Source organism: Scatophagus argus, chromosome 16, assembly GCF_020382885.2.
Source record: "Scatophagus argus isolate fScaArg1 chromosome 16, fScaArg1.pri, whole genome shotgun sequence".
Taxonomy (NCBI): domain Eukaryota; kingdom Metazoa; phylum Chordata; class Actinopteri; family Scatophagidae; genus Scatophagus; species Scatophagus argus.
The window spans coordinates 14,350,178-14,552,286 of record NC_058508.1 but is presented as its reverse complement, the minus strand read 5'-3'; the positions used below and the strand labels follow the sequence as shown (position 1 = coordinate 14,552,286).

General features: G+C 41.2%; 9 protein-coding genes across 35 annotated transcripts; 8 read left to right on the top strand and 1 right to left on the bottom strand.

Moving 5' to 3' along the window:
• Positions 1–20,456: 20,456 nt before the first annotated feature.
• ttyh2l (tweety homolog 2, like) lies at positions 20,457–46,163 on the top strand. 2 transcript variants are annotated; one of them, XM_046415766.1, is made up of 14 exons: positions 20,457–20,946; positions 24,298–24,470; positions 28,675–28,786; positions 32,843–33,063; positions 35,351–35,446; positions 36,888–36,960; positions 39,617–39,686; positions 39,798–39,853; positions 41,259–41,351; positions 41,438–41,530; positions 42,663–42,805; positions 42,929–43,006; positions 43,196–43,274; positions 45,012–46,163. In XM_046415766.1, exons 1-14 carry the CDS (start codon positions 20,818–20,820, stop codon positions 45,090–45,092), a joined length of 1,497 nt encoding a protein of 498 aa, XP_046271722.1. In that variant the 5' UTR covers positions 20,457–20,817; the 3' UTR covers positions 45,093–46,163. The 2 variants fall into 2 exon arrangements, with proteins under 2 accessions (XP_046271722.1, XP_046271720.1); XM_046415764.1 differs by having other exon boundaries at positions 20,464–20,946; positions 42,929–43,114.
• Positions 46,164–46,692: 529 nt separating this feature from the next.
• LOC124073498 (charged multivesicular body protein 6-like) lies at positions 46,693–51,169 on the top strand. 2 transcript variants are annotated; one of them, XM_046415767.1, is made up of 8 exons: positions 46,693–46,806; positions 47,238–47,347; positions 47,685–47,772; positions 48,250–48,336; positions 48,743–48,808; positions 49,585–49,665; positions 50,433–50,508; positions 50,617–51,169. In XM_046415767.1, exons 1-8 carry the CDS (start codon positions 46,708–46,710, stop codon positions 50,664–50,666), a joined length of 657 nt encoding a protein of 218 aa, XP_046271723.1. In that variant the 5' UTR covers positions 46,693–46,707; the 3' UTR covers positions 50,667–51,169. The 2 variants fall into 2 exon arrangements, with proteins under 2 accessions (XP_046271723.1, XP_046271724.1); XM_046415768.1 differs by having other exon boundaries at positions 46,767–46,991.
• A 1,059-nt stretch (positions 51,170–52,228) lies between these two features.
• baiap2a (BAR/IMD domain containing adaptor protein 2a) lies at positions 52,229–101,915 on the top strand. 5 transcript variants are annotated; one of them, XM_046414415.1, is made up of 15 exons: positions 52,230–52,453; positions 65,614–65,689; positions 68,723–68,809; positions 80,769–80,830; positions 81,945–82,016; positions 84,767–84,904; positions 91,374–91,526; positions 93,864–94,106; positions 94,299–94,530; positions 95,036–95,237; positions 95,350–95,418; positions 95,500–95,653; positions 95,889–95,926; positions 99,807–99,849; positions 100,350–101,915. In XM_046414415.1, exons 1-14 carry the CDS (start codon positions 52,382–52,384, stop codon positions 99,832–99,834), a joined length of 1,626 nt encoding a protein of 541 aa, XP_046270371.1. In that variant the 5' UTR covers positions 52,230–52,381; the 3' UTR covers positions 99,835–99,849; positions 100,350–101,915. The 5 variants fall into 5 exon arrangements, with proteins under 5 accessions (XP_046270368.1, XP_046270367.1, XP_046270371.1 ...); XM_046414412.1 differs by lacking the exons at positions 99,807–99,849; positions 100,350–101,915 and adding an exon at positions 98,003–99,792 and having other exon boundaries at positions 52,229–52,453; XM_046414411.1 differs by lacking the exons at positions 99,807–99,849; positions 100,350–101,915 and adding an exon at positions 98,000–99,792 and having other exon boundaries at positions 52,229–52,453.
• A 112-nt stretch (positions 101,916–102,027) lies between these two features.
• On the bottom strand, positions 102,028–132,510 carry aatka (apoptosis-associated tyrosine kinase a). Of its 5 annotated transcripts, none has more exons than XM_046414407.1 (14): positions 132,132–132,510; positions 119,045–119,178; positions 114,483–114,624; positions 111,277–111,356; positions 110,693–110,811; positions 110,471–110,558; positions 110,229–110,362; positions 109,606–109,690; positions 109,386–109,507; positions 109,060–109,209; positions 104,930–108,326; positions 104,630–104,828; positions 104,331–104,534; positions 102,028–103,597 (listed from the first exon to the last, which is right to left on the bottom strand). In XM_046414407.1, the coding sequence occupies exons 2-14, from the start codon at positions 119,087–119,089 to the stop codon at positions 103,569–103,571; spliced, it is 4,794 nt and encodes a 1,597-aa protein (XP_046270363.1). In that variant the 5' UTR covers positions 119,090–119,178; positions 132,132–132,510; the 3' UTR covers positions 102,028–103,568. The 5 variants fall into 5 exon arrangements, with proteins under 5 accessions (XP_046270363.1, XP_046270362.1, XP_046270361.1 ...); XM_046414406.1 differs by lacking the exon at positions 132,132–132,510 and adding an exon at positions 131,219–132,032 and having other exon boundaries at positions 102,028–104,113; XM_046414405.1 differs by lacking the exon at positions 132,132–132,510 and adding an exon at positions 131,219–132,031.
• An 11,220-nt stretch (positions 132,511–143,730) lies between these two features.
• On the top strand, positions 143,731–180,859 carry LOC124073788 (immunoglobulin lambda-1 light chain-like). Of its 11 annotated transcripts, none has more exons than XM_046416287.1 (5): positions 169,352–169,571; positions 173,643–173,940; positions 178,271–178,295; positions 179,532–179,565; positions 180,345–180,859. In XM_046416287.1, the coding sequence occupies exons 1-5, from the start codon at positions 169,532–169,534 to the stop codon at positions 180,671–180,673; spliced, it is 726 nt and encodes a 241-aa protein (XP_046272243.1). In that variant the 5' UTR covers positions 169,352–169,531; the 3' UTR covers positions 180,674–180,859. The 11 variants fall into 11 exon arrangements, with proteins under 11 accessions (XP_046272233.1, XP_046272243.1, XP_046272240.1 ...); XM_046416283.1 differs by lacking the exon at positions 173,643–173,940 and adding an exon at positions 169,664–169,961 and having other exon boundaries at positions 169,357–169,571; XM_046416282.1 differs by lacking the exons at positions 173,643–173,940; positions 178,271–178,295 and adding exons at positions 169,664–169,961; positions 171,566–171,590 and having other exon boundaries at positions 169,357–169,571.
• Positions 148,504–153,687, top strand: LOC124073782 (immunoglobulin lambda-1 light chain-like). Of its 2 annotated transcripts, none has more exons than XM_046416256.1 (4): positions 148,504–148,558; positions 150,807–151,135; positions 152,345–152,378; positions 153,158–153,687. In XM_046416256.1, the coding sequence occupies exons 1-4, from the start codon at positions 148,519–148,521 to the stop codon at positions 153,493–153,495; spliced, it is 741 nt and encodes a 246-aa protein (XP_046272212.1). In that variant the 5' UTR covers positions 148,504–148,518; the 3' UTR covers positions 153,496–153,687. The 2 variants fall into 2 exon arrangements, with proteins under 2 accessions (XP_046272212.1, XP_046272213.1); XM_046416257.1 differs by lacking the exon at positions 148,504–148,558 and adding an exon at positions 150,667–150,721.
• LOC124073787 (immunoglobulin lambda-1 light chain-like) lies at positions 154,401–168,624 on the top strand. Of its 3 annotated transcripts, none has more exons than XM_046416273.1 (4): positions 154,401–154,660; positions 158,078–158,403; positions 167,256–167,289; positions 168,104–168,624. In XM_046416273.1, exons 1-4 carry the CDS (start codon positions 154,621–154,623, stop codon positions 168,430–168,432), a joined length of 729 nt encoding a protein of 242 aa, XP_046272229.1. In that variant the 5' UTR covers positions 154,401–154,620; the 3' UTR covers positions 168,433–168,624. The 3 variants fall into 3 exon arrangements, with proteins under 3 accessions (XP_046272229.1, XP_046272230.1, XP_046272231.1); XM_046416274.1 differs by lacking the exon at positions 154,401–154,660 and adding an exon at positions 157,920–157,985; XM_046416275.1 differs by lacking the exons at positions 154,401–154,660; positions 158,078–158,403 and adding exons at positions 159,584–159,637; positions 159,730–160,052.
• An 810-nt stretch (positions 180,860–181,669) lies between the features above and the next one.
• On the top strand, positions 181,670–190,969 carry LOC124073786 (immunoglobulin lambda-1 light chain-like). 3 transcript variants are annotated; one of them, XM_046416272.1, is made up of 4 exons: positions 181,670–181,843; positions 188,320–188,645; positions 189,600–189,633; positions 190,449–190,969. In XM_046416272.1, exons 1-4 carry the CDS (start codon positions 181,804–181,806, stop codon positions 190,775–190,777), a joined length of 729 nt encoding a protein of 242 aa, XP_046272228.1. In that variant the 5' UTR covers positions 181,670–181,803; the 3' UTR covers positions 190,778–190,969. The 3 variants fall into 3 exon arrangements, with proteins under 3 accessions (XP_046272228.1, XP_046272226.1, XP_046272227.1); XM_046416270.1 differs by lacking the exons at positions 181,670–181,843; positions 188,320–188,645 and adding exons at positions 183,437–183,515; positions 183,601–183,929; XM_046416271.1 differs by lacking the exon at positions 181,670–181,843 and adding an exon at positions 188,174–188,227.
• A 731-nt stretch (positions 190,970–191,700) lies between these two features.
• LOC124073784 (immunoglobulin lambda-1 light chain-like) lies at positions 191,701–201,756 on the top strand. Of its 2 annotated transcripts, none has more exons than XM_046416264.1 (4): positions 191,701–191,936; positions 192,029–192,354; positions 200,388–200,421; positions 201,236–201,756. In XM_046416264.1, exons 1-4 carry the CDS (start codon positions 191,897–191,899, stop codon positions 201,562–201,564), a joined length of 729 nt encoding a protein of 242 aa, XP_046272220.1. In that variant the 5' UTR covers positions 191,701–191,896; the 3' UTR covers positions 201,565–201,756. The 2 variants fall into 2 exon arrangements, with proteins under 2 accessions (XP_046272220.1, XP_046272221.1); XM_046416265.1 differs by lacking the exons at positions 191,701–191,936; positions 192,029–192,354 and adding exons at positions 195,196–195,259; positions 195,352–195,674.
• The last annotated feature ends 353 nt before the right edge of the window (positions 201,757–202,109 follow it).

The following is a 202,109-nucleotide window of genomic DNA, read 5'->3' as shown; positions in this document are numbered from 1 at the left end:
TTTGGCCAGGTTACATCGTGAGTGCTTTTAATTTTGATATTTTAAATATGCTTTTACTTGTGTACTGTTACTTAAGAAAAAAAAATACAGGCAGTGCGGTGTCTGTATTTGTCTATACACTGGCCTGTATATATAAGCAAAAATGATTTGCTTACCTGTGTGTTCAACTCTGACATGAAGATGATTGGCTCCAAGGTGATTGTTGTAATGATGTGCAGGTGTCGTCAGTCTGATACTGTGATGTCGGTTTTTGTTTTTCCCTGAGAGATTCCTGCTTTGTCACCACCCAGTGCAAAGTAAGTGCTGTCTCATCTTTATGTCTGTCTCTCTTAGTTTATGAGACTTTGTCCAAGGTGTGAAATGAGGATTATTACATTAAATCTACACATTAATTTCTCCCTAAAACATGTTTTTTTACGTGAAAACAAAAAGCACTTTTCATTTCTATTTGTCTCAAACATCTGGTGTACTGTTTGTTTCTTTATTTTTTTTTTTTAAGAAACTTGAATAGTTAGTGCAGTCAGTGTCTCCTCATTCGTGCTGCATTGCTCATTATCCTTGCTTCTGTCTAGAAGGCTCCCATGACAAGACTCCCTGAGAAAGAGTTCCTCTGTTTCATTTCATGCTCATGAATTTTTTGGTGTTATGAGCATTTTGGGTTTGTGTTACCAGAGAATAACTCTGTTGATCGTGACATTTGAGGTTGGCTTGGGGTTGTAAAGCACTGATTTCTTCTCTGAATTGGCTGACTTCATTCCGGGTCTCACAAACTTGGGAGATGATGAAGCAGACTAGAGTAAAGCCTTGGGTGGGGAAATTTGACATCAAGCATTACATAGAAAAACTGGTCAAACTGTTTGCACAGAGCATCAGCAAATACTGCATGTGGCAAGTACTTTGGACTTGAGACAGTAGGACACTGGACAAATATTCAGGACAGACTGATAGTAAATTATCAGCATCTTTTCTCTCCAAACCATTTATTGGTATAAACAGCCTCAGTTCCAATTCTGGACTTTAAAAGAAGACCATTTTTTCAGATAGTGATTTCCTCCAATATCTCATCTGTGTGTGTGTTTTAACAGGCAGACTCATGGGGTTACAGTCTTGCAAGCCTTGCAACTCATGCCTACAAAGTAAGGAGAAATGCGGACCGGCTGGTGGCTGCTCGTGTGTGTGTGACGACTGGAGATACTGCTCTGACCGCTGCTGTGACATCTGTTGCCAGATATGTGTGGATGTATGCTCTGGCTTGTGTTCAGGAGACTGCAGCTACACCTTCTGTACTCTCTGCCTCAGCCTGGCACAGAACTGTGTCTCACTTTTTACCACCCAGCAAAGTGCAACATCAGAGATGCAACGTAAGTGTGTTAGTCACAATGCAACCATTATACTGATTGCTGGTGCATTTACGCCAGCGTAGTAAAACTAACTTCAGTGTGTTGATCTGTTTTAGAGGTAATGATGGACCCAGAGCAGCATGCCTAGTGGACATGTGACCGAACCCAAAAGATGCATTGCTCTGATGAAAGAACCAATAGTTACACCAGGTACATTGAAATTAGCAACACAGTTTATGCTTTGTTAGCTCCACGGTCTTGACAAATGCTGTTGTATTTTAATGCAACTGCATCCTTTGTTTCATCAAAATTGAGATTAATGCCAGTTTCAGCTGCACTGTAACTAAATGAGTGGATTTTTCATTTCAGCTATTTAATCCGCATTGACCTCTGAAATTCCTGCCAAGAGTACTATGGAATAGATCCAGTCATTTGTATTGTTCACTTCCAAGTGCATTTCACTGATAGTGTTAGTGCATTCCAGTGGTTAAGAGGTCTTCAATCCCAAGACATGCTGACAATAACAGAAGTCTCAAAGTGTTTAGCTAAAAACAATAGTCATCCTTTATCTTACAGAAGTCAGGCCTGTATCAGTAAGCCCTCCTACATGATCTCGAGTTGACCTGAAACAAACAGAAACAGGATTTTTATCACGTTACCAAGTTAAAGAGTTTGTCTCATTTGCACTAAATGCAAAGACCGATTTGTCTGATGATATGCTTGTTATTCCTTTTTTCTCATATACTTAGGAGAAAAGAACAAAAACAAAAAAATAACTGAAAGCGCATCCTACTTGGCCAGGGATTACCGGGGTAGTGTTTGTTCACTGTGAATGCTGATCTGCTGAGGAGAGAACAGTCCAGTTGGACAGAGAAAATCTTCAGGTAGATTTTGAGATAAGGAAAGAGGCAATGGAATGGAGAGAGGACAAAACATGCTTAACTTGGAAAAATCTGGAGAACTTTCAGTTGCAGGAAAGACAAGACATCTCAAGCATTGAGAGTACCATTGAAAGAAAAAGAAAAATGATCTCTTGGCTACATGTATTTTTCAAAATTTGTCATGAGCTGTGCACAGTTCCTCTTCTAACATGTATTAGAGCTGTTATGTTTTATATTACAGGGCTGTGTAGGGGAAACTGTGAGAGACAAAAGGCTAATCATTCTGAAAGAAGAAGTTTAATTAGCTGAGACAACAAGGTACATAGACAAGATGTGAATTCTCAGTGTCGAGTTATGCAGTATGAGTCACAAGATGTAAAGAGGGAGAGAGTTTTGAGATGAAGGAGGATATGAGAGAAAGCAACTCCACATGTTCCAAGTGCAAGTATATAGGGAAGAGTAGAGAAAGTAGTGGTTCAGAGGTGGTAAAGGTTTTGACCGGACCCATTGTATTGTGTTAACTGAGAACAATTTTCCAAGTGAAAAGGACTTTTGCTTTGGTCTGAGATGGGGATGCAGAGGGCAGTGGGACAAAGTGGATGAAAAAGCAACAGAGCAGCCAAGGAGCAACCCTGTGTTGTCTGTGGGAAGAGGCATGATGTTAAGTGAATAAGCTCTAGCCCTAAAAATGAAAAAAACTTTACTTTAAAAGTGTACATGAATGCTGAGGCTGGCAAGTAAAACGTAGCAGCATTAGCAACCATACATTAAAGCACGCAACAAAGAAGCATGGAATGTATGAATCAAGTCATTTACTACATGTGAAATAAGATGTCAATGTGTCAGTGAGAAATCATGAGCATATGATGGAAAGATTTATTAACTGAGAAAGCAGATCACAATAGTTCCAGACAGAGGGTAGTGCTGGTTGACATAACAGTGATTAAAAGGTCACTGCAGTGGACAAAAATAAACCCTAAAAGTCTATTATGTTAATATTTCTTTTTTGTAATTTTTGTGGTTGTGTGGTGGAGTTTGCTGGCTTTTAGATGAACACATTCTGTTTTTGGCCAAGTTTTTTTTGGTGCCCCCTGTATATTGAAACTGACGGTTGGAATGAGTGCTCCCCCTAGAGGTCTGGAGTCATAATGCAATGAAACACTGCCCTCTGACTTTCCAGCACAATCTGGACAATTTGATTTTATTAGACTGTACACATACTGAATTAAATTGTTAACACAATACATACATTGGTGCCACAAATCTAACAAAATTATTATTGCTCATCCAGTATTGAGTGCTCCTTCTCTGTATACTATATATGCTCATACCAAAACAGTGACTGTTTCTGCCAGTAAAAGCATCATAAATATAGTGAATTTCAAATTACAAAAAATCCAACAGCGCTAGTTTGACCCACAACATAACCTGCAGACAACAGCATCCTCAGTGAAGTTTTGATATGTCTTATATACATCATATTGATTGACAAGCGTATACTGAAGAGAGTCTGACTGCTTCCTTTCACAGTAAGAGTGGAGCCAAGCTATGGGATGTATCCTGCTTAACACCCATGTCACCACCTGTCCAGCCCCACGCTGCACCTCATTTCATGTGGATTTATTTCTTCTGCATCTGGATGTTCAGTTAGCAAAAAAGACAACCGCTAGATGCACATTTCTTCAGGACAGGACTTTAAGGAAGCAAACAGGATTCCACAACATCAGACGGGCCAAAATGTTGCATTTTTCGCATATTGAAGACTATACTGAAGTGTTGAAATCTCCTCATCCCGGCACACAACCAGCACTTCAAACTAATCATTTAAATCTCTGCAAGATTGTTTTGCACAAAAATATAATGTGGTTGCACACAGTGTGCAATCTGATGTTTTTTGGTGAGATAAGGGTGCCTTAGGACACAAGGTGCTGTTTGCTTCAACTGAATTAGACCTTTTTATTATCCTCCATGAAATTGCTAGTTTATGGAAATTTTAATGATTGAATGAGCCATGTCCCAGCATCAAAATAAGATAAGAATAAGGTCCTATGAGGAAAATCCAACAACACAGAGTATGTGGGCTGCACTGTGTCCCCAAATGTACCCATCTCTGCTCCTGTTTTCTCTGCCTAGCAGTCCCTCTGGACTCTGCAGTGCATTCAGTCCGAGTCAAATTCACATCCCTCTCAGACTTTGAGGATATGCTGTGTGGCCTAGTTTACTCCTTGAACTGACCTCATCCTCCAAAAATTTTGTATTATTTGCAGTTAAGCCTGGGACCCCAAAATGATTTGTATATACTTCACTCACCTTGCTTGATTGTCTCTGTGATTTCATTATATTTTTCAGCTTATTTGCTTGAAATATCAAGAGAGTATAAAGAAACTATGATGTCTTAATTTAATAACAGAAGTCCAGCAGGAGCGCTGATGTGAAGTGAAATATTGTTCACAGATGTTGCATTGAGATCAATAAAGTTTGGGTACTCGGGGAGGCAGACAGAGAGGCTGTGATATTTTGCCTCAGAAGAGCCTTCTGTGCATGTATCTTATGGTGTGTTTGTCCTGCTTTGTTAACACTGTGTCTTGTTCTTGTACAGTATACAGACAAACTGTACAGTACAGACAAATCAGAGACACCAAATCTTAAAATACCTTGTCTCGGGGGGCTTGTCTTGAAAGATATATACGTTTACAGAATGTCGGCTCACACCATGGCAACAGTAATAGAAAGTCAGGTCGAGGTCCCGAATGACTGAGGTTCTACCTTAAAAATGTGTAGTAGGAAGAACAAAATTTAAGATCTTGTGAGGTTTTTTTTCCATGCACCTTTGCCGTCTTTCATCTTCTTCCCTGTTTCTTATCTCTTTGTGGCTGAGTGCATTTCTCTCACCTCGCTCACTGTCTGTGTTCTCCTCACATGAATTGCGTTGCCTTTACTGAATGTCTTCTGGTTAGGTGTGGAGAAAGGCATTGTGAGCTGCTGTCAGTCAACTAGATTACAGCTCCAGAGGATCCTCATCCCTCACCCTCCAAAAATAAGTAGATGGCTCCTAACTTCGCCCGACCAGATATATCTGAAGATGTCTGTTTTCTCCTGTTTTGGGAGATTGTTGTACAAAACCTCAACATGAGAGACGTATTTGGAAGACTAAATCTGAATTTGATTCAACAAAGCTACTATCAGCAATACCTCACACACTTTGCAACCCTGTGGATGCATAGATCATCTGATCTAAGTGGCAGAAGATCACCAAAGAGACACTTTCAAACCATCAGTCGCTTTTCATTTTATTTGTTTTTCAGCCATGTTCACCTGTCAACACTCTCACTGAACTGTCAGCTTGGTTAGACATGGCCTTGTGAGGTTTACTGTGTTTTCCCCCAAAGAGAGAAAGAGCCCTCCTATGGCTGAGAGATGCCTGCTGTGAGAAGCTTTTTCTCCGTCATTAGTGCCATGGACACACGATGCCTACTGCATGGAAAGTGATCTCATCTGACAAAGAGCTTACTGCTCAGCCAACACAAAGCTCAGTCTGAGCACACAGCATTTCACTGCTGAAATTGTTTAGATCTCTTAAAGGTCTGGACTTTCAACTTTGAACATTAGGAATTCTTTGGAGCACCATTATCTAGTATACTCTATCTATTATGATATGCTGCAAGTGGTGGCTTTTAAAGTTAATAAAAAATATGGGCAATGATGTGTGTCCAGTCTCAGCTGTGAGAAAGTGGAGGTGGGTTGGTGCCTGGTCCCTCTCTTTTTTGCCTCCAGTTGTGTGTCAGGTTTGAGATTCTGGAGATGTGCAGGTGAGACCTGCTGAAGATGGGCAGGAGCTGCCAGGAAGGCTGCAGTTTGGGGAGGTGGGGGGCAATTATTATTTTTTGTTGGAATTGGATTTTATTTTTGTCCACTCTGAGACCACCATCTTATCCTGCAACCCAGTTCTCCCACTCAATTTCAATCTCAGTGTGCGAGAATTGGAGTGATATAAAGATGTGAGCCAGAGATGGAGAAGACTGTCAGAGATGGTAAAAAGGAGGGCAAGGGAACAGGCACAAGATGCAGACAGCGAGATATGGGGGACAGAGTGAGATGGAGGGCGGACAAGGTAGCAGCACACAGATTTCAGCATTTCCAGTGCACAGCAGCAAATGTCTTGACCAGATTTCTTATGATAGCTTTTACTCATGCGGAGAAACAAACTATATAGCTATCACACTCCAGTAAATTATTTACTTTAAATGGCTTCCATGCAGCATCAAACTATACACTACTGAAACGTCATGCATAAAAAACCAACAGTTTAGAAAAATGGTAGGCTATCTGAGATATAATCATTTAAATAGTAATAAATCTTAAAAACACATGTATCTAATGTTTCTTGGGCCACTTAGTATTCAAAATGGGTCGTAGTACAGACACTCATGCATACATATTAACAGTGATGGAGACATAACTTATCTTGGATGCAGTACAGGTTGTGATGTGATAACAACAAAATCTCTGTACTTGAAATGCAGTCCAAATTCTCTTCTTTGTAGAGTCTCCAGTAGAAAGTATTAAACAGATTCACCAGCATGCATAAAAGGAGAGTGGGAATCATTGCTTAAGAGTAAAGAGAGAAATCAATGAATAGAAAAAAAGGCTCTAATAGTGACGGTGGGACAGGTTGTGTTCAGTTGGTTTGCATTATAATGTATATGGTGACGGCCCATTAGATTGCGTTAAAAGGAAATCTGACTGCCTCCCTCCAAAGCCATTAGCCAGCGGGGTCAGCAAACTGAAGGCAAACTGGTAATTGACCAATATATTCAGATAAATTGCAGGTAACTTGTTGCTCTCTGGGATGAACAAATATTTTGCATTTTTGACAGTGGATGGGGGAAATTTTGGATTATAGGTATACATCTGCACTGAGTGCAGCGAGCCCAGCAATCAAACAGTCCTATTGTAAACACTTCCTCCCAGCTCAGATCTAACATTATGTTAAAGCAGAATTATTATATTATAAAGTGTCACATTGGAGGAAATGGAGAGCCTCAAAAGATGTGAATAAAAAAGCAGAGATATTTGTTTGCAGTGGTTTGAAAGATAGGCAATGTTTGGATGTGAGTTCTGTATGAGTGAAGGGTCAGGGTTTCCACTGAATACTAACAAAACCTCAGGAGCCAACTGTCAGTCACACTAATGGACACTAACAGTAGTAAGGTCTGTGCTTTTGTAGGTATGTTTTTCTGTGTGTGTATGTGTGAAGAATCTTGTTTGTGCACATTTCACAGTCTGCTACAGGTGAACTGACAAACATGCTTGACTGTGATGTGGCTGATCAGCTGTCAGTGTCCGTTGCATCTGTTAATGCTGGCTCATAGTTTGCCAATATTCATATTGTGAGTGTGTGTTTAAATGTGCAATATGCAAGAAGTGGCAACCTGTTGAATTCATACACATAAACAAATTTCAGCAGCACATCATTGGAGTACATGTAAACTGCTGCTAACTGTAGCTGTCCTAGCTGAGTCAGCTCCTAAAACTGTCATTTCTTTAAATCCTATTGATAATTTTAGTTAATTTTTGAATAGTTGAAACTGAAATTCTTAATAGTTTCACCTTAAAAAGCTTCCCTGTGGGTGCAGTGACTAATTCACCCTTCCTGCTGAATCCATCCAAGAGTGGAAAATCTAAATTATTGTAATTGTAAATCTGAATAAATATATCAAAAAATCAAATAAGCCATGAGGGCTTCTGTGGAAAGAGACATTTGAGGGCCTTATTTCCAATAATGAAGGATAAAGTGTTATATTTATTGTTGTTTATTGTGGTGATTATTAAGTTATTCAGACACTGTGGCAATTGTTGATGATTTTGCTGTTTTTAATTTAAAAACTTTGGCTTTCTTTTGAGTCAGTGAAGGACGGTTGGTATGCTGAACACATTTGTTAATAGCTACAGTTGGGTGGTTGTTCAAAACACCTGCTAATCATGTTTCAAAGACTAAGACTAAGTGAATTCCAGGCTTGGTGTCGCAGGACTGAGTAGGAACTTGATCTTACAATAACTTGCAGGCTTGAATTTGATCAAGGCAACGCAGCCGAGGCAGCAGCTAAATAATTACCGTGGGGAAATCGGATCTGCTAGTCTGCACACTGTAATACCGCAAATCTCCACCTCTCTGACCCTCTGCAGACAGACCCTCCCGATCAACCACAGGGCAGTAGCCTGGCTGATGGGGAGGAAGAGGTGGAGAAAGAGGAGGTTGAAGTAGGGGGTGTGTACGCAGACCCCCTGCCCTGCAGGTGCGACTTTCAACAGTGGAAGAGACCTGCTGCTCAGTTACAGTGATGAACGACTTTGCCTACCCTCTGATAATTGCTCACTCAGGGGCAGAGAGAGGTCCATTAATCAAAATGAGCTGAGGTACTGCAGGACTCCTCCACCTATGGCAGACTCCAGCATGCCTCAACAACCCCAGAGCAGACCCGGAGGCATCGGCTTCAGAGGAATCTGACTGGTCAGGACGCTGTCATTTTGTAGTGACAATCGGTACCTCCATTTGACAGTCTGCAATCTAACCTGCTGAACAGAACAGACAAGGGTGGAAGAAGGGGGGAGGGGGTCTCCATTAAGAACACCCTTTCAGCCTGAACTCGAAGCAAGCAGCGCTGAGCACCTATGGGATTCTCACACAGACTTTGCTTACGCGTTTGAAAGTGTACAGGGGGGTGGAGATGAATAAATGTAAGAAAAATTCAAGACAAGGGGGAGCAGTCTCTGTTCTGCGATGACAAATTGAGGAAATACAGTGAGAGTAAAGGTCTGCGATTGATTCTTACAATAATACATCACCTGGGACATCTGTACGGGGGTGGTGACGAAGTGTTTATGCTCTGTATAAACAAAGGAATGGGCGCAGCCGGATCACTTTGTCTCAAGAGCCAAATCCATTAGATCAATTTAAAGTAATCTTGTTAAGGGACGTTTCTGCTCCCTAAGTTAGATTGACAGGAAATCACAATCAAGGTCACGCTCTCATCAGTTCTGCTGGTACTTTAGTGCTGTGAGGTTTGCACCAGAAGAAAACAATGTGTACAGATGCATAGTCAAGCTTTGATGTTTACGCTCACATCTCCATCTCAGTCTGCTTTGATCTACAGCACATTTCCTCTGAATGCTGGTATATGTATATATACAGTATATTCAACATTAGCTTTCATTTCCACCACAATTTTACTTTATGATGTTTTCATGCCAAACAAGCTATTTCAACTTATTTCTTGAGGTGAGTTTCCTATTGTATCAACTCTTCAATCTCCTGTCTAACACAAAAAAATATCTAAATTTGTTTTATGTCAGTGAATCATTAATGAATTCCAAAAAAATGTTCTTAGATATTTACCATCATGCTGTGTCTGGTAAGGATATGAGAGCCTGTTTACATTCATCATCATCATCATCATCATTATTATTATTCGACCTAGACCTTGAAATTTTATTAACAATACAACCATGATGCATCAGAAAAAAAGATTCACATTTGTATTCTGATCAAACTGTGAATTAATTGTCTCAAATACATGAGTTCAGTGGATGGAATAAAAATAATATACCATCTCTCGAAGGTCAAGATCATAATCAGTGTCATGAAGCTGAATTTGATGAAAGTAAAATGCCTTTTTAATGAAAAATAATTCCACTGATTTAGCTGGGAGTCATTTTGACCGTGTCCATGGGAAATCTCAGGTCTATGAGGTCAAAGTTAAAAGAATTCATTTTCAAAACATAATTTACAGCCAAATGAATCAGTAAATAAAAGGTGTAGCAGCAATAGAATCACCACACGTGCGCCATGTAGCATCAAAATATACACTACACCAGTATTTGAGCATTTGCATGACCAGATAACCTGATGTTTAAGAGCAGCTATAATTGATATTTTTTACATTAACAATGTAAAAAAACAGATCCTGAGATCACTTCTAGTGCTCTCAGGAAAAAAAGGGGAATGAATGTTATAACCAGGTTGCCACAAACGTGACTGCAAATGAATGATACTCCTTGACTGTTTTATGTGTAAATAAGCAGCTGTTTGATAACATATTCACCATATCAACTTAAAGGTTGATGACGTGTCAACATTGTGTACACAACTGGCTTCTACTGCCGCTAAGACGCTAAAGGAAATCAGTTACTGCGGTGTTAATGAAGTGATACTGATATGATATATAACAATGTGTTCTACCATTCATGGTTAACTCCTGTCTTTTTATTCCTATAAATAATATAATGATGGCTCATTCCCAGTGGCTTTGATTAGAAGCAGCACTTTTCAGAGCCTCTATCAGTGGTCTGAGATCACTTCTTCACCTCAAAGGCTGCCCCACCACTCATCAGTGACAAATCTTACCATTCATGTCAGTGGGAGTCAGATCTTATTATCTTTCCCGGCTGAAGGTGGGCATACTGATCCTGGACTCCTCCAACCCCCTGTGTGTGAAAGTCAATGTTTTTAGATGGGTCTATATGAGTCCACATCACATGGCTGGTCATTAAATGAAAATCAGTTCCTCATATCTCATCCTCACACAAAATAAACTACCTCTACCATTCCTAGCCAATCTGCAGGCACCCCGTCTATTTCACGGTCCAGTTTATGTGTTGTGCTGCCTGTGTGTGTGTGTGTGTGTGTCACTCCTGTCCTGTCCCTTTGTATACCACACATCTGCTGTAATGAGAAGCAAGAGAGGGAGCCTTGGCTTCAGGGACTCACATGGGAGCCCACATTATTGTCCTTGCATTTTATAGCCTATAGTGGTTTATTTCTGCATTAGCTGTCTGTCACATTAGATTGGACATCAGCAGAGTGACTGAGACCTACAGAGCAAATGAGCAGTAATGGGTACCGTGTTTAACAGTAAGAGAAATGTGTGGTGTTAATAGACAGATATCGGTCGTATCCCTGCTTTCATGAGAAGCATTTATTCCCCAGCTGCACTTTCAGTCCATCTGTTTTGTGACGCAGCCATACAGATGGAAGAACTGTGCTCTTCCTCACACCACAGCTCATCTTTCACACAGTTGCATAGATAAATGGCGGTCCGGGGGAGCTCACAATGCCACTCACTCTTCACTCAGCGAGGAGATATAATGTGGGCCTGCCAGCACTCCTGGTCGTGGCTGTTTGCTCCACACGGACGTTTTCCACAACCTAACACAAGGAGTCATTACTTGAAGCATGCACTTGAGCTCTCAAAGAGGTATTAAATCAGTTTTTTAGAAGGGACGATCTACCTTTTAACACTCTAGCTATCTCTTTTTATTTCTATTCTGCTATTTCCACATTGATAATTCCTTTTTTAAAAAATCCACCACTCTCCTTGACTCTCTTGCTCTTGCTCACTGCTTGGCTATCTGATGCTCTGTGAGATTGTAGAAATTAAATTTTAGTGTTTGATCTTTTTGTATGCCATATGCCTCTCTCTCGGGCAGCAGTAGTTTGACCACATGTTACAGCCTGAACCTGAGAATTAGTCAAGAAGAGTGATGGTGTGTTCAAGGTGAAAACTAACACGTTAGCGTACTCTCATCTGTCTTCCCTCTCTCATTCACAGCATCATGGGGCTCGGTGGAAAGTGGAAATGTTTCTCACTAACCATGCCCGCCAAAAACCAGTCATGTTGTTTAAAACTAATGAAGACCCAGCTGGCTCAACTGTCCTCGAGCTGTAATAAAGTACTCAGTGAAACTTTCTGATAAGCCTCCTCTGTGTTGCACAAGGGCAAATGTTCAGGCTAACAAACTGCAAAAACTCCTCATTATTCAGTGACAAATGGAATCCATTAGACAATACGAAGCCTTCACAGGTACTTTGTGCTGTTGTCAACAATGCAGAAATTACCCGTTTAATTAGCCTTTCTCAAAAATTGGATTTGTCTCCTTAGAAAGTGAGAACCTATCACTGTCCGTGGTTTTTCTGTCTAGAAGTGATTCATAACCACAGTAAATAAAAAGAACATAGAGATGTGAATGACAAGTTTGTTGTCAGGGTGTAAAGAAAAATCTGCAGCATGTATTAAGTGAGGCCATGTGATGAAGAGTGTGGCCAGCATCTACGTTTTAGTGAGGGAAGCAGAACAGTTATCATTACAGGCTCCTCTCATTTGTGCTGGCCGTGGATCTGTTCTCTGCAGCTGTGAGAACAACACACCACACACACACACACACACACACACACACACACACACACAAACAAGAAAAATTGATTACTACCTCGTCCTGATTGCAGCCCCTCTGTCTTCTAAATCTAAATTGCAACTCCAGACACAAAAGCAGCCCATATAGCTGAAGCACACTAAATCAATCTCTCCCACTCCCCAGCTACTTTACTGCCAAAACCACAACCTTATGCAGTGAAAAGTGAAAAGCCCCTGATGTACAATATGTCGTGAAGGACAATGCTGAATTCAATGACTTTGCTCTTGAAGTGCAGAAACTTTCCGTTTTCATGTTTGAGGTTAATGGATTTGCCCAGAAACATTGCATGTCGAAACAACTTTGAGATGTGCTGGGAGATTAAAATCACGGTTTTCACCAAACGCTCTGTGTTTTGTCCTCAAACAAAGTACGATTCTGTGTGCACATACAGTGTTTAATTTCTTTGACTGTGGCTTCCTATATTCCCTTCACATCCCAGTAAACGATTGGACATTATTCCGCCAGGAACCCTATCTGTGTAATTACCCACTGACTTCACACTCCATTGATATGCATTCTAGCTATTCAAATTATACAATACATTGCATTTTAAACACTGACGAAACTGTTTAAAATTCAGTGATTAAACTCATTAAAGTCTAGCAGCAGTTTTGAGGGCACATATCTACTATGGAATACTTTAGATCCACCACCTCAGCTTGTGGTACTGATTCAAGAGCCCCAAGCGCTGTCACAACTCCCTCCATTCATTACACTTATCTGACATCAGGCCTCATTTACCACCTTCACATTCCCTCTACATTCTCTACACTGGATCCACCAATATTGTTTGTCGCTTGTATCACAAACTAGTCTTTAATGTCACTCAGACAGGGTACTTAACATGGGAATGAATCTGAGAGACCTTGTCCTTAGCAGGGGCCATTATGTGTAATGGTTGTCAGCTCCCTCGGTTATTCAGTGGTGACTACTTGTAAAGTCACCAACCCAAAGGGAAATCTGTGATTTTGCCTATTCTTCAAAAATATGTTCACGTGAAATGACTGAGATTGAGAAGTGTCACTGACAGAGAGAGAATATGAGCCTCTCCAATTGGCCTTGCGTTAAGCTGCCTAAGTTCCTTCCTGGAGGACGACTCATTGACAGCGTCAACAAGGACAGTGCTTCTACAAGGACTTCCTCCATTTGAGTGGCAATTGAACTCATTTTTTCCCCATTAACATACCGCTCTACTCCTTAACAGGCTGCACTAAGAACATGCACTCATCACACGCGTAAGAGTAAGTAAGGTACAAGAATGACAAGCAGTCCCACATGTGAGCACCTGTGCGGTACACAAATTCCTGCATTTAAGGAGCTAGGTGTAATGAATTAAGATGGATGAACTGAAATGCCGCTACGCACTCGATATGAAGCATCAGGCAAAGACACATCAGCTATTCAGGAGATAATAATTATTAACGCAAATATATTAAACTCAAAACTAAAAAATGTATAGCTTGGAGCCGGGGCAGATACTCTTTCTCAATATGAAATGTTAGGTAGCATTGATAAGCAGCAGATGACCATCAGCTCATGGATAGATAAGCTTAAGGTTTACAAAAAGTGTGTCTGAGACTGGAGGCAGCTTAAACTGTAGAACAGGAGCTCAGTATTTAAGATGTAATTATGATATGAAGAATAGTCAAGCAAGCTGTCACATTTTGCTTTGGACTTAAATATTTCTCCAAATGTTAAGCTGAATATGATGTGTGTAGAGGAGAATTTGACTACCTACTACAGTGACAAAAGCTGTTTTGAGTTTGAAGCCAAAATAAAATTATGTACATGGAGAGTGTGTTGAAGACATTCCTAGAATCAATATACAATATAACCCTCTACAAGAGACACCAGACTGCAGGAGTCCCCCACTCAGACATGAGTTTTCTTAGTCCAGTGCTATAAATCAATAACAAAGCATATGCCAGACAATAACCAAGATAAATATAAACTTGGCAAGTACAATAATGAACAAATACTTCGGGTAGATGGCAGCAGAAACAAAGGGAATGAAAGAATGAAAGCCACAGATCTACAGGAGAGGAATGAAACAGCCAGAAGGTTTGGTAGTGGAGCTTATAACTTTGTGATATTGCCGAGTGCATAAACTATGTGGCCACTTCAGCCTTATAGAACATTAGAGACCAATGTACGGTGGTCAAGAGGGCTCAATGCACAACAGCTTATAAGAGAACATAATGCAAACTGACAAAACATAAGCAAGTTAAGAAAACATCTCCATCAATTTGACAACATACGCTCAGCATTTAGGAAATGAGATGCAAACACACGAACGAGTTGCAGATACACACAACACAATCAAATACACTAATGCACTGCAAATACACAGCACATTAGAGGCATGTACTACAAATACCCTGAACGAATACATTAGACAAATGCGTTACGAAACTGATGTGTTGTCAGATAGATGAAGCTGTTTTCTTAATTTGCTCGCATTTTTGCCTGTTTGCACGTGTGTCGAGCCCTCTCAGCCACCGTACTCATGCCTCATCTGACCAAAATAGCTTCAGCAGTGGGGAATATGAACTCAAAGGTTCTTTCACAAAGATCCTAATTAGATTATTGATAGGTGAGCTTGCGTGTGCAAACCCACCTGAGCAGAAGAAATGTTATCAGCAAGCGTTTGCAGCAGTGTTACTGCACTGTTCAAATTGGAAGCCAGAATCCACTTTTGTTAACACATTCAGTAGCTCTTAGTATAAATACTATGCAGACATACAGATAAACAAACTAAACAAATATGAGTTGACATAAACATAGACGAGTCCCAATTTATGAAAGATTCATCCTTTAGGGTGACGTATCAGAAAGCGGTTAGCTCATATACTCAGCAGAGCAAAGCGGCTGGCAGAGCAATGACAGTTTAGATAAAAGGTCTCAGAGGTCCTTTTGATTTTAGAAAGCATGGTGATCCTTTACCTTTATAACATTCAAAGATGGATTAATGAACGGGGTCCATCAGTGGGGACATAATATTCACCAGGAGCTTATAAAACCTAAAACCTGTACTTTATTGTAATTCTTTGCTATTACATCTTCACAAAGGCCAAATAAACAAACCAAATATTACTGCACACAAGGAGCGCCCTCTCCTTTTCTCTTTGTGTTTTGTTTGGTTCCACTCCATGGACCCTCTAGATCAATACAATGCTGTTGCAATTATTACCATCAGCAGCCATTTGGAATGATTGGATTTGCTCCAAAGGCTGAAAAATAGACTTAGGCTGTATCATATATGGTTGACTTTGCACTGCTGTAAATCCGTAATTGGATAAATTGCAGGCTAAGAAAGCTGTTTTCCTGCAGGGGAATAAAAAAGGGACAAACGTGCCAATGTCAGTTTAGTTTTTTTTCTTTTCTCCTCATGAAAATCATTACTGTATGAAACAGTCCTTATAGCACTAGGCAACAGTATAAAATAATCGTATAATCACCCCATCAAATCTGTTTTCTCACATAGCCCCGATTTCTTAGTTTCTCATTTTGAAAGTCTAAACACACGGAGTGGAAAACCCAAGCAGACTAGAACACACAGCCAACGTGGGTGCATCAGTGGAGGGATGGATCTCATGGGGGGTCTGAGTGCTTTGCACACTCAAGGTTTCATTTGTGCCTCAAGTATTTGCATACCAAACAAGAATTTTACACTCCTAGAAAAGAAAAAAATAAAAACATCAAGGTTCAAGGCAGGCTTCTCGACAGACAGAAAGAAATTGAAAAACATTTATCAAGTGTATATTGGCGGTGGCACAACAATAATGAAAACAAAGTGTGCGTGTTTTGACCAGGGACTGTGCTTCATCACCTCGTGAGAACATGACCTCCTCCTGTTAAAGAGCCCCTCGAAGCACTTTGCTGAGCTGTAACAACACTGAAGATTTTACTTCCTCTTTTCGCTGAATGTTTATGAGGCTCAGAAGTGTTTACATTAAGCTTCAGCAGAGCACCTCCTCGGTTATTTTGTCGTTGCTGAGAGACAGGTGGCCATGTCAACAAATAATCGCCGCAATTTTACAGGAAATTTGAACACTAAAATATGCTTATGAAGTCTTGTGACATTCAAATAAATAAACATGGTTTCTTTTGTAATGAGGACACTCTTTTAGGAAATAGGTTCCAGGGACTGTTCTATTTAATTTACCGTACAGAGACAGATTGTAGTCTGGGTCTTCCTCCTGCTTTTAGTTGTTTAGTTTGACATTTAATTTGTTTTCTTGCCATCCAGTCACTGAAAAAAATAAATTTTACATGGTTGTCAACCTTTCATTCATTTACAGACGCAGTCTGCTACGTGAAACTTTACCTAAACAGACAAATCCCCTCGATCATGTAACATGTGCCTATAGAATCGTAGAGACCTGGGTATTTCAAAGTAGCAATATGCCAAGGATTTCTGCATTGATATTACACTTTAATGCAATCTCAGGAGCCACTGAGCAGCCCAGTTTGATTGGATAATACCGGCACATTGAGCTCTCAGGCGTAAATCTTCATTCATATGTATAAATCACTCAAAATAGAGCAAGGGGATTTGAGTCACAAATCCAAAAAAGCAATAACCATGAAGGAAAAGTCCAATACAACACATTTCCAGTTTCCACTGAGCAGTAACTGTTATGGCTTAGAAGTAGTACAGGAAGTAGGAGATAGGATATGAGGCTCTTCAGAACACTTTTAAATGAACCAATCATCCTTGTGATTGTTATGGAGACAGTCAATCAGGAGATAAATCCAGTGCTTGTTGAGGACACTTGAACACATGATGAGGAAGGAGCAACAACGTCACTACTACTACTACTATTTTTTCTTTCATGAAAATTGTGTCTGTAAGCCGCTGCACGTAGCCAGCTTGTGCCTGGATGGTGTCAAGGCATCTCATGCATTTAATATTCTACACATTCAGTATCATGGCAGGTTTTGGGTGGGGTGGGGATGGGGGTGGGAGTTTATCTGGAAGTCCAATTGGAGTTTTCTGTAATTGAAGTTAGGGCTGTGACATTATTCTCTAGGCAGTTCCAGTCGGCCGTGGGTGAAACGTAGCTGCCAACAAAAGTCAAGGTTGAAGTATCACCTGCTCCTAAAGGAATATTTTGCCCACGATTAGAAATTCAGCTAGTTTTTTTTTTTTTTTTTTACTTCTGTGAAATATTAAAATAGAGTCATTGGAATACTACTGACCTTGAGACTAGCTATATGATTTTATTCCTTCATAGCCCACTTTTAGGTTTACTGCACGGTCAAAGTTACTTGACTTCAAAGTTTTCTTTGATATGTATTTCCTGTAACATCAATGCCCAAATGGTGGACCCCAGAGACTTTTTCTGATGAAAGACTCAAGAGAGTAGTGGATCCAATCTATAAGCCACAGTTCATTAAGATTAGATCTCACTTTATGGACAGTATTATGCCCAAAGGAGCTCTGTGCAATGATTGTGAGATTTTGTTCTTCACAGATACACAACCAGAGGACACTGGACTGGACAGTGCAAAAGCATGAGGTTCTAAGCCCTGCAGAAAAGTGCTGGGCTGCCACCTAATGGTTCAGCTTCATTGTCTGTGTAGACAAGTCTTGCATGAAATTGTAATCATTTCACAATTGGAGGTGGCTTTTCCTCAAAGCACAAACGCAGACATTTATAGTAAAACCTCTGCAGAACCCAAACCCCAGCAGCGTTGCAACAATATTTTACACAGTGATTTACAAAGGTACTCTCACGTAGCTAAGTTTAATTAGATTCAGTACATGAATTGGGCTGGCTGCAAACAAGTAGCAAAAAATATGACTTTAGTGGTCTTTGTGGCTTAACTACATATATCCTCAGGGTAAAAGTTCACACTGGCATCAGTGTGATTTGTTGGTGCGACATGTTTCGTCTGCACCGAGATAACAAGAATAAATGAGCAGCAGGGAAGGAGCCTTGATGCACAAAGTCTGAATTAAATAGACACGGACAGAGGTGCTTTTATTCATGTCACTCCGCCTTTTTCACATTGGTCCCTCGGTTCAGACACTGAGAGTGATTGGCACTGCAATCACCGGAGAATTTTCTGGCACCAAACCAAACTGTTTGTAAATGCAGAGCACAGTCAAGAATTCATATTCATACAGTGTATTTCAAGTGTCACCTACTCAGAGTATTCAGACTCAGCACACTCTCTTGGCCGTGGAGGTGCATCAAAGCATCCAAATAATTACGCCCATAGCCATATGACATCAAGATGGTTTAGCTTGCAATCAAACCGCTCTGTACTCTGTGTAGATTAGAAACATAGCATTCCTCAGGGCGAAATGCATATGACATGTTTTCATCTTGCTTTTCATCTGCCAAGGGAACCTTTTCTGCCAAATTACTTTTATTTTACTTCATTTGGTTGATTACCCAAGGCTTTCTATTTACATTACTGAATGATGGTGGTCTGTTTTGTCTGGAACTGTGTGTTGAATCTGCTGTATTTGCCATGGGTCTTCATTGTTGATAATATTTGGACACTCAATGTGGTTAAACAAAAAACAGGAACCAGATGTAATTCACATAATGCTGTATGTCGTTCTACAAACTTTGTATTTAAAAAGAATTAAACAGATCTACTGGACACAACAGGAAATGCAGTATATGTCAAAATTGGATGTAATATCAACATACAAGGCCTATGTTTTCTCTTAGGATGCAGTTCAACAAGACAAAACAAATACATGAACAATAATTTTAAAACAGACAAATGCCAAACCAAAATCTATTTACAGAAAATTGACAAACAATATTGAAAAGCAATTACTAGCATCACTGTAATGTACTTAAAATAAATCTAAAAAATTAGGTAGTTAAGAACACCTTCAAACACAAGCATTTAAACTTCTCTGCGAAGGAGAATTTGACCGAAACAGGATAAACATTTTGTTGTGTGATATTTTAAATGGAATCTTGAAATTTCAAACACGTATGATCTCATACATTTGACTTCAATAGGACTAAACACTCTGTTTGCATCAGTTTTCAATTTTTTTGTCAGTCAGCCGCCAACTGTACCTCATCCTGGGGCTCAGACTGGAGCAGGAAGGCACTTTGAGACATGATACCAACACTTTAGCACTGGTGTCGGCTTCCCCCGTTCAGCAGGCTCTTCCCGGGAGCCACTACTTTGCTCTGCATGTAAGTAGCTGATTGTAACCCCACTCATGCTGCTAATTGCTCTCTCATGGTTACTTTTTTCTTCGTGTAAAAACCACGGTATCCAGTGGCAGCGAAGGTCCCTCTGCAGCCTACACAGTCGCACTCTGTCATGTTGATGATTTTACAGCTATCACCACCTACATGCCAAGCTGCATGATTTGACATTGTGATAATGATTTGCTTCTGTGTTTGTCCACGCCTTTGCGTCCAAAAAGAAGCTCGTGTTTTCTTCTAGTGTCTGCACATGTTGCAATTAAATGAGTAGGCCTACGCGTTTCTGCGCATAACACCAAAATAACTCCATCCACTTTTATCACAGTTAGCGTGGAGATTCTGAGGCAGGTGTGAACTTTTCACCACAAGACAGAAGCCAACATCCTAAACCGGTAGTCGCAGCATCTCATTACCATGTTGATTACTGTTCACCTCAGTGCGCCTCATCGTCCACAAGAGGTCAGACATTAACAGTAAAAGTCATAAATAGAGCACTAAGTACTCCTTATTGTTTACGCCAAGTCGAGGCCGGGCAGGGTTGCAGTGCTTTTTTTCAGTCTGTATAGGACCCTGTTTTAATGTGAATTCAAAAATTTTAGAGTCCTCGGGAAAAACAGTCATAAGTGGAGAGGTGGGTGGAGGCCACGGACACCCACGCTCGCTGTGTGAAATCATCGACTCTTTCCGGTAATTGATCATCTTTTATTGTTCACTTGAGTTTTATTTGAGAAATTCTCCCCATGATTGTTTGTTTTTTTTAATGGGAGCAAATGTTCAACTTAATATTATTTACTTCTCCGAAGTTTCCAACTCCCCAGTGGACCTGACGCCACTTGACTACAAAATGTTTGTCACGCCTTCTTTGATCAGGGAGGCAGGTTCACGCAGTCACTCGATCCCGTGTCTCTGATACACACGCCCGGCCCGCTCTGAAGCTGTACAGTTGTTTTAGCAGTTGCACAACTCACCAGTTCATACAGACCTATGGGAACCGGAGTGTAGTAATAATGCACTGTGTTGCTGGATGGTGACTCTACGCTCGTCGCGTTTATGACATTTTCTTTACTTTTCGCATATCCTGGGAATATTTGAGTGCCAAGGTCTCAACGGGAAGCGCGCGGTCACAGGTTCGGTGGACTGACTTTCCAAGGAGGAATGGCCACTGCCAGGCTTGATTACGTTGCTCCGTGGTGGACTTACTGGCTGCACAATTTCCCTCACTTTAATTTCTTTTTCCAGTCGGTCGACAACACATTCAAACCGGAGGAGACGAGCTATCAGCAGGTTGGTAACTGTAGTCGTGCGTAAAGGCGCACGTAGTTTCAAAAGAGTGAAAACCAAAAGAGCAATAAATGCGGACCACTGGCTTTTAAAATAACGAAACGACAGATTCACATGTACAGCTAAACAAAACGTATTTTTAGAAGAACTTATGTGTTGAGTCATGAAAGCCATTTTATTTTGACTGTTTGAGTGATGTTTCTGTTTCGCCACCTCAAACTTCTGGTCCCAAAGTCAGGAAGTAAGAACCCGTGTACCGCACGTCTCACATGATAACACATGACCTGTATTAACGGGGCGATGAAATGTTTCAGGTCGTGAACAACTATATTCTCTATGCGTCTGCATGGATGTACGTTTGTACACACATGCTTATAGGAACACAACACAAGCTTTCTCAAGTTTACTCTACAATATCATGTATACTTGGACTCTTGCGGTCTGCAGTATCCATAATAAGAGTAAGTTAAAAAAAAAAAAAAACAAAGTTGAAGAAATTACTCAGGATGGATTTTTTAAAAGTATTTTTCAGTGCATTCATGAGGAGGTCATGTATTGTGCAGTGAGTGTCCCAACCTGTCATATTTAGTGATAGAGCATGACTGTGGGCAGCAGGACGGTCATTATAGATAAAATAGGCTCTGTGATGGGAAAATATATTGGAGGCTGATGCTCAGTTTTTCTTTTCCATCTGCACTCCATTACTTCATCATTATACCTTTATGGACTTCACTTTCCTCTCTTTTTGTCTGACTCATTCTCTAAAATCTTGACTTGAGTTACAATGTATTTTTTTTTTATTATTTTTTTTTTTTTTTTACAAAAAGTTGGAATTTATCTTCACACAGTATATTGCAATAGCAAAAAAGATCACATGCTATCACAACAACACGGTTTGATGGGCATACATTTAATTAAAAACCCTAATGAAGTTTTTGTTTATTTGTTTATATAACAGAAAATACTGCTTCCACATTAATTTAAAATAACATGTTGACACGTGTTTTAATTGTGTAACTGGATAACTTGATTAACTGATTCCATTTTGACCTTGGGAAGACTTGCCTGTCTTTCAAAATAAGACATTCCTGTGATTCCCTAAGAAACATGACCTGAGCTTAAAAGTATTTTGTGTCTGTGTGTAAGCACACATCCATGTGGCACTGCCTGCTCCTTTTGCCCCCACGTCATTTATGAATACAGAAGCTGTTGCCAAGAACCTCCCAGTTCCGGCTTGTGTTCTTTTTTGTACTTCTCTGTCCATGCATCAAGGTCCATCTGGGTGATTGAATCCCAGCAGTGTCAAACTCAGTCAGCCGAGCAGCAGTCAGTGGTGTCACAGAGGCTGCTGGTAGTCTTTAGGGCCGACATGCCTGGAAAGTAACTTGTGTTCTTCATTTGACATGCTCGTTTGTTGTGTTTTCATGAAAGTAGAAAATGCACAGTGGCTACAGGGCTTGTTGTTGTTTACTGTGTAATTAAATTAGGCAGGAACCATTCTTAAGCCTACTTTATATAAACATCCTTTTGGGAAGATTAAAGATCAATGACCTTCCCGTCCATGACTGCAGATACTGTAGCTGTTTTCTGTCTCTCCTTCTTCCTCCTTCACATGCATCCTTTGCCTTGTTATGGCATTGCAGCCGGTGGAAATTGAAGTGCCTGCATGTCTAATTATAAAACAATGGAGTGGAAAATTAGAGGAGAGAGTGGAACTCGCAGCATTGTGCATATGAAAGGCCTGAGTTATAGTGACAGGAAATCTAACCAGGGTTGAAACCACCATAAAACTCTACACACTGCGACTCTTGGCTCATCAGTGATGTCCTCTACCAATGATTAGCAAATCACTGAATTAAGGTTTTGGCCTGAGTGCCTGTTGGGTAAGGCAGCTCAGCTGGCATTGTATCTGTATTGACCTATTTTGTTTAGGCATATTGTTTTTTTTGTTTTTTGGGGTTTTTTTTTGCAATTAGTTGAAACATAAAGATAAGTCAAACTAAGTGCAAAATATGGATTGATCATCACGGCGTAGCTTCAAAAAAGTTAGAAGTTTTCAAGGACTGTGTTGGATTATGCAAGAGAATATCATTTAAATTCATTCACAGTGTCAATGTCATCCAAATGGAATAATTAGCCCCAGACATTGTAGTCGAGGAATCGCTCTGCTTAGTCAGCCAGACCCAGACTTTCTGAACTTGTGGGTGCTAAAACATAAGTAGAAATTATTTGCAAGTAAAATCAGCTCGTGCTTTTCTTTTGGGTGTCTTTAAACTACTGTAATCAAGTGACCAATGTTTTGAGTTTGAGCTCACTTACAAAGTTCCTAATAATGATCAATACTAGGGGAGCCCCAGCTGGGTAATTTTTTGGTTCCAATAATACTAATATCAATGTTAAAGCAGCAGTTCAAACTTTTTAAATGGTAGGGGGTTTGCTTTATGGTGTAGCTGGACAGACAGAACAGATCTATTGATGTGCCTACTGCCTCAAGATAATTAATGCAGTGGGAAATAAGCTACAGAAAATGTCTAGCTTGTTTGCTCGATGAAATGGTCATATGACATGTCTGTAAGGAAGTAAACAGGATTATAAACTGCTCCATAATGCAAAAAATGTTCTCCCAACTATAATCTGATGCAAATGAACAGTTCTATTTTTGTCTGCCTTGGAGCACATATACTATCAATTGTGTATGTCTTTAGCATGTGTAGTTAGCATGTAGAAATCTTTTCAAAGAATAAAACAAATATAGGATCATGGTGTTTTATCATCAAATAGTCTGCACACAATTTCTCATGCTCAGATTGTTCCATATGCAGACTGTTTCGGTGCAGTATTTCTTGCTTTCTCTGCGTATCACTGTTCTCTTCATCCTTCAGGCTTTAAATATTTTGTACACTCGGAAATCACAAGACTGAATGAAAGCCACTGTGTCGCATGATGCTCCCCTCCCACAGCTTCGGATCATTTCTAATTTCTTCTGAGCCACTGTTCAAGTTCTACCATGAAAAATGAAAAATCAAAAACCTCTGTGGTCTTTATTCATTGCCTGAGACCACCAACGTCTATGTTTCTACCCCCCTTCTCCTGAAAACAGCAGTCAGTTGTGATAATCAATGGATAGCTGCCCATATCTGTACATGGGAATGTTGTGTGATAGTGGTGTGTTGTTTTCACTCAGTGCAGTCAGCCTTCAGATTTTTGGGGTCACCTAGCTTGACATCTTAATACCACACACACACAACAACTGCCTCTCTTAACATTTTTGTGGATTTCATTGGCATCTTAGTCTTGACTTTAACTGGATTTTTGTCTTCCTGCCTCTTTTCTCTCCCCACTCACCTGCCTCAGTCTCTGATAGTTTTCGCATGTGTTGGTGCGGTGGGCCTGGGTCTGAGCCTGCTGTTTTTGACTGCATACCTGATCTGCACGTGCTGCTGCTGCAGGGACATAGATGAAGATGTCAAAAGGCCTGAAACCTGCTGTGTCACCTGGGCTGCCGTCATCACTGGTCTCATCATGTGGTGAGTCTGCAGGGTACAGTCAAATAACGCCACTGTGATTCTTTCCAGTACCACAGAATTCACAGATACACATGTTGTGGCCTCAGTCAGTAACTCTACATGTGACCATTAATGAACTGAAGGTTGTGGGTTTTTGTTTCGTTTTGTAGTCATTCATCTACTTTGGAAAAACAAGGGAAAACACAGCAAAAGATGTGGTTCAGACATACAGGAAGAGGGAGGACAATATGTTGTAGCTTGGGACTGTGAAATGAAATTATCCTCTATTTCAAATATGACTCAAATGACTTGGTTCTGTCTGCAGGTTCTTCTCTTTAAATACAGAGTCAGATTAGTTAGCTTCCTCAGATCAAGGATCAGAACAAAGAATGTGCAGCTCCACTGCCTGTGACCCTAAACAAAAACAAATAAAGCTAGTTAAGCTGGTGTATTTCTGATAGGCCACGTCATCAGGGGGACTCCGATAAGCTGACAGGGAGACGTTCAGACTTATACATCCCTCAGTTTACCATTCCTCTGACCGCTCCCTCCAAAACTTTGGCAGTTGACAGCTCAGTTTGGTGCATTTAAATGCTCTACTAAATCATAATGCTGCAGCTTTAGATTTGGCCTTTGAATATGCGACACATATGCGACATATTACATTTCTGTTAATTACGTGTACTTCTTGTGACAGGAACAAAACAGAACAAGTGAGTCGCCAATAAAAGCTTGATTGAATTTCTTACTCATCCGCTTGGACCTGTGACATTTATCTAAGTGCCTGGCTTTAACTTTCTTCATTTTCTGTGTCCATGCTGAGCCACCACTGCAGAACACAAGGCTTGTTGTAATGTTAAGTCACTGGGCATGATGCTGTTTAGCAAAGGAGCTCTGTTCTCTAATCTTCACTCAGAGCTCTCATCGCTCTCTCTCTCTCTCTCTCTCTCTCTCTATTTTTCTGTGAAAGCTTTTTCCCAGTAGATGTTATATCTGCTGTATATTCAAAGTAACAAATAAACTACGATATACAATATCCAATTAAAAAAATCCATCCATTAAGTTCCTTGCTAATAACAGCATTTTGTCTTTGGCTTGTGATGAAGAAATTGTTCCTTTGGACATTTTTTAATGTTTAATCCTATGTACTAGTTCACTGGCAGTTGCTACTGGAGGATTTAAGCCACAGTAGAATAAGGTTAATTAAAAAAGAAAAAATGTTTGTTATGTATTTCTGATGGTTTTCAAGCTAGACAGGAACAACAAAGAAGGCTTGTACAGAAACACAAAGAAATGCATATAAAATGAAAATTCTCTTGTATAATATGCTTGACTGTTCATATTTTTGTTCTTTTACCATGTTGGGTTGTGGGCTTTTATGGGCTAAAATGACTAGAAATGTTTTTTTTAATGTCATTCGAGAAAGAGCTAATTATTTATCATGATCACCTCATTCACTTTTTTCCCAGCTTTTCATCCATCGTGATATTAAAAAATACAGTGCAGAACTCAAATACAAAAAAGGGATTTAAGAGCTGCCGCACCTCTCCAGATGATTCTGTCTGACCCCAGGAGAATGAAGCAGGGGTAGATTTAGGTTAAAGATAGAAAACAAATATAATATTCAAAAAATCCTTCCTCCCTGTGTCGGCCTAATTCACATTATGAAAGCTGCAGTGCTCTAGTCTCCACAGACTCGAGGCATTTATCTGTTATTACTTGTTCATCCCTGCAATTTGTTCAGCTCACAACATGTTTTGAATACTAAGGTAAGATTGTCCAATCATCACACAGCCTGTGAAGTGATACATCCTGAGAGGAACAATGACACTTAATACCTTGTAGTGCACATATGTTGTACTCTAATTGTTTATTGTGTTGGTTTTCACATGTCAAGCTGCTGCAGGAAGCATAAAACGCTAATGCTTCCCTGGAGGCTAAACTGCCCTGTTACGTCCTGTGTCATTACTGTTTCATTATTGTGTCATTAGCGGGTCTTCATTGACGCTGATGTGTCACTAGGTTGGCCAGAGGGTTAATGAAGAGCTCATTATCCAGGCTTCTGCGGATCATCTGGTACACAAATACTTTAAAAGGCATAAAGTAATGTTGTTCAGTTATATTTGATGTCGACTACATAATGCTGTGTGGGTTGAATGTAATTAAATCTTAATTTTTTTTTTCTTTCTTTGGCTGGACTGTCCAAGGCACGCTCCCATTGCTTCTCATAATAACCAGGGGGAAGTATTTTAATAGAGGAGATGCAGACACTGATTTTCATTATGCTTACAAGGTTACAGTGAATGGATGGGGGCGGACAAAAAAAAAGAAACACACACACTAATGTAGTGACATTTCTCGCATATACAGGCACACATCCTGACAGGATGTATTAAACACTAAAATAAAATAAGACTCAACATCCTGTCTTTGCACTTAACTAGCTTCCTCCATTGTCGTTGCCTCACTGCGGAGGATGATGGTGTTAACCTGGCCGTGTGACTAACCGGCTGGCTGTGTATGAATTAGCAGCACAGTTCGTCGTTAAAAGTCCCCAGCACATGAGTCAATGTGAGAGCAAACTAGGACTTAGTTTCCATTTTGTGTTTGTGTTAACATGTGCTATCCTGGAAACAACATCTGTGCTCCGACTTAACCTTATCTGAAGTTTGATTGATGAGCTCCCTCCTCTGTCGTTGGTAACTGGCCCTAAATGTGGTTCAAAGTGTTCCTAACCTCCGTCCTTCGTGTAGCTTGACCTTATTGCAATCAAGTGTGATGAGATTGAATCATTGCTCATGTCACCGTAGACTGTTAGCAGTAGCGGTTTAATAACTCCGGCGTTTTGGACACCAATCCTTCCTATTACAGAGGCTCAGACACAGTCTTAGGCTGCAGGGAGGTGAGAAATGGGGACTCTCTGTATTCTGTTTGGATATGTTTTCAGATGTCATACAGATTTATGAGGTGCTTTTACCCATGAATGGGATAGTAAATTCAAAGTTGGTGCTAGAAAGATTTTATAAGTTCTACTTGAAAATCTGTGTTTGAAAGAAAAGGGGTAAACCAAACAAATGGAGGGGAGCAATCTTAAAGGAAAAAATATGACAAATATGAACATTTTCTCTTTCACAAATCAGCTCCAGTTTTACAGCCCAGCACATATGGGAGCCAGAGATGAGTGACATAGAAGAAAATTATTATTATTTTGACTAGACCTCAAGACATCTGTCAAATACTGAAGTGATGGAAAGGATGACAAGCATTTCATTTATTTATGAATTTGTTGAACATGTTTCAGTTGCCAATTTTAGTCTGTTGAAGTTGTAAACCATAAGATTCAACACACCTGTGGTCACTGTTGGAAACAGCAAGTGCGGGTTAATACTTTTGGTATTACAGGTATAGATGTCAGGAAGCCTGTCCAGAATTGTATGTTTGTTCTTTTAGCCATAATGTTGACATGTATGGTAACCAGACTGCGGTGCAGTCAGTGTTGCACTTAGGCTCTGCACTTCGGCAGCCGGCATACTGCTTACTTTCTGAAAAGATCAGAAGCATCATCAGTAGCTTCATGTTTGCAGATTTGTTTTTAAGTATGCTAGATGGGCTGTTTTTTAGGTTGTACCGAAACATTAGCATTAAAATCACATCAGCACTGAAACAGTCAGTCAATAAATATGTCTTCCTGGCTTGAGCTCTGACAACACACGCAGATATCTTCCAAATAACAATTTGACTAGGTAGTAAATGCAGTGCAGGCCATGTTCAGTGAAAATGGATCAAGCATTTTCATTACTCCCCGCAGTATTTCAAAGTGATCCACTGTCAAAAAATGCAGCATTTTTGATGGATGATAGTAGTCAGTGTCATCTCATTGACAAACACAACAGGCTTCCTGTGACTACTTCATAACACGAGTCATCAATTGTTTTGCTTTTAATGTGAGGCAGCAGCAGTAGGAAATGTTTGGTTGGGATCAGCAGCAACTTAATACATCTTAATGTGAATTTTGTTGCAGATGCCGAGTTCATAATATTGAAAATTTATAAATAGTGCAACATTTTCAGAAGCGGGCTATGGGCTCTTTGTGTTACCACATTTGGCAATAATGACCTCACAGTGATTTAAATTAAAATATTTAATATAGTTATATATCATTGTAACCATTTAACTATGTGTAGTTATTTGTTTATTAATTTGATGGTTCTCACCTTTTTTACAGCTCTGCTGTAGGAGTGGGTTTCTATGGAAACAGTGAGACCAATGATGGGGTGTACCAGCTGACCTATTCGCTCTACAGTGCCAATCACACATTGGGTGGCATCAACAATCTGGTGAGAGAGGCATGCCAAGATCCTCTATGTAATCTACAACCATGTCACTGTTATTTATATCTGTTACAACTTCAGAATTTTCCTGCTGATTGAGTACAAGGGTGTCGAGAAAACAAATATGCCAGTGTTGCCAGAAATCATTTTCCTGGGAATAACTGCTCGTCCCATGCTTCTCATATTCAATTATCAAACATTTTTCATTAGCTATGATGGCACAAAGCATGATTTTAATGGCTCATTCCACTTGGAAGCAACGATTTACAGCTGGGAGACACTAGAACCCCTCCTCTGTTAATGGAGTGTGCATCTGTCTCAAAGCAGCACCTCCCTGCAGGGGGTCTGTATCCGCTTTTTGTCACAGTGAAGGAATTGCCGCTTCAGGATTTGTAAATAGGGATTCTTTCTATACAACTCCTGACCTGCATTCAGGGAAGTTATTTCGGAGGCTTATGAGGGGGAGGAGGGAATAGGAAAGAGGAAGGAGAGCAAGAGAGTCAGAACAAGGCCCTGCAAAAAGCAATAATCACAATGAGGAAGAAGAGGATTAACTCCCATCTGCAGTGCATTAATGGCTGTTAAGCCTCTCCTCTCTCCATCTCTCTCAGTCTTACTGTTGGTACTGTATAAGTGCGTGTGTTTGTGTGTAGGCTTGTGTCACACATCCACTTAAAGGCCTCGTATGCGCACGTAATGTAGACACAAACAGATTCGAGTGCACTCTTTCATTGTGCATGCTGAATGTATATGAGGAGATAACAGATTTAGATTTAATCTGCTTGTAGCTCACACATTGATTTGGGTCATCATGGATAGAGTGATACTTATAATAAACCCTGCAATGATGAAGTTTATCATGATCAGTTGTTGTTGAAACTGTTTTAGAAAGGTGTTGAAGTTTATGGTCATTTTGGAAGCTCTAGTCTGCCCTCATTTATTTAAATGTGGTGGACAAAATATTAGAAACGCTCAGTATAATGCAGTAACATTTAGCAGCATCACAAACTACATCCTCCAGAAGGACCATGCAGTTGAATCAACATTTTTGTAGAGCAGTTTCAACAAAAAAAAGATTTTAGTCTTTAAAAAGGCAGGACATATTTCAGGGCTGGCTTTACATTAAACTTGGTAACCTGGAAAAGGTTGTACTTTGCAGTACAGTATTTTCTTTGTGCTGCAGAAGGTAAATGGGATTGAGCACTGATGATTTCACATCCTTGTTACTGACTCTCTGCTGTATCTTGGTATTGATTTGATCCCGTAGCATGATGTATACCATGGCTACAGGAGAAACATAGATGCTCCCCAGGGAAACAAAGGCTTTCTCACTTGCAAACTCTTGATGTAATATACTCCACTTCCAGAGCTGATGTGATGGCAGGCTGACCATCCCATAAAGCTCAAGCTGCTTTAGTCTGCGTTTTGTCTTGCGATTGAAAAAGGAATTTCTCCACTGATCTTTATTGGTTTACTAAATCCTTTCTTAGCCCTTCATGTGTCTTTCTATTAACTTGGTTCAAAAGTAATCACTTGAGTAGTTTGCTTTGCCTTAAATACATTTCCTTTATTGTATTTTACAGACTGGGTTAATTTATCTGGGAAAGCAGGCTTAAGAGCAGCCAAATATCTCCTGTGAGGTCAGTGATTTACTCCGGCAGCTGTTTGGCTCTACTGATGGCTTGTTAAGGCCGTTTACACTGTGTGAGGGTTCATCACGCATCACAGAGGGCAAGATTTGATGAGGAGAACCATTCTGTCTTCGGTCATTGAAGCGGGGGAGGTTTAATTATTTGCAGGCATTCTTTATTTCAGCCTTTACTTTCAGTGTTCAGCGTGCCAATATGAAGAGCTCTTCAATTCGGCCTAGAAAGAATGGATAAAAAAACTTGACAATTGCACTTTATCAGAATGTCAGCTTCAGATTTACAACCGTGGATGCACTTTTACATTTAGCAATTCCTCTTTGAAAGTGAAAGCTGTCTTGTGATGCTTGGAACAAAATGATTACTACTTTCTACACTATACATCAGTCCCCAGAATGTCTCTCCTCAGTGTCCTATTTCTCACTGTATTACCTTGCTTGGTGTTAAACTGCTGTCATCATATATACTGTTTTATTGTCACAGTTAATACAGGAATCTTAGATATATAAAATCACTGATGGCATTGAGCAGAACGGCTCAGTTGCATGTGAATTGGCACTTCTTGGAGTACTGCTGCTGTGAGCCTCAAATCAGTCAGTTTCATTTAACAGGCGTGTCCAATATGAAGAAGCCTCCTTGTGACCCTCTTTCAGTAAAAGTGAGCTTTAATCCATTTTAAAGGAAAGACGGGATGGTCCAGATTAGGCAAATGTGGATCACCCAGAGCAGCTGTAGCTGATGGATCCCATTTCTCACACTCAGGCATCCAAGCTTGCAGATAAGATTCAGGGCGATGTGGCAAGAGCTGTGAGAGATGATGAACATAGAGGTGGGGAGTGAGAGCAGTTTACTGGCAACCCCACCCCACCACCCCCTCTCCACACACACACACACACACCCTGCCCCCTGGGAGTGTTGGAGTGGAGGATGGGTCTTTATCTTTCTCTCATCTCCACATGGATAGTCTTTCTGGGGTCTAGAAATCATCATAAGCATCCGCTCAGTAGAATTTAATCAAGAGAGTTTGATATGTGACAGAGTCAAGGAGGCTGAGATACATTTTCTGTCTTCTTTGTGCTGAGCTTTCATGGCATGGGAATGAACAGTTTTACTGAGAATGGTCCTACTTGAATGCGTTAAAGAAGTCATGGGTGTAATGGAGAAAAGATAAGAGATAAAGAAAGTGGGACTGCTGCACACTGCTCCAGATAACGACACAGAGAGCAACATCTGTTCAAAATTAGTATAGCATCCTACTCAGTTTAATGTTAAATATACTGTTCCAGCAAAGTCCTTGTGGTGTGGGTGGTGTGTGTTTTAAAAATGGGGTCCCCTTGCTAAAGAGGTCTCTTACAGCGTCTTTGCTGTTCCTAGAACTACACTTTCCTCAACAGACCGTGTCGATGTTGTTTCTGTTTCACCTCTCCTTCAAGGATTCGTAAGACATTTTGGAAAATGTACTTATTTGCTTTGTGGCTTAGCACCAGGACTGGAACCAGGGGGTACAGCCAGACTGGTTCTGTGATACATGTCACATTGTGTTTGTTTAGTCCATGCAAAAACATGTACAGAAAAGTAGTCCCTACCCACTATTTGTCATGGGACTCCTCAGAGTCCGTTCCATAACACTTCCTAACAGCTGTTTTCTCCTTTTCCCCCTTGTTTTTTTGTGCTAAGCTAAGCTAACTGGGTGCTGGCGCTAGTCTCATATTATATATACAGATATGAAAGTAGTATTTATTTTCCTTTTTTTTTTTTGTTTTAAGCACACATTCTCATTTTGATGGCAGGGTTACCCTTTTATTTACATCGGCGGAGTGGATTGTGCCTTTCATGCCATTTTTCTAAAATATCTGTATAAGCGAGTCAAGCTGTTGCGGCTCGGAGTCTTGGTGAAATATGGCTGATATGGTAGAAAAACTATCTCCCCCTCATTGTAATTGGCTCGGCTAAAATTGACCCGTCTCTAGTTCCATTGATGCTGCTGAAAGTGCAGGTGTTTGCTGCATCACATTGTTTTTGTTCAAACAGAAAAGTAAAATGTATTTACTCCAGTTTGCTGCCTCCCACTCTGTTCTCACTATCAAAGACCCCTGTGATAACAGGTCTCCCTGGTATTGTTATCAGTATTCTACTCCAAAATTGTTTACCTGAATAAAACACACGGTTGAGGAGAAAAGTTAATCTTTCCTCGAGGGAGTGCTCTTTTGGTTCTTTCACCTTTCTCTCTATTTTCAATCTTCTTTTTGTGGATATCTGTTTTTCTTTTTAAATGAATTTATTCATGTTCCTGTTTCTATCTGACCCTGTTTTCTCATTGACTCCTCCTCACCTTCCCCCTCCCATATCCTAACACCTACTGTTCCCCGTTTTCTCTCACTTGAATCATTCTTCTTATCTTTATTGTACTTTAAAGGTTGCAGGATCTCTGGCCAATGTGGAAACTGGACTCAAACAGCACCTAGAACGGCTCGATGAAATCTTTGCTGCAAGGTCTGACTACCTCCAGACTCTGCGCTTCATGCAGCTGATGGTCAATAACGTCATCCGCGAGCTGACTGCTCTGCCGGATATCAATAAAACCAATGTTGACTTGGCAGCCATTGCTGACCAAACAGCCTTCATTGAGTACTACAGGTAGGTGGAGCCTCAGTTACTCCCCTGCGGTGATTGACATTATTTTATTTCATCTGTGTGTGATTGAAGTAAACATGCTGCTCAGAATGGCACTACAAGTGAGCCACACCAGACACAGAGCAGATGGGATTTTATTGATCTCCCCTGTGCAACACAGACCGGAAAAGATATTTTTCCTAATTGCTAAGTAAATGAAAGCTAAAATTGAGCTTATTGCCCACTGTGCAGTTTAAGCTCTAACGTTTATTTCTCTCACCGAATGTTATGCATGGCAGAGCAGCTATTAGACCATAAATGATCTCCTTACCCGCAGACCATTGCTCACATTGATTGCAGTTATTATTTTGATGTGGTTCTCTCTTTGAGAACTGTGTTCTTTTCATAGGAGAACTGTGGAAGAGTGTTGAAACCAGAAATTCAATAAACAAAGAAAAAAACCCTATTAACAACAAAATGGTCCAAATGAATAAAATATCCAGCATTAATTCAGGAACACTGTGCTAATTTATGAGGCCCCAATGACTGCTGCTCCAAACTCTGAGTGTAATTTGATAGCTTCTGTAATTTTGTTTTTATTTTTGAGTGCATAAAACTTCACAGTGTTGTTATGCTGTCAAGTTTCACATTTGCAACCTGTTCATAACCAAATTATAGAAGCAATTTGGAAGAACGTGGAAGGAGAGACCGACAAAAAATAGATTTAGGGCCGTATGTGCCTTTTACAAAAGGATTGTTTGATATAGATTACAGACACAAAGTAAATCACCCACTACATTCGATAGATAATACTTATGACTTTGACTTTAATTCTTTCCTTTGTCATGTCTGGCACTTGTCATAAGGCTTCTTGTCGTACAGTCTTTCACATAAAGAAAAAAGTGGGAAACAAAAGAATGGGTGTTCAAAAGGACTTCAGTGTCAGGAACCACACAAGATAAGAGAGCAGATGATTCAGAATTCTCAGCCCCAAGTGCTTCTGGTTGCCATGTAACCTGTTTGCAGAAGTGTGTACCTGCAAAATAATAAAGCAAAAAATGATGGTTTTTAGTCAAGGTCTGAAATATTGGTCTTTAGCAGAATGAGATGTCGGTGGACTATTTGTCTGTAAGGTAAAATATTTAAAGTCTCAGCTTATTTAATTTATTTGTTTGATTATCAAAATTTTGCTTCATTTGGAATTTTTAATGTATACCTTTGGCAAATTTCTATGATACTTTTTATACCTCTTACTGAAAGCAAATGTCTGTGATTTCAGACATGACAGAGCACAAATAACCACGGTTGCATGACTGGTAGTGACTCACTGGAGTATTCCTATCATTAGTGTCATACATACATATTCCCACACAGTGTATTGTCCCTCTCCTGACACCAGATCTTCTTTTAGTACTGCAGTTGGCACTTTGTGCATTCTGACACCAAACTCTTGTGTGTTGATTGGATTTCATGCAGGAGACTGGGTTATGACCAGCCTGTGGCAGGACTTTATGGATGAGCAGCAATTGTTATGGCCAACCCAGTGTTATTTGAATAAGGGAAGCTTATATCTTCTCTTCCCTATTCTGTTTCTGAATTCATCTCTGTCCCTGCACACACAGACACACGCCTGCAGTTCTGTTTATGCAGATAAAGTAAAGTGTGGTCTCTTTTAGTATTTTTTATCCATCCATATGCCCTCTTCCGTGAGCAGCATAGAATAGTCAGCCCGCAATTTATTTTGAAAGTCTGTTAGGGTACCTGTAGATGATGAGTGAATCATATTCTCTAGTGACCTTGGTATACACATTCACGACAAAGCTACAGATATGCTATGGCAAGTCATGTCAATACATAGCATCCTTAAAATGTATCTTTTTGTGTGACACCCTGAGTTTGGTTTGAGCTTTGGTATGTGCTAAAAGATGTACAGTTCTCCCAGAGCTGGTTAAGAATGAGTCATGAGCATTCTCACATGTTTGGTTGGTCAGAACACACACATACACACCTCAAGTATAGTCTGACTGCAGGCCATTCCTGTGAAGGACATTTTCCTCGCTTGAAAAATTAATGTCTATGGATTTGTGGTGTTGAATTATTAAGCCAACAGGCTGGAAATTACCTGACACAGATGGGCTCTAACTAGGAGACAAGAATGCTGATATACACAAACCTCACACATTCAGTCCCGAACATATGTTGGGCCGGCAGTTCCTGAGGCTTCAACATGTCCATAAAGTAAGCTGTCTGCAAGCGAAAGTGATCAATTAGGATTGTTAGAATGATGATACTTCATTTTCCTGTCTTGTAGATGGCTGACCTATCTGCTGCTGCTGATCCTGGACCTGATCATCTGCTTGGCCATGTGCTTGGGGATGGCCAAGCAGCCCCGATGGCTGCTCATTGCGTAGGTACCCTTAGTGTGTATGCGGAGGTCATCTTGTTGTTCTCTTCTTATTTCTGAGACCATCTCTCTGTTCTCATTGGCCACAGACAGCCTGCACACCAGTCAGCCTCTCTGGCACCACATGGGTCGCTCCATTAACAACATGGAGATAGAATTACTTTTTCAAAATAGCCCCGACAGTGACTCCATCCTTCCTCTCCTCATTAACTTGCCTTTAATTTCCACATACAATTTAAGATAATTGTATTGTACAATATACACATGCAATCAAACCAAATGATCAGTTGGCTGATTGTATATTATATATTCTCAGACCAGATCAAAACAACTGTAGATTTCTTCGTCTTAGGTTCCAGAGCTCTGAAAGTAGTAGAAAGATTAGCCGGAGGAACATTTGATTTAGTAAATTGCAACTAGCAATTTTAACCAACACTGATGTCTGACAAGTGAATCCACAGTCCAGACTTCCCATTTGCCCAATTTAGTGCAGCCTACGTGTCAGTGTTAGCAGATGATGCTCAGGATTGCTCTTCACATCCATCCTCTGATGGGTCTCACTAATGCCTATTGATCGCTCGAGCAGGATGAGTCCACTCCCTTAACTAATTATTAAGTGCTCTCAGGCTACTTTATTGGTGCTTTCAAGAAGGTCTGAGAAGTGAGTCGAGAACAGAAGCCTTTTTACATCCATCATGGGGGCTATTCTAATTCACAGCACTTTTTCTAGCCCCTGCTGGTGGTTGCTAAGAAAGTGTTTGCATGGGGGACTTTTTAATATTTTTTTTTGTTTGTTTTTGTACATAATGCACCTCCCCAATGTTAAAAGCCTGATGAACTTTTCAGATAAAAGGTGGGGCAGGTAAAACTGGATGTCAACATACCAAAGCTGGTGGCAGCTTTTGAATAACAGTGACAGTGCTTGACAGCCAACACATCCATGACTGACAGAAAGTGCTGCCAATTAAAATGTTGCCAGTGAAATCCAGCAGAGCAGCAAAGAAGAAAAGCTAGAGATGGAAAGTCCCCAGTCGTTGAGTGGTATTATCTTCTGTTGTGGCCTTGTGAGACCTTTATTGAACAGCTTCATTCAAACATATTTCTGAATAGAATAGATCTTTTTTTCTGTAAATCTAGAGCTAACAAGAATTCAGCAAGAAGTCATGAGTTAATTTACCTTGACATAGCTTTGCGATAAATTGTATTTCAGCTGTATTGTCTAATCTGTGACGCACCACTACAAAGCGCGAGCTGGGCCTCTGTCTTCCCGCAGAAGGGGAAACATTCCCAAGCAAACGCTGAAAAGAATAAATCAAACTATGTAGGTGAAAAAGGGCTGAAGATCACTGGCTCAAAGACAAACTTATTCATCTACTTCATCTCCCTGTGTGTCTCTCCTCTCTCTCTCTCTGTCACTCTCCCCCATTTGCTATTTTCCCCAAAGGATCATGGCTTTTGTAGTGCTGTCTCTGATCATGAGCTGGGCCTCACTGGGTGCGGGAACTGCTACAGCTGTGGTAAGAAAACACTTTCTTTCTTGCCACACTTGCTTCTTCATTTATTTATGTTGCGTTTGTGTTTAACCGGACCTTCGGATACTTTTGCATATCACTTGGTTTTTTTAACCCACAAAGTTGAACACGTATGTATCTTGGTGGAGGGATCTTCCATATAGCACTTACCTCCCAACGATATTACTGTCAGTAGGCATGTGTTCTTGGACATGTCTCCTGGTTAGAGAGTGTGTGCACACGTTTGTTTAGTTTACAGCGGGTGCTTTTCTATGGTCAGTCATGCAGTAAAGCTGATTACAAGTCCCCAGCCTTTTAGGTTAATCAACCCTTAGCCCCACTCTTGTAAACAAAGCTGTTTCTAGCATTAATTGCTAGTTCTGCTTTCTTTAAAATCTCTTCTCTCGTTGTGCTCAGCTTTGTTTCTCTTTGTTGAGATCCTCCTTGTTTCTGACAGATTATTCTTTCTTCTTGTTTGTACACCATGTGTTCAGAACATCTGGGCTTAATGGAGTGCGATTTAGGGACACTGTCTGGGCTGCAAAGAGTAAAACCTTTCTTCCAGCCGTTTTCTATCCCTCCTTGCCTCCTGTAGATCATCCTGTCTGTGGATTACCCCCATGATTTTACATCTGGACAGCTGTTTTAAGGAAGGGGGGTTTGACAGCAGATTTCATCCTGAAATTATACTCGGGTGTGAAATGTCTCTTGTGGTTCTCAGTGAATACAGAGCTTCTTTGCAGTTTTAAAACCAGATTACCAAGACTGTCTGTGGCTTAGCATAGCTCATTATAGTACAACATTATCATTATCTACATTTCGATACTTCTGGTATTATTACTGCTGCTATGCATCTCTGCTTGTGTGCTCCTTCTCTCACGCCCCACCCCCTCTGCCTCTCTCCCTTGCTCTCTCTGTCGCTCTCCTGCTCTCTCTCTCTCTCTCTCTCTCTCTCTCTCTCTCTCTCTCTCTCTCAACCCAACCGGTCAAGGCAGATGGCCGCCCATCTTGAGCCGGGGTCTGCTCCGAGGTTTCTGCCTTCTAAAAGGCAGTTTTTCCTCGCCACTGTCGCCAAGTGCTTGCTCAAGGGGGAATGTTGGGCTCTCTCTATTTTACAATTTAATTAAAGAGTTTGGTCTAGACCTGCTCTAATTGGAAAGTGTCATGAGATAACTTTTGTTGTGAATTGGCGCTATATAAATAAACTGAATTGAATTGAAACTGAACATGACCCAGCATTAAAACCTCTGACCTCTCCAGTCGACTTATCCAGAATAGTTGAGTGTAGCTCATCTCCAGCATGTATCTCTGTCAGACTGTTACATCACAGGTGAGCTGAGGTGAACTTGCTCAATAACTTCCAAGTTATTAATGGGGAGGCCAGTTCTCCTCACAGAAATGGATTATCAATGAATGCAGTCTTCAGTAATAGAATTTGAATATGGGCCAGTATGCAAAAGTTACAATAAAGACATAACTCAAAAACTGCACGGTGCAAAAACATAGTGCATCTTGAAAGGAAGGTAGATGATGGTGGTGTCCTAGAAAATGCTCATAAATTTATACATATTTGATGAGATGAAGCATAAACAAAATGTTCCCATTCGTATAATGAGATAGAGATGAAGGGTAACATCTAACAGTGCTCTACTGTTTTTTTTTGTTTGTTTGGTTGGTGTTTTTTTTTTTTTTTTTTTTTTTTTGAAAACACATGTCATGTGATGGACTTCAGACATATGCTGGTAATCTGAAATCGGGGTGGAACAAGTGTGAATCTAATTATAGAACATGAAAATGAAGGTTAATTTCATTCTCATGTGTTTTATTTGTTGCACCCTGCTCTAAATCATGTTTTTTTTTTTTTTAAGATTGCTGCTTTGTAAGATAGAAACAGATTTACTTCCTGTAAAGTCCTTTGAGCTGTGCTTGACAATGACAGGCTATAGGAAGATACCTTTTGATTGGTCCCGACATGAAAAACAGAGAACACAAGACTTTATTATGAATTAATGACATGAGCCTTTGATTTTTTGACTTTCTTGATTCCTTTGAACTTGATCAATTTAAACATAAGCTTGTTATTTTCCCCAGTTGTTAATTATGCATGTGTGTGAGAAATTATTCTGTTTAAGTTATTTTTTTTTATTATTATTTGTCCTTTTTTATTGCCAGCTTTTTACATTCTGGGGAGGACTACATGAACAGAGATGATGTGATCTTAACCCCTAATTGGTTATGCATGCACATTAGCGGTTCTTCGTGGATTAACTGAAAAGCATTAAATATTTTGTAGATTTCATCCACGGTCACCAAAGCGTAACGTGCTCTACATGGTGAATACAACCTGAGGTCTGTTGCTACATACCACACATTTTTCTGGGTGCTTGTTTAGTGCATATCTGTGTATCTGTATGCGTGTCTGCATGCTGCTGTAACGCCATGTTTGAAGGCATCCTTGTGAGTGTTTTCTTTTAACAGGCGAGCTCACTCTGGATGATAACAATGTTGTAAAACAAAAAGTTTCTGTTGTTTGAGAGGAGGTCAATAACTGCCCATTGCAAAATCAGTTTTACTCACCTTCACCACAAGTAATTGGATCGAGTTCATGGCTTGAGTAAATACCGCATTCCTTTTTTTACAGCATGTTGTTGTTTTCCCACAGGGCACCAGTGATTTTTGTGTGGCTCCAGACAAGTTTATTGTGAACAAAACCAAGGATTTCCTCAGCGCAGGTAATTTATCTCTACAAGCTGAATCATACAGATACCAGCTCTCTCTGTCACTGAATATTAAGACACAATGCTAATCTCTTTCCCCATCTCCCCATTTCTCTCACCTTCCAGATGTTGCACACTATTATTTGTTCTGCAGTCCGAATCTACCAAACCCCTTCCAACAGGTATTGGCAAGATGTCCAAAGCCTCAGCTATCTGCTTACATTTATAGCTGTTTACACACAGGAAAGTGTTCTGCTATTTTGAACTGAGTCTTTCCTCATTAGATGCTGAGCAGCTAGATTATTATCATCCCCTGGCTTCCCTGAGCAACGGGCCCCCAACACTAATTCAATTAGTTAAACTGATAAATTTGATCAAATGATATTAGCCATATCTTTTACAGCGTGCATAATCTCTGCTTTGATGGCATTCTCAATCACAGTGCTACTTTTGTAATAATGTATTCATTTTATTGTATATCATGCATAAAGGAAGCTACTTCACATAAGTAATGTGTGTTTATATATATGTGTGTGTGTACACACACAACCTCAACAAAAGTTGGGCAATGTGAGCTTGGAATTTAATCCACAGCTGCTATTCAACACTTATCTTCAAGGCTAATAGATGTAGACATATAACCTTGTACAATAAGCAAAAAACTAATAATAATGTGTTTTCAGAGGCTCAAAAAAACTCCATCCTACAATTATTAGAGATTAGTAACAATAGGAAAAAAATTATAAAATCATCAAAGTTTTAGTGAAATAAATGCCACTTCTATTGCATCAAGAAACTCTTGTTTATTTTTGATACATAAATCAGATTTATTGAACTTACTTTTGCAATATCTTTCTCCGAATCACCCATGTCCCTCCATGCCGCAGCTTTATACCTGCCAGAGTGGCCCACACCCCAGTCTGAGAACCACTGGCTTAACTGTCCTCGAGAATCAAATGTTGGTGCACAGCACACTTACCAGTGATTTTTTTTGTTTTGTTTTGATTTCATTAGTAATACTCCACCTTCACATCCCACACAGTTCAAGGCTTGCATTGGCATTGTGCAATTTAAGCCCGTGTGATCCTTCTTTGTCTTAAGCATTATGATATTTGGACTGTCTGGCGTTTTTATTTTTTGTATGAGCAGAACTGTGTGGCACATATTGAGAGAATTCGTGAAGGATAAATCCATGACGAGTAATTAAACCCAACATGCTTAGTTATCGTTTCAGCATCCATTTTGGGATTAGAATGATGCTTGTTAAGTAGGTATGTATAATATTTTTCTCTGATGGCCCAGTTTACATAAATTTTACTCTTTTGTGCTTGCAATTGGGTGGTGGGAATGGGAGGAGGGACAGTGGCTGGTGGGCGGGATGGATGGTGGCGAAGGATAATCTGGGCCTGTCTGTCTGGAAAGAAGTGTGTCCTCTCGTTAAGAGCATTATAAAGATTTATTTAACACCAAATTACTTGGTTGACATGCTGCTCCCAAACAATACTCAATGTTTAATACGATCTCTGTATTGTTTGTGGTGGATGTCTGTGCGTGTGATGGCGGTGGTGGTTGATTACGTTTTCACAGTCTTTGACAATCTGCCAGCGTTCTCTGACCACCATGCAAATCCAGATCCAGGGCTTGCTGCAGTTCTCCGTGCCTTTCTTTCCCACTGCTGAGGTAAGTGGCCTGGCTGACAGACTGTTACACGAGAATGTGAAAAAGTGTGTATCATTTTCTCCTCTCTTTTCTACCTTGTTACACAGAGAGACCTTTTGGGGATCCAGCGACTGTTGAACTCCACTGAGTTCAGTGTACACCAGCTAACAGCCTTTCTCGACTGCCGCGGGCTGCACAAGGTAAGGTCAGATTCCAATGGGGACACATTTTAATAGGGCTGCTTTGTGGTATATCTCAAAGCCACTTAGAGGACCAACTTGACTGATTCTCAACCTTATCTCTTTGTACCTCTCGTGGACCGACATGTTTAGGTACCCTGCTGCAATTGTCAGTACACTCTGTATCTGTTAGACAGGCTCTGTTCAACACCCCCAGTTTTTCTTGTTTTAAAGTCTAACTTTACTTTCACAGTTTTCAGCCAGTTTTATCTCTAAAGAGAATAAGACATCTTGACAGTCAAATTAGTCTTTCTTGCTGCTGCTACTGTAACATCTGATGCAGGTTTTTAGATCAACAGAGCCTTAATATGACAACTAGTGTACTGCATGTAGGTGTGTCAGTCTGTCACAAAGGTTAAGAAATAAGGTAAAGGTAATAGTAATATACATTATTTTCTTTTCTAAAGTGAGGAAGCTTTAATACACTTTAAACCGTGCTTAATAACAGTGATGACACACACAACCATGCAACTGCCATGGCCGTTCTCAGAGCTTCTTGGCCATTACTCAAATGTAACAAGATAAACAAACAGGGAATGCATTTGTACCGTGCATGTCATCAGAGTAACATGAGGGCCTTGGCATGGAAAAAGACAGCACTGTGTTTATGTGCACGAAGTCTGTGTGAGTCTTGACTCACAATTCTAGACACTATCTCTGCTGCGAATGGCTGCAGTTGTTTTTTCCCCTCACAACAGCTACAATGAGCCCAAGTCTCAAATATAGAATAGTAATGCTGTTTATAGCCTGCCCTCTCAAACCAATCACTATCAATCCAGAACACCTCTGAGTACCCACTTTAATTCTACTGCAGTAGTGAGCACATATAAGCACAAATGTGTCTGAAGTACAGTTAGGATAGGCTTTGGGATACGAATAAAAATTAAATGTGTCCACCGAGTCCATTAGTGTGCCCATGTCATGATTGCCTATAAATCTCATAATTTAATAATTTTTAAACTTAACTTAATGGGTTTAATCTCTATGGGTCTCGAGGACTATATACACACATAATACTTAAGTTGTTTTTGAGCTGTTATTTGTTAAAGACAGTATTTTCACTGGACTTCAATATATGTATCCATTCTTTTAGAACTACCTTGATGCCCTAATGGGTGTGTGCTATGATGGGGTGGAAGGCCTCCTCTACCTCTCTTTGTTTTCTCTGCTGGCTGCCTGTGCACTCTCTGCCATGCTGTGTGCAATTTTCAGACTGTGGACTCTAATGGGCAGCAGGTCAGCACCAAGCAACCCCCTTATCCCATTACGTACTGCCCGCAATGCCCTCCTGCAAAGTGTTAATGCATGCACTCTTTCCATTTCTGTCTTTGTCTGCATGTGTGTCTCACTTTCACCCAGAGACAAAGAGTATGATGACATAGATGAGGAGGACCCTTTCAACCCCCAAGCGCGACGGATATCCTACAACCCCAGAAGGTCCAACATCCACAGTTTCTGTAGCTATACAAGCAGCCTCGGTAGCCAGGCCAGCCTTCATCCACCCCCGCAGTCTGCTTCTAATGTCATACCACCTCCTGAGTACATGTAAGATCAGTTAGATTATGACAGTATATTAGTACCTGTGTGTTTCAACTCTTACCGCTTTTCTTCCCCTCTCTGCTGCAGGAATCAGTCCATGCTGTTTGGAGGGAGTCCTCGATATGAGAACGTGCCACTGATAGGGAGAGGATCCCCACCTCCGTCGGTGCGTTGGCCCTATGAGGCTCTAGTGTCTCTAGTGTGATGAGGATGATGGCACCACTGACCTCAACACTGCTGCAACACTAACAGAGAGCATGCATAGCAGCACCATGAACATAACAACACATATACACTGTGCAGGACCTCACACTGTCAGGACTTGGTGAGGGGTGTGATGTTGCTTTGCAAGCAATGGAAGACTGCCCTCTTCTGGCCATTGACTGAAGTGCATTCATCTCTGTTTTGAAGCACACATTCTCATTGAGCTCTGAGCTCCTGTCCTTTTCACCACTGCCTTGGATTTTATCTAAATCTTTCAAAATAATGGCTAAGGCTAATGCATACACAGACCTTAGACTAGATGATAGATAATATTTGTAAATCCACAGTTAAATCTTCTTTTAGGTTCAATTTCTTTTCTACCCAATTCCCCAAAAAGTTGGACACGTAAAACGGAAATAAAAACAGAAAGCACACACTTGCAAACAAAGTCTGTTTACCGTGAGTTCTTCAAAGCAGTTCTTGAGCTCATGTAGTGTTATATTCTTTATACAATTGTGTGTTTCACAAAGTGGTGAGCCTCAAACCATCCTTGCTTGTGAATCACTGAGCCTTTCGAGGATGCTTACCCATTCATAATACTATCACCTGTTACCAATGATCCTATTTATCTGTGGATTGTTCCAAGCAGTTGTTCACTGAGCATTCCCCAGCTTTCCCAGTCTCATCAAATTGAGAATAAACATATATTTTCAAAAATTAAAACAACAGTAAAACATTAAATTCGTTGTCTTCGTACAGTTTTCAATCGAGTATGTATCAAACAGGATTAGCAAATGACCGCATTCTGTTTTATTTATGCTTTACACAGTCACAACTTTTTTGGAATTGCGCTTGTGTTAAGTTTTCTGTTTGCGTGGCTGACTCCGTGCTTGAATTGCATTCGCAGCATACCAAAGACATGAAAGACCTTTTGATGGAGCGAAAGAGAACGTGGACCATTGTTGAAAATTTTAGTCTGCCTCTGTGAGACACATTTTTAACAGGCACCGACGTGTGTTTTATTCGTGGAACAGAGATGCTTTGGACCAGATATTTGCATTAGATTAACAATACTGCAATGTATAAATCTACAGAGGGAAATGTTTGGGTTTTTTGGGGGGTTTTTTGGTTGGTGAATCAGCTCTGCCTTGCATCTTACTCATGCTTTAATGCAAATGGTTCCTCAGCGAGGCATCTAACTGCTGAATATTAATATTAACCAGTGTTTTGGCAACTAACCCTTCTGTTATTTTCATTTTTTTTCTTTTACTTCAGACTTTTAAAAGCCGTAAGTTTTCTTTTGTCTAACATCTTTCTGATTTATTTGATTTCATTTTCATTCCACTCCTTGAAGCACACTGTGAACAATGCTTTCCTGAATGGAATGTTTTAACCTATAATCCAAAGCCCCCTCCCCTCCAAATCTCCACGCAGTACCTCAGCTGTGTGACGTCTTGGCACTCTTTTATCCTCAGAGTGTTACATGTGAGTGGAATTTATTCTGTGACCCTGACTCATGCCCTCTCTCTGCTCTACACCTGCTCCTCACCACATTGAAGTACCACCCTCTGATGCCACAACCTCCACAGCCTCACAGCTCATCATCAAACTGAGATCACATCAAACCATAGTTGATATTTTAAGCTGTTGTTTCATTTGAGTCGTACTAAATTGTGTTATTCAATATTTTTTCTTGCAGTATTCGCCCAGTATGAGGACCACCTATCTGTCTATGACTGATGCCCAGATCAGACACTTCGGGACTGACTTCCAGGTGTAGCCTGCTACCTACTGAATCCTTTTCGGAGAAGCGTTGTCTGAGGCTCTGGATCCTTATCAAGGAGGCTCTCTTTAAGGCATAGTCCTGTTTATGGGAGCTGCATCTCGCTGTCCCAATCTGAGACATGAAAGCAGGCCATATGACCTCAGTAACACACTGATGCAGTGCTTTGGAAGCCCTGCATGCGGTTTTGAACAGAGACGGCCTGTATACAGGTTCACCTCGAGACTGTTGTGATGTTTGGAAACACTGTTACTCCAGTTTAAGCATTTCCATGAGCCAAATCAAGAGCCTTTGAACTGATTAGATTGCAATTTTTTTATTTTATTTTGTTATTTATTATTTTGTTTTTGCTTTTTTCCCCCCTGTTATTCTGGTGGCCTGCATGGATGTGATCATCAGCATGGGCAGTATTTCTGATGTAAAGTGTGATGTTGAAAATGAACCTTAGACCTTCCATCATGGCATTCTGATTTTTTTTTTGTTTTTGTTTTGCTTGTTTTGTTTTTTTGTGAAGTCCCTACTCTTATATTTTGGGCCTTTGTGTAATTTTTTTTTGGTGCTACATGAAATAAAATATCATATTTTCAATCTTTTTGAACAATTGTAAAAAATCTTATAATCCTGTTGTGAACAGCCAAAGATGCCACTAAGTTGACATTATTGATCCGGTTTTGTTTTTCACTTTGTGAGTATGTAACTGCCACAGGTTTAAACATCTGTTTGTTCTTGTTGTAATACTTTGCAGTGTATGACCTGCTGATCAGGGATGAATCAGGCAGTCATAGCTGAGGGTTATTTTGCTGTTTCGCTAATTTTGGAGACAGTATAGCATGTGGGAATTTCCCCTGGACAACAGGATGGAATTTGATTCACCGCCAGGCATGTGTTACTGTGCTGTGACACAGCTGATAAAACATGAAATGAATATGCAGAAATGCTCTCAGATTCATCCAGCCCCAGTGTCATATGAAAGAGAAATTGTGTTCTTCAGAGGTTTGCTCTCCGCTGTTTTCTCTGTTGGATAATGTATGAAACTAATGTTTGACCATAAATAATGCTGTATTCAGATGTGTGTATTGTTGTGTTGTCCTTCATATACTATTGATTGTTTAATCTTTTACACTGACTCTGAAAGCCTCGAGTGATGTGTAACAAGGAGATGAGGTTAAGTGAGATTTTGAGTGTCCCATACCTGATGATGCCACATAGGAAAATACCCTCGGCCAAAATAAATAAATAAATAAATAATGGAATTTAACTGAAAACGAATGTAATCTAGTATTGTACTCAGCTGCGATAACTTCTGAACACTATCTGGAGATAAACATATCTACATAGCAAGCATCCTGTTGTCTTCCTGCAGCCCAGGTGGGTCATTTTCAGGAACTTTTGTGACTGCTGTCCAAAGTGCTGATCCTGGAACCCCCGACGAGTCGATAGCTGTCCGCGGTACCCAAACCGTAAGCAGCTTGCGGGTTGGCCATTTGAAGTGAATGTTATTTCAGGCAAATTTGTGATAACTTCGATTGGTTTATTGTCAAAACTCATTTATCTCATCAGCATTTTCTCTTTATCTGGTTAACTACTATAAGTTAGTATGCGCCACTGAGATATGAATAAACAGTCTTCATTCTACCAGGGCGCTATTTGTCGAAGTCGAGGACTGTCCTGCCTCGCTTGCCGTAGGAAACGCGGAAAAACTGTGGAAATGGTACTAGACCGTTAGAATGCTAGCCATTTTAGGCTGTTTATTATCATGGTAAAATGTTCGATAAGCGGTGATATTTTGTCTGCTGACGAGGGAGGATGTGGAGGGGATGTGGCTAAATAATGGGTAACGTTTTTGGGAGAAAGAGTCGACCTTCTCGTGTAACGGAACAAGACAAAGCCATTTTGGTGAGCTGATAGCGGCTGTAGCAACAGATTAGCCCCGTTATATTTACACAAATCTTAGCTAGCTAGCTGCACTGTGTTGTAGACACAAGTCAACATGAATGAATGAATTAACGCTTTCTGGTCACTGTTGTGTCGTATTTTGCATATTTTGTAATCAACTCGATTTTATATTTAACATTATTTGTTTATTTTATTATTACTTGTTAAAATATATCTGACTTTGTGCTTTTGTTTTTGGACTTCCAGCAACTGAAACAGCAGAGAGACAAGCTGAAACAGTACCAAAAGAGAATCACCCTGCAGCTGGAGAAAGAGCGACTTCTGGCAAAGCAGTTGCTAAAAGATGGCAGGAAAGAGTAAGCATTAAAATAAAGCTAGTATGCCCTTTTCAGTTCAGATCTGAAAAAGACCTCTCACTACTTAGCCACGAAGGTAGACAATAGAAATAATAAATGAAGAGGTTGTTATTGATTAAAAAAAATAATTTGATTGACTAAAGTGCAGCTCGAAATGACTTTATGTCCTATAAGTAATGTAATCAGTGTAATGTAATCACAACACACAAATGTTGGCACATTTGAAATCTCCTGAAGTGCAGATTCTGTTCTTGCATCTGTTTTGTTCTGCTTGCATACCTTACAAACAACATACCCTTTGCTGTATTACATGTTGCCTTTTTATTTGTTACTGCAGAAAGGCACTGCTGCTTCTTAAGAAAAAGCGATATCAGGATCAGCTATTAGACAAGACTGAAAATCAGATTTCAAACCTTGAACGCATGGTGAGTTTTGTGAGATTGCATGATTTGATGCCATCATGTTTTTTTAAGTCACCAAGCCAGAACTTATGGATTTCTATGCGATATGATCTATTAAAATAAAATTTTAAAAATGTATTGTTATTACACAATTTGAAAGCTGTGGTTTAATCTGATCTCATCCTTCTTCATGCTGTAATTTTACCTGTGTGCTATGCAGTCAAGCAGATTTCCTCCAAAATCTCACCTAAATTTGAGTTCCAGACTGTAAAGAATGATAGTTACATTTTTACAGGTCAAGGCTCATTCAAATTCAGTGTTGTTTCAACCGTTATTGGTGTTGAAATGCTGTATATAACATAATGACACACTATGTAGTCAATGTTGTATGTGAGAATTAAAGTAGCAGTGTTTTCCATCATGTATAAATATTTCCAACTTGGCTGTTTTTCTTTGCTATTTTGTAATTTATTTTTTTTACATGCTAATGTTGGTCAACAGGTTCAAGATATAGAGTTCATGCAAATTGAGATGAAAGTCATTGAAGGGCTCAAAGTTGGCAACGATTGTCTGAAGAGCATGCACGAGGTAGATATACTTTTCTGTTTTTTACCCCTGCATTTTCTGTTAAGAAATAAGCCTTTCACGTTCATGTGATAATATTAGCACCTTAAGCTATGATATGTGAGTCTATACTTACACAATGTCAGTTTCCACTGATAAACACACTTTCTTAAATGTGATTCTTTGGTGAGGAGTGAACAGCAGAGAAAGCTTGTGGTTTGTGTCAGCATGGCTGCTACACATTGTTTGAAGATTAAAGGATTAAGAAGCAAAGCCTTGACTACAACGGTGTGACTGCTCCATGTCCTTGGATACAGTGTGCAGATCTTGCTCTGGAATTTCACAAGCCAGCCAGAATATTTTCAAAACACTTTTCATCCAAAACACTTCTTTTCTGTAATATGGGCTTCCTTTTTCTTGCTTGTGACAGATCATGTCAGTTGAAGATGTGGAGAGAATCCTGGATGAGACCCAGGAGTCAATTGAATATCAAAGGGTAAACATCTGCTCTGTGTCAGTCCTGTCCACCTGTACCTGTAGCTGTTTCTACATTACAATAATTTGAAAACAGTATTGTATATATTTGTGTTAGATATGAGCAATGATGGAAAGTATACATTAAGAGTATTTTCCTTAGGTACAGTTTTGAGGTACACCATTACACTTTTTACATATTTTCATTACAGATTTAAATACTAACAGTGTTAAGATGAGTTAAAATTAGCCCCACCTTGAGAAGCAGTAAAATAAAAAATGCTACTCACACATTAATCAGATGTATTAATCAAATAGTAGTATAGATAATATTAATAAAACACAGACAGGGGCCATTTTTCTACATTATAAGTACATTTACACCCTGATTCCAAAAAAGTTGGGATGCAGGCTGAACTGAAAACTGCACGGAGACAATATATTCAGCTTTATTCATTTTTGTGAATATATGCTTATTTTGACGGCAGCAGCAAGTTGGGACAGGGGGCAATGAAATGCTGTGAAAGCTGCGTGATGCTCAAAAAACACCTGTGTGGAGCGTCCCACAGGTATCGTGACTGGGTATGAAAGGGGCATCCTCGAAAGGCTCAGTCGCTCACGGGCAAGGATGGGTCGAGTTACACCACCCGATTGTAGAAAGGATATCACTACATGGGCTCAGGATTACTTTTTAAATCGGACCTTTCCCATACTTATATAATCATCCATGAAGACTGTTCAGAATGAGTTAGAAAAAAAACTGAGCTGTCAACTAACATATTTTATTTGCTCCTGCAGCAAATAGATGAAATGCTGGCTGGAGCCCTGACACAAGAGGACGAAGACGCTGTTTTAGCTGAGCTGGAAGCTATCACTCAGGTGGGTATTGAGCTGTGTGTTTAACCTTTATTAATACAGAGAATGTTTCCCAAGCACACACGGTGTTTCCCTGTGACACCCCACTTTGCATTTAAAGTTACAGACACACACATACACTGAGGCTTGGTGTAACATAAGCTTCAGCTGTTTGCCACTCCCCACTCCCACTGTGGCAGTGCTGTGGTTAAAGCTGTGATTCAGAGTTGAATCAAGTGGGGAGTGAAAAATGTATGCTGGTTATTTTGACCTCAGATTTGTACAATATCTGTCTGTCTGTTAGGGAGAGGAATAATTATGTTGGAAGCATTGTGAAGGAAGCCACAATATCATTATTCACGTCTCATAATAGGCTGTATAACAGAAACAGTCATAATAATTAAAATTTCAGTGGATGTTTCTTCTTTTTTGATTTCTAATTATTATTGCAAATGACATACACAAACCACACAAATGATTATTTTTCACATTTGAGCACAGACACAGATTGTAATTCTTCAGTTTGACAAAAAGGGAGCAAACAGTGAGATATTAACAATTTTTCTACAATTGAGTTGGATCTACTGAGAAGCAGCCAAAGTGCCTTTTTGTTAATGGTATCTCATAATTAAACCCTGAATCCTGATGTTTGCATCGAGAAAATGAAACATTTTTAGGACGTAAAAACAGATTTTTAGCTCGTCAGATAAATATTTTTGTGCTGCTCTAATTGTCAGTGTAACCTTAGTGTTACAGCTCTTAGTGTTGCTCTGTCCCGTCTTCTGAAACAGGGAGACGATGTAGCACTACCAGAGGTCCCCACTGAGCCAGTACCGGATGTTCCAGAGGCAGTTAAAGCTGAACCAGGTACATTAGGTTTTTTTTTAAAAATCATACTAGATTGAATTAATTACACACTTGATATATATTTAATTGATATCACACTGATCATATTTGGTCTGGTTTCTTTTCTAGAGAGGAGAGAAGCAAAGAACAAGCGAGACAAAGAGATGCTGGCAGCCTAACAGACTGAATTTGTGACTTGGAGTCTTTGTACTGATCTGTCCATTTTAAGTATTTCATTTTAAATTGCGACATTTGAGCAGCTTCATGCATTTCACAGGATCAGCACTGTGTCTGTACTCCGGTTCACTGACCCTCCCTGAAGTATCTTCTTAAAGGAAGTGAAATGTTCTAATGCTCTGTGTCTGACTTGATGTAACAGAAGGAGACAACATTTTTTTTTTAGATGTTTTCCATGTGAATTTCAGTTGTTTTACATAGTAAATTGAGCTCTGGCAATAATATGTTTTCTTAGCTTTTTGTTTCATAAACTGATTTATAATTTTTTAAAAAGTTCAATGGCTCTCTTGTCCCAGAGTATCATAATATTTTATTCACATATTCAGTTAGTGTATCACGCTTTCTCCAGAAGGGGGCACTCCGTGCTAGTTTATTTTTTGCACTCAGCAGTACACAAAACAGGTGTCTTCGTGCACATCCCATCAGTAAAGTATGTGTGTTTGTGTGTGTGTGTGTGTTTGGTTATTGACAGAAAGTAGAAAGCTTATGTTGCTGATATGTGGGAGATGTTTAGACAAGAAAGCCAATATAGTATTTACAATCCTACACCAAGTGGGCACTTAGACTCTAATTAGCATGTACAATGAGGCTCGCACAAATTATCCACTGTGAGAAAAACATCACCTATGGTGTTACTGAAAACAGTCAGGCTATGACTCGCTTACAGCAATGCAGTTTATACGTAAAGTCTTATTTTGTAAGCAGAAAGAGTAACTTAATGGCGACAGCTGTACTGCACATTATTGGAAAGGGTGCTCATATGACAGCAGTAGTACGCACAAAGGCGTTAATGGAACCAGGCTTTAAAGAACAAAACACCTCATATATACCTATGGGCTAGATGTTTTATATGGATGCAAATTTAACAGTAGAACTGAGTGTTTGAGGCTCATAATTGTACGTTAGACGTATCAATACAAACACGCTAGTGCATAACGACAGTTTACTCCCAAGGTCGAGAACAGTATTTAAATATTTGATGTTATTTGCAGAGATACAAATGTACTTCTGCATATTAAATGAATGCGGTAGTTCGATTGATAGAAAAATACGGGGGGCGGGCACTAAGTCTGCACTTTTACAAGATGGTGCTGCGTTAAATTGCTATAGGAAATTATTATATTAAGGTGCGAACGCGTTCTGTAGTATGGAAGCCATGTCAATATGGTAGCGATTGCATTATACACCATTTTTATACGCAATGTATTATGCGACTGTCATTGTAATGTGATCTTTGATAAATGTTTAGTAGCGCCTTTTTAAAACTTCAGACTAAAGTAATTTAGTATTTATAGTATTTTGCAATCAATTATATTTCTGATCTTTTTCTATATAGCCTTCTGTTGTTTCACCGTCCGATTTTAAACATTCTAAGTAAACCACATGAGTCCCGTTCCTCCTTTCACTTTATTTTTGAACACTTCTGGGGCGCGTCTGTTGATTGCGAGAAAACCGAACCCTAGAGGAGTCCCTGAAGGCATCAGCGGGCTGTCAGCTCTGGAGAGGGAAGGTGTGTTTAGTTGAAGTGTGGTTTCGGCAGCACAGCATCGCGTCTCTCTCACGGGCGCATTGCCTCGCCTATTGTTTGATCAAACTCGCGTATTTAACAATTTTCTCCTCCTTTTACGCGGATACAAGTTCAAGGAAAAAACCGTTTATGGTCCTGGCTGAAGATTTCACGATGTCTCGCACCGACGAGGTTCACCGCTTGACGGAAAATGTCTATAAGGTAAGGTTCAACTAATGAATAAAGTTTTTGAGAAACGTAGGATGTACGACTTCAGCTGTCAGATACACAGCTTAATCCCACCGTGAACCAGACTTTATGATTTAGTGGTCAAGACGTATTTAGAGCCTTATGTTTGCTCTTCTGTGATCTCTTTTGGGAGAGGCGCAGTAGCTCTCTTTGTTTTTATTTATTTATTTTTATCAATTGCCAATACACCAAAATCAAGATACTCTGTCTAGCTCATTTTTTCTCCAGGTTTGATAAGGCAACCTCTCAGGTAAAATCCCCCCCCTCCCCGTGCTTACAAAAAAAATCAAAGCTACTCACTCAGCCTGTTCCTCCATGTAGGCCTGCACTGTATTCCTTCAGTCCAGTTTGTGCTCTGACAATAGATATATTAGAAGATAGCAGTGGATTTCTGTTGCCTGGTTTATTTGCTGAATTAGTGACATTCCAGAAGTCAGTGTTTGATGGACAGAGAAGGTTGGGCTTATCTGTTGGAACAAGTAAACATTTGCCTTATGGGGATTTCAACATTCAAACCTGTTCTACGTAAAACCTGTGAGAACTTAGCATGCATTTGCGTGGTGCTGGTGAAAACAGCTTCCCAGTAATAAAAAGAGCAGAGTGAATGACTAAGGCATATTATAAAGATTATTTTTACAGGATGTATCAACTTCATTTGGTCCCACTAATTATTCAGTTGTTTTGTCTATGAAACAGCAGAAGAGATCCTCGAAGATATCTTCAAATTGCTTGTTTTACTTAACCAGACGCAAACCAAAATGCATTCAGTTTGCAATGATAGGTGGAGCTGCTAATGTGGGGTTAATATTGGCATTTATTAACTACCAATGCTTGTCATCATTGGTTAATGAAAGACTGAAACACTGAAATGATTAAAATGGTTGCTGATGAACTTTAATCTGAACTACTAATCCATTAATCAACTAATCATTTCAGCTCTGATTTTTACGTAATTCATTAAAATTCGCCGTGGGAACTGGTTGACAGCAGGCACTTGAAGAGAAATTTAAAAAAAATGCCATGTTATGAGGGCTCCACACCTGTGTCTCGTGACAATCTCAGGTTTCTATTTTGACTAGAGCTCACTGATACTCTAGGAGGTCACTTTGAATATATTTCTCATCATTACTTACACACAATAGCCTTTAAATGTTACCCTACTTTTAACTGCCCCCCTGCACCCCAAGCCAGCTGTAATTCTTCTGACAGATGGCCAAAAAACAGGTAGGGGGTAGCTGCTCATTCTCCTGCAGGGAATAGACATCTATCAGAAAGGAGGTCAGATGAGATGAGACTGACTGGTGCTTCTTTTAGAGCCAACAGGGGAAGCAAAATTTTCAGGTGGCTATTTCCGTGCTCAATTGGTCACACAGCCTACAGTGTATCCTTCTCATCGCTACGCTCTGTTGGAGGCTTGTCCATGTGTTTACACCTACCAATGTGGGTTAATCAACATAGACACACTGTATGTGTCTGGATCCTGAACCCTTGGGAAGAATGGGTCCTTGCTTAGATGGTCTTGCTCTTTCAAGTGCAAGTCCAGCAGCGGGGCTCTGTCTCTGGGGTGAAAGACCAACTCACCCCCACTACCCCCCCTTGTCAGAATTGACAGCCAGGAACGTTGATGGGCAGTGGAGTGAAGAGAGTCCTTCTCCCACACTGGGGATCTGACCTTTGTGCCAAAGGCTTGGAAGGTGACAGGGAGTGTTATCTATAGGCTCTGCAGTCTAAAAGCAAGTTTCTTAGCACACTTTAATATTTAAAGAGATGGTTTCCATTTGACTCAGTGATGCAAAGCACAGTCCTTGACAGTGCTTTGCATGTTTTTAGGTGTTTAAACCCTCAAAATCACCACATGTTATTACAGGGATAGGCATTAATCTACATGTTTGGTCACTGAAACGTGCTGCTATCAGCTTGGATGCAAAATGACACATTGTCTGAGTTTGAATTGCTGACTGTCAGCTTTAATTTCATGGGCTTTTCAGTCACGTTGAGGGGATAGTGAAACTGCAAAGCTTGTTGAACAAGTATTAAAATTGCATTTTAAAAAAATTCTGTGACCTATTTAAGTAATTGAGAAGATGCAAAATTTATCCAAAATCCTGAATTCAACAGAAACTTGAACTGACTTTGCTCTGCCATTAGCAGCTGAGACCAGAGTGTGCAGCAAGTTGTTATGTTCACAGCATTGTTTGACTTTTTGGAGCGTTTTACCTTTTTATAGTTCAATTGCGAATTTTTTGCATAGATGACTTTTCATGCATGTACCTCCAAGTGACAGAAAAGCTCCAACAGTCAGTCACCTAACATTAACTTTGGGGGAAAATGAATGGGACTTTAACTTCCACATCACTGGCCTGCCCATTTCTCTCCTCGATACACATTTGAATGCCTGGAGTCCATAGAGACTAATTGTGTTTGTCTGCTTTGTATGCAAGCAGACATCTCCTGAGGAAGAGGAGATGTAAAGAAAACATATAGTGGCTGCAAAGTCATTGCAGCCAGCAGCTGGACAGATACTGAGTAATCACAGGAGAGAAGAGGGGGGTAACTGCGCTGCTGTGACTCATGTTAGCCCAGTTGAATGTGTGTGTTTAACAGGGCTGGGACTGTAGGCACAGTGAGAGGAGACTGGAGATCTCATTGCTAAGTAAAGGCCAGAGGCACTCCTTAGTTTTTTGACATGACTTTATCTTAATCAGCAGGGGAGTCAACCCTGTAAACCTAGCAATCCCAGCGTGATCCTCTGTGACTCACTTCCATTCTCCCCCCTCACATAGACAGGCAGTTCCAGACGTGGCGATTGGCATCTAGTCATTCCCGTGCTGACAGGGTGAGACAGATACTTAAGACTGACACTTGGTGCTTGCGTGTGTGTGTGTGTGTGCATCTCCACCAGCTGGCCCCTGTCGCTTGTGTGTCTGTGCCCCAGGTCAAGCCTCTTAACATGCCGATGGAGGAAGTCTGAGCGTCGACCTGGATTGTTACTGAAGTGAACAAACACATTAATCAGATCGAGGCTGAAGGAGAGTGGAGCTCTGTTTTAGATCAGTCAATAATGAAACATTTTATTTGCTAACATGATTTCTGTTATAAACTATGTGTTTTAACTATGTAGAATAAAGGTGGTGGAAGGATACATGGAAAACACACCCTTTAGCGCGGTATGATTTTTATTTGTATTTATTAAGAGGCTTTGTCTTAGGAAGTGTGTCTTCTGCGGCCTGTGCATGCAGTGCAGGTTTTGAACACACCCTTGCAGGTAAAGGAATAGAAGGGTGTGTCCTGTCTCTACCAGCCCTCAGGTCTAAACACTCATTTTCCCATGCAGCACCACTCCCTGATTGTCAACACAACCTGGAAAACAGTGAATACCTTTTTCTCAAATGGCTGTTATGAGGGAGGAAAAATAGTTGTTTGACCTTAACCGAATCAAGTGTGATACTCTATGGTTATAGGATCTTCAGTGTGTCACGAGTCTCATGTTGCTGAAGTGCACTGTTGGATTTAAAAAATAACAAAAAAAACCCTTGCCCCAAATGCAGTTGTTCTTCCTTAAAGACATCATGTTATATAATATCTTTCTCTCTCAGTTGCAATATTGTCGTGACATTCACTACATGCAAAAGAATGATATTCTGATAATGCTAAGAAGACTACAGTTTTACCACAGTCTCATGTGGGAGATCTGAACAGGTGGTCTCTTAGCAACAACGTGCCATTATTCTTATGTGTTTCTGTCATATCATTGTGCTAAAAGACTTGCAGTTGGTGAAAGGACGGAGAAGGCGAGTGAAAGGAATGAAAAGCAAGGGGAGGTTTCATAGTTTGTTTTAGAAGGAGATGATAGGGAGCCGTTGGACCTGTCGTAATTGATGAAAAATTCTTCACAAAAGACCCATAAGGGGTCCAGAGTAAACCAGCCCTGTCTGCTATGTATGCAGTTCCGTATTTTGTCCCTTTGCATTTAGAAGTTGTCTGAAGTCACTTGAATGATGACGCCAGTGATCACTTTATTTACCCTTTTTTTCCAGCAGTATATTACATCAGGCGCCTCTTGCCTATATAATATGCAATTTAATGGAGTTTAAAATGACTTCAACTCCTGAACATCTGCCTCCAGAATATAGTGTTTCAACAAGTTTATGCCTGCTGGTGCCTGGGGCCTTGAAAAGATTGCATTATGCACTGCAGGAGATATCATAACATTCATTGCCTGTGGAACAGCAGATTTGTTCTCTGTGCCTTTGACTGCGATGCAGAGAGAGGACTATTGCTCCATACACCCACCTTCTCTGCACGTCCGGGGGTGGATGGTTTAGAGACATTCTCTCTTTTCTTGTACTCATCACTGCTTTTTCAAGGACAGAGACTGGAGATGTTCAGTACTAAATCGAAGGCTACACTCTATTGGTGGCAAAACCGCTTCATAGCCATTGCAGACGGAAAAGGGTTGATTTTGAAGTCACCTTGTCAATGTGGCGATCATCCAAAATATTACTTATCTGTCACGAAAAGCGGCAGACAAAAGATGTTCCTTGCTTTATATGAATTTAAAATGCTTTATTGTGGGGGTGGAAGAGAGAAGGAGATGAAGAGAGGGAAAAATATATGGAGACATTCCACATCCTTGTTGAAATAGTCCCTAATTACTGTGGAGGGTGAAGCTGTAATTACACAGACTGAAAGAGACACACAGAAGCAGAGACAGAACATTTCAGTTGGTACTGTGGCAGTGGACAATGGCCTTACATGTACGGGCCACGGGCTGCACTTAACATGCCTGTGGCCAATGTTGCTCTATGTCTTTGCGGCAGATGCTGCTACTTTCAGCAGCATTGGCCACACTACACCCACTAGGTTAGCTGAGAAGGCAACCACAGTATTTTCTCGGAGCCCCAGACCAGTCATGCTATTGTACAGAACGCAAGTTTCAAAGGAAGCAAAGGAAATTCAACTTGCATGCCCACATGGTTTGAATGTTCCTTTTGCAGGGAAACTTTGCCATTGGGAGGTAAAGTGACTAATGCCACAGACACACTTAGTTGTATGGCAGTCGGTGTACTTCCAGTACATTTATTAATTTTCTTGCTCAAATGTAAATTCAAAATGCTTTTACATCTCTCAGCTAAGTAATGTTCTTGTATTAATGGACCATGCATTTTTGCTGGAAGCTCAGAGTACAAAAAAAAAAAAAAAAGAAGACAGATGGTGGAAAAGTAGTGACTCCTTCCTGTCACATTCAAATTAATTTAACAATGCAGGGCCACAATGGAAGGGGTAGATGTAATGTATTTAGAGTTTACATTTAAGAACTAGGTACATGATTTTGTCTATTTTTCACGTGGCTGAAATGTGGATGTTGCAAGGAGGAGGTCAGCGGCGTGACCCACACACAATACATCCTTAGTTCATAAGCACCCCTTCCTGAAAGCTTTAATGCTGCAAAATGTGAATTTCATTATTTGTCTAGTGAAACTGCTCAAACTGAAATGAAGTTGCACGATATGTGTTGTTTTCTCATTTGATGATCGTTTGGAGAAATTATGCCCTCTGTTTATTACTTTCCTGCTTTCATAGTTGATCAGAGTTAGAACAATATTTTGAGGGATTTCAGAGCAATGCATTGCTCCCCTCAACCAAAATGAACGGGATTTTGCTGGTCAAAGAACTAAAGCTAGCAAATAAGTCTGGGTCTTGGTTGCTGTGGTAACCACTGCCTGTGTTGAGTTAGTTGAGTGGCTGTGTGTGAGTGGTGAGTGGTGACTGGGGGGGGGGTCACACTGGCTTCAGATGACAATAAAGCAAACAAACGCAGTAAATAGTTGGTCTCTGGCGAACAAATTATTTGTTGTGCTCTGGCAGCAGGAGACACTGCAGTTCGAAGGTGGAGGCAGGACAAAGAACCTGTTTGAGAGGTGGCTTACCTTTTTCCCTTCTCCACCTGAGACCCCATTTGGACGACTGTGGGGCCATAAACAGTCGTCATACCTCATATCAAGTCCATTTGTGACTAGATATGGCTTTTGTCATTTCATTGGCAAAAGGCCATAAGAACATATCTGTTGGTGTTAAATGTAGCAAAGGAATACTTTGCTTTGCAAGGCAGGGTGGTGGGATGACAAAGCATTTTGCATGGGGCGGTGTGCTTTATATTTTGCAGAGTTTGAGGATGTGTACAGTAACAGCACACATGGACAGCTGATATCGAATGATTACGAAAGGTTACTACAGATCATAAGCCTGCGTTTGTTTTTCAATCTCAGTTTAGCAGGAACTTGCACACCATTTCCCTTCTACCTTCAGCTACTCTTAGAGTCCCAGTATCAAGGTGCAGGTTGTGTTTTCGTGACAGAGAAAAGAAAGAGCATCAACCTTGTTCAAGATTCACAGTGATGGAGATGCATCTTTTTGCAAGACTTGAGCTTCTTTGGTTGGAATAAACATATTGATCCATATTGAATAAGCAAAATGAAATTTAACTGATACGAAAGGTGTAACAACACAGTTTTTTGATAATTACTCAGTGATCAAAGATTTACACTCAACCTGAAAGTGCAGTGCTGTTATACTTAGTCCTGGATCTCTCCAAAATTCTGCAGAGTCATGAGTTTTATAACTGACCTAAACACCTTTTTGGATCAAACACAACAAGTGCTTGAAGACGTGCAATTTTAAGTTGGCTGCTCATCTGCGGTTCAGCGATCGAGAGAGAGCAGTGGTGGTCAAGTGACTTACACAGTGAATGTCTCTGTCCACCGAGAGCGGCAGGTAGTACGACCAAAGCAGTGGATCGGTGAAATGAAACTTTTTTTTTTTGTTGTCTCACAGCAGTTACGTTCTAAAGCAAAATAAAACATACCCATATCCTGCTGACGCCCGGAAACGTCCTGACACAGCATAGAACGAAGTAAAAGAAAACACATTCAGAGGACAGAGTCTCTGCATTAATGCAGTAATCAGCACACATTTCTAGAGATGCATAGAGAGAGGTTACTTTTGTGTGAATCTATACGTTGTTGTTATTATTGTTGTTGTTGTTGTTGTTTATGTATTGTCGTTTTTAGAAAAGTGCTGCATGTTATGACTTGTTGCTCAAGCTTGACAGCAGGCCAGCTTTTCGTCCCCCAAAGTCTCTGACAGTCCTGTATTAGATAGTCAGAGGAGACAGAACTTTTCCCCTCTGATCTCAGCAGAAAACTGGGATAATTCCACTGGGTGCAGTGCATAATGTTCTTTTAAATTTTAAATGTGCTGATAAATTTTACAAAAAATCTGTGTGAAGTTTCTATCAATCTAACATGTTAGCCTTACCTTTTTATTCAGTTTGTGGTTGCGTGACATAAGAAACATCATTATCTGTAAAATAAGAGCGAGCGTTTAAACGGTCAGCTTTTGCCGCATCAAAAAAATCAAGAACTGCCCTTTACTTTGTGAAGTTATGAGAACGCCTTTGATCCATTCAGCATGCATTCCTGTCTGTGTTTGACATGACTGATGTGCAGCAAAATACTGAGCACACTTCCATAACAAGAGAACGCGAGAGCTCTTCTCAGACTGTTCAGAATCTTCTCTCAGCTCACAGTGTTGAAGTTTGCACTCCTCAGTACAACTTGGAAAGAACACAAATATTCACGTGGTATTCTTGGATTTGATGTTCGCCTTGGCTTCCACTGAAGGCACATGCTGTGCCTACAGCAGTATTAGTATAAAGCTTTAGGTATGTGAGAAGGACAAACTTCTTCGTTGCATCTAGTCGAAGCATATACCTGGACTTTGATCTGAAATGTGCATGTGACAGTCTGTGTGTTTTTGATGTGTGTACTTTAGAAAGTTCTCTGTAAAGTTCAGCTGTATTGCAGTAAGAAGTTGGCTCCGTTCCCTTTATTTGTACAGTTGCTCTGCAGTGATTTTAGTCTCCTTTTACTCCATATCTCCTGCTGTTGTGTGATGCCTTTGATAACTCATGAAATGCTGTTCTTTTGAATGGAACCGGTGTTAATCTCTAAGTCTTAAGAATCTTCTGATTTTAGACATTTATTGCCATTGCTTCTGAGGAAACGGGAGGTGTCAAGACACTGATTTGAGTCTATTTTTGAGCGTGCATGGAACGCTTCTGGTGAAATGCAACAAGATTTGTGTGAAATGCAACCACAGACAAGTCGCTGTTGTCTTTCCGAGGTAGCATGCAAGTCTGACATTCTCAGTTATGCAACCAGGAAGAATAGTTTAACAATATAAACAATTTGGGACGAACTGTGACCAGCCTTGTCATTGAATTCATTCTCATCGGGGAAGAATGCAGAATGACATCTGTAAATAAATGCCGGCCTGGCCTTGACATTATACTTAGATATACTCCTATTTCAAGCCACTTCAATGTTTCACAAAGAAATAAAAGTATATTATACGCTATATATGCAGTGATATATTGAATTCATAGTTCAGTATATAATGAATAATGTCTACAGTTATTTAGAGCTTTTCTAAGATCTGTGATAGAAGATTCTGACTGTGCATTTTCTAATGCTGATATTCACTCCTGAAGGCAGACACACAGTATTATGTGGTTTGTCTGCGTTAGAATATGAAGAATATGAAGAGTGCAATCAGTATGGAGCGCGCTAGTCAGTCTACTGCAAAATCACAAAACTCCAAACCAAACCCCTGTTTTCACCAATCAAACTGATATAAAACTGATGCAGCAATGAGTTTGTAACTTTGTAGACTGCTCAGACTTATTTTATGCTGGTCGGATTTGTGTGTTCAAGCACTGCTAACCTCTGTGATAATGCAGATGTTCTCGTTTTTGAAGAGTTTTGCAATCTACACGTTGTGTTAAAGGGCAACAGATTTGCAAATCCATGCATACCCGTAGCTTCCCCGAGGTCAAACTAAATGAAATTGATTAACCTAGCTAATGAACGTAGTTAATTTCTTGTGCACATTTTTGCATATTGCAAAGTTAATTTTAAAACTGTCAAAAGACAAAAAAAAATAATGGTAAAAAGTGTTTACCTGAACATTTTACCCTGTCTCGCTGTGTTTCTTGTCAGTGAGTAAGCTTTCCATAGCGTCATTATGATAGCAAAACACAGTATGACACAATTAACCGTCTTTGTTTAAGATGTGAGGTTCAAGCCTGCTTTAGTGCAGTAACATGGGCAACACAGAGTTTCCCCATGGAAACTGCTGAGCTGAACTGGTGAAACACGCAGTCCCCGACATGTGTCCTCTTGGTTCATCCTCGTTCATTATCAGTCAGTGGAGTCAACCAGACTGGAGCTCATGCTGCAACCTGGCTATTTTCTGGCTCAGTGATTAGTTTAAGCTAAAGGCCTTATCTGTCCTCCATCTGATTGAGACCCATCATAAACTCACGCTGGTCCTGATAAAGAAAGAACAGATGAACTGTGTGGTTGTCCTCCGTCCCTTTACACTTTGTTCTCTCTTTTAAAAAAAAAAAAAAAAAAATGCATTCATCTCTGATTACATCATCAGGTGCTTCTCATTACACGTCCTTGCAGTCCCCACTTATACAGTAAGTGGTGGCTTCAGTGCTCGTCTGATCGTATGTGTTTTTAGGACTGCGGCTTGTTGTTTTGTAGAGCAGGGAATGAGGAGGAGCACACAGAGTGAAAGAAGGAAGAGAAGATGGCATGCTGGCTTCTGATTGCGCGTGATCCCCCCCCTGTTCTAATCAGCTGATGTTATTACCCCATATTCATGTCATTACTGTGTTTGTGTGTGCAAGTATGTGTGTGTGTGTTTGAATCAATAGTCCGTCTCATACATGCTGACCTTGTTTCAATTGCATCTTCCATGCTGAGAAGGAATTCATGCGGTTAGAGCGCAGGGGGAGATCATTTTTATCCTCTTAATAATGTTTTTCCCTATCTGCAGCCATATTCTTCGTGTCTCATCTCACTGCACAAATGGGTGTCGGACACATTTGATTCATTTCATAGGAGACATTTCTCTGCCCTCCTTTAATTGTCTCCTTTAATTTTTGCCCCGAGTGCTGATAATGAATTCGTTCAGTCCTCGTGCAGGCAGCTGCAAAACGGACAGCTTTCCCGTCTCCAGCCACGACGTGTTTCTTTTCTTTAATTGAAAGATGATACAGAGGAATGTTTGAATAAGATATACGGCACATGATTATATACCTTTGTTTGTAATTCTTAAAATCTTCCAGCCTTGCAATTTTCTACTCAATCATCTACTTGGTCTCTCTCTCTCTCTCTCTCTCTCTCTCTCTCTCTCTCTCTCTCTCTCTCTCTCTCTCTCTCTCTCTCTCTCTCTCTCTCTCTCTTCATGTCATACAACTTCAAGTGCCTCCTGGCCCCATTTCCCAATTAGCTGCCACAATTAGGGTAACAATGTAGTACAAGAGAATTGGGATGACAAATTTAGCAACAATGAGAAGAGATGAAGAAAGAAACCACCTCTCTGTTTTTTTTTTTTCCCTTAGCTGCACGTCACTGCATTTCATGCCTCTTATATAATATCCATGTTATATCCATGCTTAATAATATAATTCTTTATGTATATTTGTTCAATCACTGCAAGTATTTTCTGTTCAGTGGCAGTGTGTCAGCATGTGTGTGAGTGTCCAGTAGTATAAGAAAGGCTCTCTGGCCCGTGTCGGCTACCTTTGGCCTTTCGGTGGGAGAGCGTGCCGCAATGATGGTGCACAGGGCTTCTTTGCTTCGTTATGTAATCCTCCCACCCATTTGAAACACCACCACTCTTTTATTACAAAGCCTTATATTAATGTAGGTGTGTGCGCGCACACACGCACATGCCTGAATGTGCACACATTTGCATGACCCCGTCCTCATCATTGAGATGCAGTTTACAAGAGAATCAGGCAGAATGAAGAAGCATTTAGGAATAAACATTTCCTTAGCGAGGTCCTGAGGGATGTGTTAGTCTTTTATCTTCCCGGAGGCAGAGTCGGTGGAGGGATACCTTTTTATGCGAACGCTTTGTGTGTTTGAAGATGGGACTCTCCCCCAATTATGCTCCTATCTTTCTAGTATATTAGACAGAACCTGAAGGTAAGTAAAGGGAGCTGATTTTAAACACAAGTTGCTGTCAGAGCAGTTTATAACGCTCGCTCTGCCATCTCTTCCAGGTAGCTCTGAGTTTATGTAAAACAATAAGCTGACACGATGCCCCCTGTAGAAAGCAATCAGCTGTGTATTCAGTCTGTGGAATATTAATGTGCCTTCTTCTTTTTATTTATTTGTTTCTTTATAAAGGAAAAACTCTTGTGTTTTCAAGATAAGTTCCTCTGAAGAATCTCACTGTGTTCCTGAGAGATGCTGAGCTGATTCATGGCAAACCTGCTGTGAGTCCTTTATGCTGGAGGGTTAGACCCAATTCACAGCAGTGGAGGAATTTAACAGTGAGGATGGTGACCTGTGAGTTCACCCAGCCAGTGGCCATGGGAACCTGAAAAACACCTTTCCTGTCTTTTGGCTTATTGTTCTTACTTATTTACATTTCCTTCCCCAATAAACAAGGCCAGAATTGAAGGGGAAGTTAAAATATTGTCATGTTTTCACCTTCCAAATGCAGTCTATGGAGACATTTAGATCTGCAGCAATTAATCAAGTAATCGATCTTGTTGGTCTTGTTGTTAATTTTTCAAGCAAAAATGCAAAAAACTATTTGCTGTTTCAAGCTTCTCAAATCTTTGTTCTTTGTCACATATGACAGTTAACTGAAAAGCTTTGGGTTCTGGCTCAATAAAACAAGCTATTCAAATGGATCACCTTCATTATTTTTTCACATTTTATAGACAAAATAATTAAATGCGAAAATAATTCCATAATGAAAATATTTTTTAGTTGTAGCCCTGTTAAGAACCCCTACTGTAATACACATTAGCTATGTGAACCAGTTTATTTAAGACTATATAGAACAGGTGAAGCTTCATATTCTATCAGTTGTGATTGGTGGTGACGGACTATAACATTTTGTTGTAATTCAGTCCAGGTTTGCTGTCTTGGCTTTGGGTGCAAACGCAGCCATGGAGAGGTGTAGTAAAATAGTTACTGTTGGTAATGAAAGTGTCATTGGTTTAAGTCTGACTCATTGCTGTTCTTACTGTGGGTGGGTTATGCTGCACTCAAACCACTTGAAGTGCGGCTCTGGATGGGATACACACCTCAGTAAGCACACACACATTTCCAAATCTTGGGAGTAAGAAAAAGTTTAAGTATGACTGAAGACGAGAGGCGTATGGTTTTCCAGGATGAGCTTCTGGGATTGTTTCAGGTTGACACTGGCAGCACCTTGCCATATTATTCTGCCACAGTATGGATCCAGGCTAGAAGTAGATTATTAAGTGATCTCCTACAGTATTGATGGCTTGTGTTTGGGACTGCTGCAGCAGCAGTGTTGTGGTTGTCTCTCTGTCCCCTGGCTGTTCCTGACTAGTTGACTGGGGACCAGCTAATTGGAGGAAGCCCTCGAGGAGCACAGGAGGAGGAAAGAGAGAGAAGAAGTAGAGGAAACGATGGTGGTGGGTGATGTCAGGCATCATCCATTCTTTGCCTTAGTGGCTCTGGCTGCAGTGTAGTATGTTGCTGTATCTCTACAGTAATGCAGTGTGTTGCTGTTCCAATGAAAATTATATGTTATGGCAATAATTCTGTGTCCATCTCTAACAGTCTTAATTAGCCATTGTGTCTATCCTCTAAGGCAACTATATGCATCCTTGGCAGTGCAAGTTTCTTGGTCGTTTTGTTTTTAGTCCGCAAGTACCTATCCCACTCCTTCACCGCCATCGTCAACCCCATCCTCTTCCACCTCATCCCAACTGGCCTATTTCTCACCGTGAGGGGGCAAGACATGAGTGGAGGAACTTTTTCCTGCCCTCATTAAAATTCGAGACAACCACTGTTTTTGTCCAAAGATTCTGTCGATGGTTGTTAACACTGTGCAAGAGAGATTTTATTCAGCTAAAGGAGGTTTGTGTATGCTGCAGCGAGAAAGAGAAGCAGAAAGTGTGTGAGAGAATGAATAGTGTGAGGTGGAAGTCTTTCTTTTCTGCCCTTGACCCCTCTTTGCTGATAAGTGAAACCTCCACCTCACATCTATCTGTTGTTTTTCTCTTTCAGACCATCATGGAGCAGTTCAACCCCTGCTTACGGAACTTTGTTGCCATGGGGAAGAACTATGAGAAGGCCCTTGCCAGTGAGTCCTTTTTTCCTCATTTATTTTCTCTGTGCTTTGCACTGCAGGTTTGGGCACACGGCCAAGCCAACACACTCTCTCTCTCCCTCTCTCTCTCTCTCTCTCTCTCTCTCTGTATCTTTTTCCCTTTTTCTCTCTTGCCATATCTATCTACCTATCTTCCCGTTTTTGTCTTACTGAAAAAGGATGACATTTATTCTTTTGCCAAAGGGGAAGGCCTTATCATGTGGTGCACAACCTCTGGCATGGTTTGTATACTGTAGGGGATACGTATTCAGAGAAACACAAAAGGCCTGTAATCTGATGCAGAGGTAAGGATTGGTGTCACCAGTCAGTTTCCCAAAGGAAAAATATACGTTTGTTGCACCCTAAATGCTTTTTGAGATTTTTCAGTTACCCTCTGGCTTGAAAACAACACTCCAAAACTTTCTCCCCAAAATGGCCCTCAACCTGAACACAAGGCCAAACCTGCCTCAATCCGACTAATCCAGAAATTATCGGGGCTTCCTCCCCCCTCCCCAAGCCTGTGCTTCTTTCCCCTGACACACACAATAACTAATCCTGGCCTTGGTGTAGGTAGGAGACAGACTGGTAGGGACTCACTGAGCCATTAAAGACCCACTTTGCAGGATTGGCTCGACCCGAGGGACTAAGAGGCTCTGATGAGTGGGGGCAGTGGATGGCAGGACACCCTTCCACCCATATGGTGCAATCACTGAAATTATTCAACACCAGAAATGCAAACAAGACTTCAAGGGGTAGGCCTGCTAGATCTGTATTATGGGCATGTTCCAGATTTTCTGACACAGCAGTCAGTCGCTAAATCTCACAGTGTTTGGTAGGTGTAAAAGCAACAGATGCAGACAACTGAGTGACTCCAACTGCCTACCAAACACAGCTTGGAACTTGTTATACAAGTCCCCTGACAGCATGATGAAAATGATGTAGGTGCAGGAAATGATCATTGTCCTGATTAAGAGATGTGTGGTTCTTCCTCCCCTTCTCCAGAGTGAAGGATGAGTGATGGATCAGTAGCTCTGAGATGAGCCCCTCCCCTACCGATTGTCTGGCTGCCTTGCAATCAGAGATCCGGTAATCCTCTCCGTCTGTCTCTGTGAGCCCCTCATCCACACATTTCATTAGACAGAATTAAAGTATCCATATAGACCCAGCTTATCTACTCAGCCACCCTTCAGCTGCACGCACACACGTGCTACAGCAACAGCAGCATCAGCAAAAAGAAAGTGTCGGTTGCTTGGAGATCACTTTGAAAATCTGCTGCGGCTTCCACCCTTATACTCTCAGAACCCCCTGCTGCACATGTGCACACTTAAATGTACAGGCACACACACATTGACACACAATGACACACACATACACATTAAGTCAGGCAGGCGGTCTGTTTGGCATAATGAAGAGAAATCAGCCGTGATGCCCTGTAGGGGCTCCGCTCTTGGTTCTCAGGTGTTCCCCCAGCAAGAGAGGAAGGAGGAAACACACGCCATCTTCTGTCTTTGACTCAGCTGTAATTGGAATTAGCATTAGCATATGTCCCTCATCCCCGGAGCAGAAATGTGAGGCTCCCAGCCTGGGAGCTTTTCACTATTGTGGCGCTGCATCTGTCTGCTGGAATTAGCCTTCCCCTGCCAGGCTATTGTTGTAAAGGTGTCTCTCACCTGGCAGCTGTCTGCAGGCACAGAGCCCATCTGTCACCTGGACAGCTGTGGAATTCACCTCCAAAAGCAGTGGTCATTATTCACTGGAGATGAGTTGAGTGGCAGGCTGTGTGGCGGTTGGGCAGAAATCACTGGAAGCCAACTCTGCCCTGTGTGACCTTTGTTGGTCAGCACAGAAGCAGTTGAGATAATGAGGACTGCGGAGGATATTGATCTGGGAAACCTGGAGCATTGTTGATCTTTATTTAGACAAGTGGACGAGAAGAGGAGATATGGCTGCTGCTTATGATTAACCTCCCAAACTGTTCTTGTGTATTCTCAAGGTCTAGAGCAGAGGTCAAACATTTTGAGTTTACATGACACAACATATCTGTGCATACACGTGACCCTTAAACTTTATATTAGTGAAAAACACATTATTTCAGCAGTTAGGTAACCCCATTACCTCATAAAAGCAATTAAAGTTACTTTAGTCATTGCCATTAATAGAAACATATTCAAACTGGTGGAAAGCCTGTGTTGCAAGGAGACATACCAGCATTGTTGTTTTTGTTTATACATATGTATGAGCCATAATGTACCTCTCAACAGCCCTGCAAATCACTGTGTCACCACGCTGTCCAGTGTTCAGACATATTGACAAAAAAGATGAAATGGAATAGGACAAGGCCATTGGTGGCTAACAGCATGACACTGCCAGTTCCCTGGCTGGCAATTATTGAATTTTAGTGCTCTGTTTGGTCACAGATCAAAAAGAGCCCAGGAATGAAAAATGCCCCAAAAAAGACTCGGAACGCCAGACGTTATAACTTTAGTCAGACATAAGCATGAAGTCTGATTGACTCGCTGCAATAAACACCTGGTTTGACAAAAGCAAAGAAATGTTTCGAGTTGTTCAGAGCATTCAGGCTTTATTGAAAAAGTTAATGCTCACATGCACCTAGGGGTGTTAATAAACCAAGATTTCTTCTCATTGTAACACAAAGCCAGAAGCAAAAACACAACTTAAAAAAAAATCTTTTGTGCTTGTGTGGCTTCTCCATCAAGTACAGATTATACATCAGAACATAATTTCCTCTTTGCAATCAAGCACGCAGAATGCCAACAAGATGATGCAGCGTAATTATGTAGCGACATCAGCGCTGCCTTATTTTGTGATGGTGAGAAGCTACTTGAAAAGAATCTGAGGAAAAACAGCTACAATAGGAGGAAAGAGTCTCAGCATCACCGGCCAGACTGCTAATGACTGTGTAACAGTTAGTCTTTTACAAATCTCTGTATTTACACACATTGCACTGTAACTTTTTACTTAATATCTTCTTTCTTTTTTGCTCTTGCTTCTTTTTTTTATCTCTAGATGTGACATTTGCAGCCAAAGGCTACTTTGATGCTCTGGTCAGAATGGGTGAACTGGCCAGTGAGAGTCAAGGATCCAAAGATTTGGGTAAGTGACTGACATACACCTGATGACCTTTTTTTTTGGGTTTTTTTATTCGCCACTCTTTCTATTTTGGCCGTCAACAAACAGCATCAGTTCTTCATATGCGTACACTTACATCTGACTTCAGCTTCCTGTGCTGGAGAAGTGTGTGGGTTGACACAGGCGGTGTTTTTTTAATTAGAATTTTTACTCAATCATTTTAGTCCTAACGCATTTTGTTGTTAGATTGTGTCCTGGAGGAAATAACTTTTTCAATTTATGAGCCTCCCTTTTTGTGTGAGGGATGTCATCAGAGATAGAAACGGATAACAGTAATAATGCAATACCGTCAGCACAGCGAGGTGGGAGCTGATCATCATTTATTTACAACAGTATAGAGGATGGTAACATGTTTTCATCTGAGCTGGAGATTTATTTTGGAAAAAGCCTTTATATGTGACTAGTAGGGGTTTGCCAGTTTGATACATTTCCAGTGTAATATTGATTCTATGTGGGAAAATCAGTATACCACTTATCAGAAGTGTTGAACGTTATGTGACGTGTGTGTGTCGTGTCGTTTGGGTGTGTGTGGGTGTGTTCGTGTTCGGGTTACAAACGTAGAGGTCAACTGGAGAACCAACGCATGGTCCTCTTATAGTGAGTAGTTTCCTAGGTGATTGGTGTCTGTATTTGCTGTCACCAGCCCCTGGGAAATCAGCTCCTGTTTGAAGAGAATCCCTTTACACTGATTGTGCTTTCGACTGCTTGATCTGGGTAGACGTAGCTGTTGATTTGACAGGGCCTTTGTTGCGGTGAAGCAGAGATCCAGTTTGGGTTTCCTCCAGCCCAGCCAACAGGGATTGACATGAAAGTGATCTCAGGATGTTTTATTCAGTAAGCATCCCTCTCCCTCTGTCTCACTCTCTCTCTCCCTCAGTCTCTCCATCTCGCAGCCTCAGTGAGGTTTCTCATTGATTTAAAAGTTTACAGCAATATCTGAGTGTTACTTACAGCGATGGGCTCTTCCAAGCCAGACATCCTCAGCTGAACTTGTCACAGAAAGAGAATAACATGTACGTGATCTGACTGACGGGTTGCAGCACACAACACTGCGTCCTCTAACAGCAAGGAATTTTCATATTATTTTAAAGAATGTTTTTTGGCTAGGTCCTGTTAAATATGTGTTTACACGTATGTGTATAGTTGTCTGTGTGTGTGTGTGAGTGTAGCAGTTCATTCAATTCTTTTGTCTCAAGTACATTTTGAACCTGAAAACTTTCTATTCGATTTTCAAAAGCCGCGCCTTTAAGGAAGCTCTGGATGTTTGAAAATGACTTATTCTCCTGGTCATTTGTTTCTTGTTATCTGATGTAGCTTGACATACAGACAAAGACTGGATCGCTCTGTGCAACTGTAAACTTGGAAAGATACATAATTGGCAGAGTCACAAAACTTCTTGGATTAAGTCAAGAAACGGCCTCCGGCACTAGATATTAGATTGCTTCACTTGCTCCATCAATCAGGTGCCTATTTCCAGCACAAAATACCGAACAATCACTGTGGTTCCCAAGGGAAGGATAGCTGTTGTTTTTCCAGCCACCTGCTCGCGACTTTTTGGAGTTCCCACCCATGAGGTCGGTGGCACTGCCCTGACCTGCTGTCAAACTGTGTGCAGGGGTTAGCTGAGAGTTTCCTGTTTGTCTGGTGGTAGAGCACAGAAATATCCACAGTTCAGGGAAAAAGAGAGTATTGGAGGTGAGCCGAACAAATCACAGCTGTCTGGTAAGACAAGACATCAATATTAACTTAACTCGAGAGCCTTTAAATCTCCCTTTTGTGATTAATCTTGTCCTGATCTTATTTTTCTGAAGAGATGTTGCCATGCAAATAAAGAGAGAGATTTTTTCCCACAGTAACTGTGTGTGTCAATCAGTATTTTCAGTCGCTTGTTAACTGTGTACTCATAGAGATTTTAAGAATAACACCACATGGGAGACATTGAGGCTTACGGTTTATTTAGGGTCTCTCAGGGTTCTCATAGCCATCAGACTCAGTCAGGATGATTGTTGTTTGCTTGTCCCATTTTAACTCCACCCAGGTTCCTCTATGTTGTCAAAATTATAGACAGTACGAATATTGGACAGAGCTTCCCCTTTTGAAAAGTGAAGCCAATGCAAAAAGGCCTTAAACCTGTGTTTATTCTAATGGACAGCTGGGGGCGACTCCACTTGTTGCAAAAAGAAGTCTGATTGTGTAATAAAATGTCCGTTCTACTCACTTGATTTATTACCTCGCTATATGCTTTTCTAATGAATTTATGGTTTCATTCACTAGTTTAAAGTCTCTGTTCATTTTGTAAACTGTCAAAATCCCATTTAGAGTAAACTGACTTCATTGACGTCGAAACCCCAACATCACTCACACCATTCACGTGGTCAGTCAATATCATGTATTGTTATTTGTTTGAAGAGTTGATTGATTATCCTAAAAAATGTCGAAATATCAACTTGTTTTCTGCGGTCTTTCTGTATTTGCGCCTGCTCACATTCTCATATCAGTGTATGAGTTTGAGCTCCTGATGCACCTCTTTTAAAGCCTGTTAATTCCATAGAGGTTCAGTGAGAGACAGGCTGCAAATGGTCCCACCTACACACCTAGGAGTCGGCAGCTGCTCTCCATCTCTTTCTTCCTCCCATCCTGTCACACACACTCACACTCACATGTAAAACGATTATGCTTAAAACAGGGATTGAAATCAGCTTGTGAAATAATGCCCTCTGCTACTGTTTTTATTATCAACAAATCAACATGCACTGCACCCTTTAGAACACAGTATGTTCCCACAGGAATCCACCCTTTGTGTGTATGTGGTGTGCATGCATGCATTTTATACTTTATGTGGTTGGGTGCATTTTCTATGCATACATCTTCTGTCCTTTCTATGGGTTTATACAGCATGAGTGCTCTTTTAATCCACTTGTGTATATCCCCGCCTAAAGAGACAGAGTCTCTCTCGCCACTCGCCAGCCCCACTACTCCCACACACTCCCTCCCACATATCCTCCTCTGGTTGGGCTAATCATCGCCTGTCACTTTGCCACCCACCCACAATCTCTCTCACACACACACACACACACACACACACACACACACACACATGCAAACACACCTGCCTTCCCTCTCTCCCTCTCTTCCCTTATCTCCCTCTGTTTCTGCCGTCCTCCTCTTCATTTACCCTCTTCATGAAGTGACATTTGTGGCTTTCCTACCCTTGTAGGGAAATAAAGGAAAATAAAGGATCTTGTGTTTGTATTTCTCTGAACTAAGAGGCTGTGTTATTTATGACCAAAGCCAAAGCCAAAGCCAAATAGGCAATTTACAGGTTTTAGCTTCTCTTGAGACTGTTGGTATTTGATTTGTCATCATTCCTAAAGCCATTTTGTCTTTGTTGTAACAGACAAAGGTCCAGTCAGTCAGCCAAGTATGCCTTTTGACAAAAAGTCATGTGTTTTAGATTTGCATTTCTGAAAAAAAAACACAAACATACAGTTTGCATCGCATTAACATTTGTGAATCCTCCACTGCCTTATGTGTGCCTTTTGTACAAAGTCAACCTAGGTCTCATATTTATTTACTTTTACACACATAATGAAAGAACAATTGAGTTAAAATTGTCCCAGGGTGGGGTCAATAGCACCTTGGTCTATCTAAAGGGCTTAATGAACCTAGTATTACATCGGTGAATTTATATCCAAAATGCTTCTTGACATTATTTGCAAAATGGTTTGATTTCATGATAATCCGGTACGAGGATGCACGACTCACTAGTTCCTTCAGTTTTGCATTAGCAAAGAGAAGAACAATAGCTGATAATTGATGGAGCTGTTGTGTGCCTTTTAGGAACACCACCCACTGAAATCCAAGGCGAGGCCTGTTTGCTTACTGTCACTTTTGAAGTTGAATAGCTGATTTCGCTTTCTATGTTGAAAGGGTACTTTGCACAAAAACAAGATCAACAGACCTAAAGTTAGATTATACGATTTGTTCATATATTACTTTTTTACCAACTCACAACCTTTGTACTGAAAGAAATCGGTTTCTGGCAGTGGGTCTGTTTGGGTCAGCCTGTGTCCTCAGGTGAAGTAGAGTTGAGTGCTGCTCTGTGCTTGGCTGCCCACTATGCTGTCCTACATGGGTAGTGTTTCACTGTTGGAAGTTTATAAGGATTAGAGTGAAAGTCCGACTACAAACTGAACACTAGTCTCATTCCAGCTCATATATAGAGGACAAACATAAAGTACTGTATTTCATGTTTGTTGCAGCTTTCCTTCATCCTGTCCTCTGTTTAATTATAAACAAAATCCCGCTCAAGCCATTTGGCTGATTAGTCTGTTTTTGAGAAACTTGAACAGGAATGTAAAGTGCTTACATTTAAGCCTCCCCAGCCAGAGCAAATCTTAACTGCAATATCTTTCTGCCCTTTCATTGACTTCTCTTACCTTGCTAATTGCTACAGTACATTTTAATAACACACATGTATGATTCAGCACAAAGACATGTCTTTTGGGAAATTACATGCATAAGAAGAAAAAAGGGCCATATTAAACTGTATTCATCACTGTGTTGCTGCGGTTGCTGCAGGGGAGAGGGTGCACAAGGGGCAAAAAAAGAAAACCTTATAGCCCTTTCAGTAATTACCTGAGGAAAAAAGGTTCTCGCTGGGAAAATGAGGCTGCAAACTGATGTAGCATAATTGTCTTTTTTAGGTTAATGGATCTGGGACACAAGCATTAAATTTCTGCTGGTAAATGAATGCTGTCTAAAAGGCCAAGTGACATGTCTGTTGACAAGAGCAGAGGCTAGCCGTGGCAGGTGAAGTGTTAACTCCATGCCATATTTGAATGAGCAACCAGGAGCTGACATACTGTGTACACACATCTCTCTCTCTCTCTCTCTCTCTCTCTCTCTCTCTCTCTCTCTCTCTCTCTCTCTCCTTCTCTCTGTTTCCCCTCTCTGTCTTTTTGCCTTTAGTGTGGCCTACCTCTCTCCTCCTCCAGCACCTGTCCCTGTTTAAATGAGAGCAGAGGAGCTCTTTTCTTAGCTCCCTGCCACCATCCCAGGGGTCTCTGCCTTCCCCTGCTCTATTTCTGAGACCCGCACTGCATGATGGGAAGCCAGTGGCCCCCACACTCTCCATCTATACACACACTCGCATTGCCCTTCATCTGTTTGTGGCAGTGACATGTGCTGAAGGTGAGCTTGGATACAGGTGGGATGAACGTGGACAAAAATGCACAGACGACTCTCTCTCTCTCTGTTTCCTTTTGGATAGGTAAAAGGAGAGTAAATACTATGCTAATGGTAAAGTGTGGTTAAGCCAGTATGTCCACATTTTGGGTGATGTGTGCAAATCAGCATTTTTCTTTTAGGTGTGTGGGTCTTAGATGTTGTCTGTTATGGTTATGCAAGAGCACCTGATGCATTTGAAAGTCAAAGGAGTGGAACTCAATCTGAAGTCAAGTGCACTAGCTTTTTCAGCATCCTTCTACCGCTTTGTAATGAGTTAAAAATAAAGTGCTTACCTCCCATTTATTTCCTCTTAACAATGTGCTGAAATACTGTGTTTGCTACTACTACCCACTTTGACCCTGGTTTCTTAAGGCTAACCAACTGTGTCAAAAATAACAAACAGTCAAGGAACTCAGTTTGGTTTTTCATTCAGCTCCTCAAATATCCATACCTCAACGGGTAGCTGCATGACACTGCAGATTTTTTTTTCTTATTGCCCCACTAGAGAAACTTTGACATAAACAGTGCTATTGTAGCCTTAAACAGCAGTTTATTTTCTGTTACAGCGAGGTGTCACTTATTACTGCATTCTCAAGGGATCTGCTTTTTGCTTCCACCTAACTCTTTCTCTGTCTGCCGATTTAGAACAAAATCTGTTGTTCTTTTATGTTGAGCTTTTCTTTACTTTGCACCTCATTTGATTCACCTCCAGATCTTAAAAAGATTCTACACCCAGCTTGTCACAAACGTGCTCATCTATATGTCCTAGTCAGATTATCTGTTCTTGTTCTTACTCCTGCCATCTTTTTTTTTTTTAACCAGTCTACCATTACTTGAGTGCTGTTCTTCCTGTAAGTTTTTCAAATCCATCAGAGTGCTTGGAATTTATCACTTTCGCTATCACTTTCAGTGGCAAGGGAAAGCAGGCACGTCACAATGGGTTTTTTGTGGGGTACTAATCAAAGTTTGTCTCAGGAGACATTCTTGATTTGTGTGTGTGTATTAGAGTTTAAGTCATGTCCCACGATTGCTTTTGTTGCCTTGTGCAGCTTCCTGCTAAGTTATTAACATTCCACTGTTCATAAAATCTCGTGACAGACATATGACAAGTTTATATTTCATGACATATATCACACAAATGAGATTTCAGTTGTCATGAAGATATTTTATGGGGTGGTTACCTCCTAGACTCGTACAGCCAGATATAGTTCACGACCTCAGCAACATGATAAATGAGCCTGCCCACTGAGAGATGGACCAATCAGGAACTCAGCGGAAAGCAACATGGAGCAGAATAAGACCTGTCGGATACGCGGCACAACATTTTTAACTTGTGCATAGTAAGAGAGCAGGATTGCATCGTTTGGAGAGCTGACACATTTAAAATAATAGCCAAAGTCCTGCTTCAACTCTGAATTGGATTCCTTTTTTATTATTACTCAAAAACTTGCAAGTTAAGTCTGGGTTTGCCAAGTATGAACACTTAATCACTTTTTTAGCTTTCAAAAACTACAGCTCCTGGGAGGCTTACTCACGGGATATGTTGTTCCAAAGCTCAAAATAAACTATTATTAAAATGCTGTCTTTTTTTTTGAAATGGCATGTTATAGCCATCATGACAGAACTGGACAAGTGGATATCCCATTATTATGTTTTAGCTTTTATAGTTGTTATAAAATGTGTTTTGTGCTTGAGGCTAGTGGAACAAGGGCTTTAAAAAAGAGAACTGGATTTTGGCTTACTGATACCATATGGTTTGGATTTGTCGCATCATATCCAGCAGACCGTGCATGAGACCTTCTTAGAATAAACAAAATTCGAAATTGTTTCGCAACTGCTGTGCTGTGGCCCATTTCTCTTTGACAGTCATGCATTTCTCCCGTGAAGTCTTCGTTATGGCCTAAATGCATGACACCATTACTAGACAAACTTATATTAGGCTAGTAGGCTGAACAGCTGTGATGGCTGAACTTTTAATTTTAGTAACATGTCATATGTGTATCAGTGGTTTTCTCCTGTGTGAGGTTTTGATCCAGTTCACAAAACTACACAATGAGTGTGTGTGTGTGTGTTTGTGAGAGACGGCGTGAGTTGGATAAACTGTAAGCATACGCTGCCCTCACTTCCAGATTAACTGCGTTTTGGTTTCAGCGGGAGTGTACCCACACATGTGTACACAAACGTACACTCACGCGGCCACCCAGACTCTCAGCTATTATCTGCGTCTCGCACATTATCCTGCTGCCACATTATACTTGTCTCCCTTGTGACTTAGCATGATAGGTAGGCAGTTATTAACATCACTGTACTGTTTAGTCACACTGTGCATGCGCAGACACACATACTATACGCCGACTCCCCAAGAGGGTCTTACTCCACTTCCCTCCCCAGGCTAGTGTAGATGCTGATGTAATGATAGCTGAGAGTAAGGGTGGACATCTTTTGAACAGTGTTTTTTAACACAGCACTTTGCAGCCGCTGCCCCTCATCTTGCAACTTCTCTCATGGAAACGACCCTAGCATTATCCTGCTTCCATGACAACCCGTAGTGAATCCAGCTTGACCTTCACCAGTGATTCAGTGTCTCTCCATCCACCTCCATTCCTCTCCCCCTCCCTCCATCTCTGTCTCTCTTGTTCTTGCTGTTCAATGTTGCAAACTTCCATTCTTTATATATTTTATTTTTCTGCTTCATAGCCCACATTCTGTTATTCTATTTTCTTTTTCTCTACCTGTGTGGGCGTATCATCTCTTCTGTTACACAAGCAGTCAATACGGCTACACCAGTTGATGTCATACTTCAGGGGGACAGTCTGTTCAAATGCACCCAAGTCCTGTGTCCATGCTTCCTCCTCTGACTCAGTGCTTTAAGCTGGCGAGCATGTGGCTGCTTGTTGCAGAGCTGCAGGTGTGGATCAACCTGAGCTCTCCTCCCCACAAAGGAACTATTGTTTTCCTCTCAGCTGGGGATGCAGGCGGGGTTGAGGCGAGCCTGGAAATTTTGATGCAACAATGACGAGTCTTTAAGGGTTTATTTACTGTGTGTGTAGTTGTGTATCTTTGTGTCAAAGTGTACTCTGTGTGCGTGTTCATGAGCTTTTGTCACTGTGGATACTTACCCGTCTGTCATGTCACGCTTGGTGCTGGTATGCGGATATCCTCATCAGGCTGGCAGCTCTTACACTAAGTCTCACAGGTTGTGTCATGCCTGCTAAATATTTTCCGTCCCAAACAATAATGTTACACAACACATTCAAATTGTCCACATTATGCCTTTTTATTGATTCTTGATTGAATTCTCTGCTGCCCCTAAAGGCTTCAGTCCAATTTTCTGTTACTGTTGTTGTGTGATATGATATCGAAGTTGCCATGGCAACTATTTGCATCTCCAAAGTGTGAATATTTTCTTTTCCTCTCAATGCTTTGGCATCGTACGTTCTGCAGTAATGAATCCACAGATGACGAGATGAGATCTCTTGCAGACTCATTCATTCTTTACCTTTCTGGCGTCTTGCAAACACCCTGTCCTACTGCCAGTTTACTTGAAGAGTGTAAGTCTCTCTCGTTGTGTGTGTGTGTGTGTGTGTGCTACAGTGAAGGCTGCTCATTCGTTAATTGATCCAGCTAGATGAAGCCACTAACAGAATGCCAGGGTTTCTAAGCCTTGATGGGCTGTGATCAGGGATGAGTATCTGTAAGCTGCTTAGCAGGCCTGCTGGGAACTGACGGGATGCTTTGGACCACATCTCTGCTCCTGTGAGGCACAAGATCAGCAGGCAGGTTGCACTGTGGGCATAAGGCCTGGCTGTCTCGGATATACGGGAGTGGTGTGGGCATTGATTGTACTGAATTTGGCATTAATTTAAAAGAAATATATGAATACATGAAAACCTTCTTACTGATTATGCTGTAAGCACTTACGTGTCTGATGAGGAAAATGTTAACAAGATGGTTGAAATAGAATTTTATTGATTAGTAGGTTGTTATTTATATCAGAGGTTAAAGTCAAATCATATTGTAGCTCTTCAGGAATCCACCTCTTACTGTTTGATTCAATTGTCCTCTTTACTTTTTTTTGTATTTACTGTTATAAAGCAGCTTTTAAGAATGGTTTCTAACAGTAGCTGTAAGCAGATTAAATTTTTTCTTTTTATATGGGCAGTCATACACTGGAGGCTGGTGTATAAACATAGAATGAATGACAATAGTAAAATACAGTTGTAACGATATATGTAAAATATGTCTTCTAATTGTAGACAAGTATGGTACATTAATTCTCACAACCAGATTCATAAGTTCATGATATGGACAAAAATATTGGGGCACACCTTTATTATTCAATTCAGGTGTGGTATGTGGCTGTAGAGCTCAGCCCTTTGCTTCCAGTGAAAAGAAATCTTCACGCTTCAATATACCAAGACATTCTAGACAATGCTATGCTTCCAACTTTGTGGCAACAGTTTGGGGAAGGCCCTTTTCTATTCCAGCATGACTGTGCCCCAGTGCACAAAGCAAAGTCCATAAAGACATGGCTGGATGAGTTTGGTGTGGAAGAACTTGACTGGCCCACACAGAGTCCTGACCTCAACCCCATCCAACACCTTTGGGATGAAATGGAAAATTGCAAGCCAGGCCAACAGGGTCTGACCTCACAAACGCTCAACTGTATGAATGGGCGAAAATTCCCACAGAAACACTCCAAAATCTCATGGAAAACCTTCTCAGAAGAGTGGAAGCTGTTCTGGCTGCAAAGCTGTCTTTGTATTTAGAATGCAATGTCATTAATGTCCCCGTTTGTGTAACGCACTTGTGTCCCAATACTTTTGTCTATATTGTGTATGTGACATAAGGAGGAGACCACATGAAGTCTTTAAATACAGCAAATGAAGTGATTTATTTAAGTGATGTAGTCAGGTGTGTCGGTCAGCAGATCAGTGTGTATGCAATGTCTGTGAGTGAATGAGGGTTTGGGAGTGTGTGTATGAGTGTGAAACAAAAAATGCAAATAGAAACAGTTTCAGTTGGCGAGCCTGGGGAGGAGAGAGTCAGAAGACCATGCGGGGCTGCTTTGTAACTTCCTGGCTGGCCCAGGCTGCTCAGGTGTGTTGCATCTGATGAGTTTTCAGCTCTGCTCAGGCAAACACAGCCAGGAACAGAGAGAGAGAGAGACAGTGCCAACGCTCTGGCCGTCACATCATAAACATTTAAGTAATAAACGCATTTTGTTTGCTGCTTACAACTACATTATGAATGCTGTGGTCAGTAAGAGGGATTTAAAGTGTTATTGAATTCACTAGTAAAAAATGTCACTTTAATCTTACCTTAATACATTTTTAAAGAAGCTTATTTTTGAAGCAGCTGAAGTCAACTCCGCCACTTCTGTGTCGTTTGTCTGTAGCAGTTCTCATTGTCTGTGCTGTCTGTTGAGACGGAGACCACTCCAAAGCCCTTTGGTGAGGACCACGGTTTGTACCAAAACCACTTCAACACAAGTTCAGATTTTGCGTACAGCACGGCTGAGATGTCCTCTTACAGGTTAACTGTCAAAAGAGGACCCAGCAGGGGAGTGGAGACTGAGATCAGAAGTCACAAACTGTACTTACTTACATATTAATGCTTAGTATTACAGTATGTGTGCAGTAATGCAATAATGGATGATATTTATTATATATTTGCAGTTCAGCACCTTTTTAATCATGCTTGTTTGCCAAAATTGAATATGTGTTTCCTATCTAAATGCTAATTCCTATTTAATACCATGATAACAAAATATCACAACATTATTGGTATTTTCTTCAGTGTTGCCCTTTTGAAATTCTCTACTCACTAAAGTCTTCTCACTGTCATCTGTATACAGTTATTTCAGTTTAATGGAAGTGTGTTTCCTGAATAAATGAAAAGGAAAAAAAGTGAAAAACCCAAATCTATGCTAAGGGGCTTTGGACTTTCAGAGAAATGTATGTGCGTTTCATTTTTTTTTTGTACATGCAGATCTTACATTGTCTTTCCACAAGGTCTTTATATGTATACGTGTCCTTCGCTCAATGTAGCTCTTTGTGTTCCCTTTCTTGACAATGCACTGCATATTCAGAAGAGGCAGCCTGTAGGTATATGAAAATGAAACATTCTCACTAGATGCATGACCCCCCCCCCCCCCCGACACACCACCCTTATCTCTTCCCTCTGGGTTATTTCCTCTTCTACAACCTTTCTCCTTTTTGTGTGGAAACTTTTAACCTTTCTTTGAGCCCTTTTTTTTTTGTTGTTGTTCTAGAAATCACATTGCCTGATTATTGTTAAGATTGATCAAAGAAAGGAAGACGATATCTTCGACCTCCACGAGACATCAGCACATAACACGCTTGAGGAACCAGAATTTAATTTCAAACGTTTTTGTCTCCTCCGTTTCTCGTGCTTGTCGTTACCTGTTATGTTTCATTTTCTCTGTTGTGCTCAAAACAAACTTTCATCATGTTCTTTGTTGTCCCAGTTACGAGTCACTTGTCCCGTGTTTTTGTCTCGTCTTGTATTACTGCATGAGCTTTGCACGCTGGGGTCTCTCTGTTTCTCTCTCTTCCTTTTCGTTCTCTATTTTCTCACCTTTGTCCTGTCTGTTTTTCTGCTCGGGGAAGGCTTGTGCTGTTGATTGTTCCTCATGTGTTTTCTCCCCGTCTTCCTCTTTTCCTCTGTGCAGGGGATGTGCTGTTCCAGATGGCCGAGGTCCACAGACAGATCCAAGTGCAGCTCGAGGAGATGGTTGGTATTCTAAGCTCAAACGGCTTTTAGCTGTGTGGTTCAGCACAACCACGGAACGCTATAGAAGAGTGGCTCCATGTGAGGTCTCACAATGGAATATTTTAACAGTGGTTTAGACACAACAACATCTTGCAGTGATGATACATTTCAGTGTGCCGGTGAGGCTCTGCTCAATAACAGATTTGCCCGGCCATGACACAGATTTGTCCCTGTGGGCAGTACAGGGAGGACATGATAATTAAATGAACATGAACTGATATTGAATAAACAGACATGCTGAGCTCATATAAATGTAAACTGCTATCACAGGAGGTGGCTGGGGATGTCAAGTGAGTTAATTGAACAGCCTGGCATTCTGGATAATATGAGCTTGTATGGTGAGTTATCCACACAAGGTATCAAGTTCTCTAGCAGACGTAGAAGAAGGCCTGAGTGTGGGTTTTAATCGCGTACAGACCCTGGAGGTTGAGCACCTCGAGCTCACTTAGACAACCCCTGCCCCCCTTTATGTTTTTGTGTGTCTGTCTACTCATATGGCTTTCCTCACCCTCAATGCTATCCTTTCTCTTTGAAGTCTTACAAATTGGTAATAAAATTTAGTCCTCACTTTGCAAAACCGCCATCGGTCACTTTGAGCTGAGTTCTAAATTATTATTTTCCCCCAAATCCAGTCTTTTTTTTTTTTTTTTTTGTATTATAAGATATCCTATTCGAGTCCCGTTTAAGTTTGCTGGGATTCTGTTCATTAAACAGTATCACATAAATGTGATCATTGTCAGTTGAGCAGAGATTTAACATTTTGCTCTATGCCAGTTCTTCAGGCAGGTCACTTTACAATCTAGTAGCTAAATAAGATGGCAGATAACACTGAATCTGTGACCGTGACAGTGATTGGCAAGCTGAGAGAGGCTTCACAAGCGGCGAGGACTGTGTTGGTAAAACATTTATTTTGTGACCGAGTAAATGAGGACAGCACATGTTTTTAATTACTTATTTGTCTATTTTGCACGACTTAATGTGTTTGTCTTGGAGCTCTGTGTCCACATGTATGAGTTTGTGACTGAAATAACAATTAATTCCATTTTGTTTAACTGTTTTTGTGCTTTCTCTCCAGTTGAAATCCTTCCACAACGAGCTGCTCTCTGAGCTGGAGAAGAAGGTGGAGCTGGATGCTCGTTATCTGACTGTGAGTATCTCATTGGCCCGCTCTCCCAATGCAGCAAGAGCATATTTTTTTTATGTTGTTGTAGTGCTTTATATCATGTTACATCAGATCTGTGAAGGCCTAATTTGACTGAAACGATAACAGAGATAGAGGTGAAGCTGTGTACAGGATCCAAGCCTCTCTCTGAGACAATTAGAAACGATATGTCTCTGAAAAGAGACGCTTTGAAATAACGTTTCATGTCTACTCACCCGTCAAAGGTAGATTGATTATAATAAGCCCCTCCTGGAGTGTGTGTGTGTGTGTGTGCATGTGTGTAAGCACTACAGAGCTGGTCTACATGTGATATCTTTAGAATGAGTGGGTTGCAGCCTGAGTATAGAGCAGCTCTGCTATGCGTTGTTTTGGGGGATGGGATGACGTTCCCGTTATTGTATTGAAATGTTGGAAGGACGGCGTTCTGGTCTGCTCCGGCTCTCAACCACTAACTCTCTCTCTCACTCACACGCATGCACAGACACTTCATGTAATATCGCTCATAAAATTAAACAAAAGGGCTTGTTGGTGAGTCATTTAGGTGCTTGTCCTTTGATTCAACAGGGAGGCTCATGAAAATCAGACATCATCATGTTCAGATGAATTCCTGAATTCAGATTCCTGATTTTAAACCATCTCCAGGGGATGTTTGACTCCTTAACGCATTGAAAAATGTGTGGCGTATGAATTGATATGGGAAAAAAAAAATGGAAATGTTTCATGCTTCTTACAGTAGTTCAGATGCACAAACCATTTCAGACATTTTTATCCTGGCGTATCCCTGAGGTTTTAACATCCATTACTTTTAATGAATTTCCCACAGATCTGCCGCAGTGATAATAGCAGTCATTTTGCCTTAGACTTTGTGAATTAATCATCCGAAATTTTGACTGAGTTGAAAAAGACTCAAAGGGAAGCTTGCTGTTTTTACAAGACTGGAGAATGTGTGTGTGCGTGCATGCGTGTGTGCGCGCGTGTGTGCATGTGCGTGCACTGTTCCCAGTTGTGCATCTTTCTCTGTTCTCCTTCTGTCTCTCTTTCTCTTATCTCACACAATGGCTTACCAGGAGTTTTACAACAGTCCTCAGTCAATACACGAAGGGCAATTGCATTTTCAATGTCGGCATCAATTTAAAACACAAATAAATATATATAAATAAATAAAAAGAGCCTGTAAATTACCGATGAAGAAGGCCAGTTCTGGCATATAAGCTGTAAAGGACAATGGTTAGATGTATCAGAGTTCATCTACTGTCCACACTGTTTCTAATCAGATTTAGTCACATTAATTATCTGTCTGCAAAAGTAGCCAGTGATTGAGAGTTGTGAGCATTGGTGCTGGCAACAGAAGTCAAAGGGCTTTTGCTTTGTTAATCAGGAGGAACATTCCAGCTCAATGAGGCAGATGCTTGGGACTTTATCTTATTTACCCGATCTGACCTTACAAACCGTAAGCAAAGTTTTCAGAAAACCCAACTACAATGTATGATCTGTATGTTGGGGATTTTCCACCGGGGAGCCTTGGTTTCTGGGAGCTGAACTGCAGATATGAATAGCAGAGTGACCCATATCGGTTGTACTGCCTTATCTCCTAGGAGGGAATGAAAGGGATGAGTCATTCATTGATATTTGGTTCAGACATCACCAGCGCAAAAGGCATCTTGTGGTCAGTTTCAATTGGAAACCTACAGAACGAATCAGTATTTTAGAACAGCTCCTGGCTTCGAAAATCAATCAGCAGTGGAGGAAATTAAAAAAAAAAAAGAAAGTTGTTTTTAGTTTTCCAGCCCAGCTTAGACCTACAGAACAAATAACACCTTCTGCTATGAAATCCAAACACTAGATGCATTGTGCTGCTGGTCTTCCGGTGACAGCAAAAGCTTTTTTTTGGGGGCCCTTGATACCTAGAGGGATAACTACATCCTCAGCATCGTACAGAATGCAAATGTGGGTGCTGAACCCTCATGCATAAGCTCTCCACTGCTAATTTGCCTTGTAGGGAAACCGCATGAGCTTTGTCACACAAGACACAGTTACTACAGCAACAGAGCTGGTACAGCCCAGAAACAAAGTTGTTATTTGCAATAAATAATTAAATAAGCAAATTAAATAAATAAACTCTGTCTGTAGAAGGATACTCCAGTCACTCTGCTTGCTCTACAAATCACACATTAGTTTTTACTTCGCAGGCTTCTGCTGATTTATTTTCACTTCTCAGAGAGAACCCACTTGAAGTCTTCTTGATTAATGAATTGGTAATTAATTACATGGGATCTTTTAAGAGACACAGTGACTTGCTTTTGTTGTTACAAAATCAAACCAGGAAGGCAAATAATCAGCGTAGATCTGAGAGAGTCGTGTGAATTTGCTTGTTTCTTTGATTAAGAAATTTCATATGTCAAAGCTGTTTTCCAAACAATCTCTGCTTGCGTCTGCAGTGCCTCACAATAATGTAGCTTCAACAATTTTTAGTTATTTATTTTTTTTTAATGGTTCTGTGTCTGTCTGACATTTCAAGGCTCTGCAAGATTTCAAACTGCAGTGAAATGAGATGAACCCAGTGGCTTTTTGTGGCCAGTGGCCGTTTGTGAGGCAGGAATTGGCCCAAAAACGCTCAGAAATAAGTTGGCATTGGTGTTAGATATTTGCTCATCTACGACCCACCCTCCCTCACCCAGGCTTTTTAATTTGTGGTCCTAATTTAGCGTTTGTGCTCTGCCTGTTGCCCCACGTAGGCTGCCCTGAAGAAATACCAGATGGAACACAAGAGCAAAGGGGAGAGCCTGGAGAAGTGCCAGGCTGAACTGAAGAAACTGCGCAGGAAGAGCCAGGGAAGCAAGAACCCCTCAAAATATGGAGAGAAGGAGATGCAGGTGAGCCTCTTGCTGGGTTTTTGAGCAAGGTGTGATACCACATTAGTTCTCAGAAATAGAACAGAAATGCCTCATTTACCCGGCAAAATGGACTTCCATCTTGAATGCAACGGTAAAACAAGCAAAGGTACAAAATACAAAAAAATTAAAATATAAACCTATAATAGCGAGTTTGCATCAATGTTGTAATTAGTTTTAGCAGACTCTGTGTGCACGTGGGTGATGGCTGGAGCGTCATGAATCTTTATGCAAAATAATGACTTTATTCTTCATAAAGTAAAGCACAAAACAGCAAGGATGGGGGTGGAGGCAGTGGCTACGAGGTGCCCTGAGTGGGAAGGCAAAATAGTGGAGGTTTGGTTATGAGTTGTGTGCTTTTGCCAATCGTTCACACGTCTACACGCACGTACAGCAGGCGCATAGACACACGTGTAAAAGAAAATAAGTCAGCAGCTTTAATTGATGTACTGGAAGAGAGCACAAATTTACTTCTGTCAGTGTGTTTCGGCACATGTCTTTGATGAGGCTTTTAACAGAATGAGCATAGGCTTGTATACTCTGCAAAATAAGTGACTCAGTCGTTCAGTGAGGAGATAATAGATAATAGAGATAATATGGCAAATAATAGTGTTATTTACCCTTTTTCATTTTTTGTTATTTACACAGTTAATACATATTACCAATAATAATACATATTATTTTATATATATATGAGAAGACATACAGTGTGCTTGGTGATCTATCATATGACATCTTGCTGGGAGTTTTTATGTTGAAGTTTCTATTCGTTTGCTTTAAGTTTTTGTGTTTTTAGTCAGGAATCTCCATTTCTAATTCTTGGACACTGAAGACCTATGTGAAACACATTATTCAGTTGCACTTTGCTGTGTAGATGAACTGTTTTTGTTTTGTGTGTGCATATAGCTCTAAGTTTGCTTTATACAGAAACGATAAAAATGCCTTTATTTTGTTAGGTGCTCATGTCATGGTACACAGAGGGTGTGTGTGCTTAAACATTCTTGTAGCTTTTTGCCACAGTTTCGGTCTTCAGGAGTCAGACGGCCAACATTCACAACTTGTCAAAAAGATAATATGTCAAACTGAGGCAGTCATGTCTGTTGCTGTGGGTGTCACCAACATGTGATTATTTCCACAGCAAAGCCACCTCCGACAGACGAGTTAAGGTGATTTTTGATTTGTTGGAATGAACCTTCAGTGTTGCAGTTAATCAGTTATTTTTTGCATTTAGTTTCCCGTCACTCCACCAGCTTACTTGCAAACACACACACACACACGCCTGTTTTGCTGTCAAATTGAGAAAAAAAAATGATGCAGCAGAAAATGGCGAAAGTGTGACTGCTGTTCCTTCTCGAGGATTTCACTGTAGGCTGGAAGTCAGACCGCCTGGAGGGATGAAAACAAAAATCTCAGACTAACAGGTCAAGGCTTGCAGGGTAATTTCTGAGCTCCTGTTGGTGTTGCTGCAGAATCAGATGAACCATGAAACACAGTTCTACCAACACTTATGGAAGCAATGTTTTGGCATGAAAACTTCTCCATTGTCCAGGGATCTGAGTTTATACAGTCATACACATACACTCATCTGCCCTATCCTGTCACAGATGGTAAGGCAGTGCTGGATTGATCTGACTGCTGTGTTATATTGAGTTTGTTCCACTGTGTCAGGGATGCCATGAGGAGATGTTATATGAAGTGTCATCTTAAGGAGTCAAAGTTATTGTGTGTGTACATGTGCGTGTGTGTGTCTGTATGCAGCAGTCAGATTTTGCATGGAGCAGGGCTTGGGATAGGAGGGGTGTTTGAGTGCACTAAGCCAGTAAATCTCAGTCGAGAAAGGCAGGTTGTTACATGTTCCTGTCTGAAAGGCACATGCGCCGTCATTAAACCTTTGAAAGGTTTCCAGTATGACATAAGGTACAACACAGAACAGAATCAAGAATGTGGGAGTCTTTTATTGTAAATCAGTGTCCAATGAGTGTTGTCCAAAAAAATCTAAAGTAGAAATAATTAATTTGATAAAATCTAAAAAATAGTGCATTTCCTGCAGTTAAGCCTTCAATATAGCCTTATGAGTAGTAGTAAAGCTTGTGTTGAGGGGCTGCAAAAGGCTGCAGTGACATTAAAAATAAAACACACAATCAGCACAAATGTGCTCAGCTGTTATCCCAATGACAGCAGACGAAAGCTTACAGATTCACCGATTCTGCGTTTCACTGAGGGTAGATGAGCCTGTATTATACAGTCTAGTGGTGGATTGAGATCAATATAGTGACAGATGATAACTGATTACATGGAATGAGAATTATGTAATCAGCCCAGATTACTTTTGATAAAGTGTGCGATGATAATGACTTTGTCAGTGATTACTCGATAACATTTTCTATTATATCTTTAAATTGTGACATGTATTTGCATTTCAGATTTTTTGAGATTTTTAAGAAGATACCTTAAGAAGGTGGAAAATTTTATGGCAAACCATTTTTTAAATATAGGACGTAATCCAAAAGTATTCATATTAGACTACATTTTGCCAGGTAATTTGTATTCAGTATCCAGCCCTGCATTAGGGACGTGGAGAGTAGTGGCATTACCCCACTGTCTTACCGAGTCTGTGTGACTGATCAGTTGGGCTCATCTGTGCAGAGGATTGAGCTCATCAGGCTCCGGGCTCATAACGTACAGTCGGTTAGCAGTGAAAAGGAAAATCAATCTCCCTTTCTCATTTTGAGCCTGCTCACTTTCACTGATCATATCATGGCCGTGGGCGTGTGAGAGAAAAGTCAACTCGTTTGTGCCAGAGTCCCTCGGGGAGGACGACACACAGAGAGGGAGACCTGCACTCCACAATGATAGCCATCCAGCTAGAAAGGCTTTGATAGTGGCCGACTTCAGGCGTGTTTTCCAAGGGTGTTTAGTTTAATTTGAGCAGGGAGAGATGGTTTTTCTCGGGCAATAAGAGGCAGTTGAGAAAGCGCAAGTAAAAGTTGCTCAGACGAATTCAACTTTTCCTCCCCCTCGTCCTCCTCCACCACATCTGTGTTATTTTAGCAGAAGAGAAGTTTTCCTTTTTATCTTCTCTCTTTTCATTAAAAAGTAAAGTATGTCTGAGCACAGTCTGGCAGCAGACGCAGATGGCGGGCGCCTTTCATTGATCGCCGTCTTCATCACTCCCTCTTTCGCTCTCACGCTCTTTGCTGTTGTCTCTCCCACTTTGCTGCCTGTCTCTTTGTCTGTCTTTCTTCCTCTCCCTGTTCTCTCCTGCCCTTACACACTTTTCACTGTGCCATCTCATCAATGGTTAAGGCCTCTGCCAAAATGATAATCAGCTCATTATGTAGTTCAGTGGAGTGGACCAAGGTACTGTAGGAACGGGTTTCATCTAGATAAACGCCTTTGCGACGCACCGGCTGTTAATAAGAGCCCAGACAGAGACAGGGAGAGTCGGAGCTCAGGATACGAAATTAATATCTGAAAATGTTTGATAATCTCTGGGTTTCTTTAGTGTGGTGTCTTCGAATTGAAAAATAATTCCAACCTTGAATTATGGATTCATACAGATATAGAAAAAAGGGGTGTATTGACGTGCAAATGTAGTAGATACGCGTGCAGCCGAATCAAGCAGGTCCTGTAGGTGTACGTGCTTTCTGTTGTGCCCCAGAGCTTTTTAATACAATTCCTTTTGATTCACTGGAGTGCTGATGATGAAGGAACAGAAGAGCAGACCTAAGCAGCTCTTAACTCTGCAAGAAAAATGATTTTGCATCCCTATAGTAATGGAAAGGAGAATAAACAGTTTTGTTTGTTGTGAATCCTTAATCTGCACTTTGGAAGGCTGTGAATCCCTCCACTGCACTGGAATCTGTGTTAGTGTTCAGTGTAGCAGAGTGTGTAATGACACATGCAGTTTTTTGCTGGCATGTTATGGTTTTGCACTGAATATGTCAGTGTCAGGGGACACACAGATCAGTTAAAGTCTGAATAAGAACTGCATCGACATGCAGCAAGTTTCATTTATATTCACAGCCTTTACAAAACAAGTCTATGATGTAACCAGAAGTTGCTCAGATATAATAATGGCCTGGTGCTCTTCCCGCTGCACTCATTGTCTTGGGTTACTCTGGTGACCTTTTGAATGCTTGAAGAATTGGGCCATGTGGATTTGACAAGACGGCGGGGCTCGTCACCTTGTTGAGGCCACGATTAGCCTTTTAAGTGAACGCTGTGTCTGTTGCAAATTGAAAGTCGCCACTAACTGAACCAGTTTCAGAGCAGCTAGTTTGACCTTAAGGTGCACAGAGAGAACAGGATAAGATCAGGCTCTTGACAACTTACTTTTGAGGATTTGTGTGATGGTGTTGGTGGATTTCTTCCTCAACGTGTTTGTGTTCAGTGTGTCATTTAGCCACCTTAAGTTTTTCTTTGAATTCCAGTGAACTAACCTTGTGGGTGTTGGCAGCGGGGAAGCAGTGTGCCCTGGTGGTTACTAAATGAAATACATCTGCACTGTGTGGTTGCACCACAGGAACTTACTCTTGGCTGCTGGGAGGAACTTAACAAACTTCATTAGTCTTTTCTTCAGTCTTGAATTTAAAGTGAAACTTTGTGAATACTGAACTTGAGGAAACATTAATCACCCCCATAGCACCAATAGCAGTGTGGATTGTGATCATTTCTTCTCTCCTGTGGCTGAGACTGAAATGACTAAACTTACAGAATTATTCACAAACATGATGTAGTGCTCGTCTTTCCCATTTGGGATTACTGGAGACGTGTCAGCAAAAACAAGGTTGACATTTTTATCTTTGTAAGCATTCTGAATAAAGTGATTTTTTTTTTTGATTACTCATGACAAGCCAGCTTTACCTGTGCACCAAAAGAAGCATGTGTGTCGGCGTTTGATTTCAGTTATATATGAGAAACATACCCTATAACAAAGTTCACATCAGCCAGTACCCCTAAAACAGTTTTATCTAGGCCAAATCATTGCGAGTAAATATAACACTCTTCTAGGTCAGCATTTATCATCAGATGTTAGCGTTAAAGCCATGAAGCTGGACACAGTCGACCTACTTTGAGAGTACAGAATCTCAGTCTCTGAGCTATCGTCATGCAAACTCTGCCATTTGTAACATACGATGCTTGACGTGCATATGCACACGCTCACAAAAACGACTAACTGCCACTTCCTCTTTGAAACCTCCTCTATAGATTCTTACCACTGTTACTGACCACTTCGTCTGTGCATGTGTTGGTGTATTTGTGTGTTTATTTGTGTATTTACTTCTCTCTGACGTTGTACATTGTTAGAGTGCTCATGCTAAGACAAACTGGCAGCGCTGGATCCTTACCCCCCCTTCTGTCGCTGTTACTCTTATACAGACGTGAGCACACCTGTTATTTGCTATTGTCTGACATATAAAATGGATTAATGGCTCTTTGTGAGCAGCTCCTCCCCCACACTGCAGGATCTTTGGGCTTAATTGCCATGCCTCGGTAGCACTCGGCGGGGAAGGTCTGACCAGAGAAAGTTACTGAGTAAGGCTCTTTCCATGCAGAAATATTACCGCCGGGGTGCACTTAGCCCCTAATCACTCCAGTAGAGCTGTGCAGTAATTGTTAGTCCACAACTGTATTGGACTGTACAGCTTCTAAATGTGAATGTGTGTAATTGTAGTGCTGGAGGACATGGCAAAAAGTACGACCACAGTAAATCTTTCCGTATTGATAAATGTTGACAGTTATCATGATAATTTACTGCCAGTTTGAAGAGTATCCAGAAGCCTGAAGAAAACAGGGGGTTTGTTATTTCAGCTTTAGAATATAGTTTTACAGAAAAAATAGAATAATGCCAACATTTAACTGCAAACATGACCTGGTTTAGAATATTTTCTGTGCTTTCAGCACTGGAGCATCTGAGCTCCATATGGCCGCGTAAAGCAAACCAGGTGTGGATTAAGAGGGGAAGCGAGTAACTGCAGGCCGAAGACATCACATTCCAGCAAATTTTTTATTCCGCTTGTTCACCTATTTTATAATGAGCACTATGATCATTAGCCTTAGTAAAATATATTCTGCTGTCTGTTTCATTGCCTCTGCTGTGGGCTTTGCTCTCAGCTGCTGTCTGCTGTCTCTGTGTGAACACATGTTAGCTAGATGCTTGGACATTTTCCTTGACCTTCTGTCCACAGGCCTTACCCACTAACTGTGAAAAGGTTTTTGTTTTTTTAACTATGAAAGATGTGCAGAGCACCACTAATCAATACTTCATCTTCACTGTCTCACTTGTAAAATCTGTAACAACAGTAATTGGGCATGCGGAATAAAAGAAAAACTTTTCAGTGCTGAGATCACTGGCAAATTGTGATCCTTTTGTACAAACCTCTAGATATTATGTCTAACTGAAATGTCCCATGTGGTAAATTTTGTCTATTTGTGTTTTTCCCACTAGTTTGTGGAGACCATCAGCAGTAAGCAGACTGAGTTGGACACCTTCATTGCTGAGGGATATAAGACAGCATTGTCTGAAGAGCGCCGCAGATATTGCTTCCTGGTGGACCGCCAGTGTGCCGTGGCCAAGAACAGCAGCGCCTACCATGGCAAGGTGAGTCCAGCTCAAGATGATTAAAAAGATCTTTTACTGTCAAAGAAGAATAAGAGGATACAGTAGCACCACAGAATTATTCATAGATAAGAGTATATTTCATATTTAGTACTGAACTCTGTTTAAGTTAATATTGCCACTTTAAAGCCCGAAAAACTAAAAAAACCAAACTAAAAAAAGAGTTTTACCCTCCTAAACTCATATCTGACTCAGATCTCCCATATCTGGACTGTGTGTGTGTGTGGTTTGATTAGATCTGATTGACAATGACGGCCACAAAAGCACATTACATAATGCTTTTCCAATTCAGCTCCGCCCGCTTGCAATCAGTTAGAGAGGAAAGAACATTCAGGAAAATGCTGAACCCTTTCATTTGAAACAAGCAACCCTGTTCAAAATTCAGCAGTGCATGGTGTCTTTATCACTCTCATCAGCAAGTCGATTGAGAAAACTGGCTTTCAGGGCCTTGAATAAGGGCCACGCACAGATATGAGATTATTGACATAACTGTTGTTTCCTTGAATAATTTGTTCAATCTTCAAATACTTGTTAGCAGTGGCACCTCAGTGACTAGTGGAGCTCAGCTTGTATTCAGTTCTTTTGATCTTTCATTTAATCAGGAATACATTTTCTGTCCATCATATTCAAAAAGGGATGCATTAAAACCTTGTTAGATGAATTTATAAAACTCAACTGATAGCCTTGTGCTATAGTGTTGACTCTAGCCAGCTACTCCCCATCTGTTATCTCTGTTTTATATGAAACTCAACTGTTGTAGACCATTGTTCTGCCAAAAGAGCATACTAGGAGATGTATAATTCAAAGTCGCATTAGATTTGACCGCCCATAAGGGCCTCTTCATTTTAAGAATTCATTAAGACGGTAGACAATGCCCAGCTGACAGGCTTATCTGAGGCTGTAATCCATCACTGCACCTTCGAGCACCTGGACACCTTTTTGTGCCGAGAACTATTGCCTCGCTCGTTCGCTTCATGAAAGGTGTTAATAGGAAAAGCATCAAAACAGTGAGTGTAGAGAAAGACGGTTGAAATCAAAGCTCAGAGCTACAAACAGGACAAGAGTTGAAAATTGTTTCTCACCAATATTGTTTACAACAGTCACTAGAGAATTTTATAATAGCTGCTTGCTATTTTCACATTGCTGTTGACATTTGAAGCAAAGAACATCTGAAACAGACTCCCCCCTGTATCATACCATCAGAGGTAATGGAGCATTATTAACCAAGCTTTAGTCATTTTTTATGCTTGTTTTTATGTCTCCCTGAGTGCTACAAATGTATGCCTATCTGTTACCAAAGAATATGATATTCTTGGGTAATTGAGTACATCAGTCTCCTGGGATTACTGGTGGGTGTGAACTGCTAGCCTAAAGATGTGGCTGGTGGAGAACTGTGTGTGTGTGTGTGTGTGTGTGTGTGTGTGTGTGTGTGCTGCCGCCTCTTTTTTCAACATGGCGTCTAGTCATTAATCAGGATGGGGGGGTGTGCGTGGGAAGAGTTCACCTACAGCAAACTGAAGAACCCTCTCCCAGAGGGTTCCTGGTGTGTGTTTTTCTGTTTTTGTGTGTGTGTGTGTGTGTGTGTGTGTGCGACAGAGAGAGAGACCGAAAGAGTTGGTGAGAGCTACAAATTAGCACATACAGAGGGACAAAGCTGTCTGTTTTGCATGTGTGTCTGTGCATGTATACTGTACATACAGAAATGTGTGCATTTCTGTCTGTCCGTTTCTGTGGTCGTAGGAAGAACAGCCGTGTCCACAGGCTGCGAGATGCTGGAGTGGGCAGCTCGGTTGTATGTTGGTCTGTCCCACATCCTCTCCCACGCAGCACATTATCATAGCTGTGCAAAGGGCATTGGTCAAGGATACAGAGTGAGGAAAAACCTTTTAAGAACTGAACTGTGTTTTTTTTTTTTTAAGAGAACAGGGAGTCAGTCCATCTAACGAACAAGCTTGAATGGAATATATGGTGACAGATTGTACATTTGTCACGGTCAGTTATAGAAAGAATAATAATAGAACAGAATAATAATTGGCCCACGTCTGTGCAGACAGAAGGGGTGGAGTATTGGCTATTTAAGATTATTATTGCAAGAAGTTTTTAAAATACAAATATATTCAAAAAATATTGTGATGCTAAGCGAGACAAGTGCGTTCTTTTGTAAAGCAACACTTTGCAGTGTACCTGCGTCTGACACGGTTGGGTGTGCCAATATTGAAAGTTTACCAAAAGAAAATGCTTGACAGAGTGTTTTTTGCTCTGGTCACACTGCAGCTACATCAGTATCTCTTCTCTCCGATCTTTCCCTCCTTCCTCCAGGGTAAAGACCTTCTGACCCAGAAGATCCCGATGTGGCAACAGGCTTGCTCAGACCCCAACAAGCTGCCAGAGAGGGCCATGCTCCTGGCCCAGCAGATGGGCTCTGCTGCCCTGGGGGGAACAAGTCCCCTGCATACCTCCAAATCCAACCTGGTCATCTCAGACCCTATCCCCGGGGCCCAGCCTCTTCCTGTGCCCCCGGAACTGGCTGTCTTCATGGGCAGTGGACTGGGACACCCAGCGGTGAGTTCAGGAAATGATCTCTATTTTTATTTTCTTCTTTTTCCATCCTTAATAAGGTTTTGGGGTTTTAATTATTATTTCTTGTGTATTTGTGTTATAAAGCACAGTTCTTATCATCAACATATTTAGTTTTTCATAAGGTAGTCATTTTCACTGTTTTACCTACTGAATCCACACATCTGTTTATTCCAGAGGTTGATGGGCCCTGATGGTATGTCCATGGTCAATGGGACAACAGGAGTCCATGGGGAGGAATATTGGACGGATGGAGGGACCATGTCTGTGTCCCAAGTCAGGCCTTCGTCCCCTCAGACCCAGGCACAGGGCCAATCCCAGGCTCAGCCCCAGAGACAGGTCAGCGATGTCTACTCCAACACCCTCCCTGTTCGCAGGCCTGCTCCCGCCAAGAATAAGAACCCCGTGGGTAAGATATCCGAACACGGCTAGAATTTAATGAGCAACAGTAGCACTGCAGCAAGAAAACCACAAGCAGAATTTTTGATTGAGCCTCATATCTATTTCTATCATTTTATTTTATTTCAAGGAGGCTTTTAACATCACATAAATAGTTGCAATCACTCATATGACTTACCAACTTCTGTTTTGAATTAGACTATTGGCCTTTGGGCTGCAAAGGTTGAGAAGTGTTGCTCTTCAGTGTCACAAAGGAGAAGTAGCGATATAAACTGCTATCATCTCATCTGTAGCCTCATATTTTACAGTGATTTTACCAGAATATCCACTATTCTGGCTGTGATATATGGAAGCTTACAAACAATGTTGAAAAGCGCATTTAGGAAATTGCAGATATTTGAACATTTGCTTGCCTGTGCCTAAAAGGACATAAATGTTACGTCGAGTTAGCACTGCAGACTCCAGAGCATTTGTGAACTCTTCATCTGTTTCGTATCTGCATGCAAACTCTTCAGGAGAGACACGGACCCTGCCCAGGTCCAGTTCCATGGCAGCAGGCCTGGAAAAGAACGGGCGCTCTCGTGTCCAGGCCATCTTCTCCCATGCTGCGGGTGACAACGGCACCCTGCTCAGCTTCTCAGAGGGAGATGTCATCACCCTACTAGTGCCTGAAGCCCGCGATGGCTGGCACTATGGGGAGAATGAAAAGAACAAGATGTAAGTAATGTATTGATTTATTATATTTGGCCGTGAATCCACATTGTGGGAATGGACACATACTTGTCCCATACTTGGAATACAAGCTTAACAAGGTCTTGGCTTCTCTCAGGCGTGGCTGGTTCCCATTCTCCTACACACGTGTGCTGCCCGACAGCGACAGTGAGAAGCTCAAAGTGAAGTATGTAGCAATTTTCTGTCATTAAGTGTGTGTCAACTTACTGAGCCCAAGTCTGAAGCCTTTCTTTCCCTCCCCTCCCAGTCTGCACCACGGGAAAAGTAGCAGCACAGGGAACTTGTTGGAGAATGATGGATCACTGCCCACACCTGACTATGGCCTGACCGCCCGGCTGCTGGCACAGAGCCTAGCACAGACCCGCCCACGTCCCTACAGCATGGCAGGCTTTGGCACACAGGTAGGTACAACTTAACATGTGTAGTATCCACGAACAATGCAAAAAACACTTGTTACTCTTTCTCAGTTAATTTGAAGCCCCCGTATGGTTTAGTCTTGTGTTGCGTAATTGGATATGAGTAATCCTGCGGTGACTGAAAAGGGGACCTGTGAGTTTCTGCTGCCATCTGGTGTTTATATGCAAGTACAGCGGGTACAGCACAAAAAAGTGACAAACATTTCTTTTATCTTTTCAGCCTGCTATTGAGGATTATGATGGCCGCTTTGCCACAAGGTAAGTGCCTTTTCTTCCCTGCTCTGACCAATACGACTGCTGCTCCCATCTGAGTTGTTAAACTTGTGTTAATTTTTAAAGTAGTGACCTTTCAAAGGAAGATAAGAGAGCCAGTCACTTCAGATAAACGGCTCTTCACCTGGGTTTCTACACACTAACATTCAAGAGACAGCAAGGCAACTGCTTAACATATGCGGTGTCCCAGTGAAAGGCTACATAAACATTTTAACACTAGAAATCCCAGAGAAGAGCCATTTGGTTGACAGGTTTGGAGGCAGAAATAATTTAGCATCCAGGAAAAAGTTTGTAAGCATATTGTATCCTCCAAACCGGTGAAACCCATCACAGATTTAAAACATCAAGGCAACTAGTATACAGTGGTGTCCATCAGCACATATTGCATCATTTTGTGTTAGTACAATAACTAAACAAAGAATATTCTCTAGTATGGTATTAAGACACTTCAGTGGGGTCTGAAACAAAGTACAGTCACAAAATTTACATAAGTACTATAAGTACTATTTGTTGTTATCTACATATTTATTTCTCAGTTATTTATCAAGTCATTAAAATGTAAAAAAAATAGTGAATAAAGAGAGCCATTCTCAAATTACTCTTTTTTTTAAACAATAGTCCAAACCCCCAAAATATGCAATTTATGATTAACAAGTAAAAAGTAAATCTTAACAACTGATTCAATGTAGATGAGTCATCAAAATGACTGACCATCAATTTTATTTTGCTGATTAGCTGGTCGGTTTAATTAGACTGATGATTTCAGCTTTTGTAATTAAAATAGTTTAGCTTAAGCAATAAATTTGCTGCACTGTTAAAATCTCAGCCTTGTGAGATGTATGCACACTTTCCTTGGAATATTTTTTATTTTATTTTATTTTTTTTTATAACTGTCTTCTTTGTCCTTCCCTCTTTGCTCTTACTTTTTATAGCTCTTTAAAGTAATGAATGCAGTGTAGCGGGGGTCAGTGTTTATTGTCAGAGTGCTCTTGGCCCAGTGTATTTGTACTGTAATCCTATCAAGTCCAAGCTGACTCGCCAAGGTTGTGTGAGGTTAGGTTTAGGAATTATGCTGTGCCTGTTTCTGTACAATCCAGGGAGTACATCCTTCTGTACATGTATATAAATGTGTGTGTTTGAGTGAGAGACAGAGTGTGCGAGATAGAGTGAAATAAATGGCCAAGATTGTAAGTGCGCTCGTATCGGTGTTTGGGGTATGTGCTGTGACAGTAGACATCATGCTGAATTCATCTCAGTCATCACTGCTTGTCAGCCTGGAGCGTTGGGCACCAGTGTCAAGCTGTTTTACATACTCTTGTCTGCTCTGAATGTGTTTTGTTTCTGTATCAGTATTTTGAGACAACACTGTCCTGCAGGGTGTATTCACCCCCAACAGACTAATCTAACAGTGCATCCCTCCAGCTAAGGAGATGACTTGATTTTCTCATCAACAGTATCTTTTGGGTCTTTTGCTGACCTTTTAGTGACAGATATTCACAAAATGTGCTTGACGTGGGCAATAATATGCAACCACTTTGAGATTTCGCAAAAAAAGCGTTGATGAGGGAATTGGAAGTCCAATCTTCCTGATCACGGCAGGTTTGTTTGGAGTTGTAGCTGTATGTGGGGCGACATAGAATTCCTGACCCCACCTACACTTCTCCTAAACTGTACCGTGCCTCCTTGTGCTTGTCTTGTCTTTCTCCATTTCTCTCTGAGTGTGTCCGACCTGGCAAGCTTCCTTCTCTCTTTGTTCCACAGTGACAGTCCTGATGGCAAATTGATTTCGACTGTGTGAGAACAGACATACAGACAGACACAGACAGCTCCGGATAGCACAGGGGCCTCTTCCTCCCCATCTTTTACCTCCTCTTAGCCTCCCTCCTGTCCACTTATCTCCACCTCTCCTCCTCCTCCTCCTCTGCCTCCACACACCCCTTCTCCAAGTGGAAGAGGCCAGTTTCATCCCTCCTTTCTGTCCTCTCTTCCTCCCCGGGTCCCTCCTTTCCTCCTTCCGTCCATCCTGGGTGCTGCTGCTGGTGGTGTCGGTGTGGACAGTAGCGGTTGGTGGGTGGAGGATTGCGTTGAGCGAGAGAGCCAGAGCGGGGCCTACCTGCTCGGCATGCAGCGATATGGACTCTGAATACTCTATCTCTGATCACAGTCCACCATCACGGACTGATCTCTCAAGAGACTGCCTTTGCTACTGCTTGTCTTTCATGCATGTACATGGTTGTGTCATTTTGTCAAACTAAAGGACATGTTCATGTACTGTACAAGTGCCAAAAGACTTCAATGTCATTGTACTAAAGCCACTGGCTGAATGGCCTTTTTAAGCACACGTGGGCCCAGTATTATCGAGTTCCCACCCAACACACATGCTCAAAAAAAAAGAAAAAAAAAAAAGCTTTGTTCAAAGTAAGGCTGTGCAGCAGATTACTGTGTTTCTGTTCCGAGAGATCCCGTAGGTCGCGCTGTGCTTCCTTGTGTCAGTGCTAGACTTGATTTTCCGTCCAGAGGGTGTGTGTCATATTTGCCTTACTTTGCTTCTTTTTCCTATTAAACACATACTTTATGTGCAATGAAGCAAATCTTCAAATTGCGCTTCAAGAGTATACGGTATATATATCTATATATATAAATTGTTTCCGTCAGTCCACCAAATTGCACTGCATCATGGTCATTGCAAAAAAAACATGTTTTCATATAAATTTTACACCCTCGGCCCCACAGCCATTCTTTGCTGAACTTCCTGCCAGAATCGTCAGTTTAAAATAAAATGCCTCACTCCAGTGAGTAATCTTCGGTTTGGTCTTTTTACTGAAGCTACAGCGAGTTCGCAGGGGTCCTGGATCTTCTGTTGAGTTTCCTCAATAACAGCTGTGAATTAGTTTTAGGTTATATGACAACCACGGCTTTTGCAGCTCTCAGTGTTATTTATGATTGTATTCCCTGAGTGGCTTTGTAGTTTTTTTGGTCTTTTCTTTTAAAAAGTTATTGTCCTTGTAAAAGAAACAAAATATTTCCAGAAACAATGAGAAACTGCTGATTAGTTGAAGTGTTTATCTTATGCATGCTGTGGAGGGAAACCAGAAAAATGTGATACTGAAAATTGACCTTGAATGTATGGTGACTTTTTACAAAGGTATTCTAAATAAAACATATCTCTATATATTAATAAACAGTCTGGTCTGACGAGAAGTCTGTTCTGTCAGTGACAATGACATTTTCAGCTTTGTTGAACGTTTTCCTTGTTTCAAAAGTTACGGCTCTAAACTGATCTCCTCCTACACCCCATTAAATGTTTAAACTAATTTCCGTTTTTTAGAACTTCCGCCTTTGCGTGAATCATTTCAAGCAGCATGCAGTTTCATCCTGACCTTTTCCCATAGAATGTGCTGTGTGTGTGTGTGTGTGTGTGTGTGTGTGTGTGTGGTGGTGTTGTTGTTGTTGTTGAGTACAGTATGCATATTGTGAGCATCTGAACTCTTCCTGCTTGCTTATTTTTCCTTTTTTTTTTTGGATTGTACTTACAGTATTTTTTTGTTTCTTTTTGACTTGTATTTTCTGATAAAAGTAACGATGCACACATTTTAACATACACAACTTCAGAACCCCAGCCTGTTGACCGCATTGCATTTACACGTCTTAGTTTGGGATTTGAAAAGGAGCATACAGTGTAGGGCATGTTGAGCATGAAATGTGTACTTCTGTTTTCCATCCCTCATTTCAGTTAGTTTTTATTATCAACCCAATAGTATGTTCATCTTGCACCAGACTAACCAGCAGTGTTGTTACAAAATGTGACCCATGCATGATCTGAGAGATGAGCCATTCAAACCCAAAGGTTCTCTTTACCTTCCAGTTTGGGTCCAGAATTGTCTCGGTTCTGAGGGAACAGGACCTCCGTAAGTCACCAGCCTCCATTGCCTTTCAGCCAGCCAATCACTTTTCTCCTTCTCTCTGTTACTGCCTGGTGCTCTCTGCTCTCATTGGCTGTCTGGCTGCCGTAGGATGCTGGAAATCACTGGTCTTTTCTGTCCTTTGGCCTCTACGGATGTGGCAGTATTTGATTCTGTCAGTCCAGCAGGTCTTGGGTTGTAAAAGAATTACTTTGATTACAATATGTTACAGAGAAGACACTAACCCTGCATGCGTGCCTATCGCAAGCTGTTCTTTTTCCATATTTTAGTAGCGTTTTCTCACTACACGCTTGCTAAAACTCACAGTAGATACTGCAGCTGTTTGCTCAGCTTACTGTAAAAAGAAAAAAAAAACAAAACTATAGCAAGGACCATTTCTGTGGGTGTGGCTATATATATATATATATATGCCCACATATCTATATTTTGTCACAGTTTCAACCTAACTGTCACTGTTCCTTGTCTCACCCCTCCTCTCCCCACAGTGACCGTTCCATGGAGGTCTACCTCCGGCCCACCTTCATTGATGACCGATCTCCACCCATCTTCTACTAGCGGCCTGCTGTCTCATTTTGTCCACTAATGGGCCCTTTTGAATAGGAGAAAGAAAACTGCTGACTTTGGCATGTTTCAGTTGTATGATGTTCTCACAAGAGGGCCCAGAAGTGTGACGAGGGGGCTGGGGTGATATATCACCTCAAGGAACATGTTACACTGCTAAGAATTTAGTTTCTTTGCTATGGAAATTCACTCAGAGAATTTCCTGTTAAATTTTGTGATGTTTTGCAAACGCTTCCACAAACACTGAATGTCTCAGCCCCGAGCATTCGAGTGCAAGTGTGGCAATAGATGTTATGAGTTACTTAGATCCCACCAAGTTGTGGATAAGGTATGGCAAATAGGTTTTACTAGTGATGCCGTCACATTATTATTTATCAGCACTTCTACTATGGGATTTCTTTTTCTGTTTTTTCAACACTAAACACTGTAAATTTCATTTGAGGATTATTTACATTAATGAGCTGTGAGGACACACTCTGCATTAGTTGTTTATGCGAGGCTTGAGGGTGGCTAAAAGATGGTCGGTGACAGTTTTCAGTGCATCACTGTAATATGTACTGGACACACAGAGTAGATTATATACTGCCAGAGAAAGCTGGATATTTGGTAACTAAACTATAATTCTGCTTTTGTGAAGTGATATAGCACTACATATTTACTAGTGATGATACAGTATACCCATCATTTCTATGTGGGAACTGTGCCTTCTACTTCTTTTTATATATATGCTTCATGCAGCATTGACCCAATCATTCTCTAAACTGGTTTGAGGGCACGTGCATCACAACTCAACTTGTATTTTTGATATTCCTTGAAATATAAGTTTGTTTGCTTGTTGACTTTTTTTTTTTTGTGCTTAGCAAGCTCCAGTACAGTGCATTTGCAATTCTACCAAAATAATACGAGAATATTTTGAATTGCTATTCTTTACTTCTCTTTAAATTTCAGCAATAGCTACACTGCCAGATAGCCAAAATCCAGTGTATACATAACAAATCATTTTTTTTATATATATATATATATTTAGCTTTGTTGGAGTGGTAGCTTATCTGATAAGGCACAGTATTATCGTGGCTTTTGATCATTCATTCTCAGTATTATACCCTCATCTGAGAGGAAAGCTTAGGGCAGAGGCATCTTTGGTACAGTATGAGTGTGGACAGAAGTGAAACTGTATGTGATTGAAAAGCAATAATGTGTATGGTTGTATGAATGAGCTAAAATGCCTCTTGGAATGCAATAAACCAACCGTGACATTAGGAAATATCAGTTTTCCATGGATGAGTCCTTTACACTGAGTGATATGATCAGGCTTTTATTACACAGCTCATTGGCAGTAAGTTTCAAATGCTTTTTTTTTTTTTTTTACTTTTATATAGCTTTCATTGTCCATTTCTCACTTTTGTCCCTGTTTGTATTATATCTGTACTGTACAGAGAGTGCATATAAATTATCTTGTCCAAAATAAATCTAAATGGGCACAAACATCATCCTTTTTATGTGTTTTGTTGTTCATGTTTTTCATTTTTGTTTGTTGGTTTTGTAGAAAAAAGGAACTCCTTTGACATCAGTGCAGATAAATATATCACAGACAAAAAGGGGAAAAAGTATTTGGATTTATTTGGGATAGTACAATAGCAGTGAGTGAGGGGAAGAATGGAAACAGCAATGGCATTACTACCGGTGCACAGAACAGCCCACCTCACCTTCTCCTTTAGCCAATAGGCTTTGTAGTATCTCTTTGGCAAAATTGAGAGACTGTGATCCTGGATTGCAACTTTTCAAATCGTACAAAAATACTAGCGACGTTTTCTCTTCTTGCAGAACTTAAAAGGCCAGGTGAGAAGAAACAGAATTGGCACTTTGAGCTACAGAAAGATAGAGAGGGGGGGAGGGAGCTGTCAATACAGCAGTAGTAATTCAAGTCAAGCTACCTGCTACATGTTGATAAAACATTCATACAATACGTGAGATGTCATATTTTGAATGTTTTTTTTCTTCCTTTTTTTTTGTATACCGCAGATCCAGGCATTCAGCACAAATGTAATAGAATACATTATGTATGAGAATATGGACAATCCGTAGACATAGAAAAGATGCATAAGGACAATACTGACATTCAACATTTATGACATGACACCGCCGAATTGTGTTGGAACACCTCTCTATCCCTTTGGTGTCAATTCTATTGCTGATGAAATGCGATATGAACAAAGCTATAAGCCAGAAAATAAAGTGAACTTAGTAGTAGCTGGCACTGTGGACACACATAGAAAACCTCACATTTTGAAATATTTCATTCCAGGATGGGAAGATGTAGAGCAACATAGGCATCACTTCTACAAATAAAGACCCAGCTTGGCTATACAAAGTGCTTCAGACAGATATGGTAACTGGAGGTCATCATTACTCAGAGTGAGTGGCAACAGTAATTAAGGATTGACAACACCATGATTTCCTGGATTACTTTACCATTAACATGGCACGCTGAATCCACCAAGTCCCAGCATCAATATGATTTGGAATCATGACTTGGATTGAGAAACAAATTAAGTATCAGCACCACCACCACCACCACCCGGGGCTGTTAAAAAGTTATGTTGAGAAATCCACCACAGCTTCTTATGTGAAAATCAACAAGCTTTGCTCTCTGTAACAGTCAGATGGGAAGCAGATGGACAAAGGCAGCCAATGAGAGGAGCAGCTATGATGCCTGTCATTTAACTGTTTTTCTCCTTTTAATCATATTTAGCTTGATGACCTGTAAGGTCACAAACAGGAACTGATGCTGCATTGAGGAAATAAGTTAATGTCATATTCTGTTTGTTAAAATGAATATACTGATGATTTCTACAATATTTATTATCTGATGTTGTACTCACGCTGCTGTTTGTCTCAGTTAGGTTACCATACAAGCAGCAATCATTCTTTCTTCGTAAAATTAAAAAAAAAAAAGTGTGCAAATCATTGAGGGTAATCCACTACAATATGAGGCACTGTCTCATAAAGGGTCACCAGGGTCAGATGCCCCAAATGTTGATAAAAATAAAATTCTGTTAAACATCTAGATATAATAATAATGCTGCTTTTCTGTGTTGAGAAGGACCAGGACTCATCCTCCTCCAGTCAGGACTGTGGGGTACTCAATCTTTTGGACTGTCTTCACTGTTCCCTGTTGGAAACAATTGATTGGAATATAAGTATCACAGCTTTTATTTTAAGAGACTAATCAAAGACTTTAAAGTGATACTTCACCCAAAATATGTTGATATTTTGTGTCAAATACCTATCTGCCTGTGTGCTGTAAGTAGCTTTTAAAAACTGGCAGTTTGTCCCTCATAGAGAAGATATGATATTCCAGTGGTTCTCAGTTCTAATTCACTTCCTCCCTCACCATATTCAAATTTAGTTTGCATGCCGAAACTTTCAAATATTCACCAATACATTGACTATGTATAGTGTTACACTACCAGTGTTTGAAAAGTTGCACACAAACAATAAAAATGAAGGACACAACAACTTCAATCTTTTACTGGCATAACTACATTTCAGGCCTATGTAGAGAGTTGATATCCGACAACTATGTTGTTGCAGGAAAGTTAATGTGGGCTGTTGTTCAAAGTCTGATGCTCTTGGTGGTGGTACAGTCTGCTGTCTGGTTGTTAGTCATTGGGACCGTTTGCTTTGCCTATGATACAACACCAACGTTACTGCTTTATACTTAAGTATGGTTTAAAATTAAACTATTTGATTGGCCATTTAGAAAGTTACCTATCTAACTATGCACTTTAATTTCAGTTGGACTTGAAAAATATTGGATGATTCTCAATGTTAGATAATATTTCTGTGCCTAAATAACATTGTGCAATAATATATACTGTGTGTGAAAGACGGTTAATACAGACCTGCTGCTGAGCCTGTGTGGGGATCGGAGACATGTGTGATAGAGAATCGTGAGACCATAAAACGGTTAAGGGCTGCAGTTGCAGGTTTAGGAGCTTCTGGACTGTTGGAGGTGGATGTGGGTAAAGGCTGGGACTCAGGGATGGTGTCAGGTGAGAACTGGGGGTGTTCAAATGAGAGGTCATCTTTCAAGTCATAACCCCCGCCTGAACACACACAGACACAAATAGTTATTGTGAACAATCTTGGGTAAATTAGCTGGATTCTTCTCTGTAGCATTTAATGTCATTGACAAACTCACCCTCTTCTGAGCTGTTCCCATCTGTTTTGTTCCCATCAGAAACACAGAATGTTTCACCGGATTGAGCTTCATTTCCAGCTTCAAAGTCGGGGTCACATTTCAGCTGGTGTTCAGAGGTTGTTTCCTCAGAGGATTCCTGCTCACTGGACTCTGCCTGTATGGAGAAGGCGCAGTCAACGAGCTCTCCCGTGGGGCTCTCCTGGAAGTCATAAATGAAAACATTACTCGCATTCTCTGAAGCAATAAAATAATGTAGTCAACAATACACATGGGACAACTTTCACCTATTACATTTCATACCTGGTCAAAAAGGAACACGGTAACATCATCAAAAAAGGACACAGCTTTTTTCTTCCTCTCCAGCTCATCACAGAAGGACTGGGTAAGCAGGGGTGGCATCTTCAGGAGGCTGCGGAGGTGTCTAGCCCTGCTGCAGTCGCTCACCACCACTGGCACTGTGGTGAAATCCTCCTCACTCTCCTCACTGTCTTCATCTTGGATGTTGTAGGTCCTCAACTCTTCATCAGATTCGCTGTCATCTGAGTCATCTTCATCCTCTGCCTCCTCCAGTGGAGCTCTCACTTCTTCTCCACACAGCTCCAATAATGATGAGGAAGAAGACAGGTCAGCGGGACCATTGGATTCTTCACATAAACTGTCCTGTGAGTCACATTCTTCTGCATCTATGTCTTCAAAATCTTCCTCATTTATTCTCACAGCCTCCCCTCTGTTCTCTGTCTCTTCATTAACATGACTGAATTCAGGCAGTTCCTCTTCCTCTATGGATCTGTCAGCATTTTCATTTTCTTTTGGAGTCTCATCTCCATAGTCAGTTATGGTGGAGTCAGAATGCAAAGACTGGACGGGGGAGCAATCTTCTGCTCTTCTGTTTCCCTCTTCATGGTTTCCTGAGGCCTCCTGGACAGTGGAAGAGGGCTCAGATCCAATGGAGGAGCTAAGCTCTGAGGTAGGCTCCTCTCCTGAGTGCTCTGTCTCTAACCCAAGATCATCATCTGCAGGGGCAGACTCTTTGGTCAAGCATCCGCCCATCTGTGGGGGAAAGGGTGACAGCATGGACAATCCAGGGGTGTGAATAGGATTGGATGAATTGGGGTCAGCATCTGAGAGAGGCACCAAATCACAGCTTTTGATATGTCTCAGGTTTGTGAAATGATCTTCATTGGTGAATTGCCTTTGGACCAAATCATCATTTCTGATAGTGCTCATTTTCTCAGCAGTAAAGTCACTGTTACTGAACTTACCACCTTCTTCTTGAGGGCTCCTTTCGATTTCAGCATCATAGTCAGAGAAATAGGCTGAGTCCCTGAATGGGTTCTTATCAGTCAGGCCCTTAAACTGTAGCTCTGAGGAAGTGCAGATCCCTTGACCTAAACCCACCTGCAGAACTAGTTCAGGTTCTCTGCCCAGCCTTGGGCTCCTATCACCACTCCGGGGATCTCCAAGCTCTTTGAAGATAAACTCTGGAGATTCGTTGTTCTCTGTGTCATAGCCACTGTCTAGGGATTTGGGAAGGATGGGGGCATTGAATGGATCAGGGCTGAAAGCTTGATCAGAGGTGCTTGCCATCGATGAGGACAGGTTAAGGGTGTCTACAGAGTCAGGAGCTCTCTCTGGATTCTTCAGTGGGCTCAGCTCTTCTTCCTCTACCTCAGCATAGTCCAGGTTGAAGTCAGCAAAGATCCCTGATGTAATATCTGTGATGTCATCATCATCCTCACTGTAGTCACCAAGCTCCACCAAGCTAATGCTGGAGTTGCTGACCCCTGTTCCACTGTCCAACACTCGCCTCCCCTCTGATGTCTCTGGATAGTCTAGCCTAGTCTTGTCTCCTAGACTAACGGAGGTTCCAGTTGAAACACCGTCCCAGATGTTACCTCTCTGTTTGACAGACAAGGCTCCCGTTTGAGAAGTCTGAGGCTCCTTGAAAGAGGATGGGGACCTTATATAGCTTGCTTCAGGTATCATCTTAGGCTCAGAGCACAATCTGTCTCCATTAAGCAACAAATGTTTTTCATATATACCTTCTATTTTTCCAATCTCTGTAGCTCTGGTGTTATGACTCAAGCTGGCGAGAGAATCAATACTTCTTAAATTTTCTGCAGTTGAGTTCCTTTCCACTTGAGTGGCAGATTCCTCTCTTTCTTTGTGATGACAGTGAATGCATGAACCTAATTCAGTGGACTTGCTGGCAGTGTTACAAGAGGAGTCTCCTTCTGTCTCCATGGTGCTACAAGATCTAGAGCTGTGAAAGGTTCTGGTAGTGGTCTTGGTTAAAGACCACAAGTCTGTTGTGTTACAGTGATCAGTATATTGCAGGTCCAGATAGCTGTCATGCCCGCTGGCTGTCTGCTTGCTGTCAAAGCTTAGGCTATTATTGTTTGCTGAATGGTTTGATGTCCAGTTAGTGGCCTCTGCTTCAGAGAAAAGGTCATCCTCAATGTCTTCACCTCTCCGCTGGCCCACCAGCAGGCCATCGTCTGTCTCTACATCAATGCTAATATGGTTTACAACGGGTAGTGTCTTTCTGAGGGGACCCATCATATTATGGTAGCTTTCATTAACCGTGCTATGACTTGTGCTAGCTTCAAGGTAGGGATCACAGAACCCTAAGCTAGGGCTGCTCACTGCTTGTGATAAACTGCGTGGGTTTTCTAAAGGTCCTACTGGATGGACAGAGTTTAATCTGGACTCTGGTGATGTATCCAGTTCAGACAGACAGGATTGTTGGTGTGGCTTATATGCAGATGACTTTTCACAGTAGACTGTTTTGTCCTGAATGGATGAGAAACAATTGTTAGAATGTCCTGACTTTACAGGACTGGTGCTAGATTCCTGTCTCAGCCTTGACTCCACAGTTAGCTGGACAGTGGGGCTTGAATCAGAGTCATAGGCAGTGGATTTGGTGTTGTCAGCAGTAGCCCAGTAAGCACTGGGTTGAGACATGGATGAACCACTCTGAGTCTCAGGGGACAACCTGCTGCAGCTGGCCTCTAGTCCTGGGCTGTAGTCCACCACACTGTCGTCCAAGTTAATGTTGCACTCTATAGGTTCCTCTATGCGAATGTAGTACTCGCTGCTGACCGAGGGGCTGTGGGCACTCAACACTGGGACCACACCTGGGTGCTCAGGTTCATAGTAGGATGGGGATATGCCTGAGGTCAGACTGTTGGTCTTGCAGCCCTCTGAGGTACTTTCTTTACTTGAATAGTAGATATCCTGGTAATGTGGGTTCCATTGGCCGAGTGGCCCACTGGTGGAGGAGGAGCAGTAGGGCTGCTCAGCTCGGGCCTGCTCCCATTTGTACTCAAAGTTGAGACCGTGGCTGGTCTCTGTGACTGTGAGTAGGTCGTCCCCTGTGTCAGAGTGGAAGCTGTCAGAGAAGTGCTCCAGCAAGGGGAAGGAGGATGAGGCAGAGGAGGCCAGCTCCACAGCCTGAGTTTGTTCTGCACTAGGATCGTCAGCTGAGGCAGTTGTAGGGGTGAGTACTAAGGCTGTGGATGTCGCTGTGTGGGAGGTGCTACTGAGCAGGTTGGGCCTCAAGGCATTCCAGCGTTGTTCAAAGTCTTCCTCAGCCTCACTGGAGCCTTTGGCACACAAATATGTGACCAGAAGGTGTACTTCTTCACTGCTGGGTCTCAGCTCTGGCTGCAGCCAGCAGAACTGCATCACCTCATACCTGGAAAAGATTGGAGGCAAAAGAAGTAAGTTTTATAAAATGTTGTGTCACTCTCCTTATGTTTGGATTAGTCATCCCAGAAGAACTTAATATCTGAAATTAATATCTGCAGAATTTTTTTTATGCAAGGAGAGAAAAAAAACAAAAGTTAAAGAATTGATTCTAGACTAACAACAAGGCAAAATAAAAGTAAACTTTTGAAGTCAGCACTTTCTAGCAACACCTAGTACTTGTTCTTGACACTAGCCAAAGACATACAGAGTTTGTGAAGGAGGTGCAGTGCAGATGCTGAAATAGGTAGAAGATGTTTACATTCCTCCTTGTGTGTGCGTTGCTCCTCAGTGATGGCACCAAGCACTTTTAATTTAGTGAGGAACAATTTTGAAAAATATAAATAAAAACAATATTTGGCTGGCTTCCCAGGTAAAGATGAATGAGGTGATTCAACTCTGTTCAGTCCCGAGAGGATCGTAAAGAATAGGGAAAGTATTGATCATCTGCCCTTGCTAGCAAAGAGAAATATTGCTACAGTGGACTGGTGCACCATTATAAGCAGAAACTGATTCTAAAAACAGGACACACTGACATTTTTGAAATTAATTGGTCAGTTAAACCTGAAGTCTTAGTAATATCTCAAATGTATCTTATGTGGTATCAAGATATATAACAACCCATGCATGTGTATGTACAGTATGTCTCCCTGAGTGTGTGTGGGTGTGCAACTATGTCTCACCAGCGCTCAGCCAAGGGGAATTGGACTTGGGGTTTGGGGAGTTTGAGCTGCTGTTCCTTCACAGCATATGTCAGAACTTGTCTGTCAGAGTAGTGTCTGTACGGCTGATTTCCCAGCTCAAACAGCTCCCACACAGTCACCCCCAGTGACCTGGAACAGCCAAAGAAATTATTATGTGTGTTCACCGCTCATATTCCAGACAAAATGCACGTTCTAGCAACGTAATCTGCATTAAATCAAAGTTAAAGCATTTTGCTCACATTTTTTATTCACACAATGTTAAACATGCAAAATATTTCTTGTTCATGGCTCCTTCAGTATCTCACCATATGTTACTGGATTTTGTTTGGTCAACTACCAGCAGGTTTCCATGGACCTCGTCTATGAGCTCAGGTGCAATCCAGCGCAGGGGTACCCAAATCTGGTCTTGTGTTACATAGTAGTCATCCTGAAGATGAGCAACAAAAAACATATCTGAGTACTGATAAGGTGAAAAGGTAAAAAGCAGACAATGAAAATAACGACATAATCAGGTGACAGTCTGACCTTGTATCGGCTGTGAGAAAGGCCATAGTCTCCGATCTTAACTGACATTTCTGATGTTAGCAGGCAGTTTCGCAATGCCAGGTCACTGTCAAAATAAAGGAAATGTCATCCAATACCGAACAAACAAACTGCAAAAATATACCCTTATTATGTATGCTCACGAAAGGCCTTGAAAGCAATTTCTTAATCAGTTTCTTATGAAGCTATGAAATTATACATGAACACACAACTTTCTGCCAAAGTTAGAGTAGTTTCAGGTTATTATACTTTTTGATTTCATATGGGTTTTGTTGCACCTCTGCCCTTCACAGTGGGTTTAAGGGGGTATCAGTGTTTATTAAAACATTGTGGGCCATGTGAAGCACTGTTGATGTCTATGTAGCCACAAACAGGAAGCTGTTTTTCCTGGCAGCCGCCACATGACTGCGAGAGAGGGAGAGCGGTTCACCCCCTGCAACAAAATCACTGATGCTGGAGTTTGTGACAACTACTCAGGCAGCACCAGGATGTTGTTGCAGGGAGAGACCAGCAGAGGGGGCACAGACCATTCAGGTGGATCCTTCCTTTCAGTGGCATTAATATTGATGAAGGTAAACAGAGCTGAACTGACTGGCATGGTGTACCTGTGTATAAAGTTGTATTTGTGCAGGTGCAGTAACCCTGAGGCAATGTCACACGCCATTCGCTGGAGGATCAAAGGATCAGGAGTGTCTGAATCAGCTACCCGGCAACTGCGCATGTAGCTCTTCAGATCACCCTGAGAGGAGAAAGGAAAAGAGATTGTGAACACAAAGAAAAGGAATAATGAGGTATTTGGAAAAGACTGAATAAACACAGTTTGATTGTTTGTATGAGTGTGTCCCACCAAAGGGCAAAACTCCATGACCAGCAGATAAGGAGTGACCTCTGAGCACTGTGCCAGGCACTGCAGGAGGGCAGGGTGATGGAGGGCTCTGTTAGAGGAAACAGGATCGTACATAACAATAAATAAATCTGATCTTTCATTTATGTTGTGTTCTTTCTGCATGGCGATATCCACGTGCGGAATGGCTGTGCTGTGTGATCTTTGATGTTTAAGTGAACTGACCGGTATGGCTGCACCTCCTCCAGGAACTGCATCTGATCCTGGACACTGGCACTGGCCTTAAGCTCCTTTACCACCACCTGGGTGGTACTGAGGCCCGCATTGACCTCGCCCAGCAGAACCTGACAAGTATACATAAGAGGAAGCGCAAAATCTAGGAATGTTGTTTGTAATTTACCACAAACAGCATCAACATGCAGCTACAAACTCAGAACATGGAAAACAGGAAAAAAAAAAAAAAAAAACAACGAGAAATGGAGCGTGAGCAAATCTGGAAGTGTTACAGCAGCATGTACTGTACAGTAAATTGTGGGGAATTTACTGTGACTGTGAATTTCAACTTTTCTCTCATGGAATCAAAACACTGACAGAAGTGCCAAAGATTAGCCTCGCTAGAATGAGATCATCACCACATTACTCTTGCATTTCACACACAAAGTACAAAGCACAAAGGGGTACATTTAGTGCAGAAAGTACAAATGCAGTTGAAATAAAGCAAGTAATAATACATACAAAGGTGGCATCTCTGGAGCCCAAAAATCTGCATGATTGTGAGTATGTTTGAAGAACAAAAAAAATAGTTTTACCTTGCCAAACCAGCCATGACCAATCTCCTTTAGATACAGTAGACTATGGCGGCCAAGGTCTGATGATTTCAGCAGCTGGACTGTAAAGGAATAGTGAGAGAGACAATAGAGAGCAAGAACTTGTTACAAAAGAAAAAGAGACAACAGAAATTTCTGGAAATACTTTTCAACATAATGAGAAAAGTAAATTATGGAAAAAAAGAAAGTTGCAATTTGAATAGAAATGGAGCGCTATGGAATGGGGAAAGATCACAGATAGAGTTAAAAAGATCAAAAAACAATAGAAACTCCACTCAGACAATAAATAAATGTATATTTTCCTAAATAACAAGTTCCATCAACTAAAGACTCCTCTTTAAATTGCCTGAAAGCAAACAAACCCAACTTGTAACATCCTGGCTAGATTAAGTCAGGGTCTTTAAGTACAAGGAAGCCTCCCATCATCACACACTAATTCACTACAGAAAAGTGGTGCACAAATTCAGATACCTCCATGGATCCTCATATTTCAAAAATGAAGACGACGATGGTGAGCGGAAAGAAGACGCTGACGGAGCGGTGGAGCGGCCAGCCACTCTGAGCACCGTGACAGGGACTGAGTCAGGGTCCCAGGCGGTGATGAAGTACTCGTTCAGAGTGTGAGAACCGAAAGTCCGTGGCCCCAGCCCCAGCCCCAGCCCCAGGCGTCTTAGCCTCATTGTGTGTATGTGAGAGAGAGCCCACGGTCGCAGTGTGTGTGTGAGAGAGCCTCGGCAGGATTTAACCCTCGGAGCCCTCGCGCAGCTGAACAAGCTTGCCACGCTGCCTTTCCCCGTCTGCACCAAGCTCATCCTCCAACTGGGACACACACAAACACGCATACTGTCCTCGTCCAGAGCTCTCCAGCTGTCGAGCAAACACTGAAATCCTTGGTTCCTATACTAACTATGTTTTAATCTACAGCAAACTGAGCAGCGTAGAAGTTTCTCAAGGTTTCAAGTCAGTGGACCAATCTGCCGACGGTTCTGCCCGGGAGTCCTGTGGTGGTTTTCTGCCCTGGGCGCTGAGATTTTCCGGTCATGTATCATGTCTGATGTGACCGTCACGCATGTTGGTTGTGTGCTGTTTGACGGTCTACCTCTGTGTGCAGCTTCAAGACACCCAGTAGTGACATAAGGCCCACATAATGGCCCCCTGTCACCCAGGACAGCAGCATTCCTCAGCCAAACAGGACACAAGCGCTGCTCTGTCAGATGCAGAAAAGACCTCTGTCATAAACTCTCACCACCCCTATCTCAAGCCTCCCCTCCCCTCCACACTCTTAGGTCCTGGTGCATGCCACCACCCTTCCCCTGTCTCTCCTCATTCTGTCACAGACCCCTCACTGTATTCTGCCCATAATGCCAGTCCTCCACTGATGCGTTCCATGGACGTTTCGGCCCAGCCTTATGTTCACCCACTGCGCAGTCGGCCTAAATCGGTTCCATTGTTTGGCTCGCTCACTTGCACGCTCACGCTGCGTCTCCTGGTACCCAGTGCACCAAACACACACAGGCATGCAAACACACATATGCAGAGATACACACAAGGCCTATTCTCCACTGGAACGCTGGGCAGAGGTGGCCTCAGTGATAACATGCCCACACAACCACCGCCCCACCCCTCCCGAGCCTCCACCACCCCTCCCTGATGGAGAGAGAAAGAGGAATTAAGAAGTGGTATTATTCCAAATGTGGAATGTGTGAGTGTGCATTCCCGTCCTACTCATGGCATTCCCAGAGAAGACGGCAGGGTCCAGTGAAGCTTGTGCAATGAAATGCACACACTTTGCTCACTTGCATGCATCAGGCCTTTGTGGTAGGTTTAAAAGCTCTACATGACCTCTTGAATAAAAGATTAGAGCAACAAGTGAAAAGCAGGACTGTCAGATCAAAGGCAAACATTATACTGTGTTCACACAGATGTGTAAGTGACGCTTGGTTCATATAGAATGCACCATTCATGGTGACTCGACTCGAAACTATATAACTGGTGTTTTTGTTCAGCATTCAATTACTGGGCACATTTTCATTATGTGTAGGTCAGTGCAGGCATGGATAATTTGTGACATGTGAATGTTGTTAATATGTATAGAGGAGGCTGTTCAGACTTAAAGAGGTTCATATAATAACTTTTACATATGAAAGGAGAAAAGACTAAAAGACGATTCTCTCTCTTACTCTGTGAAAGGAGACATTCTCCCTCTTTCACGATCTCCTTTTGCTATTTAGCCATTCCTCGCCCTGCAACACCTGGGCCAATCATACTGCCGTAGCTATGGAGGATGGAGGGGAGGCTACCGATTGGCTGTAAGCCTGAGGCTGCCTTGTCCAATCATTGCTGGAGCTCGCATTCTAGGATGCTGAGCCTCAACTCACCTCCCTTCTAGCTGAGCACAGTGCAGCGCAAACAGTCAGTGAGTCATGCAGGGAGAGGCATTTTGAGCACCCAGAATCTGGCTTACATTGAGATTCACACACACACACATGCAGGCCCATGCACATTTTAACAGGCTGAGTATAGGGTAGAATGACCTGAAGAAAAACAAACAGGATGTGATGTTGGTAAAGATATAGAACGCAAATGAAACACATTTGCACCGGTGTGTCCTGATGTTGGATTATTTCATATTCAAGTAAAATAAGAACAAAAGTCACATTAGATTCATGTCAATGTAATGTAGCATGCATTTACAAACAGAAATAATGTACACTAGGTCAGATTCCTTCCTCTCCAGTGGGCTGCAGTTTTCACATACAGTATGCATCGCAGCACCGCAGTAGGTCCACTTCAAAATGCCTTACACAATGGACAGATGTCTGTCCCTTGTTGAGAGAGAGGGCAAGGAAGACGAGACATAAAATGCAAGATAACAAATGAAAGGGGCCATGTCAAGGGTGACAGAATGTGCCCAGCTTTATATCATCCAAATCAGCAGAGTATCGTGTTCCATAATCCACTTGTGCTGTGCTCCAGAGAAGTAACAAACTTTCTTAATAGCTGAGTTAGTGTGGTAGGAATTCACTCTTTCTAATGAGCTGGGGATTAATTCTGCCTGTTGAAATATGCAAGACAAATGAGACAAGAAGAAATCAAAGAAAAACTTAACTCAGAAACAGATCTGATCAGGTCAGGTCCAAGAGGACTTTAAAAGTGTGAGGCATTTATGGTGTTGTGTAGTTTCTTACTGGATCTTCCAGGCTGTTTGGAGACCGGCAGGGAGACCTCTGTGAGGGGAAGGATGTAGACCTCAGGGCCATTCTGGGAGGAAGGCGAGGCCAGGGCGGAGAGATCTGCCTGGTACTCCTCTCCCTCAGTGTTTTCAAACTCCTGGTGCAAAGACACACGCTGGGATTAGTCATCTACTTGCAGCCATCCTACCACCGAGACAGTGTGGGACAATGGTTCAACTGTGAAGGCATTCAAATGGACTGAGGGACGCCCACTGAGCCATGTACATAAGGGACATACATTGTAGGGTGTATTATATGAGTCACTGCAAAGACGATGTAGAGGAGACACACTAATGCGTGTCTTCAAACAGTAAAGACTGTTTTTTTTTATGTAATATATGGGGAAAATAACTGACCAAAAACTTCAATTACAACAAAACTGAGCTTAACATACTTCAAATATTGCAAGAAAGGAAATGAAAAATAAAACAACTTTATTTTTACATAATTTTACTGTTTTGTTTTTGTTTGTTTGTTTTTTGTTTTTTTTTGGACAGGGTAAAAAGTTCATTTTGGCATTTATTTTAACCCATGAGGACTTCCTGTTCTCAAAGGATGTGCTAGATTTGGAAACAACATCACCAGTGGCATCATGTCATGAATAACTGAGAGGAAACACTGCTGTCCTGATTAATTTGATCTTCGTGTACTGTTACATCTGACAGTACATTGCACTAGCACATCTGAATTAAGCCTGTGCTTTTCTATCTTCACGGAGTTTAAGTGCTGAAAAAAAAAATATTTATTTCAAATTCCATTTTCTGTACTACACAAATAATCACAAGACCAGAACTTTCTGTTGAATGATTACACAACAGTGTAACGGCAAAAATCTGAATTTCAGGGACACACCATCTAGTGCGGGAGCTACTATCAGCTATGCAGAAAAAGAACTCTAGTTCCCTTAACAGCAGGTTCACCCGCCCGTCACCACTAAGATGGATGAAGAAGAGAGGCAGCGGAAAACAGTGACCCCTCTCTCTCTCTCTCTCTTATCCCACATCCTTTGTTCTGTCTCTCTCTCTGCTGTATCCCTGCTATTACTTTCTGCCCCCATCTGTTGTTTCTCCCTTGTCTACTGCAGTGTCCTTGCACTCTAATTATTGTAGTGTTTCCCTATAGCGTCCTGTCTCTCTAAACTCCCCATACAGCACAGTGTCAGTGCGGGTCTTAAATCAACCTCAGTGTGACAGATCACATAGTAGGAAAGAGACAGTTCTGACTGTTTGTACTTATGGGAGAAAAATCTCATGTTTTCCTTTATGTTATCAGATCTATCTTCATTCACTCAAGTAGGCATTACTTAGTGTTTTAGCACACAGACGTGGACCAGCCTTCTGGCTAAGACAGAACAGCAGGATAGCATAAGATACAGAGCCAGGAAACAATACATTACGGGTGAACTAGACAAACTGCCTGATCTGCAGCACGAGGTAGATCACACAGTAAATGAGCAAAGACTTATAATATATACACACACTTGCTATGTGCTTTGTCTACTTACTCGAGAAAATACATCTGCTGCATGAACTGCCTGTAGGAACCCCACATGTTTAAGCATATATTAATGTGTGACATGATAAAATTACTGCGTGTGAGAGATTTTACTTCACTGCCACTGCGTGTAAATATAACCTGAGATGAGCACTGAAGATGGCCATATGCTTGCTCATAAAGTCGGTATATTAAAGGTGGTTTTAGAATAGAAAACAGAGGGTCAACTGCTTCTTCATGATGGATGTGACATGAGTAAAAATACAGATAGAATAATAAAAGAAAACTGAAATTACGCTATTTTAGAAATATCTGATTTGATCTAATCCAAAACTTGCCAGAATTCCTAATTTTCCTGGTAGAAAACTTTGAATTGAATCTTCTACATTCAGTGCAAACATGGCAAATGAGTGTAACACACTGGACTTCAGTCTCTTGAGGTTCGCTGGAATCACAACTGTCCTTTGTGAACAACAGCAGGACACAGGACCCTCTCTACAGTCATATTTGTTTATTAAAATAAAATTAATTACTGCAGGCAGTAATTGAAATGCTAATCCCCCGTCTTTAAAATTGAAACTATTGCAGAAATCAAGGCATCTCCTCTTTCAGTTAAACGTATCAGTCCATCCATCCATTTGCTGGCTAACGAACTGTTGTCATTAACAAGCCTTTCTCCCACTGGCAGCCACCACAGAGGTAAAATAAAGTCAAGAGTGAGAACGAAAATCAAGAAAAAGTGAAAGGAAAAGAGAAGGAAACTGAAAACGAGGAGAGCAGAGAGTGGGTTAATATGAAACATTTGGCTAATTGTGTGTGTATTTGTGTATTTACATTTGTCCTAAATCACCAGTGTGTGTGCATATATGAATGTGTGTATGTGTGTTCCTCATTCAGGAGAACCATCTGCCACTCTCCTCAGAGCGAAGTGCGAAAGCGAGCACCTGGCTGTGAGTCAGCGTTGCATGGCTCCCCGGAGAGCCTTCAGTTTAGAAAGCACTTAATACCCAGCCTCGTACTGCGCGCTTCAGTAAGAGCGCCACGATGGAGAGGAATAATGAAGCTTTTTTGGACGGTGCAGCGGTGCGATTTTGCAGTCCCACACGAATGCACACCTTTACAAGTGAGCTGCTGAGGGACCAGCAGGAGATCGAGAGAGAAAAAGAGTGGAGACCTTTTCACTGTTATGTGATGTCTGCTGCGAAGCTAAGAGAGAAAGATGAAGATTTGATGCTTAAAGATTAAAATATGTAAAATGTTATAATGGCTTGTCTTGTCTCTAATTCCGATAAGCACATATTTTATTCACCAATTCTCCGTTTTGTGTTGTTTTAGCATAAACCACACAAATTTGAATATTTTCAATTCGAATTGCCTGATTGACATTCCTCTGGCAGAGACGATTCTTTGATAGTCACCAGTTATGATCTGCTTTCTTGTAATTGTAATGCTTCCGTAGCCTTTTTCTCAAGCGTCCACCGCGCTCACCGTCATATTACCAATGACCCACAATAGAGCGAGTCACATCTCCGTAAAGCTGCACTTAAAAACAAATAGACTGCCTGAGTCTGAGCTCAAATTAATGCTTTTGCTCAGGGACAAAAAAAAAACTCATTATTTTATCATTTTGTCCAACTTGTGCACAAAAGAACTGGACAGTTGAAGAACGTAATGTCTGTAAAAGGAAACTCTTTGTCTAATGGTTTTCAGAGTGGCATAGCAAAATGCAGAGTCTCACCCCTTTCCTTAACATTTACAATAAGAAAACCCAGCATATGTCCTAAAATAACACAATCAGGGTAACATAGTGACCATCATCATCACTCTCACCCAAATGTCCTTGAACAAGACACTGAATGCAGCTCTGCTGTAGCTGCAGTTTCACCTGAACTCTCTGATGACATGGTGATACAAGACAATATCTCTGCAGGATTCCATAGAGGCACGTCAACCACGCTTAAGCTTAGGTCGTGATTGATTGTGGCAAAATGAATCAAGAAATCAGACTCACGAATGTCAAAAACAAGGTTTTCATTCCCCCTTATCCACAGTATTCTACAGTGGATATCGTGGATTCAAATTGTAAAATGATTTGCATAAGTAATCTTAACAGAAGTCGCTGGTGTACAGGGCCGTAATTTATCTGCTCTGCAGCTAAATGAGTAAGAAGAAATTAAAATGCATGACCAAGAATGAAATGTGTTTTGATGCTAATGCCATAATATGAGCAGCACATTCATGGGAAACCTGAAGCAACAAAGAGCAGCTAGTACAACCACCCTAGACTTTCTCCTCCCACTCCCTCTCCATATGCCCCCTGCCTGTGTCGCTCTCCGTTAGCCCTCGTCAGCCGCTCAGTTCAGCGCTGATGTTTGACACAGCATGGCTGAGTCACCCTGGCAGCTGAAGGCAACACAGAGACAATGTGTGCCAGCCTGGGATTGGTAAGAGCGCTCGATTGCATCACTTGCATACAATGAGGTACCAGTTCTCAGTGAAAGATTTTAATAGCATACATAGATTAAGAAGTTGGGCAGATCAATACTGAATACAATCACGATTGTTTCATCTCATCGTCATCTGAGAAGAAATATTAATACACTACCAAGTGTTTTTTCTTCAGTCAGATAGTCAGTATAGTATATCAGCAACTATTTTAGATTGGCACACAAACTTGGATCACTTTAGAGCTGCTTGGGTCTGAAGAGAAACTTAACTGATAAGTCAACTGATAGGAAAACTATGGACAAAAAGAACTAAAGAATATTTTATTAATGATAGTACTACAATACAGCCTTGATTCATTTAAACTAGTAATTCAGTCTTTATTTAGTGAGACTTTGACGAGCAGTTTATACATATGGATCCATGTACAATATGTCCAAGTACTGGCAGCACAAGTTTCATACCTCAGAAGTATTAGCTCCTTTTCTGTAATTCACTGACGATGATTCCCTTTCCTGTGCACATGCAATATGTGTGCGTTCCTCATCACTTCCAGCAGGGGGCAGCGGTGAGCTCACCTTGAAGCCTATGTTGCCCTTCTTGCAGCAGAGGCAGGCCAGCATTAGGAAGATGAAGGTGAAGAGGCCAGAGAAGGAGACAGCCACCACCGCCAGGGAAGAAGGCCACGACAACTCGCTCAGCGGAGCCCCATCTGCAACACCACAGGACGTTTGTGTTAAAAGGGTGGAACCGTACGAAAATCAGACGGCAAACTGCAGGGTCATACAGGAAATTAAAAACAAAATAAAAATAAATGTGATTTACAAACACACACACGTAGATACAGATGAGTTGTGACTGTTTTAATAGCATATTAAATCAGTCTCATCGTTAGCTTTGTTACCCTATTCATCGCTAGAACCTGTGACTCTGAAAAGGAAGCAGGTCCCTGTGGAATAATTACAGCAGATCTATGCACCAGTCATGGAGGCTAAAAGTTTCATACCTCCCGTGAACTTAATAATAATTTGATAAAGAAGCTGCAAAGCAGGGCCAAAATTGCAGCGGCTTAGTTTGTCTCACTGTGATGAATGAAAATGCTTACCGTGCATCTACAAACTGCTTTTCATTTTCTGCAGTACCCTGCAAAATCACCCTCACAACAACACAAATACAAGCCTAAATGCATTTAACCGAAGTAACTGCTTTCCAGAACAATGTGACTAAAGCTATTAAAGCCTAGCACACAATGAGATGTTTGAATGCAGGGTGTTTTGCAAAAAGGTCTAATTCAACCGCAAATAAATGCTTTGTGTGGGTCTGTGACCAATGGAAAACAAGCACGCACATGGTAATTTGGTGTAATTATTTCTCCTTTATTCAAGTTATTCATGTCATTGTCTTCTTGTGCACATATGTGCAGCACACATGCAACTTTGTCTTCCCGCCTGTAGGACAGGCCAGACAGCCAGATGTCACAGTTTGGAGCACCTTCATATAATGTAATTTACAGTTTTAAACCTTCTGCACAGACGAAAGAGAAGATGGACATAAAGACAGATGAAAGCAGGAGAGAGAAATATACTGAAAGACACTGTGAGAGAGATTAGGACAGCCACACAAAAACACGCACAAACATCTGCGAGTATTTCTGCAGTCAGCACATTCGCTTATTATTATTCTGAACGACTGAATTCGCTGAATGAATTCATCTTTAACCGAGCATTTGAACACTGGCAGCATTCAAACAACAAATGTCCAATGACTCAGCAATAATGAATGAATAACTAGACACAAAATGGTTATAACCACTGTCATCACTGCTGTCTGCTGGGAGCAATGAGATCTCTACTGCAACCTCCACCTCAAAGGAAACTATAATTTTTTCTAACTAACTTTTTAAAAATGGGTTAATGGAGTACTGATTTACTCATTTGCCTGTATGTTTACTAATAGTCCCATTAGTCACTATATGCACTAAAGAGTACACTACTGTATAAAAGAAATGTTCAATTTTAAAGGATATTCTTGGAATTTAGTGCAAGGCGTCTACACAGCTGAATGATTTAGGAGAGTCAGAATAAGAGCACAACAACGGAAAAGAAAAATCCACCAGAGGTTGAGATATCCTGACTTTTATGATTCCAACCTCCAAAAACTGCTGCATCCAACAGTTCCCATATTGCACCTCATGACCAATGAAACTTAACCCTGATAACATCATCAAGGTTATTCTATTAAACTTCAGATATCTCCACAGTCATGTGTTCAATCTGTTGAGCCATTATTAAGTCATTAAGGTTATTTTATATAATGGTACATTTGCATACTTTGTGGTTACTTCCAAAAACTTTTTTAAAGAAATGTCTTGGTGGTTGGAAATTCTTGCCTAAGAGCTTTTCCCTTTTTATAGATGGCAAATCCATTGTTTCATTTTTCCACATTGTTTATATGAACATTATTTATACATCTCTGCTCTGAGTTTTCACTCTTAATGGTTTTTCTCTAAAAGAAAAACCCCACTAAACCCATAGCTACACTTAACTAGCCAACCACAGCAATCTGGCAGAACTCCGCCATCTGTCAACACACCCCATTATGTCCCAGGCCTGCAGTTACCCATGTGGACGACATGTTTACTCTCATCCCTTTTCTATATCTGCTATGTATAAGAGCCTGTTAAAGCAGCAGATGAGGAACTCCACTCCAGAATTCCCTTCATTTCTCTATCCTTGTGGGGACAACACAAGCATGGCCCTGTAGCGTTTGGATCTACTAGGAGTTATTGTGTGATGCTTGTGTGTCTGTACTTTTCCAGCTCACTGACTGGACTGAGACCCAGCAGTCCTGACCCATTTGGCTGTGGGGAACACACTGTTCCAGACCTGACAGCTCCTGCAGTCCCAACAGCACTCCTCCAACCAAAGCTTGACCCTAATGCCACAGGCCACAAAGCCTACACTCACACACATGCGTAAGCAGACATGAACATACACACAAGCAGGCAATGAAAACAGACAGGAAGCATCCAGGCCTGGTTTAAGACGTGCTGCTTATGTGTGAGTGTGTGTGTTTCCATGGTGATGTGTGCACTGACCCACCAACACATCACCATGGGAACAACCCTGTTGGCCAACACATTAATTGATTGGAGTTTCTGGAGAGTAAACTCTATTTACTTCCCCACTTTTGGAAGAAAAAACATTTTTTGCCGATGGCACTCTCTCTCTCATCTATTTTCCTGTGGCTTACAGTTGTGAGTGTGTGTGTTCAAGTGTCTGTGAAGTTGAAAAAGAAAATAGATCCACCACATAAGACCACACACAGCCTGGGTGTGTGGTGACAGGACACATTGTGGAGAAGCCGATAGGGGACAAAGGGATGCTTGCTCTGCCTTTGTTGTCCTTTAAATATGCATATTCACAGCTTGCATGCAGTCTCTTTGCCATCCTTGTTAAACAGCTGAGAATTAAAACCAACTTTAATAAATGTGCCTTTACCCTCTCTGCCATTATACAGATTCATTACTTTTTACTTCTGGTTTTCAGCCATTCAATTAAAGTTTGTAAGCATTTTAAAAAAATGTTACATATAAATTACTTTTAGTAAATTATATACTGGACCTGTCTTTGTGAGGAAGGACAGTAAGTGAAGGGAAAGCATAGCATTACAGATGGTGCCAGAAACAGTGATGACACATGCTGAATCAGAGGGCACGGTGACTCACATGACATAAAACACGCATACACATGTTGTCATTTCTGGAGGACACTATTAAGTCGGCTGTCATGATATGCAAACCCTGGGGCGGATCGGGTACTCTTGTTTCTGCCCTTTTCTTTTTTTTATAATGTTATGTCATTATTAAATACAAACATTCTCTGATTTTATCCCTTAATAGTCTTGTTACGTTTAAGCTTAAAGACACAATATGCAACTATTCACACTGAGGTACAAAGTGGACAGTCTTGATCTCCTTAGCTGGTCTCATTCCCACCACAAAACCTCATCCATCATGTTCATCTGCCTTTCTTGAAAAGTTATCCAGCCTGAGGCTGATGTGACTGGCATCTGTCGAGCCTCTACGAGCACTGATGAAGCAGATGGTGAACAATTTTTCTTTCACAGAAAATGGAAGAATTGTGGAAAATAAATCGATTTTGTACGTCTGTCCGACGCAAATGACTGTGTTTTCTGGAAAGTCTTAAGAAGGGGTAGGGGGAATTTTTCTTTTACATGTGGTGTAAAAGGTGTGTTTCATAACATTCACATTTACCGCTCACCTGTGTTCTACTTGAGACTCTAACAGACAAAATATCCAAGGTGAAAATGAACTCTGGTCTGGTGACAATGTAGTGCTGCTGTGCTGATAATGTGGTGCTCAGATATTTGAAAGCCCTTTTAACAAATACAGGTAAAATTAAAATAAATTGACAACCAAAACCAGTAACTGCAGCGTATCAGGGAACTGAGATATGAAGCAACGCTCCTGACCTGTAGGTCAACCTTCTTTTCAACCCTCACCCACGGCCAAAATCTCTGAGTAGCAATTAGCAGAACAAGGACACAATTTCCCAGTAATTCTGACCTCAAGCCACAGCTTCTTTCATTTAAGAGGGTGCAAATACCTTGTTAGTACCTTACAAATATTTATAAGTGCATGGTTAGTTGGAAGTAAACAGAAACAGAAACCCCCTTTAAAGAAAGTTGCAGTGATAAATGATGCTTCTCTGCACATCCTTGCCCAGGACAAACAGTCTCAAAATAAATGAAGACATGCAAGACAGAAAGTCCCCACCTGGGCCCTACTCAGCTTCATGGTTTTTGTTTCTAGGTGCATTATGCAATTGTTAGTATACATGATTTCCCTGAGCTGTGGCAGCTTGGCTCTTAAAATTTGGTTGTTGCATGTTGTAGTCTCAACTACAACAGACAAATCATCCTTTATCAGGTCTTCATTCACAACGGGAAAATCTAATGTGATCATCCAGAGGAAAATCAGTGGCTCTATTTTCATAAGTGCGGCATTTGGAGAATCCACCCCCGAACCCCCCCTCTCTCTCTCTGAAGAAAAGTGAGAGCACGACGACCCGGGGTCCTCCATAAATATTTGAGAAGCACACATTACTTCACCAGCTGCACGGCAAAATGAAAATAAAGCACTTAAAGCCCGGCTCATACTCGGTTTATTAAAAAGCTGTCTTCAGGACTGGAAGAAGATGAGCAATGTCCTAACAGATGGGAGGGGAGAGCCATGGAGTCACCCTGCCACCTCCACAATTCAGGCTGACGATGAGGAGGACACAGTGGGACAAAGGGAGGGAGGAAGAGGGAAAAAAATGCGTTCTATAGAAAATTAATGAGGAGGCCATTGTTTTGAATTTATCAAAAGTGAAACTTATTAAAAATTACTTCAATAAGTGTGACTCTTTACTCCCATTCCAAATTGGTTTCACTCACTTCACTATAGACGAGAGAGAGACAAAGGCTCAAGGACGAAGCACAAAAGCTAAGTAATGTTGTGTGCATGTGCGTGGGCGCTCATGTGTGTACGTACAAGATGAGAATGTAGTGTGTTAAGCACAAGTCGCCGAGCTTTTCTTGGAACATCATAAATACAGCATGCACCGGTGAGGTGGGGCTTTCTGTTGCTGTGCAGCTGTAGCAAGCAGCTGAAGCAAATGAATGCCAGGTCTACAGCTGCTGGGATATTTACTATGTCCGGGTACCTGGTGTACACAACAGAGCTCATCACGCATTCAACAAATCTATTCCAAATGGACAAGTGTAGGAAAGTGAGTGACGACAAACAGGACAAGGAGAGCTATGGAGAGAAACAGGGTTTTTTTTTTTTTATCCAAGACAGGGTGATGCATATTACAATGCCTCCCACACTCCAGTATCAAGGCCAGGACCAAGCAAGTGCCATTCAAACGAGCATAAGAACACGCACCCACACACAGAGCCAAGTCAAGGTGTCGCACTGAGCTGCAAAGAATAACTCTGGAGTTTCTGTGGTAACTGAAAGCAGTGGGCTGTTGTTTCTGCTCCGGATAGCAGCAACCCACCACGCAAAGTCCACGAGAAGCAGCCCTAACACACCACAGATAATGTTGTATGCATTGATACAAAAAACAGAAGGAAATGTCTCCCTCCCTGTGAGAGGCTGTGTTCTCATCTCCCCTCTCTAGGTTTCCTTTTTCATGTTTGAGTCTCTCTCATTTGCTGGTATGGTTGCTTTGCTTTTTTGCATGCTCAAATCCACACACACACACACAACCTAGTAATGACAGTGCTGCAGGGTGGGCATTTTGCCAAACTACACACCACTGCAATCAAATAGTCCTGACAAAGACTGAGGGGGAGACAAAGAGAGGAAAAAGACCAGAGGTACAGTTTCAACTGAAATGAATATTCAATGGATGGGTACAGATAGGGACATACATTATGCAACTAGTGTGTAAGCTTTCGGTTAATGTATGGTCACTGGCCACAAACTAACGTTAACATGAACATTCAAACCACAATGGAATACACTGAAATACGACTTGCGCTAACTGCAAATCTGCATGGAATATACTGCAAAAAGACTTCAAGACATTTTTAGCCTGCAGAGATTAGCGTACCTGTATGCAGCAGGATATTGGCTGTCACCTGGGTAAGCACAAAAAATTTGTGCCCTCATGAAGAGGAAAGAAAGAAACACTGATAAAGAGAGCAGAAAGAGCCCAAAATCTCTGTGAGTACGCATTTACAATCAGGACAGGGCTGCAGGGGCGAAAAGCTCTTCCATCTGCCCTGCCTGTGCTGCACCACCAACAACACACACTCACACAAATGTAACTGTGATGTATAAGACTGGTAGTGAAGTACTTTGCATGACAGGTGCAGCCTACAACAGGATGACAATGAAAACAATCGTCATGCAGTAGAGAGCTGCCTTGCTGTATACAAGCCAAGAAAAATATTGATTTTCCACTTCTTTTATGTGTGTGTAAATTAAACGCATAAAGGATCATTTAGAATCAACTGTTGCTAAAGGGTTAGCGCATCTTTAGTGTCAAGACGTATTTTGAGCTCCCTTTTTAAAAAGACTACTTCTATATGTTTTGGCGTCAAGGAATGCAGAGTGGCTAAAGTTAGTTCTCCTTTTTTTTTTAAATGGTTGACAGCCGCTGGAAGAGCCAGCAGATTGCACTGGAGGAGAAGTCTGCTGTCCTCTGACACAGCCCGGTTTCCCAAGGGAGAAAACCGTCTGGCAGCAACCTTCTGTTACAGGCTGCAAGAGGACAGGAGAGATCATGACTTAGGAGAGTGGGAGGAAGGGAGAGTGAGAGGGAGGGTGAGAAAATTCTCTGGAGAAAGCAGGAGGGCCAGAGTTAAAAAAAAAAAAAAAGGAGAGAAGAAGTCACAAGAAGCATCGAGCTATGATGAGGAAGGGCTGAACCTAGAGAGGTGCAGAGCAGTACAGATACACTATATCAAGTATTGGGACGCCTGACCATTACATCATATTCTACACACATAGCCTAGCTTGCAATCTCCATTTCAGTTCACCCCAAAGGTGCACAATGGGGTTGAGGTCAGGGCTCTGTGCAGGCCAGTCTAGTTGTTCCACACCAAACTCGTCCAGCCATGTCTTTATAGACTTTGCTTTGGGTGCTGGGGCACAGTGATGCTGGAATACAAAAGGACCTTCTCCAAACTGCTGCCACAAGTTTGGAAGCATAGCATTGTCCAAAATGTCTTGGTGTGCGGAAGCATTAGGATTTCCCTTCACTGGAAGCAAAGGGCAAAGCTCAACCCCTGAAAAACAACTCCCGTTCGCATACTTTTGTCTACAGAGTGTATGTCAGTCACAGGGAGGGCTGACAGCAGAAGGAACAGCATGGCGTGATTAATGGCAGGGCACAGTATCCTTCACTGTTTTCCATCTTCTCTGCTTCTATGCTCTACTCACGCTCTCTGTGAATGACTGCAGATGGCAGAGGGATGTGCTGGCCTGCAGAGAGCCATGATAACTGTCATTAACTGGGAGTGAGAGCCCAGGAGGACCACCATGGATCAGCATTACAGGCCTGTCATGTACGTCCCCTGACAACCCAGGCAAGGGCAGAGAGCCTGCTGGAAAGAAAGGGTCTGAATATCAACTCTGTAGTTCTTTAATGCTAAACTGTCTAACTTTGTGACCAAGGCAATGCATGTAAAGGTGCTTGTTGGTGCAATCAATAATGCATTCACTGGAGACATTTAAGTACAAATGATTGCGGAGGGGATTGACAGCCTCTATTGGCCTCTGTTCTGCAATTTGCAGTGTGGGCTGTCAGGTCAAATTTTGGAGGGAAATTTGCTGAATTGGGTGATTATTATGCAGCACAAAAAGAATCAGAGCTACTGTCTCTTCTGCACAAATGGAACAAAAGCTGTTCTCAGTTTATCACACTGCTGGTAAAGAGGCAGTTGAATGAATGAATGGAATGAAAATATGTTTATCCTCCAGTCACGTAGAGGAGAAAACTTTACTGAGGACTCAAGGATCCTCTTTGCAACAGGAAGCAACACAGTTTATAGGCGATGTAAATTGTGATTGTGAGGAGCAGCACTAATAATCCTATGAGATGTAGGTGCTACCAATCTTTTTAACTGGGCTGTGATCAGCTGTTTACAGGGACATTATTCCTTTAAATCAGGAAATGCTACACCAGACCAACTTAAAGGAGATATACAGTGTTCATATACTAGCAACAGTTTTATTTTCATGCATATTTCTCAGATGGACATTTAACACTGTGGAAGAGAAACCCCACATGTAGGTTTAGTGCATCCCAGTACTAATTTATATAACAGTGCAAATCTAACCAAAGTTAAGTTAAATTAAGGCTATCAGGGGTTTTCAGTGCAACAGATTCAACTATTCAGTAAGTAATTAGCATCACTATATTTCAGCAGGACCAGCATAAACAGAACACGGTAATAAGTTAAACATTTATGCATCCCAATGAGCTTATTGATTTGTGCTTTGTTTTACTTGGCAAATGTTGTTAAATCTAACAACTCTTGCTTGAACAACAATTTGTTTGAGTCTGATGAAACAATTTCTGCTGCTAGTTTACTAAGAAAGAGGATGGGTTAGCTTCTATCATGTCCCGTATGCAAACTAATGATGCTATATTAACTACATTACTCCATAACACAAATAACACATACAATCAATCCATCTTTCTCTGAGATATGCTAATATCTCTAAAATTAGCATATCTCTAAAAATATATATATTTTTAGCTGTATATGGTATTACGTGGGACAAGAACATTTGTACACAGACCTGACAGAACACAACTCTACACACACACACACACACACAATCCAGAAAGGAGTAAAAGGACCCTCATGGCCTCTGGCTGATAAACACAAATTAGATGCATGTGAAAACCATATGCAGACATAGAATTGTGCACTTTAGATGACATTTCAGAGTCTCATGATGCAGACAAAGGCAGTGTGTGTATGTACATTTGCATGGAGACGTCTATGCATGTGTCTGAAGTGAATATAAACATAGCTGAGCAAATCAAGTTAGTGTGAGTTATGCTGGCTAACATGTACCCATTATTATTCCCATATTTTTCTGCTTTTGTTAAGCACTTTTCATCCAAATGTATTCTATCTGTCCGACTACTCTGAAGCAGCCCTTTCGAACACAGGAACACACTTGAGCTTTTCCACAAAATCAGACCACCGCACCTCAACCTTACTTCAAAACAAGCAAACCTCTCCACTTCTGTCCCCCACATGAAGTCTTGCTCAATGGCTCTCGGGGTTCTTTAACATTTAAATTCACTCGGAAATGATACTCAGTGACAAGTTAAATACTGCATGGAACTCTCTCTAAAAAAATTAAATATGCAGCTGCGCACAAGCAAGCCTTCAATGAGTGTGACACCAAGAAAACCCACATCCCCCCACATCATGGCAAAGAGAGCACATAGAGGAGACATAGATGGTTCCCCTTGACTGCTTAAATCTACTTCATTGTTATTCTAGTTCCCCCAGGGGCAGACTTATGTAACTAAAGTGCTCGGTGTTACACATGCAGAGATGAATAATCAAACAGTCAGCGGTGGCTGGCTTTTACTAGCCGAGTCAGTGGGAGGAGCTCTGTGAACAAGTCAAGGTACCATTTTTAACATCTTTCTTCTCTGGTATCAGTGTGTGTGTGTGTGTGTGTGGGGGAGGACACATGGAAGCTTTCCTGCATGAGGACTGTATACTGTGAGTTATGCATCGAGCTGTGTGTGTGTGTGTGTGTGTGTGTAAAGTCGCGTAGAGATACCATCCGTTACATGCGCACTAGCTGCTACTGCCACCTCCAGGCATCAGAGCAGACTGCTGAAAGACAAATCTGCCACAGAGCTGCACAGTCAGCTTGTTGGTGTATCAGTGTTGCCTTCCAGGTCAGTCTGTCTTCTGTTTGCCCTGACAGTAAAGTGATGGATATTAATTCTGTTCGTGGGATGCAGCCAAGTTTTCAAACAGCCACCCTGTGCGCACACACACACCACACAGCTGCTTCCTCTCCTGATGAGAGAACTCTCCGTGGTGCTGAAGCAGTTGTCGGCCAGGTGCAAGCTGCAGTTGAGGCTGGTGCAGAATGCCACACATACTGGGCACCCCACCCACCGCCCGGCTGCACACAAACCAAGCTCCACACGAAGGCCAGTGTAGTCAGGAGATCAAAAATCCTGCTACAGAGGGTCCGTCCCTGCTGATGTCTTATATAACGCCATGCAGTGTGACGACTGATCTGCCACCACAGTTGTTTTCCTCTATCCCTGTGTGCGTGTGTGTGTGTGTGTGTGTATGCACTCTTGCATAGCCTAGGGCATGCGGAGGAGGTGCAGCTATGGAGGATTGCTTGAAGTGTGCTACAGTTCAAAAATGTAAGTGTGTTTTATTCATCTACTCGTCAGCCTTATAGACAGAATATTCAGCAACGCTGAACAAAGCTGACTGAGTCCTGTGTGTACCTCTTCTCTAAGGTATTCTAGCATTTCTCTGTCCTTAGTACTGGCCCTGAAAATAATTGGTTCCTCCTCACACGCCCCTCTCCTTCGCCTATACAACATTGATCCCCAGTCCAATTACTAGGAAGGAACAGGATTGCTGGTGAGGTGCTGCTCTAAGGCGAAATAGATCATTATGACAGAGCCCATCCTCTAGTCCACTTACATACAAGCTACATGTGCATGCCCAGTTATGCCCCTCCCTCCACCTGAAACTAACCAATCACAGCGCATGTGCCGATTCCATCCTGAGTTGTCACTGAGACTATTCATTCAGCCTGCAGGAAGAAAACACGAATGTTTCACTGCACATTCTCCTCCAGCAATAAAATACCAAGACAATTAAATTAGAAGGTGCCCCAGAAGGGCCATGGTTAGTGTGCATTTTACCCATAACCCCACAGGGAACCATTTATCTGGCTCCTAATTAAAAGAGTACACTGGTAGGTTTGTATTATATTTCAGTGCACAGAACCGGTTATAGCCAGCCCAGCATCCACTACATGCTTTGAGAAGGGCTTTTATCCAAACACTCAAACAATCTCCTTTTCTCTTTGCTATTTTAAAGGAGAGCAGAATATTATCTCTAACAGTCCAAGCATTATTTACAAACAAATCCTTCACATTCTGTGATGCCATGTCAATGAATTTAAGTATGTACTTATACCAGTTTTGTTATTGGTGCATAGTTCTATACGTTCTCTTTATGCTTCATTCGATGATAAATGCATTTGAAAATTTACTCTCTTCAGCAGGCTACGGTGCTTCACACAATAAAAAGTGTACATTTTAAAATGCTGGTGCAACTGCACTGCATACCTCATCTGATTTTAAATGAAGGTCCCTTTCAGAGTCACATTCTTATGGGGGAAAGAATAAGAAGTGGGGAGTCACAGGAAGGTAGACGAGAGTGGAATAATTTCACACAGAGGGATCAGAGAGACAGAACAGACAGAACCTGAAACTTGAGAGTCACTGAGCTCAGCATCATTTGTATGCTCAGCACACTGCACTCAGTGCAGGGACTCTCTCAGCCCTGTTTACACTCAGTTATTTATTCTGCTCTAATTCAAGACCTCACACAGGCAGTAAGCACAGGCATGACTTCCTTCGCACGGGTCCCCATAGCACTGCAGCAGCACCTGGGTTCTCCTTCGCCAAGGATCCCATCAACCCTCTGACACCAAGGGGATGATTAAACACTGCATCCAAATGGACATCAGGAACTGCAACCTCAAGCAGCAGAGCCAAACACCTCTGTCAGCAGGTCACCTCTGTAATGATGTAGTCGGCTACCACACACACACACACCTCAATCATAGCAACACACATGCACACACTCCATTGCAGGGACTGACGAGCAGGACTATGCAGAATCTGTGCTGGCACTTTTAACCCTGTTGTCACCGAGCTACGACGGGCTGAATGTAAAACATCCATACCTGAGCTAATCTTTTGAGGTTCAGGCTCAGTGTGTGGGTGATGATGATGATGATGGTGGTGGCGGCGGTCTTATGGAAATGATGCCACTGCTGGTTACTGAGAAGATGATGTTTACATTGACACGGATTGTGGCCTTGTATCAAACTCCAGCTTGATTATCATCAAAAATAAAAAAAAAATCACAAGCTGCCCTGCAGCGAATGAATGAACGCCCTTATTCAAATCATCAATCAGTGTGACCCTTACCTGTGTCGAAGTGGGAGCTAAAGGCAAAACTGGGATTGAAAAACGCAGAAGACATGACAGTCACATGTAGGGCAAAGAGCATCCTCTTCGTTGCGTTGCAAAAGACAGTCAAAGCCTAATCACGAAAAGGTCAAGAATAAATTCCCGACTCAGGTGCGTTAGATTAAGTAACCCGTGGTAGAAGCAGTAATGCGCAGCATTTTATTCCATCGTACTTCAGAGAGAGACCACCGAAAATCCCGCTCCACCTTCGGCTCGAGCAGATATGGAGACAGATGTTGACATTTTTACCACATCTGTTAGTTTACTTGTTTGTCAAAAAAAATCCCGTCTCGCGCCTTCTTCGGAATGACTGCTATTCTGGACGAGTTGGCCTGGTGAAACGATCTTATTTACACCAATTTTATACTCTGAAAAATCTTGACTGTTCCGAACATGTGGTCATTTCCCATTTATTTTCTTTTCTGAATAAAGCCCCGGTTGCTCTGCGTCCTGCACTACATGTGAAATGACGTCTTTCAGGAGAGCAGCTGGTTCGTTTTAGAAAGACGCGTCGGTCAGCGATGCGCATTTGGATTTCAGCTTCGGCAGAGAGAGACTAAGCGACATCTTACAGCAGAGTCAAACGGCATGGAGTACAGACTTCCGTTCACCGCCTTCAAAATAAAAACTTGCACAATGGAACACTAACATTTGTCTTTTACGTTGAAGGCCCAATCACTGCTCCGGCTTTCTCTGGCACACTTAACGTAGCCATTTCTGGAGGAATCCTGTTGGTGATCGTTCGCGCGCGACTGTGTGTCTGCGTGCGTGCGTGTGCGTGTGTGTGGTGTGTGGGGTCGATGTGAACAAGACAATTTACTAAAATGCACCAATCTGATTTAACTGAAACTGAGAGCAGGCATCATCATACCTCCTAAACTGTCCTGACGTCCGCTCGTGAGGAGGCGAAGATGGTCACGGAGGTCTCGGCTCCACAGACGGGCCAGTCCACCAACAGCCGGACTGCAGGCCGGTTACAAGGGCGAGCAACGCGCTCCGACAACAGCATGGTTGGCTTCAGAGGCTCTGTAGCACTGGGCCAGGAAAAGAGTCTGCGTAATGTTTGTCCACAGGTTGTTCTGTCCGTGTAAAATAAATCCACTGACACAGTTGGAAATGTTTAAGCAGATTACTGATGTGGGAAGTTTCTGGGGGAGACCTGCTTGTTGACAGCTGAGTAGAAGCGTGTCTGCCGGTCACGTGACTGGCATAAGCGGGAAACCTGAACAGGGTGACTAGTGGACAGGTAAAGAATGGCAGGCATCACTGGCGCCCCCTCGACAACAGGTGCTGATTTAAAATATATTTGTATGCATCTGCACACCTGTCAGCTTGGCTGCATTTTGCTTACCATGTCTGTCCAGACTTATGTAATGAGTCAAGGAATTGAATAATGGACTGAAAAATGTTTCTGTAGAACATTATGATGTCACAGTAAGGTTGACCTTTGACCATTTTAGGATATAAAATGTCACCAGTTTAAATCATGTGAAATTTTGTCATCACTTAATCAATGAAATGTTGAGTGATGGCTAGAAACATGTTTTATGAGTTTCCAGTGAACTGAGCTCTGAGCTCAAATCAGTTCATCCTTGAGTCAAAGTGGACATTTGTGCCAAATTTGCAAACATTTCCTCAGAGATGTTGCATTTACAAGAATGGGACATATGGATGCACAACCCAAAAACATAACATAAATACAACATAAACAAATAAATCTTCGATATCATGCTGTTTCAGTCTTCATGTGATAGTTACCTACACAAGCAGTATGGCTAAACTTAATCTATATATTTACTGTGTGTCCACATTTTCAAGTGGCTTAGGGCTGAATGCATATATTTGTATGTCTTAGTGTTACTTTCAGCAAGTGGATCATGTTTCTGTGGGACCTGAATGTTCACTGTGTTCAGCAGAAATGTGCTAATTTTTGAAATTCAAACTAATTTTTGAAATTCAAACTGATATGTGGGACTACGTCTGTTTTCTTCATACAGAAATAATCTTGAAAAAAAGATCACAGCAAGCACACACACACACACACACACACACTGATACCTGGTTTTGGCCTTCTGCTTCATTTGCTCAACAAGTCTTTAATATGTTCTTTGCACGTATTCCTTTCAACAGATGACACGTCACTACTTTGACTCTGTGTGGCACAACCCGATGTCAGTAATCTGCATATAAAATGTTGACTGTTGTCATTCTGTTGAATGCACACTAGAGAGCAGCAATAGATTAGTATTAGAAAGACCTTCACCCACAGAGCAACCTCAGATTTCACCAGAATGATTTTCACCCCCTCTGGCTGATGGCAGGATGCACCTGCAGGCCTCATGTCTGAATTTAGCATCATGTAAATCAAGAGGTCAAACCGCCCTTGACTGGAAATGCACTGGTGCTTTATCCATTATCATTTTTATTTTTTGCTTGTGTATCAGTGTACATGTATGCAAAGCCAAAGCTTATAACTTGTCAGAGGTGTCTTGTAACTTTTGAAAAACCTGTTAATATGTACCTGTTAAAGGAAATATAAAGATATAGATTTTTACAAGTGTTGAGGAATGCAGTCAGCCCCAATCAGGAGCAAAGAACAATCCGAAAACAATAAAACCACTGGAGTCTTTTCACATCTTCATAGAAAAGATTCCCTAATTACTCGTTTATGTATTTCATCATTTTGACTAACCATGCAGATTTATTTAAAGCTCCTCCTCCTGTCAGTCTCTCTCAGTTTCAGTGTTGTATTAAATTGCTCGTCCAGCACCTCCTCTCCTCATCCTCCAAAGCCTCTAATCTGTCAGCAGTGAGCTCACTTTCCAAGTTACAAGGCCATTCTCAGCACACACTGACAACATGCTGGGGACCCTCTGCTCTCTCATCACTGCTCTAACATGTAAGGAGGCTGACTTACTGCAGCTTTGAGCTCATGTTGGATTCATCAGTCTGTGTGTTTCTCTTCACTCCATGTCTTCTTCTTGTTTCCAGGTGTGAGTGGTGTGACGGTGGTGACACAGAAGCCTCCTGTTGTGGCACTGAGGACAGGAGGGACAGCCACCATGGACTGTAACCTGGGGACTGTTACTGATGTTGGTGCTTACTGGTACAAACAGATTCCAGGAGGAGTTCCTCAGTTTGTGATTTATGTTTATCACAACTGGGCCTCTCCAACCTATGGCTCTGGTTTCTCTTCTCCCAAGTTCACATCAACTCATCAGTCACAATCTGATTATCGTTTGATCATCAACAATGTGGTGGAGGGAGACTCAGCAGTCTATTACTGTCGAACATGGGACAACTCTGCTAAGGAAAACGTATCACACTGACTTACACTGTGACAAAAACCTCCTCACTGAGCACTTCTGCTTTTTGAGACTCAAACACATGACGAAGCCTGAAGCAATAAACCAAACCTCTCTGTTACTTTACCGTATCTTTTTCAAGGATACAGTTCTTCATAATTCATTCGTGTGATTCTATTGCTCAGATCTGAAAATAATTTACATTAATTCTGCATCATGAGACAGGCCCTGAATTGCCTTTCATTAGTGAGTCTGAACAATTTGAAACAAAAGTAAGCACACTGAGATGAATGCAGGAGGAGGACAACATTACTCCTTATTTCAAAAAGGTTGTACGACACATGGTATTATGGTAGAACTTTAAATAATCAGATCATCAAAGATAAAGATATGGTTTTCAGTTTCTTGTTAGAAACATTCCAAACAAGAAACATTATTATGAGCAGCAGGATGTCATTGAAAGTGGAGGAGACAGAGTAGACTGAAGACAGAAAATAGCCAGAAAATCAAAAGTAAAAAGGAAAAGCTCTTGCTTGTTAAACTTTTGTCAAAAAATCATTAAAAATGCTTTAAATTGAAACCACATAACGGGGCGGCACGGTGATGCAGTGGTTAGCACTGTTGCCTCATAACAAGAGGGTTCCAGGTTCGAATCCGGGTCTGGGCCCTTCTATGTTGGGTTTGCATGTTCTCCCTGTGCCTGTGTGGGTTTTCTCTGGGTACTCCGGCTTCCTCCCACAATACCAAAAAAATAACACACTAGGTTAACTGGCTACTCTACATTTCCCCTAGGAGTGAGGGTGAGAGTGTGTGGTTGACTGTCTTTGTGTGTCGGCCCTGCAATTCACTGGCAAGCAGTCCAGGATGTACCCTATGATGGATGGATGAAACCACATAATGTAGATGATTAATGAGGTGAAAAGTGCTGATTGTTGAAGCTCCTCCTCCTCCTCTTGTCCTCCTCCTCAGTGTCTTCATAAGCTTCAGTCTCTCTTGTCCTCACACTCCAACCCTGCTCACCTCTCAGCTGGACAGTAAGGGACGTTTACAGCACACACTGACAACATGCTGGGGACCCTCTGCTCTCTCATCACTGCTCTAACATGTAAGATCTTCTTCTCATTCCTTTCACAGCCCATATTTTCACACTGAAGCCTTTCACTCATGGATTTTTCTGTGTATGTTGACAGATGTTGATGCAGTGATCGTGCTGACCCAGACGCCTGCTGTCCACACAGTTTCTCCAGGACAAGAGGTTGTTCTCAACTGCAACATTCAGAGATATGATGGCAACTCTGTCCGTTGGTATAAACAGGTTCCTGGTGAAGCTCCTCAGTATGTTCTGAGATTTCTCCACAGTAACACTTCACCCACCTTTGGATCAGGGTTCTCCTCAGACCGATTCAACTCTAAAGCCTCATCAAGAATAGATTACCAGTTCATCATAAAGCAGGCAGAAGCAGGAGACTCTGCTGTTTATTACTGTCAAACATGGGACAACTCTGCTTCTGCAGCTGTATCACAGTGATTTACACTGTGACAAAAACTTCCTCACAAACTACTTCTGCTTTTTGAGTCTATGACCCATCAGCTAATGAGCTCTATAACTACCCTACATGAGACTTTAAAAAACAGTACAATAAACCACAATTTTAACATGTTATTAAATGTTGACTTTCTCACCATTAACCATGAAGAAGCAGTTATAATTCTTGTTTTCTTGGCTTTGATTTTTATTTTCATTGGGACTTGACAACACATTGAAAAAACACAAATGAGTTATAAACAAAGATAGAGATTCACTCTTGACCTTGGAGACAAACATCTGTAGTAAATATCTGCACTGATCAATAAGTGGACTTTGATTTTAGAATATTAAACAAATATCAGTGCAACAACACGTCAACTTATTATTTTATGTCTTCAAATCACCATTTATGATTATTTTAAACTGAACTTTGAGATCAAAGAGCAACAGACAAGAAGTTTTGTTGAAGCTGACTTTGTGTGGATTTAGTCAGCAGTTAAGATACAAATCAGACAAAATGAGCAAATGAAACTGAGTTTTCATGCTCCGTCAGTGAAGCATCACCTCTCTTCTCCTCCCTCTCTTCCTTCCCAGGATGCACCTGCAGGCCTCCTCTCCTTATTTAAAGCTCCATGTAAATGAGGAGGTCAAGCAGTAGCTAACATTTGCTGAGATATAATGTCTGTCTCATGTGCAGAGAGGAAACTTCTGCTCAGACTGTCCACATAAAAAAACAATAAAACAACAACAATATTCTGAAATTGAATTAAAGTGATTATTTATCTGACACATTTTGAACTCATTAACCCCGTTAATTAACCACTGTACACAGGAAAAACACAAAACTTTGAAAGTGTGGGCTGATTGTCTCATATCATCAATTTCAAAACTTTAACAACACAAGGACTGTAATAAAGGCAGGTGGATTACTTGTCCACTCAGAAGACATGAGACCTACAAGTTAGTCATGTCTCTAAACTCTATCACTGTGGTCAGGAGTGTCATGTACAGACTGAAAGTATTTTCTGTCCAAAGCTCCTCCTCCTGTCAGTCTCTCTCAGTTTCAGTGTTGTATTAAATTGCTCGTCCAGCACCTCCTCTCCTCATCCTCCAAAGCCTCTAATCTGTCAGCAGTGAGCTCACTTTCCAAGTTACAAGGCCATTCTCAGCACACACTGACAACATGCTGGGGACCCTCTGCTCTCTCATCACTGCTCTAACATGTAAGGAGGCTGACTTACTGCAGCTTTGAGCTCATGTTGGATTCATCAGTCTGTGTGTTTCTCTTCACTCCATGTCTTCTTCTTGTTTCCAGGTGTGAGTGGTGTGACGGTGGTGACACAGAAGCCTCCTGTTGTGTCACTGAGGACAGGAGAGACAGCCACCATGGACTGTAACCTGGGGACTGTTACTGATGTTGGTGCTTACTGGTACAAACAGATTCCAGGAGGAGTTCCTCAGTTTGTGATTTATGTTTATCACAACTGGGCCTCTCCAACCTATGGCTCTGGTTTCTCTTCTCCCAAGTTCAAATCTACTCATCAGTCACAATCTGATTATCGTTTGATCATCAACAATGTGGAGGAGGGAGACTCAGCAGTCTATCACTGTCTAACATGGGACAGCTCTGCTAAGGAAAACGTATCACACTGACTTACACTGTGACAAAAACCTCCTCACTGAGCACTTCTGCTTTTTGAGACTCGAACACATGACGAAGCCTGAAGCAATAAACCAAACCTCTCTGTTACTTTACCGTATCTTTTTCAAGGATACAGTTCTTCATGATTCATTCGTGTGATTCTATTGCTCAGATTTGAAAATAATTTACATTAATTCTGCATCATGAGACAGGCCCCTGAATTGCCTTTCATTAGTGAGTCTGAACAATTTGAAACAAAAGTAAGCACACTGAGATGAATGCAGGAGGAGGACAACATTACTCCTTATTTCAAAAAGGTTGTACGACACATTCTATTATGGTAGACCTTTAAATAATCAGATCATCAAAGATAAAGATATGGTTTTCAGTTTCTTGTTAGAAACATTCCAAACAAGAAACATTATAATGAGCAGCAGGATGTCATTGAAAGTGGAGGAGACAGAGTAGACTGGAGACAGAAAATAGCCAGAAAATCAAAAGTAAAAAGGAAAAGATCTTGCTTGTTAAACTTTTGTCAAAAAATCATTAAAAATGCTTTAAATTGAAACCACATAACGGGGCGGCACGGTGATGCAGTGGTTAGCACTGTTGCCTCATAACAAGAGGGTTCCAGGTTCGAATCTGGGTCTGGGCCCTTCTATATACGGATTGCATGTTCTCCCTGTACCTGCGTGGGTTTTCTCTGGGTACTCCGGCTTCCTCCCACAATACCAAAAAAAAAACCACACTGGTTAACTGGCTACTCTACATTTCCCCTAGGAGTGAGGGTGAGAGTGTGTGGTTGACTGTCTTTGTGTGTCGGCCCTGCAATTCACTGGCAAGCAGTCCAGGATGTACCCTATGATGGATGGATGAAACCACATAATGTAGATGATTAATGAGGTGAAAAGTGCTGATTGTTGAAGCTCCTCCTCCTCCTCTTGTCCTCCTCCTCAGTGTCTTCATAAGCTTCAGTCTCTCTTGTCCTCACACTCCAACCCTGCTCACCTCTCAGCTGGACAGTAAGGGACGTTTACAGCACACACTGACAACATGCTGGGGACCCTCTGCTCTCTCATCGCTGCTCTAACATGTAAGATCTTCTTCTCATTCCTTTCACAGCCCATATTTTCACACTGAAGCCTTTCGCTCATGGATTTTGCTGTGTATGTTGACAGATGTTGATGCAGTGATCGTGCTGACCCAGACGCCTGCTGTCCACACAGTTTCTCCAGGACAAGAGGTTGTTCTCAACTGCAACATTCAGAGAGATGATGGCAACTCTGTCCGTTGGTATAAACAGGTTCCTGGTGAAGCTCCTCAGTATGTTCTGAGATTTCTCCGCAGTAACACTTCACCCAGCTTTGGATCAGGATTCTCCTCAGACCGATTCAACTCTAAAGCCTCATCAAACATAGATTACCAGTTCATCATAAAGCAGGCAGAAGCAGGAGACTCTGCTGTTTATTACTGTCAAACATGGGACGACTCTGCTTCTGCAGCTGTATCACAGTGATTTACACTGTGACAAAAAACCTCCTCACAAACTACTTCTGCTTTTTGAGTCTATGACCCATCAGCTAATGAGCTCTATAACTACCCTACATGAGACTTTAAAAAACTGTACAATAAACCACAATTTTAACATGTTGTTAAATGTTGACTTTCTCACCATTAACCATGAAGAAGCAGTTATAATTCTTGTTTTCTTGGCTTTGATTTTTATTTTCATTGGGACTTGACAACACATTGAAAAAACACAGATGAGTTATAAACAAAGATAGAGATTCACTCTTGACCTTGGAGACAAACATCTGTAGTAAATATCTGCACTGATCAATAAGTGGACTTTGATTTTAGAATATTAAACAAATATCAGTGCAACAACACGTCAACTTATTATTTTATGTCTTCAAATCATCATTTATGATTATTTTAAACTGAACTTTGAGATCAAAGAGCAACAGACAAGAAGTTTTGTTGAAGCTGACTTTGTGTGGATTTAGTCAGCAGTTAAGATACAAATCAGACAAAATGAGCAAATGAAACTGAGTTTTCATGCTCCGTCAGTGAAGCATCACCTCTCTTCTCCTCCCTCTCTTCCTTCCCAGGATGCACCTGCAGGCCTCCTCTCCTTATTTAAAGCTCCATGTAAATGAGGAGGTCAAGCAGTAGCTAACATTTGCTGAGATATAATGTCTGTCTCATGTGCAGAGAGGAAACTTCTGCTCAGACTGTCCACATGAAAAATAAAATGAAGAGTAAGATTTTATTATTCTGAAACTGAAATAAAGTGCATATTTATCTGACACATCTTGAACTCATGAATACAATTAATTAACCACTGGACACAGGAAAAACACAATACTTGGAAAGTGCGGGCTGATTGTCTCATATCATCAATTTCAAAATCCCTCAAGGACTGTAATAAAGGCAGGTGGATTACTTGTCCACTCAGAGGACATGAGACCTACAAGTTAGTCATGTCTCTAAACACTATCACTGTGGTCAGGAGTGTCATGTACAGACTGAAAGTATTTTCTGTCCAAAGCTCCTCCTCCTGTCAGTCTCTCTCAGTTTCAGTGTTGTATTAAATTGCTCGTCCAGCACCTCCTCTCCTCATCCTCCAAAGCCTCTAATCTGTCAGCAGTGAGCTCACTTTCCAAGTTACAAGGCCATTCTCAGCACACACTGACAACATGCTGGGGACCCTCTGCTCTCTCATCACTGCTCTAACATGTAAGGAGGCTGACTTACTGCAGCTTTGAGCTCATGCTGGATTCATCAGTCTGTGTGTTTCTCTTCACTCCATGTCTTCTTCTTGTTTCCAGGTGTGAGTGGTGTGACGGTGGTGACACAGAAGCCTCCTGTTGTGTCACTGAGGACAGGAGAGACAGCCACCATGGACTGTAACCTGGGGACTGTAGATTATTATGTTTACTGGTACAAACAGATTCCAGGAGGAGTTACTCAGTTTGTTTTGTATTTTTATCACAGCTGGAGCTCTCCCACCTATGGCTCTGGTTTCTCTTCTCCCAAGTTCACATCAACTCATCAGTCAAAATCTGATTATCGTTTGATCATCAACAATGTGGAGGAGGGAGACTCAGCAGTCTATCACTGTAAAACATGGGACAGCTCTGTCAATGAGTACGTATCACAGTGATTTCCACTGTGACAAAAACCTCCTCACTGAGCACTTCTGCTTTTTCAGTCTCTGAAGCTTGTCTGGTCAAAGTTGAGCCATCAAACAGACTCAGTGTAAAGTCAAAGTGTGTACAATATTTTTTTCATACTTCCAATATTTCCAATTGGATTCTTTGACACATTAATCGATTCAAATGAGAATACATTTATTTGTAGTTTTCTTGCATTCTTATATAATTCAAACAGTAATAAAGAATAAGCAACACAACAATAAATTAACTTAACGTTTTGTCAGCTTCCTCTTGGGGAGCTCCCGTCCCAACTTGTCCCAGCTTGTGGGAAAACAGTTATCACATGTGATGTTGTGACCACAGAGTCTCTGCATCCTGCTGGTGCTGATTTCTTCTTCCATGCTAACAGAACATGTATAACAGGGACTTCACTGAAACATCTCCTGAAGTTAATAATGTTGATGAAAAGGACATCAGCGGGATTCCAGAAACAACAAGGAAAAATCAGTGGCATGAACCTGGAGAAATACAACAAAAACAGTAAACAACAGCAACAAATGGTCAAATAAAAATACCACTTTGGCCAGACAATTTAGGTAGATTTTGAAATAATGATGTTTGAAAAAGATAATGACAAAGGAGGGATAAACATCACATCCACCACAGTGCAACAAACATGATGGAAACACTGGCACCATGTTGTCCTCATGATTCAGTCCTTTTTCCTGAATGAAAACAGTGTTGTAGCTCCTCCTCCTGCTCCTGTTCCTCCTCTTCTCCTCAGTGTCTGAGAGGCGTTAATTCTGCTTACAAATATGCAATGATGACACGGAGTGAAATCACAACACAATTTACTTTATGAAACTCCTCCTCCTCCTCCTCTTGTCCTCCTCCTCAGTGTCTTCATAAGCTTCAGTCTCTCTTGTCCTCACACTCCAACCCTGCTCACCTCTCAGCTGGACAGTAAGGGACGTTTACAGCACACACTGACAACATGCTGGGGACCCTCTGCTCTCTCATCACTGCTCTAACATGTAAGGAGGCTGACTTACTGCAGCTTTGAGCTCATGTTGGATTCATCAGTCTGTGTGTTTCTCTTCATTCCATGTCTTCTTCTTGTTTCCAGGTGTGAGTGGTGTGACGGTGGTGACACAGAAGCCTCCTGTTGCGTCACTGAGGACAGGAGAGACAGCCACCATGGACTGTAACCTGGGGACTGTTACTAACAGTGCAGCTCGCTGGTACAAACAGATTCCAGGAGGAGTTCCTCAGTTTGTTCTGAGTTTTTATCACGGCTGGGGCTCTCCCAGCTATGGCTCTGGTTTCTCTTCTCCCAAGTTCACATCTACTCATCAGTCACAGTCAGATTATCGTTTGATCATCAACAATGTGGAGGAGGGAGACTCAGCAGTCTATTACTGTCACACATGGACCAGCTCTGCAGCTGTATCACAGTGATTTCCACTGTGACAAAAACCTCCTCACTAAGCACTTCTGCTTTTTAAGTCACTGACACATGTTAGCTGAAATAGCCATCAAACACACTCAGTGTAATGTGTACAATAATGAGATTGAAAACATTTAAATGTGCTTATTTGTGTTTTCTGCATTCATCAATATAATTACACATTTTTGAGTATGTTTCTTGTTTTCTTTTATAATGAAAAAAATATTGCAACAGGAACTGCACCTGTCATTTTAATTTTTGTTCTTCACTAAACGTTCAGAACCTGGTGAACCCACAGCATCACTGTGGTTATAAAACGATGGATCTGTAACAGTTCATGTAAAGTTCCTCAACAGATGACTTGATCTCAATTATTTATTTTGTTTTTGTTGTTCATGAGGGGTTTAATCAGTTCATGTTCTAATTTTAAGTTAGCAGGATATTAAGTTGACTTGACCACATGCAAAATCTCATGTAATCTGTCAGGGTGTAGAGTTTAGGTCATTGTTTGTATCACTTTCCTAATAATTTGCTCTCACTGAAGCAGTTCCATATTAACTCCAGTGTTTCGACCACTGGAAACACATCAAGGATCATTAAAATGACAGAACATGCCGTGAGGTGAAAGAAACATTTCATTTGGTTGTGTTTTGACACTTGCAAACTTAGAGGTGCCATGTGAGGAATTTAGTGGCATCAGACTGCAAGGCTGAACACTCCTCACCTCACCCTCCACTACGGTGGCCACTAAAAATGCAGAAAACGCCAAAGGTCCTCTCTCAAGCAGGTTTGTCAGCTCTGGGCTACTGTAGAAACTTGGCAGATTCCATGGCTTCTTCCTGTGTAGATTTAATGGATTCATTGTTCAGAATTTACTAGACTAAGGATCCCAAAAAGTAGATCAATCACCACATGAGAGTAAAACTGTGAGCAAACAGTCAGTATGAATCAATCCAGACAACAGAGTGTGGAGACACCAGGGAAACTGAGAGCAGAGTGGCAGGGTGAGTGCAGTGTGGTCGTGGTGGCTTGCAGTTTGGCAACAGGTGAAATAGAAACACGGGAATCCAGGATGGGAAATCACATGGGACTGGGGATGACTGGGGGATCAGTGCTGGGCTGGGCAGGCGGACTGGAGGCAGTAAACCTGCAGCAGAGGAGATCAAAGTGGGAGATCAAATATAAGAAGATTCGAAAGAAACGAAAGAAATCTTTTCATTGAACTGTGAATGAAAATGGTGTGTTGAAGCTCCTCCTCCTCCTCCTCCTCCTCCTCCTCCTCCTCTTGTCCTCCTCCTCCTCCTCAGTGTCTTCATAAGCTTCAGTCTCTCTTGTCCTCACACTCCAACCCTGCTCACCTCTCAGCTGGACAGTAAGGGACGTTTACAGCACACACTGACAACATGCTGGGGACCCTCTGCTCTCTCATTGCTGCTCTAACATGTAAGATCTTCTTCTCATTCCTTTCACAGCCCATATTTTCACACTGAAGCCTTTCACTCATGGATTTTTCTGTGTATGTTGACAGATGTTGATGCAGTGATCGTGCTGACCCAGACGCCTGCTGTCCACACAGTTTCTACGGGACAAGAGGTTGTTCTCAACTGCAACATTCAGAGATTTGATGGCTACTATGTCAGTTGGTATAAACAGGTTCCTGGTGAAGCTCCTCAGTATGTTCTGAGATTTTACCACAGCCACAGTTCACCTAATCAGTATGGATCAGGATTCTCCTCAGACCGATTCAACTCTAAAGCCTCATCAAACATAGATTACCAGTTCATCATAAAGCAGGCAGAAGCAGGAGACTCTGCTGTTTATTACTGTGAGACATGGGATGGCTCTGCTTCTGCAGCTGTATCACAGTGATTTACACTGTGACAAAAACCTCCCCACAAACTACTTCTGCTTTTTGAGTCTCTGAAACATCAGATAATGATCTCTATAACTACCCTACTTGAGACTTTAAAAACAAACCAAAATCAAAAACATTCAGTCTTATCTCAAAAGAAAAATTGCTTCCAATCCCTCTCACCATCGATCATGAAGGCATATTTATATTTGTTCTTTACTCCTGTTGGTTTTGTTACTATCATCAGGACTTCACAACAGGATGATAAAATACACATGAATGATAAAATTAGAGGTTCCTTTTTGGATGTGAAGACAAATGTATGTGGTAGCTAAATATTTGTACCAATCATAAATACACCTTGACATCTGAATATTACAACCCATTTAAACAAATATCAGTGCAGATAAACATCATCTTATGATTTCACAACTTCAGATCATAAATTTAGATTAAGTGGATTTCAAACAGTTTATATCATTGGAGTTTCTTTGTTCCTTTTAAGCCTGAAACCTGGTTTATTTGTGCTGCAATTGGGTTGACTCTTTACCCGTTACAGTTTCAGCAGTTTGTTCATGGGAGGTTTCACATGGAGTTTGACCTCTCTGCTCACAAACTGAATGGAACATTTGGACCAAAGACACTGTGACTTACAGGATTTATTCCATGAATAGGATAAAATAAAAACAGAAAGACAGAGCAGATGACTCAACAAAAAACTGAACTCAAAAAGCATTGATATACAAATTAAACTAATGAGGAAAGGAGGTGCATGTGGAGAGTTATTAAGGTGAAGAAACAAGAGGAGCTGATAGGCTGAGAAAGGTCCTTACAGGGAGTGAGTTCAACATCACCTGGACAGGAGGAGATAGCCGGGGATGTGCCAGAATGGAGTCCAGAGATGATCCACAGATGAGGGAGATCCAGGACAACAACAAGTGGTAGAGCTGGGTGAGGCAGGCCGGGACAGAACAGTGAACTTGGGCACACGGAGAATCACATTAGGAACAAAATAAGCAATCAAGGACATAGAACAATAAGCATGGGGGACTATTTATTTTGGACACCAGACAGAAGAAAGAAAGTACTGTGGTGTTACGACAATTTATTGAAGCCTCGTCATTCTGTTGACCCTGTCTCTAGAGGAACATGTGATTTGCCATCCACAGCCTGTGTCTCACTGAAGTCTGGAAAGTTGGGAGCCACGCTTGTAGTTGTTCGTTCTGAAGAGTTTGGTGTTCCATCTGAACCGATTCTGACGGAGAGACTCACCAATTCTGAGTATTTGACCATTACAGACAGCCAGTTAGGGCGACCTGTCAGAGACTCAGAAGGCAGACCTGGTAAACTCGCTCACTTCTCATTTCTCTGTTCTCAGAAACACCATCACACGCCAATCTGACTGAGCTTGACACAGATGTTGGTGAAGCGCAGTAGGTGAGACAACATTCTCGATCGGTTGAACACAGGAAAAAGCGCAAGTAAACGGACAAGGAGGTAGATTATATGTTAGAACATGGGATTGCTGAAGCAGCATGTTCCAGCTGGGCTTCTCCACGGCTGTTGGCAGATAAAGCAGATGGGTCAGACAGGTTTTGCACAGATTTCAGAGAGGATAATGCTGTCACCAAACCTGACTGTTATCCAATGCCTCACATGGAGGACTGCATCAGTCAGGTGGGAAGTACAAAATCTGTGAGTAAATTAGACCCTCTGAAAGGCTGCTGCCAGGTGCCACTAACACTTAGAGCCAAAGAAATTTCAGCTTTCATCACATCGTTGGGGTTGTTTGCTTCTTCTGTGATGCCCATTGGATGAAGAAATGCTCCTGAAAGATTCCAGTGTGTCAACAGGTCTAACCTGATGTGCAGCTTATTCTGATGAAATTGACTTCTTTAGTGATGGATGACAAATGTAAGTTTTTACATACCATAATTTCTGGACTATAAGCCGCTACTTTTTTCACACGTTTTGAACCCTGGGGCTTAAACAATGATGCAGCTAATTTATGGATTTTGTCTTAAGACGAAAGTGAAAACAAAAGAGAGACTGACACCGTGGACACCTGGGGGTTATAGACAATTGTGGCCTATATATGTACAAGTTTTTTTTTTCTATATAAATTTAGTGGGTGCAGCTTATATTCAGGTGCGTTCATGCGCTAGTCTAGAAATTACGGTAGATGGGTGGGTGGGGTGGGGTTGCTGATGGGGATTGGGCATACAGTATAAAACTGCATGTCCCACCTCAGCTCACTGAGAAAGGTGACTGTTTTCACCTGCTGAGAACTTACATGATTTCTCAGTACGAGATGTTTCTCCTTCACCCTGTTTAATTCAACCTTGGTTTGTTTTATGGGTAGTTAAAGTTTTTATCACTTGTTCCATGCACTCAACACCCACACTACACCACTGACTACTGACCTAATACAAGACTGTTTACTTTTTTGATACATTGATAAGTTTTATGTTCCTGTCCTGTGGTCCTGTGTCATTAAATGATGACACAATGTGAAACCACAAACACACTTCAGTTTATCTGACTCCTCCTCCTCCTCCTCCTCCTCCTCCTCTTGTCCTCTCCTCAGTGTCTTCATAAGCTTCAGTCTCTCTTGTCCTCACACTCCAAACCTGCTCACCTCTCAGCTGGACAGTAAGGGACGTTTACAGCACACACTGACAACATGCTGGGGACCCTCTGCTCTCTCATCGCTGCTCTAACATGTAAGATCTTCTTCTCATTCCTTTCACAGCCCATATTTTCACACTGAAGCCTTTCACTCATGGATTTTTCTGTGTATGTTGACAGATGTTGATGCAGTGATCGTGCTGACTCAGACACCTGCTGTCCACACAGTTTCTCCAGGACAAGAGGTTGTTCTCAACTGCAACATTCAGAGATATGATGGCTACTATGTCTATTGGTATAAACAGGTTCCTGGTGAAGCTCCTCAGTATGTTCTGAGATTTCTCTACAGCCACAGGTCACCTGATTACTTTGGATCAGGATTCTCCTCAGACCGATTCAACTCTAAAGCCTCATCAAACATAGATTACCAGTTGATCATAAAGCAGGCAGAAGCAGGAGACTCTGCTGTTTATTACTGTCACACATGGGACGGCTCTGCTTCTGCAGCTGTATCACAGTGATTTACACTGTGACAAAAACCTCCTCACAAACTACTTCTGCTTTTGGAGCTGTTGAAAAATGTTCGATGTTATTTAAAGCAATCAACCCTTTTTTCCAATTCCTTCTTGTTTATACATTTAAAATACATTTTTTTCTTCTTAACACTTTGACTGGACTCACCAATAAATCCTCATCTTTCACAGAGCTTGTTGTATGTCAGATGTGCTTTAACATGACAGCAGACAACACACTCTGCAGTAAATATAACCCATTGAAAACAAGTTATGGTCCACTGCACTGTTGTAAACATTATTCAGTATAACGTCTGTCTTCAATTCATCGTGAAAGAAAAATTTTGCAGCACATTCTCATTTGCTTCTCTCAATGCAGCTAACCTGCAAATTCCTTGTTGATATAAATGATGTGGTGCACAATTTCAACACCTGTGCTGAACTGTAATCTGGTTGCTTCTTTTGTTCATCGTGAGCAGACGACTGCACTTTCATCTGGCATCCAAAGGAAACACAGTAAAAAGAAAATGTTTCATTCAGCTGACAACATGTCAAAGAAATGCAGACATTCTTGATGTGTTTCCAGTGAATGAATGTGGGGCTGCTTCAGTGAGAGCAAATTACTGGAAAGGTGACAGTGACATAAACTCTCCACCCTGATTATGACAAAACACAGTTTACACACACACACTGTAATATACAAGTGGAGGAAAACATGAAACCTAACACGAAATGAGCACGTGGTTTTAATTCACTGTAATTACTTAATTTCAGGCTAACAAATAATAACTTAACTTGTTGAAAAAGAGATTAATTGATCCAATCCCTGGAGCGAAAGATATTCATGAAAAGAACATCAGCACAAATCCAGTCGTAACAGGAACAAAGGACTTTCTACTGAGTTACTGTGACAACTTATTGCAAACTGATTTGACAAGTTAGAAATATTACACAAGCAATCTACTCTTACATTCACCATTAAACATGGTGAAATAAAAGACACATACACAATTCAATTTATTAATGTATGAGAACGGCATTGAGTGTGGAAGCTCCTCCTCCTCCTCCTCCTCCTCCTCCTCCTCCTCAGTGTCTTCATAAGCTTCAGTCTCTCTTGTCCTCACACTCCAACCCTGCTCACCTCTCAGCTGGACAGTAAGGGACGTTTACAGCACACACTGACAACATGCTGGGGACCCTCTGCTCTCTCATCGCTGCTCTAACATGTAAGGAGGCTGACTTACTGCAGCTTTGAGCTCATGTTGGATTCATCAGTCTGTGTGTTTCTCTTCACTCCATGTCTTCTTCTTGTTTCCAGGTGTGAGTGGTGTGACGGTGCTGACACAGAAGCCTCCTGTTGTGTCACTGAGGACAGGAGAGACAGCCACCATGGACTGTAACCTGGGGACTATAACTGACACTGGAGCTCGCTGGTACAAACAGATTGCAGGAGGAGTTCCTCAGTTTATTTTGTATTTTTATCACGGCTGGAGCTCTCCCATCTATGGCTCTGGTTTCTCTTCTCCCAAGTTCACATCTACTCATCAGTCACAATCAGATTATCGTTTGATCATCAACAATGTGGAGGAGGGAGACTCAGCAGTCTATTACTGTCAAACATGGGACAGCTCTGTCAGTGAGTGGGTATCACAGTGATTTACACTGTGACAAAAACCTCCTCACTGAGCACTTCTGCTTTTTCAAACTGCAGCAAATGTTGGCTGAAGTGAAATTTCTGCAAACAATGATCTTTTTTCTAATCATCAAGTTTTGACATCTTATCTATTGCCCACATAAACAACCAACCCATACAAGCAGAGGGTTGGAGATGATTCAACAGAGTGAACCATATTGGCGCGGATCCTCTCACATGCACGTGCTTAATTTGATGCTGAGCTTGTTGTAATATACTTCTTATGCAAGCAAGACAGTGTCAGCAGAGATCTCTTTCAACATCTTCACATCATTGCTATCCAAAACAAAACACCTGTCAGGCCAGCTTGGTGGGGGTCTTGGTTGGATGAGAATCAAATCGACAGTCGGGAGAAGCTGATAAGTCACGTTGTCTCATGGCTCCTTCTCTGTTGAGTTTTCTTGAGGGAAAACTTTTAAAAAGAGTTTGGAAAGAAAAAGAAAACACATTGTGTTTCTCTGAATATGTGGGGTGACTATAGAACCTCAATGTTTTCCAATTTTTGAACTATTAACAACATCTATGACTTATTTTCTTATCAACTGTGAGCACTTTGACTGACTTGTTACACTAAAACTGCTTCACTGATGTCCTTGTTCATCTGGAGTCATCAGTGTTTTTATGCTGGATTTTGGCTGAGTAGATTTGGAATTTCTCTTATTCACATCTGTTTTATAATTTTAATTTGAAGATTTTTTTTAACATTAATGACTTATTTGCTGTCAATCACCAATTGACTTCAATTCTATGTTGCAACAGAAAGAGAGGAAGAAAATACCCTCTTCCTACATGCCATTTACCCTTCAGCTTGGGATCCTTCTCTATTCATGAACTTGAGACATATCATCTGAGGGGCCCCTCTCTAATAATGGCTCCAAGAAAACGTTAACCATACTAAACTGCAGACGCAACACAGGAATGTTACATTAGACATAAATGAAGGAAACAATAAATGATAATTTAATAGAAAAAAACAAATGTGTTGTTTCATCAATATTACTTGATAAAAATGTTATGCCAATTATTGCATATGCACACACAACCTGAGGAGACAGAAGACAGCAACATAGCATTCTGATTTGCCATCTTGATCAGATAGAATAAGGAGCCATCCACAGAGAGCTTTCGATTTGTTGTGCTTCTCCCACAACCAGAATTACTGAATGTTTTGAATGTGGTATCACATAAAGCACGAATGCAGAAACATCTAAGAGAAGTTGTGCTCTGTGTGCAAAATACGACAATACTGAAACCTTGTTTGTGCTTAGTTTGTTACAGGACAGAAAGTAAAGAGTTTAGGAAAATGCAGGTTGTTGCCGTTCCCTCAGGTCAAGAGAACTTAAACACCAGAGAAAAGTATTATTGTTGGGTAATACAAAATTTACTGACACTGGATTAAACAGCCAACATGTGATCAGTATATGAACTGATAATGATGATTTGACAGGCGTTAATTCCGCTTAAAAATATGCAATGATGACATGGAGTGAAGTCACAACACAATTTACTTTATGAAACTCCTCCTCCTCCTCCACCTCCTCCTCTTGTCCTCCTCCTCAGTGTCTTCATAAGCTTCAGTCTCTCTTGTCCTCACACTCCAACCCTGCTCACCTCTCAGCTGGACAGTAAGGGACGTTTACAGCACACACTGACAACATGCTGGGGACCCTCTGCTCTCTCATCGCTGCTCTAACATGTAAGATCTTCTTCTCATTCCTTTCACAGCCCATATTTTCACACTGAAGCCTTTCACTCATGGATTTTTCTGTGTATGTTGACAGATGTTGATGCAGTGATCGTGCTGACCCAGACGCCTGCTGTCCACACAGTTTCTCCAAGACAAGAGGTTGTTCTCAACTGCAACATTCAGAGAAGTGATGGCTACTATGTCAGTTGGTATAAACAGGTTCCTGGTGAAGCTCCTCAGTATGTCCTGAGATTTTACCACAGCCACAGTTCACCTGATCAGTATGGATCAGGATTCTCCTCAGACCGATTCAACTCTAAAGCCTCATCAAGCATAGATTACCAGTTCATCATAAAGCAGGCAGAAGCAGGAGACTCTGCTGTTTATTACTGTAACACATGGGACAGCTCTGCTTCTGCAGCTGTATCACAGTGATTTACACTGTGACAAAAACCTCCTCACAAACTACTTCTGCTTTTTGTGTCTGTGACACATTTTGACTGGGTCTGAAGCCATGAACAACTTATATAACTACCAAATTTATATTTTAATGTGGACTCAATACACTGAATAAACACATATGAGTTATAAACAAAGATAGAGGGTCATTCATCACCTTTAAGTGTTTCATTAAATATCTGCACTCATAAGTGGACTTCGATTTGAGAATATTAAACACATTTAAACAAATATCAGTGCAAAAACATGTCAACTTTACTGAGTAAATCCACAGAATCACAAATTTTACGTGATCTGCATAAATTTGGATTAAATTTATTTTGAACAGCTCTGTGTGTGTGATTGGTGCTGCGCTGCATTTCGAAAATATCAAAGTCCCAATAAGTTTACGATATTGGACTTTTAACACCGTTGGTTCATCAGAGGTCTAACAGGGGGTTTGACCTTGCAGGTGTTTAACTGACCACAAACATCACAAAAATCACCATGTGACATAACATAAACAGACTTGTAATTAGTGAATGTTGGCCAACAAAATGAACATAAAGTTGTTAATGTTTTGTCCATATATGAAATATTTCTTTATTTGCTGTGAAAACCAGACTTAATGATACTTTCTGTGTTTAATTATGGTCAGTGAGGTTTGTGACACCTCCAACAATGTCAACATAACATAGAGTCAACAGAGTTATGGGATTAAATCTACAGAGGAGACCACTTGAGCATCAGACACTATGTGGTTAAATATATATTAACCATCATATCAATTAGTTTGATCAAAATTGATTGTTTGAAGGTGACGTTTGGCTGCAGCAAGTTCAACATAAAATGATTCTTATAACATCCCTGCAGTCACTGACAGCCATGCAAGTTAATCTGCATTGTCTGAATGCTGCTGTTGTGTAGGAGAACATTTTCATCATTAACATTAGACTGAACTCACTGATGATATGTGGACTTTTAACATGTGCACCATGAAAAGAAAAGGAAGCAACAGAAGGTTCACAATCAGTCCTCAAGTCCAGCACAGTTTGTGAATAGAAGCAGACTGATGAAGTGAATGAGACGCTGACAGTGAAAGTTGGTCTCAACAGGATGTTTCAGTTCCACTCCCCTCATTAGTGAGAGTCAGGAGGTTTTTGTACAGCCATGTGTACAAACTGAATCACTGTGGTATTCGGACAAGGCACCAAGCTGATTGTGACAAGTAAGTACTTTTGAACTCATCACAAAACAGGACAGATTTTCTGTTTCTCATTCACATTCAGAGAAAATACTCAATTCATATGTTGCTAAGTGTTTCAAGTATTTAACATGTTGTTCCATCAACAACAGATTGACTTTCTTACATGTTTTCATACCAGACTGAAAGATCTGCAAATGATGGCTGGATATTAAATATAATAGTATATAATAGTTTATTCTGCCGATTCTGTTGGGCAGAATTAACATGACTGTGTTGGTTTATTTTCACACTTTATGACAGGTTTTAACATTTCAAAACCCTGTATTAAATAATCTGTAGGGAATATTTTACATCGTGATATCAAAACTAAATTATTGTGCTTAGAGAAATCTTTGTGTCTGTTTCACATGAAACATTATTTTGTTCTTTGGTGGTCAGAAAGACTCCACAAAAACAAAGTGACTGCTGTCACCAGACTTTGTCACAGAGACTAAACTAAATTAAAAATGATTTTATAAATGAATGATCAAACATGATAGTATTGAACTAAATTATAAGTTTTTCCAATTTGAGACTAAAATAATAAATACATGTGTATGTTTGGAACACAAAGATTTTGCTCTAAGAAAAACGCTGCTCATATTTTAGATTTTGATTCTAAATGTTCTCTCTGATTTAAAATGCTCCTTTTCCTCAGTGTGTTTGTCATACTGTCAGCACAGTTTATAAATGAACTGTCATGTTTTGTGTCAGTGCTTTGATTTCTACTTATGTGATGAATGTCCTTGATGTATTTTCAGGCTCCAGCCTCCCTGCTCCTGTCCTGACGGTCTTGCCTCCGTCCAGAGCTGAGCTCCAGTCCAACAAAGCCACTCTGGTCTGTCTGTCCAGTTTACCCAGTGGCTCTAAAGGTTTTGCAGATGTGAGCTGGTTGGCTGCTGGGAGTCCAGTGAGCAGTGGGATCTCTACCAGCACGCCTGTTCAGAAAGCAGACCACACTTTCCAAATCAGCAGCTATCTGGACATCCAGGCGTCAGACTGGAACATGAATAAGGTTTACACATGTAAAGTGTCTTTGGGCTCCAAAACTTCAGAGAAAACCATCAACAAGTCAGACTGTCCCACTGCAGAACAGTAGAGGAGCAGAATGACCATTTCAGATGTGCTTCTTTACTGTTTGTGCTGTTTGCTCATCACAAGGTTTCCATGTTAGAAAAGATGTGTCTGCATGCTTGTAATAAATGTAGTGACAGTTAGGTGGAGGTGTTGTATCAGCTTTGCAACTGCTGCCTTTTTCAAGACTCATTCAATAAAAAACATTCTGATAAAACATTGTTTGTATTCATTTCTTCTGTCATTTAAAATGATGTCTTTTTCGTTGCAGCAACATTTTATTTTCCACCTGATGTTCATCTCATCGACAATTAGAATAAATCCAAAACACACAGGAAAAAGTCTGGAGTCCCTTCTTATTTGAACATTTAGGATTATTTTTAACTGAACTTTGAGGTCAAAGTGCAACAGAGAACAAGTTTTGTTGAAGTTGACTTTGTGTGGATTTGGTCAGCAGTTAAGGTACAAATCAGACAAAATGAGCAAATGAAACTGAGTTTTCATGCTCCGTCAGTGAAGCATCACCTCTCTTCTCCTCCCTCTCTTCCTTCCCAGGATGCACCTGCAGGCCTCCTCTCCTTATTTAAAGCTCCATGTAAATGAGGAGGTCAAGCAGTAGCTAACATTTGCTGAGATATAATGTCTGTCTCATGTGCAGAGAGGAAACTTATATTCTGCTCAGACTGTTCACATAAAAAAAACAATAAAACAACAACAATATTCTGAAATTGAACTAAAGTGATTATTTATCTGACACATCTTGAACTCATGAATACAATTAATTAACCACTGGACACAGGAAAAACACAAAACTTTGAAAGTGTGGGCTGATTGTCTCATAACATCAAATCCAAAACTTTAACAACACAAGGACTGTAATAAAGGCAGGTGGATTACTTGTCCACACAGAAGACATGAGACCTACAAGTTAGTCATGTCTCTAAACACTATCACTGTGGTCAGGAGTGTCATGTACAGACTGAAAGTATTTTCTGTCCAAAGCTCCTCCTCCTGTCAGTCTCTCTCAGTTTCAGTGTTGTATTAAATTGCTCGTCCAGCACCTCCTCTCCTCATCCTCCAAAGCCTCTAATCTGTCAGCAGTGAGCTCACTTTCCAAGTTACAAGGCCATTCTCAGCACACACTGACAACATGCTGGGGACCCTCTGCTCTCTCATCACTGCTCTAACATGTAAGGAGGCTGACTTACTGCAGCTTTGAGCTCATGTTGGATTCATCAGTCTGTGTGTTTCTCTTCACTCCATGTCTTCTTCTTGCTTCCAGGTGTGAGTGGTGTGACGGTGCTGACACAGAAGCCTCCTGTTGTGTCACTGAGGACAGGAGAGACAGCCACCATGGACTGTAACCTGGGGACTGTTACTAACAGTGTAGCTCGCTGGTACAAACAGATTCCAGGAGGAGTTCCTCAGTTTGTTTTGTACTTTTTTCACAGCCACAGCTCTCCAACCTATGGCTCTGGTTTCTCTTCTCCCAAGTTCACATCTACTCATCAGTCACAATCTGATTATCGTTTGATCATCAACAATGTGGAAGAGGGAGACTCAGCAGTCTATTACTGTCAAACACATGACAGCTCTGTTGATGAGTGGGTATCACAGTGATTTCCACTGTGACAAAAACCTCCTCACTGAGCACTTCTGCTTTTTCAAACTGAAGCAAACATTGGCTGAGGTGTGGTTCCCACAAAGAAAGATCTTTATTCTAATCGGCAAATTTCATTTTCATTTCTGATTAAGGTTTAAAAAACAACAAATTTTAATTATAAAACAGACGTGAATAAGAAAAATTCCAAATCTACTCAACCAAAATCCAGCATAAAAACACTGATGACTCCAGATGAGCAAGGACATCAGTGAAGCAGTTTTAATGTAACAAGTCAGTCAAAGTGCTCACATTTGATAAGAAAATAAGTCGTAGAAGTTGTTAATAGTTCAGAAATGAGAAAATAATGAAGTTCTATGGTCACCCAACATATTCAGAGAAACACAATGTGGTTTCTATGTCTTTTCAAGCCCTTTTATGAAGCTTTCCCTCAAGAAAACTCAACAGAGAAGGAGCCATGAAGCAACATGACATCAGCTCCTCCCGACTGTTGATTTGATCCTCATCCAACCGAGACACCCACCAGGTGTAGTATCTGGAGCATATTCTGCTTGATGTCCTTCAAGGATCTGAAGAGTATTGTGGTGAATGTTTTCCTGGGGCCCCTCAGTAAATATGTCTCAAGTCCTGATTAGAGAAGAGTCCCAAGTTCAAAGGTAAATGGCATATAGGAAGAGGGTGTTTTCTTCCTCTCTTTCTGTTTCAACATAGATTTGAGGTCCCTTGGTGATTGACAGATGTCTTATCTCTTGTCTGTGTAAACAACCAACCCATACAAGCAGAGGGTCGAGATGATTTAACAGAGTGAACCATATTGGCCCGGATCCTCTCACATGCACGTGCTTAATTTGATGCTGAGCTTTTTGTAATAAACTTCTTATGCAAGCAAGACAGTGTCAACAGAGATCTCTTTCATTGTTCAGAATTTACTAGACTAAGGATCCCAAAAAGTAGATCAATAACCACATGAGAGTAAAGCTGTGAGCAAACAGTCAGTATGAATCAATCCAGACAACAGAGTGTGGAGACACCAGGGAAACTGAGAGCAGAGTGGCAGGGTGAGTGCAGTGTGGTCGTGGTGGCTTGCAGTTTTGCAACAGGTGAAATAGAAACACGGGAATCCAGGATGGGAAACCAGATGGGACTGGCGATGACTGGGGGATCAGTGCTGGGCTGGGCAGGCGGGCTGGAGGCAGTAAACCTGCAGCAGAGGAGATCAAAGTGGGAAATCAAATATAAGAAGATTCTCAGAAAATATTAAGGCTGAAGTGAAACGTATATGACAAAATAAGTCTGTACGATCTGGAGGACGTGGCAGGAATGAACCAGAGTTTAAATGCTGCTCGTCTTGGGAGGACTTGATTGTGGTAGATGAAGAGCAGCTGTGCAGGCGCTTTGGCAGAATGAAAGTACATCAGTTCTGAACATTTCTGCTCCAAGACAGAAACACACACAGACTCACACAGGGAGAAAATCACAGCTGCTAACAAAGACAAAAAGGAGGGACTGACAGACAGGACAACACTGAGTCCAGGGACCAAAACCCAAACCACATCACTCATTCTGAGGCAACAAAAACACAACAATTCTTAATTTCAGGTGATTTTACACTGACAGTATCAAAGTATGGAATATTATGGTCCTATAGATCCTTGAAGAATACAACAATGAAAGTTTCCCTTTTTGAAAAGACTTCCAAGTTTTGAAGTCGAAAGAAATGAAAGAAATCTTTTCATTGAACTATGAATGAAAATGGTGTTGAGTGTTGAAGCTCCTCCTCCTCCTCCTCCTCCTCCTCAGTGTCTTCATAAGCTTCAGTCTCTCTTGTCCTCACACTCCAACCCTGCTCACCTCTCAGCTGGACAGTAAGGGACGTTTACAGCACTGTGACAAAAACCTCCTCACAAACTACTTCTGCTTTTTGAGTCTCTCAAACATCAGCTAATGATCTCTATAACTACCCTATGTGGCGGGGCGGAGCGGAGGCCGCCCGAACTGGACCAGACAACACCACCTGGGGAATCTCACCCCAGGAAATACTACAGCCTATGTCAATTTGGCTAAGACCTCAATTACCTAACGGGCACACAGACTCGTTCACTTAAACCAAACAGAGACGTGGTTTCATAAATCAGACCAAATTTATTAGTATCAATTAAAATTAATAAATAAATATAAATTCCTGTAAAGAAGGAACAACAACAAAGGTGAATCAAATTATAAAAAAGGTATCAATTTTAATCAACAAGAGATTCTTTTATAAAAGAAACACTGAAATGATTTATTTTTAAACAAAATTAACAAAAGGGTGGACAGAAGCCAGCTAACGGGAGGCAGCCTACTGTAGGAGGTGTTCCAGGCGTGTAACCACTTACCCACCACGAGTGCTCACTGCAATCACTGAAAACAGTGCATCCCTTTAAACTGTGTGCCGGTGACCTTTAACTTCAGCCTGAAAGCAACAAAGGGAAGCTTTTTACTCGTGTTTTTTTATGTTTAATTCCACCTTGGTTCTTTTCATAGGTAGTTAAAGTTTGTGTCACTTGCTCCATAAACTCAACACCCACACTACACCACTGACTGCTGACCTAATACGAGATTGTTTACTTTGTGTTAACATAGATAGGGTTAACGTTAATTTCCTGCAGTTACGCTCTAGAACCATAATGACATTAAATGATGACACAATGTGAAACCAAAAACACAATTCAGTTTATCTGACTCCTCCTCCTCCTCCTCCTCTTGTCCTCCTCCTCAGTGTCTTCATAAGCTTCAGTCTCTCTTGTCCTCACACTCCAACCCTGCTCACCTCTCAGCTGGACAGTAAGGGACGTTTACAGCACACACTGACAACATGCTGGGGACCCTCTGCTCTCTCATCACTGCTCTAACATGTAAGGAGGCTGACTTACTGCAGCTTTGAGCTCATGTTGGATTCATCAGTCTGTGTGTTTCTCTTCACTCCATGTCTTCTTCTTGTTTCCAGGTGTGAGTGGTGTGACGGTGGTGACACAGAAGCCTCCTGTTGTGACACTGAGGACAGGAGAGACAGCCACCATGGACTGTAACCTGGGGACTGTTACTAACTATCAAGCTGTCTGGTACAAACAGATTCCAGGAGGAGTTCCTCAGTTTGTTCTGAGGTTTCATCACAGCTGGAGCTCTCCCTACTATGGCTCTGGTTTCTCTTCTCCCAAGTTCAAATCTACTCATCAGTCACAATCTGATTATCGTTTGATCATCAACAATGTGGAGGAGAGAGACTCAGCAGTTTATTACTGTCAAACATGGGACAGCTCTGTCAATGAGTACGTATCACAGTGATTTCCACTGTGACAAAAACCTCCTCACTGAGCACTTCTGCTTTTTCAAACTGAAGCAAACATTGGCTGAGGTGTGGTTCCCACAAAGAAAGATCTTTATTCTAATCGGCAAATTTCATTTTCATTTCTGATTAAGGTTTAAAAAACAACAAATTATAATTATAAAACAGATGTGAATAAGAAAAATTCCAAATCTGCTCAACCAAAATCCAGCATAAAAACACTGATGACTCCAGATGAACAAGGACATCAGTGAAGCAGTTGTAGTGTAACAAGTCAGTCAAAGTGCTCACAGTTGATAAGAAAATAAGTCATAGATGTTGTTAATAGTTCAGAAATGGAAAAATAATGAAGTTCTATGGTCATCCAACATATTAGAAAAGAAGAAGGAGAAAGTGACATATTTTGTCATTGGAGGGAACTCACTCCAACGAAATTTGTGCTCTGCATTTAACCCACCCAAGTGACGTGCACACACACAACAAACCCGGGGCAGTGGGCGACCGCGTGCAGCGCCCGGGGAGCAGTGGGGGTTAGGTACCTTGCTCAAGGGTACCTCAGCCATGGACACCGGTTCAGAGACACAATGTGTTTCCCTTTGCTTTTCAAGCCCTTTTATGAAGCTTTACCTCAAGAAAACTAAACAGAGAAGGAGCCACAAAGCAAACCAAGACCCCCACCAAGTTGGCCTGACAGGAACGTTACATTAGACATAAATAAAAGAATCAATAAGTGGTAAGGTAATAGCAAAAAACAAACGTGTTGTTTCATCAATATTACTTGATAAAAATGTAATGTCATTTATTGCATACTCACATACAACCTGAAGAGACAAATGACAGCAACATAACAGCTTGTGAATATTTCACTTTAAATATATGGCATCTGGTCTTTCTGGTGCTTCGTCTGCAGGCATCCACGTTGTTGCAAAGGGAAAAATCAAAACAAAAATCAACAATACAACAATAAAAGTTTTTTGAAATGACCTCCAGATATTCTGTGAAACGACAGAAATCTTTTCATGGAACTGTGAATGAAAAGGGTGTTGATTGTTGAAGCTCCTCCTCCTCCTCCTCCTCCTCCTCCGTGTCTTCATAAGCTTCAGTCTCTCTTGTCCTCACACTCCAACCCTGCTCACCTCTCAGCTGGACAGTAAGGGACGTTTACAGCACACACTGACAACATGCTGGGGACCCTCTGCTCTCTCATCACTGCTCTAACATGTAAGGAGGCTGACTTACTGCAGCTTTGAGCTCATGTTGGATTCATCAGTCTGTGTGTTTCTCTTCACTCCATGTCTTCTTCTTGCTTCCAGGTGTGAGTGGTGTGACGGTGCTGACACAGAAGCCTCCTGTTGTGACACTGAGGACAGGAGAGACAGCCACCATGGACTGTAACCTGGGGACTGTAGTCAATTATGCTCGCTGGTACAAACAGATTCCAGGAGGAGTTCCTCAGTATGTTCTGGCATTTTTTCACAACTGGGACTCCCCCAACTATGGCTCTGGTTTCTCTTCTCCCAAGTTCACATCCACTCATCAGTCACAATCTGATTATCGTTTGATCATCAACAATGTGGAGGAGGGAGACTCAGCAGTCTATTACTGTCAAGCATGGGACAACTCTGCTCAGCAGCACGTATCACAGTGATTTACACTGTGATAAAAACCTCCTCACTAAGCACTTCTGCTTTTTGAGTTTCTGACACATCAGCTGATGATCTCTATAACTTCCCTACATGAGCCTTTAAAAAACAGTACAGTAAACCAACATCTTCAATCTTCAAAAACAAATTTCATATAAGTATTCTTCCAATATATATCATGATCAAAAATGAAAAAAATATTATGTTTTTTCTTTACTTTTTCTTGTTTTGCTGTTTTTCTTTTGGACTTTATGACAAATCGAACAACACAGATAAGTGATAAACAACGATGGAGGGTCGTTACTGACATTGGATACAAGTGTTTGTGGTAAAGACTGGCACTGATCTTCTGTGATGCCCATTGGATGAAGAAATGCTCCTGTAGGATTCCAGTGTGTCAACAGGTCTAACCTGATGTGCAGCTTATTCTGATGAAATTGAGGTTTTTTTGTGATGGATTACAAATGTAAGGTTTTATGTACCATAATTTCTGGACTATAAGCCGCTACTTTTTTCACACGTTTTGAACCCTGGGGCTTAAACAATGATGCAGCTAATTTATTGATTTTGTCTTAAGACGAATGTGAAAACAAAAGAGAGACTGACACTGTGGACACCTGGGGGTTATAGACAATTGTGGCCTATATATGTACAAGTTTTTTTTTCTGTATAAATTTAGTGGGTGCGGCTTATATTCAGGTGCGTTCATGCGCTATTCTAGAAATTACGGTAGATGGGTGGGTGGGGTGGGGTTGCTGATGGGGATTGGGCATACAGTATAACACTGCATGTCCCACCTCAGCTCACTGAGAAAGGTGACTGTTTTCACCTGCTGAGAACTTACATGATTTCTCAGTACGAGATGTTTCTCCTTCACCCTGTTTAATTCAACCTTGGTTTGTTTTATGGGTAGTTAAAGTTTTTATCACTTGTTCCATGCACTCAACACCCACACTACACCACTGACTATTGAACTAATACAAGACTGTTTACTTTTTTGATACATTGATAGGGTTAACGTTAATTTCCTGTGGTTACGCTCGAGAACAAACCATAATGACATTAAATGATGACACGATGTGAAACCACAAACACACTTCAGATTATTTGACTCCACCTCCTCCTCCTCCTCCTCCTCCTCCTCCTCAGTGTCTTCATAAGCTTCAGTCTCTCTTGTCCTCACACTCCAACCCTGCTCACCTCTCAGCTGGACAGTAAGGGACGTTTACAGCACACACTGACAACATGCTGGGGACCCTCTGCTCTCTCATCGCTGCTCTAACATGTAAGATCTTCTTCTCATTCCTTTCACAGCCCATATTTTCACACTGAAGCCTTTCACTCATGGATTTTTCTGTGTATGTTGACAGATGTTGATGCAGTGATCGTGCTGACCCAGACGCCTGCTGTCCACACAGTTTCTCCAGGACAAGAGGTTGTTCTCAACTGCAACATTCAAAGATATGATAGAAATTATGTCAGTTGGTATAAACAGGTTCCTGGTGAAGCTCCTCAGTATGTCCTGAGATTTCACTATACTGACACGTCACCTGATGAGTATGGATCAGGATTCTCCTCAGACCGATTCAACTCTAAAGCCTCATCAAACATACATTACCAGTTGATCATAAAGCAGGCAGAAGCAGGAGACTCTGCTGTTTATTACTGTCAAACATGGGACGACTCTGCTGCTGCAGCTGTATCACAGTGATTTACACTGTGACAAAAACCTCCTCACAAACTACTTCTGCTTTTTGAGTTTCTGACACATCAACTGTTCTCTAACTACCTACATGAGACTTGAAAAAGAAAACAACAAATCAGAATTTTAACATGTTTTTAAGTCCAAAGTATTGAAGTTATTTAAGTCCAATTTCATTTAAGTTGACTTTCTCACCATTAACCATGAAGAAGCATTTAGAATTGTTGTTTTCTTGGTTTTGTTTTTATATTTTCATTGGGACTTGACAACATACTGAAAAAACACAAATGAGTCATAAACAAAGATAGACAAAACAAGGCAACTTTATAAGCCCATTTTTACAAGCAGTTTGTCTCAAAGGACTTTACGTAACATCATAGCAACATCCTCTGCCCTTTGATCCTCACGTCGACTCAAGAAAAACTCCCAGAAAAAAAGCTTTAACAGGGAAAAAAATGGGAGAAACCTCGGGGTGAGCAACAGAGGAGGGATCCCTCACCCAGGACAGTCAGATGTGCAATGGATGTTGTACAGGCAGGAAAGCAGTTAACAACTGCTAACAACATGAGATAGGCGGGGAATGTTCAGTCAGGGGAGAGCTGATGGAGGCTGATGGAGGCAGCTCCTGGTGGGCAGGCTGGACCATAAAGAGGGAAAACAGGAGCAACAGGTTGGTTAATGAGCAGGGACGGCAGACAGGGTAGAAGCAGAGGGAAGGAGGTGATGCAGGTGGAGGTTGGTGCCGGAGGATGGAGCTCTGGGGAAATCTGTGAAGACACAGAGAGAGTGCAAGACACCAAGACCAGACTACACAGTATAACAGATGAAGACAGAACAGCAAATGTGTAGAAGGAGAGGAGAGGAGAGGAGAGGAGAGGAGAGGAGGGGAGAGGAGAGGAGAGGAGGGGAGGTGGCTCCCTGTATCCTGATGTGTCCCCCAGCAGTCTAAGCCTATGACAGCATAGCTATGAAATGGTTCAGAGTTACCTGAGCCAGCCTTAACTATAAGCTCTATCATAGAGGAATGTTTTTAGCCTGCACTTAAATAGAGATTCACTCTTCACCTTGGAGACAAATGTTTGTGGTAAATATCTGCACCGATCTGTAAGTGGACTTTGATTTTAGAATATTAAACATATGTAAACAAATATCAGTGCAAGAACACGTCGACTCATTATTTTATATCTTCAAATCATTACTGAGTAAATCCACATCACAATCCTTCTGGACTTGTGCCTCACCACCACATACTTCCAATTCAACTATTCATTCTACAGGCAGAATCATGGGTGCACAATGGGCTCCCCTGTACATGGAGGAGGTGGAGAGCAGAGCTCTACATTCCTACATGGGAACAACACCCAGTCACTGGATCCGATATGTGGATGACACATGGGACAAAATCAAGACACAGGACATGAACGCTTTCACAGACCACATCAACGCACTGGACAGGAACATCAAGTTCACCCAGGAAGAAGACAACAACCTTGCCTTTCTGGACTGCGCGGTCCACATCATAGAGGATGGGCAACTCAACATAGAGGTTTACAGGAAATCCACACACACCGATCAGTACCTCCATTCTGACTCACACCACCCACTGGAAAACAAATCAGGGGTCATCAGTACCCTTCAGTCATGGGCAGACACCATTCCTACCACCAACAGAAGTAAGATGAGGAAACAGGGACACACTAGCACAGCCCTCAAACCCTGTGGTTGTCCCAGATGGGTCTTTCTAAAAACCAACAAGAAGAGGCCCACAGAGAGGAAGGACAACAGAAGGAGGAATGTCGTCATTCCATACATTGCAGGGGTTTCTGAAAAACGTATCCCAAAGATAAGACACCTAGACACAAGCTGGACAATGTGGTGTATGCACGGACCTGTACATTGAGGAGACCAAACAACTGCTACACAACTGCAAGGCCGAACACAGGAGGGCCAACTCCTCAGGACAGGACTCAGCTGTTCACCTACACCTCAAGGCTAAAGGACACTTTTTTGAGGACAACAACTTCCACATTTTGGCCAGGAAAGACAGATGGTTTGAGAGCAGGGTAAAGGAAGCCATTGTTGTCAACCTGGACAACAAACCAACCATCACTCAATTGGGGAGGCGATCTAACACACAACCTGTCACCCACATACAAGGTCCTCTTAGGAAAAATACCCAAAAGATTCACGTCTCACCTGCTTCCACCAGGTTCACATATCAAAGAGGCATGTGACAAAACCTACTCTGAAGGGGGTGTCAGCGGGTCATCAAACCCCCTGACCGTTAACACTTTCCCAGGTGACCCTGACAGCCCACTCAATAGGAGGGACCTGAGGCACCTTTGTTCCCCAATGCCGTTGTCACACCCACATTATATAAATTCCAGAACTCCACTCTGGTTAGAACAAAAGAAACTTCTTGGATGAGAGGCGAAATGTCCTCTAGAAAACATGTCCAGGTGCCTAACGGAACACTCCAGCATCAAAGGTTGCCAGATCCTCATACAACTGAATTAAAAGGATTAAAATCATCTATGTGTGTGTGATTGGTGCTGTCTGCACTTTATATGCAGCACTACGTCATGTGTAGCATATCAGCTGGTTTGATTTAATACGACTGTTTGAAGGTGACGTTTGGCTGCAGCAAGTTCAACATAAAATGATTCTTATAACATCCCTGCAGTCACTGACAGCCATGCAAGTTAATCTGCATTGTCTGAATGCTGCTGTTGTGAAGGAGAACATTTTCATCATTAACATTAGACTGAACTCACTGATGATATGTGGACTTTTAACATGATTTTTTTTTAACGACAAGATCTTAAACATTAGAGACAAAATTCAGCACCTACTGACCTCAGCTGATCCTGATGTAACATCAAACATTAGTGTCTTAGAACCAACAGTAGAAACAGATATTCATCTTGACTGCTTTTCACCTATCGATCCCCATCAGCTATACTCACTCATATATTCATCCAAGCCAACAACATGCCTCTTAGACCCCATCCCTACCAAACTTCTCAAAGAAGCTTTACCCTTACTTAGCACCTGTCTATTAGACATGATCAATCTGTCCCTGATAACAGGCCATGTACCCCAGTCCTTTAAAATAGCTGTAGTCAAACCTCTCCTTAAAAAACACACACTTGATCCAGAGGTTTTAAGCAACTATAGACCAATATCTAACCTTCCATTTCTTTCCAAGATCCTTGAAAGAACAGTCGCCAATCAGTTATATGACTTTCTTCAAAATAATAACTTATTTGAAACTTTTCAATCTGGCTTTAGAGCTCATCATAGCACAGAAACAGCATTGGTCAAAGTCACAAATGACCTCCTCCTGGCATCAGACAAGGGATTTATCTCTGTCCTTGTACTGTTAGACCTTAGTGCTGCATTTGACACCATTGACCACTCTATATTACTGCACAGATTGGAACACCTAATTGGCATCAAAGGAACTGCATTAAGCTGGTTTCAGTCTTATTTATCAGAGCGATTTCAATTTGTTCATGTTCATGATACATCGTCCACACTCTCAAAAGTTAGTCATGGAGTTCCCCAAGGTTCTGTCCTTGGGCCAATATTATTCAGCCTGTATATGCTCCCCATTGGTGATATTATTAGGAAACACTCCATACATTTTCATTGTTATGCGGATGACACGCAATTGTACTTATCAATGAAACCAGATGAAACAAATCAGCTAGTCAAGCTTCAGGCATGTCTTAAAGACATAAAAACCTGGATGACCAGCAACTTCCTACTTCTCAATTCAGACAAAACCGAAGTTATTGTTCTGGGCCCCGAACACCTTAGAAATAACTTATGCAGTGATATTGCATTGATAGATGGCTTAGCCGTGGCCTCAAGCTCCACTGTAAGAAATCTAGGAGTTATCTTTGACCAGGACATGTCCTTTAACTCGCACATTGCAAATATTTCAAAGACTGCATTCTTTCACCTCCGAAATATCGCAAAGATTAGGCACATCCTGAGTCAGAAAGATGCAGAAAAATTAGTCCATGCATTCATTACATCTAGACTGGATTACTGTAACTCCCTTCTATCAGGCTGCCCCAGTAAATCCATAAAAACTCTCCAGCTAATCCAGAACGCTGCAGCACGACTACTGACAAGAACCAGCATGAGAGACCATATTTCTCCTGTTCTGGCTTCTCTACATTGGCTACCTGTAAAATTCAGGATAGATTTTAAAATTCTCCTCCTCACTTATAAAGCCCTGAACGGTCAGGCACCATCCTATCTTAAAGAGTTAATAGTACCCTATTATCCCACCAGAACTTTGCGTTCCCAAAATGCAGGGCTACTTGTGGTTCCTAGAGTCCTCAAAAGTAGACTGGGAACCAGAGCCTTTAGTTATCAAGCTCCTCTGCTATGGAACCATCTTCCGGTTTCGGTCCGGGAGGCGGACACCCTCTCTATATTTAAGAGTAGACTAAAAACTTTCCTCTTTGATAAAGCTTATAGTTAGGGCTGGCCTAGGCCGGCCCCTAGTTATGCTGCTATAGGCTTAGACTGCCGGGGGCCCTCCCATGACGCACTGAGCTCTTTCTTCCTCTCCCTCTCCTTCTGCACACATTCATGTCCCATTAATGCATATTACTAACTCAACTTCTTCCCTGGAGTCCCTGTGCTTTCTTGTCCCGCAGATTCCTAGCGATCATGACTGGACCTCCTGCTGCGGTCCTGCTGTCGTCCTGCTCAAAACCTACTGCAATTACTACTGTTTAGTCATAATCTGATTTAAATCTGTTAAGACTCAGTACAGCTACTACCATTATTGTCACTACCATTGTTATCAAAATCACCATAATACCTTCTGTATACTTCATTGTCATTATCATTATCTACATTTCGATACTTCTGGTATTATTACTGCTGCTATGCATCTCTGCTTGTGTGCTCCTTCTCTCACGCCCCACCCCCTCTGCCTCTCTCCCTTGCTCTCTCTGTCGCTCTCCTGCTCTCTCTCTCTCTCTCTCTCTCTCTCTCTCTCTCTCTCAACCCAACCGGTCAAGGCAGATGGCCGCCCATCTTGAGCCGGGGTCTGCTCCGAGGTTTCTGCCTTCTAAAAGGCAGTTTTTCCTCGCCACTGTCGCCAAGTGCTTGCTCAAGGGGGAATGTTGGGCTCTCTCTATTTTACAATTTAATTAAAGAGTTTGGTCTAGACCTGCTCTAATTGGAAAGTGTCATGAGATAACTTTTGTTGTGAATTGGCGCTATATAAATAAACTGAATTGAATTGAATTGAATTTTAACATGTGCACCATGAAAAGAAAAGGAAGCAACAGAAGGTTCACAATCAGTCCTCAAGTCCAGCACAGTTTGTGAATAGAAGCAGACTGATGAAGTGAATGAGACGCTGACAGTGAAAGTTGGTCTCAACAGGATGTTTCAGTTCCACTCCCCTCATTAGTGAGAGTCAGGAGGTTTTTGTACAGCCATGTGTACAAACTGAATCACTGTGGTATTCGGACAAGGCACCAAGCTGATTGTGACAAGTAAGTACTTTTGAACTCATCACAAAACAGGACAGATTTTCTGTTTCTCATTCACATTCAGAGAAAATACTCAGTTCATATGTTGCTAAGTGTTTCAGGTATTTAACATGTTGTTCCCTCAACAACAGATTGACTTTCTTACATGTTTTCATGCCAGACTGAAAGATCTGCAAATGATTGCTGGATATTAAATATAATAGTATATAATAATTTAGTCTGCCGACATTCAAAAGTTTCTTAATTGATTGTGAAATTTTCAACTGTTGGGCAGAATTTACATGACTGTGTTGGTTTATTTTCATACTTTATGACAGATTTTAACATTTCAAAACCCCGTATTAAATGGTCTGTAGAGAATATTTTACATTGTGATGTCAAAACTAAATTATTGTACTTAGAAAAATCTTTGTGGCTTTTTCACACGAAATATTATTTTGATCTTTGGTGGTCAGAAAGACTCCACTAAAGCAAAGTGACTGCTGTCACCAGACTTTGTCACAGAGACTAAACTAAATTAAAAATGATTTTATAAATTAATGATCAAACATGATAGTATTGAACTAAATTGTAACTTTTTCTAATTAGAGACTAAAATAATAAATACATGTGTATGTTTGGAACACAAAGATTTTGCTCTAAGAAAAACACTGCTCATATTTTAGATTTTGATTCTAAATGTTCTCTCTGATTTAAAATGCTCCTTTTCCTCAGCGTGTTTGTCGTATTGTCAGCACAGTTTATAAATGAACTGTCATGTTTTGTGTCAGTGCTTTGATTTCTACTTATGTGATGAATGTCCTTGATGTATTTTCAGGCTCCAGCCTCCCTGCTCCTGTCCTGACGGTCTTGCCTCCGTCCACAGCTGAGCTCCAGTCCAACAAAGCCACTCTGGTCTGTCTGTCCAGTCAGTCTGTGCCTTTTGCAGATGTGAGCTGGTTGGCTGCTGGGAGTCCAGTGAGCAGTGGGATCTCTACCAGCACGCCTGTTCAGAAAGCAGACCACACTTTCCAAATCAGCAGCTATCTGGACATCCAGGCGTCAGACTGGAACATGAATAAGGTTTACACATGTAAAGTGTCTTTGGGCTCCAAAACTTCAGAGAAAACCATCAACAAGTCAGGCTGTCCCACTGCAGAACAGTAGAGGAGCAGAATGACCATTTCAGATGTGCTTCTTTACTGTTTGTGCTGTTTGCTCATCACAAGGTTTCCATGTTAGAAAAGATGTGTCTGCATGCTTGTAATAAATGTAGTGACAGTTAGGTGGAGGTGTTGTATCAGCTTTGCAACTGCTGCCTTTTTCAAGACTCATTCAATAAAAAACATTCTGATAAAACATTGTTTGTATTCATGTCTTCTGTCATTTAAAATGATGTCTTTTTCATTTCAGCAACATTTTATTTTTCACCTGATGTTCATCTCATCGACAATTAAAATAAATCCAAAACACACAGGAAAAAATCTGGAGTCCCTTCTTATTTGAACATTTAGGATTATTTTTAACTGAACTTTGAGGTCAAAGTGCAACAGAGAACAAGTTTTGTTGAAGTTGACTTTGTGTGGATTTAGTCAGCAGTTAAGATACAAATCAGACAAAATGAGCAAATGAAACTGAGTTTTCATGCTCCGTCAGTGAAGCATCACCTCTCTTCTCCTCCCTCTCTTCCTTCCCAGAATGCACCTGCAGGCCTCCTCTCCTTATTTAAAGCTCCATGTAAATGAGGAGGTCAAGCAGTAGCTAACATTTGCTGAGATATAATGTCTGTCTCATGTGCAGAGAGGAAACTTCTGCTCAGACTGTCCACATATAAAAATAAAATGAAGAGTAAGATTTTATTATTCTGAAACTGAAATAAAGTGCATATTTATCTGACACGTCTTGAACTCATTAACCCCATTAATTGACCACTGGACACAGGAAAAAGGCTGATTGTCTCATATCATCAATTTCAAAATCCCTAAACTACTGTAATAAAGGCAGGTGGATTACTTGTCCACTCAGGAGACATGAGACCTACAAGTTAGTCATGTCTCTAAACACTATCACTGTGGTCAGGAGTGTCATGTACAGACTGAAAGTATTTTCTGTCCAAAGCTCCTCCTCCTGTCAGTCTCTCTCAGTTTCAGTGTTGTATTAAATTGCTCGTCCAGCACCTCCTCTCCTCATCCTCCAAAGCCTCTAATCTGTCAGCAGTGAGCTCACTTTCCAAGTTACAAGGCCATTCTCAGCACACACTGACAACATGCTGGGGACCCTCTGCTCTCTCATCACTGCTCTAACATGTAAGGAGGCTGACTTACTGCAGCTTTGAGCTCATGTTGGATTCATCAGTCTGTGTGTTTCTCTTCACTCCATGTCTTCTTCTTGTTTCCAGGTGTGAGTGGTGTGACGGTGCTGACACAGAAGCCTCCTGTTGTGGCACTGAGGACAGGAGAGACAGCCACCATGGACTGTAACCTGGGGACTGTAGTTAATACTGCTTTTTGGTACAAACAGATTCCAGGAGGAGTTCCTCAGTTTGTTTTGTATTTTTATCACACCATGAGTTCTCCCACCTATGGCTCTGGTTTCTCTTCTCCCAAGTTCAAATCTACTCATCAGTCACAATCTGATTATCGTTTGATCATCAACAATGTGGAGGAGGGAGACTCAGCAGTCTATTACTGTCAAACATGGGACAGCTCTGTCAATGAGTGGGTATCACAGTGATTTCCACTGTGACAAAAACCTCCTCACTGAGCACTTCTGCTTTTTGAGTCTCTGAAGCTTGTCTGGTCAAAGTTGAGCCATCAAACAGACTCAGTGTAAAGTCAAAGTGTGTACAATATTTTTTTCATACTTTCTATATTTCCAATTGGATTCATTGACACATTAATCGATTTATTTATTTGTAGTTTTCTTGCATTCTTATATAATTCAAACAGTAATAAAGAATAAGCAACACAACAGTAAATTAACTTAACGTTCATGATATGATACCCAATTTCATTTCATTAGGATTTCTGCTTTTTGATTCTCTTAACAAATTCTTCCATTCCTTTACAGTCCTTCTGTGTTGCTTCTGTTTTGTGTCCTCACAGCAGAGTTTGGAGCTCATTGTTTGTTTGTTTGTTTTTTTTTCATCATCATTTTTGTCAGCTTCCTCTTGGGGAGCTCCCGTCCCAACTTGTCCCAGCTTGTGGGAAAACAGTTATCACATGTGATACTGTGACCACAGAGTCTCTGCATCCTGCTGGTGCTGATTTCTTCTTCCATACTAACAGAACATGTATAACAGGGACTTCACTGAAACATCTCCTGAAGTTAATAATGTTGATGAAAAGGACATCAGCGGGATTCCAGAAACAACAAGGAAAAATCAGTGGCATGAACCTGGAGAAATACAACAAAAACAGTAAACAACAACAACAAATGGTCAAATAAAAATACCACTTTGGCCAGACAATTTATGAAGATTTTCAAATAATGATGTTTGAAAAAGATGATGACAAAGGAGGGATAAACATCACATCCACCACAGTGCAACAAACATGATGGAAACACTGGCACCATGTTGTCCTCATGATTCAGTCCTTTTTCCTGAATGAAAACAGTGTTGTAGCTCCTCCTCCTGCTCCTGTTCCTCCTCTTCTCCTCAGTGTCTTTGAGAGGCGTTAATTCTGCTTACAAATCTGCAACGATGACACGGAGTGAAATCACAACACAATTTACTTTATGTAACTCCTCCTCCTCCTCTTGTCCTCCTCCTCAGTGTCTTCATAAGCTTCAGTCTCTCTTGTCCTCACACTCCAACCCTGCTCACCTCTCAGCTGGACAGTAAGGGACGTTTACAGCACACACTGACAACATGCTGGGGACCCTCTGCTCTCTCATCGCTGCTCTAACATGTAAGATCTTCTTCTCATTCCTTTCACAGCCCATATTTTCACACTGAAGCCTTTCACTCATGGATTTTTCTGTGTATGTTGACAGATGTTGATGCAGCCAAAGTGCTGACCCAGACGCCTGCTGTCCACACAGTTTCTCCAGGACAAGAGGTTGTTCTCAACTGCAACATTCAGAGGGATGACAATAAATATGTGTTTTGGTATAAACAGGTTCCTGGTGAAGCTCCTCAGTATGTCCTGAGATTTTACCACAGCCACAGTTCACCCGATAACTATGGATCAGGATTCTCCTCAGACCGATTCAACTCTAAAGCCTCATCAAACATAGATTACCAGTTCATCATAAAGCAGGCAGAAGCAGGAGACTCTGCTGTTTATTACTGTGACACATGGGACAGCTCTGCTCAGCAGTACGTATCACAGTGATTTACACTGTGACAAAAACCTCCTCACAAACTACTTCTGCTTTTTGAGTCTGTGACACATTTTGACTGGGTCTGAAGAAATAAACCAAAGCTGTTTGTAATTTCTTTATGTTTAATAGTATTGATATGTTTTTTTCAAACAAGCAACCCTTTTTTTTAGATGTGAAAATAATGTTCATTCATTTATTTTTTTTGAAGGGACATTCCTCGAAATAAATAGCTAACAGATGAAGCTGATATAAAATCACTAAAGCACAGGTTCCTGAATTGTCTTCAATCATAATAATGTTGAGGTGAATATTTTGGGAATGAAATACTGAGATGAACGCAGGTGAAGGAAAACAATACGCCCTCTTAATCATATAATCACTAGATAAATATACTGATCATGGTTTTCAGGTTTGTGTTATAAAGCCTTATAAGAAAGGTGTTACAATTTCAATCTGAACTAATTTTAGATTTACAATAACAAAAACAACACACTCTCACAGGGAAATAAAGTTACAAAGTTTAATAATTAAAGATATATATATAGAGAGAGAGAAAATAAAAGCAGGAAGTTTCCAAAGATAACAGAAGAATGCAAACAATAATTCAGGTGTTGGTGTGGCAGGTGAGCATAATGTGGACGGGGGAGTCTCCAAAATGATGGGTGGTGACCACAGATTATCCAGGGGGTACGGAGACGTGGGGAAGCCAGGGAGATCCAGGGAAGACATGAGGATGAGCTGGGACAAAAGAGGGAAAAATGACTGAATGTTCTCAACAGGTAAGAAATCACAAAAGCAAACAGACCACTTGGCTTGAGAGTACATGGTGGACAAATGTGGCAGAGACGGAGGGAAAGGGCCAGTCTGTCGATGCAGCAGTCTTGGGGTGGAGTTGATTGCAGTGAGTGAGTGGCAGGTGAAGAGGCAGCAAGAGAGAAGGTCACCACGCCCAACTCCAGACACACATACACACACACAAACACAGAAAGGGACGACCAACAGGGACAAACAGAAGAGAACAACAGGATACACAGTGTGAAGAGAGTACTGACAGACCCTGACAGACAAAGTAAAGGGAAAGTGAATCTCATATCACCACTGGAGAAGATAACATTCACAGGTAAAAATAACAAACAAAACAACAACAATAACAAAACGCATCAACAGACTTTCAAACACAACAAAACAACCCAAATCTTTTATGACCAACAGGAGCTCATTGAGGTCAGTTGGAGGAGTATAAATGTGTTTGCTGAGGTGAACCACAGAGATGGACTTTGTTGATCAGACCCCATCAACAGGTTACATCATCATCAGACATAAAACCCATGAAGACAGGACATAAGTGGACTCACCTGGAGTCGAGAAGATGATGGTGGTGCAGCAAAGCCAACACATGGAGGATGAAACCTTCCAGATGGATGACTTGGACCATCCTGAGGGATAACGTGGTGATGGAGAGGTGGAGGATTGTGCAGTCGTAGCTCTGAAAGACTGAATGATGGAAACACAATGACATTTAAAAACCAACATCTGAGGACTGATTGGCTTGAGGAAGGCAAGATGAGGTGATGACAGGACTGTGAAGGAAAGGGATTGTAAGAGCTTGTGAAAGTGGAGGAGACAGAGTAGACTGGAGCCAGAAGATAGCCAGAAATTCAAAAGTAAAAAGGAAAAGATCTTCCTTGTTAAACATTTTGTCAAAGCTTCACTAAAACTGCTTTAAATTGAAACCACATAATGTAGTTGATTATGAGGTTAACAGCACTTATTGTGGAAGCTCCTCCTCCTCCTCCTCCTCCTCCTCTTGTCCTCCTCCTCAGTGTCTTCATAAGCTTCAGTCTCTCTTGTCCTCACACTCCAACCCTGCTCACCTCTCAGCTGGACAGTAAGGGACGTTTACAGCACACACTGACAACATGCTGGGGACCCTCTGCTCTCTCATCACTGCTCTAACATGTAAGGAGGCTGACTTACTGCAGCTTTGAGCTCATGTTGGATTCATCAGTCTGTGTGTTTCTCTTCACTCCATGTCTTCTTCTTGTTTCCAGGTGTGAGTGGTGTGACGGTGCTGACACAGAAGCCTCCTGTTGTGACACTGAGGACAGGAGAGACAGCCACCATGGACTGTAACCTGGGGACTGTAGATAATACTGCTCGCTGGTACAAACAGATTCCAGGAGGAGTTCCTCAGTATGTTCTGAGTTTTCATCACGGCTGGAGCTCTCCCGACTATGGCTCTGGTTTCTCTTCTCCCAAGTTCACATCTACTCATCAGTCAAAATCTGATTATCGTTTGATCATCAACAATGTGGAGGAGGGAGACTCAGCAGTCTATTACTGTCAAACATATGACAGCTCTGTTGATGAGTGGGTATCACAGTGATTTCCACTGTGACAAAAACCTCCTCACAAACTACTTCTGCTTTTTGAGTCTCTGACACATCAGCTAATGATCTCCATAACTACCCTACATGAGACTTTAAAAAACAGTACAGTAAACCAACATCTTAAATCTTCAAAAACAAATTTCATGTAAGTGTTCTTCCAATATATATCACGATCAAAAATGAAAAAATAATTATGTTTGTTCTTTACTTCTCCTTGTTTTGCTGTTTTTCTTTTGGACTTGATGACAAATCGAACAACACAGATAAGTGATAAACAACGATGGAGGGTCGTTACTTACATTGGATACAAGTGTTTGTGGTAAAGATCGGCACTGATCAGTTTGTGGACTTTGAATTTAGAATATTAAACACATTTTTAAAATTTGCACAGAGACTGGGAGAGTGACAGCTCTAACAAATAATAACTTAGCAACTTAGCACAACACTAAGCATGTTGAAAAGGAGATTAATTGATCCAATCCCTGGAGTTAAAGATGTTTAAGATAAGAACATCAGCACAAATGAGTTGTTGTGACAACTTATTGCTAACTGATGCAAATTCGAAATATTGCACAAACAATCTATTCTTAGACTCATCATTCAACATGACCAAATAAAAGATACATACAAAATTGAATATATTAATGAATGAAAAGAGTGTTGAGTGTTGAAGCTCCTCCTCCTCCTCCTCCTCCTCTCTTTCTTTATAAGCTTCAGTCTCTCCTGCTCACCTCTCAGCTGGACAGTCAGAGACGTCACCCCAAGAGGAGAGACCTTTTGGAAGGATGTGTTAAGTTCCTCCTGTGAAAAATCTTTGAGTGATATCTCATAACATGTGAGGGATTTAACAGCAACAATTGATGCCACAGCATCATCCCTCCTGCTTCTCACAGGACTAAAAATCAAATGAACATTTTTTAAGGAACACATAATGTGACTGTGGGAACTGATTAAAACTGATTACCGTATTTTCTGGACTATAGAACGCATCTGAGTATAAACTGAACCCACCAAATTAAAAAAAATAATAATATTTGTACATATATAGGCTGCACTTGACTATAAGCCGCAGGTGTCCACATTGTAACATGACATACATTTTCAAGTTCGGGCCATCTGCTTTTATTACCTCCGAAACGGGCCGTCAGCCTGTAAAAATCTATAGATTAGTCGCATCGTTGTTTAGGCCGCAGAGTTGAAGGCATGGGAAAAAAGTAGCGGCTTACACTCCGGAAAATAGGGTATTTAAAATACAGTGGTTGTCATAAGAAAAATATAATCACATATATATTATATAATATAATAAGTTGGATGTAAAATAATAAAAAAATAATCAAAAAATTTTTATGACACACAAGAAAACATGCATACATGCTTCTTTTATAAATGCCTTCAAGACATTCTGTGGAACCACCACATAAATCTTGTAATTGATATATTGAAAGAAAGCACTTTTGAGTTGAGTGTAGAAGCTCCTCCTCCTCCTCCTCCTCCTCCTCCTCAGTGTCTTCATAAGCTTCAGTCTCTCTTGTCCTCACACTCCAACCCTGCTCACCTCTCAGCTGGACAGTAAGGGACGTTTACAGCACACACTGACAACATGCTGGGGACCCTCTGCTCTCTCATCACTGCTCTAACATGTAAGGAGGCTGACTTACTGCAGCTTTGAGCTCATGTTGGATTCATCAGTCTGTGTGTTTCTCTTCACTCCATGTCTTCTTCTTGTTTCCAGGTGTGAGTGGTGTGACGGTGCTGACACAGAAGCCTCCTGTTGTGTCACTGAGGACAGGAGAGACAGCCACCATGGACTGTAACCTGGGGACTGTTACAAACAGTGAAGCTCGCTGGTACAAACAGATTCCAGGAGGGGTTCCTCAGTATGTTCTGAGTTTTTATCACGGCTGGAGCTCTCCCAGCTATGGCTCTGGTTTCTCTTCTCCCAAGTTCACATCAACTCATCAGTCACAATCTGATTATCGTTTGATCATCAACAATGTGGAGGAGGGAGACTCAGCAGTCTATTACTGTAAAACATGGGACAGCTCTGCTAAGCAGTACGTATCACAATGATTTCCACTGTGACAAAAACCTCCTCACTGAGCACTTCTGCTTTTTCAAACTGCAGCAAACGTTGGGTGAAGGGAAGTTGCTACAAGCAAAGATCTTTATTCTATTCAGCAAATTTTGCAAAGAGGTCATTAATGTTGAATCATCAAAATATCAAGATTATTAAATAGACATGAATAATAGAAATTCCAAATCTACTCACCTGAAATCAAACATCATCAAACACATCATTAGGAAGGTCAGCCATGTTGTGGACGAGGACCTGGACTCTCTGACAGTGGTGTCTGAGAAGAGGATGTTGTCCAAAAAAAGGACTATACTGGACTTTCCCTCTCCCCCTCTCCACAATGTGCTGATCAGCTACAGGAGCTCGTTCAGCAAGAGACCGCGATGCACCACAGAGCGACACAGGAAATCATTCCTGCCTATCGCCACCAAACTGTTAAACTCTGGACTGTGACGGACACACATACTTTTATATATGAAATGTATATAAATATGTTACACATGTAAATACGTTGGCCCTGCGACTGACTGGCGACCAGTCCAGGGTGAACCCCGCCTCTCGCCCGTAGTCAGCTGGGATAGGCTCCAGCTCCCCCGTGACCCTGACGGATAAGCGGTATAGAAAATGGATGGATGGATGGATGTTACACATGTAAATACGTGTAATTTTTAGATTTATACTTATCTTGTTGTTGAACCTATTTTTATATCTTTTAACTATCTTTCTTGGTCAGGAAAACTGCAAGTGCAAAGCGTGTGCAAAAAAGAATTTCCCCTAAGAGATAAATAAAGGACTTCTGATTCTGATAAAAGTACTGATGACTCCCAGTGAACAAGTCAATCAGTATCAGTCAAGCAGTTTTAGTGTAACAAGTCAGTCAAAGTGCTCACAGTTGATAAGAAAATAAGTCATAGATGTTGTTAATAGTTCAAAAATGGAAAAATAATGAAGTTCTATGGTCACCCAACATATTAGAAAAGAAGAAGAAGAACGTGACATATTTTGTCATTGGAGGGAACTCACTCCAACGAAATTCGTGCTCTGCATTTAACCCACCCAAGTGACGTACACACACACAACAAACCCGGGGCAGTGGGCGACCGCGTGCAGCGCCCGGGGAGCAGTGGGGGTTAGGTACCTTGCTCAAGGGTACCTCAGCCATGGACACCGGTTCAGAGACACAATGTGTTTCCCTTTGCTTTTCAAGCCCTTTTATGAAGTTTTCCCTCAAGAAAACTAAACAGAGAAGGAGCCACAAAGCAAACCAAGACCCCCACCAAGTTGGCCTGACAGGAACGTTACATTAGACATAAATAAAAGAATCAATAAGTGGTAAGGTAATAGCAAAAAACAAACGTGTTGTTTCATCAATATTACTTGATAAAAATGTAATGTCATTTATTGCATACTCATATACAACCTGAGGAGGCAAATGACAGCAACATAATAGCTTGTGAATATTTCACTTTAAATATATATGGCATCTGGTCTTTCTGGTGCTTCGTCTGCAGGCATCCACGTTGTTGCAAAGGAAAAATCAAAACAAAAATCAACAATACAACAATAAAAGTTTTTTGAAATGACCTCCAGATATTCTGTGAAACGAAAGAAATCTTTTCATTGAACTGTGAATGAAAAGGGTGTTGAGTGTTGAAGCTCCTCCTCCTCCTCCTCTTGTCCTCCTTCTCAGTGTCTTCATAAGCTTCAGTCTCTCTTGTCCTCACACTCCAACCCTGCTCACCTCTCAGCTGGACAGTAAGGGACGTTTACAGCACACACTGACAACATGCTGGGGACCCTCTGCTCTCTCATCGCTGCTCTAACATGTAAGATCTTCTTCTCATTCCTTTCACAGCCCATATTTTCACACTGAAGCCTTTCACTCATGGATTTTTCTGTGTATGTTGACAGATGTTGATGCAGCCAAAGTGCTGACTCAGACGCCTGCTGTCCACACAGTTTCTCCAGGACAAGAGGTTGTTCTCAACTGCAACATTCAAAGAGATGAAAGCTACTATGTCAGTTGGTATAAACAGGTTCCTGGTGAAGCTCCTCAGTATGTCCTGAGATTTTACCATGGCCACAGTTCTCCCGATAACTATGGATCAGGATTCTCCTCAGACCGATTCAACTCTAAAGCCTCATCAAACATAGATTACCAGTTCATCATAAAGCAGGCAGAAGCAGGAGACTCTGCTGTTTATTACTGTGCTACATGGGACAACTCTGCTAAGGAGAGCGTATCACAGTGATTTACACTGTGACAAAAACCTCCTCACAAACTACTTCTGCTTTTTGTGTCTGTGACACATTTTGACTGGGTCTGAAGCCATGAACAACTTATATAACTACCGAATTTAGATTTTAATGTGGACTCAACACACTGAATAAACACATATGAGTTATAAACAAAGATAGAGGGTCATCCATCACCTTTAAGACAAGTGTTTCGTTAAATATCTGCACTCATAAGTGGACTTCGATTTGAGAATATTAAACACATTTAAACAAATATCAGTGCAAAAACATGTCAACTCATGATTTTAATCTTTACTGAGTAAATCCACAGAATCACAAATTTTACGTGATCTGCATAAATTTGGATTAAATGGATTTTGAACAGCTCTGTGTGTGTGATTGGTGCTGTCTGCACTTTATATGCAGCACTGCATTTCGAAAATATCAAAGTCCCAATAAGTTTACGATATTGGACTTTTAACACCGTTGGTTCATCTGAGGTCTAACAGGGGGTTTGACCTTGCAGGTGTTTAACTGACCACAAACATCACAAAAATCACCATGTGGCATAACACAAACAGACTTGTAATTAGTGAATGTTGGCCAACAAAATGAACATAAAGTTGTTAATGTTTTGTCCATATATGAAATATTTCTTGATAACCAGACTTTATGATACTTTCTGTGTTTAATTATGGTCAGTGAGGTCTGTGGCACCTCCAACAATGTCAACATAACATAGAGTCAACAGAGTTATGGAATTAAATCTACGGAGGAGACCACTTGAGCATCAGACACTATGTGGTTAAATATATATTAACCATCATATCAATTAGTTTGATCAAATTTAATTGTTTGAAGGTGACTTTTGGCTGCAGCAAGTTCAACATAAAATGATTCTTATAACATCCCTGCAGTCACTGACAGCCATGCAAGTTAATCTGCATTGTCTGAATGCTGCTGTTGTGAAGGAGAACATTTTCATCATTAACATTAGACTGAACTCACTGATGATATGTGGACTTTTAACATGTGCACCATGAAAAGAAAAGGAAGCAACAGAAGGTTCACAATCAGTCCTCAAGTCCAGCACAGTTTGTGAATAGAAGCAGACTGATGAAGTGAATGAGACGTTGACAGTGAAAGTTGGTCTCAACAGGATGTTTCAGTTCCACTCCCCTCATTAGTGAGAGTCAGGAGGTTTTTGTACAGCCATGTGTACAAACTGAATCACTGTGGTATTCGGACAAGGCACCAAGCTGATTGTGACAAGTAAGTACTTTTGAACTCATCACAAAACAGGACAGATTTTCTGTTTCTCATTCACATTCAGAGAAAATACTCGATTCATATGTTGCTAAGTGTTTTAAGTATTTAACATGTTGTTCCCTCAACAACAGATTGACTTTCTTACATGTTTTCATACCAGACTGTCTTTGACGGAAACAGAAAGATCTGATTGCTGGATTTTTCTCCCGACATTCAAAAGTTTCTTAATTGATTGTGAATTTTTGAACTGTTGGGCAGAATTTACATGACTGTGTTGGTTTATTTTCACACTTTATGAAAGGTGTTAACATTTCAAAACCCCGTATTAAATGATCTGTAGAGAATATTTTACATTGTGATGTCAGAACTAATTATTGTGCTTAGAAAAATCTTTGTGTCTGTTTCACATGAAACATTATTTTGATCTTCGGTGGTCAGAAAGACTCCACAAAAGCAAAGTGACTGCTGTCACCAGACTTTGTCACAGAGACTAAACTAAATTAAAATGATTTCATGAATTGATTTTCAAAAACGGAGATATTGAACGAAATGATACGTTTTTCCAATTTGAGACTAAAATAATCAAAATATGTGTAAGTCTGAAATACAAAGATGCTGCTGATATTTTAGATTTTGATTCTAAATGTTTTCTCTGATTTAAAATGCTCCTTTTCCTCAGCGTGTTTGTCATATTGTCAACACAGTTTATAAATGAACTGTCATGTTTTGTGTCAGTGCTTTGATTTCTACTTATGTGATGAATGTCCTTGATGTATTTTCAGGCTCCAGCCTCCCTGCTCCTGTCCTGACGGTCTTGCCTCCGTCCACAGCTGAGCTCCAGTCCAACAAAGCCACTCTGGTCTGTCTGTCCAGTCAGTCTGTGCCTTTTGCAGATGTGAGCTGGTTGGCTGCTGGGAGTCCAGTGAGCAGTGGGATCTCTACCAGCACGCCTGTTCAGAAAGCAGACCACACTTTCCAAATCAGCAGCTATCTGGACATCCAGGCGTCAGACTGGAACATGGATAAGGTTTACACATGTAAAGTGTCTTTGGGCTCCAAAACTTCAGAGAAAACCATCAACAAGTCAGACTGTCCCACTGCAGAACAGTAGAGGAGCAGAATGACCATTTCAGATGTGCTTCTTTACTGTTTGTGCTGTTTGCTCATCACAAGGTTTCCATGTTAGAAAAGATGTGTCTGCATGCTTGTAATAAATGTAGTGACAGTTAGGTGGAGGTGTTGTATCAGCTTTGCAACTGCTGCCTTTTTCAAGACTCATTCAATAAAAAACATTCTGCTAAAACATTGTTTGTATTCATGTCTTCTGTCATTTAAAATGATGTCTTTTCCTTGCAGCAACATTTTATTTTTCATCTGATGTTCATCTCATGGACAATTAGAATAAATCCAAAACACACAGGAAAAGTCTGGTGTCCCTTCTTATTTGAACATTTAAGATTATTATTTTAACTGAACTTTGAGATCAACATGCAACAGAGAACAAGTTTTGTTGAAGTTGACTTTGTGTGGATTTGGTCAGCAGTTAAGATACAAATCAGACAAAATGAGCAAATGAAACTGAGTTTTCATGCTCCGTCAGTGAAGCATCACCTCTCTTCTCCTCCCTCTCTTCCTTCCCAGGATGCACCTGCAGGCCTCCTCTCCTTATTTAAAGCTCCATGTAAATGAGGAGGTCAAGCAGTAGCTAACATTTGCTGAGATATAATGTCTGTCTCATGTGCAGAGAGGAAACTTATACTCTGCTCAGACTGTCCACATATAAAAATAAAATGAGTAGTAAGATTTTATTATTCTGAAATTGAAATAAAGTGCATATTTATCCGACACATTTTAATCTCATTAACCCCATTAATTAACCACTGGACACAGGAAAAACACAAAATTTTGAAAGTGCGGGCTGATTGTCTCATATCATCAAATTCAAAACTTTAGCAACACAAAGACTGCAATGAAGGCAGGTGGATTACTTGTCCACACAGAAGACATGAGACCTACAAGTTAGTCATGTCTCTAAACTCTATCACTGTGGTCAGGAGTGTCATGTACAGACTGAAAGTATTTCCTGTCCAAAGCTCCTCCTCCTGTCAGTCTCTCTCAGTTTCAGTGTTGTATTAAATTGCTCGTCCAGCACCTCCTCTCCTCATCCTCCAAAGCCTCTAATCTGTCAGCAGTGAGCTCACTTTCCAAGTTACAAGGCCATTCTCAGCACACACTGACAACATGCTGGGGACCCTCTGCTCTCTCATCACTGCTCTAACATGTAAGGAGGCTGACTTACTGCAGCTTTGAGCTCATGTTGGATTCATCAGTCTGTGTGTTTCTCTTCACTCCATGTCTTCTTCTTGTTTCCAGGTGTGAGTGGTGTGACGGTGGTGACACAGAAGCCTCCTGTTGTGGCACTGAGGACAGGAGAGACAGCCACCATGGACTGTAACCTGGGGACTGTTACTACCAGTGGAACTCGCTGGTACAAACAGATTCCAGGAGGAGTTCCTCAGTTTGTGTTGTATTTTTATCGCAGCAGCAGCTCTCCCACCTATGGCTCTGGTTTCTCTTCTCCAAAGTTCACACCTACTCATCAGTCACAATCTGATTATCGTTTGATCATCAACAATGTGGAGGAGGGAGACTCAGCAGTCTATTACTGTAAAACATGGGACAGCTCTGCTAAGGAGGAGGTATCACAGTGATTTCCACTGTGACAAAAACCTCCTCACTGAGCACTTCTGCTTTTTAGGACTGCAGCAAAGACTGAAGTGAAGTTGCTACAAACAATCAATGATCTGTATTCTAATCAGCAAATTTTGCAAAAATGTCATTAATGTTGCAAAGAAAACAACAAATTAAGATTATAAAACAGACGTGAATAAGAGAAATTCCAAATCTGCTCAACCGAAATCCAGCATAAAAACACTGATGACTCCAGATGAACAAGGACATCAGTCAAGCAGTTTTCTGTGTCGAAATTGTAACAGCCTTGGAGTGGTGTTATTCTAAATCTACATTTAAGTATGTAGAAGACAAGACAACACAAGACAACTTAGACAACACAAGACAACTTCCCATTTTTACACGCAAAGGGCTTTACATAACATCATAGCAACATCCTTAGATCCTCACATCGACTAAGGAAAAACTCCCAGAAGGAACCTTTAACATGAAAAAAATGGGAGAAACCTCAGGGTCAGCAACAGAGGAGGGATCCCTCACTCAGGACAGGCAGACATGTTGTACAGGCAGGAAAGCAGGTAACAATCACGAAAATATGGCAGAGATGGGGAATGTTCAGTCAGGGGAGAGCTGATGTCAAGATAAATAAGAATAAATAATGCTTATAAAAACGGAATATAATAAATAAGATGAAAATAGTAGTGCAAGAACAGAGTGTTAATATGGATATAAATATTGTCCTTGGATGGATGCAGAACTGTATTGCACATTGCCATATTGCACACATATCGGGTCAGGGTGGTGTCTGGTTAGTGTGTGTTCAGTATGGTGACTGCTTGTGGAAAAAAGCTGTTCCTGAGTCTGTTTGTCCTGGTTCTGATGGACCTGTATTTCCTGCCAGAAGGCAGCAGGTCAAGCATGTTGCAGTGAGAAACATCTTGTGTGATGTATTTGTGTGTTTCTTTAAGGCTGATGAAAAAAGAAGATAAATTCATCATTAGAAAAATAAAATCATCCATTTTGATGTAAAGAAAAAGATCCTTGAAGAATACAAGAATGAAAGTTTTCCTTTTTGAAATGACTTCCAGGTATTCTGTGAAATGTTGAAGCTCCTCCTCCTCCTCAGTGTCTTCATAAGCTTCAGTCTCTCTTGTCCTCACACTCCAACCCTGCTCACCTCTCAGCTGGACAGTAAGGGACGTTTACAGCACACACTGACAACATGCTGGGGACCCTCTGCTCTCTCATCGCTGCTCTAACATGTAAGATCTTCTTCTCATTCCTTTCACAGCCCATATTTTCACTCTGAACCCTTTCACTCATGGATTTTTCTGTGTATGTTGACAGATGTTGATGCAGTGATCGTGCTGACCCAGACGCCTGCTGTCCACACAGTTTCTCCAGGACAAGAGGTTGTTCTCAACTGCAACATTCAGAGATATGATAGCAACTATGTCAGTTGGTATAAACAGGTTCCTGGTGAAGCTCCTCAGTATGTCCTGAGATTTCACTATACTGACACTTCACCTGATGAGTATGGATCAGGATTCTCCTCAGACCGATTCAACTCTAAAGCCTCATCAAACATAGATTACCAGTTCATCATAAAGCAGGCAGAAGCAGGAGACTCTGCTGTTTATTACTGTGCTACATGGGACAGCTCTGCTTCTGCAGCTGTATCACAGTGATTTACACTGTGACAAAAACCTCCTTACAAACTACTTCTGCTTTTTGAGTCTCTGACACATCAGCTAATGATCTCTATAACCACCTTACATGAGACTTTAAAAACAAACCAAAATCAAAATCAAAATCTTCAACCTGATCTTAAAAGAACAATTGCAAATAAATTTGCTTCCAATCCCTCTCACCATCGATCATGAAGACATGTTTATATTTGCTGTTTATTTCTTTTGGTTTTGTTACTTTCATTGGGATTTGACAACAGGATGATAAAACACACATGAATGATGAAGTCAGAGGTTCCTTCTTGGATGTGAAGACAAATTTATGTGGTAACTAAATATTTGTACTGATCAAGTAGATGCTGATTTCAGAATATTAAAACCCATTTAAACAAATATCAGTGCAGATCAACATCATCTCACGATTTCACATCTTCAAATCATCACTCAGTAAAATCCACAGAATCATAAAAGTTACAAAATCCACATAAATTTGGATTAAATTGATTTGAAACAGCTGTGTGTGTGTGTGTGTGTGTGTGTGTGTGTGTGTGTGTGTGTGTGTGTGTGTGTGTGTCTATGTGTGTGTGTGTATGATTGGTGCTGCTCAAATATCAAATAAGTTTACTTAAGTTTATGTTATTGGAGTTTCAGCACAGTTTGGTCATGAGAGGTCTAACAGGGAGTTTGACCTCTCTGGGCACAAACTGACTGGGACATTTGGATGAAGACACTGTGACTTACAGGATTTATTTCATGAATAGGATAAAATAAAAACAGAAAGACAGTGGAAGGTAAACAGAGCAGATGACTCAACAAAGAACTGAACTCAAAAAGCATTAATATACAAATTAAACTAATGAGGAAAGGAGGTGTATGTGGAGACTTATTAAGGTGAAGAAACAAGAGGAGCTGATAGGCTGAGAAAGGTCCTTACAGGGAGTGAGTTCAACATCACCTGGACAGGAGGAGATAGCCGGGGATGTGCCAGAATGGAGTCCAGAGATGATCCACAGATGAGGGAGATCCAGGACAACAACAAGTGGTAGAGCTGGGTGAGGCAGGCCGGGACAGAACAGTGAACTTGGGCACACGGAGAATCACATCAGGAACAAAATAAGCAATCAAGGACATAGAACAATAAGCATGGGAGACTATTTATTTTGGACACCAGACAGAAGAAAGAAAGTACTGTGGTGTTACGACAAATTATTGAAGCCTCATCATTCTGTTGACCCTGTCTCTAGAGTAACATGTGATTTGCCATCCACAGCCCGTGTCTCACTGAAGTCTGGAAAGTTGGGAGCCACGCTTGTAGTTGTTCGTTCTGAAGAGTTTTTATGATGACATAATATGAAACCACAAACACACTTCAGATTATCTGACTCCTCCTCCTCCTCCTCCTCCTCCTCCTCTCCCTCCTCCTCCTCAGTGTCTTCATAAGCTTCAGTCTCTCTTGTCCTCACACTCCAACCCTGCTCACCTCTCAGCTGGACAGTAAGGGACGTTTACAGCACACACTGACAACATGCTGGGGACCCTCTGCTCTCTCATCGCTGCTCTAACATGTAAGATCTTCTTCTCATTCCTTTCACAGCCCATATTTTCACACTGAAGCCTTTCACTCATGGATTTTTCTGTGTATGTTGACAGATGTTGATGCAGTCAAAGTGCTGACCCAGACGCCTCCTGTCCACACAGTTTCTCCAGGACAAGAGGTTGTTCTCAACTGCAACATTTAGAGAGATGACAATCGATATGTCAGTTGGTATAAACAGGTTCCTGGTGAAGCTCCTCAGTATGTCCTGAGATTTTACTACAGCTACAGTTCACCTGATCAGTATGGATCAGGATTCTCCTCAGACCGATTCAATTCTAAAGCCTCATCAAACATAGATTACCAGCTCATCATAAAGCAGGCAGAAGCAGGAGACTCTGCTGTTTATTACTGTGCTACATGGGACAGTTCTGCTTCTGCAGCTGTATCACAGTGATTTACACTGTGACAAAAACCTCCTCACAAACTACTTCTGCTTTTTGAGTCTCTGACACATCAGCTGATGATCTCTATAACTACCCTACATGAGACTTTAAAAACAAACCAAAAGGACAATCAAATTCTTCAACCTTATCTTAAAAGAAAACTTGCAAATAAATTTGCTTTCTTACAACCCATTTAAACAAATATCAGTGCAGATCAACATCATCTCATGATTTTACATCTTCAAATCATCACTCAGTAAATCCACAGATTTATAAACATTACAAAATCCACATAAATTTGGGTTAAATTGATTTGAAACAGCTGTGTGTGTGTGTGTGTGTGTGTATGATTGGTGCTGTCTGCACTTTTTGTGCAGCACTACGCCTTTCAAATATCAAATAAGTTTACATAAGTTTATGTTATTGGAGTTTCAGCACAGTTTGGTCATGAGAGGTCTAACAGGGAGTTTGACCTCTCTGGGCACAAACTGACTGGGACATTTGGATGAAGACACTGTGACTTGCAGGATTTATTTCGTGAATAGGACAACAAACAGAAAGACAGTGGAAGGTAAACAGAGCAGATGACTCAACAAAGAACTGAAACTCAAAAAGCATCAATTTACAAACTAAACTAATGAGGTGCTGAGGTGCATGTGGAGACTTAATGAGATGAAGAAACAAGAGGAGCTGATAGGCTGAGAAAAACACTGGAGTTAGAACAGAAGTAATGAGGTTGATGCAGGACAGCTGACCAGTAAGAACAGGTGCTGGAAGGACAGTGAAGGAAGGTGTAATGTTTTAAAAGGATTAAGACCCAAATAAAGAGTACACACACAACACTAGGGTGTGTATTTAAGAAAATCTTATTTTGCAAAAATTCAAAATTGGGTCCTAGCTGAGAATAATAAGAGTCCATGAAAATCCAGTTCAGTGGTCAGCTCACTTCTCACTGATCTGTTCTCTGATCCACCATCACACACCAATCTGACTGACCTGACACAAATGAGGGTGAAGCGCAGTCGGTCAGACAACATGCTCGATCAGTTGAACGTAGGTGAAAGCATAAGTAGTTTATGTTAGAACATGGGATTGCTGAAGCAGCATGTTCCAGCTGGGCTTCTCCACGGCTGTTGGCAGATAAAGCAGATGGGTCAGACAGGTTTTGCACAGATTTCAGAGAGGATAATGCTGTCACCAAACCTGACTGTTATCCCAATGCCTCACATGGAGGACTGCATCAGTCAGGTGGGAAGTACAAAATCTGTGAGTAAATTAGACCCTCTGAAAGGCTGCTGGCAGGTGCCACTAACACTTAGAGCCAAAGAAATTTCAGCTTTCATCACATCGTTGGGGTTGTTTGCTTCTTCTGTGATGCCCATTGGATGAAGAAATGCTCCTGTAGGATTCCAGTGTGTCAACAGGTCTAACCTGATGTGCAGCTTATTCTGATGAAATTGAGTTTTTTTGTGATGGATTACAAATATAAGTTTTTATGTACCGTAATTTCTGAACTATAAGCCGCTACTTTTTTCACACGTTTTGAACCCTGGGGCTTAAACAATGATGCAGCTAATTTATGGATTTTGTCTTAAGACGAAAGTGAAAACAAAAGAGAGACTGACACTGTGGACACCTGGGGGTTATAGACAATTGTGGCCTATATATGTACAAGTTTTTTCTTCTGTATAAATTTAGTGGGTGCGGCTTATATTCAGGTGCGTTCATGCGCTATTCTAGAAATTACGGTAGATGGGTGGGTGGGGTGGGGTTGCTGATGGGGATTGGGCATACAGTATAACACTGCATGTCCCACCTCAGCTCACTGAGAAAGGTGACCGTTTTCACCTGCTGAGAACTTACATGATTTCTCAGTACGAGATGTTTCTCCTTCACCCTGTTTAATACAACCTTGGTTTGTTTTATGGGTAGTTAAAGTTTTTATCACTTGTTCCATGCACTCAACACCCACACTACACCACTGACTACTGACCTAATACAAGACTGTTTACTTTTTTGATACATTGATAAGTTTTATGTTCCTGTCCTGTGGTTCCGCTCTTGAACAAACCATAATGACATTAAATGATGACATAATGTGAAACCACAAACACACTTCAGATTATTTGACTCCACCTCCTCCTCCTCCTCCTCTTGTCCTCCTCCTCAGTGTCTTCATAAGCTTCAGTCTCTCTTGTCCTCACACTCCAACCCTGCTCACCTCTCAGCTGGACAGTAAGGGACGTTTACAGCACACACTGACAACATGCTGGGGACCCTCTGCTCTCTCATTGCTGCTCTAACGTGTAAGGAGGCTGACTTACTGCAGCTTTGAGCTCATGTTGGATTCATCAGTCTGTGTGTTTCTCTTCACTCCATGTCTTCTTCTTGTTTCCAGGTGTGAGTGGTGTGACGGTGGTGACACAGAAGCCTCCTGTTGTGTCACTGAGGACAGGAGAGACAGCCACCATGGACTGTAACCTGGGGACTGTTACTGACAGAGAAGCTGTCTGGTACAAACAGATTCCAGGAGGAGTTCCTCAGTTTGTGTTGTTTTTTTATCACAGCTTCAGCTCTCCCATCTATGGCTCTGGTTTCTCCTCTCCAAAGTTCACATCTACTCATCAGTCACAGTCAGATTATCGTTTGATCATCAACAATGTGGAGGAGGGAGACTCAGCAGTCTATTACTGTCAAACATGGGACAACTCTGCTTCTGCAGCTGTATCACAGTGATTTCCACTGTGACAAAAACCTCCTCACAAACTACTTCTGCTTTTTGAGTCTCTGACCCATCAGATAATGATCTCTATAACTACCCTACATGACAACAAACCAAAATTTAACATATTATTAAAAGTCCAAATTTAAGTTGAAGTTCTCACTAATAACCCTGAAGAAGCATTTATAATTGTTGTTTTCTTGTTTTTGTTTTTTATTCTCATTGTGATTTGACAACACTTTGAAAAAGCACAGATGAGTCATATACAAAGATAGAAATTCATGAATTACTTGAGAGACAAACGTTTGTAGTAAATATCTGCACTGATCAGTAAGTGGACTTTGATTTTAGAATATCAATAATATCAGTGCAACAACACGTCAACTCATTATTTTATGTCTTCAAATCGTCACTGATCAAATCCACAACATCACAAAGGTTACCAGATCTCCATACATTTGGATTAAATAGATTTTAAACATCTATGTGTGTGTGTGATTGGTGCTGTCTGCACTTTATACGCAGCACTACGTCATGTGTAGCATATCAGCTGGTTTGATTTAATACGATTGTTTGAAGGTGACTTTTGGCTGCAGCAAGTTCAACATAAAATGATTCTTATAACATCCCTGCAGTCACTGACAGCCATGCAAGTTAATCTGCATTGTCTGAATGCTGCTGTTGTGAAGGAGAACATTTTCATCATTAACATTAGACTGAACTCACTGATGATATGTGGACTTTTAACATGTGCACCATGAAAAGAAAAGGAAGCAACAGAAGGTTCACAATCAGTCCTCAAGTCCAGCACAGTTTGTGAATAGAAGCAGACTGATGAAGTGAATGAGACGTTGACAGTGAAAGTTGGTCTCAACAGGATGTTTCAGTTCCACTCCCCTCATTAGTGAGAGTCAGGAGGTTTTTGTACAGCCATGTGTACAAACTGAATCACTGTGGTATTCGGACAAGGCACCAAGCTGATTGTGACAAGTAAGTACTTTTTAACTCATCACAAAACAGGACAGATTTTCTGTTTCTCATTCACATTCAGAGAAAATACTCAATTCATATGTTGCTAAGTGTTTCAAGTATTTAACATGTTGTTCCATCAACAACAGATTGACTTTCTTACATGTTTTCATACCAGACTGTCTTTGAAGAAACAGAGAGATCTGCAAATGATTGCTGGATTTTAAATATTTTCTCCCGACATTCAAAAGTTTCTTAATTGACTGTGAATTTTTTGATCTGTTGGGCAGAATTTACATGACTGTGTTGGTTTATTTTCACACTTTATGACAGGTTTTAACATTTCAAAACCCCGTATTAAATAATCTGTAGAGAATATTTTACGTTGTGATGTCAGAACTAATTATTGTGCTTAGAGAAATCTTTGTGTCTGTTTCACATGAAACATTATTTTGATCTTTGGTGGTCAGAAAGACTCCACTAAAGCAAAGTGACTGCTGTCACCAGACTTCGTCACAGAGACTAAAATAATTTAAAATGATTTCATGAATTGCTTTTCAAACATGAAGTATCAAAATAAATGATATCGTTTTTCCATTTTGACACTATAATAAATAAAACAAAATATGTGTAAGTGTGAAATACAAAGCTTTTACTTTAAAAGAAACGCTGCTTATATTTTAGATTTTGATTCTAAATGTTCTCTCTGATTTAAAATGCTCCTTTTCCTCAGCGTGTTTGTCATATTGTCAGCACAGTTTATAAATGAACTGTCATGTTTTGTGTCAGTGCTTTGATTTCTACTTATGTGATGAATGTCCTTGATGTATTTTCAGGCTCCAGCCTCCCTGCTCCTGTCCTGACGGTCTTGCCTCCGTCCACAGCTGAGCTCCAGTCCAACAAAGCCACTCTGGTCTGTCTGTCCAGTCAGTCTGTGCCTTTTGCAGATGTGAGCTGGTTGGCTGCTGGGAGTCCAGTGAGCAGTGGGATCTCTACCAGCACGCCTGTTCAGAAAGCAGACCACACTTTCCAAATCAGCAGCTATCTGGACATCCAGGCGTCAGACTGGAACATGGATAAGGTTTACACATGTAAAGTGTCTTTGGGCTCCAAAACGTCAGAGAAAACCATCAACAAGTCAGACTGTCCCACTGCAGAACAGTAGAGGAGCAGAATGACCATTTCAGATGTGCTTCTTTACTGTTTGTGCTGTTTGCTCATCACAAGGTTTCCATGTTAGAAAAGATGTGTCTGCATGCTTGTAATAAATGTAGTGACAGTTAGGTGGAGGTGTTGTATCAGCTTTGCAACTGCTGCCTTTTTCAAGACTCATTCAATAAAAAACATTCTGATAAAACATTGTTTGTATTCATTTCTTCTGTCATTTAAAATGATGTCTTTTTCCTTGCAGCAACATTTTATTTTTCACCTGATGTTCATCTCATCGACAATTAGATTAAATCCAAAACACACAGGAAAAAGTCTGGAGTCCCTTCTTATTTGAACATTTAGGATTATTTTTAACTGAGCTTTGAGGTCAAAGTGCAACAGAGAAAAAGTTTTGTTGAAGTTGACTTTGTGTGGATTTAGTCAGCAGTTAAGATACAAATCAGACAAAACGAGCAAATGAAACTGAGTTTTCATGCTCCGTCAGTGAAGCATCACCTCTCTTCTCCTCCCTCTCTTCCTTCCCAGGATGCACCTGCAGGCCTCCTCTCCTTATTTAAAGCTCCATGTAAATGAGGAGGTCAAGCAGTAGCTAACATTTGCTGAGATATAATGTCTGTCTCATGTGCAGAGAGGAAACTTCTGCTCAGACTGTCCACATATAAAAATAAAATGAAGAGTAAGATTTTATTATTCTGAAATTGAAATAAAGTGCATATTTATCTGACACATCTTGAACTCATGAATGCAATTAATTGACCACTGGACACAGGAAAAACACAACACTTGGAAAGTGCAGGCTGATTGTCTGATATCATCAATTTCAAAATCCCTAAACTACTGTAATAAAGGCAGGTGGATTACTTGTCCACTCAGAGGACATGAGACCTACAAGTTAGTCATGTCTCTAAACACTATCACTGTGGTCAGGAGTGTCATGTACAGACTGAAAGTATTTTCTGTCCAAAGCTCCTCCTCCTGTCAGTCTCTCTCAGTTTCAGTGTTGTATTAAATTGCTCGTCCAGCACCTCCTCTCCTCATCCTCCAAAGCCTCTAATCTGTCAGCAGTGAGCTCACTTTCCAAGTTACAAGGCCATTCTCAGCACACACTGACAACATGCTGGGGACCCTCTGCTCTCTCATCACTGCTCTAACATGTAAGGAGGCTGACTTACTGCAGCTTTGAGCTCATGTTGGATTCATCAGTCTGTGTGTTTCTCTTCACTCCATGTCTTCTTCTTGTTTCCAGGTGTGAGTGGTGTGACGGTGCTGACACAGAAGCCTCCTGTTGTGGCACTGAGGACAGGAGAGACAGCCACCATGGACTGTAACCTGGGGACTGTTACTAACTATCAAGCTATCTGGTACAAACAGATTCCAGGAGGAGTTCCTCAGTTTGTGTTGTATTTTTATCACAGCTACAGCTCTCCCACCTATGGCTCTGGTTTCTCTTCTCCCAAGTTCACATCTACTCATCAGTCACAATCTGATTATCGTTTGATCATCAACAATGTGGAGGAGGGAGACTCAGCAGTCTATTACTGTAAAACATGGGACAGCTCTGTCAATGAGTACGTATCACAGTGATTTACACTGTAACAAAAACCTCCTCACTGAGCACTTCTGCTTTCTCAAACTGAAGCAAACATTGGCTGAGGTGTGGTTCCCACAAAGAAAAATCTTTATTCTAATCGGCAAATTTCATTTTCATTTCTGATTAAAGTTTAAAAAACAACAAATTATAATTATAAAACAGACGTGAATAAGAAAAATTCCAAATCTACTCAACCAAAATCCAGCATAAAAACACTGATGACTCCAGATGAGCAAGGACATCAGTGAAGCAGTTTTAGTGTAACAAGTCAGTCAAAGTGCTCACAGTTGATAAGAAAATAAGTCATAGATGTTGTTAATAGTTCAGAAATGGGAAAATAATGAAGTTCTATGGTCACCCAACATATTCAGAGAAACACAATGTGGTTTCTATTCCTTTTCAAGCCCTTTTATGAAGCTTTTCCTCAGCAGAGAAGGAGCCACAAAGCAACATGACATCAGCTCCTCCCGACTGTTGATTTGATCCTCATCCAACCGAGACGCCCACCAAGTTGTCCTGACAGGTGTATTATCTGGAGCGTATTATGCTTGATGTCCTTCAAGGATCTGAAGAGTATTGTGGTGAATGCCTGGGGCCCCTCAGTAAATATGTTTTAAGTCCTGATTAGAGAAGAGTCCCAAGTTCAAAGGTAAATGTCATATAGGAAGAGGGTGTTTTCTTCCTCTCTTTCTGTTGCAACATAGATTTGAGGTCCCTTGGTGATTGACAGATGTCTTATCTCTTGTCTGTGTAAAAAACCAACCCATACAAGCAGAGGGTCGAGATGATTTAACAGAGTGAACCATATTGGCCTGGATCCTCTCACATGCAGGTGCTTAATTTGATGCTGAGCTTTTTGTACTTACTTCTTATGCAAGCAAGACGGTGTCAGCAGAGATCTCTTTCATTGTTCAGAATTTACTAGACTAAGGATCCCAAAAAGTAGATCAATCACCACATGAGAGTAAAGCTGTGAGCAAACAGTCAGTATGAATCAATCCAGACAACAGAGTGTGGAGACACCAGGGAAACTGAGAGCAGAGTGGCAGGGTGAGTGCAGTGTGGTCGTGGTGGCTTGCAGTTTTGCAACAGGTGAAATAGAAACACGGGAATCCAGGATGGGAAACCAGATGGGACTGGCGATGACTGGGGGATCAGTGCTGGGCTGGGCAGGCGGGCTGGAGGCAGTAAACCTGCAGCAGAGGAGATCAAAGTGGGAAATCAAATATAAGAAGATTCTCAGAAAATATTAAGGCTGAAGTGAAACGTTTATGACAAAATAAGTCTGTACGATCTGGAGGACGTGGCAGGAATGAACCAGAGCTTAAATGCTGCTCGTCTTGGGAGGACTTGATTGTGGTAGATGAAGAGCAGCTGTGCAGGCGCTTTGGCAGAATGAAAGTACATCAGTTCTGAACATTTCTGCTCCAAGACAGAAACACACACAGACTCACACAGGGAGAAAATCACAGCTGCTAACAAAGACAAAAAGGAGGGACTGACAGACAGGACAACACTGAGTCCAGGGACCAAAACCCAAACCACATCACTCATTCTGAGGCAACAAAAACACAACAATTCTTAATTTCAGGTGATTTTACACTGACAGTATCAAAGTATGGAATATTATGGTCCTATAGATCCTTGAAGAATACAACAATGAAAGTTTCCCTTTTTGAAAAGACTTCCAAGTTTTGAAGTCGAAAGAAATGAAAGAAATCTTTTCATTGAACTATGAATGAAAATGGTGTTGAGTGTTGAAGCTCCTCCTCCTCCTCCTCCTCCTCCTCAGTGTCTTCATAAGCTTCAGTCTCTCTTGTCCTCACACTCCAACCCTGCTCACCTCTCAGCTGGACAGTAAGGGACGTTTACAGCACTGTGACAAAAACCTCCTCACAAACTACTTCTGCTTTTTGAGTCTCTCAAACATCAGCTAATGATCTCTATAACTACCCTATGTGGCGGGGCGGAGCGGAGGCCGCCCGAACTGGACCAGACAACACCACCTGGGGAATCTCACCCCAGGAAATACTACAGCCTATGTCAATTTGGCTAAGACCTCAATTACCTAACGGGCACACAGACTCGTTCACTTAAACCAAACAGAGACGTGGTTTCATAAATCAGACCAAATTTATTAGTATCAATTAAAATTAATAAATAAATATAAATTCCTGTAAAGAAGGAACAACAACAAAGGTGAATCAAATTATAAAAAAGGTATCAATTTTAATCAACAAGAGATTCTTTTATAAAAGAAACACTGAAATGATTTATTTTTAAACAAAATTAACAAAAGGGTGGACAGAAGCCAGCTAACGGGAGGCAGCCTACTGTAGGAGGTGTTCCAGGCGTGTAACCACTTACCCACCACGAGTGCTCACTGCAATCACTGAAAACAGTGCATCCCTTTAAACTGTGTGCCGGTGACCTTTAACTTCAGCCTGAAAGCAACAAAGGGAAGCTTTTTACTCGTGTTTTTTTATGTTTAATTCCACCTTGGTTCTTTTCATAGGTAGTTAAAGTTTGTGTCACTTGCTCCATAAACTCAACACCCACACTACACCACTGACTGCTGACCTAATACGAGATTGTTTACTTTGTGTTAACATAGATAGGGTTAACGTTAATTTCCTGCAGTTACGCTCTAGAACCATAATGACATTAAATGATGACACAATGTGAAACCAAAAACACAATTCAGTTTATCTGACTCCTCCTCCTCCTCCTCCTCTTGTCCTCCTCCTCAGTGTCTTCATAAGCTTCAGTCTCTCTTGTCCTCACACTCCAACCCTGCTCACCTCTCAGCTGGACAGTAAGGGACGTTTACAGCACACACTGACAACATGCTGGGGACCCTCTGCTCTCTCATCACTGCTCTAACATGTAAGGAGGCTGACTTACTGCAGCTTTGAGCTCATGTTGGATTCATCAGTCTGTGTGTTTCTCTTCACTCCATGTCTTCTTCTTGCTTCCAGGTGTGAGTGGTGTGACGGTGCTGACACAGAAGCCTCCTGTTGTGACACTGAGGACAGGAGAGACAGCCACCATGGACTGTAACCTGGGGACTGTAGTCAATTATGCTCGCTGGTACAAACAGATTCCAGGAGGAGTTCCTCAGTATGTTCTGGCATTTTTTCACAACTGGGACTCCCCCAACTATGGCTCTGGTTTCTCTTCTCCCAAGTTCACATCCACTCATCAGTCACAATCTGATTATCGTTTGATCATCAACAATGTGGAGGAGGGAGACTCAGCAGTCTATTACTGTCAAGCATGGGACAACTCTGCTCAGCAGCACGTATCACAGTGATTTACACTGTGATAAAAACCTCCTCACTAAGCACTTCTGCTTTTTGAGTTTCTGACACATCAGCTGATGATCTCTATAACTTCCCTACATGAGCCTTTAAAAAACAGTACAGTAAACCAACATCTTCAATCTTCAAAAACAAATTTCATATAAGTATTCTTCCAATATATATCATGATCAAAAATGAAAAAAATATTATGTTTTTTCTTTACTTTTTCTTGTTTTGCTGTTTTTCTTTTGGACTTTATGACAAATCGAACAACACAGATAAGTGATAAACAACGATGGAGGGTCGTTACTGACATTGGATACAAGTGTTTGTGGTAAAGACTGGCACTGATCTTCTGTGATGCCCATTGGATGAAGAAATGCTCCTGTAGGATTCCAGTGTGTCAACAGGTCTAACCTGATGTGCAGCTTATTCTGATGAAATTGAGGTTTTTTTTGTGATGGATTACAAATGTAAGGTTTTATGTACCATAATTTCTGGACTATAAGCCGCTACTTTTTTCACACGTTTTGAACCCTGGGGCTTAAACAATGATGCAGCTAATTTATTGATTTTGTCTTAAGACGAATGTGAAAACAAAAGAGAGACTGACACTGTGGACACCTGGGGGTTATAGACAATTGTGGCCTATATATGTACAAGTTTTTTTTTCTGTATAAATTTAGTGGGTGCGGCTTATATTCAGGTGCGTTCATGCGCTATTCTAGAAATTACGGTAGATGGGTGGGTGGGGTGGGGTTGCTGATGGGGATTGGGCATACAGTATAACACTGCATGTCCCACCTCAGCTCACTGAGAAAGGTGACTGTTTTCACCTGCTGAGAACTTACATGATTTCTCAGTACGAGATGTTTCTCCTTCACCCTGTTTAATTCAACCTTGGTTTGTTTTATGGGTAGTTAAAGTTTTTATCACTTGTTCCATGCACTCAACACCCACACTACACCACTGACTATTGAACTAATACAAGACTGTTTACTTTTTTGATACATTGATAGGGTTAACGTTAATTTCCTGTGGTTACGCTCGAGAACAAACCATAATGACATTAAATGATGACACGATGTGAAACCACAAACACACTTCAGATTATTTGACTCCACCTCCTCCTCCTCCTCCTCCTCCTCCTCCTCAGTGTCTTCATAAGCTTCAGTCTCTCTTGTCCTCACACTCCAACCCTGCTCACCTCTCAGCTGGACAGTAAGGGACGTTTACAGCACACACTGACAACATGCTGGGGACCCTCTGCTCTCTCATCGCTGCTCTAACATGTAAGATCTTCTTCTCATTCCTTTCACAGCCCATATTTTCACACTGAAGCCTTTCACTCATGGATTTTTCTGTGTATGTTGACAGATGTTGATGCAGTGATCGTGCTGACCCAGACGCCTGCTGTCCACACAGTTTCTCCAGGACAAGAGGTTGTTCTCAACTGCAACATTCAAAGATATGATAGAAATTATGTCAGTTGGTATAAACAGGTTCCTGGTGAAGCTCCTCAGTATGTCCTGAGATTTCACTATACTGACACGTCACCTGATGAGTATGGATCAGGATTCTCCTCAGACCGATTCAACTCTAAAGCCTCATCAAACATACATTACCAGTTGATCATAAAGCAGGCAGAAGCAGGAGACTCTGCTGTTTATTACTGTCAAACATGGGACGACTCTGCTGCTGCAGCTGTATCACAGTGATTTACACTGTGACAAAAACCTCCTCACAAACTACTTCTGCTTTTTGAGTTTCTGACACATCAACTGTTCTCTAACTACCTACATGAGACTTGAAAAAGAAAACAACAAATCAGAATTTTAACATGTTTTTAAGTCCAAAGTATTGAAGTTATTTAAGTCCAATTTCATTTAAGTTGACTTTCTCACCATTAACCATGAAGAAGCATTTAGAATTGTTGTTTTCTTGGTTTTGTTTTTATATTTTCATTGGGACTTGACAACATACTGAAAAAACACAAATGAGTCATAAACAAAGATAGACAAAACAAGGCAACTTTATAAGCCCATTTTTACAAGCAGTTTGTCTCAAAGGACTTTACGTAACATCATAGCAACATCCTCTGCCCTTTGATCCTCACGTCGACTCAAGAAAAACTCCCAGAAAAAAAGCTTTAACAGGGAAAAAATGGGAGAAACCTCGGGGTGAGCAACAGAGGAGGGATCCCTCACCCAGGACAGTCAGATGTGCAATGGATGTTGTACAGGCAGGAAAGCAGTTAACAACTGCTAACAACATGAGATAGGCGGGGAATGTTCAGTCAGGGGAGAGCTGATGGAGGCTGATGGAGGCAGCTCCTGGTGGGCAGGCTGGACCATAAAGAGGGAAAACAGGAGCAACAGGTTGGTTAATGAGCAGGGACGGCAGACAGGGTAGAAGCAGAGGGAAGGAGGTGATGCAGGTGGAGGTTGGTGCCGGAGGATGGAGCTCTGGGGAAATCTGTGAAGACACAGAGAGAGTGCAAGACACCAAGACCAGACTACACAGTATAACAGATGAAGACAGAACAGCAAATGTGTAGAAGGAGAGGAGAGGAGAGGAGAGGAGAGGAGAGGAGGGGAGAGGAGAGGAGAGGAGGGGAGGTGGCTCCCTGTATCCTGATGTGTCCCCCAGCAGTCTAAGCCTATGACAGCATAGCTATGAAATGGTTCAGAGTTACCTGAGCCAGCCTTAACTATAAGCTCTATCATAGAGGAATGTTTTTAGCCTGCACTTAAATAGAGATTCACTCTTCACCTTGGAGACAAATGTTTGTGGTAAATATCTGCACCGATCTGTAAGTGGACTTTGATTTTAGAATATTAAACATATGTAAACAAATATCAGTGCAAGAACACGTCGACTCATTATTTTATATCTTCAAATCATTACTGAGTAAATCCACATCACAATCCTTCTGGACTTGTGCCTCACCACCACATACTTCCAATTCAACTATTCATTCTACAGGCAGAATCATGGGTGCACAATGGGCTCCCCTGTACATGGAGGAGGTGGAGAGCAGAGCTCTACATTCCTACATGGGAACAACACCCAGTCACTGGATCCGATATGTGGATGACACATGGGACAAAATCAAGACACAGGACATGAACGCTTTCACAGACCACATCAACGCACTGGACAGGAACATCAAGTTCACCCAGGAAGAAGACAACAACCTTGCCTTTCTGGACTGCGCGGTCCACATCATAGAGGATGGGCAACTCAACATAGAGGTTTACAGGAAATCCACACACACCGATCAGTACCTCCATTCTGACTCACACCACCCACTGGAAAACAAATCAGGGGTCATCAGTACCCTTCAGTCATGGGCAGACACCATTCCTACCACCAACAGAAGTAAGATGAGGAAACAGGGACACACTAGCACAGCCCTCAAACCCTGTGGTTGTCCCAGATGGGTCTTTCTAAAAACCAACAAGAAGAGGCCCACAGAGAGGAAGGACAACAGAAGGAGGAATGTCGTCATTCCATACATTGCAGGGGTTTCTGAAAAACGTATCCCAAAGATAAGACACCTAGACACAAGCTGGACAATGTGGTGTATGCACGGACCTGTACATTGAGGAGACCAAACAACTGCTACACAACTGCAAGGCCGAACACAGGAGGGCCAACTCCTCAGGACAGGACTCAGCTGTTCACCTACACCTCAAGGCTAAAGGACACTTTTTTGAGGACAACAACTTCCACATTTTGGCCAGGAAAGACAGATGGTTTGAGAGCAGGGTAAAGGAAGCCATTGTTGTCAACCTGGACAACAAACCAACCATCACTCAATTGGGGAGGCGATCTAACACACAACCTGTCACCCACATACAAGGTCCTCTTAGGAAAAATACCCAAAAGATTCACGTCTCACCTGCTTCCACCAGGTTCACATATCAAAGAGGCATGTGACAAAACCTACTCTGAAGGGGGTGTCAGCGGGTCATCAAACCCCCTGACCGTTAACACTTTCCCAGGTGACCCTGACAGCCCACTCAATAGGAGGGACCTGAGGCACCTTTGTTCCCCAATGCCGTTGTCACACCCACATTATATAAATTCCAGAACTCCACTCTGGTTAGAACAAAAGAAACTTCTTGGATGAGAGGCGAAATGTCCTCTAGAAAACATGTCCAGGTGCCTAACGGAACACTCCAGCATCAAAGGTTGCCAGATCCTCATACAACTGAATTAAAAGGATTAAAATCATCTATGTGTGTGTGATTGGTGCTGTCTGCACTTTATATGCAGCACTACGTCATGTGTAGCATATCAGCTGGTTTGATTTAATACGACTGTTTGAAGGTGACGTTTGGCTGCAGCAAGTTCAACATAAAATGATTCTTATAACATCCCTGCAGTCACTGACAGCCATGCAAGTTAATCTGCATTGTCTGAATGCTGCTGTTGTGAAGGAGAACATTTTCATCATTAACATTAGACTGAACTCACTGATGATATGTGGACTTTTAACATGTGCACCATGAAAAGAAAAGGAAGCAACAGAAGGTTCACAATCAGTCCTCAAGTCCAGCACAGTTTGTGAATAGAAGCAGACTGATGAAGTGAATGAGACGCTGACAGTGAAAGTTGGTCTCAACAGGATGTTTCAGTTCCACTCCCCTCATTAGTGAGAGTCAGGAGGTTTTTGTACAGCCATGTGTACAAACTGAATCACTGTGGTATTCGGACAAGGCACCAAGCTGATTGTGACAAGTAAGTACTTTTGAACTCATCACAAAACAGGACAGATTTTCTGTTTCTCATTCACATTCAGAGAAAATACTCAGTTCATATGTTGCTAAGTGTTTCAGGTATTTAACATGTTGTTCCCTCAACAACAGATTGACTTTCTTACATGTTTTCATGCCAGACTGAAAGATCTGCAAATGATTGCTGGATATTAAATATAATAGTATATAATAATTTAGTCTGCCGACATTCAAAAGTTTCTTAATTGATTGTGAAATTTTCAACTGTTGGGCAGAATTTACATGACTGTGTTGGTTTATTTTCATACTTTATGACAGATTTTAACATTTCAAAACCCCGTATTAAATGGTCTGTAGAGAATATTTTACATTGTGATGTCAAAACTAAATTATTGTACTTAGAAAAATCTTTGTGGCTTTTTCACACGAAATATTATTTTGATCTTTGGTGGTCAGAAAGACTCCACTAAAGCAAAGTGACTGCTGTCACCAGACTTTGTCACAGAGACTAAACTAAATTAAAAATGATTTTATAAATTAATGATCAAACATGATAGTATTGAACTAAATTGTAACTTTTTCTAATTAGAGACTAAAATAATAAATACATGTGTATGTTTGGAACACAAAGATTTTGCTCTAAGAAAAACACTGCTCATATTTTAGATTTTGATTCTAAATGTTCTCTCTGATTTAAAATGCTCCTTTTCCTCAGCGTGTTTGTCGTATTGTCAGCACAGTTTATAAATGAACTGTCATGTTTTGTGTCAGTGCTTTGATTTCTACTTATGTGATGAATGTCCTTGATGTATTTTCAGGCTCCAGCCTCCCTGCTCCTGTCCTGACGGTCTTGCCTCCGTCCACAGCTGAGCTCCAGTCCAACAAAGCCACTCTGGTCTGTCTGTCCAGTCAGTCTGTGCCTTTTGCAGATGTGAGCTGGTTGGCTGCTGGGAGTCCAGTGAGCAGTGGGATCTCTACCAGCACGCCTGTTCAGAAAGCAGACCACACTTTCCAAATCAGCAGCTATCTGGACATCCAGGCGTCAGACTGGAACATGAATAAGGTTTACACATGTAAAGTGTCTTTGGGCTCCAAAACTTCAGAGAAAACCATCAACAAGTCAGGCTGTCCCACTGCAGAACAGTAGAGGAGCAGAATGACCATTTCAGATGTGCTTCTTTACTGTTTGTGCTGTTTGCTCATCACAAAGTTTCCATGTTAGAAAAGATGTGTCTGCATGCTTGTAATAAATGTAGTGACAGTTAGGTGGAGGTGTTGTATCAGCTTTGCAACTGCTGCCTTTTTCAAGACTCATTCAATAAAAAACATTCTGATAAAACATTGTTTGTATTCATGTCTTCTGTCATTTAAAATGATGTCTTTTTCATTTCAGCAACATTTTATTTTTCACCTGATGTTCATCTCATCGACAATTAAAATAAATCCAAAACACACAGGAAAAAATCTGGAGTCCCTTCTTATTTGAACATTTAGGATTATTTTTAACTGAACTTTGAGGTCAAAGTGCAACAGAGAACAAGTTTTGTTGAAGTTGACTTTGTGTGGATTTAGTCAGCAGTTAAGATACAAATCAGACAAAATGAGCAAATGAAACTGAGTTTTCATGCTCCGTCAGTGAAGCATCACCTCTCTTCTCCTCCCTCTCTTCCTTCCCAGAATGCACCTGCAGGC

What these genes read in the sequence shown, in the direction of transcription:
- ttyh2l (XM_046415764.1), top strand. Translation starts at nt 20,818, where the DNA reads ATGGCCACTGCCAGGCTTGATTACGTTGCTCCGTGGTGGACTTACTGG. An exon ending in CGGGAACTGCTACAGCTGTG is followed by an intron (nt 36,961 to 39,616) that starts GTAAGAAAACAC and finishes GTTTTCCCACAG; the next exon opens with GGCACCAGTGATTTTTGTGT. An exon ending in CTTTCTTTCCCACTGCTGAG is followed by an intron (nt 41,352 to 41,437) that starts GTAAGTGGCCTG and finishes CTTGTTACACAG; the next exon opens with AGAGACCTTTTGGGGATCCA.
- LOC124073498 (XM_046415767.1), top strand. Translation starts at nt 46,708, where the DNA reads ATGAATAAACAGTCTTCATTCTACCAGGGCGCTATTTGTCGAAGTCGA. An exon ending in AGTCAATTGAATATCAAAGG is followed by an intron (nt 48,809 to 49,584) that starts GTAAACATCTGC and finishes TTGCTCCTGCAG; the next exon opens with CAAATAGATGAAATGCTGGC. An exon ending in GGCAGTTAAAGCTGAACCAG is followed by an intron (nt 50,509 to 50,616) that starts GTACATTAGGTT and finishes TTTCTTTTCTAG; the next exon opens with AGAGGAGAGAAGCAAAGAAC.
- baiap2a (XM_046414411.1), top strand. Translation starts at nt 52,382, where the DNA reads ATGGTCCTGGCTGAAGATTTCACGATGTCTCGCACCGACGAGGTTCAC. An exon ending in AGTGAGAAGCTCAAAGTGAA is followed by an intron (nt 95,419 to 95,499) that starts GTATGTAGCAAT and finishes CTCCCCTCCCAG; the next exon opens with TCTGCACCACGGGAAAAGTA. An exon ending in GATGGCCGCTTTGCCACAAG is followed by an intron (nt 95,927 to 97,999) that starts GTAAGTGCCTTT and finishes CGGTGTGGACAG; the next exon opens with TAGCGGTTGGTGGGTGGAGG.
- aatka (XM_046414405.1), bottom strand. Translation starts at nt 131,300, where the DNA reads ATGCTCTTTGCCCTACATGTGACTGTCATGTCTTCTGCGTTTTTCAAT. An exon ending in AGGGCAACATAGGCTTCAAG is followed by an intron (nt 114,625 to 119,044) that starts GTGAGCTCACCG and finishes TCTTTGCACCAG; the next exon opens with GAGTTTGAAAACACTGAGGG. An exon ending in CCGTGTTCCTTTTTGACCAG is followed by an intron (nt 104,829 to 104,929) that starts GTATGAAATGTA and finishes TATGACTTCCAG; the next exon opens with GAGAGCCCCACGGGAGAGCT.
- LOC124073788 (XM_046416277.1), top strand. Translation starts at nt 143,744, where the DNA reads ATGCTGGGGACCCTCTGCTCTCTCATTGCTGCTCTAACAT. An exon ending in ACAGCTCTGCTCAGCAGTAC is followed by an intron (nt 171,591 to 179,531) that starts GTATCACAGTGA and finishes TGAATCACTGTG; the next exon opens with GTATTCGGACAAGGCACCAA. An exon ending in CACCAAGCTGATTGTGACAA is followed by an intron (nt 179,566 to 180,344) that starts GTAAGTACTTTT and finishes ATGTATTTTCAG; the next exon opens with GCTCCAGCCTCCCTGCTCCT.
- LOC124073782 (XM_046416256.1), top strand. Translation starts at nt 148,519, where the DNA reads ATGCTGGGGACCCTCTGCTCTCTCATCGCTGCTCTAACAT. An exon ending in TCTCATCGCTGCTCTAACAT is followed by an intron (nt 148,559 to 150,806) that starts GTAAGGAGGCTG and finishes GTATGTTGACAG; the next exon opens with ATGTTGATGCAGTGATCGTG. An exon ending in ACAGCTCTGCTTCTGCAGCT is followed by an intron (nt 151,136 to 152,344) that starts GTATCACAGTGA and finishes TGAATCACTGTG; the next exon opens with GTATTCGGACAAGGCACCAA.
- LOC124073787 (XM_046416273.1), top strand. Translation starts at nt 154,621, where the DNA reads ATGCTGGGGACCCTCTGCTCTCTCATCACTGCTCTAACAT. An exon ending in TCTCATCACTGCTCTAACAT is followed by an intron (nt 154,661 to 158,077) that starts GTAAGGAGGCTG and finishes TCTTGTTTCCAG; the next exon opens with GTGTGAGTGGTGTGACGGTG. An exon ending in CACCAAGCTGATTGTGACAA is followed by an intron (nt 167,290 to 168,103) that starts GTAAGTACTTTT and finishes ATGTATTTTCAG; the next exon opens with GCTCCAGCCTCCCTGCTCCT.
- LOC124073786 (XM_046416270.1), top strand. Translation starts at nt 183,476, where the DNA reads ATGCTGGGGACCCTCTGCTCTCTCATCGCTGCTCTAACAT. An exon ending in ACAGCTCTGCTTCTGCAGCT is followed by an intron (nt 183,930 to 189,599) that starts GTATCACAGTGA and finishes TGAATCACTGTG; the next exon opens with GTATTCGGACAAGGCACCAA. An exon ending in CACCAAGCTGATTGTGACAA is followed by an intron (nt 189,634 to 190,448) that starts GTAAGTACTTTT and finishes ATGTATTTTCAG; the next exon opens with GCTCCAGCCTCCCTGCTCCT.
- LOC124073784 (XM_046416264.1), top strand. Translation starts at nt 191,897, where the DNA reads ATGCTGGGGACCCTCTGCTCTCTCATCACTGCTCTAACAT. An exon ending in ACAGCTCTGTCAATGAGTAC is followed by an intron (nt 192,355 to 200,387) that starts GTATCACAGTGA and finishes TGAATCACTGTG; the next exon opens with GTATTCGGACAAGGCACCAA. An exon ending in CACCAAGCTGATTGTGACAA is followed by an intron (nt 200,422 to 201,235) that starts GTAAGTACTTTT and finishes ATGTATTTTCAG; the next exon opens with GCTCCAGCCTCCCTGCTCCT.